The 243793-nt window shown below is 37.9% G+C and overlaps 1 protein-coding gene, 1 long non-coding RNA gene and 1 other non-coding gene across 9 annotated transcripts; 2 read left to right on the top strand and 1 right to left on the bottom strand.

Moving 5' to 3' along the window:
* Window positions 1–87295: 87295 nt before the first annotated feature.
* On the bottom strand, window positions 87296–206892 carry PTHLH (parathyroid hormone like hormone). 7 transcript variants are annotated; one of them, XM_038577152.1, is made up of 5 exons: window positions 206661–206892; window positions 154064–154150; window positions 97591–97713; window positions 91272–91694; window positions 87296–87773 (listed from the first exon to the last, which is right to left on the bottom strand). In XM_038577152.1, the coding sequence occupies exons 3-5, from the start codon at window positions 97689–97691 to the stop codon at window positions 87764–87766; spliced, it is 534 nt and encodes a 177-aa protein (XP_038433080.1). In that variant the 5' UTR covers window positions 97692–97713; window positions 154064–154150; window positions 206661–206892; the 3' UTR covers window positions 87296–87763. The 7 variants fall into 7 exon arrangements, with proteins under 7 accessions (XP_038433080.1, XP_038433079.1, XP_038433076.1 ...); XM_038577151.1 differs by lacking the exons at window positions 154064–154150; window positions 206661–206892 and adding exons at window positions 98096–98196; window positions 98312–98433; XM_038577148.1 differs by lacking the exons at window positions 154064–154150; window positions 206661–206892 and adding exons at window positions 97930–98196; window positions 98312–98432.
* On the top strand, window positions 151399–243104 carry LOC119866408. The gene is made up of 3 exons (XR_005379977.1): window positions 151399–151623; window positions 162132–162214; window positions 242365–243104. It is a non-coding gene; the product is annotated as an uncharacterized LOC119866408 (long non-coding RNA).
* On the top strand, window positions 229473–229545 carry TRNAK-CUU. Its single transcript has one exon. It is a non-coding gene; the product is annotated as a tRNA-Lys (tRNA).
* Window positions 243105–243793: the final 689 nt, after the last annotated feature.

A 243793-nucleotide genomic window follows, 5' to 3' on the forward strand; every position in this document is an offset into this window, starting at 1 on the left:
CTTTTCCTTCTTGTAAAAACTACCTTATATGAGTAGTTTTTAGAACCCTGAAAAGTTTTGCAACTTATATCTGTGGCTGTTAAAAAGGCTTGGAGTGACTTTATTTTGCCTTTGCAAATGGGAAGGAGTCAAAGATAGTAACATCATTATTATAGGGAGGTGATAATGTTTCCATGTTTTACTATTCACATTTACAGGCAGTGATCACCAAGAGTATTACCTATAAGAAGAGATAAAGATGATACCTGTGTATACATTGAACTACTTAATAATGTTAATAAACTACAATGAATATTTAACTAATTCATTGAGTTATAGAATGAACTCTAATCTCTTTGAAGACTAAATTATTATTCTTTACTGGGGAACATTTGCTTTTTTTTTTATGCCTGTTGAGCTTTTATGGTCCTTATAGGTTATCAATTATGTATAATATTACAGAACAGTTTGGAACATTTAACTGCTACTTTGGACTCTGGGTCATTTATTTATTTATCCATTAAACAAACATTCTTCTTTCATTCACTACCTGCCGGGTACTCTACTAGATGCTGAAAAAACATGGCATAAAAGACAGACATGCTTCCTTCTTCCCATGCTTATGGTCTAGCAGCAAATACAATTAATGTTCAAGTATGATGAAAACTCAAGGTGCTAAGAACATTTAGCAGGAGTCCCTGTCTGACCTAGTAGGTCTAGTATGGTGGGCAAGGAACATTCAAGAAGATGGGTTGCAAGAAGAGATCTAAACGATAAAGAGCATAGAGAGAGGGACACTGGAGACAGTGTTCCACTCAGGGAGGAAACAGTCTGTGTGAAGGCCCAGAGGCAACAGGTAGCTTGATGTATGTGTAAGGAAGGGAAACAAGTACAGAAGTATAGCATGACTGGATTATAGAATGTGAAGAAATAGATAGGGGCCTATCCTGGAGTGCGTGAAAGGGCTGTGTTAAAGATTTTCACTTTTACCTTAAGGGAAATAGGAAGCTGGTGAACAGTTATTTTGTTTGTTCATTTTTTTTTTTATCAGTGGAGTGACTTATTCATGTTTTTGAAAGACATTTGACTGCAAAGTAGAGAACTGGTTAGCTAAGAGCCAACCTGAATACAGGAGACCAGTTAGAAATGTTGCAGAAATGTGGATGAGAGATGCTCATAGCCCACAGAAGTCATTAGCAGACTGTAGCCAGATCCCACCTGCTGCTTACTCATTTGCTGGCATATTTCTGACTGCTTTTGCACTACAACAATGGAATTGAGTAATTGCAACAGAGGCTGTTTGGCCCACACAGCCTCAAATATTTATTATCTGGCTCTTTACAGAAAGAGTTTGACAGCCCCTGCCTACCAAAGGCAGTGGCAGTGGGGAGAGACTATAGCAATGAGAACTATTTTGCAGGTAAAGTCAACAGAGGCTGATGGCTGATAGGGTGTGGCTTGCACAGCTGGGTAGATGAGAGGGTCATTTTCTGTTAGTATTGTGGAATTGGCGTGATGTGTCTGTGCATGTTTGTGGGTATGTGACAGCTCCATCTTTATGAAGAAAGTTAGAATTCACTGCACTTTTGCTGCAAAATGGCTTTGATGAGCTCTTTGATGTGGGGCTATTATTATGTACCCACATACGTGGAGTCATTTTTAATATTTCTTTATAACTTCAGAAAGTATAAGAGTTGTATTTATTTTCCATATTTGTCAAATAAGGTACATACAGTGAAGAGGGTTTTGATTCACTGTATATATGCTCAGTCTGAATATTTGATCTGTCTAGCACACTTCCTATTTAAAGCCAGAGGACTTGTTAAGAGAACAGGACATTTTGGTGAAACTAAAGCTCTGTTCCTTTATCTCCTTTTCTGAAACCAACTGAGAGGTGGTTTCCTGTATTGGGAAGAATCTTACCCTCCAACTTGGTGATTTATGATTCTGTTAGTTGCATCTGTTTATTTTGCTTCCAGCCAATTCATGTTGGTTTTAAAGAAATATAAGTACAGTAAGAGGAAACATTGAAAAGACAGAGGAAGGAAGATTTTGGGATATGGTAAGGGTGAGAAGAATTTAGGAAAACAGAAGCTCATCTGGATCAGGGCGGTGAGGGAGGTGCTCGAAATAGGAAGCCCAGAAGGTTAAGAAATGAGAGGAGAGGGAAATGGAGGAACAAGTTGTGCAAATCCTTGTTGAACCAGGCCTGAATCCAGTCCAGATTAACCCTTGATCTCATCCAAGTACTGTCCGGCCCCTTTACAGTTTGTAAGATGTGATGGAACCGCAGGCCAGAGTGGTGTGGCCAGAGGCCATGGACCTTTGGGAAGCATCTTGCCAGTGGGGTGATGTGGGAAGACAGAGTGCCAAGCTGGCCAGACACTGGTCTCTAATGCTATGTAATGAAGGCTAAGTGACAGACGGATATCCACTTAACTGCTGATTCCATCTCTCCACACCCTGTTATCATCCTTCGGCTGCTTTGTAGAAGACAAATTTTGCCAGAAAATATGTTTTAGGTTACTTGATTTTTTTTGTTTCCCAGTCATTAAATAACTTCCTCTTTCCCCTTGATCGATGTCAAGGTACAAAGCTTGAGATGGTGCCATTCTGGAGCTGTCCATCTATCTGGTCATTTCTCAGAGACTTCAGATGGTATTTGGGGAAACTGCCAGCAGGAGGTATTAACTCTAAAGACCTTAGGCTATTTTCACACAGGGAACCCTCTGAAGCTCAAGAGGCTTTTGTGGAGGGTGTATGAGAGAGAGAGAGAGAGACTGGATTCAAAGGGCTTGTTTGTATGATCACTTGTCTCTACTTTAGAGTAAGCTAGATTGCACTTGTTCCAATCATTTTGGCTTCTGTATTTTTGCTTATGTGACCTTAATAAATTTTCCATCATTGGGGTTTGAGATTAGAGGGTTTCAAGAAATCTAGAAGCAATGGGTAGCCAAGAGGCTAAAAATTATAAATAAATCACTTCTCATGAACTCTCATTTTTTTCTAGAAGTGAGAATCTCTTTCCTGAAAACCGAAGAGAAAACAACATGCAAACACTTTTGGTGATTTATGTCTGATTTATGACCTTTTAAACATTAACAACTTTGTCTAACCCGTGTAAACACAATCAAAATTAGAGTAGACTCTGGAAATTGAGAGCCAGGAGATTCACATGCAGTCTTTAGATAATTACAAATTATTGTGAGGCGACATGATGCTTGTTTAGGAAGAAACAGAAATAGAAAATGTCCTGAGAGTCTGGATGGTGGGTTCTCCCAAGAGTCTATTGGCTTATTTGCCATCATAGTGAAAAACAACTCCTACTTCAGTGAGGGGAGTACAACTCCTTCTTCAAGTGAATGCAAATGACTGAGATGGTTTTCTAATAAATAAGCTTCATTTGCCCCATGTTGAGTTCCTCTACCTTGCACCCTTTATTCTTTTTTAAAAAATTTTTGTCCTTCCCTCTGCCCCATTGTCTCCTTTTTTTTTTCTTTCCACAAATTTTTATTGAGTTTCTGTTATAAGTTCTACTTGAGTAGGTCCAGGAAATACAGCTATGAGTTGGGCAGACATGCCCTTATGGAACTCACTATCTATACTTCTGGAAATATTTTCTTGTATTCCTACTCTTTAAAAGTGCCCTATGTAGAATGCCTCGTAATTAGATGACTAGTTTTTAGATTTACTATACTTTTTTTATGCAGAGTGTGTCCAAAGTAAATGTCACACACAAAAAATAACTGCCATAATAATGTTGATACTTCTCATAATATGCAAATTTAAGCTCTGTGGAAAGTTCATTATAAGTGTGATTTGCTATAATGTCAAGTCAAAAAAGAAATGTTTATTTAGTGATATATTCTAAAATGTCTTCCATTTCAGTGGACATGCATTAAATAGTTTCCAAAATCCTTTGAGGACTATCCAAGGAGTTCTGTGTATGAGAGTTTGTCTTTTAGGGGTTCCAGGAGCAAAGGTTGTTGCCCCCAGGAGGAACATTGCGAGAGTCCTCCATCTTGGAGAAGGGAAAGCATGATTTTTGGGCAACACCCTGTCTATTTTAAATCACTGGAGAGGGGAAAAATATTTGTCTCTAAGACTGTAATTTTCCAGATGACGCCATATTGTTGCACAGTTGCCATATCATGAGAAAGAGCATTCTTGTGGTTTCTGTACTGGAAATCCTGTAGGAATGCTATTTCTGGCATCTTTTCATAATGAAGCCAAGCAAGTATGGGGAACAGGAGGCCAACCAGATACAGTTTGTGGTCTCTTGGCATTTTAGAAAGTCCCTTCAACACAGCATTAAAAAAAAAAAAAAAGGATTTCTCAGTGTATGAGGTGTTGAGTGGGATGGATGATGAGGAGTAGGGGGTAGAAATATTAGTCCAGGTCAAATCCCAAAGCAATGGTCTGGTCAGACATCCAGAATTTCATGTGATTATTTTCTCATAAAATAATTTTAGACCTCCAATTTTGTCTTTTTAGTACAGAGTATAAATATCTCTTTTCAGAATTAAATTTTGATAGCCAGGGATCATAGTTTAGTATGCATTATAATAAAAGTAAAAGTGACTGGATGGGCAGATGGATATTCAATAGTAGTTTTTCAGATGGAGTTTGGTTCCTATGAAAATCTACTTTCTGAATCTGAGCTGAGTGTCATGTTCAAGGAATTAATGACTAGGTTTTAAAAAATTATACAGGATCCTTTTTTGAAATAGGAAAATTGTAATGATTTTTAAAACTCTGGCAATATTTTGTCCAGATAACATTTTTCTCTTTAACTTAGAAAGTTACCTTATCGTGCCTTATTTGAATAGCAGCTTCCAGAAAGGCTTCCAGATTGTATCAGCCTTTTTCCTCTGAGATGAAGATATTAATAAAGCAAGCACAATATTCTTAAAAGGCTGTCTAATGGCAGTATATAAATTATTTTGAGGACAACATTTTTAGAATTAGAAGACATTTCCTAGGCATTTCTGACATCAGAATATAGAATTGAATGGAACTAAACCAATAACTGAATTACAAATGAGCTAAACTTCCTTCATAGCAAGTGTTTTTTTTTTCTTTTTTGCCAAGTGTTCTTCAAATACTCCTTCCTCCCTTCCTCCCTCCTTCCCTCCCTCCTTCCCTCTCACCCTCCTTTTCTCTCTCTCTCCTTCCTTTCTCTCCCTCCCATGCTCCACCCTATCTCTCCCAATGGCGAGTCAATAGCAGAAAAATAGGAACAACCCAAGATAAGGCCCCAGGCTTGCTCTTCCTCTCTTTTCCTGTTCCATGCTGCTGTGGGTAGGTTGGGGAGATAATAAGCTTGGCCCCAAGGGGAGGGTGTGGAAAGACCATATGGTTTCTCTGGCAGTTATTGGGAGCAGTGTTGACAGGCTTGGGAGAAAGCCGAGGTCTGAGTCTCCTGTGCCAGCAGGAGGACCGCAGTGACTGACGCAAAGCTCTGGACAGCAGGAGTGAAGGAGGGAGCCTCTGGGGGCCAAGGCTCTGGAAGGTCTGGGTTTAATGCCTAGTTAAACTACTCAAGAGAATAACCTTTAAATGGAAAAATCCCTCTCTTTGTACTGGGGAGGGTGGTCTTTATCTTTTAGGCTCTTCTCAGTGAATAAGAAAACTGTTGCATTTATTAGTATAATTAACGTAACTAAGGGATTTTAAATGCTAGACTAGGAAAAGCTTGTTTGCTGAATCATAACTTTTATTAAGACTGATGGAAGAGAGAGGCTGTGTACAGCTAGATCCTGGTTATCGTTTGAAAAATTTGAGCTTTTAACAGAGAGATGGAAAATATTTCTGAAAGTTTCTATAGCTTTGGAGAGAAAGATGGTAAATTAAGAAGTGAGGGTGTTAAGAAAGGTTGGGAAGTAGTGATTGGGCCATGCTTTCCAGTTTTCAAAAGCAAATTAAGAAAGCAACAACTGTTTTTTGTTTTTGAGAAATGACTTAGTGACTACATCTGCAAGAAGTGGGATCTTCCAATAAAGTTCTATCCGGAGGCTCTTAGACAGGCTCCTGCTCTGCTGCACAACTCTTAGAAAACAGTCTATCAGCAGCTGAGTTTCCTGCCAGAAGAAAAGGGTTCTTGAGGTGTCCCTAAGCAAAAGTAAGTTAGAAGACTGCCCTTTGTTCAGACTCCCGGTATTTCAGAGAACCAGTGGGAAATTCATATGGGAAAATTTTGGTCCCCTCAAGGGCCAGTCAGTGTCACGTTATAGTCAGTCTGTGGGCCACCAAAGATAATTTGCTTCATCCTATTTTCATTGTGTCACTTATTCTGCCTGTTTTGCTTCTCTCTTGGGTTATTATAAACCTGGAAGACAGATTCTCACAGAAACCTGAGAGAAAGATGGCCAGGGGAGAGGCAGAGGCTATTGTGTTTAGAATCCCGGTCAGATTCCTTCAAGTCTCTGCCTGATTTCCTTTTGGGTTGGCTTGTTTCCTTTAATATCCTGGAGAGTATAATTATTTGCATGGCTGGTCAGAAAAAAATGGCAGACTTCAATAAAAGTACCATTTCAATTAAAGTCACAGAAAGAAATAAGAGGCTATCACGATTATAAGTCATCTATCTGCCAGCTGGGCAAGTATATTCTCTCTCTCCTGATTGGCCATCCAAAGAGTTTTCAAGGATTAACAAGAAGAGTTAGTGAGAAGATCTGTGGCCACATAGGAATTTGCTACATATCTTGTGGGCTTTTCTGGAACTAGATTTGTTTTAGGGGAAAATGTGAGACTGGATTAATGCCATTTGCGGAATCTTGATACCTTGATCTCAGCTACATCTACAGGCCTGAATTTAAACCTATGTCGTATTGGACGGTGCTTCAGATGACAGCTTGACCAAAATATTATGAAATAATGGAAGGAAAAGTACAATTTAATGATAGAGAATTAGCCTTGAATTTCTGGTTCACCCCTCAAAATGGAAAAACTAAGTACAATAGTTAATGATCTTTTTGTAGCTCATGGGAGCAAAATTGTGAATGCATTTTTGCTCATTGCAATTCTTGATGCAAAGATTTAAAGTTATAATCAGGAAACAACAAAAACTCTATGTATCACAGATAGTTTTTGATTCCTAGAAGTATTGATGTGGTCTTGGAGTATATAACATTTTCTTGAAACTGCATAATAACCTTCCAGGAAAGTGTCCTCTCTTTCTGGGAAGGCCTTGTTCTGCATAATGTGGGTTTTGACAAGGGTAGATCAATCTGTTAAGATTTAATATTTTTTGATCATTTAACAAGTTTGGGCAAACAAAAAAAAGGCAAATTATGCAGAGTTTTCATAATGATAAATCATGAGAGTTACACAGTCCCCTTTTGTACTCATGTACTTATTTTTCTCTTTGGGGGTCTGATATATTTGTTTCTAAGCAAAACAGTTTGATTCATTTTCTTTATTAAATTGAAAAAGAAGAAAAAACCCTACAACACTTATAAATTCAGCTTCCTCATGTGACCTTTCACAAGCTGAAGAATATTCAAGGATTTAATTATAATGGACTAAGGGGGAAATCAAACCCTCCTTCTGTTATGATGCAATTAAGTACCTGTCAAACTCAGGCAACCCTTAATTTTCCTTGAGTGAAAGCAGTTGATGAACTTAAAACTAATCTTACCCTTAAGGCTTTCTTTATGAAAGCCCTGTAATTAGAAATAGAGGTTCATCCAAACTTAAAAAGGTTTTTTTTTTTTTTTTTTTTTTTTTTCCTGGAAACTATTCTTTTGACGAATGCTGTAAACTTTTGTACTTAGTGTCAGGCAGAGCGACACCAATTTTAACCAGTCCCAAAGAGCAGCCATGTGTGGAACTATGATTGCAGAGATGGGAGAGGATGTATACATCATCTCTAGTTGTTATCCATGACCTGGCTGCTCAAAGTGTGGGCAGGGGACCAGTGGCATCTGCCTCACCTGGGAGCATATTAGGAAAGCACAACAGGTCCTGCCCCAGACCTACTGAATCAGCAATTGCAAGTTAAGAACCCCAGATGCCTTGAATGCACATTAATGCTAAGATGCACTGGTTTACAATGCTGAGTGGTTTGTTCTGGAAAAGGTGAACTTTAAATAAGTTAACTATTCTTAGGGGAGGAAAAAATTTATAAGTCAAAGAGTAGTCAGTTTTATTTCTTGGATCTTAAAAATCTAGTCAATGAGTATTGCCAAAAGAATTTTTTGAAGTGTGCTTCCACTTCCAGGGGGTCACATGAGAAATGGCTTTGGGTTACATTCTGGAATATCTTCTATTGTTTCCCCCAAGTTGGACAAGGAGTTCAGATCTCTGCTTCACAGGGCAAATGTGGCTCTTCCTTATTTTTCTCATAGGAAATGTAATTTCCATGCAAGAGTGTCTGACTGAAAGTAGTTGTTCAGTAAGTCTTTTTTTGAATGAATCATTGAATATATTCAGGTCATAGCTAATTCTATAAAATGAAACATAACAGCACTCCATCCTTGACTCTCTTTCTCTTCCCTGGGCTACCAAGGTGTGAATAACTCCATTATGGTGCCTGTTGTTTTGTGATAATTTATTTTTCTCTTTCTTTCCTACTATACTGTAAGTTATCTGAGTCTTGTACAGAGCTAGCAATATTTGGTTACTAAAAATGTATTTTTCAAAAAAAATCATGGTAAAATATACATAGCATAAAATTGACCATTGTAATCATTTTCAAGTGTACAGTTCAGTATCATTAAGTACATTCACATTGTTCTGTAACCACCACCATCCATCCTCAGAACTTTTCAACGTGTAAAATTAAAACATCATACCCATTAAACAACTCGCTATCCTCCCTCCCCCTAGCCCTGACAACTACCACTCTACTTTCTGTCTCTATGAATTTGAGTACTCTAGGTACCTCCTATAAGTGGAATCATACAGCAATTGTTGAGATGTTTTTTTGCATGTGACCGGCATATTTTCCTTAATATAATGTCCTGAAGATTCATCCATGTTGTAGCCTGTATCAGAAATTCCTTCCTTTTAAAGGCTGGATGGTATTCCCTAGTATTTATATACTGTATTTTTCTTATCCATTCTTCTGTCAATGGACACTTGAGTTGTTTCCGCTTTTTGAGTATTGTGAATATGCTGCTATGAATCAAGTGGACGATGATCTGTTTGAGTCTGTGCTTTCAATTCTTGTGCCTATATACCCAGAGCTGAATTGCTGGATCATATGGGAATTTTAACTTTTTAATTTTGGAGGCAATCTCCATAGTGTTTTCCATAGCAGCTTAACTACTTTTACATTTTCCCCCAGCAGTGTACAAAGGTTCTAATTTTTCTATATCCTTGCCAACATTTGTCATTTTGTGTTTTGATAATAGCCACCTTGTTGGATAAGGGGTGGTATCTCACTATAGTTTTGATTTGCATTTTCCTATTGGTTAGCAATATTGAGCCTTTTTTCATGTGCTTCTCAGCCATTCATATACCTCTTTGGAGACATATCCATTCAAATCCTTTGCCCAGGGATGCCTGGGTGGCTCAGCAGTTGAGCATCTGCCTTTACCTCAGGGCATGATCCTGGTCCTGGGATCGAGTCCCATCTCAGGCTCCCTGCAAGGAGTCTGCTTCTCTCTGACTGTGTCTTTCCTCTCTCTCTGTATTTCTCATGAATAAATAAGTAGAATCAAAAAAAAATCTTTTGCCCATTTTAAAAAAATTGTTTTTTTGTCCTTGAATTGTAGGATTTTTAAAATGAATATATATTTTAAAAAATAAAAGTATATTCATCTAATATATATAATATACAATCATTTAATATATAAATATATAATATATATTTTCTGGATATTAACCCTTTTTAAGAATGTGATTTGCAAATATTTTCTCCTATTCCATGGGTTGCCTTTCTATTCTGTTGATAGTGTTCTTTGATGCACAAAAATTTTTATTTTGATGGAGTCCAGTTTATCTATTTTTATTGTTATTGTTGCTACCTGCACATTTGGTGTCATATCCAAGAAATCATTGCCAAATTCAGCTCCCTTAATCTTTTCTACTATGTTTTCTTCTCATAATTTTATATTTAAGCCATTTAACTTACTTTTTCATATGCATATTTTGACTTAACTTTTGGTATATGGTATATGAGGTCCAATTTCCTTCTTTTGCATGTGGATATCCAGTTTTCCCAGCACCACTTATTGAAGACTATCCTTTCCTCATTGAACAATCTTTACACCCTTGTCAAAAATCATTTGGCCATATATTGAGGGTTTATTTTTGGGGTCTCTGTTCTATTCTATTCATTTATATATCTGTTTTTAATACCAATACTACATTTTTGATGACTGTAGCTTTATAATAAGTTTTGAAATCAGAAATTATGGAGATCTCTAATTTGTTCTTCTTTTCAAGAATGTTTTGGGTATTCAAGGTCCTTTGAGATTCCATATGAATTTTAGGATGGGTTTTTCCATTTCTTCAAAAAACATCATCAAGATTTTGACAGGTTAACAACATTTTTTGAGTGTATACATGAATGAATAAGTGAATGAATTTTTAAAGCTAGCTTATATCTAGAGTTATGAAAAGCATGTTAGTTAAAAAATCTTTAGCAACAATTTAAAAAAATTAATTCTATTATATCTAATATACAGTGTTATATTTCATTTCAGGTGTACAATATAGTGATTCAACAATTCTATGCATTACTGAGTACTCATCAAGATAAATATACTCTTAATTCCCTTCACCTATTTCACCCATACCCACAACCCACCTCCAGTCTGGTAACCACCAATTTGTTCTCTATAGTTAAGAGTCTGTGTTTTGGTTTGTCTCTTTTTTCTTTGTCTCTTAAATTTCACATTTGAGTGAAATCATACAGTATATTTCTTTCTCTGACTGACTTACTTCACTAACCATTACACTATTTAGGTCCATCCACATTGTTGCATATGGCACGATTTCATTCTTTTTCATGGCTGAGTATGTTCCATTGTATATATATGATATCTTCCTCTTTATTCATTCATCTATGGATGAACACTGGGCTAATTCCATAATTTGGCTATTTTAAATAATATTGTAATATATAGGGGTGAATATATCTTTTTGAATTAGTGTTTTCAATTCTTTGGGTAAATACACATATGCATCACCACTGTGGTGTAGAACTTATTGGATATGTTTCTATTCCTGGTCTTTTATGTTGACTTTGCCTGAATCATGATGGATACTGGTCTCTTTACAGAAGCATTCTCACCAGGGTTTGTTCCCTGTCTTGCTGTGAGAAAATTATGATGTTTTACTAATGAATTTAAAAAATCATGAGCATTCTTGGTCCTTTCATATACTGGACATTGATGAAAATCAATGGGACAATGACAGGTTGATTCCAGGTGACACAATTTAAGTTGCCCAGGAAGCTGACTCTGAGGACTGTTTATAGTGTTGAGAATGTTTATTGAGTATGTCCTTGAGATGAACATCTGTGGATGGGAGAGGTTGAATGCAGGATTGGGCAGCAGAAGAAGTCAAACTGATGCAGTCCCTTCAGCCTCAGACCACCCCCTTGGGGAGTTTTAGAGTTAAAATGGTTTTTCCAGAATGCCTAGGACTTCATCTCCCTAACTCAATCAGTCACTGGTTGTGGGATGCTCCTGAAAGGGTATGACATTGGGCCTATCTGGACTCAAGTGGTCCCTGAAACATTTGAGAGCTAGAAGTTGTCTGCTGATGATGCTCCCAGCAGCTGGCAACAAGACTTTCCTTGAAGGAGGATCTGATGGTACATTTCTGTGTGTACCACTCTCTTGCAGTAACTGGGACCATATTTTCCAGGTAAAATAATGAGATTGGACATGGCTCAGAGAAATGTCCTTTAATCCACTAGAATATAGACCATTTCAAGGAAGCTCTTGACTGGGGTTAGACAACAAAAAAATTAGAGATGAATTTGTTGTGCAGTGCAAAAATGGAGACATTCTTCATGATGAATACAGAAGTGCTTATCATATGCTTAGATATCAGGCATGTAGGTGAAGGAGTTATAGTTAGCTGTAAAAATCTGAATTTTGATTATATACAGAATATTTTTTTGCCTAGATTTGGAAACAGTCAACATTTGCAAAGAGTACCTGTATTTGAGGCCAAGAAAACATTTGTTGTTTTTGTTTTTTAAATTAAGAAATACTTATATTTACATTTGGATAAATACTGCATTAAATCTTGGAGTGCTAGACTGTTAAGCAATGAAAATTGGATGTTGGTTAGAAAAATAGCGAGTATAGGAGTTATTTATCCTTACCTCTCCTATAAATTAGCCTAAGATGGGTCATGTAGAATTTTTGCATCTCAGTGGATCTGCCAAGATGATTTCGTAGCAAAATATACCATAAAACAAGTCAATCCATTCAGTGGAATTTTTAGTATTATCTTTTATTTCTCAGCTTTAGCTGAGATATGCCTGGAAATGATGATTATTTGTGACACAGAGGGCATGAAATTGTTCTTTTGTTGAAAAGCTAGATAAAATCTTCTCTGCCTTTTCTTCTTCATAGATTTAACATTAGATGTACAAAAGACAAATGGTAGAAAAGTCAGGCAGCATAGAGGGGTAAAAATTGAAAAGTAAATCTCTTGCCTTTCCCACTTGATTCACAATTTCACATTCCGGAAGTACTCCTTCTTAACATTTTCTGATGTATCTTTCCAGAAATTTTTGTGCACTTAAAAACATACAAACACACACACACACACACACACACACACATATATATACACACACACACATACACGTTTTAAATATATCTACAGGTGATCCTTGAATAGCATGGGGTTTAGAGGTGCTGATCCCCACGCAGTAGAAAATCCACCTAAAACTTTTGACTCCCTCAAAACTTAAACTATTAATAGCTTACTGTTGACTGGAAGACTTATTGCTAACAATCAATTAACAGACATTTTGTATGTTATATTTATTATATATTGTATTCTTACAATAAAGTAAGCTAGACAAAAAAATGTTATTAAGAAAATCATAAGAAAAAATACATTTATAATCCCCTACTATATAAAAAAAATCCCCATATAAGTGGACCTATTCAGTGTAAACCGTATTGTTCCAGGGTGGGGGGGAGTGGGGGGATAATGCTACATGCTTTGTTCAGTTACTATATAACTTAGACATCTTTGCATGGCAATATATATGGATCTATTCACAATTTTAAAGGGTACAAAATATTTCATTGTATGGATATAGCAAATTGTATTTAAACTAGTAACATTCAAGTTGTTTTAAGTTTTTCTTCCTACAGTTTTTCTATGAACATATATTTTTAAGCCTTTGTGTTATAGGTACTTTTGGGTAAATTCCTAGAAGTAATAGAGTATATGCATATAAAATTTTTATATATATTGCCAAAATACCCTCTGAAACATTGCACTAATTTATACCCAATCTGTAGAGTATGGCAGTCTCCAAAATATTGCCAACACTGGGTGTCATCAAATGTTTAATCTTTGCCAATCTATTGGATGGAAAAATAGTGTTTCCTTAATTTTATTTGCATCCTGTAATTATGATAATAGTTGGACATTTTTTGTTATTTTTTTAAGTCCTTTTATTTCTTCTTCACTGAACTATCTGGCCTTTTCTTTGCCCATTTCTTCTGTTGGATTATTTATGTTTATATATCTTACCTTTAAACACACACACATACACACACACACAGAGTCCTGTCATAAATAAATGTAAAGGATTTCATTATAATAGTTTTTGAAAATTTAATACATGTCTATGGTACACAAAAACAAAAGGGCAAATCCTGAAAAGTGACTCTTATACCTCTGTTCCTAATATACCTAGATGTTCTCCTGGGGGGGGAGGCATTGTTAGAGACAGATTTTTTTCCCCGTATTGTCCCAGAGGCATACTAGGCATTTGTAAGTAAGTATATAGAGTAAAATTCTTTCATATCTGTTCATTTTTCTGCATTGCAGTCTATGTAGAGCATAAGGCATTTACTGAAATTAAAAGTAAAGAAAAATATGAGGTTTTCCTGTAACAATTTTCTAGGACCTACTTCTTTATTGTTGAATCAGTTACTTTCAGTTCAGTCGTATGTTTGTCATTGTGAATAGCCAACATTTACTAAACTTTTGTTTTTGTTTTATTCTGACAGAAACAGTAGTCACACATATGTGCCCTTTCCTTGGCCACATATTTTTCAGTCTGCTATAATGTATCCTGATTATTTGCTATCCCTGGTACATAGTACTCATTCTGGGGATCTACCTTTACCATCATTCCAGATATTTCCCTTGCCTTTCCAGTATTGGGTGTTCTGTTTTCTGTACTCCATGTATTTCTCTCTCTTTTGTTAATTTTTATAAAGCACAATTTTCAGATTTTCCTCAGAAAGATTATGAGAAGGTAAAATTTTTGAATTCTTACTTGTGAAAATATTTTTATTCTATGCTTCTACTTGATAGTTTTTCTGGGTATATAAGTGTGGGCTGAAATAATTTTCCTTCAGAATTTTGGAGGCCTTACTCCACTGTCTTATAGTATCAGTGTTGTTAAGAATTCCAAGTAATTTTGATTCCTCATCCCTCATAAGTAGTCTTTTTATTCTTCTTCCTTTTTTTAATATCTGGAGTTGCTTAGAAACTTCTCGTTGTCCTCAGTGATGTACTTTGGTGTGGATCTATTTTACCCACTCTACTGGGCATTTGATGAAACCATTTGACCTGTAAGCTCATGTCTTCATTGGGGAAATATTCTGTAATTATTTTGTTGCTATTTTCCTTGGATTTTACATTTCTCTCCCTTCTGAATATTTTTTTAAAGATATCATGTTTTTTATTATGGATGCAAGGCCTTTTGTCTCTATGAAGATAAAAGTGATAGATTTTCTTGGAGGATTTTTAAAACCTTTGTCTCTTTTTCTCAAGTTTCTATTTTCTCCTCTTAGTTTTTATCTTCAGTGTTAGAAATCAGATTTCTCAATAATTAGTTTTCTACTCATGATTCAGAGTAAGAGATTAAAAAGCTCTTTGGAACCTCTGAACATATGGGTAGGTTTTATTGACTTTCAGTTTCACTATAAGGTCACCTGGTCATTTTTGAGAAACTCTAACTGTCAGTGTATTGAACTGGTCTGGTTTGCCAGGGAAGAATCTTTTAATCTCCTGCCTTGGGAAGTAGAAGACTGGCTGCAAGCCTTCTGGAAGCTGTGTTGGTATTGAGGTGGGGGCCAGCAGTCTTAGCATTTGGCATTCCCTATGCTTAAGTTAATTTAGTTCTCTATCTTTACCATGGTAGCCCACTGTTTAACTGCATTTCCTAGCCAGGAAACCTTTATTTTACCCTCTTCATAGATTAAATATCAAGACTTCTGAGAAGGGGATGAGATAGTCATGTAGCAGCTTGGAGTGGAAGAGACAATTTAAATTCTGTTTTTCCCATTTTCACTCAATCCTTACTATTCCCCATTTCATATCATTAACCCTAAACCCGTTCTAGGAGGTATTAATTCTGGGTATTAATTAACAGGTGGTATTAATTCTTAAGATTTTTGAAAATTCTGTAACGTAAGTAAAATTGTTTCTCAGGAGGTTTCTTTGTAGATGAACTCAAGGAGGGTGATGGGGTGGCCAGGAAAATCACAGGGAAAGGAAGTGGGCACTGCATACATCTTTCTTAGGTGCCTCAGGATACCAGTTTGTCCCAGTGCTTTGTTTTTCAGCTTTCTGCACTGCCCACTTAGAGTTTGGTATTAATTAGTATTTGGTATTAATTAGTATTAATAGATACTATTAATCTATTTGATTTCCAGATTCTAACTTAATTTTAGTTTTCCTTATTTTTCTTTCTTTGTACTAGTTTATGCAGTTACCTAGATTATATATCTATATCTACCCTCTGGGCCTCATCCATTTGCTCAATGGGGAGTCCTAATGGCTGCCACTGCCATTTTTGTCTCCTAACACTGGTGACTGCCCAAGCTTACTCTGGGATGAAAATCAGGCTTTAGCACAATCTCCATTGTCCCTGCTGTCACTGAGCCACAGATGTTTTTGTTTCCCCTGATTCAGAGGAAATGTAATGCTTCTGGGCGTAGGATCTCACTTCCTTAGCAAATGCTCCAGAGGAGCTAGGTAACATAACCTAGAAGTGTGTGTGGTAGAGGAGGGAGTGCTAATCTCTATGTGGCTGATTTAGGCCCAGTGAGAGACATAAGATGGAAAAGAGGAAGTGTTCCTAGGGATGGTGGTGCTATAAAGTCTTTCTGGATAGTTTCTATGTGATAGAGCAATTCATTATGCATTCTTGTGAGGCTGTGACCAATTTGGCAATGCACCATGTTCTATCTGTTTCCCTCCTTCCTTGCCTCACTTCCCTGCTCTCACTCTTGAGACGTAAAATTAAATCTCTCAATAATGTGCTAGTAAGGTTTGCTTGGGGCTCTATTTTCCAAGGAACACTGGCTCAGATACCATATTTGTGGTTTATGTGTAAAAAAAACACTAAAACAAAAAAACTTTTGGGAAGGATCAAAATTAAATATGCTAAATTTAATTCTGCCATCTTAAAATTAAACATCTGAAACATATATGCATATAAATAATTTTGGGAAAATTGTTTTGTAAAAATTTTTTATTGGTAATGAATGTTGAATTTGTCTGTTGCTTTTGTGACATATTACAGCAGTCATTTTTCTCCTCTATTATATAAGTAGATTTCTTAACATTCATTTTTGTATTTCTAATACAAAATTTTCTTGATTGTAGCATATTATTCTTCTAAAATGCAATTAGATTCTTTTTTAATAGCACTTTATTTAGGATTTGTAATAGTATTTGTAAATGATGTACTAAAATTATTTTTAATGAATATTATTTTGTTAGGATTTAGTATCATTTTATGCTGGTTTTATTTTCATTTTTAAGTAATCACAAATACAATGAATATCTGAATCTACTATCAACATGAAATAAAGAATATTAAGAATAACATATCTTCTTATGAAGTTATAATCTACGTGTTCCCATGCCCTATCTCTACTCTTGTTAATAACCATCTGAGTTTTGTTTTTCTTATTTTCTTGTATGTGCATGTAGGTGCATACGCACGTGCATATATATTTTATCACATACATATATTTTAATATTAGTTGTTTTTAACTCTATAAAATGATACATTTTTGGATTTGCTTTTCTTTAAATATTATTTTGCTATGATTAATCCACATTTATTTAATATTCAACGAATATTTATTGAGGACCTAATATGAACCAGAAATTTTCTAGGTAGACAAAACACAAGCATTTCTTTCCTACATTTTAGTTGGGGAGCTAGACAATAAAGAAGGTTAATAGGTATAAACAATATTGCATAGTGATAAATGCTAAGGAGGAAAAATAAACAAGGAAGAAGATATGAAATGTAATTTTTAGGTTGAGAGATGGGGAAGGGTTCCTTGAGATGGTGACTTTGAGAAAAATCCTTGAAGCAATGAGGTAAGTAGCTATGCAAGTGTCCAGGCAAGAGGATTTCTGGCAGGTAGCAAAGCAAGTATAAAACCACTGAGTTGTCCTGTTTGAAGAATAGCAAGGAGCCTGGGGTGTTTGGAGCAAAATGAAACATTATCAATAATTGTTTATAATTTGCTATAATTATTTTTTATGGTTTGCTTATTGACATGAGGATTGAAATAGGGTTCATACCTTGTTAATAGTTGATATGATCTTAAGTTCCTTTCAATAAAAAGATTTTCCTTCTATTTTTTTCTTGAAATTTTTTTTCCAAAAAAAATTCATTGATCCAGTATATTTTCTCATATTCTGAATTTTGGTGAGATATGGTTTAGCACATTCCTATGTTCTTTATATTTCCTGTAAATTGATAGTTGTATCTAGAGGCTTCATCAGAGTAAGGATCAATGTTATTGGGAAGAATACTTCATAGGTAACTATGTCTTACATTCATTGGAAGGTACATAATGTCTGATTATCAGTCTTTTAATGACGTTTTCAGTTTTAATGATGAATACTGAGGTCCATTTGTTTACTGGTGGTACAAAATGGTGATATACTAATTTTTTTCATTTCTTTTCATTTTTTAGCTGGGATACTTCTTTAAAGAGAATCTTACTTTCATCAACATTTGATTTTCCAGTGCAATTCTTATAGGAAAAGCAGAATAAATGCTTAGCTACTTTGCTTTTATTTACCAGTTTTCAGAATTATAGTGTGGGTTTCCTAGTATTTTTTAAAGGTGGTGGATCTTGTTGATCCCTTCCCTGAGCCAGGTGCTGTGAATTGTGCTAACAGAACACATCTTCTTTTTCTAGAGAATTGCTCTTAGACAAATGGCAGTTGCCTGCCTGGAAGGTTATATTTCTCTCACATAAGTAAGAGGCAGCCATCAGACAATGACTATGCATATTATAGCTCAAATGCTTTCATCCTCCCCAAATTCATGTTAAATCACAAAGTCCAATGTGATCATATTTGGAAGAGGAGCCTTTGGGATGTGATTAGATCATGAAGTTGGAGCCCTCATAAATGGGAGTAGTGCTATTATAAAAGAAACCCCAGAGAGCTCCTTCACTCTCTTCTGCCAGGTGAAGATACAGAAAAAAAAAAAAAAAAAAAGATGGTTGGAAGTGGGTTCTCATCAGAACCTGACCATACTGGCATCTTGATCTTGATCTTGAACTTCCCAGCCTGTATGACTGTGAGAAAGAAATTTCTGTTGTTTCCTTTTTTTTTTAAAGATTTTATTTATTTATTCATGAGAGACAGAGAAAGAGAGAGAGAGGCAGAGACACAGACAGAGGGAGAAGCAGGCTCCATGCAGGGAGCCTGAGGTGGGACTCGATCCTGGGTCTCCAGGATCACGCCCTGGGCCAAAGGCGGTGCTAAGCCGGTGAGTCACCTTGGCTGACCAAATTTCTGCTGTTTATAAGCCACCCAGTCTGTAGTATTCTTTTATAGCAGCTTGAATAGAATAAGACTGATTCAAGGGGGTCTCAAAATTTTTGAGTCCTGCCTCTATGTTGCAGAGGAAAATGTGGCACTCTATGATACAGTTGCTGTTCCAAGGGGCAAAGCTGAGGCCAATCTGTACCTGAGGGGCATGGGCATTGTTGAGAAACTAAGTGGTCACTGACCTCTATAGGCTTCGATCGGCTTCGACTGATGACAGGAGATGCTGCTCCTTGGTAACAATGAGGATAATAGTTTCAAAATAACAGAGGCCAAGAGGCTGCACTTAACTCTCAGAAGGAAGTGGGAGTAATTGCTATAATGGACAACAAGGATGGAATAGCAGCCAGGAGGACTGATTCATTAATCTATGGAGATAAATCATAAAAGAGTGTTCAGAAGGACTACGATATGGTATTTTTTATTGCACAGCCAAGAAGGGTATTGGTTAATATGTAATCCAAAGAAATCAAGAAAGGATGAACAGAAAGGTAAAATCTCCCTCTACAATGGAAAGCCACGATTCTTTGCCTAATTTCTATACCTAGCCAATAGGCAGACCTCAAATCCACTGACTAAAGAAGCCGGATTATTATGAGGGAGGCCCTTGCAATTACTTCAGTGACAGCACTAATTCAGACCTATGCTGGGAAAGAGGAATGCCCAGATCTGTCAAGAGCTATCAATATAGAGTCTAAGTTGACACTGATAAAACCTGTGGGTGACCTACTCCCCCACCTTATGTTAACATAGAGGCAGTAGTGCTGGGTTATAAAGGCACCCATGGTATGCATGGCCCGATGGGAAGACAGGCCCATCAGTCCGAGGACCACAGACTGGCTCAAAGCTAACTCCTGGCAGTATATACTGAGAAGTGACCTACCTGGGCCTCTGTTCTTTATTTGTAAAATAAAGATGATGATTCCAGCCTGGCCTATCTTACAGAATTTTTGAGACATCAGACAACATAATGAAGATGAAAGTGTTTTGTAACTGCCAGGAGCAGTACAAATCAAGTCATTATAATTGGCACTTCCCATTATGTTACCTGTCCTAGGAAAAAAACTGGAGGCTGTTTGTTGTTGTATCTATTTAATGCTATTTAATATAACTGGGTTTTAGGAGTGGGCAAGAAATAGGTAAGTCAAACTGTTTGTATCCATTCTCTATCTTAAGACCCTAAAAACCTAATGCACTTTTTAAAAAGACTTATATGTGGCTGTTGGTTGAAGTTTCCTAATGGCCCTTTTGGAAATATGTACCAAAATGTAAAATGCAAATGTAAAAAATAATAATAATAAAAAAAAATACAAATTTAAAAATAATTTAAAAATAATTTAAAAAATAAAAAAATGCAAACATAAAATGTGAAAATTTCCTATCTTCTAGAAAATTATATGCTAAAAGATGTCCACATAAGGATATTAATTGCAGCATTATTTTTTTATATTTTATTTATTTACTTGAGAGAGAGAGATAGAATAAGCAGGGGGAGTGGCAGAGGGAGAAGGAGAAGTAGGCAATCTGCTGAGTAGGGAGCCTCACGTGGGGTTCAATCTCAGAACCCTGGGATCATGACCTGAGCCAAAGGCAGGTACTTAACCGACTGAGCCACTCAGGCACCCCCACAGCACTATTTTTTAATTTAAAAATTTTTTATTTTTAAAAGATTTTAGTTTTTTTTTTATTCATGAGAGACATAGAGAGGCAGAGACATAGGCAGAGGGAGAAGCAGGCTCCCTGTGGGGAGCCCGATGTGGGACTCAATCTCCAGACCCAGGATCACACCCTGAGCTGAAGGCAGATGCTCAACTGCTCAGCGTCCGAGCACTATTTTCTTTTAAAGATTTTATTTATTTGAAAGAGAGAGAACACGAGCAGGGGAGAGGGGCAGAAAGAGAGGGAGAAGCAGACTTTCCCCTGAGCAGGGAGCCTAATGCAAACTGATCCCAGATCATGACCTGAGCTGAAGGCAGATGCTTAACTGACTGAGCCCACCAAGTGCCCCTGCAGCATTATTTTAATAGAAAAAAAATGGGAAAGAAAATAGAAACTCTGCTACAAAAATGAACTAGCTATATAAATTATGTTAAAAAACTAACAATGAAGTACTATGCAATGTTAAAAAGTTGTTAAATATCTATAATTATTTTTAAAAATCTATAATTATTTACTTTGAAAAATGTCCCAAATATGTTGTGGAAATTACAAGTTATAATATAAATAGTGTGATCTCATTAACATATTTAGAGAGCCTTTTCTAGAAAGACATTTACCAAAATGTTAACAGCATTTAGATTTGGGTATTAGAATTTCAGATTTGTTGATACTTTTTTGTTTTTCTGTATGGTTTAATTTTGTTTTTAAATGAGAAACATTTTAAAAAGCTTTTCTTATGTACTGTAGGTAGTTTACTTTTTTCCCTTTTTTTTGACCACTTTGAAACTCCTTACCATTTGAAAAATGTAGTATTTTCATTAGCTATTTTTATTACTTTATTTTTAAAGTTTATTTGGGGAGATTTTATAAAAGAAAATAAATCTTTTTATTTTCCAAATCTTTGGACTGTAGATTCTGATTTTTCATGCTATCTCATCTTTTATAATGAAAAACTGGTTGCTGGTTGAATTCTTCTTCTTCGAGTTAATTTTTAAACTTCAGGAACTTAGATATAGTGTTTCAAAGTTATAACTCTAATTTAATTAAATATGGAACTCACTACTTTGCGATTGTTTATTTACCACTTCTATTGCACAAGTTAAATACTAATCAATGATTACAAATAAAATATTTGTAGAGGAAGAACTTTTTAAAAAGTAAGTCTTGCTTAGCACCAAGATATAATTGTGAATCCTTTATTTTTTCCTCTAAGAGTTTTCTGTGGAGCACTCTTAGATAAATATGAAGATAAGTAGCAATGAAGAGGAATAAGTAGGCCTACGATGATACCTGAAGGATATTCAAACCAATCTCTACTAGTAGTTTACATGACAAATTAAATGATGAATATGCAAGCTAGAAAAAAGTAAAGAAAACACAGAGGATCATTTTTGTGTTGGACACTCTAACAGGGATTTGATATGATTGTATTCACCTTTCACAACAGATCCCTGAGAGATTTATTGTCCCCACTTTCTGAAGAAATCCAGTATCCAATATCATACACCTAGCAACAAGTAGGGCCTAGATCTGATTCCAAAATATGGCCCTTTCAGTTGCTAAGGCTTTAAAATATAGATAGATAGATAGACAGATAGATAGATAGATGATAGATAGATAGATAGATAGATAGATTTATGAAGTATGATTAGCATACAATGTTATATTAGTTTCAGATGTGCAACAGTTATTTGACAATTCTATACAAAACTCAGTGCTCACCATGATAAATGTGGTCACCATCTGTCACAATACGTTAACCATGTTATTGATTACATACCCTATGCTGTACTTTTCATCTCTTTGACTTATTTTATAACTGAAAGTTTATACCTCTTAATCCCATTTATCTCTTTTACCCATCCCCTCCCCCCTCTCCACCCCGATCCATCTCCCCTCTGGGAACTACTAGTTTGTTCTTGTATTTAAGAGTCTGGTTTTTGTTTGTTTGTTTTGTTTTTAGTTTACATGTATAAGTAAACTCATATGGTATTTGTCTTTCTCTGTCTGATTTATTTCCCTTAACATAATACCCTCTAGGTCCATCCATATTGTCACAAATGGCAAGATTTCAATTTGTTTTTATTCAGCTGAATAGTATTCTGTTGTATAAAATACCACTTCTTCATTATCCATTCATCTGCCGATGGACACGTAGGTTACTTTTATATCTTGGTTATTACAAGTGAAGCTGCAATAAACATAGGGGTTTTTGAATTAGTGCTTTCATTTTCTTTGGGTAAATACCCAGTAGTGGCATTACTAGATTGTTTGATATTTCTGTTTTTTAATTTTTTGAAGACCGTCCATACTGTTTTCCACAGTGGCTACACCAATTTGCATTCCCACCAACAGGGCACAGGGATTCCTTTTCCTCCACATCCTCACCAACACATGTTATTTCTTGTCTTTTTGATACTAGACATTGTGACAGGAATGGAGTGATATCTCATTGAGGTTTTGATTTACATTTCTTTGATGATCAGTGAGGTTGAGCATCGTTTAATATGACTTGGCCATTCATATGTCTTCTTTGAAAAAATGTCTATTTAGGTTCTATGCCCATTTTTAAATCAGATTATTTGTTTTTCTGGTGTTGAGTTGTGTGAGTTCTTTATATATTTTGGATATTAATCCCTTTCTGGATATATTTTTTGCAAATGTCCTCTTCCATTCAGTACGTTGTGTTTTTGTTTTGTTGATGGTTTCCTTTGCTGTGCAGAAGCTTTTAATTTGGGGGTAGTACCAGTAGTTTCTTCTTGCTTTTGTTTCCCTTGCCTATGGAGACATATCTAGAAAAATGTTGCTTACGCTGATGTCAGATTACTACCTATGATTTCTTCTAGGCGTTTTATGGTTACAGGTCTTGCGCTTAGGCCTTTAATCCATTTTGTGTTTATTTTTGTATATGGTGTAAGAAAGTAATTCAGTTCCATTCTTTTGTATGTAGCTATCCAGTTAAAGATAAATAAATAAATGAATAAATAAGTAAATAAATAAATAAATTTAATGAAGGTTTCATATATTTATTTGAGAGAGAGAGAGAGAGAGAGAGAGAGCAGGGGGAAGGGCAGAGGAAGAGGAAGAAGCAGAAAATCTCAAGCAGATTCTGTGCTGAGAGGAGCCTGACTTGGGGCTGTATCTCAGGACCCTGAGATCATGATGTGAGCCAAACCAAGAGTGGGACCTTAACAGACTGAGCCGCCCAGGCGCCCCAATTTTTTTCTTTTTTCTGAGGAGAGGATGCTTCAGGAACTCCCTCAAAGAAAAAGTGTTTTCATTTCCTCAGCCAGTGAATACCACTTAAGAAACTGCAAATGCACAATTCCCCTTAAGGGCATAGGAGAAGCCTTGAAAGAACTGGGGATTTTCCCTTTCAACTGTCACAACCCACTTTTTTCTCGGATAGTGAAATTATGTTCTTGTATAACCACTACTTCATAAATATGCTCATTCGTGTTTTTTTTAATATAAAAACAATATTTGTTTCTTTTCTTCAGTTTGTTTTTTTTTAATTTATTTTTTATTGGTGTTCAATTTACTAACATACAGAATAACCCCCAGTGCCCGTCACCCATTCACTCCCACCCCCCGCCCTTCTCCCCTTCTACCACCCCTAGTTCGTTTCCCAGAGTTAGCAGTCTTTACGTGAAAATGTTATTTTTCCTCTTTTGTACCTGAGCTTTTTAGTTTGGGGATGATTTAACCTGGTGGCTTTTTTTTTTTTTTAATACGTGCTGAATGTGCCTTGCCTTTGTCTTTCACTCTTGAATCAGTAAGATGATATTTTGTCCATAGTCATTAAATTATTGACTTTTCTATTGTAAGTATAATTCTGGTATCATATTTTAGTACTATTTCACCAATACTAAATAATTTAAACTGTTTCCTGGAATTTGTATCTGTTTTTCTATTTTAAAGAAAAAGAAAATTAGATCTCTTTCTGGATTAGTTATGAAAAGAAATGAAATGACATGGAAAATCTTTAGAGGGACAATGCTCAAGTCATTGCTGAATGAGAGTTCCTGGTGTTCTGTGCTATCACTGAGAAATTTTATAAACTTTAGTAAATTTTATAAATTTTAGCTACATTCTTCAAGTGAAGGTATTTATGTACATGATGCTTCTTAACATACCTGTTGGTACTATTGGTCTCTGGGCAAATTTGGAAATTGAGAAATACAAAAGTTAGTTTAAAAGTCGATAACAATGCCAGAGTTACAATTCTCCAGCCCTAAATTCTGAACCTTTCCTATGTCAACATTAACATGTTAAAAAAAAAAAAAAAACATGTTTCAGATGTTCCAGAGTCATAGAATTTCAAGGTGGAAGGAGTTTCAGACTTCATCTAGTTCAAATTCTTCATTTTATAAGAAATAGAATTTAGGCTCAAGGGAAGCTTGAGTGGTTTTCCTAGAGCAGAACAGTGTTAAGGCTGAAACACATTTCTCTGTGAACACTTTTCTCCAGATGGGTGTTCTGTTGTCTGGTCCACTGTCCCTGGGATGCTCTGAATCACTAGTAAAAATGCATCAGATAAAATGAACACTTGTAGGGCACCTGGCTGGCTCAGTTGGGGTTGTGAGTTTGAGCCCCACACTGAGTATAGAGATTACTTAAAAATTAAATCTTTAAAAAATATCCTTAAAAAATGAACAATTGAGATTGAAAATGCATTCATATTAGTATGAAATATTCCCCCCTAGAGTTTTAATACCTATATCCAATGGAAAATTTCTTAAAAACAAGTCTTAAAATCCAAACAAAGCATCATCTTTAGTTAATAATAATATACCAACATTGGTTTATTCATCGTGACAAACATATCATATGTAAGATCTTAACCGTGATACTGGTCATAGGGCCTAAGGGAACCCTCTGTACTATCTGCAACTTTTCTGTAAATCTAAAACTATTCTAAAATTATAAATTCATTTAAAAATAAGTTTTGACACCTAATTGAAATATTAGTGTGAAATCTTTTTCTTTAGGAGTTTCCTGAGGAAGAACTTTAGATAAATGTGAAGATAACTAGTTAAAGGGAGGCCAAATAGGCAAATATTTAAAGTGTTCATTTTCTCTCTTCTCCTCTTAAAGGCTGTGCAGTCACAAGAGATTTGGGCAATAGCACTGAAAATGACTTAAAAATATTAGAGCAAGAGAATCTTTAAAACTTAAATCAAATAGGTTTTGTGCTGTAAAATAGCAAAATATTGACAATTCTTAGGTTTAAAAAATTGAGATATAATTGATATATATTAGTTTCACGTGTACAGTATAATGACAGTATTTGTATATATTGTGAAATGATCATCACAGTATGTCTAGTTCACATCTATCACCACACATAGTTAGGTTTTTTGTGAACTTTTATTTTTATTTTATTTTTTTAAAATATTTTTTTAGAGAATTATTTTTTCTTTTTATTTATTTTTTTATTTATGATAGTCACAGAGAGAGAGAGAGAGAGAGAGAGGCAGAGGCAGAGACACAGGCAGAGGGAGAAGCAGGCTCCATGCACCGGGAGCCCGACGTGGGATTCGATCCCGGGTCTCCAGGATCGCGCCCTGGGCCAAAGGCAGGCGCTAAACGCTGCGCCACCCAGGGATCCCTTTTGTGAACTTTTAAAATCTTCTCTTAACCACTTTCAAATGAACAATACAGTATTACTAACTATAGTCATTATGCTGTACATTACATCCCCAGGACTTGTCATATAACCAGAAGTTTTACCTTTTGACTTTCTTCACACATTTTGCTCACTCCCCATCCCCTGTCTCTGGCTCTCTGTTCTCCGTAACTATAAATTCAGTCATTTGGGTTTTTTGTTTTGTTTTGTTTTTTAGATTACACATGTAAATGAGAACTTGTGGTATTTGTCTTTCTCTGACTTATTTCACTTACCCCAATGCTTTGAAGTTTTGTTGTAAATGGCAAAATATCCTTTTTTATATACAGCTGAGTAGTATTCCTATATACATATACACCAAATTTTCTTTATTTATATATTTTCTACATTTCTAAGTTTTCTATATTTTTCTATACTTCTAAATTTTCTATATTTGGTATACATACACCCCCCCCCCGTTTTTTTTATTTAGCCATTGATGGACAGTTAGGATGCTTTCATATCTTAGCTATTGTAAATACTGTTGCAGTGAACATGGAGGGGGGTTCATCTGTCTTTTTGAGTTTGCGATTTATTTATTTATTTATTTATTTATTTATTTATTTATTTATTTATTTTAAAGTAGGCTCCGCACCCAGCATGGAGCCCAACATTAGGGCTTGAACTCATAACCCTGAGATCAAGACCTGAGCTGAGATTGAGATGGACACTTAATTGACTGAGCCATTGAGGTGCCCCAGTATTTTATTTCCTTTGGATAAATTACTGGGTTATATAATATTTCTATTTTTAGTTTTTGAGAAACCTCCATACTATTTTCTGTAGTGGCTGCACTAATTTATGATTCCACAAACAGTGGAAAATTTTCCCTTTTAGCCACATCCTCACCAGCATTTGTTATCTCTCTCCTTTTTGATAATAGTGATTCTAACAGGTGTGAAGTGGTATCTCATCACATATTGATTTGCATTTCTCTGATGACTAGCAATGTTGAACCTCCTCATGTGTCTATTGGCCATTTGTATGTCTTTGGAAAAATGTCTACTCAGATCCTCTGCCTATTTTTAATTGGACTATTTGGCTTTGCTATTGAGTTGTAGAAGTTCTTTATATATTTTGGATCTAAGCTTTTATCAGGTATATGACTTACAAAGGTTACCTTTTCAGTTTATTGTTGGTTTCCTTTACTTTACAGAAGCTTTTTAATGTGATGAAGTCTCATTTGTTTATTTTTTGCTTTTGATGTCATATCCAAAATATATCACCAAGACTGAGATCAAGGAGGACACTGTCTGTGTTTTCTTCTTGGAGTTTTATGGTTTTGGGTATTATGTTCAAGTCTTTAATCCCTTTTGAGTTAATTTTTGTGTATGGTGTAGAGAGTGGTCGGTTTCATTCTTTTGCATCTAGCTGCCCAATTTTCCCAACACCATTTTTTAGAGACTGTCCTTGACCCCATTGCATCATTTTTTATCTGTAAAGCATAGAGGTTGGGGATATTCAAAGATATTCTTCCTATGACAGTCATTTGCTTATAGAGATTGCATCGATATAGACTATGGTATTTGGTTTATAGAGGATGAGATTCCAAGGTATGTTTCTTTTCTGTTTCCCCTGCCACTAAAGTTTAGAAGGAGTCCTTCATGTAGTTTGAGGCTTTCAGATAGCTCTGGTCATGTGAAGAAGTGGTTAGAATGACAGGGACACTCCTTGAGTTGAAAGGATTTAGGCTACAAATATTACCAGGAAACATGGTCCACTTGTAAGAATAGTTGTGGGGCTCTTCATATTCATCTCCACTCCCAACCCCTTCCCAAAGTTGTACTCTGTGTAACAACTTTAAAAACATTTTAAATCATGGATTAATGTACACATAGAATTCAAATGCATCTCCAATACATCTGGGTTTCTTTGTGTAGGGCTTTATTAATTTCTGCCAAGTAGTATGACTCGCCTGTCTGTGCCAAGTAGTACAACTAGCTGTGCTTGTTTATCTTCTTGAGTGATATTTTTACTCCCTCATCCCCCAAAGCAAGCTATAGCATTACATGGGTGTTGTTTTTTCATGCGAAATTGTCTGTCAGCATTGACTCCGAAGTCAGCAGTAACTTTTCCCGTCATGTTCTAGCAAAGGAAAATGTGAGCTGAGTAGGCTTGAATTTTTAGTCGCTTGCTCAGATGTTGTAACCATGATGACTCTTCATCCACACATGTTATGGCTTGAGCAGCTAAGAACACAACCCGGGCTTTGTCAACATTGTCAGCCAAGTGTGTGTGCGTATAGGATTCATCATCCACCTCTCTGTACACTTCTGGACCTAAATTGCTTTCTAATTCCAGGTACTCTACTTCCAGACTTACAGTACCCTCGGGCATAGACCTTATTTTCAGACTAAAGTTTACACTAACCTTAAAGTATGAGATAAATGATAAATGATTTACCTGTTGTACATATGAAAAAGGTACATATGGAAAAGGCATATATAAATATAGGAACCAGAATATGATTCATAGAATAATTTCAACTATTTAAAAATATTTCTTGAGTGCCTGACATGTGCTAGACACTGCACTAGGCACACTAAGTGACCAAGTTCAGTCATTTCACACTGTGACCTCACAAATACTGTATTTGTTCTAATAATTCTATGTGCCTCTTCATCCTTCTTTATCCTGGTCTGAGCTGTATAGACTATATGGAAGGATGTTTTCATCGTCTGGCCTTCCATTGTGTTGGCCAATGAAATGCACCAGCAGGAGATTGGAGGCAGGGAAGAGAGAGGTTAGGTATTAATTCTCCAGCATCTTCCTTAGGGGGAATCACAATTTCTGTTAGTCCCTTCCACAATCTTCCCTCTGTGGGTTCCTTCAGGATTAGGACTGGTTTAGGGGCAACAGGTGCAGCCATATCTTGCACTGAGGAACTGCACTATCTGCCTTGCCTTCCCTACACCCTTCCCTACTGTCTTTATGAAAAGTCGCTTTATTGGATTCTCCTCAAATTGAGCTTCTGTTTGTTGCCAGGACCCTGGAAAGACTCTGATGATGATGATGATGATGATTACTGACATAGTAATAATAGCTGAGACTAAGCACATACCACAGCCCAGGAACTATGACCTTCACATGGATTATTTGATTATTTTTAAAACCCAAATAAAGTAAATGTTATTACCTTAAACATTGGCAAATAAAGAAACTGAATTTGGAAAGATTTGGTAATTTCCCCAAGCCCATACAGGGAGTAAAATGTAGAATTAAACCCTATGACTTCCAAGTTCATGCTGTGGACGGTCCTAGCTATTTTTTGTACCCCTTTCTGTGTGTTACGGCTCTCCACTAACACTAACTTTCTGTGTGTTGCAGTTCTGTCACTAGCATGCAGCCCAATCAGGGCTGCTCAGCATCCTTTGTTACATTTCATATCTAGCAGCAGGAACTCCATTACATTCCATTCAGTCTTGAGATATGGAAGTAAGAGCATACAATTGCTTTTGTTCATTATGATAAATTCTGGATTTTATTATTTATTATTTTTATTTTTATTATTTTAAAGATTTTATTTATTTATTCATGATAGACATAGAGCGAGAGAGAGGCAGAGACATAGGCGAGGGAGAAGCAGGCTCCATGCCGGGAGCCCGATGCGGGACTCGATTCCGGGACTCCAGGATCACGCCCTGGGCCAAAGGCAGGCAGGCGCTGAACGGCCGAGCCACCCAGGGACCCCAAATTCTGGATTTTAAAGACTAGTATGCAATTATAGAAGCCACCTCAGACCATTATGATAAATTTAATTACATAGCAAATTAATAGATATAAGGGATTTCCCTTCTACTGAAATCAGAGTTAAAAGAAGACCTAATTATAACCCTAAAGATAAATCCAGATAGTAAATTCGCACATGACTTGCATTTCACAGACTCAGATGACTTTTGTAATCAGAATCGGGATGCTATATGAGCATAGCATCCAGGGACAATCTGCTACCATATGGGTATTGTTATCTTCATCAATAACGAATCCTTCAAGGTGTCAATTTTCATATATGCTCTTTTCCGATATTATTCTCTATTTGGTTTCTTGAAAGATATTATAAGTGCTTATAGGATAGACACAAAAAACTGAACTCCTTATAGAAATTTAAGTACACTAGGAAAGAACAGAAGGGTCACTTGCTACATGCTGGTGAAGCTTTGGCTCTTACTAGAAAATTCATAGTTAGGGACGCCTGGGTGGCTCAGTGGTTGGGCGCCTGCCTTTGGCTCAGGGTGTGATCCTGGAGACCCGGGATCGAGTCCCCCATCGAGCTCCCTGCACAGAGCCTGCTTCTTCCTCTGCCTGTGTCTCTGCCCCTCTCTCTCTCTGTGACTCTCATGAATGAATAAACAAAATCCTTTTTTTTTAAAAGGAAAATTCATAGTTAAAAATTAATCCAATCTTTAATAGAGATTTGGACTCACATAAACACACATAATTAATTTTTACCCTTGTGAATGTGACATCAAGTTTTTTCTCTTTTATTTTCTTCTCTCCTTTTTTTTTTTTTTTGGTATTGTGTTTGTGTACATGTACTGCAGTTCTAGGTCGAAGCCTCCTGGGAACCCTATTCATCATATTTCAGGAATTTGGGCGTGTGAGCTCAGAGATTTGGCTTTCAGCATCTCTCAAATGATTCTCTTCATGTTTACTGTGATTCACCAGTCATCCTGAGTCCCTACTGCAAGGCATAAGTGGATATGGAAGGCAAAAGGATAAAAGATGTCAGAACCTTAACACTAAAAACTGATTTCATCTATAGTAACCATGGGTGATGTTCACTGAAAATGAATGCTTACTGGTTAGCTGGGGAATCTGTTGACTCTGTATATTTTCTTAGTTAAAATGCCGATATCTTCTATGAGATTGATGTAAATGGAAATTTCAGACAATGAGCGTTTGGTAAGGTGGGCCATCCACAGTTAAGGTGGGAAAGCTCTCACTTTACAGCATCTACCTTAATCTTTCCTTTCTAAAAGAAAATGGTAATCAGCAAAAGAACTTTCTCCCTTTAGTTAAGAGCCCTTCTATAGGATCTTGTCTTCTCCATGTACCACCTCCTCACTTCTATTTGTTATGTTTCTTCACATGTCTATGGACAGGTCAGCTTCCCTCTCCACATCTTAAGTAGACATGAATGAGTGGAAAGTAGTATAGGAACTGGCAATCCTTGACTTCTTTGTACTTTTTTTTTTCTTCTTTTCACTGTTTGCTGCTTTTGAGGGCTACAGTCTCCAAGTTTACACACCCAATCACAGTAGGAGGTAATTTCTAAATAAAATCAACATTAGACCTTTGACTTTCCAGTAAGTTATTTTCCATGTTTGCCGGTGCTTTTCCCTTTGCCTGCCTTGTCTTCATGTACAGTGTAGGTTTGATTTCTAAGGTTCATATTGGAAGTTACTCCTTTGGGTTTTTTCCTTGGCATTTTCAAAGGCAGGAAAGAATTTCTCACCTCTGGAGTTCTACTCTGCTGCAGGTAAAGAATTTAACAGCTACAGGGGTGATAATTAGAGCCAGTAATAACTTGACTGACCTACTCTAGGTACTAACTTGTACAGTAGATCTCTCTTTCATGTTGTAAGATGGTTACTTAACTCTACACATGTGTTATGGTCCCAGTGTTACAAGAGGAGTTGAGGATCTTTGGACTTAGAGAAGTGAGACAGCAGCATTCACAGAGAAGACACCAGGGAGCACCATGGAACTAGGTTCCACCAGCCCAAGCCAGAAGTCTCAGGGTCTTCCTCAGTTTCTCTCCTTCTCTTACTCTCAGATTCAATGTCACCTTGGAAATGACTGCAATGTGACTTCCTCTCCCTTCTATCCCTACCTTTACCATTAATACAAGTCTCATCTTTTCTCACTTCATTTAATTATTGCACAGGCTGATTAACCTACCTTTCTCTGTCCCAGAGTATAGACATGTATTTCTAAAATACAAATCCGGCCATGTACTCAACTCTGCCCCAAGTTGCACACATGCTGGTATACACAGACACACATCTTCAAGTTTTTCTACTGCTAACTGTATTGTAATAAAGCACAGACCCTCCGTGGCCGTATTTCTTCACCTGTTTCTTTACTCAGACACACCTAAGGGAAGTAGTAGCATGCTCATAGTACTCAGAGCTGAGGGGAAAAGAGAGAGAAGAAGCATGAGGTAAAGCTAGGATATGTGTGTAGCGTAATTTTGATATACCTCCCAATGGAGAGAGGGAGGGGACATGCTTCACACCCAACTCCCTTTGAGAACAATGGCTTTAAGTAATGAGAAGGAGAGAGACCCTTAACTTGGTTCATCAAAGCTCTAATCATGCCAGACAATAATCTCCTTTTACAAAAATACCTTCCTAAGTACTAGAAAGCAAATTAAAACTCATCAACCCTTTGTAGGCCTTTGGCAAGCTTGCCCTGGCTTACCTTTCAAGCATCACACTTGTGTTCTCTTCTCCAGCTATGTGAAACTTAGAGTGGCATCTCAAGCACCACACTCTTCTCTTCCCATGATCTTGGCATTCACACATACTTTTCCTGGCACCTGGAATGCTCATCCCTTTTTCTGGTTGATTCTCACTAATCCTGATCTGCTTGGAGTTTTCCTCCTATAAACTGGTACTTCCCCATACCTTGGCACTTACAACACTATTGTAATTGCGCTGCAATTGCCCTCGGCCTCCACACTCCAGAAAACACATCTCTCTCATTTATTGTAGATTCCTGGGCATTCAGCCCTCCACCTGGTACATAATGGGTGCCTTATACCTGTTTATTATATGAAAGAATAGGGAGAACAGAGGGCAATAAACAAGGATGATACAAGAAGCCCAACATTATCCAAAGGACATGTTTCTGATCCTGTCTTAGCTTCTTTTCTCACAGGAGTACCAGAGTCTGACTCAGTCTGGATCTCAGTTCATCATATTTCATTTCTGAGGGCTGGTCTGATTCTGAAGGCGCTTTGTGTTTGCTTTCTAGTTCCTCTTTTACTTCTATGTAAGAGGCACTGATTTACTTCTCTGACACTCAAGAGTTAATCTACTAGATATCTTGCTTCTTTATTTTTCTCATAAGTTTTGGTTTTCATGTTTGCACTTCTACAATCAGTAATAGGAAGAACATGTTCCTTGTATTATTGCCCTTTCAGCCTCAAAATGGAGACATATGGAATAGACCAATCCCCTGCTGTAATGCTCAGTCAGAATCACCCAGTTGACCTGCAGACCTGAGAGTCAGAAAAGAGATATCTGTTGTTATTCACCACTGAGATATTTCTTGTTTATTATTTGATATAGTTGCAACAATAGATGACTAATGTGTCATCTTAAAGTAAGGTATGAATGGTTCCCAATGACACCAAAGTAAAACACATCCCTAGGAACATAAAAACTATGGATTATCTCACTCATCCCCCATTCCAACCTCGTTTTAGTATTATAGAGTCTGGGAAAGATATAAATTGCATTTTCCAGATTCTCTTGCAGCTAAGGCTTCAAGTATAACTTAAGTTTCATCAATCAAGTGAAGTTGTATGAAACTTGAATTTAGAACTGAGTTGAGGCAAGGCATCCATTTTTGGTGGTACAGATCATGGTAGAAAGTGGTGGAAATGTCCTAACTTGGTGATTGTTTGTATAGAAGATGGCAGCTTTGCTTAGTGATTGGGGGCTCTGAGCATTTTAACTGGATCCTCTGTCTAGTCTCCTCCTCCAATCCCTCAGTGTTTTTGTGAACCACCTGAAATTGTAGTAAAAATTCCTTTCTGCTTAAGTTAGAATAGTTTCTGTTTCAGCTACAAAAATCTAATAAAAATCATACAGTAGGAATTTCAAACTATAAGGTCATAAAAACCATACAGTAAGAATTTCAAACTAAAAATTGGAGGCTGATTCATCAGAGGCTCTCAGTCACCTATGGGATAAAGTCCAAGCTTGGCCTTATATACAAGCTCCCTCACAATTTGGCCCGAACATACTTTTCCAAACTCTTTTCTTACATCCTTTCTCAGATGTCATAAGCACCAGCCATACTGAGCAGCTACACATGCCCAGAGTACAACATGCCTTTTCTAAGCCTTGGGCATGCTATTGTCTCTACCTGCAATTCATTTTTCACTTTTTGGTTAATTCATTTTTCACTCTTTGGTTCATTTATTCAGCAAATGTTTATTAATGATCTATACTATTCCAGGCCCTGTACCAGGCACTAGAAGTACAAAGATAAGTAAATAAGGCCCCTGTATTCAGGGAGCTCACATTCTAATGTGAGATACTAACATATAAAAATAACTATAATGAATCCTATTAAGTGCTAGAAAGTGAGTTTGAAGAGGGTTCTGGGGCAATGAAGAAAAGGGGGACTCTATATGAAGGTTTCATGAAAGTATCCCAGAGAAGGCAATCTGGAGCTAAGTTTTATAACGTGAATGGTATGAGAAATTGACAAAGCACAGTACATTCTAGAAAATGAGGAGCAACTCAGGCATCTGAAGTAGGGGAATGAAATAAAATGAGGTTGGATTCCAATTGTAGGTTCTGCTAAGCAATGGAGAGTCCGTGGAGATTTTTCTTTAACAGAATAACTTGGTTAAATTACATAGCTAGGCTAACTCTGTTTGCCATATGGAACATGGACCAGAGTGAAGGAGATAGATAACCAAGACGGAATTTAGGAGGTGGTTACAGTACAGTGAAACTTTGAACTAATGTAGGAGCAAGAGGGAGTAGAAAGAAAGGGGTCAGTTGTCACAAAGGTTTTCTGGGAGAGAATGTATAGAGCCTGATGAACAGTTGAATCTGGGCAATGAGAGGAGAGAGGAGCTGGAGATACCTGAATTTCCAGCTTTGACTATTGGTTAGATGAATACAAGTACTTGGCAGCACTTGATAGATACAGATAAAATGTCTACAATTGGTTCCACACACCAAGACAGAATATATAAAGAGGAAGGGTCAAGGAGGATTTGTGTGTGTGTGTGTGTGTGTGTGTGTGTGTGTGTGTGTTCATGTGTATTGGAGTTGGGGACAGAAAAGGTAATGCTCTAAAGTGTTTTCAGTAGATAGGAAGAGCTCTGGGAAGAGTTCAGAACAGAAGTTATATGTTATATTTGGTATTGTCCTCATACATAAAGGAAGATAAGAGTGGTAAGATTGTCTAGGCATAGTGTGTAGAATGAGAAGAAAAGTGATCTGGGGATAAATGTTTGGGAATATCAACAGATAGAGAAAGAGTGGAAAGAAGACTCAGGATACAGGGAAAGAATCCAAGGGAAAAAGACATCTTAAGAAGGAGGATTATAGGAAGATGGAAGAGTAGGTGGATTTTAAGCTTACCTCATGGTCACGGACACATCTACATAATAGCCAAATCAGTGCCACTAACTCAGAAAATGACCAAAAATGAGAATAGACTTTCTAGTTAATTGTAGAGAGGAGGCCATATCGAAAAGGGTAAGAGGGGTGGAGATGCTGTCAAGAACCAACTTCCTGCTGAGACTAATCACAAGCACAGAGAAGGGAGAGAAGCAGACCCCATACCAGGCCCTGGGGACCTGCACTGGAAAGACAAGACCCTATAACATCTGGCTTTGAAAACCACTGGGGCTTAACTTTGCAAGTTTTTACAATCAGTGGTGCTTAATTCCTAGTACTTTAAAAATCAGCAGGCTTAGCTCTGACAGCAAGAGGGTGATAGGACTTAGTCCCTGTCCTTAAAGGGACAGCATAACAACCTCACAGAGATACAGTATAGAATCCCCAATTTGAAAACTGCCTGGGGTATATGTGAAGATTTGTTTACTAATCTCAAAACACATGTAGGAGGGGCAGGCATCTTTAGGAGATGTCTCCAAGAACAAAAGACCTGGCAGGTGCCATTTCTCCCCTCCCCCTCTGCCCAGCCTAGATGGTTGAAAGCTTTCAGGAACCAGTGTGAACACTTTTCACCTCTCTTGCTAACAACACATACCCTGCCCCCATGGTCTCCTGCAGATCCATCCCATCCAGCTCACCCCACTTGGCAGGCATTCCTACAAAGTGGCTTCTGTTGCCCACATATCCTGCAAGGAACCCCAGCTGAGACTGGGGAAGGAATCTGATCTGGCTGCCAGTCCTGCCTACCAATGAAAGCCTCTTAAGGGACAATGCAGAGAGAGTGCCCTGCAGGTAGATGTGACCACAACCCTGGCAGATGGGCTGTTGGCAGTCATCTGGCCATACTGCTTGGAACTATTAGCCCATGGCAGCCCCAGACCAGCCCCTTGATTCCATAGGACCAAACCCTGCCCCCTGTGCCCACAACAGGCAAAGTGGGCCATTGCAGCCATTTCGACTGAAAGCAAGCAGAGCTCAGTCATAACAGTAGGGTACACACAAGCCACATAGGAAATATCCCTGAAGCATCTAGTTCTGGTGAACAGGACACATTGCACCACAGCAAAATAACTAAATGAAATGGAGATAAACAATATGCCTGATAAAGAATTCAAAGTAATAGACTTGAGAGAGGAGCAGAGGACCTCAATGAAAGAAAACATAAAAAAGAATCAATCAGAGATGCAGAATTCAATAATTGAAATTAAAAATATACTAGAGGGTTATAAATCACAGATTACGGGAGGCAGAAAAATGGATCAGCAACCTGGAGGACAGAGTAACGGAGAGCAACCAAGCTGAATAGCAAAAAGGAAAAAGAATAATAAAAAATGAGAATGGATTAAGGGAACTCAGCAACATCATCAAGTGTAATAATATTCATGTTACTATGATCCCAGAAGGGGAAGAAAGAGAAAAAGGGACAGAAAATTTATTTGAAGAAATAGTTACTGAAAACTTCCCTAATCAGGAGAAGGAAACCAATATCCAGATCCAGGAGGCACAAAGAACCCCCAACAAAATCACCCTATGGAGGTCCACACCAAGACACATAGTAATTAAGATGGCAAAAAGTCATGATAAAGAGGCAATTTTAAAAGCAGCAAGAGAAAATTAAATAGCTACAAAGTAAATCTCATAAGACTATCAGCTTATTTTTCAGCAGAAACTTGCAGGCCAGAAGTGGCATGATATATTCAGAGTACTGAAAGGAAATAATGTGCAACCAAGAATACAACCCAGTGAAGCTATCATTCAGAGTAGAAGGAGAGATAGAGTTTCCCAAACAAAAGTTAAAGGAATACATGACCACTAAACCAACCCTACAAGAAATGTTTAAGGGGACTCTTTGAATGGAAAGGAAAGACCATAAGTGGGTGTAAGAAAAGTAGGAAGCACAAAAACAGTAAAATTAAAAAAAAAAAACCAGTAAAATTAAGTGTATCTATAAAAGTCAGTCAAGAGGGGGTCACCTGGGTGGCTCAGTGGTTGAGCGCCGGCCTTTGGCTCAGGTCATGATCCCGGGGTTCCGGAATTGAGTCCCACATCAGGCATCCCCACAGGGAGCTTGCTTCTTCCTCTGCCTATGTTTCTGCCTCTCTCTGTGTGTCTCTCATGAATAAATAAAATATTTTAAAAAAATCAATCAAGAGGTGAAGAAAAATAAAAGGATGTAAAATATGACACGGTGGGGGGAAGGAGTAAAAAGTGGGTTCAAACTCAAGCAACCATCAACTTAATATAGACTGCTATATGCAGAAGATGTTATATATGGATCTAATCAGAACCATAAATCAAAAAGCTGTGATAGAAGAGAAAGGAATCTAAGTATATTACTAAGGAAAGCCATCAAATCATAAGGGAAGAGAGCAAGAGAAGAAGAAAGAAACAGAACTATAAAAACAATCATAAAACAGGTAACAAAATGGCAATAAATACATATCTATCAATAATTACTTTGAATGTAAATGGACTAAAGGCTCTGATCAAAATACAGTGTGACTGAATGGATAAAAAAGCCAGATTCATCTATATACTGCCTACAAGAAACTCATTTCAGACCTAAAGATACATGCAGATTGAAAGCAAAGGGATAGGAAAACATTTGCCATGCAAATAGAAGTGAAAAGAAAGCTGTGGTGGCAATACTTACATCAGAAAAAATGGACTATAAAACAAAGACTAAGGATCCCTGGGTGGCTCAGTGGTTTAACGCCTGCCTTTAGCCCAGGGCGTGATCCTGGAGTCCCAGGATCGAGTCCCACAACAGGCTTCCTGCGTGGAGCTTGCTTCTCCCTCTGTCTGTGTCTCTGCCTCTCTCTCTGTCTCTCTCTCTGTCTCTCATGAATAAATAAATAAAATCTTAAAAAAAAGAGACCAATAAAAAAAGACATTACATAATGATGAAGGGAACAATCCCATAAGAAGATATAATAATTATAAATATCTATGCACCCAACATACAGCATCTAAATATGTTAAAAGGAACTATTAACAGACATATGAAATTAATGGTAATATAATAATAGTAGGGGACTTTAAAATCCCACTTACATCAATAGATAGATCATCCAAACAGAAAATCAATAAGTAAACTGGCTTTGAATGACACATTGGACCTGAAGGACTTAACAGATATATTTAGAACATTCCACCCAAAAACAGTGGAATACACATTCTTTTCAAGTGTACACAGAACATTCTCCAGAATAGGTCACATATTAGGTAACAAAACAAGTTTCAACAAATTTTAAAAGATTTGAATCATATCATGCATATTTTCTGACCACAACAGAATGAAACCAGAAACCAATCACAAGAAAACATCTGGAAAGAACATAAATACATGGAAGTTAAAAACATGCTACTAAATAGTGAATGGGCTAATCAAGAAATAAAAGAGGAAATAAAAAAATACATGGAAATGAATGAATGAAAATAAAAAAAAAACTGTCTGAAATCTTTGGGATGCAGCAAAAGCTGTACTAAGAGGGAAGATTATAGCAATATAGGCCATCTCAAGAAACAAGGAAAATCTCAATCAACTTAACACATAAAGAAGACTAAACAAAGCCCTAAGCCAGTAAAAGGAAGGAATCCCATTTATAATTGCACCAAAAAGAATTAAATACCTAAGAATAAACTTTACCATGGAGGTGAGAGACCTATACTCTGAAACCTATATAGCATTGATGAAATACAGATATTCAATTGAAGATGACACAAACAAATGAAAATATGTTCCTTGCTCATTGGGCTGGAAGGACCAATATTGTGAAAATGTTCATACTACCCAATCAATCTACAGATTTAATGCAATCCTTATCAAAATACAACATATTTCATAGAATTAGAACAAAAATTCCTAAAATTTGGCTGGAACCACAAAAGACCTCTCATAGCCAAAGTAATCTTGAAAAAGAAGAAAGCTGAAGGTACCATAGTCTTAGATTTCAAGATATACTGCAAAGCTGTAGTAATCAAGATATGATATTGACACAAAAATAGACACATAGATTAATTGAACAGAATAGACAGCTCAGAAGCAAACCTATGCTTATATTTAAAAAAGGAATAGAATATATTAAGATAGAATTACCATATAGCCCAATAATTCCATTACTTTGTATTCATTCTAAAGAAATGAAAACACGAATTTGAAAAGATATTTGTGCCCCTATGTTTACTGCAGTATTATTTATGAAGGCCAAGATACGGAAGCAACCCAAGTGTCCATTGATAGATGAATAAAGAATATGTGGCATATTTATACAATGAACTATTACTTGGCCATAAAAATGAATGAGATCTTGCCATTTGCAACAATACAGATGGATAAGATTAGTTATACTTCCTCTTTTCTGTATTGGTAACTTCTCTCATTCTAGATAAGACATATGATAGTGTTTAGGAAGAACATGGGCTTTGGAGTCATTGTTATTTTGACTTAGGAGTCAGTGGGGTCAAACCTTAGATCTATTACCTCCTCCCTGAGTGGCCTGTGGGCAACATTTTCCTCTATTGAAAAAAGGAAAAAGGGATGCCTGGGTGTCTCAGTTGGTTAAGCATTTGCCTTCAGCTCAGGTCATGATCCCAGGGTCCTGGGATCAAGTCCAGCATTGGGCTCCTTGCTCAGTAAGGATCCTGCTTCTCCGTCTGTCTGCCATTCACCATGCTTGTGTGCTCTCTTTCTCTCTGACAAGTAAAAAAAAAAAAAATTTTTAATTTAAAAAAAATTTAACAAATAAATTTTTTTTTAAAAAAAGAAAAAAGGAAACCTATTCCCAAATTACATAGCTATTGTGAAACTTAGGGAAAGGCTTCTAGCACAATGCTTATTACATAAAACTATGGCCAGGTACTATAAAGACAATGTATCTTTACCTTAAGTAATTGGTGGTGCTAGCAGAGATGGTGGTAATGGGAACAGCAGTTTTGTTACTTCCTTTCTCTTCATAATCTCCTAAAAAAAAATCTTCCTTTATCCCTAGCCTCTCTAGAAGAACTACTCCACCTCTCCTATTCTCACCCAGGCCCCAAACTATAAAATATCAATGTATTAATACCCTCTTCTCTCTAACTCTCAGATCCTATTCACTCTTCTACCATAAAACTAGAATGAAGTTGCTCCTGCCAAGGGGGCAAGGCTCTCCTCATTTTTAACCCACTGAACAATTTATAGTTCTTACTCTGCTACGTTTGGCCCTATAGGTGCCTCCTTATTTATTTATTTTTTCTCAAATGTGAATCTGATCATATTTTAAGTTCCTTCAGTGGCTCCTCACTGCCTTCATCCCACATGGGGGTCCTCAAAGTTTCTCAATAACAACTCATTCCCTTGCTTTCTCCAGGCCAACCACACTGATTTTTTCTTTTAAAAAGACAAACAAACAAGCAAATAAACAACTTGCTCCAGTACCTTTCCACATTTAATTTCCTCTGCTTGGAACACTTTCCCTTTCTGTCTTCACCGTAAAAAGCTTCTGCTCTTTCAAATTTCACTTCTATTTTTTTTTTTTCAGAGAAACCCTCTTCAACCTTCTTATGGGGTCAAATCTCCCCATTCTAGGTTTTTATATCATAAAGTATCTTTCCTTTACAGCTCTTATCACAGGTAATTTTGCCCCTCTCTCCCATTAGACTACGTTCCTAGAAAGGGAAGGACCAAATCTATTTTTGTTCATTATTTATCTTACCCCAGCAACTAGCGTGATGCTTAGCACACAGTAAGTGATCAATAAATATTTGTTTAACAAATATATGGTTGCATAAATGAATGAGCATTTATTAATTGCCAAACATATTAAATACAAGATCCGTTCACTAGATAGGAAAAATATCAGATGATTTATAATGTCCCTTCAAACATTAAGGCTATTTTTTGCATTAGGAAAGATTCTTTTCATGCCAGATAGGGCTTTTTGTGCCAAGAGAGTATGCCATTTATTTTAGCCCTTGAATGTTAATTAATACTATTAACCTAGTCACACAATTCTAGGCAACAAAGATGGGATTTGACTTAGATGGACAAAGAAAAATGATCCTCAAGTTATATTCAGAAAAAAATTTAGGAGTGCCTGGGTGGCTCAGTCAGTTAAGCATCTGCCTTCAGCTTAGGTCATGATCTCTGGGTGCTGGAATTGAGCCGATGTTGGGTTCTTTGCTCAGTGGGGAGTCTGCTTCTCTCTTTTCTCTCTCTCTCTCTACCCCTCCCCTCCTGCTTGTCCTCTCTCTCTCTCTCTCTCTCAAATAAATAAAATATTAAAAAACTTTTTAAAGGATAGTTTATTTGAAGAGGGGCTCCAATTACTTAGAATGGCCTAATAATAAGAAATACATGGCATGATATGAATTTAACTATCATGAAACAAAATAGGAAATATTATAGCAACTACACCATGACCAACAACAACGGATTTGTTTTCACTGGTGGAAACCTTAGAATTTTGAAAGGATCTCTCTATGAATCAATAACCTCACTTTTTCTTAAAGGCATAAGGGAATATTTTTAGAATAATATGTCTTGATAGGACATTTTTTTTCTTTTTTTTTAGGGAGGAGGGGCAGAGGGAGAGAGAGAATCCTAAGCAGGGTCCACACCCAACACAGAGCCTGATGCAGGGCTCGATCTCACAACCCTGAAATCATGACCTGAACCAAAATCAAGATTCAGATGCTTAACTGACTGAACCAGCCAGGTGCTCCTTGATAGATCATTTCTGAGAATTGTAGATACACATGTTAACAGCTCCCTTAGTTGGTGAAGAAGTATCTATACTTTGCAGGATCTAGAAATGTATATGTGGGTACTTGATAAATGTCATCTTTTGAGCTCTTTGCGACCTATTCTGTTTTTAAAGGGACGGATCAATCTCACTTAGGTATTCAGTACATAAAGGTATCGTTACCGAACCTAACATCAAGTAATTTACTACCCTGAATTGCTTATTACATGTCCCTGTGTCTTTCCACCACTCCATTCCAGAACTTTGTATGGTTCTCAGACCCTGTCATTCTTGATCAGTTTGCAGCTTTTCACAGTAGTATTTTGAAGTAATTCAGTTGTAGCTTCCAGTTATGAAAATCAATGTTGGCCTCTCTTTTTCTTTAACAGATGTTCTTCATCATAGGTATTATACTCTTAAAGATAATTAGAACTTTAATCCTCAATTTTTAAAAAACCATGATATAGTCTTTTTCACTTTCTACTTTTCTTTCCACTATTATAATCTTAATGTTTTTACCCTCTGGCTTTGCTACAGCTAATTTCCTGTAATATCCATTTAAAATGTCCTGTGGGACCACCAGTGCTTTTCTTAAGGATCCTGAAGATGCCTAAGATGGGAGTTGGGTGGGGTATGTATTTCCAGCTCTGAGGGAATGAGTGGTTCCCAGTCCCTCCACCATGTCAATATTCAACCCCCCCACCCCACCCCCCACCCCTGCTCATGACTTTGCCTCTGGCTGCTTCTCTCTACCGATACAAATTTGCCTCCAGCCTCTAGAGCCCAAAGCCCAATAGAGAAAAGCTGTTGAAAACTGGGGAGTACAGAAGGGGATCACAGCAGGGCATCTGTGGGATGGCTTTTCCTTGGGCCCCATTGCCTCCATTCAGTAGACACCCTTGCTCTACCAAAGTAATTTCTACAACCTCCTTATCTGCTGTGAGACTCCCTGGTCTCTTATCCACTCTCTCAGAGGTGCCATCTGAAAACCTAAGTCCCTGTTACCATGCAATAGGGAGATGTTTAATTCTGGCCGCTTTCCTCAGTTCTGTGCCAAACTTTACATATCTAAGAAGTCCTGTTAACAAGTTCCTCCAAAGGCAAACACATTGAATTGATAGATTTGGAAAAAATTTTTGGCAGTATTCCTCGGTGTAGGTCAAATCTAATTCATAAACATTCTGCCCATATCTGCTGCACACGCTCTACTGTTCCTGCCAAGAGTTCCTCCAGGAAGGAATCCTGGTTTCTTTTTTTTCTTTTACATTAAAATGACACTGATGGTATTAATATCATGTTGTTATCAATAACTTAAAAATGCAGCATCTTGAGGAATACTGATTTCACATATTGAGATTAAAAATAGAATTTTTCTTACAAAATCATTTCCTTTCCATCTTGAGTCTAAAAGCTTCTGCTAAAGTGTATGGTACTCCTGATACTTGCCAGCAGGGCTTTTCAAATCTTTTTGGTATTACATCTCTGTTTTTTATTTATAAATAGAAATATTTGAAATATGTGAATCTGTAAACCATGTGCATGGAAATAGAAATGAAATGCACTATCTCATAGGACACTTGGAATGGAAGAGGAGAAGAGAATGAATATTGCATATTCTTTAGCCTTAAGGGGAGAAATCTAGGTCAGAAATATCAGAGAAAGTGTATTTGACAGACCATGCCTTTGGAGTGAGAAAGATCTGGGGTCCAATATCAGTTCTGTCTGTAACTAGCTGGGCGGTCACCCTGGACAACCCTCTATCTGTACCTAAGTTTTGTCATTTATAAAATAGGGATTATAATACTTCTGAGAGTTATAATGAGGATTAAATATACTGGGAATGTGTCTGGTGTATGACAAGTATTCCGTAAATACCACTATTTTTCCATCCTCCCTTTCTCTTGCCTTCCTTCCAAGGTTGGGGGGGGGAGTGGGGGCTACAGCAGTCCCAAAACACAAGATCCTATAACTTAGAAACTCTTATAATTAATATGAGTAATATTTTTATAGAAAGGGGTACACACACACACACCTATATATGTATGTATGATTTTAAACAGTGAGAGGATAAAGTAAGTTAAAATGTTTTCTCTTTAAGGAATGGGAGAGAATATAGTGGAAAAGAAAGAGAAATCAGGCTTCTTTGAGTATCCTTGTGTTATTTATTTAACTTCAAAGCTGTGAAAATATTTTATATTATTATAAAACAAAGTTAAGTTTAAAAATCACAGAATCCTAGCCTTTTAGCATGTTATTTACAGCTGAAAATAAGTTGTGGTAACACAGATCAAAGTGGAATTTGTGAGAAGGAGAGAGCATGCTGCTATTGTCTGAATTTTTTAGGTTTTTTTTTTTTTCCATTTGCATTTTCTTTGCTTTGCTGGGTATTGTTTGGTTTATCTATTTGTACTTCACAAGTGAATCTACTTATTTGTTTTCATCTTCTAAATAAACATGTTTTGGAGCACCTGGGTGGCTCAGTGGTTAAGTGTCTGCCTTTGGCTCAAGTCATGATCCCAGGATCCCGGAGAAAGTCCCACATCGGGCTCTTTCCAGGGAGACTGCCTCTCCCTCTGCCTGTGTCTCTGCCTCTCTCTGTGTGTCTCTCATGAATAAATAAATAAAATCTTTAAAAATAAATAAATAAAAATAAATAAACGTGTATCTTATAAAACTAAAAAAAATAATAAAAAAATAAAAATGATCCCTAGACAGTGAAGAGGAAATGAAATAAAATTAATCTTACTGTGTAATCAGTTCTTGGCAGAAAGGAACTATAGTAAGTGAATTTAAATCTGGTAATTGGAAAATACATCCCTAGTGGGATATATCCTAAGCAGAGGAGAGAACAATATTCTTTATCAATATGATTCTTTGCAAGAATCATATTGTTCACCTGAGACTGTTGTGTGTGTCTTGTGGGACAGAGCAAGTGAATGATTATGTGACAATTTAAATCAAATTATAGGATTCTCAGCTTCAGAGATATAAGAGATTAAGTACAAATACTCTTCTTATGAATTTAAATTAGAAGTATCAGTTGAATTCATGAGGAATTTTATCTTCAAAGATTTTTCCAGCTTTGTCCACTTACAAGACCTAGAAACAGTAACTAAGCTAGTCGCAATGGACACCTCAGTGTCCAGATTGTCTTTATGTATCATTTCCCACTAAAAGGAATGTTGGCCCCTTGTAAAAATGTCTGAATCCAAGTCTGGGGTAGGCGATGTATAAAACAAGTCTTGAATATCTTGTCATATCAAAAAGAATGAAAGTAAGTTGTGGGATAAAAAAATATATACATATATTTGGTCTATAGTACATATAATTGTATCTGGTTCCTGGCACAAATCTCCTAAAACCTTTGCAATTTCTTGATAGGAGTGTCTTGCTATTCAGAGTAAATTCCTTTCAACCATAAAAGAGTTTATGCTAATGAGATGATTCTTGTTTGGCTCCGTGATAGAACTGGGGTGGTGGCTGATTGCCAGAGGAGCTGGGGCACATGGTTAGAAGGTTGCACTTTCAACTCCACCTCCTTCTAACCTCCAAGGAGAGAAAGGTGGTTGGTTCTTCAAGGGCTAGTGATTTAATCAGTGCTGCCCACATAATGAAACATAGATAAAAACTGAAAGAATGAGGGTAAGGGAGCTTCTGGGTTGGGAGGACAGCATGCCCAGCAAGAGCTTCCACAAGCTCTGTGCCCTTTCCTATGTGCCCTATTCATCTCTTTATCCGGCCGTTGATTTGTATCTGGCTGATAATAAATTATCATTATAAACAGTGTTTTCCTGGTTCTGTGAATCGTTCTAGCAAATTTTTAAACCTGACAATGTGGAAGGGGGAGGTTATGGGAACCCCTGAATATGTATGTAGTCAACTGGGCAGGAGTTTGGATAGTCTGGGGACTCCATTTACAGCTGCATCTGAAGTGGGGGGTAGTCTTGCAGGACTGAGCCCTTAATCTGTGGGGTCTGAACAAACTGTGGGTAGTGTCATAATTGAATAGAACTGTAGGACACTCCTTTGGTGCCAGACAATTGAAGAATTTTTGCTTAGAAAAGCAAAGAGAAGCTATCAACTCAGAGGTACATTGGAGAGATTGCCATCAGATAGATATGGTAATTAAAGTATTAATAAGAATAATGACTACAAGTATACTGAACTCTTAATTCGTAATCATTGTAGAAAAAAATTGCACACCATTGGAGGATGCTAGAAAACCACCTCGTTATTTTAAAAACTTAAAAAAAAAAAGCATTTATCCGGACTTTCGTATGTAAATTATACTACTATGTAACCAAATAGAAGCATTGTAATTAATGAATGAAGAAGAATGATAGAGTATCCCTACTGTGTAACTCTTTATGAGTTAGCGGATCTTGGCATTCCATTCTATATTACAGGTGGCTCTCACAAAAAGAGAGACACTCAGAAATTCTATAATTCTTAATGGAAGAACTTAACATCACTTTTAAAGTACTCTTGCCAAAAGAATTGAAGTTGAATCTGATCAAGGCTTTAGATCCAGTTAGGATTTACAGGACATACACGTAACAGTTTGCTAAGCTACACTATGGAGATGCAACCAGAAAGATCCAGACTTTGGGAAACTGTGTAGGATTAGTGACTCTATTTCTCTCACAAATAAATTGCAAGAAAGAAAAAAAGAGAAACTTACATTCCAAAAGACATCTAAAAGGCATGCTAATCAATTGCATTGTGGACCTTATGTGGATCTTAATCTAAAAGAACAATTTGTTAAAACCAAATGAACATGAAAGCCATTTATGACATTATGAGACAAAAGTCTGAGTACAGGTTTGATTTTCTGGAAAGTAAACTCTGAGACAATGATTAGCCTGCATGGAGTTTATTGGGAAGTGTTTCTGGGATCAATATCTGTAAGGGAAGAGAAAGCATCAGCTTTGGATGGAGGGAGAAGCTGGGCAAAGCCTTTGCCAAGCCCACAGGAAGCACTGAGCTGGGACGGCTCCTCAGAGTTGTGCCAAGTTGGGGTGTTTGTCTTTTTCTGACTTATTTCACTTGACATTATATGCTCTTTTTTTTTAATAAATTAATTTTTTATTGGTGTTCAATTTACCAACATATAGAATAACACCCAGTGCTCATCCCGTCAAGGACATTATACGCTCTTGATCCATCCATGTTGCTGCAAATGGCAAGATCTCATTCTTTGTTACGGCTGCGTAATATTCCATTGTGTTTTTATACCACATCTTCTTTATCCATTCATTTATTGGTGGACACTTGGGTTGCTTCTGTATCTTGGCTGTTGTAAATAATGTTTCAATATACACAGGGTTGTGTATATCTTTTCAAATTAGTTTTTTTTCCCTTTGGGTAAATAACTGGTAGTGGAATAACTGGATTATATGGTAGTTCTATTTGCAATTGAGGAACCTCCATAATGTTTTCCAGAGTGGTTGTACCAGTTTGTATTCCCACCAACAGTACACAAGGGTTCCTTTTTTCCCCATATCCTCACCACACTTATTGTTTCTTGTGCTTTTTATTTTAGCCATTCTGACAGGTGTAAGGTGATATTTCCATTGTGGTTTTGATTAACATTTCTCTGATAATTAGTGATGTAGAGCATCTTTTCATATGCTTCTTGGCCATATATATGTCTTCTTTGGAAAAAATGTCTATTCAGGTTCTCTGCTCATTTTTTAATTCGGTTATTTGTTTTTTTGGTATTGAGTTGTATAAGTTTTTCATATATTTGGGGTATTAATCCCTTTTTGGATATATCATTTGTGAATATCTCCTCCCATTCAGTAGGTTGCTCTTTCATTTTGTTCATGGTTTTCTTCATAGAGCAAAAGTTTTTATTTTGGTGTAATCCTAATTGTTTATTTTCTGCTTTTGTTTTCCATGCCTCAGGATACATATCTAGAAACATATTGCTAAGGCTGATACCCAAGAGACTATTGCCTATATTTTCTTCTAGAGGTTTTATGGTTTCAGGTATCACATTTGAGTTTATTTTTGTGTATACTGTAAAAAAAAAAGGAGTCTAGTTTCACTCATTTTTTCATTCATTCATTTATTCATTCATTTTTTAGGTAGCTGTCCAGTTTTCCTAGAACCATTTATTGAAGTGACTGTCTTTTCCCCATCCTATATTCTTGCCTCCTTTGTCATAGATTAATTGATCATATAAGTGTGGATTTATTTCTGAGCTCTCTATTTTGTTCCATTGATCTGTATGTCTATTTTTGTGCCAGTACCATACTGTTTTGATCACGACAGCTTTGTAGTATATCTTAAAATCTGGGATTGTGATACCTTTAGCTTTGTTCTTCTTTCTCAAGACTGCTTTGGCTATTTGGGGTCTTTAGTGGTTCAAGTTTTAGGACTATTTGTTCTAGTTCTGTGAAAAATGTTGGCATTTTGATAGGGATTACACTAAATCTATAGATTGCTTTGGATTGTATGGACATTTTAACAATATCGATTCTCCCAGTTTGTAAGCATGGGATATCTTTTATTTATTTGTGTCATCTGTAATTTTTTTTCATCAATGTTTGTAGTTTTCAGAATATAGGTCTTCCACCTTCTTGGTTAAGTCTATTCCTATTATTTTCTTCCTTTTGGTGCAATTACAAATGTGATTGATGTTTTCATTTCTTTTTGAAATTACTTTAAATTTTCCTTTAAAAATGCTTTTATTATGGTTATGTTTTAAGAATGAGGACTTACCTTTTTAGAAATAGAGACTGACATATTCACTAATGAAATGACATTATGGTTGGCATTGACTCCAAGATAATGTCAGTGCAAGGGGAAAGGATGTGGGAACATAAACAAAACATGAGCTAATAATTGTTGAAGTTGGGTGTATACGAGCTTCATTATACTGTTTTCTCAACTTTTGTGTATTTTGACTTTTTTCATAATAAAAATGTAGAAAAGGTGATGCAATAAAAATCAGTTATAAAACAAATATGTCAATTAATATGGCGTAAGATGACATTTCTATGAATAAGATTAATGCTTGTCTTGATATAATTATTCCTTTCTGTATAAAATGCTAATAATTAGAGATCCATATTATTTTAATTTTACAAAGAAGATAGTAAGATAAAATAACAGGGGCAGGATGAATTTAGGTTTCCATAGGTGAAAAATGCCCTAGGAAATAAAACATTATCAAGTATCACATTACCAGAAGACTATTGTGGACATCTAAAAAAAAAAAAAAAAGGAACAGACGTGCATCCTTCTGTGAAGCCTCAAGTGAAATCTGACGGGAAGCAATCAGGGGAATTGTAGCCTTCTGATTGTCTATCATGGTGAATGTAGCTAGGTTTTTTTTTTTTTTCTTCCTTTCAACACAGGGTCATTATTTTTTCCCTTTAAAGGGAAAAGTGGCTTTTATGTGTGCCATGAACAAAAGATAATTTTTGTTCTTGTTAATGAAATATTTGTACATCTAGTTTAAAAACTTGTGATAAATAAAGCCAGGTTAAAAATAGAGTATTAATGTCCAAATCATTTTTTTAATGAAAATTCTTACGTATAGCATATTTCCTGACTGCCGTTTCTAATTTCTGTTTTGGTTCCTGCTCTCATTGTTAGGAGAAATGGATAATAATAGCTGCAGATAATGTAACCTTGACCTCGTCCTATTATTGTGATTCAGCAGGAAGACTTTGTGTGTGTGTGTGTGTGTGTGTGTGTGAGAGAGAGAGAGAGAGAGAGAGAGAGAGAGAGAGAGAAAGAGAGAGACAGAGAGGGAGAGGGAGAGGGAGAAAGAAAGAGAGATTGAGAAGCATTTAGGGAAAAAAAGCTTAAGTTTGTAATCCACATAACTGTTTCAGTGGCACGATAAGGTAGATTTGTGGATACCATGTGCATCATTAATAATTGGAAAATATGCCACGTTGCCCATGCTTCATGCCATTCTATGTGGGGGACTTGTCTTCACACTAAAAGGATAAAAGAACATCTGTTCCCTGGCAGCTTCAGCCTCCCTGGGGCCTAATTTGGCCTTCTCTGTTTGGACCAGATTCTTCCCCAAATGGGATGTGGGCCCTGCATCCTCCAATTAATCTTGCTGTATTTCTTGCTCTTTGCATGGCTACTTTTCTTCTAACCTTCACTTTGGGTCCTTGTCTCAGATGCTATGCCAAGGTTAGTTGAGAGAACCTATTGGTAGGCCAGGAGAAAATCCAAAGGTCTCATGGGCTTTCTGAAACATTAAGGTTTTAGACAGTGCTAAGTAGAGTAAAAGCAGAATATTAATGCTAATGCTCTAGAAATCTCCCCTGAACCAAGCATTTGTAATATTTCACTGCCGTTATTAGGAATACCTTGGTCATTCGTTAATGGGGAGGTTTGTTCTCCTCACAGCATGGATACAAGAGACACCCTACTGCTGCAAGAGGCCTTCTCCCAGAAGTGGGAAGAAAGTTCTGTGTTGGCAGCATCATCTTGTTCTTGGCAGTGCTCACGCCAATCCGATACTCTTTTCCCACTTCAGTTCTTTGCTCTTCTCTCTCTCATTTTCCCCATTTCCTCTGTTCTTCCATTATCCACTTTCTTCTGTCACACCGTTCTTTTCCTGCCATGTTTCACTCACCTATAAGGTTGCTCAGGGCCCAAGTGTGAAGTTAAAGGATTCTTCATAGGTCCCACTTCTCTCCCCTTTGTTCCATACCCCACCTCACTGTCATAACTGCTTTCCAACCCTCCCGGGTCACAGCTTCCTGGCAGCAAAGGGGCTGCTGCACTCAGGGAAACACTGAGATACAAATAACAAGGCTGAGCTCTCCCTCTGTGATATCTGCATTTTAATAATTGTCCCATTGTGAAGTACAAATCAAAACTACAATGAAATACAAATCAAAACCACAATGAGATACCACCTCACACCAGTGAGAATGGGGAAAATTAACAAGGCAGGAAACCACAATGTTGGAGAGGATGCGGAGAAAAGGGAACCCTCCTGCACTGTTGGTGGGAATGTGAACTGGTGCAGCCAGTCTGGAAAACTGTGTGGAGGTTCCTCAAAGAGTTAAAAATAGACCTGCCCTACGACCCAGCCATTGCACTGCTGGGGATTTACCCCAAAGATACAGATGCAGTGAAACGCCGGGACACCTGCACCCCGGTGTTTATAGCAGCAATGTCCACAATAGCCAAACTGTGGAAGGAGCCTCGGTGTCCATCAAAAGATGAATGGATAAAGAAAATGTGGTTTATGTATACAATGGAATATTCCTCAGCCATTAGAAATGACGAATACCCACCATTTGCTTCAACGTGGGTGGAACTAGAGGGTATTATGCTGAGTGAAGTAAGTCAATTGGAGAAGGACAAACATTATATGGTCTCATTCATTTGGGGAATATAAAAAATAGTGAAAGAGAATAAAGAGGAAAGGAGAAAAAATGAGTGGGAAATATCAGAAAGGGAGACAGAACATGAGAGACTCCTAACTCTGGGAAATGAATAAGGGGTGGTAGAAAGGGAGGTGGGCGTGGGGTGGGGGTGACTGGGTGATGGGCCCTGAGGGGGGCACTTGATGGGATGAGCTATGTTGGCTCATTCTATATGTTGGCAAATTGAACACCAATAAAAAATAAATTTTAAAAAATTGTCCCATTGCTCCCATTTTTACACTGCACCCTCCGCATCATTATCCATCCTCCTTACTTTTCCTCCTCTTCCTGTTCTCTTCCAATTGCTTTCATATTTCCAGCTTCCCCAAGTATCTGCCATGGTACTTTCTTCTCACTTTTGCCCACAACATGCTCCTAGTTCTTCTTTGCTGGCAACTCCACTGCTGCTAGAGTGCAGGGTGGCCCATCACCTCTCACACATGGCTTTCTTGGACTTCTGTGGTATCCTAATGCCTGTCAGTTTTTACAAATTTGTGTCTGAGCAAAAGAAATAAGAATACTTATTTCTTTGTAACTTGTTTTCTAGCTACTTAGAACTCCCAAATCAACAACAAACCAGTAAACTAATGAACTTGCAGTAGAATTAGATGAGTAGAGGCACTTACAGGCCACAGTGATCTAAATGGAATAGAAATGCATCACTTAGGATCTTTGGTTGTAAGAAAAAAGAGATACTTTCTGCCTAACACAGGGGAAAGGAATTTTTTGAAAGGATCTGGAGTAGCTCAAAAGAAAAGCTAAACAAAAGAGTCATCATGACAGGGTTAAGAATACGGGGAGCTCTGGGGGGTCTGGGCATCAAGAACTAAAGTACAGGCTCCTGAGGCATTGTGGCCTGAGAAAATACTACCTCCACTTTCCCCAGTCTCTGATTTACTCTGCTCAAGATACAAATGCCAAAGTAAGAGAATACGATGAGCCAAGCTTGGGTCACAGGCCCACTCTTTCACTGGTGACAGGTGAGGCACTGGCAAGAAGGAGGTATTTAGGCCCCTTGATCAAAGTCCAAGCAGTAGGAATCCAGAAGCAGTGAGGAGTTCTCCAAAATAACATCATGGTGCTATGATCGAAAGAGGAGGTGCTGGATGCTAAGTGGGCAAAGTCCACAGTGGCCACCAGAGTTGAGAAATAAGTAGATTCAAGTGAGGACATTCATTCATTTTTGTAAAAAGATGTATTTATTTATTTTAGAAAAAAAGAGCATGGGTGCACCTATGGGAGGGAGGGGGAGAGGGAGAGAATCTTCAAGCAGACTCCCCACTGAGCATATAACAAATGCTGATCTCTTGACCCATGAAATCATGACCTGGACTGAAACCAAGAGTTGGAGGCTCAACCGACTAAGCCACCCAGATACCCCAGGACATTCATTCATTTTTAAAAGTGAGTTTCTGTCTAGTGAGAGCAGTTCCTTACCCCCTCCCCTTTTTAAACAAGCCAAGACATTAGGGTTAGCATTCAAGGTCAGGCAGTCAAGAGAATTCACTGATTAAGAACAGCAAATATATAACCCTATGAGTCAGTATATACTAAGTGCTTTCCATATACTAATTAAATCCCACAATAACCCATGAAGTAGGCATTATTATCAACCTCATTTTACAGAGGAGGAAACTGAGGCCCAGAGAAATTAAGTAACTTACCTAAGACTGCACGGCTGATGCCATAGGTAACCAAGTAAGGATTCAAACCCAGGTCTCTTATGTTATCTACCTCAATCTTCATATAACAAAATATACTTCTATAACAAAATACTTAAAGAAAATATGGGGCTCTGATAATCTCTCCTGTGTTTGAGAGAGGGAGCAATGGAAACAGAGACATTTTAAATGATAGTTAATAGTCCCTCCCACCACATGGACCAACTTGGGGATTTTATCAATAAACACCTGTTCCCATTGAAATGTAACACACCAAGACAGAAATCACTGGCATGAGAAGACACATCCTCACATCCTGGGAAGTCAGCTTCATGATTTTATTTCCTAAGGGCAATTATTCGAAAGTACGGTCGTTTTATTTTTAGTTTCCTTCAGATTATACCCCAGAGCACATCTCTTCACTGTCTCTCCCAGACACTCCTCTGCTTTTCAAAAAGAGAAACACTGAACCTTCTCTCCTCCACACTAAAAGGCCTTTGTCCGAAACCACACATGTCGATTTTAAACAGAAAATAATATTAAAGCACAGAGCTTCCTTTATGTGCTTCATGCAGCTTTCTGAGTTCCTGTGTCCCTGGATTTATGATGTGCTCTACACTTTCCACATTCTCAGTGCTGTTTTCCCACATTTGAAGGAGAAATGATCAAGAGATTTGTGCTGGAGTAAATTTATTCTGTCTTGAGCTGGGTGAAGGTTCCAAATTCACCACAGCATGGAAAATATAAATGCTGTAAGCATCGTGCTTCCTTCCCAGACACTGCAGACAGGCAAACACTGGGCCTAGGGCAGAAATGAACGTTGCGTTCTTGTAATCACTCCTCTGCTCAGCGCTGTTTAGCTTTTCTGAATCGAGTGACAGAAATGACCAGATTTCATGACCCTACCACTTGGTTTCCCATTGGGGAGAAAAATTTTTTGTGCCCCTTATAACTCCCTCACTCTCCTGAGGGATGAGAGAACCATGAGCTTTGGGGAGTCTGAATGCTGAGCTGGAGAATTGCCCTGAGTCTTGGGACAGGACACTGGAGTAAGTGAATTTCTACCTCACATACTCTTCTAGAAATTAAACTATTTGGGAATAAAAGACACAGCTTATGGAATGTAGTCAATGATATCACAATAGCATTGTGTGGTGACAGATGGTAGCCACACTTGTGAGCAGAGCCTAACTGTATAGAGATGGTGAATCACTACGTTGTACGCCTGAGACTAATGTAACATTGTGTCAATGATACTCAAGTAGAAAAAAAAATTAAAGAACTTAAACCGTTGACCCAGTCATAATCCTAGAGGTATATGGCATTCCATTAAAAAATGAGAAAGGCAAGGGGAGAGGAAGCTTGGAAATCATGGTTTGCTAGTGAGATTTCTTCCCAGTGTGTCAGGGTGCCTCAGTCTTCCTGCTGACTTCTAGATGTCAAGTAACTGTCCACCTGCTCCTGTCATGTCAGAAGGCTTCCTTATCTATTGGATTAATCCAGAGGTCAGTCACAGGCTTGAGTAGGGCAGCAGCAGACATACCAACCTTCAGATTTGGGCAGGGGTATCAGCCACTTCCTCCTTGTTTGAGTTAGGCAACTCCCCATTATAATACATGTTTCTTATATAAATTTGGTTAGGTCAGATATTTCCAGTTTTTAAACCCTTCATGTTTTGCTGATTTTTTCCCTGCCCCTTTATTATAAAAACCGCTCACTTCATAGTTTGTCTCAGTGTCCTAATTGGCTGGATAGCAGGGCAAGGGCAGACAATATTCTACCTCTTGGTGATATTCTGGGCAAGGCCAAGAGTATCTTTCATCTAAAAGGAGGGACAAATGGCAGGATTGCACTAACAATCAATGGGGAAAGGCATGGACTATCAAGAAGGGATGCTAAAACGATTGATTATCTTTGTGGAAAAAAAGAATGGAAGACCTTTGCTTATTACCCCATTAAAATCTCAATTCCAGGCTTACTAAAGATCTGAATGGGAAAAATAAAAACTTGAATGCTTCTAAATAAAATATAACGTTTCCATTCCGAAGACTTTCTTTAAAGAGGACTCAAACACCTGCACACCGGAATCAGAAAGTTAATAAATTTGACTCTATTAAACTTAAAATTTCTATAAAGCAAAGCAGATACCTAAACTAATTGAGAAGATGAGCAATAGCCCAGGGAAACATTTGTCACACACATACACACGTACATGTACATATGTAAAAGCAGAGACCTTTCGTGCCTCCCTAACCTGGATCCTGTATCTCTCTCCTCACTTTCTTATCTCCAGTCAGGATAGCCTCCCTGGTGTTTCTAGAACCCACTAAGCGCTTTCCTGCCTTAGGGCCTTCGCTCTAGCTGTTCCCACTCCCTGGAATGCCCTAGCCCCAGATAACCACTTGGCTAGTATCCTCACTCTCTTTGTCTTTGCTCACTTTCTCAGTGAGGTTAATCCTGAACATCTTATTTAACTCAGCTACCTGCCTTATCTTCCTACTCTCAATCCCCTCACCCTGCTTCTTAATTCCATAGCGCTCATTCCTTCTCACAGCTGTGACCCCTATTAATGTATTGTGCTTAATACAGGTTTTCCATGTTTCCTTCCATTAGAGTCAAAGCTCGGGGGGGGGGGGGGGGCGGCAGGGATCATTCTATTTTTGTTTAGTGGTATATCACAAGTACTTTGAACACCAACTAGCATAACCACTCAAAATATTTGTTGGAATTCAAAAATATTTGAATGAATGAATGGATGGCCATTACTAGGAGTCAGTGCTCACCAATCAGTGTGACACAATACTTTGATGTGCCACCGGGGGTTAGAGATGTGCTGAGACATTGATACACTTAGCCTATGAGGCAGCTGGCCAGGGTTTGGGGCAACAGAAGACCTGGACAGCTATGTATTATTGCAGGTACTCTGCTCCATTTATGTTAATGTCCCTTATAATATTGCCAATTTTAAGTGTGCCAGGACATTTTAAGTGTGCCAGGACATTTTAAGTGTGCCAGGACGGTTCAGTAAGCACTGTGATGGCTAAGCTGTCCCTTGCCTTGTGAAAATAGACACATTGTCTGCTTTCACCCTATTGGATGAAATGCCTGGGTCTCTGCCTGTAAGTGCCTCTGTATCTCCACATTGGTATCCCCACCCCCCAACTCAATCAAGCATCAGTTCGATGACAATGTCTATAGTTGATCAATGAAATATTTTTTTAAACAGATGATTTCATGCCATTAACTGCATATTTTAGAGCATAAAGAAGAATGTATATTTAATAAATAAAAATTAATATGTAACAAAGGAGTTGGAGAATATTTAAAATGTTAAAATTATTGGTGTTGTGGAGAACAGTGGTGAGAAAATCAGGTCTGAAAGGTGGTGTGAATGAATTTAGCCCTAATTTTTTATTTCTCATTGCTCTAAAATGGAGGTTCCCTTTTTTAAAAAAATATTTTATTTATTTATTCACAAGAGACACAGAGAAAGGCAGGGACACAGGCAGAGGGAGAAGCAAGCTCCATTCAGGAAGCCCGATGCGGGACTCAATTCCAGGTCTCCAGGATCAGGCCCTGGGCTGAAGGCAGCGCTAAATCGCTGAGCCACCTGGGCTACCCTGGGGATTCCCTTAAGAGGGAAGAAGTGTGTTCAGGGAAGAAGGGTGGCTAATGGAAGATCTTTCTTACAAAGACATCAAAGTCTAGGGATCTGCTTCCCAAAATAATTCTCCTCAGCCCCTTGTTTATCACAAAGAAAACTCTTCACATCCTCCTCGAGGTTGATCCTAACCTGGATATAATGAGGAAGGTCATAGTACTAGATCTTTCTGTAGTAGGTTTCTTAAAAAACAGCATTGTGGGGCATAGGCAAGGTGTTGGCTGCTGGGTGAGTGGGTATTAAACCAGAGCTATAAAGAACTGACAGGCGATGAGCCAGAGATGGAGAATCAAGACCAAAAGAGCCAGGGGAAGCCTGGAGGAAAGCTCAGGCCAGACAAGGCTGTTGGCTGGATTTGAGAGTGCCCAGAATCTGGCAAGCACAGCAGATCTTTGAGCCAGCAGTTAGGCAGAAGCCAGGAAACTCTGGGTTCATGAGGTGAAGGCTAAATGGGGTGGGGAGAAAGAGTCAGGAACAAGGCAGCAGGAACCAGCAGCAGGGATGTCTTGAAATCAACACAACTGCCTCTGCCAAGGAGTCTCATGGATACCTCCTGCCAAGGCAAAATGCAATATCTGGAACAATGTGCCTGGGCCTGCAGGTGGGAACAGGGTGAAGAGGCTAACATGGCTCAATGGCCAGGTTGGAGCTACATCTAAGGGAAGATTCTGGCATTCAGAATCTCTCTCTCTCTCTGAGAAGTCATTATCTCTCTTCTTTTCCTAGATTTTATGCAACATGGAAGGATGAGAGTTATATGTACTGTGACCACCTGTTAGAAATTTTTAGGACAGTCATTAATTTTAAGCATTCCATCCCCTAATGAAGATGTGACCCTGTGTTGGTTCCTCCTCTGGTATCTCTCATGTTACCCTGATCCCTTTAAACCCCAATTTTGACTTAGAAACTTTTGGACAGACATACCAGGAAGCCAAAAATAATGCACAATCCCTAAAGTCCCTTCAATAGTGGGGTTATGGCTAGAGGAGTCATGACTGTCAACTCTGAAGACTCAAGGAAAAATTGATAATGTCTGAATGGGAGGAGTTCCAGATGGGACACACCCAGGATCTGACCATCATGCAAAAGACCTAGATTCTCTATTTGTGATTTAAGAATCAGTGCTCATCAGTTGATGTAATGAACATGGTTTCTTCCTCCATCTACCCAACTAATATTTACTGAATACCTGCTGTATGCCAGACCTGTGCTACTCCCTACTAGCGTTAACCTGACTCTCTTGGACAAGCCTAGATATTTGAATCGTGCCATTGAACTCCCCTTCCCTTTAGCTGACACTTAGCGCTCTGGAGTTTGCTACACCTTTATGTTACTCTTACCTGCTGCAGGTTTTTGCTTGTTTCTTCATTTCTAATCATTATGCAGACATCTGGAAGATGGCTGTTAGCCTTCTACATGTTATTTTTCTATTACACATTCCAAAGCAGGAAGGTGTTCACAAGGAAGATGAAAACTCAAGAAGTGAACAGTTACAATGTAGCCTGTACCCTGCTTTCCAGCCCCAAAGGCATTTGGACTTGGTATTCTAGGCCCTGTGAGCCATTAGGGCTTATACTACATTTGTGACATGCTTAGACCCTGGGGACAGATGTGTTGATCAAGTAGGTCTGATATTGAATATGAAAATATGAATAGAAGAGATGATAATAAATATGGTAGTAATTTGGGAGTCACTATAGCATAGTTATCAGGGAGAATGTAGACTTGAAAGTCAATAAGACACAAATAACAGCGGTGACACTTGCTATCTGTGCAATCCTGGTCAAGTTCACTAAATTTTTTAGGTCTTAATTTCTTCATCTCTGATATGAAAATAAGGACACTTACTTCTTAGTGAGGGTTGCTTTGAAGATTAAATTAACAAGGTCATGTATTTAAGGTACCTAGAAGATGAGTCATGTGGTTATGACACAAAATTGGTGCTTAATAAAAGGCAAGTCATAGTCAGTATAGCTGCTATGCATGGAGCACATGTGATGCTCTAGACTGTAGCTGCACAGTAATTTACTGTCACTTATGGGGTAAGACTTGCTCCCATTTTAGAACTGGGGACTCTGAAGCTTAGGTAAATGATATGAATTACTAGGGTTCACCCAATCAACAAGAGAAAAGTGGGCCAGGAAAGGGAGTAAAGGAGAAGCAAACGAACATTTATGGAACACGGTACCAAATACTGTACTAGATGCATTATAAGCATTAGTTCATTGAATTACTATAATAATCCTAGGAGATAGTGTTACAACCCCATTTTATACGAGGAAATTGCAATTTTATAGATACCTATACGTAGAGAGTTGGGATTCTAGCCCAGACCTGGCTGTTCCCAAAGCTTATGATCTTTTCATCTTGAAAGGAGGGAGGCAAGTTAAGGCTCTGAATTTGTCCACCATGAAATCAAGCTTGTCCATATCTCCTCTGATGATTTGCTTTGCTTCCATTCTCAGGCACCCCAAATGTACTCCAGACAAGAGCCACTATCCCTGGGAGATTAAACTCTGTAGGCATTCCTGATGCCTGGTCATTTAGAGAATCAATGTCCCTGGTTTGTGGGGTCTAGGTAAATGTGTCAAATCATTCAGGGCAGATGGTCTCTAGACCTGGGCACAACACCAAGCTTTAAGAATGATAAAGAAAATCCCCTATTTTATCCTGAGAAATTAAGAAATATTGTTTTTTAGAAAAAAAGTCAAAATAAAAAGTAAAGAGAGGGAAACTCAGGTCAGATGGGGCCACTTGGTCTGGCAAGCTGCCACTTTAATGCATTCTCTTCCCAGGATAGTTCCATCCTGACTCAGAATCCTCCAGGGCTTCTAGAGACATTGGCAATATGATTGCTAAAGGAAGCAGGAAGAGAAAACAGAGTTCTCTACCAGGTGCACTGTGACAAAGAGCAGGAAGGTGAGGAGGAAGGAAGAAAAACAAGTACTCTTGGAAAGTCTGCATCTGATTTCCCTTTATGGTCTTCACAGTGACAAGAGGGGGTTCACTGTTATGCTCCAAGGAAGGGGGTCTTACACCCAACCCTGTGCTGGGACTTTATTTTCATTTATTCAGCATTCAGGAAATAATTATCAAGTACCTACTGTATGCTGGATAGAATGCAGTAGTGAGTAATCAAAGTCACTGCCCTCCTGGGTCTTACATTCTAATGGGAGGGAGCATGCATAGACAAGTAAATAATAGAGTATTTTATAGGATGATAACTTTCATGGAGGAAAATAAAGTTAAAAAATGGGGATTGGTACAGGTACAGGCTTCCAGGGGAAAAAAGCGTGGGGATTAGGAGTGCCAGTACAATCACTCTAAGAGAAAAGTATTCTTATTATATTAAGTTTTTAGGCAAGGAGACAGAGGCCAAGAGGAGTTCATTTCCTGAAGCCACACAGTTGAGTAGAGGAGCTTCAATTGTAAACTAGCTCTGTTTGAATGAAGCTCATTCTTTTTAATTTTTTTGAAGTGCCAACTATAATTTTAGAGTAAAGGACATTTAAAAAACCTACAATCTGTTATCACCATCATTCTATAAAATAATGATTAAAATCTGTAGCTTTTTTATTGCTCATTTTCTTCTATATACCTCTCTGCCGTAGCTGTACGGCAATAAAGGAAGCTTCCGAAATAAAGGAAGACTGGAAAGTGCAAGACAACTTCTTATTGAGAAATCTTTTCTAATTGCCTGGTGGGCAGTGATGGAATTCCTTAGCATATGGCAATAGAGAATGAATGTGGACTATATGGTTCAGTTAAGAAATTATTTTTCCTCTGCTAGAGGCAAAGATGTTTTTGAGGTCAGCATTTCAGCCTTGGAGCCGAAGATGAGCTAGAATGAAAATTCAAAAAATTCTATTTTAGATAATTTGTATTTCCATTGTGTGCAAACCCATGGTAAAGCTTACATTAAAGTTCTGAACTTTGCTGTTGACAAGCATTGTTACCAATCAGCAGCCCATTTCCAGCATTGTGGTCATCATTTGATCTTTTATTAAAGAATATTCTTCCAAAAATATTAATTTAAAAATTAATGTCAACACTTTCTGACATTCCATCCCTGAATGCTGAAGAAGAAAAAAGTTTTAGAGTTTTTTAATAATCTTGGTAAATATTATTTGAACTTTACTTCAAGCCAAAACAAGTTTCACGGGGGAAAAAAAATCCTTTCTTCAGCCATGGGCAATAAATTTGGCCAGGAGGGCCTGGAAGCAAGAAACTGAACATGCTAAATACTAAGTGGGCATTCATACCCATGGACATCAGGATTTTCAGAGACATTTATTCTACTCCCCTAAAATGAGACATGTTTTCAAGAAAATCCTCAATTCCTGTTCTTCGTCTTTTTATCTCCTGAGTGGGTATAGATATATACTACATGGGCTTTTTTCCCTTTTTTTTCTTAATATTCAGTGGTTAATAAAAAAGCCACTGACTGGACACATTATCCAGTGTTCCTCATGTTTGGTGGAAAGAAGAAAGAAATGGGAGGCTAATGATTCACTCTAAATCCAAACATCTCTCTCCAAGATCAAGGTTTTTAAGGATTAATGAACTTATGTGCATGTGGGGGGTGTACGTGTGCGTGCGCGTGTGTGGGCACATATGTGTATGCATAGCAACTAATGTGTCAACTAAGCTTTCCCTCCTTTCCTGTAAATGGAGTTTTTCTTTTTCCTTTTTTCTTCACTGTTGCTTATGAGGAAGAGATCTCAAGGGTTTGAAGTAATAGATAGGATTCCACAGGGTTTTTTCCCACCAAAAGAGAGTGTTTACTTTGTCTTATTCAGTAATTGCTTGAGTCAGTAGAGGAGAAAGGAAGACAGAGAAATAAAAGCAAGGAAGGGGGAAGAAGAGGGTGGAGAGATGAAAAGTGGCTTGGGGTCCTGGGGCTCTGCATTGGCTCAGACGTGGAAAAGAATGAAAACGGCCTAAAGAACTGGCCAGCAATTCTCTCAATCCTAGGCTCCAGATAAACCCAATCCAAGAAAATGATGTACAGATGGTGAAATGAATTTAGCCCAGCAACATTACTTGGTAAAAGAAGAAAACAAGCAACTTTTGTGTCCTCATGTGATAGAGATTAGATCTATTCCCTGAAAAACATGGGCAGAAAAGCCACTTACTGTGGGCTGCAGTCCATCTCTGCTGCTCTCCAGCTGGGTGACCCTGGACAAGCCACTCAGAATCCTTCACCTACAATACATTGGCAGTAATGTTACTTTTCATTCCTAATCCATATGGTTGCCTTGAGAACCAAATGAAATAATTTATTATATATTTTTTCAGTAAGATTGATCAGGTAAAAAAAAAATGGACAGACTCCTGTCTCATGAAGCTTACATTCTAGGTATATTCTAAATATATTTTAGTATATGTTGCAATGTATGAAATGTGTGTGTGTGTGTGTATATGTGTGTGTGTATGCACCAATGTATATATATACATACATACATGCTATTCAGTATAGTAATATACAGAAACATTTTATTCTGTAAAGATAGTTATTGTGTTACTCTTACATAGGTAGAAGTTCATAAGAGCATCTTCTTGTAATCACATATGACACGTATTTGTGTGTAGATATGTGAATGACAAATTTAATCGAGCAGCATGTGTGGATGGTTGGCATGTCACCTCACTGACAGTTGGCTCCATCCAGATCATCTCTATTCATTTAAGTTTTCCAATATATAACTGGTGCTGCCAGTAAAAATACCTTAGGGAGCATTGTTTTTTTTTTTTTTTTTTTTTTTTTTTTTTTGAGGAACATCTGTAGGCAGCCTAACTGAAGATACTGTTAACTGCTTCACTCAGTTTCAATAGAACATTCACACCCAGACAGGCTCATTGCTCTCAGACTCACTGAGTAGGATGCTGTTGACTGCTATTCTTTAGCTGAGACATTGACTTCCTCAAAGGCAAGACAATCACTGCTCCAGCTGTTAATATCTGAATAAAATATACTGAGAATTTACTCTTGCCTTCTGGCAAACAGTAAAGATTCTTTTTTAGCTTTCTTGTCCTTGTCCCTTCCTATTCCAGTTTCATTCAGATAATTACCACAAGATGGAGGTAGCCAAGGCCAGGGGCAAATGGGAGTTCATTAACCCCCTGGAACAGCCACTTTGGGACTCTGACCCCAGGTGTTGGGAGTGATGAGACAGAGACTCGGGCCAGATGATAGTGTCAGGGATGGAGATTTGTCAAATGAAAAATAGTTCTGTAAATTATTTTTATTTCTATTTTGTAGAAATGAAAGTGAAAGTTCTGGGTTGAGATCTTAGAGATGTCATTTTGAAGAGATACATGCTCACAGTTACTTTTCTTTTGCAATGTTCTATTCTTCAGGTAGCCCTATGGTGCTTATTGCATGACCTTGTTTGTTCTCTGAATACACTTGTTTATCCATCTGATTTCCACTACCACATGTCTCCCTGGATGCCAAAGAGAGAAAATCAATGTGTAAAATTGTAGGAATGGAATGAGTAGAATGAAGTATAGCATTGATTTTCTTTCATTCTATTTAATCCCATCGGTATTACTACCACTAATTGTAGAAAGAATCTGTACCACTTAGTGATTACTGTGCCAGACATTTGTTAATTGCTTTACCTGCTTTATTTTAATTAGTTCACTCAACCCCATGAGGTAGATTTGAGTGTTATTCCCATTTTACAATTGAGAGAACAAGCTTAAAGAATTGAATAGCTTGCCCAAGCCACCCAGCTGGAGAGTGTGAAAGCCAGGATTTGAAGCCATGAGTTAATTCCATGGTGTTAATCACTCAGCCATTCTGCTTTGCCTTAAATTTTCTCTTTAGCCTCTTTCCTGGCACTATGTGACTCTTCTTCCTTTCTTTCCACTCCACTCCTCACCTGCAGTCCTTCACTCCCATCAGATAATTAAAGAACCAAATGGCAATGTTAACTAAAAACAACAATCTAAAAAAAGTAAAATCTAAAACATATAGAACATTAATATTTTTCTTACTCTTCTATGTTTGCAGACATATGTGTTCTCTCAGGTAGTCTGCAACAAGCCTAGAGTAGGTTTAAATAATGACATTTCTTGTACGTACTCAAAGCAGATTTCAGGCATAGAAGAGAACTTGCACTTTATTAGAGGGTTGATTTCTAAAGGCTTTGCTTTTGCCAAGGACAGAACTGTGAGATGATTACAGGCCATTGGTGGCCTATGGCAACCAAAGTGACAGGGCTCTTCGTTGCCTCCCAAGAGGAAAGACAGCAAATATCTGAAGACTTATGTGAAAAAAATTCCAACTTGATTAAATGAAATAGAAAACAAAGAGTTGAGTGATGCTTCAAGAAAGGTTTGCAAAAGTAAAAAGAGCAAATATAAATGACTCTGAAAAAAAAAAAAAGAAATAAAATGCCCCAAAGAAAAATCTCCATACTTGTTATGAATAGTGTCTTAAGTCTTTTTAAAGCAGTAGTTCCATTGGCTGGGAGCGCTTCAGGTTGTTCCATTGGGGTTGGGGTGGTCTAAGACAGGGAAGGGTTCCATGTTTCAGTGTTGGATAGGGGTGTAAAGAGCATGGCTCCAGTTGAGGGAATGAGCAAAAACAACATGAATTTATAATGCGCTAATCCTACATACAGCCCCTACCCAGATGCCAGGCTTGAATTAAATCAGCATGGAAAATTTTGGTTTGCTCAGTTCACTGCAACTCATCTGTGTGGGGCATTTAAAGTATATGTCTGGCAGATGTATTGAGACTATTATTAAGTTATTTGGTGAATATATAAAATCTATTTTTAAAGAACTGATATTTAATATTTTTGCCAGCAATTCACATATTATCCACTAAGCTGGAGTGGAGACATGGCATTATGCTCTTTATAAGCTCTTTCCCCTCATAGGCTCAGCCAGAGGTCTCTCCGCAAGTATATAACGAAGGCCTCCAGACTCCATGGTAGAAGCCTGCTCCTTCTTGCATGCCTCCCTGCTTTTGCCAACTTTTATTTCAGATTCTTGTCTTGTTCTCCACCTTGGCATTGATGCTTTAGATTTTCTCTTGCTTTCTGGACCATCTTCACTTAGAGGATATGTTTCAGTTACCATTTGCTTTTGCCTCACAGTTGAAGGTCAGTTTTGCCCACTCCCAAAAGCAGACAAAGTTCCTTAGACCCAAATCTAAAGCAGGAACCCGGCCTGTCTCTCCCACTCAGATAAGGGAAGAGGTTGCACTATTCCACAATGCTTAAAATGGGTGGTCTATATGAAAGTCCTATGTACCAATATATGACCAATTTTCATTTGTTCCTTACCTACAGAGTGGATCCAGGGATCCCCTTACTCCCTAAAATCACAGATAGATTTTTCTTTTTCCTCCTTCATTCCCCTTTTCATTCTCATTGCATTGCAAATTCTGTTGGCCTGGATCTCCGCTGAGGGGATGTCTGGTATTGCGTCTTGGTGTCTTGGAAGGAAAAAAAAGTGTGAGAAACAGTTTCTCTCAAATGCAGTCCTCTTAGTGCTTTACAGTCCAGACCAGAGGTAGATTCGTCTCTGTACTATGGGCATGTGAACCAGAATAAATCTTCCCATGACTGAGTGTTAAAGTACTTTTGTAACTTACTGAGTCATCACCAGTAATAATATAGTTTGCTACAAATGTGACTTTCTTACTTAAGGACACAGAGGATTCTAAAGATTATTTCCAAGTAGCTTCTGAGCACTTCCCATTATGCTTAACTGCTGGCAAGCTGCAAGTGTTCAGAAAATGTTCATTCCCTTTCTCTCTTTTCATTTATCTTTTTCTTATTTTCTCATTCATTTTTCCTTTCTTTCTATTTTTTTTCCTTTTGCCAATTTTCATTTTTTCTCCTTTCCTTCCTGTGCCTCCCTTCTACTGGTGGCCCTCTGGCTTGGAAAGGTTTGTGAGGTCTTCTGTTTAGACCTGCACTGTCCCATATGGCAGCCACCATGTGGCTACGGAGCACTGGACACGTGGCTAATCTGAACTGAGATGAACTTTGAGTGTGAAGTGCATACTAGATTTCAAAGATTTAGTATGAATAAAGAATGGAAAATATCTCACCAGCAATTTTCATAATAATTATATGTTGATATTTTTGGTATATTGGGTTATGTAATACATATTGAAGTTAATTTTGACTATTTTGACAGTTTTGTGGCTACCAGAAAATTCAAAAATTTAATTTAAAAAATTGAAACATTTCTATATGTGACCCTCACTTTATTTCTATTATAAAGTGCTGACCTAGACTATTTGCAGGTAGTTTTTTGGGAGTAGGAGGATGATCTGCATATTAGATTGCATTGCACAATCATCAGTAAATTGCATAAATTTACATAAATTTTTTTTGGCTTATACAGACCTGGAGCTAGAAAAAGATGCAATGTTATTCTCCAAAATAGTGTCTTATCTTTTATTTTTTTGAGAGAGGTAAATACAATACATAAATACATTCAATCTTTGGTATATTCTCCCAACCCTGAAGATTTTATTGAACTTTATTAACTGTAGTATGTATTAGAAGAGCAATATAAATACTGCTTATCCTAAACTACACATGTCTTTCCATCACTGTAGGGTATCATACTGTCCATCCCTTGGAAATACTTCTAAATGAAAACTGAAACAACAGTTGGATACAACCAACAGCCAGTGGCTTTATCTAAGTTGCAGCTGCTTTGACAGATCAGAGAGTATCAAATTATAAATCTGTGCAGTGATATACAACAATAAACCAGTATGGAGAAAAAAGTAGTTAGATTGATTGACATACATTTCAATTTTTCTTAAGAATCCCGATTGCTAGATCAAATGCAGTAAGATTTAAGTGGAAACAGTCTCAGAATAGACTTTATAGCGACTGAGATATTCAAATGCCTTTGCCACTGTCTAGTTGGGTAAATTATGTCAAGTCACAGAATTTAGCTTCATTGTGCAGTATATCTATTTTTAAATGTTTACTTTTTTAAATGGAGGTAATACCTGTTCAAAGAGAAAAATGCATTGAGAAAAATACATAAATCATTAACAGCAGCAATTCAAGGAGGAAGAAAATGACCACTAAGTAGAAATGTACGCAATGAACCTTAAACTTTGAATTTGTTGTCTGGAGAAACAAGCTTGTAAACTACTGGTCTACAATAATAAATGGATGAGAATCAAAAAGAATATTCTGAGTATGTGTGTTGGGGAGGAAGGTGGGTGATGGAGGCAATTAATAAGGGAAGGGTAGCTCTTGTAGGCGTATAACATATTGTAAAAGTAAACATAATCAAGGCACAGAAGACCTTCAAGAACATGGAAATCACTGGAACAAATAAATGGCCCAGAAATTCATTAAAGACAATTCAATAGGGAATAAATAGTCTTTTTAGCCAGCGGTGCTGGAACAACTGGTATCAATATGTAAAAGAATGAAGTTGGATCTATATCTCACATCATATACAAAAAGTAACCAAAAATCAAACTTAGATCTAAATGAAAGAACTAGAACTATAAAACTCCTAAAAGAAAACATAGGCATACTCTTTATCACCACCGATTAGGCAATAGTTTTTTAGAAATGACATTAAAAGCACAAGCAGCTAAAAGAAAACATAGGGAAATAGGTCTTCATTAAAAAAGCACTTCTGTACTTCAAAGGATATCATCAAGACAGTGAAAAGACAACCCACAGATTGGGAAAAAATAAAGGACTTGTAGCCAGAATATACACATAAATTTTTTGACTCAAATACGAAAGGACAAATAGTCTTATTAAAAACTGAGTAGAGGATTTGTATAGACATTGCTCCAAAGAAGATAGGCAAATGGCCAATAAGCAAATGCAAATGTATTCAACATCATTAGTCATTACTGAAATACAAATTAAAACCACAATGAAATACAATGTCACATCCACTTTCATGGCTATAATAAAAAAAGACAGATAATGTTGATGAGGATATGGAGTAACTGGAACTCATGCATTGCTGGTGGGATTGTGAAATGATCCAATTGCTTTATATACAGTTTGGCAGTTCCTTAAGAAGTTAAGCCATATGATCCAGATATTCTACTCCTTAGTATATATCCAAGAGAAAAGAATATCTCTTTATATATCTATATCTATATATCTGTATCTATACACACACACACACACGGAAACCTGTACACAAATGTTTATAGTTGTATTATTTATGACAGCCAAAAAAGTAGCAGTTACTCAAATGTCCATCCACTAATAAATGGATAAGCAAAATATGGTGTATACATATATCAAAATCTTATTTGGCCATAAAATGGATGAAGTACTGATACATGCAACAAGATGGATGAACACTGGAAGCAACTAAAATAAATCAGTCATAAGAGACCACATTTGTATGATTCTATTTACATGAAATGTCCAGAAGAGTCAAATTCTGGGAGACAAAAAGTAGATTAGTGGTTGCCAGAGGCTAAGGGAGGGGAGGATGGCCAGTGACAGCTGCTGGTGGGTAGTTTCCTTTTGGGGTGATGAAAATGTTCTGGAATTAGGTTATGATGATGGTTGTGCAATTCTGAATGTACAAAGCCTGCTGAGTGGTACACTTTAGAGTGAATTATGTTTCAGTAAACTTATTAAAAATTAGTTCATATAAATGGCTTTAATATATAATTGAGGCATTACAGAACAGTGAGGAAAGATTATTTAGTAAATGGCATTGGGACTATCTTCAATTTTGAGAAGGTAATAAATTTATATCTACACTGTGCTTCAACACCTTAAGACTTAAACATCAAAATTGAATAATAGAAAAAGCCAAACAAGAAAGTAAAAATAAATACTTATTGAGTATTTATATATGGAGAAAAAAATTTTCGACACTTAGAAACAATAGAAGAAACTCCAAATTAGGGATCCCTGGGTGGCGCAGCGGTTTGGCGCCTGCCTTTGGCCCAGGGCGCGATCCTGGAGACCCGGGATCGAATCCCACATCGGGCTCCCAGTGCATGGAGCCTGCTTCTCCCTCTGCCTGAGTCTCTGCCTCTCTCTCTCTCTCTCTGTGACTATCATAAATAAATAAAAATTAAAAAAAAAAAAGAAACTCCAAATTAAATGATCAATATAGAAATGACCACACTGAGAACAAATATGTAAAAATTAAGGAGTCTATGCTATCAATAGAAAAAAACACTAGCAAAAAGGAAAATAGATTGACAAAGAACATATTGCAAAAGTATGACTAACAAGGGTTAATATCTTTTTTGTAGAAAAAAAGTTTGATATGAAAACAGGGCAGTTAACGCACTAAAGAGAAAGTCATGCAATTCAAGGCAGGATAAAAGTTGTATAATAACTTTTATTATAAAAAGGCTATGTGCTGTGGTCGTGCAGAGAGAAGAAATATCCATTCAGCTCGGGGAGGGAAATAGTAAGGGGCAGTGCAAACAAAATGTGGAAAAATACTCATCCATGCATGTAATCAAGGGTGTATAGTTTAATAATTACCCGTTCTCCATCTATTAAATTAGCAAACATTATAATTCTTAAAGATGATGTGAAGGAAAAGCGAAAGTGGTATATTCTCAAGCATAGACAATCAATGTAAGACAGATTAATATCAAATGATAATTCTGTTACTTACAAGCTATATAATCTTGGGTAACACAATCCTCAATCTGTATTATTAACTATAAAATGGTGATAATTCCTACCTTGTAGCATCGATATGAGGACTAATACTATATGCAAAAAATCTAGCTGAATGTTTGGCACGTAATAACTGTTCAACAAAAAGTAACTAGTATAATATTACTGTTGGTCTTATAAATTAAGAAAGAAAGTTAAGAAAGAAATTTAGCAATAAGTAACAAGATCAGAAGCAATAAATAATAAAATGTTTATATTAATTGATACAGTAATTTTACTAATGGCAGCATAAATTCTAAGGAAATAATCACTAATACTATTTTTATGGCATTATTTGGAATGGTAAATAATATCCCATAGTAGAAGAATGGGTAAGTAAATTATGATTCCACTTCCTAAGTGGAAGGATATGACTGTCATAAAGATTGAAAATTGTGAAGACTATGTAGCTTCCTTTTATAAAAAATTGATACTTCCTGTGCACAAAGAACAAAACAGAGTGAAAAGGCAACCTATGGAGTGGGAGAAAATATTTGCGAATCATATATCTGATACAGGATTAATATCCAGAAAATACTAAGAATTTCTATAAACTCAACAATGACGATAGAAAAACAACCTGATGAAAAAGTGGACAAAGTACTTGAATAGACATTTCTCCAAAGAGGAGAAAATGGACAAAAGAACTGAAAGCAGAATGTTGAAGAGATATTCATATGTCCCATATTTGTTGCAGCGCTATTCACAAGAGCTGGGAAACAACCTAAATGTTCATCAACTGATGAAAGGATAAAGTATATGTGATATATATACATACAGTGGAATATTACTCAGCTTTAAAGAGGAAGAAAATCCTGTCACATGCTACAACCTGGATGAACCATGAAGATATTATGTTAAATGAAAAAAGCCAGTCACAAAAAGGCAAGTACTATATGATTCTCCCTATATGAGGTATCTAACAAAGTCAAATTCATAGAAACAGGAAGTAAAATGGTGGTTGTCAGAGGCTGGGGGAGGGAGAAATGGGGAGTTGTTTAAGGGTATAGGGTTTCAGTTTTGCAAGATGACAAAAATTCTGTCACAATGTGAATATAAATTAACACTAGTCGAGTGTAACTTAAGAATGGTTAAGATGGGGAACACCTGGGGGGCTCATGGTTGAGCATCTGCCTTTGGCCCAGGGTGTGATCCTGGAGTTCCTGGATCCAGTCCCACACTGGGCTCCCTGTATGGAGTCTGCTTCTTTCTCTATGTCTCTGCCTCTCTCTCTGTGTCTCTCATGAAGAAATAAATAAAATAAAATAAAAAAGAATGGTTAAAGTGGTAAATTTATATTATGTGGGTTTTTTAAACCACAATTTAAACAATTTTTGTAGAATAATAAATATGAATTGAGTGCTTTTCACTGTGCTGGGTGCTGCAGCCTGAAGGAGGGTGACTTTGGAGAGGTAAAGGCCATATGGTCCAAACAGGGCCATTTGGAAGAAGCAAGGAGAAGCCACTGAAAACTTTAAAGCAAGGATAGAGGATGGCTCCATTTACATTTTGAATATATGAGTCTGACTACAGTGTAGAAAACGGATTAGATGAATATAAAATTGTTCACCACAGCTATGCAAAGATATGAATGTGAAAGAAAGAACTAAAGGGAATTAGCTTATGGGTGTCTGTTTTCCTTCATTAAAATAAAATTCTTGTTTTTGTCTTCTCTAACCCATAAAGGATGTAGCCAGAAAAGCCACACAATTTGAATTTATAACTATTCTATACCTTTCTCTGACTTGGCTTACCCCTCCAGCCATGCCAATAAAAGTTCAGTTCAGGCGCTGAATGTCTCCTGTGCCGCCACCTAGTGGTAACTTCCAAGCTGTCAGCAGAAATTAAGATTATGACAATAATATTTTGTTCATGTCAAATAATCGCAGCATAATCTAGGAATATGGTTGAAATTATTCTAGTACATAACCTTAAAGCATATTTCTGTATACTAATCTTGATTGCAGGTGGTTGGAGGATGAACCTTGGGATCTCTTTAAATCTCTTCCAGCTTTCTTTGACGTGGTTTAAATTGGAAAAAATATATTTTTTTAATCTGGAAATTTTATATTAACATGCCATAATTCACAATAAGAAATTCTATTGGTTAGAGTTCTTAAAATGCCAATATTTAATAATGGAAAGACACTAGAGGTTTTATAAAAGTGATTTTTATATACAGGTATCATGGCTAAATTTTTTAAATTGGCGAAATTGATATTGTCTTTGTCCACTTGTTATTTTGCAATTAGAAACCTCCTAAAGTGTACCATCAAATAGTCCTCAGGGGCCAAAAATGGTATACTTTGAGATTCAAAAAAATACATTTTAGTATAAGAAAATCTGTGGCACTTGCTAATTGATGAATTTTAAGTATGGACCAAAGTAAGGAGTTTATCTCATAATTTAAAACTACTTTGTAATTGATGGCAAATGTTTCTTCAGAAGAAAATACCATACGGGATCCCTGGGTGGCGCAGCGGTTTGGCGCCTGCCTTTGGCCCAGGGCGCGATCCCGGAGACCCGGGATCGAATCCCACGTCGGGCTCCCGGTGCATGGAGCCTGCTTCTCCCTCTGCCTGTGTCTCTGCCTCTCTCTCTCTCTCTGTGACTATCATAAATAAATAAAAAAATTAAAAAAAAAAAAAAGAAAATACCATACACATCAAACCAATATAAGATAATTTCAAAATCTTACCTTATGCATCTGGGATTCTGTTTCCCCTTACCTTTTCCTGTTTATCAGTTGTAAAATCTGTGAAGCAAACTTTTCTACTTTTTAAATTCCCAAAGGATGTCTCAATTTACAAAGGAATCCATATTTTACAAAAAGGGAATTTGGACTCAGATTTTCTGCTTCCAATTCTGACTATGAACTTCCTATACTTGTTCCTTGGACAAATGAGTCTAATGGTTCTCATCTGCAAAGTGGGGTAAAACCCTACTGACTTGTAGGGATTTTGAAGGATTAAACAAAATAATGCGTACATGGCATTAACAGTGCCTGGTTTGTAAGAAATGCTTAAGTGATCTTAGCTAACATTATTACAAATGAAGAGATTCTATGCTAATGAAATAGATCAATAATTATCAACGCATCATAACTCAAAAATCTTCCGCCCATCAGTGGCATGATTTCTTTAAAACTATGTATGTCTGTGTGTTGAATGACTTTTATTTAGGAGTTGTTATTTTGAAGAAATCATGATCACATACAGATGCCAGAGTCTCTTCTTCCTTAGATATCCATCCTGTACAGAGTATTCAGAATAGAGACAGGAAAATGAGCTTGACTCAGAATAAGGCCCATTATAAATTTCAATTAAAAGGATATAATAATTCAAATATTGTAAAAAGTGTATTCCTTCTCCAAAATATTTAAACTTGTACATCAGTGCCTTTTAAGTAAAGCTTTAATAACTCTTGAATTTAGCAATATTTGGTTAAAATTTAAAGGTCATTTTAATAAATAAGCCTTTTAAATTCCATTTGAAGTTCTTTAAAGCATTGATTGTTGCTTACCATGTTATTTAACTGGGGAAACAGTTAAGTAAAAATATGTGCAGTATAAATTAAGTACAGAAATCAGAGGGATGCAGAGGGAATTAGAGTTGGGAGTAGAGTAAGGAAATCATCTATGGAATGTTCTGGAAGGTGGTACATTGGCAAAGTTCTGGATTTTTGGAGACACTGTCATAGACTGAGTGAGATTCTGACCAAGGGTCAGGCTGGCCAGAGTAGATTTGGTCGACAGAAAAGTTGGCATCTCTGCTGGATCCTGAGAAACAGGGGAGGGTACTCAAGGTATCCAAGCAGGGGAGATGGAATGGGCAAAAATGAAGAATATGAAATATACATGGTATGATTTGGCCAAAGAAAGAATGCCTGGATGGTGCCTCTGCTAAACATTAGAATTAAATTCCAGACCCTGGTGTGCTGACCTAGGCTCTGTGCTCCTGAGGTCAAGGATGCACTGCTGATGAAGAGAGCTGCTATATCCCGCTTATTTAGTCATGTTTACTTAACTTATTATGTAGCAGAAACCATTCCACACTAAAGAATATGACGTAATCCTTGCCTCAAGGAGCTTGGTGGTGACAGCTATGTGAACTTGCAATTACAGAGCAGTGTGATGAGTGCTCAATAGGCTTCATAGCAGAATGCTTAGAGCAGGGGTTTTGGCATTATCTGGACCCGCATTCTCACTATGTAACCTTGGATGAGTAGCTTGATCTTTGTAAACCGCAGGTTCCTCATCCATAAAACGAGGACACTAACAGAACCTATTTTGTTCGGGTTATCATGAGTTTTATGTGATATGATGCCAGCCAAATTCTTAGCATAATCCTGCTCATGGGGAGTACTTAATACACGTTAGCGAGGAAAAACACAGAGCTATGAGATGTACAGGAAATAGCCCGATTATGAGGAAGCCAAAGAACATGTAATAGAAGATGTAACATAAGACCCAAAGAAATTAGCTTGACAAAGGTAGGGACATGGGGACTGGGAGGGAAAGAGTAGTTCTAGAGAAAAATTCTAGAGGTGAGAGAATAAAGGCATGCTGGGGGAACTAGAAATAATGAATAAAGGAACAAGTCTGCGGAGGTCGGCAGGTCTTTGATTACGTGGGGTCGTATATTGTTATAGAGTTGTTCAAACTCGCCAAGCACACCTACCTCACGGGCAATTGGCATTCCCTCTGCCTGGAATGCTGTTCCTCCAGATACCCACACACCTCTCTCCCTTAATTCCTTCAGGCCTTTGCTCAAGTGTCTCCAAATGTGGGAAGTCCCCCTTGACCACCCTGGATAAAATAAGGTTTATACAGTACAGGGCACTGGTAAAATATGTAATTTAGGGGTCAGACTGCTGTGACTGGGTTCCCAGCTCTGCCCCTTCCCTGCAGCAACCTCTTTTTGTGTAAAATGTGAATAATAATACTGATGGCAGAGAAGCGTCATAGGGATTAAATGAATGAATAAGAATAAAAATAATTGGCACTTAGGAGATACTCAGTACGTATCTGCTGCTGTTATTGTTACTGTTGATTTGTTGTTTTTCCAAATAATGATGAAGGAATGTGGCTGGGGCTATTCCACAGGTGAAGTCAGTGGCCCTTTCACTCTGCTTTGCCTTGGGGAAGCTGCTGGAACCTAGGGTTCCGTGATGAGGATTTAAAAAAAAATTTTTTTTGCATTTAAGAAATCTATCAAGCACATCAAAAAGAATGTACAATTATTTAATGAATACCTGTACACCCACCATCTGGCTTAAGAACTAAAACATTACAAATACAGCTCAAGCATCTTAAGATATTGTGGTTCTGATTTCTTTGGTATTGTCCTATACCAGCTTTTTCCAAGTGAGCCACTCGGAAGCTATCTCTGTGGGGTGTCGTATGGGAAAAGATATGTGAGAAAAAGGTTGGGGAATTGCATTCTAATTTGCTTGGGAAGTACTGGATTTTAATATAATAAAATTGGATTATTTTCTGCAGGATTACTCAAAGCTTTCCAGCCTGAACACAGGATCCCTTTTTTATGCCACATCTTTTGGGACTATATTTCATAAAATATTTTTATTATTTATTATTTTTTAAAGATTTTATTTATTTATTCATGAGAGACACAGAGAGAGAGGCAAAGATATAGGCAGAGGGTGAAGCAGGCTCCACACAGGGAGCCCGATGCGGGGCTCGATCCTGGGACTCCAGGACCATGCCCTGAGCTGAAAGCAGAAGCTTAACTGCTGAGCCACCCAGGCGTCCCACAAAATATTTTTAGAAACACTAATTTATGCTATAGTTATCAACCCCGAAAAGTACTAGTAACTTGATTATTTCCACTCATTCAAAAAGGATGGATTAGTTTTAAGAAATAGGGCTTAATGATTAATCATCTTAGTGCCAAGATCAGAGCTAAATGAGCAGCTAAAGTTTAATAATCATAAAGGAGTCTATGGCCTGCTTATTTACATTTCAGTTTTCCCCATAATCTTGGTATTTTATTCTATTCACATTTTCCCTCTTCTTAACGCTACTTTTAATTGCCATTGTATTCTATGTGTTATAATCTCAAATTCCTGTGGAACAAGGCAGGAATAAACTTATTAAACTCAAATGAAGTACACCTAATTGTATTCACCCCCAAATGTTAAGTTTTACAGTGCTGATTTAATGACTATTGAATATTTCTTTTGGTTCTTTTAAAATCTAACATTGATTAATAGTGAGATTAGGCCATTAGTATTGACGTAAGCCAGAACTTGGACCACAGCCACACCATGCTTATAAATTCAACCATCTCAAGGTTATATTGTGGTAGAAGTCAGAGTCAGTGATGATCTGATGGATTGGAAGATGGGTGGGGAAAAAACTTCTTGGAGCAATTGGTCCTTGAGCTGTGATTTAAAGAGGAGAAACTTGTGGTTTGGTTGTTGTTCCATAGATATGGAAAAAATTGAGCAAAGGCTCATGGCCAGCAGAGGAAGAACCAGTGGAAGGAGCCACATGACAATAAATTTAGTTAGTCTGGAAGGTGAAGGCTAGGTTAGGGTAGGAGATGAAAACAGTTAGAAAGGGTGGATCTACCTGGGAGGAGCCTTTGAAAGAAATACTCGGAAATTTGTGTTTTGGCTCAAAGTGTAATAGGAAATCAATGCTAAGGCTACAATTCATTAGAGGTTATGGTCAAAGTGACGAACAAAGGAAACAAAAAGAGAAAAGAAATGACCTTAGAAAGTGTAGCCTACGAGCATAATTTATCAGAAAATATTTATTATACACTCTATTTGAAAATAAGTAAACTGTATTTGTCGAATGGTGAGTAAACAAATGGTTATGCCAATGAGGGTGGGCAATTCAGTTTATGAAACCCAAGTAATAAGGTTAAGAGCCCACAATCAGGAGGATGGTTTGTTACAGACTTCCTTTGGGAAAGTCAAGAGGAATAATAATATATATATAACATATATAATATAATATAATATAATATAATATAATATAATATAATATATATATAATATATATACACACACCCACACATATATATTTTTGTGTGTCAGGCACTGCTCTGACAATTCTACAGTGAAAGAGGTGAGGTAGATAAGATCCTTATCTTTAGGGAAGTTAAAATATAGAAGTAACACATTCATAGCCATTCAACAAATTCTTACTGAATGCCTGATACTGGGCAGGCTATGCCATCTGGTAGTGGTGCTAGTTCTCATGGAGTTTACAGCCAGGATATAGGAAGTAGGTGGGCATTTACAACACAGTGTAAGAGGAATGTAGGAAAAATACAGAGAGCCAGAGCTAGACTGAAGGGGTAGTCTAGCTGTGCAGGGTGTTAAACATCACTAAACACGTACAAAATTGGAACAAGTTGTATTTTTAAGACTCAGGGGAGTGTAATTGTGATTGAAGGACTATTTTCATAAGCATCTTGATGTGGAGTAAGTGACACACCACAGGACTATGCTCGAATAATAATAACAGATTGCATTCTAAGGAAATGAGGCTGGTTATCATTGGTGCTTTCCTTTTACTAAACGGGATTGCATATCTGATACAGGGAACCGTTCACAGGCAACACAAGAAAAGCTAATTGTTGGCTACCTCAAGAGGTTTTCCTTCTCTACTCTTCCCCCTTATAGCATATGGCTTCTCTTCTATTTAATAATTAAACTTTAAGTTATTGATTTGAAGAGGTATTCATTGTTGCCTTATTTTTCTTGATCTTGATTCCACTCTGCATTGTGCTATAGGAGCATGTGAGTGGGGCACTGTGATGGTTAGTGTTCTGTGTCAACTTGACTGGGCTATAGGGTACCCAGATATTGGTTAAACATTCTCCTCCTCCCTCTTTCTTTAGTGTAGTTATTACCATCTGGCAATGCATAGGGTCATTACAATATTACTGGCTGTATTCCCTATGCTGTACTTTTCAACCTGTGATTATTTTTATAACTGGAAGCTTGTACCTCTTAATCTCCTTCACCTCCTTCACCTCAAACACAACAGATTTTATATATTAATTTTGTATCTTGCAACTTCAGTGAATTAATTAATTTGTTCTAGTAGTTTTTTGGTGGAGTCTTTAGAGTTTTCTCTATATAATCACATAATCTGCAGATAGTGACACTTTTACTACTTTCCCACTAATTTGGATACTTCTTCATTCTTTTTCTTGTCTGATTGCTACAGCTAGGACTTCTAGTACTATGTTAAATAAAAGTGACAAGAGCAGACATCCTTGTCTTGCTCTGATTTTAGAAGAAAAGCTTTCAGTATTTCACAACTGAGTTGATGTTAGCTTTGAATTTTCATATATGGCTTATTTTGTTTTATTTTGTCCCTCTAAACACACTTGTTTAGGGTTTTTATCATGAAGTTAAACATTATTTCTGAGTGTAGCTGAGCATTTCTGGATGAGATTTACATTTGAATCTCTCTTTTTTCTATCTCTCTTTATATATAAAAGTCTGTATAATCCATATAAATCTATGATCTCTCTATGTATCTATATAATCTATATAAATCTATGACATAAATCTATGTATTCATATAAATTAATTAATCTATTATGAAGGAAACAATAATATGTAAGAGGAGAAAAAAAGTTTCTTAAAGAGAGAAATTGATTTACTCTAAGAAATGGAGTCACGGAATTATGGAGGCTAAATTCAAGATTTGTAGTTGGCAAGCTAGAGACCCAAAAGAACTGATGGTGTAAGTTCTTGTTTGTTTGGGATGATAAAAAAGATCTATAAACTCAGGGGTCAATTGTCAGAGGAAGTTATTTCAGCCTTGAAAGGTATGTGGTAAAAAGAAACCCCAGAAGAGACTGCCTTCTGCTTTAAACCTGTCAATATAAATGAGTAGTGTGTCACTCCTTCATCTCACTTACCTTTATTATCTTAAAATGATCTTAGCTGCTCAAATAAGTTTAGCTGCTCACAGACATTTTCCGGAGTGGATAGATTGCTATTGGAGAAGAAGGGAAAATCAGGAAAGGTCAGAAGTCAGGTTTGTTTGTTTTTTAGGAAACTTTTAGATCCAAGTGACAGAACCTAACCAAACTAATTTAAGAAAAAGTAGATTGTTCCTCCTCCCCTGCCCCGTGCCATATAACTAAAAATTTTAGGTATGGGTGGATCCAAGGCACAAACCATGGTTTCAGGTTTATCTTCTTTCATCTCTTTTCTCTGCTTTTCTTTGTAAATTGGCTTCTTTCCTTCCTATACTAGTTTACTTCATGCAATTAGGGGCAATGATAAATAAAAAAAAGTGTAGACATTTTCTTACAACCTAAGACTGCAAAGAAAGCAAGAACATTATTCCATAATGCTCAGAGGAAGCTTCCAGGGAGAACTCTGATTCATCACTTTTGATCATGTGCCTGTCCTTAAACCAATCACTATGGTCGGGGATAATGGAGTTCTCTGTTCGTCGAAGTTTGGGTCATTTGCCCACTCTGTGGACTGAAAGGTTGTGTTAACTTTCCTGTCCCCACCCCCTAAACACATGGAATGAAGAAAGGGTAGATCCCTCATGTGAAAGATACTGGTGTTACAAGATGACTAAAAAAATAATAAGTCTAACATATATATATATAAAAGAGCATTTGTTAAAATTTTATTCAATACTCTAATCAATGAGGGACAGACAGATGCTATAACATGTTCAAAAAAGATCGAAATGAACGTGCAAATGGAGGCAAAACTTTTTTTCCAAGGGTGGGGAAAGAAGTCAATTGAACCTCTACCAGAAAGGACAAAATTGTAGACAAGAATTATTTTACATTGCTGTCAGTTACCAATAATTTACAGCACTATAAAATACTTCCCACAGAATCAGAATCGGATAACCTCAAAGAGTTTCCTCTAGAATCTAGTTACATAGTTTTCAACTGGAAACACAAATATTTTCTCTACACTGGGAAGACAAATAACACGTGTTCATGAAACAAGGGATGTAGTATTTGAAGGAAGAAATATTTCTCCTAATACCAGGTGATACTAGCAGAGAGCTTACCTAACTTGGATTGCAATAGGTAATCTCTTGGTTCTTTGAAATAGAGGGACACCTGGATGGCTCAGTGGTTGAGTGTCTGCCTTCGGCTCAGGGCGTGAACCTGGTGTCCAGGATTGAGTCCCACATTGGGCTCCTTGTGGGGTGTCTGCTTCTCCCTTGCCTGTCTCTGCCTCTGTGTGTGTGTGTGTGTGTGTGTGTGTGTGTCTCATGAATAAATAAATAAAACCTTAAAAAAAAAAAAGAGTAGAGACTATGCCTCAGTTGTCTCTGGGTCCTGTGTGCCTAACACATGAGAAATGTTCATTAAGTATGTGCCATGAATGTTAAATAGGGCACTTGCTGTGTGGACTTCCTCTGGAATGATAGAAAAGTATCCCCACATTTATGTGACCTAGAACCTTTCTGAAGCTCTTAGTTCTTGGCCAGCAGAAAAGCACTGTAATTTTTATTACTACAAAATTCACTGGGGGCAGCCCGGGTGGCTCAGCGGTTTAGCGCCGCCTTCAGCTCAGGGTGTGATCCTGGAGACCCGGAATCGAGTCCCACGTTGGGCTCCCTGCATGGGGCCTGCTTCTCCCTCTGCCTGTGTCTCTGCCTCTCTCTCTCTCTCTCTCTCTCTCTTTCTGTTTCTCTCATGAATAAATAAATTAAATATTTAAAAAATTCATCGCATTTACTTCAAAGATTAGAAGTTTGAATTTGTATTGTGGATTACTCAAGGTGGACTGTGGTTCTATGGAGACATTATTTCTGCAGTAGCTGGCTACAGTAATACTAACAAGCATGAGGTGCTACTATTCTTACATTATAACTACCATAAAAGATGAGAGAAACTGTCTGGGATTTACCTTAATGTACAGTCTCTGTCAAATACAAGAAATGCAACTTCTACCTCCATTGAATAGGGATGATTCCAGATAACTCAGTCACTCCTAACAAGATATGTATTTCCTGGCCGGTAGGCTGCATGCTAGACCAACTCTCAAAGAAAAACTCAATAGGAAACAAAGGCTAAAAATATTTATGTGATAAGAAAAGACCAACAATTGTAGATTCTGCATGGAATCCAGAGAGATGAAGTAGTATATGAACTGTAAGCCCAACAATCAAATCAGTTTAACATAGTCTGCTTGACATTTACTTCTCAAGCTAATCACCTCTTGATTGTGACACCATAGGAGAAGGTGATTTAAGTACAGAATCAGACACCCAGCATAGTAGTCATCCACAGAAGAAGATAGAATTTAATCTGCCTTTAGGTTTACAAAGTTGCCTTCCCTGCTTGGGCACATGAATTTATATGATTCTTGGAAAATGTAGGACAAGGAGACCTGGAAATGAGAACTATAGCCAATTGGAGCGACATGGTCAAACAGTCTAGCGTAATAAAAGGTAAAAATATCTCCCCCTACCATTCAATGTATCCGTATAAAGTCTATGCAGCCATTACCCTAAGGTTTGTGTATTCCTTTGGGCAATAAAATGTATATTTAATTGTGTATCTCTTTAAAAGAATCACTTAGTGTGAAATGGAAAGAGAGTTTTAAGCAGGGCAGGGTTCTTCACAATCGGATTGAGAGTTTATGAAAAGGGAAGAATATGTAATTGGCTACAAAAGGTAGGGAGTTTCAGAGTCTGAGGACAGTTGGGAGAATTCGAGGGGCTGCAGCAGTAGTCAGTGCTTTCAAAAGTTAAGTCAAGCCAGCACCTCCAGGAGCTGGTGTGTTACCTTCACCTTTGCCCCCAGCTGGTTTCCAAATGGAAAGGAGCTGCAACTCCAGTCCAGTCCGGCCAGGTTCATTCTCTCCACAGCGCCCTCCCGTGATGAATGGCATTCTTCCTTCCTAAATCAAGTTGATCCCAATGGAAACATTTTCTTTTCCCTTTCCATTGCAATTTAAAAATAAATAAGTAAGTGACCAAAGCCAATTCGGAGATGAAAGCCCATTGAAAAGAAACCATGACGGCAGGCTCATTGTTTGCCCGGTGGAGGAGCACGCAGAGTGGGCACACTCATCTGTTAGCCAGGGAAATAATTAACTGCTGAGATTATTTCTGACTGCTAACTGGAGGAGTAGGACTGCCCTGTGATGTGCCAAGTGTTCCCATAGAAAATCTGCATTCTCCAGGGAAGTGGGGGGAGGGAGAGTGAGGCTTGGAAAAAGTGAATATTGGAGTTTTGGAGCAGGTTGAGAGGTAGCAGGAGGGGAAAGATTTCATCTCTGAGGTGGTCCCATTTTAAATATGTTTTAGCCTTCTTACAGAAAGTGGCTCTCTGTATACGTTTACACACCCGCCTGCCAGCCAGTGCTCCCTCGCCCTCCACTGCCACCCTCCTTTTAAAGCAACAGCTGCCCATTCATGGGACTGTGCAAACACCTGGGCTTCTTGGCTGCATGCGTGCACGCGTATGTGTGTGTGCGTGTGTGTGTGTGTGTGTGTGTCTGAGAGAAAGAGGGCATTTTTTTAATAAATTAATTTTTTATTGGTGTTCAATTTACCAACATACAGAATAACACCCAGTGCTCATCCCGTCAAGTGCCCCCCTCAGTGCCCGTCACCCACTCACCCCCACCCCCCACTCTCCTCCCCTTCCACCACCCCTAGTTCGTTTCAAGAGGGCATATTTTATGAGTTTTGCGGAATATAAGGCCATAGTCAGCCTTACAAGATGCCACGAAAGGCAGAAGTTAGTAAACATAGAGAATGGAGCAAAATAGGATTGTGTCAGACCTGCGATTTCACTGAACTCACTGAAGGCAAGACGGACATGGTTTTGTCTAAAAGATGTTGAAAGCCTTATTCCAATAGTTGTATCTGTAGCACGTGGAGTACAGACTTGGGAGGGCAGGTGAGGCTTGCTTTGAGTCTTGTGAGCAGCTGGGTGATCTTGCACAAGACTTTTAACCTAATGCAAAGCTGTATCATCTGTAAAATGGAGACGAAGTATCTACCTCAGGGGATGCTTGGAAGGATTAAATAAAACAGTGTCCATTGGATTAGTGCAAGGTCATAAAAAAACAATATTAGCTCCATTATATGTTGGCTTGCTGTTAGGCTAATTTATTCTTTCTAACATTCTGGTTGTTATAATGTTATAAAATGTTGTTACAGAATAAAATTTCCAATTCTTGAGGAACAGGGCAATTAGAATTTCTTACTGTGTCATCTGAAGAGGAAAACATTCTCCTTAGGAAAACATACCCGCTTTCTAGTTTCTTTTACCTGTAGGGTAGCCATAATGCAACTCTTCAGTATATTGTTTTGTATTATACACTGACTCAAGCACTCTACTAAAACTCACAATGAATTTAAAAAAGAGTAATATGAATATAAAATTACTAAGTCCAACATAGCATGGTTTCTTATTGTTTTGCATTTATTTTGTAGAACATGGAACTCAATATAGCCAGGTCCCATTAGTTTTTCAGTGGCAACCCAGTGAGCTATAACCATCAATTACCTTACTCAAATGGAAGATGGATAAATGATCTTGCTTTTCAGACCCCCAAAGCAATGTCGATTTGGCAAGGAGTAGGAGTTACCATTTTAAAACAATAAATTTTTTCAGGCATGACACATTTTTTATTTCAATTTTTAAATTGTCTTCCAGGTTGTAGGAAAATGTAATGACATTTTTTCTGGAAGATGTTCTGAAGTTTAATTAAAATGCAGTTTTAAAACATATCCCTTGTGCTTTGCACTTGTAAATATGAGCATATCAGGAACTTACACAGAGATGTGAATGTTCTCATCCCGATGTTGGGTAGCTCTGGTTGGGAACTGTGTACATTAATCTTTTGACAAAATAGCAGTGTGCCTCTTTTGCACAACTGGGCCCTGTGGGTAACTTCTGTGCAGTGTATTCATAGGAAGAAAACCTGATATTTTAAATTCTCCTCCCTTCCTCTGGGAGGTCGCTGTGTACTCAACAAAAAACCCTTGCTTCTTGTACTTACAGAACTCAAAAAGTTCCTATTAAACCAGAGGCTGCAAAACAAAGGGCACTCTGGTGAAAAGTTGACAACTTAGAGCAGTTATTCGCCAAGCTTCTTGTTACCGGAATAAGAAAATGGCATGACATAGGAGTCTGAAATACTCAAAACTCTGATCCATCTCCTAAATGTCCTGGAAGACATTTTGCTCGACTCTGCTTTTCAGTTGATTCATTCAGAAACTGAAATAACTTTTAAATTTTGTTCAATGAGTATTTATTGAACACCTGCTGTGTACTACTCCTATTCTTTGGTATTAGGTGGTATATATTGAAAGATAAGGTTCCTATCCTTAAGAAGTTCATAAAGAATTAGGGAAGTAACATTGGTAACTTGGAAGGTATAGTACTTCTCTTTAGGAGTTAACCCCATGGCACATGACAATATAATTCATTGAAGTAATGTATTTAGCCTTTGGAAACTTAGTGGCTACCAGTATTTAATACATCCTCTGGAATGTTCAATTGAGTCCTTAGGGTAGCTCACCATGAGCAGCATTTTGCTAACTATATAACAGAATCTTTAGTAATGGTCTTGTTCTTAACACCTGCTGGGTTATTAAATAAAGGGAAGTGGCAAACATTTGTGATTGGAATGTCTGTTACCCTTTATTTGAAGAAGGAACGGTGGCTCTGCTGGGAACACTTAGAACTCTCAATACAAGTGTGTACTATTTACAGAAGATGAACCCTCTCTCAGCTTCAACATATTCCTTCTGTCCATAGCTGATTGTGTTTTTCTGTGGACTTTGTGGTCAAAGGGGGAAAATAGCAGTTAAACTGTAAGATACTCTAGAATTAAACCAAGATTATTCTCAAGTTAACACTCTGTGATGGTGTACGTATTTTAGGATTTCTTACAAAAAGCATTAACTTGTGTTCTTCAAGCACTAATGGGGACCTATTAAACCATATTTCAGTATTTAATTAATGGATTATAAGATACAATTGAAGTTCTACTTGACTTTGTTTTTGTTGGGTCCATTAGTGTTTGGCTAGAAAGAGCTTTTTGAATTTTAAGAAGATTGACTCCCTTTGTTCTTGCTCGGTAAATAAAGTTAAATGCTTGATTTGTTCAACTGGTACTCAGAATAGGTAATAGAAAATTACCATCAAGATATATGATTATGCTGTCTCCGAAGACAAGTGTCTTTCTCAGATTGGTGCTGCCTGCATTCCAAACTAATTTTTATAATGAGTAAGGGAGATGCCAATATTCACTTTATTTCAGGACAGGAAACACCTGGGTAGGTCAGTCAGTTAAGGGTCTGGCTTTTGGTCCCAGCTCAGGTCTTGATCTCAGTGTTACGAGTTCAAGCCCCACATTGGGCTCTGCAATGGGTGTGGAGCCTACTTTCAGGACCAATAATTGACATTACTGGACTTTGATTCATAATTTAATGTAGCCACAAACTTAATGTTCCCCTGAACGGTTGTGTTGTAAACACAAACCTTTAGAACACCCCTGTTTTACAACAATGGCTAATATAAGAGGAGAGGAATAGGGGCTCCACTATCACTTCTTGTCTGTTGAAGTTGGACTCTATAATGTCCATGACTATATCTTAGGTGTCTAATTCAATACCAAATTTGTCTGAATTAAATTGGAGGAAGTTAACACTGAATTAGTGGATTAAGTTTTCTTAATTCTAGAATATTCAGTCCAACTCACCCAGATTTAAATTGTTATTGCTTTATAAACATTACTTAAGTCAAAGCTGAGCCATATTCACTGAGGCTGTAATTTGCTAAGAGTTTATTTATATTTAAACACTTATTATCTTAAATTATATAGTTCAGTTTTTCTTTTGTAGAGAATGCAATGTCATTTAAAAAAATCACCATTTGTTCTTAAAAGGCTCTTTTTGCTTCCTTCATCTTCCCACTCCATCCTTTATCCTATGATTTTAGTCTTTATCATTGCTAGAAGGCCTAGGTATGACTCTAAAGGCAATAATTGTATTAATAATGCTTTAGTGAAACTTGATAACCATAAATTCTCAAGTTCCCTCTTCCCCCTTTGCTTTTCAGGAAGCAGTTATTTGTGAGGAAAAACTTCAAGATGACCTAAATCTAATACTTTATTCCCTTAATATTCAAGTATTTACCAAACCAGTATTTTTAAAAAACATATTTTTCATGTGAAAATTTTTGATGGATTTGGTGTAATCTTAAGCTTTAGAGTTTTAAATGGAGTTCCATAAAATGTGGTCATATCTGTTGTTATGGCACTCCATGCTAGTTGTATTATACAGGTTTAGTGTATTTGCCTTCAATTTTATCCATATCCAACAAATTCATGTGTGAAGCTAAGCACAAATCCTAGATTTTGCTTATTAACATAGATTCACATTTCTTACCAAAAGAAAAAAAAATAGTAAGATGGGCCCTGTTTTGAAGGCTTGGGGACTCAGTGAAAATATGAGTAAGTTCAATCTTTGAATATTTGAACATCCTAGAAACATACCAATCACCTACAGCTCAGACCAATGTCTCCTTATGTGTGTGTATTTCCTTTTTAAAATGTTCATAGAATTTTGGACCATTGAAGTTTCTTGAATGCAGCATTTAGTTGTTTCTTATAAATGTGTGTATCTATCTACCCACTGGAATGAGAGAGTCTTGAGGGCGTTACAATATTTCACTTCTTGTGCATCTTCCAAACATCTAATAGGTATCTAACAGGATTGGGAGCATAAACAGAATACTTCCTAAATGTGTGCTTGCTTGATACATAGACTTTTTGTTTTGTTGTGTTGTTTTACTGATGAGTCGTAAGCTGCAGAGAGTTAAAGAAAAAATTCTGTAGAGGGAAAGATGTTTGTTTTCATCCAAACATAGAAGGAGGAACAAGTAGGATGACACTCACAGTGGAAATGGGATTTCATATGGTGTTACACCATGCTGTTGGTGACCAAAGTCCCCAGAGCTGTGAGTGATACAACAGGAGAGCAGTCTTCCTCAGTGAAGGGTTCCCCCCACCCCCCCAAGTTGTCACATAACTCCAGGGACTCCGCCCCTTTCCCTTTCTCTGGTAAAATCCTCAAGTAGCCCTTTTATGCTTATTGTTGTTACCAGTAAGAGCAAGCTCTTTCAAAATCAGCTTTACATTGGTGAAAATTACCCCGGCCTTAAAGTTCCTAATCTGCCTCTCTCCCTTTTTTCAGCTTGGACTGACTCTCTGGACTGAGTTTCTTTAATCTTTTATCCTGACTTCTCTGCTTTTTTTTTTTTTTTTCTGCCCTCTCCCATCTTCACTTCAAACTGGACATAGTTCATAAAAGATGTCTAGGTAGTTCAGTCATTCTATTGAATCAAACTTAAATATTGGACGAAATACATTTTAAGTGGTTTTTAACTAAAAGCTAATGTGAAAATGTTGGAATATGTACCAATATAAACATATTATACTTAAGACCATATTTAAATACAGTTACATGTTCCTTCTAGTAGAAATCTTAAAGGGTATACATAATTCACTTTCTGAGTCATGATGTAATTTAGATTATATTTTATTAGACATTCTTTACAAATTTAAAATACTGCTATTTTTACATGCACAGAGGAAAATCAGTTTGGATAATTATATTTAGGCATTATTAAAATCAACCACAAAATAAAGACACTTTATTGTGTCATTTATCAACATACTTGATATGTATACCTAAAGTGCATTATGTTACAAAAAATAGAGAAATTCAGCAGCACCAAGATACATTTACAAAATAAATACATCAGTTGACAAAATAAATTATGGTAAATGTGATAATAATAATTGGATTAGCCTTGGCAAAAAAAAATATTCACAATGACCAATGTGCAGTTTCATAGAGCAATGGGGAAGACAGTTTTATTCCAATGCATTTACAGTATTTACAGACAATAAATATTTCTAATACTTTCCATATGTTCACTATTACAGAATCCTGTAATACGTCCTTTGAAGGTCTTTGCTAAAAATTTCAATGCCTCCTGAAAAGAGAAGGAAGGGAAAGAAGAGGAGAAAATAGGTTAATTCACCCTAACAAATGAAAAGGCATAAAAAATAAACATAGAATTACAATGGTAAAGATTCCAGGGATTTCTTGTAAATATTCCCAAAAAGAGGTATCAGTGGGCTCCACCTGATTCTCCAGAACCTTTGCTATAGGCAGGGTCTTCAATATGATCAAATGATCAATGCAGTGCAGGAAGAGAAAGGGCCTGCATTTCTAATTCTATATCTCTGTCTGAAGGAGACCCTGGGAGAATTTTCCAAAGCTGCCAATTGGCAAGTCTGGGAAGAGAAGGGATACATTTGAGAGTCTGGGAATAAGGCTACGTTGTACAATCTATCATCAAATACACCTTGCTAGAAGTTTATTCCTCAGCGATCCCTGATGAAGGTGATCCAAAGGTTGCTTATTCTGTTCAGGTTTCCATTTGGCCAATCTTTCACTAAGATAATGGCTTTTAGGACAGTAAAGTGTGTGGCTTGGAGTAAATATTGGAAAGATGCATAATTAAGCCGTATGTTTGGTTGATGATTTGTTGATATCAACCATTCCATTAGCTGTCCTTAAACAGTAATGAATGAAACTATTTTTGGATTTTAGTTTTTGGAGTCAAAACTAAGAATTAATTTGTCTCTCGCTCTGCTGGTTTTTGGAACTGATCTGGAATTAGAAATTGAGAAAGCCCATCTTAAATTAGAGAATAAGAATCAATTGATTTAACGTTTAAAACAGCAGTGTTTATTATGCAGAATAAATCACCATCTGGGATTGACACCTTTTCTAACCCTTTCTAAAAACACTATAGTGACAGTATTTTAAGATAGGCTAAGAGCATTTTTCTCTGCTTCTCTCTCTGCCTTTCTCTTCTCTTGTGTCATCTATTTTAGTGGTTTCTAGGGAAGCAACTATAGAATGGAACTCAATTGGCTGTGCCATTGCATTAATAGCCAGTGTGTAGGCAGAGTTTTGGATGGCAGACCCATATGGGAGTGAGACCTACAGAAGAGACAGCTCTTGACAAGTTAGGAACTTTATGTGCAGCTTGAAGAAAGAAAAACAAGCTGAACATTTAGGGGATTTTAATGTCTTAAGAAATGGCCTCTTCACCAATAGTTTTGATTGGAATGGCAAAATAGCTCCTAATTACAGAGAAAATAATTTCAGATTAAAAATTTTAATGGTGGGTAGATGTGGATGTATGTTACCAATAAAATCCAAAAGACCATAAAACTCAATAATTTGTGTGCTGTATCAATTTTAAAATGTTCTTGTACTGAGCAGCATCTAATGACTTGAACTTAAGAATAATGTAAGCAGGGAAGGAATGAAGAGTATTTTGAACAATTATTTCCTCAGAAGGAAAGAAAGAGAAAAGGAATAAAAGACCAAGGAAAAGATCTTTTAATTATATTTCCCCTTGTCCAGCCAGTTTGCTTGTTAAAATGGCACATTTTGGAACAGCCAAGCAAAACATATAACATGACCTGAAAATATATGTGTATATTTTGTGTGCGTGTGTGTATGAAAGCACTTGAGAGTCTCTTTTGAATATTTAAAAGCTTTTGTATTATTTCTAAGTCAGTATTTATGAAGGCAAAATATATGGTAACTAAATAAGTCCTACTGTATCTGGACATCTCATTTGCAACATCAAAAATTCCAAAACGTAGTTTCCAACATTTAAACTATATATTCCCCACTGGTTCATGTCAGAGGAGCGTGTTAGCTGAATGATTTCTCTTAAGAAATACTACTACATATACTGAATAATTTCTCTTAAGAAATACTACATATAAGAAATACTACATACGTGCTTGCCATATCATCAGACCTCAGATCACTGTATAAGAATGCAAAGAGACTAAAGAGAGGACACTAATAAAAGACTGTTTGCTTACAAAACTTTAAAGTAGTTATTCTGAAAAGATTCTCTTTGGATTAGAACATTTGCATGGCCCCATATATTCTCATCAGTACACTCCTAAATTTCCCCGATATTCTCTGCACCTCTCTTGGGTTGTACTGGGAGAGTGCCAACATCCGGCTGCCAAACAAACAGTGCTTTCCATGAATGTCCCTCACAACCAGGGAACAGAAAGGAGAAAGTAGAAGCATTCTATTTCTTTCAGTCCTGGGTCTGGATTTGATTAGGCCACTGCCTAATTTTTACTAGATCTCCTTTAACTTAGGGTAGCTTTGGGCATAAGAACTGATGAGTGCTGAATTTCATTAAATTCCCAGATACTTCTAAGCACTGCAAATCCTAAATAAATGAAATCCATAAAAAAATTATACTTTTGTTTTTAGAACTCTAACATATGTATGTACACACACCGAGAGTAAGACAATGGATAAAAATAGGTTCTGACAATAAAGCCCTCGCATTAGGAATAAATATGTACAGTTAAGATCCTATCTCAAAATACATTGAATATGTGCTTTGAGCCAAGATTTATAGAGTTCTTTTTTTTTTTTTTTTTTTTTTTTTTTTTTTTTTTTATTTTTTTATTTTTTATTTTTTTTTATTTTTTTTAGATTTATAGAGTTCTTTACCCACGATAGATCCATTAAGTATTTGGAGACTAGGTCATTCACTCTGCTGATGGTTTCTCTAGTTTTATTATTCCTTAGTTACTGAAGTGGAAATATTTGTCCAAGATAATTAGCATTTTATATGCTATTTAATGATGAGTTTTGTCAACCTAACTCAAAGAGCGAAGTGATGGTACACAGGTTCAAACTCCCCTTTGAAACATCACTCCGTAATCCTATCTCTACTAGTCAGAGGAAAGGCCTGCAGAAGTAACAAGGGACTCTAATTAACGAGATCATTAGCTGCATATGACATGTCCTTGTGTGGTTTCCTCTTTCAAACCCCACGGGAGAGCTAGGCTGAAAAGTAAAAACCAAGAAAAGATCCTGTTGGTGGCAATGCCCGAACCAAGTTAAATATAATTAAATGAAAAATGTGACCGACTCAGAATTGTCTATGGTATGGTATTGTTCTGTAGTGTTCATAGATAATTTCAAAGCCTTCTGTGTCTGCCCCTGAAGTGAAAAAAGGTAAGAAATGAGAAAACGGTCCAGAAATTTTGCCAAGGTGTGAGAGTAGGGGAATAAATACACTTCGCCAGCAATTGATGAAGGTGGTCCCTGGCTTCTGAAGCCTGACTAAGAAGAGAAATTCTTTAGTAGAGTAGTTAAGGACTGGTATTGGGGTTGTGATGGTGGACGAAGAGAAACAGGTTATCCAACCCCTGTATGCATTTAAGGGGTGGGAGGACACTGCTTGAAGGCAGATGATATACTGAACCATCTTGCTTTTGTAAGCTTTTAAATTGTGGAGCGATTGATAGAGGGACAGGAAGGGAGGACATTCTAGGTTTGTCCAAGCCTATGGACATGGTGGAAGGGACACTAACACACCCCAGCTGAGAGCACCAAGGAAAGACTATGAGGCATAGAAGCCAGTTACCGTAAATTGAGCTCCAGCGATGTCGCTGAGATGTCATATGGGTGGTCGCCTTCTAGCCCACTTTCAGCCACGCCAGAGTTTAGCCAGGCAGACCGAGTTCGACGTTTCTTTTTTTCCTGCTCCTTGCGTTTTCCGGGTTTGCCTTTCTTTTTCTTGCCAGGTGTCTTCAGTGGCTGCTCCTTGTATGTCTCCACCTTGTTGGTTTCCTGAGTTAGGTATCTGCCCTCATCATCAGACCCAAATCGGACGGGGTGGTTCTTTGTGTTGGGAGCAGGCTTGGAGTTGGGGGAAACCTCCGAGGTAGCTCTGATTTCTGCTGTGTGGATTTCTGCAATCAGGTGATGAAGGAAGAATCGTCGCCGTAAGTCTTGGATAGATTTCCCCTTGTCATGAAGGAGCTGATGTTCAGACACAGCTCTTTTGCTTTAAGAAAAAAAGGCAGGAGAGGAAGAAAAGAATTTTTTAGTTGTTGGTATAAACCTCAAAGACAAGAGGAAAGGCCTTTAGTTTTCTAGTTGGTCCTATACAGAGTGTAAGCTGGAAGGGCAGCAAGCTTGTGGAGCGGGGATAGAGCAGGGTGGGAAGGGAGTGTGGGCACTTAGGAGTCTGCAGCCCCAAATCTCATTTATGCTATTCTATCTAGATCTGTGACTTTGCTGAGAACATCGGCCTCTCCACTGAAAAGGAAGGAGTCAGATTCAGAGATTTCTAGGCTCTCTTCTCAACTGAAAACATTATGATTCAGTTATTCTCAGCAATGGACAGAAACCACTAAACTTATTTTCACATTTTTCAGACTTGTGTTGGGAAAATAAATCCAGAAGTTCCAGCTTGTGAAATTAAAAGGAGGGTGAATTTACCTGACTACTCACCCAGGCACATGCACCTCACACACACACACACACACACACACACACACACACATACATGCACACACACTCTGCTCCCCTAACAAGATGCCAATAGTACTGAAACTCAAAGAACTGCAAGCTGTAAGAGTAAAAGAAACAAAGGCTGAGGATGACGTGAGCAGTAAAGCCTGTCGAGGGAACTATCTAACAGACTGAATTTTAATATGATAGACTACAGGCTACCAAGGACCTACCTACATTTGAAAGCCAAGTGTCAGAGAGAGACAGAGTACGTGTATTTTTCTGTAAAGTAGTGGGTAGTGTCTTTAAAACGGTTTTCTCTGTGTTTAAATTGAGATGATTCTATTTCTCCCATGCATCAAGTTATTTTTAAGTTCAGAATTTCAGAGGGTATTATCCTTAATTGAGACATTCACTTTTCTACTTGTTCTCTTTGTCCTAAAAAACATCTCTAGGAACAAGTATGAAGTGACTTTTCTGTTTCTTTTTTATTTTTTTAAATATTTTATTTATTTATCATGACACACACACACACACAGAGAGACAGAGAGAGGCAGAGACAACAGGCAGAGGGAGAAGCAGGCTCCATGCAGGGAGCCCGACATGTGACTCAATCCTGGGAATCCAAGATCATACCCTGGGCCAAAGGCAGGCACTAAACCACTGAGCCACCCAGGGATTCCCCGACTTTTCTGTTTAAACAACACTTTAATGAAAATATAGTGGAAAAGAATAAACTCATCTCCCATCAATCCATTCAGATGGCAGCCTGACTCTTGTTTAAATGTCCATCCACATTATTCTCCACATATATGATGAACCATATGTAGGGGTCACATACATTAATGAGTCATATCATGCCCTGCTTCAACCCCATCTTACCTTACTCCCATTTCTACCACTGTGTAACTCTTCAGAGTGCTTCATTTTCAAGTGTCTCAGGGTACCTCCCAGGGCTATCTACCATGTATTCCTACCTCTCTGACACACCATCGCTGGGTCCCTTATTTGCCTTCATTAGTACAGCTTTTTTAACTCCTCAGAGAAAAAGAACGATAAAAATGGCATTATCTTCATTTTATAGGTAGGGAAGTTGAGGTTCAGAGAGATTAAATGACTTGCCCTTGCCCACAAAATGAGAACAGATAGAACCAAGCATCTAAAAACCAGGTCCCCTGATTCGGAAGCCAGAGATTGCCTTTCAACTACCTCAACCCTTTCTCCTATGGAAGCAGAAGTATATGTTGAGGAAACCAAGAAGTGAAGGGCATAGAGTAAAAAGCCTGAGGTGGAAACCCTGACAGTGGGCAAATGGTAGCAATGTATCAGTTTCCTTGAAGGCCAAGCTTACTGCTCCGAGAAGTCCATTTTTTCATCTCCCAAATAAGGAACTAGGATTGCTAGAGTTTGGATGGTCCCTGGGGAAATTGAGAGATTTCTTAGGTGTACTGTGAACCAAAGAGGAGTAAGACATGAAAATACCAGCATTACTTCTCTAGACCCGATAGCCAGTATACCAGCTTCCTTTTAGTATTTTGGTGTGTGGACCAACTTTAAGCCATGCAGCTTGTTCAAAAAAGACATGACTTAATGGAAAGGAATTTAACAGGAGCCTGGCTTAAATGAGGCATGAAGGAGTCTCTCTTCCTTTTTGAAGGTGCCATATGTGACTAGATTAAAATTCACTTAGTTTATGGTAACAGCTAGTATTCTGGAAACTTTTAATAATATACAAATTTGAGGTTTGGGCACAATATAGTTATACTCTCTAGTAACATTTTTAAAGAATAGGACTGAATTAATTGCATATTTCCTAAGTATTGCAGTTGAATAAGTACCTTTTAGCAAAGCGTCAATTAAAAGAAGTTCTTAACTAGTGATCATTTATAGTATCTGGGGTTTTATTTCTTTCGCAATTCCTGGCAGATAACCACCCCATTTGTATTGCTCTCCAAATGTATAATACAGCTCATTCTAGCTTAACCCCAAAGCCAAAAGTTTTAATGGTCGGTCTGTCCTAATCAGGCCACCACTGCTTATGCCCCCTCTGCCTGGCATATACGCCTGTCATCTTGGCCAGCCTGTCAACTGTGAGTCACAGTGCCTTCTTAACCCAAGCACTGCACTTTCCCAGGATGGTTCTCATGAGAAAAGGAATGATCATTCTATCCTTCTGTTTTATAAAAAGTCTACAAAGATGGTACAACTCTGTCCAGTTTAAAATAGCATTTCTCTTGTGAGGTACAAAGCTTCTTTCTGCCTTTTAGGGGTAATTGTTGATATAATATTAGAAAACAAAGATTTCCTTAATGCTAAATCTGAAATGCTGTTAACACCACGAACGGTTCAAAGATGTCTGCATTTAAAATATTGTGAAGAATGGATTTCTGACCGGGCAACTGAATTGGAAGATCAGGAATATAATCCTATCTTTATCATCAACAAGGAATAAGATCCATAGAGCATTTTATTTACTTTCAAAATATGACATGAACTGACACCAGGGTAAATAACTAGCATGTACAAACTGATATATATAGGTGAGGAGCAATGAATCCAAATTAAGGAGGCTTTCAACTTAGAGAAGTCTGAAATATTTAAGTTGTATATACAGCCTCAATAACAGTCTATTATTCTATTCCCCTGCGAATATCCCATAGCACAGTAGTTCGCATGGCATTTGTTACAATCCTAATATGGTATTGTATGGCCTGTGATTATTGTAAAATTTTTTTTCAGAAATATGGGGGAAATGCTTAATACTGATAACTATGGATTCAGTCAAAATGTAGCTCTTCTGCTCTAAAGAAAAATCATCCTCAAGGAAGTTTTCAGGGAGGAGAGTCAATTCAAGGAGCTATCAAGGAACGCAGGGAGTAAAGGGAATGATGGAACTGCCTCTTCCAACACGGGAAAGAGCAGCATGTTTGTGCTGATGCTCAGCTACTTAGGAAGGAGTCTGGGTTTGCGAAGAAAAGTTCTGTGGTACATGCGCAGGTCAGGGTTCGGGTGTTAGAGTGAAGATGACTCACCACAAGTCCCTTCCAACCCAAATGACTCAGTCAGAAGTAATGCTTTTCATTAAATGGAATAGACCCAGTCTGGCTCCTAAGCAAATCAGCCAATTATGTTTTCGGTTTCTGAATCTGCGGGAATTCCCTATCTAACTTAAACACAAAGGTTGCTATCTGCCAAAAGGGGGACAGAATTGGGACAAGAATATCTGTAGACCTCACTCTCCAACCTCCAATTTATTCACACTCTAGCTCCACTAATTAAAATCTTCTGAACTATCACAACTTATAATTGCTTCCTTGGGTGGCTTAGGAAGCATTATTGTTGTAGTGGTCCTCTTCCCTGCTCCCTAAAGTCAGGGCCTCCTTAGAAAAACATCTAAAAGCAATTTCCCCAATCCTTGGTGTGAAAAGTAATTGGGGTGTAATATGTTTGATTATATGTTAATATTTCTTTCAAGAAATTAGGTTGATTTCATGTAACAGTAGACTAATATTTTGTCTAGCACACAGAATTTACTGTTACTTGGCAGCAATGCAAAAATAATGACTTGTTTTTTTAAACTCCATGTGGCTGTGATAATTTGATGAAACATCTTCATCTACTGATGATTTCAGCCTTCATGAAAAACCATGGCTGTAATATGATGATCTATTAGCCATTAACTATAAGAATGTTTTGTGGTAGTTTATAACCATCTGCTGAGTGTGAGTGTTTAACTACAATATTATATTTCACCCACAAACAAAACTGTAACAGAGTCTCTGGCTGTTAAATGGTTTCTGATGTGTATTTTGCAAGGTGCAACAAAGAAAGAGTTAAAAATAGCCTTTAGGACAACTTAGCACTATTTTTATGTCATAACTGTGGATTTAATCATGGTCCATTTACTGTTTCTCAAAAGAGAAAACAGGTATTTCTCAAGCCACTGTTAAGAAAGAACTGGCTCAGTTCCAAGACACTGTTTCTCGGCCAGTATTTAGGCGTGCTTTTAAAAATTCACTCTTCATCTGTATTTATATATGGACTTTAAATAATTTAATACAAGTCTCAAAAGGAGCAAAAAGTCTGAAGACAATTTTCAGAAACACATCAGCAAAATGCTGATTTGAAGAATACAATGCAGCTTTATCTTCAGTACAATGTTCTACACAATTTGCCTTAGGAGATTCATAATAGATTTTCATTTTGGTGCCAAGGTTCAGACACGTCTAAAGTAATTTCATTTAAGGATTTTCTGCTGTAATAATAATAGACCAAGGGCACATATAAAACAGTTGCCTTTTTGTACACCCTCGGGAATTTACAAGGAAGCACCATGAACTTGATTGTAAATATTGGATATTGCTATTTTTATTGTTGGTGTAAAAGCTCCTTAATTCCTTCTCCAGAGGCAAACTCCTTTCAGTTCTCAAACTTTTATGCTTTTCCCATCCTGAACACGGAGTCTGCAGCTTAAAGATCACCCAAAGATGGCATTTACACACATTACCGTACTGCTAGGTCCAACAGATTATTAAGATAGTGTTACTCTACTGCTCTTCCAACTTTTCAGTCACACAACATGGTAATATTTCTCCGGTGTGCTTAGATGTATGATTATGTTAAAGTCAAAATTATCCTTAAGAGAACCACCAAACGAGAATGCCAAAATACAAGCTTTCAGTCTACAATGCAAATATTTGACTCCAGATTAAAGAACTGTTAGCAATAATTCCAAGAAAAAAAAATAAAAAAAAAAAACAAGTTTCCACACCCAATATTCATTTTGGAGTCAAGCACTCCAGCGTTCCTGAACTGTATCAATACTAATGCTGGAGCTGTGCCATTGCAAAGTTGTTACTACTTTATTATATAATATGCCTTCATTATGTAATGTGGTCCATTTTATATGCTTAAAATTATGTCATTCATAATAAAGTCAGATGTAAGGCTTTTGCTTTTCACACACACACACACACACACACACACACGCACACACACACACACTGCCACCCACATTCAGTTTGTAAATCAAACGCACACAGATGTAGGTCCTCCCCGGCTCCCTCAGCCTCTTCCGAGTTATCTCCCACTTGTAATCAATCCTCAGGGTTCCCCCAAACCTTCCCAGGTCCTGAAAGTGGAACCTTCCCCTTTCACTGGAGGCAGATGAGCTTTGTCTAGCGGAGATCTCTGCGCTCCCTCTTACGGAAACTCCTGGAAAATTGGTCTCTCCTGCCTGTCTCCCCTAGAGGTCCGACCAGTTCTCCCGCCGGGGTTGCGGGCACGGTCTCGGCCCCCCGGCAGGTAGCCGGATCTCCCCGCTTTCGGAGTCGGGCAGGGAGCATCCGTGACCGCTGCGAGCCCTCGGCAGCGCCCCAGCCTGGCGGCCTCTCCCACTGGCCTTCCCAGCCCTCACCCGGCGCCCCGGGGAGCGCGGGGGCACTTACAGCCGGCGGCCGAGCTCCTCCACCGAGCGCCCGCAGGAGGGCACCGAGTAGCTCAGCAGGAACACCGCGACGCCCCACTGCTGAACCAGCCTCCGCAGCATCGTCCCCTGTCGCTCGCGGGACCTGCAACAGAGCGAAAGGGCCCGAGGGGTCAGCCCGCGATCCCCATCTCCCCCGGACTACCACGCTCCCCGTTTCAGCGGGCTCTCCAGCAGCCTCTTCAACCCCAAGGGCATCTCCCAAGTTGCAAAGAAAAGAAGAAGAAAAGAAAAAAGAAAAAAAGAAAAAAGAAAGAAAAAGGAGCACACGCAACTTTCTCTGAAGCCTCTCAGCACTTACTTATTTAGGAATCAGCTACTGCAACTGTGCTTTTCCCAAAATCACACAGGCGAAAAGGGACCAAAAGGGGGGGGAAAAACAAAAAGAAAAAAAGAAAAAACCAAAGCAAAACAAAATCAGAGACGGTCCTCTGAAATAACAACCACAATGAAATGCTTTTATATACGCATCAAGGATGAGCAGCGTGTGGACACGTCTTCCCTAGCAAAGTCTCATTAGATCTGGCCGGCACTTCTCCCGGGTTCGTGGAGCCGAGCTGACCCCTTCCTAAAAAGAGAAGAAAAAGTTTCCCCCTCGGAAGTCAGCTTCTTCGCGAACTAGGCCGTCTTGCTCCAGAGCCACTTGTAGAGACCCACGTATATATACATAGCTGTCCGTCTACCTCCTCTGGTGGGCTGGTTGCTTCCGGAAAGTTGATGCCGCACACCCTGGGAACAAGTTTCAAGTGCGCGTGTCGTCGACCAGGAGGGCCAGGTGGCCAGGAGGGCGGGGAGGCGGCGCGCGCAGGGGAGGCGGCGGCCCGAGCGGCCGGGCAGCGGCGGCCCCCGTCACGGGCGGGGAGGCATGCCGGCCGGGCGGCGCAGGTTGGACGCGAGTTGAAAGCCTAGCGGAGGAAGGTTCACACGCTCCCGGGCAAACCTGCCGGAGAAGTGAGCTAGTCGCAAAGAGGTGGCGCCCTTGGAACGCGCGCGGGGCGAGCGAGGGCGCGGGCGCGCGGGGGGCGGGGGCGGCGGCGGCGGCGGCGGGGAGCCCGGGGCTGGGAGTGCGCGGCGAGCGGCGGAGCTGCCCGGAGGCGCGCCGAGCCCCCCCACCCCGCCCACCCCGTCCACCGCGTCCACCGCGTCCACCGCGTCCACCCCCGTCCACCCCCGTCCACCCCGGGGCGCCGGTCCAGCCGCGCAGTCCCGGGGCCGGAGCCGGAGCCGGGGCCGGGGCCGGGGGCGGATCCGCTGGTTCCCGCGGGGACTGCATGGCGGAGCGGCGAGCGGAGGTCCCCGAGGGCGCGCGGGCGGCCCCGGAGCAGCCCCGGCTCCCCGCGCGCCGCAGCGGCCGCGCCCGGCTGGACCCGCGGGCGCCGAGGCCGCCGAGGCCGCCGGGGAGCAGGGGCCGCAGGGCGCGGGCGTCCGGGATCCTCCGCGGGGAGCTCGCGAGCGGTTGACCCGGGGCTTCAAGGAGCCGCGACTCCAACCGGGAGCTCGGGGAACGAGATGGGAACCCTCCTCCCCGGCCCTTTCGGGGGACCCGCTGAGTGGGGAGCATCGCTAAGGCGTGGGGGTGTAGGAGGCGGGCTGCAGAGCCTAAGCTTAGAAGAGTCCGAAAGACTTGAGACTTCAGGTCGGGATTGCATTCGTTGCTGTCTTGGAACAGCCGAGGACGTGTGGCGGTGGTCCCGGGAGACCCGCGTGCGTGCTGCACCCTCCTTTGGACTGCCGAGGGGCGACACTCCTGCGGCGCGCACGCGGCCCTCCGGCCACCCGCAGGCCTCTGACCCGCGCGCCCCCGGGCAGCTGCGCTCTCCCCCGCAGCCCACCGCAGCCCCCGCCCAGCCCCCTGTTACATATTCTGGGATGGCCCTATCCGGGTCGCTTCAGCCCGCAGATGAAGCGGAACTACCGCTGTGTACGCTGCTCGGCCTCGGAGGAGCGAAGGGAAAGCGGGGGACTCTTCCCAAACTATTGGGCGGGGAAGAAGGACGGCCCCGAATTACTGGGCAGTATCATCTGCAGAAAGGACTGCGGCGGCTGTGAACGCCCGCCCCGCGGACTCTATCTTTCTGAAATGAACGCGGGTAGTTGGGAACCACTCAAGGGATGCTTGTCTTCCAGACAGACAACCCCACTGGTACGTTGCAGCACTCTCTGGAAGGCTTAGGGAGATTTGAGATGATTTCGGGAGCCTGACCTTTATCAAGCCTGGCTTCCTGGCGGATGCTCCACAGATTTTACCGACGGTGGGTGAAACAGCGCCCTCTCCCTCGCGGGGCTCGGCTCCCTCTCCCCCTCCTTAAGTGCAGATAGTCAGCCAGCAGTTCACATTAGCTGCTTAGTTTGGGTGGGAGTCACCCCTTCTTACAAGCTCCTTTCTTTCTCCCTCATTTGATTACTCTAAACTCCACACTTAAAAAACTTGGCTTCCTCCCACTGGAAAAAAAAAAAATCTGGGAATTTCCACAATTCCCTCGTTTAAGAATTTCTAAATGTTAGATCTGTTTGCATGGCATGAAAAGACAAAGTATCAGCGCTCAGAAATGTCAACCTTTGAACCCCTGACGCTTTCTGATTTATAATAATTTCTTTCCAAAAAGAAGCAGGAGCCTTAATGTAACCGTTAGATCTGAAGGAGGAAAAAATCTAGAAAGAAAAAGTAAATCACAAATGAACTATTTAATAGTTGCAAGTTATTTAATATTAAAATGATAATATTTGCTTCCACAGTAAAAAAAAAAAAAAAAAAAAAAAAAAAACCCAAAGGTACTTAGCCAAATTTTAAACTACCCAGGCTTTAAAAAGTCAACCCTCTCCCAATAAAAGGTTAAAAGTCAGATCGAAAATATCAAATCACTTAGGCCGTAAATAAATTCATTATACTCTGAGAACGCTATAAATTAAAGACTGGCATCAATAGACTGCTTTGATTTATGTTGCTTTTTCTACTAATGAAACGAAATTGACTCTCCTCTCCCTCCTTTCTTTTCCCCCACACACTCTTCTGGTGTTAATGGCAAAACATCTATCAAATATTTTTAGAATTTCCTCTCCTCCACAAAAAGAGAAAATATAGACACAGGAAAAATAAATAGTCTTTATATACTTGGAATCCTGAAGCTTCCTCATAATGTATTACTTCACCTTTTCCTTGATTTACAGTCCTCTCTTCTCTTCTGGCCAAACGAAGGGGATCTTCTCAGCAGTCTCTTCCAGAAATTAATTTTTTTTTTTTTTTGCTTCAAAAGAGTAAAATGAAGTCTTAAATGAATGAAAAACTTCCTAAGGAAGCGTTTCTATTCTCACTAAAGGCAATTATTAGAAAGCAGGTACCTCTTCTAAGCTGCCTTGTTACTTCAAGCAGAAATTCTCCTCAATATATACTCGGGACCCTGCCTTTCTGCCTTTCTGAAAAGGATATTTTCTGACATCATAATCTCATTCCCAATATAACTGAATAACCTCCATGATAATGCTGAGAACACATGACTACAAATGAGATGACTCCACACTAGGAGGGTTTGGGTTTTTTTTCCCCCCCTGGGCTTAGGCGGAGAGTGAGTGCCAACAGAGGCTGAATGTCTGCTTAGGCCTTGCTTTCACCTAAATGCACCTTAGCAAATAGGAGGATTTGAAGGCCTGTCTTTAATCTGAAGTATTTCCATGTGAAGACAGGTTAGCATTGTGAGATCTACACCTACACGAATGCCTAGCTCATGAGCAAGCCCCAGACTCCCATCTTCCAGTCCCTCATGGCAGCATTATATGCCAGTTTTAAGAAGAGATTTCTAAATTTTTAAGTTCACCTTTACTCCCCAATTCATGTTAAAATAACCAGTTTATGTATATCTCCAGGGTTATTTACTACTGCAATTTAGTAAGACAAAAAAACCCTAACACTTATGTTTCGCTTTTTCATCTCTCTTTTTCCCCTCCTCAGCCCCAACAACCAGCAAATAAATATACTAACCAAAAAGGTACTTAGAGCTCTTTAGGCAGTGCATCTGGGCTCAGAAATTCCCTTATGGCCAATCAGCATCCCTTATCTTATTACCAATAACATTTGCCAGTAGTTCCAAGGTATTTTTTTTTTTTAAATCCTATGAAACCAAACAACTAAACTCATCCCTTCTCCTAAATTTTTCTTTGTTTACATAGGGAAGTTTGCAAAATTACCTCAAGTAAAATTACCATTTGATTCTGCTAAGAATGCAGTCTGAGACTTGAGAGGAGGCTGTTACCAGCTGACCTCAAGGTAGCACAAAGGGGGATGCCATGCCTTTAAATCCCAAGCAGGTTTAGGAAAGGGCGTGTGACTGTTAAATCTCTTCCTAGTTAGATGATAAGACCTAGAGCCTTTCTTCTCCAGGAACAGGACTGTCTGCTGACATCTGCAGGAACTGCCTCAGGGAGCACTGCCTAGACATGCATCGGGCTGATGGGATTTTCTTATTGGAAAAGTGGGTTTCACACCATCCTCACCCTTCCCTACGTCCTGGGCAATGCTCAGCTTTCCACAAACAGGACCAGGAAGTTCAGCAGTGCGGCACTTTTCTCTGAGACCACAAGCCAACGTGAGCTCAGAAGGTCTTTAGGAGATGGGGGTGTCTAGGGGCCCGTTCGCCATGGTCAAGCACGTGTGCACCTCCTAAACCCATGACCATCATAACTCCTCTGAGGAGTCTTCTGGCCAAGGATGGTGCTCCTGTGTGTGTTGGGTGAGGTGGGGGGTGGGGATTGGGGGGGGGAAGTTGGGGAGCGGTTAGGAACAGGAGTCCTGATATCCTGGACTGATGCCTGATGGATGCCCTTGGCTGGGCCCAGTTCTTGGCTCCGGGAAGTAGGCAATTCTGAACTTGTGCGAGACCACAGGGAGAGCCCCACCTGGCTCACACGACAACCCCTCAACCTGCAACTGATCTCCGGTGGAGCGGTGCCACACAGGCTTCCTGGCCGGGTCCCAGCTCCTCTGTGAGTAGAAGAATTGTCCTTTCTTAAAATGTGAGAGCCCTGCTGTCTGCAAGGCGCTGCCCCCCCCCCCCCCCCCCCCCAGCTCGGGAGTCACTGGGACCTGGAAAGCTGTTTACTTCCCCAACACCATTCTCCATCCCTGCAAAACAGGGCAGCTCCCAACCTCTCCCCAGAGCAGCACCCAGAGTAGGGCATCCTACTAGGATCCTAGTAGGATGCCCATAGCCTCCGGCACAAAGACATCCAGCAGCCTCGCTTGGATGGGCGTCGTGTCTGTTGCGCTTTCAGCCTGTGACGACGGTGTCGTCGGGTTCCGCTCGCCCTTCCTGGGACTCCTTTAAGAAGCGAGGCCTCCAGGAAAGCTGCGCCTTCGCTCTGCGGGGTATCCCGCCTCCGTCAATGCGCGCCCGACGCAGCAAGGCGAGGTGTGGGTCTCTTAGGGAAAGAGGATCTCGGAGGAAGCGTGCGCACCCCTCAACGGTCTATATCAGCCTCCCCCTGCCTCCCGCTACAGAATTAGCTCGCCCCTTTGCAGATGCTATCTAGCCACCCCCCCACCCCTCCCACCCCCCCCCACCCCCCGCCCCATGTAGGATGCTGGCTTGGCTCCCGGGGATCCTAGGCTTGCTGCAAAGTTCAGAAGCCTGGGAGCCCGTTGGCAAGTCTAGCTGTGTTTCCTGGGTTTGGGGGGCTTCCTTCCCTGGGAATCTGGCTTCAGGCTCGTCGCACAGTCTGTCCCGAGCCGTAGAAACCAGGCCTTCGCGCCCCGCCCCGTCTCGCTGGGTTTTGCGCGCGGTTTCGCTCCGGGGCACAGTCAGAGTCGCCCGCCCAGCCCTCCCAGCCCCCCCGCCTCCTCCCAGGAGCCCCCCCAACCCCCGCTCCCGGCTGCAGGCGAGAGGAAGCCTGGGGAACAGTGTGTGACCCGAGGACAGGGTCCGAAGGCGCGAGCGAACTTCCTCCAAGTGGGGCTCTCCCCTCCCTTTCCCTCCTGGTCAATCTATGACTCAAACTTGACATAAGCCCCTGGCAGACGGTGACGACAAATTCCCGGTGGGGGTGGGGGTGGGGTGGGGGAGGAGAAGGGTGGGGGCAGATGCACCCCACCCTGCCACCGCCACCCCCTCTGCGCCCCGTCCGGGTCCGGGTCCGGGTCCGGGTCCCCGCGGGGCGCTGTGCGGGGACGGCTCCCTCCTCCCCGAGCGCCGGACCCAGCCCCCGGCCCGCCAGCCCCCCTCCGCGCCTGCAGCTCGGGAGCCCCGGGCCCGTCTGTTTTATTTCATTTAACACGATCCGCGAAGCCAAGGCGGGGTGAGGGGCCGCGCCGGCGAGGAGAGGAAATGAAGGGACTTGGAACAAAGTCCTCCCTGCCAACTCTCTCCGTCTGATTCTTCGAATCCAGGGGAACCTTAGAGGACCGGGGTGCGGGCAAGGAGGGCTATTCATTCTCCAAGCCCGCTCCGTCTCTACATAGCGGCTCGGTGGTTGCACTTGGCGATCGCGGGGGTGTGCAGAGCGTGGAACACCTGGCCCCTCTCCAGCGCAGAGGAATCCGGCGAGCCGGTGGCTCCCGTGGAGTTTGCGAGCAGCGCGGAGCCGGCTGGGGGAAGCCAGTGAGCTGTCCATGGTGGTTAAGAGTCCTGGACGTGCGTGTCGGGCGGTCCTGGCGACGCGCAGACCCCCCCACGCCGGGGGCCTGCCAGCCACCGAGCCGCTGCGCACCCGGCACGAGGCTGGGTGTGCTCGTTTGCACGACTCCAGGACGCTCTGTCACAGAGGCAGGACTCCAGAGATAGACGGAAACCAACTCTGAAGTCCAAATTGTGGGTTTCCTTTTAGCTCCTTCCTGAAGGTGTCTTTCCCCCCTCGGGCAACGTTTAGCTTGCTTCGAGAAACGCTGGTCCATCCAGCAGCCTGCTGCTGCCTGCCCTTCCCTGCTCTAAGGTTCCCTCCTCAAATGAAGGAGCATGATGATGTGGGTAGGCTTCTCCTGGAGAAGCCGGGGAGTATCGCTATGGTGATGTCCACAAAACCACTTTGTTGCCTGGGAAACTGCTTCTGGGAGATTGTCGGATGTCTCGGAGCTTTCCTAGGGGGTGGTTGGGGTCCTGTGTAGAGTATTATTGCTCAGAGGACAGACTTCTTTATTATTCACCAGAGCCCTAGAACCCTGTGATTGCCACTCTTAGGAGGAAAGGAGGAAACAGAAAAATTCCCATGGAATATGCGATACTGTAGGTCCATTCTACTGAAGTCGATTTTGCCCAGTTCTTGTGACATATTTGTTTATGAACCCAGTTAAGCTCTTATACATATGTACGGCAAAGAATATTTCGCCTTTTTGTCACCACATCTTACCTTTTAATTTCTCTTGTCAATTCTCACCCCTTAATATAAAAAATAGTGAAAAGGAATAAAGGGGAAAGGAGAAAAAATGAGTGGGAAATACCAGAAAGGGAGACAGAACATGAAAGACTCCTGACTCTGGGAAACGAACTAGGGGTGGTGGAAGGGGAGGTGGGCAGGGGGTGGGGGTGACTGGGTGACGGGCACTGAGGTGGGCACTTGACGGGCTGAGCACTGGGTGTTATTCTATATGTTGGCAAATTGAACACCAATAAAAAATAAATTTATAAAAAAAAATTCTCACCCCTTATCTCTATTAGCCATTCCATTTTCATCTGAATAACAAATTCCCTTAAATACTAAGGAAAATTTAAAAATATATGTTGTAAACATTTATAGCTTTTATTTGAATTTTGTGCCTTTATTTATGAGGGCATATCTAATTAGCATCCAGTACATAACAGATCCTTTTATATATTTCTGTATAAATCAGAAGATATCAGATTGGAACACATTACTTGTTTGTTTTTACCCTTCTTTCTTATGGTGGTGCAGTACTTAAAAAAAGAGAGAGTGTGTATGTGCTGATAAACCACCTTGAGAATACCTAATTTAAAATAGAAAGTGTGATGATTCAGTACTTTTTCATAGCTTTTGTCTCAGTTTCTGGATCTACAAAAATAAAATAATGAAGAAAGTGGAGTCTTTCTATATATTCTTCCAAGTATTTTCCCAAGTCAATAAAATTGATATAAAGCCTTTACTTTCCCCTTTTCTATCAAAATGAATGAAATAAGACTTAAATGTGTACCCAATTCCTTGAAAATTATGAAACTGGGATAATAATATTTTAGCATTATTATTTTGTAATCTAGATTAGTTTTGTTCTATGAATTCTTTGATAGTAAACCTCCCCCATACACCTCTTTACTCTCCTTTCATCGAAAGGAGAAAAAAAAATAAAATGGTATAAATAGATTTCATTCTTCTATCCTTTATGTGCTCATAACTTAAGGAGCTTCTTCCCCCTACTTTTCCTCCTCTCTATTGGTAGCTTAGCATTTTCCTCTGTCCCGTGGTGATATCAATTGAGAATTCTCCCTTCGAAGTTTATCTAAGTCCCCAGTTTCTTTATTTTTAGAAAATTAGTTTTCCTCAACAGCTCATTTATTAGATTTTTAAGATTTCGTTCTTTTATCCATTAAATTTGATAAATTTATTAGGGAGGGTTTTAATCCTTCTCACCAGCAGCTCCGTTAAACCTGCTGGACTGTTTTTTCTGCTTTCAAGAGCAAAATACTCAATTGGTATAATTGTCTATGACCTAAAAACAACAATAATAAAAAAAAATCTATCAGTTTCTCATTTGTGTTCTGCTTACCTTCCTAATGTGCCCAACACTGTTATGCGCCCAGAGTATCTGGAGGTATCTGTAGAATCAAATTGAATTGTAGCCCTTCCTACTTGCACTTTTGAGAAATGAAAGTGTAGTTTTAGTTATTTTAGATCTGTTTTTCAAAATTTGTTTATAAAGCTCTTTGATCTGCTACTGGGAACATTTTTTTTTTTTTGTAAAGCATATTCTTTTTAAAATTGTGGTGGATTTGGGGGCATCCTGTGTCTCATTCAGTCTCAAAAGCTTCTTTCCTTCATGCTTAGTGCATGTATTACATACTTTCCCTGAAGATATTTCCCTCTCCATTTCATTTGTGCTTCACTGCCCAGAGACTGGTAAGTGAGGGGGAAAATGTGGACTTTTGATGTATCATAATATACTGAAGTCAATTACTATGTGAAAGTACTTATGTTAAGAAAATTTAGACTGACCTTAGCAGAATTTTCTTGCACTTTGTTCCTTTAATTCTCATCCTGCTAAGCTGTAATTATACGTAAAACTGCCAAAGTATTTTTAATGGTAAAAAAAAAAAAAAGAAGAAGCCGCTTTTTGTGGAAAGGATTAAAATTTTTTTTTGTCCTATAAACACAGGTCATATTCTTTGTAAAGCTGTTCTTAACAGGCAAAAATGTACATGCCTATAGCAGTTAAATTACTCCTTAAAAGACCTATGATGGCCTTAAATGGAGCAGGAACTCAAGTGTGGTTGATATGGTTCCAAAAAACCCCCATTTTAAAAGAGTTTCATTGTCGAGGTGCACCAGGATGTTCTTTCAGTTCTATAATACACAGTCTGGGCATCATAGCCACATATTTCCCTCATCTCATTCCAACCCCGGTGTGGTAAAACCAAAGAGACACAGGATCAAGGAGAGTCTGAGGATTTGCAGGGAAAGAGCTGTGTAAGTACAGTGAGTACAGATCTTTAAGATCTTCCCCAGACTTCTAAACAGTTGAGAAGGTAGCTTGTTTGCTAAGTAGTGCAAAGTGTCTCCAGGTCTATCGCTGGAGCTGCTGACATAATTAATGATTTCATTCAGAGCCTGAAAGAAGGTACTTGTATTCCCTCTGGCATGGGCAGGCCAAGTTCTTGTCCAAACTCTAATACCTTGGGTTGATTTTAGCCAACAAGACTGTTGGTCCTCTTGTTGCACACCCAAAACTTGAAAGCCAAATATTATATTAGGCTATGATACTTCCCAGCCTTGAGGAGGTTGACACATCCTAAATATATAAACAGCCACTATTATCTAAAGACGGATTACATTCTGGTGAGAGATTCATTACTCCTAGGTCAAATTGGGAAAACGAAAAACAGTAGAACCCTCCCACCAAACACCCAACACATAGCAAACTACTTTAAAAATCAATATTTCCCAGTAAACCTTATATGCAAAAAGTTTTTCTTGTCCCATTTTACACTATGAGGTTAATGGCAATCCTTGAAAATTAATTACGGTACTGAAAAGACTTTAATAACATTTCTGCTAAAAATAAATTGGAGGCAGAGTATTGCCCTGGATTCATGATTGCTTACATCTGGTTTCTATTTCTGTGATTTTCATTTGGTTCTCAGAGAGTTCATTCACAGTCATCACAAATTTCGTTTCCTGTTCTCCAATGGGAGAACTTGTCTGATGACCCATGTATTTTTCATCCAAATGCTGCACTTTTCTACATTAGGAGATGTAGAAAGGAAGAATGAAAAATACATCAGACTAATTCAAGCAAACCAAAACCTGAAAGCATCTTTCAGCACCTGACTAATCCAGAATCCAGTGGCAAATAACAAGGAGGAAATCACTCCATCTTCTAGACCCTTGTAGAACGAGGTAGGGAAGAAAAGAGAAAATAGAAGGAAGGAAGAGGAAGAGAAGATGGAAGGAGAAAAAGGGAGGGAAGAAGAAATTAAAGGAAGGGCTTCTTCTGATTTTTCTTTATCAATAAGAATCCTCATGCCTACCCCATCATTCCTCCCATCACCTGTAATACATGGGAAGGTAGTTTTCTTTCTCACCATGTTAACTTTCAGATCTTTTTCAAAGAAGGGGATGAGCTATCCTGGCCTCTGGTTGAAAAATCTCTTGAACTCCCCCACACATTTAGGGAGGAGCCTCCATACATGTTGATCTGGACTTGTGTAGAACAATTTGACTCTTACTTCTATGCTATTCTAATATCTTTTTTCACTATCCAGAGCATCTCAGTTGTTCTCTAGGTAAGCAACACCTGCCTCCCTCTTGAGATGATTGTTTTATCTAAAGATCCTATCTAGTTCCTACTCCAAAGTTTCGGGAAGTCTACTCTTTTCACCTTACCATACGATTTTTCTTAATTTTCCTTCCTACTGATGTTCCAGAAATGTAGTCTCCAAATTATCTCAGATGCTCTCCACATTCAATAATAATTACAAATATTATTGAGCTTTTATCCTTAGGACGGCAAAGACTTTTCATTTCATTTGCCATAGATTGATGCCCAAACTACCATAGATAATTACTAGAACTGGGACCTGAATTAAGTTTGTCTGACATTACATTACCTCTAGTATGATGTAGGCTCTGGCTGCCACATTTCAAATCCATTGATCTGTTAGGGTTGATTTGGCTAATGTGACTGGTTAGGCAACTGGTGTGCTCTCTACTCATCCATGTGGGTTCTTGAAAGCTATGTATTTAGTTGAAGAGGTTGAGAAGAACCATTCTTTGATCAAGTGTTATTGAGGCATGAAACAATAGGATGGTCTAACTCTACAGACTAAAATTTAAAAAAGAATATTTTAAAAAATGCTGATTGTATGAGCCTATTACCACTCTATAGAAATAGTCCAAGAATTAATTTTATCTGATGGTCTTATGTTGTCAACTTTTATTAAAATTCTAATTTATGCCAACCAAGTTCTATTCTTGAAACTTAAAAAAAAAAAAAGATTTATTTATTTTAGGGAGAGAATGTGCAATTGGGAAGAGGGGCAGAAGGAGAGAGTGACAGAGGGAGCAGACTCACTGCTGAGTCCAGGCAGGACTCAGACTCAATCTCAGGATCCTAAGATCCTCCTTTTCTTTCAAAAATCACATTTGGACCTGCCCCCTCTCAATTTTTGATAAGGGATGTAGTGTATTCTTGAAAAAGTTTTGTAAAAATATGTATGCATCTTTGGGAAAATTGCTATCAAATATACTTTCATTTAAGCTATTGATCACCTACTATGTCTAAATCCTGTATTTTAAAGGAGCCATACATCATGACTCTATTTCTTCCTTTATTGCTTAGGCTATATTCTTTACCTAAGTTAATTCAAATCTTTTTTGGAAGAAAGAGGATAATCAATAAACACTCCTTGAATATCTCTTAAGTCAGGCACTGTGGTAAATTCTGGGATTATACTAATGATATGGGATTTACAGTCTCTTTAGGACTCTGAATCTCTTCTTATTTACTAAATATCTCACTAATGCTTTTATTATAAATCTTTAAATTTTGATATATTAAATATTTTACTCACATTGTTTATTGTCTATCTCTTCCTACTGGAATAAATACAAACTCTAAAGGCCAATAATTCATCTGTCTTTATTATACCTCCAGAACCTAGAGTAACACTTGGCACGTGGTTGTAAGTCAATAAAAGATTTTTTTAAATTTAAATTCAAGTTCGTTAACATATAGTATATTATTAGCTTTGAAATAAAATTTAGTGATTCATCACATATGCTTAACACCCTGTGCTCATCACAACAAGTGCCCTCCTTACAGTGTGCCCATTTAGCCTGTCACCCCACCCACCTCCAGAAGTCAATAAATATTTCAAAGGAGAGAATGAATGAAAATTAAAAGGTGCAAATACTTTTTTTCTAAATACTTATCGTGGTACATATACATATTTATTTATTTATTTTTTTTTTATAAAACAGATTTCTACCCTGAGTCAGCAATTTTCTTCGTGAGTGCCACACACTTATATCAATAAACTAAAGGATTACTGATAAATGAAAATAACGTCAGTTTAAACACAATAATCTTTTAAAATGTGCTATGTAATAATAAGTTAGACTTGTTCAGAAATGAATTATTTTTAGCATCAAAGGCAGGTCCTATTTTTATTCCTGCATGCATTTATTTTACCTCCCAAACTTTAACACAATTAGAATAGTCTCTATTATCAGATCATACAGTCAGAATGGAGAATGGTATTTTACCACACCCCAGTAAGGATTCCTACTAGTAGGAAAAGCTGGCTATTGTCCTTTAAGTGGTTCCATTATAGCTCAATCATTAATCAACCAAAGCCTTACGTATGTTGAATTTGTCTTTTTTTCCGACAGTAAGTAAATACATTTTATTGTCATGGCAGATGAGTTGGATAGAATAGTATCATACCTGAGTCAGTTCCTTACTCTTTTCCCTGACTGCCACATTCAATTGTATAATAATGCCTATGAATGCATTTTTCAGTTATGTTTTGAAACCACATTTTCCCCTCAAATGACCTGTTATAGCTGTGGTTTAAGTGCTACATTTTCCTTACAATAGCACTGAGCAATAGTCTTCCACTTCACCATGGAGTTATGAGCTTAATATATTTGCTACGTTAATTCAAAAGAATGCAGAATTATATTAAACACCTAAAATAAATCTGATCTATAAAATCCTATCTTGTATAATACTGTATATGACATTTCATTGGAGTTTCAGACATCTATGAATGCATGAAAGCTTTTTTTTTTTTCAATCCTGACAAGAAAGGCATAGCTCAATGTTTAAAACCTAAAATGCAAGCAACGTTGCATTACCTGTCAAGAACTCATCATGGGATAGAACTTGAAAATCATAGTTACTGTCCTGTTCAGTCATCATAAATGTTGGCCTAGAGTTCTTGGCAGGAAGAGTGTTTGAATGGAGCCTATCTCCAACTCTAATAGATGCTGTTAGAAGAATAAAAGTTGGCAACATTTTCCACAGAGAGCCAAGGGTAACAGAAACTTTCGTATTATAAACTGGAGATAATAGAGCAGCATGACCCTAAGTGTTGGTTTTAAAATGGACTTTACACAATCCTGTGTTTAACAGGGCATTGTACTCTTGATTTAAAGGAAGAAACTCAAATCATCAGAGCATCTGTGAATGCATAAATAGTGAAAATCAGGGTGTTCAACAATTTCAACGGAAGAATATTCCCTAGTGTCATTCAGCCAGGCTGTAAGCACATTGTACTTTCCAAGTCTCCATGGGAATATTGCTCATTCATTAGGTACTCTCAAATGCTCCATAAAGAAACATTATTGTGATCTTACATTAAACTGAAGAGAAGCAGACAGGAAGGCAAAGCTATAGTCTCCACATAAAGGAAGGAACACCTGAATTACAACCTGTTGACTTTCAATTTTTGGTACAATTGCTTAGGCAACGAGGGCTATAGCTTGTCATGAATGTATATTGGCAATGTGAGCAATGGCAAGGGTGAGTCGAAGATCTAGATTTTAGTCCTGTCTCTTCTTACCAGCTAGTTTTATAAATTTTTAGAAAGGCACAGAATCTCTCAGAGGCAAAGTTTACTCACCTGTGGAATGGGGAATGGCATTAGCACATACTTCACTAGGATGTCATAATCATCAAATGAAATAATACATGTGAAGTTACTTTATAGACTGTAAAGTCTTATTGAAATATTTAATTAAATGCATATATTACATGTGACTATTACTCTATATAGAAATACAAAGGTAGATATTAATCTAAATTATTCACTCCTCAGGCATTCAGATGAACATTTGATAACACATTGGGACAATTAGACAATGAAAATGACCTTAAAATTGAGGGGTTTTTTTGTTTGGTTTTTAAATCTCTTGATATTTTCCTTCATTTTCTTGACAAATATTAATTAGCATTGTATGAATCAGTTCAGGAAATACCATTCTCCCTGATTTCCAGCGTGAATACCATACTGAATATCTTTCAAATAAGGGGTAGCTAATTGATTTGTAACAGGGGTTGGTCATTTTTAATAGCTGCTGTTACCTAAGCATCTTTGTTTGGATAGTTATTCCAGCTGTGGCTATGACAGTCCCTGAGGCATCCCATGAATCAGCAACGTTCAGTTTGACCCTTTTGAGTAACCATGGTATCTAAGGACTTCTCAGACATAACAACAAACTTTGAGTCTGGGGACAGAATAGAGAGATAAGAATTGCAAGTCAAGGAATAAGAACCCAGGGTCATGAATCTGTATATTCAGCAAATATACCGTGTCACAAGGGAGGGGGGGAAACCCCAAATCTTTTAACGAGGGGGATTAAATAAGAGAGGAGGATAGTAAAGAGAAAAAGGAAGAAATCTGAAATCACATAGAGAATTTCATCTAAACCTATTATTTGTGTGTACATCTGTCTGAACATGTTGAAGTTTTGATATTCTCTCCTGGGGGATTTTCAACCCACTAATTCTTTTTTTTTTTCTAACCCACTAATTCTTAAGAATGAGGAACCATCTGATGGGCAAAGCTAAAAGAAAATGGATTGGTAAGGTCTTATCAAAGTCTGAATTTCTCCAGGTAGTGCTTGTCTGATTTAAGCAATGCTATTTTTTTTTTTTTCCAACTTAAGCCAGTACCATGACTGTGAAGAGCATTAGAATTCCATCTTGAAAATCCCTGCTTCTGGATGATACTTGTGGTTGGAGGCGTGGAGAGGAAAGTATCCTAAAGCCAAAGGATCTTTGCTAATGCACACAGGTTGGATATAGACCACACCTAGCTTGGAGACTTAATTAACTGTCACAAAGGTTAATCCTGGAAAGAACGAATGAGATTAGGAATTAGACTCATCATTTCTTTGTTGAATGGAATTCTTATTATATACAGCTAGCTTCATAGGATATATAAATAGTAAAAAAAGACACCATTTGTTCCCAGGAGAGGTTTATAGATTTGTTTGTTGGGAATGGGGTGGGATTATGCCTATATAAAATAATTAAGCTCTCCAGTTTTACTCCTTCTCTATCAGAAGGATAACTTGAATAAAAATAATTCAGCCAAATACAGTGTCATTTTCTAGCAAGGAAGAAAGGACATTTAGAGGTCTCTACCTCTTTTTGATGACTCTAGGCTTCTGATGGAACAGAAAGCACCCAGTGTGCCAAAGCATAGTAATACCTATTCCTAAAGAGCAGGGCACAGCTCTGTCACCAATGAGTATCCTTTCATCAGAAATGATTAGAGTGTACCATTGCTAAGAAAAATTTATAATTTAGACGGATTATTTATTTAAGAGATACCACTGGTTACCTAATATCTTTTCTTATTTTGTTTTGTTTTTTTAATTAATTTTAAAAAATTCTAGTAGAGTCAACATACATCTTTTTTTACACATACTACCTCCTTTCTAATAGGACTCTGATTTTGTTCAGGCTCTTCCCCTCTTTGTGTGACTTTATTCTTTGGGGTGGGTAGGCCCCAGTTTTGACTTCAGTGCTGGGGGTGGGTCCTGGTGGGACAAAACCAATCGTAGTAGTCCTAACCCTCTATAGTGATTGGTTCAGTATTGGCTTGTGATCCAATTCTGTTCAATAAAGTCTTAAATGGAGGACAGCTGAGAGATTCTCAGAAGAGTTTATTTGTTCCAAAGAGAAGCAGGGAGAGTCATCATTAACTTCTGTAAACACTACTGTATCTGGATATGATGCCTAGATCTAGAGCAGCTATCTTATTTTCTAAGAATGAAAATAACCTACAGAGGCAGACCCAAGAGGGTCTTAGAGAAACAGAGTCAAGGTCACTTAGATTGATCTACCTATGAAATTTTGTTAGGAGAGATAATAAATGTTACAAATAGTAGGCCACTTTGGGTTGAATCTTCTGTTATTTGTAGCTAAGAAATTTCTAACAGATACAGTTACTATATGAGGCAGCCAGAGTATCCATAACTCTTACTGGTGTTCTGTGATACAGAGGAACCCACTTTCACCCTTCCCCATAACTGAAGCCCATTTTTTTTTTTAACTTAGACACCATGAGATTCAGCAGATGTGAATGTCAATGCTCATCTAATTGAAGCCCAGGATACACCTTGAGATAGAGAACTCAGAAAGCAATTAAGTATCAGATTTCATCCTGTGGAAATAATGCAATTTTCCTGAAGGAGGAGTTGAAGTCAGTTGGTCTGGGCGAATTTTGAGGCATGACATACGTGGGAATATGTTTTGAAATATCTTTCCTAGGGGCCCCTGAGTGGCTCAGTCGGTTATCCGTCCAACTCTTGATTCCTCGCTGGACATGGAGCCTCTCTCCCCCCGCGTCCCCCGCCCACTCCAACCCCATGCTCACGGGTGCTCTCTCTCTCTCTCTCTCTCTCTCAAATAAATAAATATATTTCCTAGTGTAGTACTGTGAAAGTCCAAATTAGCTAAGATCAGATCTTTTGTTCCTCCATTCTGAGACTGCTTATTATAATCCCTCAGTAAATTACCTTGAATATGTGTCATAGTCTTATGTGTTAGGATGGCGGAAACTGTAAAACAGGTGGCCAGAGGTAGAGGTATTTGTTTTAGGCACCAATAACCAGTTTTTCATTGGATGGACTGAACTCTAATATATCATAGCAATGGAAAGTGACTCCTACCCCTGGAATCACCAATGGCAGTAGAACATACTTCATTTTTTTCTAAAACACTTTTTTTCCCTAATGTATTTACCTCTCTAATTGCACTACTTTTCACAATTGCTGTTGGACAAGTGGCAGTTATGATGTAGCTGTCATTGCCTATTCACATGCATCAAAACTCATAGAATTGGCCCTGGTATCTTAGAAGAAATTCCTAGAGACCATAGCGGAGCATTCTTTTAAGAAATGCTGTGTCCTTAACAGTCTAAATGGCACAAAGGATGATATTGTGTGCCAAAACATGGGCATGGTTGATTTTGAGTCTGAAAGTCACTTAGAAAAGCCAGACTTTGAGGGGTGCCTGTGTGGCTGGCTCAGTTGGTTGGGTATTCTAACTCCTGATTTTGGCTCAGGTCATGATCTCAGGGTCCTGGGATCCAGCTCCACTTTGGGCTCTGCACTCAGTGAAGAGTGTACTTGAGATTCTCTCCCTCTGTCCCTCCCCCAACTTGAGCTCTTTTTCTCAAATAAACACAATCTTAAAAAAAGTCAGCCTTAGAATGTGAATAACTTAACCAATACTTTTTTATGAAAAAAATCATTATGTCTAACATGTTTTTGATAAGTATAAAATAAACATTCTAAGTTACAAGACCACATCATATCATAGCTTTATTGGAAGAATTAAAAATTATTTTAGAAGTATGAAATAATGGTTCTTCTTTAAGTTGATAACATCTTAGATTCAATGAAAGATGGTAACTAGAAACTCAGATCTCATTGTTACTGAAGAACTAGATGCTTCTTCTACTACATTTGCCGGAAGATTCCTTCCTCTGAGCAGTCACCTCTCATGTTTCTCTTTTTGTTTTTTTTTTTTTTTTAATTTTTATTTATTTATGATAGTCACACAGAGAGAGAGAGAGATGCAGAGACATAGGCAGAAGGAGAAGCAGGCTCCATGCACCGGGAGCCCGACGTGGGATTCGATCCCGGGTCTCCAGGATCCCGCCCTGGGCCAAAGGCAGGCGCCAAACCGCTGCGCCACCCAGGGATCCCTGTTTCTCTTTTTGAATCAGTTTATCAAGCTGGTACTCCTTTTTTTTTTTTTTTTTTTTTTTTTTTTAATTTTTTTTTTTATTGGTGTTCAATTTACTAACATACAGAATAACACCCAGTGCCCGTCACCCATTCACTCCCACCCCCCGCCCTCCTCCCCTTCCACCACCCCTAGTTCGTTTCCCAGAGTTAGCAGTCTTTACGTTCTGTCTCCCTTTCTGATACCTCCCACCCATTTCTTCTCCCTTCCCTTATTTTCCCTTTCACTATTATTTATATTCCCCAAATGAATGAGAACATATGTTTGTCCTTCTCCGACTGACTTACTTCACTCAGCATAATACCCTCCAGTTCCATCCACGTTGAAGCAAATGGTGGGTATTTGTCATTTCTAATTCAAGCTGGTACTCCTGATTGACTAGACTCAAGTCACATGACTTGAGGACTGTAAAGGAATCTGGGGATGTGATTTCTAATTTCTGAGGTAGAAAGATGGGACTCAAGACATGAATATATCCTAAATAGTAGAAAAGTAGCCATACTTCAATAAAGAAATGACACTTGAGATGGATTTCAAAGTTTAGATGCTGTTTTTAACAAGTAGAGATGAATATAAAAGATGTTCTTAGCAGAGAAATTAGTGTGGAGGCAGGAGAACATTGCCTATGTTTGGATAAAAGGGAAAAGCATTGCATATTTATGGGGATTATCAGAAGGCACACTGGAACTAGATAGTGGCAAGTCTTGGATTTCAGGTTTAAGAGTTTGTATGTATTTCAGGGGCTATATGGAACCAATAGCATGGGGAAGTGGAAGATGCTGTGGTTGCTTTTGTCTTCAATAATACATGGACTCCAGCATAATCCCAGAAGGACAGGATTGGTTCAAGGATATAAATGGGGGGGAAAAAGGATATAAATGGGAATTTAGAGGTAATCTGCATTCAAACATAATTTTCTTTGCGAATAGATTTTCTAAAGTATGAAAAATATATACTTAATTAGTTACCTCGGTTCCTAAGCAACTTTCTTTGTGAAGTGCTCACATTGTATGATTATTTTCTAAGAATAGTCATTGTGGGATTTGTTATGGATATGGATTCTATCCTAAGTGCAATCCCCTATTCTTTTTTCCACCCTCTAACAAAAGAATTTGAGTTGGTTTGAGGTTTGGAAGAAAGGTTGGAGGATACCATGCTTCAGCATGCCAGTCTTCAATATTGAAGGATTGTTGACATAACAATTTCTTTCTCTTCTTTTTGTTCTTTTCTCCTTTTGACCTTCAAACCATAATTCTTACTTCTTATTTTAAAAGCTATAAGTAATGATCCATTGTGATGGGAAATGGATACAGATCAGGAATTATACTTAAGGTTGAAAGAGTTGAATCTGATCATTTCAAGAAGGGATGCCTCATATATTCTCATTACCATCTTAGCTCTCTATTATGGATGCACTGGGCAAAAAAACGATGCCCTGGAAAAGTAGTAAATTGCATAAATTGTTATCGGTAGATCAAATGGTTGAAGTGACTGTAGCTATTTGTGTTTTTTTCTGCTATTTAAAAACTAAGACACTATACGTAAAATTTATTATGTGCCTTTTCCAATTTCTAAATACACTACTAGTGGCAACTACTAACTCTGACATTATGACATGAAAAGCTAATGTGACTAGTAATTTTTATGCCATGCATTTTTTGTTCTTTAGCTCTACTGCTGTTGACAATGACTGTTGCTATTTGCAGATGGCATTTAGCTTCATGATTTGCCTGATTCTTCTGTTTCCAGGGTCACTCATTTTATCAGTTTCTTAATAAACACGTAGTGGCTTAAAATAACAACCATTGGGCAGCCTGGGTGGCTCAGCGGTTTAGCGCCGCCTTCAGCCCACGCCGTGATCCTGCCGTGATCCTGGAGACCCAGGATCAAGTCCCACATCAGGCTCCCTGCATGGAGCCTGCTTTTCCCTCTGCCTGTGTCTCTGCCTCTCTCTCCCTGTGTCTCTCATGAATGAATAAATAAATAAAAATCTTAAAAAAAAAAACCCCAACCATTTATTGTTATTCATGAGCTATGAGTCAATTGGGTGCTTCTGCCTATCTGAGGCAGACATGTGGGTAGCTAGGCTCACTCCTGTCTGGGGTCAGCTGGTGACTTGGCAGAGGACTATGTGTGAGTGAAGGTGGCCAAACTCCTATGTCTAGTGGCTATCTCACTGTTGGTGGGGAAGTTGGGGATGACGTGGGCCATGTGCCTCTATCATAGTCTGAAAACTGTAATGCTTATGGAGGCCCAAGTGCAGAGCTCTCATGTGGCAACTTCTTCCATATTCTATCATGTAAGTCACAAGGCCATCCTAAATTCAATGGTTGAAGAAATAGACTCCACCTTTTGGTGGAGGAGATTCAAAGTATTGTGGCCATTTTTGCAATCTATCACAATCATTTTCTTTCAAGATATAGTACCTGGCTGGTATGTCTTCCCCTATGTTTTCCATTTGCAAAATCTATACTATGCAAAGTTGTTTTCCTCTCTTCGTGTTGTTTATGGCTGATTCTTTCTGGCTATAAGTTGAAAATTTTGTTTTCCTGACTTCTTCTTAAACATTCAAACAAATATAACCTGGCCTGACCAATGTGAGTATGGAAAGAACATTAAGCCTTTGGTTTTATTTTGATATGTCCAGAGGCAATGGGAGAATTTTTGCAAGTAAAGCCTTTGCCACAATTTTAGAGGTTATATTCCACACAATGTCAACTAGTTAAGGTGGAGTGGGTATTCCACTTGCCATATTGACATCCTAGCTGCTTCCCCATGGAGCATAGATCATCTTTTAATTCATACATGGGCACTATACAGGCCTGGCATCCTGATTAAGAGCTCTCTGAGCCCCAGTTTCATCAACCTCAAATGGAACGGGACGAGGAACTCAACACAGTTTCATGATAAAAACTTTCAATAAGTTAGTTATAAAATGAATTTACCTAAATATAGTGAAAGCCTTATATGAATAGCTATGGGCTTTTCATATCATACTCTAGTGAAAAGCTGAAATCTTTTCTTCTAAGATCGGGAATAAGGCAAGGATGCCCACTCTTGCTACTTCTATTCAGCATAGTTCTAGGAGTCTTAGCCAAGCAATTAGGCAAGAGAATGAAATAAAAGATATCCAAATTGGAAAGGAAGGAGTAAAATAATCTCTGCTTGCAGATGGCATGATCTTATAGTTAAAAAAAACCCTAGAGACTAGAAAAAAACCACTAGAACAAATAAATGAATTAAATAAAGCTGTAGGATATGAAATAAACATACAAAAATAATTTCTCTACCCTAACAACAAACTACCTGAAAGGGAAATTAATAAAATAAAAATACTTAAGGACAAAGAAACTTAACTAAGGAGGTAAGTGACTTGTATGCTGAAGCTATAAAACATTGATAAGAGATATTAAAGACATGTGTGTTCATAGATTGGAAGATTTCATATTGCTAAAATGGCCATACAACTGAAAGTAATCTACAAGTTCAATGGAATACCTATCAAAATCCTAATAACATTTTTTTAGAGAAATGGAAAAAAAAAATCTAAAATTCATAGGGAACCACAAAAGACCCCAGATAGCCAAAGTCATCTTGAGAAAGAAGAGCAAAGTTGGAGGCATCATAGTTCCTGATTTCTATATTATAAAGCTACCATAGTTAAAATAGTATGGTACTGACATAAAGATAGATATGTAGATCAAAGGAACAGAATAAAGATCCCAGAAATAAACCTATGCATATACAGCCAAGTGATCTTTTACAAGAGTGCCAAGAATACATCATGAGGAAAGGATAATCTTTTCAGAAATGGCACTGGGAAAACTGGATATTCAGTTGCAAAAAGTGAAATTGGACCCTTCCTACACCATCCACAAAAATCAACTCAAAAACATAAGAACTGAAACTGTAAAACTCCCAGAAGAAAACATAGGAGAGAAGCTTCATGGCATTGGTCTTGGCAGTGACATTTTTGGATATGACACTAAAAGTATAGGCAACAAAGGTAAAAATAGATAAGTGAGATTACACCAACCTACAAACTTCTGCACAGAAAGGAAACAATCAATGGAGTGAAAAGGCAATCTATAGAAAGAGAAAAAATATTTACAAGCCACAAGTCTGATATTGGGTTAATATCCAAAATATACAGGGAACTCCTAAACTCAATAGCTAAAATAGCTAAATAAATAATTAGCTAAGTAAATAAACAAACAAAACCATTTAAAATGGGCAAAAGGCTTCAACCGGCCTTTCTCCAGAGAACACATACAAGTGGCCAACAGATACGTGACAAGATGTTCTGCAGCACTAATCATCAGGGAAATGCAAATCAAAACCACAGTGAGATATCACCTCACACCTGTTAGGATGGTTATTACAAAAAAAACAAAACAAAACAAAACAAAAAAACCCAAAAGATAACAAATGTTGGAGAGGGTGTGGAGAAATTGAAACTCTTGTACACTATTGGTGGGAATATAAAATGGAGTGCAGGTAGTATGAAAAACAATATAGGGATTCCTTTTATAGATAAAAAAAATAAAATTACCACAGAATCCAGTAATCTCACTTCTGGGTATATATACAAAACGATTTTAAATTGGCATTTTGAAGAGATATAGAGATACATGCATTCTTATGTTCATTGCAGCATTATTTGCAGTAGCCAAGATATGAAAATAACCTAAATTTCCACCTACATATGAATGGATAAAGCAAATATGGTGTATGCATTCAATGGAATAGTATTCAGCCCTAAAAAAGGAGGAAATCCTGCTATATGTGACATCATGGTTGAACCCAGAGGATGTTATGCTAAGTGAGATAAGCCAGAATGGTAGTTGTCAGGGACTAGGGGTTTGGGGAAATGGGGATTTACTGTTCAGTAGCTATATAGTTTTAGTTAAATGTAATTTAGTTAAATGTAAAATGAATATGTTCTAGAGATCTGTTGTACAACCAGGTACCCATAGTTAGCAATACTATATTGTGCACTTAAAATTTTGTCAAAAAAGGTGGATCTTAGGGTGCCTGGGTGGCTCAGTTGGTTAAGCATCTGCTTTTGGTTCAGGTCTTGATCCTAGGATCTTGGAATTGAGCCCCATGACAGGCTCTCTGCTCATAGAGGGCCTGCTTCTCCATCTCCTCCCTGGTGGTGCTCTTTCTTGCTATCTCTCTCTCCCTCTCAAATGAATAAATAAATGAAATCTTTAAAAAAAATGGTTGGATCTGATGTTAAGTGTTCTTTTTTTTTTTTTTTTTTAAGTTTCAAAACCCTTTATTTAGATAAAAAGAAAATTTTAGTGAGTTCCAAACAAAACAAATAGATTACCTGAAAGGAATAAGAATCAGGCTTCTCATCACCATACTAAATGCTAGAAGAAGAAACAATGCCTATACATTACTAAGGGAAATTTATTTAAATGCATAACGCCTTTGCCCTGTAAAATCACCAATGAAGGACCAATAAAGCCATTTTTAAACATGTAAGAACTAAGAAATCTTAACATCCAAGAATCCATTACAATGCATTATTAGAAGACATAGAATAGCAACACCAAAAAAAAAAAAATTTAAAGAGAATGATGAGAAGCAAAAAACAGTAACATCTGAACATGAACCAGGAGGAGTAAAAAAGCTGAAAATAATTAAAAGAGGCTCCACTGGAGCTTGACACTCAAGACCATCTATTCTGAGCAACAAGATTTTTAGTGACACAGGATTAGCTTTCCTTCAAAATGGGCACAATCACATGGCTTAGTTGTTGCTGTTTTGGGGGGCTTAAATTTTTTAAAGTCTTCAGAGCAATAACAGAAGAGTTTAATTTTATTAAAGGAAAAAATGTAAATGACATAAACCTTGACAATTTAGAAATGATAAAAATCAGAAGTTGAAGCAGGAAAGGGAAGTGAGAGGTAGTAAAATGCTTTTGATTCCTCCTGGGAGATGTACCATGCATTACAAAGTGATAAAGCAGGAAAGAAAGTTTAAGTGTGACTATGTTAGGTGATGAAATAGTGACTTGTCTTGATGTTAAGTGTTCTTATCACAATAATTAAAAAATTATTTTCAACATTTGTCATAAGGTTGTCCTATGAATTCAATGGCACAATTCCCATAAATCTTTGAAAAAAATAAAGTGTGACAAAACTACTTGGTTGCTATTCTTATTGCTATTTTAATACTAATGGATGACTTCTATTTTAGGGTCTCCCAGTAATGAGTGTGCTTTTGCTATTTCAAGTATCACTCATCATGATCAATGAAACCATTCAGGAAGACAGTATAAAGTATTTATTGCCATTATTCAAACAAACAACAAATTGCTAAGCTTCTTTTGTATATTCAGCAATGTCCAGGCACTGTATGAAATAAAAGTATGAGATGAACATCATCCTTGTCTCTAAGTAATTTAACAATCTAGTTAGGAAAATGAAGCTGTCATGTACAAGACAATTAACAAGGAAATAAGTAGAAATGAATCAAGTAATAAGCAGTCTGAGAGCCCAACTGAAGTTTAGACAAGAAGAATCATGGAGGCGTGAATGTTGCATAAAATCTTCTTGGAAAAGGTGGGACCTCAGAGAGTTAGGAAGAGTTGGCTCACTGCAGAACATTAGCTATGGGAGCTCTATTGGTATCATCCAGCTTTTTATGCTCTCCAAAACTATAAGGAACTTCTTGATTTAGTTGTCAATAATTAGACAGTATGTGGTTTAAGAGCAAAATTCCTTCTATAGCCTGGAAAGAAATTTCTCCCTATACATAAAGTTTCCTTCGTACAGGCTGGTGCATGACCTTGGCCCTTCTTAGCTTACAGAATGTTTTATAAAGTCTTTACAGCCAGTATAACTTCTGACAGGAGGATATCTCTGATCTTGATGATAATCATCAGACATCTACATTATTTTATTATGCTTTCAGAAGATGTGCAGTTACTAAATAGATTCACCCAGAGATACACATCAATCAACAACCAAATTAATTGGCATCCTCATTTTATAGTGTTTCTTTCTTTTTCCTTCAACAGTTTCTTAACGCAGTGTTTCTTGAATTGTGTTTTACTGGTTAAAATACAAGTTCCTGAAACCCATCCCAGGCCTCCTGAATTAGAATCTTTGGGGAAGGCTCAAGAATCCACATTTGTTGGAGCTGCTCATATGACCTTTAACACACCAATCATGCCTTAATGTTTGCTATGTTTAAAAACATCCTGATGTCCCCTCTGCCTCCTACCTCTGTCCCTTAGATCTCTGATGTTGTGCCTCAGGCATCAGTGTTTTTAACCTCCAAGGTAATTCCAATGTTCAGACAGAGTTAATGACCATTGGCTTAACAGCACTATGTTTCAAGTTTGAAGGCGCACAAGAACCTGGAAATCTTGTTAAAATACAGTTCTGATTTTACAAAATCTGGAATAAGGCCATAAATTCTGGATTTCTAATAAGTTCTCAGATGTTGCAGATGCTTCGGGTCAATGGACCACAATTTGTAACAAGAACTTCGAGAAGAAGACCTTTAATTGCACAACTGCCTTATTCTTCACTGGCACAATCTTCTGTATGGCTTCTCTGTGATTGGACCTAATTCCTTATTAACTAATTTATGGCCCAGCAAAAACTGTTTAAAAGGATCCTTTTGCTAGCTTCCCATAAAAATAGGATTTCTTTCAAACTTTGTACACCAGCCAAACAACCTGACATCTACTCTGACCTCCTCTCTTACCTTTCCTTCTAAACTGGCCTTCCTTCTGTTGTTCACATATACCAGCTAATTCTTGTTTCAGGCCTCTGCCTGCTGTTTCCTGGAAAGCTCTTCTCTCAATTCACTGCAAGGTTGGCCCTCTGTCCTTTTAGAACTAAGTTTCAATATTGTTTCTGTAGTGGGCCCTTCCCTGATGCCTTCCTCCACGCCATCGCGAACATACATTATCTATTACATCATCATGTGTGTTTTTTTTTTTTAAATAGAACTTATGATCTGAAATTCCTGTTGATTTATTTCTTTCCTTTTTAATTTGTCTATCTCCCTACTCCACCCCTATGATCATGTAGGCCATACCAGGATATAGGCTTAGTTTATCATGTTCGTAGCTGGATTCCAGTGCCTAGAACAACACCTGGTTTGTGGTGATTGATTAATAATTGCTGAGGGAGTGAGTGGTAGTCTGTAAAATCACCTAGAGGAAAGGGATCAGAATCTCTCCAGTATTGGTTTAAAATGCCAATTTCTGGATCCCAATCGCAGAATATTTCAGTACTTTAGGGATGGGCTCCTAAGACTCTAGACTGAGAAAGTCCTAAAGTGTGTATTCCATTCTTGTTTCACTGTATTTTCTTGGGTAATAACTATGGATTATCCTTAGCTATTAGAATTCCTTAATTCTTTTAGAAAGGGACTATCTCACAAAAACTGATTTTTTTCACTTGGCTTATGAGCTAGGGTGGATCTGGATGTGCTTCCCAAACCATGAGCACCATGTCAGACTGCACCTCTGATCTGCTGAGACAATATTCCTGGGTATCAGTTCCAATAATCTTTATTTCTTAAAAGATGTCCAGGTGATTCTGATTAGTATTCAATTTTGTGCAGCACTAGAGTATGAAGAACTTCTTATTAGAACTGATGGGATGTGAAGCACTGATGTTAATTCTCCACAAGCATATACAAAAAGACTCTGAATAACATGCCGTATCTGATAGAAATGCTCTCAGGGCAAGCAACAACAAAAAATCTGATTAATAGTAGATTAAACAATAGGTGCTTTTTTCCTCTCTCCTAACAAGAAATCTGAAGTTAGGTGTTCGCTGGCAACGGTTCAGTAGCTCTGCATGCCACCAAGGATTCAGATTGTTCCTATCTTTATCTTCCACCATCCTCATATGCTTGTTTTTTTCCTCATACTTATAACTTTGAATAAAGCCAACACAGCTTCAGGCATCACATTCACATTTAAGGAAAGATGAAGAATGAAGGGTTCATTTTTTTTATCTGGAAAGAAAAATCTCTCCCAGGAGCTCCCTCGAAGACATATTGTTTTTCCTTGGCCAGAACTTGGCATTCTACCCCAGCTGCAAGGAAGCCTGGGAATGTGAATAGATAGCTCTCCAGACGTTCGCGGGAAGTGGCTAGTGAGAAGGGGACCTAGAGTGGTTTTTAAACAGCCAAGAAACAGCATCTACTACATATGGCTGTTGTAGGAACATGGCTCAGCCCAAAATGATGTCCAAGAGGAAGCATTCCACCCTCTTTTGATCTGTTCAATCAATGTTTTCTAGGATTATTTTTCTTTTTGTCTAGAGGATTTCCCCCAAAATGACTGATTCTTATGTCCACGCTTTATAAAAATTGAGATACAATGGATATTTTTAACATTAGTTTCAAGCGTACAACATAATGATCTGACATTTGAGTCTATTGTGAAATGATTACCACAGTAAGTCTAGTCAACACATATCACCTCACATGATTACAAATTGTTTCTTGTGATGAAAATTTTTAAGATCTACTCTCTTAAGAACTTTCAAATATACAGTACACCATTATTAACGATGGTCCCCATGCTGTATATTATATCCCCAGAAATTATTTGTTTTCCAACTGGAAGTTTATACCTTTTGAGTTTCCTCACCCATTTTTGTAAAACCTCTAGCCTCACCTCTGGCAACCATTAATCTGTTCTCCAAAAGTTCTGTGGGTTTTTTTTATTTGTTTGCTTGCTTTTTTAAAGATTCCACATTTAAGTGTGATCATATTTGTCTTTCTCTGACTTATTTCATTTAGCATAATGCCCTCAAGTTTCATTCATGTTTTCACAAATGGCAAGATCTCTTTCTTTATGGCTGAATAATATTCCATCGTGTGTGTGTGTGTGTGTGTGTGGGTGTGTGTATACCACATTTTCTTTATCTATTTATCCATCTTTACTCATTTATTTATTCATGGACACATAGATTATGTGTTGGCTATTATAAAGAATGCTGCAATGAACATGGGGGTGCATATGTTTTTTCAAGTTATTCTTTTTATCTCCTTTGCATAAATACCCAGAAGTGGAATTGCTGAATCATATGGTAATTCTATTTTTAGTTTTTTGAGGAAACTCCATACTGTTTTCCATAGTGGCTGCACCAATTTACATTCCTACCAACAGTACACAGCTTTCCCTTTTCTCTACATCTTCACCAACACTTGTTATTTCTTATCTTTTTTGTAACAGCCATTCTAGTAGCTGTGAGGTGGTATCTCATTTTATTTGCATTTCCCCAGTGATTACTAAACCTCTGGTGGTAACAGCAACAAGTTCATATATGCCAGGCATTATATACTCATTTAATCTTCAAAACAAACTTATGTAGTAGCTCCAATTATTACCTACAGTTAACATGTGTTAAACTGAAGTATAGAGAAGTAATTTGCCCAAGACCACTTAGCAAGTGAATAGTAGGATGGGATTCAAACCCAAGCAACTTGGTTCTAGAGTCCATGCATCTAAGCATAAAACTGTAGTGTACTACCATCCATGTGTACTTAGGTAAAAATCCACAGACTAAAGAAGCAAAACTTAATCAAACAAACTTAGACTTTGTTAGTTGCTGTGAGGCACTTCAAAAGGGGAAATTAAGGAAGAGTACTTCAAGGGTTTAGAAGACAGGAGTCAGTCAAAGGAAGGTCTTAACAGGGATAGCTCAAGAATTTGTAAACTAGGAGAGTTACTAGAATTCTCTCGTCTTATCTTTAGAACATATGAATCTATCTGAAATTACTATTAGAGCAATAAAGTCTGAATGAGCTGGAGTTAAGAGAATTTGAGCTTAGATATTTTGTCTTTATCATATTTTGCTACAGTTTATCTGTTTTGTGAATCGTGCAGTTTTGCAAGTTATGATTTGTATTTCAATTCTTAGTACTCTCCTCAGTAGCTAACTACCAGCAGAGACGTTGTTCAGCTGTCAGTGTCTCCTTCTGGTCATTCCTCCATCTAAGTGGAAGGATAGGTCATTCTCTTTCAAAAGAATCTAAATCTGTACCACTGTTCAATTGGTTGTGATCTTGTATTGAGTATGGCTATCTCAAGTGACAATCCTTCTGATTGTTTTTGTTGGATAATTTATAGAATCTTCTAGAGGGAAAGTGGCTCTAGAATTATTCACACTCAGTGACTGCGACTTAGAAACACTGAGATGAAAAAGTACGTATGCAAATATGATTTATCTATTCCTTAAGCTACTTATATCGTTTCTTAAATAGCCACGTGGCCTTTTCCTTTGATCCGAGAAGGGTAGTTCAACTTTGTCCATTGTCTGGAGGTTGAAGTCTATTTCTAAGATATTGTATGTGCCATGATTAAGGATAAGAGTGTCTACTAATAATTTAAATTCCTGAACCAGTGGATAAGGCAGAAAATAACCAAAAGGATAAAGAACAAAAACTTGCAAAGAAGTATGTGGCAATCTGTACCTTTGGGCATCTGGGGTCTTGGACATAAGCCATCTACCTCACACTGTCTTCTGCTTTGGGGCCAAAACAGCCCTGGGAGTCTTGTCTTTGTCATAGATAAATTCCCAAAGTGATGAGCGCAATGATATCTATGAGTTTATTCTCTCTAGTAGCAATGGTCCTTTACAGAGATTCTTTAGATGCTTTTTTCCCCCCCAGAAAATTCATGTCTTCAATACTTTAGTCAGTACTCTTAAAGTTACACATTTTGGCCAAGAGAATGGGGATCTCCATCACAAGTACCAAGAAAAGGCTCTGAGTTCATGTTTTGTGTACTTAAGGTCAGAACGACATCAATGCAAACACATAACCGCCTATTTGAATATACAACATAAAAGGGCAATCCATCATTAATTTCCCCTAAAACACACTTGCACCTGCAGACTTCCTGGAGGTTTTTTTTTCTTCTTCTTTTTTTTTTCTTTAGGGGGAGTGTCTTGAAGTACCAGGACTCTCAAACACCTGGAGGCCAACAACTGCAGATGTCTGCCTGAAGGCAAAGATTTGATCAAGCTGATGAAGCCAGCATGGTATGTCCTAACAAAACAATGATCTACAGAGATTATAAAGCTTGAAGTGGTTTTAATTCTGAAGATATGCAAACCCTATGCCTGAAAAGAGATGGGAGATTCCACAACAAAACTATGAAATGATTACCAAATGTGTACCATCAAGAACTAGGATTTTAGTTGACATTAAGGATTTTGTTTTACACACATTAATTCTGTATTGTTTGAATATAATAATCTGTGATTGTCTCAAATATGGCTTAAGTAGAGAAGAAAAGAAAGTTCTTTGTGGCCATGCATTTAGGATCTCTGCTATTGTTACTCCAAACTAGGACTCTCTGAACTTTTCCCAGAATTTAAACTAAGTATTGTAGTTTTTAAAATAAAAAAAAGTATCAATATTTACTTTTTAAAAATCTCTGAAAACTTTTTGGCTACCTAAAATATATCAAAGAAGAATATTTGAAACAGTTCAGAACAATTAAGTAAATTTCATTTGCTTAATAATTAATTTCTATTTAAAACAAAAGAAGATATCTTAGAGTTAAATCAGCCAAGATGCTGGTTTTATATTTTTATATTTTTAAATTTATTTATTTGAAAAAGAGAGAGAGCACAAGCAGGGAGAAGGGGCAAAGGGAGAGGGAGAAGCAAGCTTCCTGCTTCTTCCCAGCAGGAAGTCTGTCAAGGGCTTGATCCCGGGACCCTATGATCATGACCTGAGCAGAAGGCAGACACTTAACCAACTGAGCCACGGAACCCCTAAGATGCTTATTTTAAAAGCTGTTGGGTTTGTCTATCCTTGATTCTCCTTTTCTGATTTCCTTGTAGGCCTATCCTGTTGCTAACAAACCTGACCATTATGCTAAATTACCATAGTTCACTTCTCTAAGTGAGATTCTTTATGGTACTGTGTAAAAATTAAGCATTTAGCAAGCTTAGTCACACCATATAATTGCAAAAGTTTTTAAGTCTAGGTCAACTTGAGCAAGTTTGTTCTTGATTTATGTGCTACCTCCAAAAATATGTCAAGGTATTATTTGCTTTCAGAATAGCTTACATTTCCCTTCACAGAGGAGTACTGAGGCAAATATAGTGATTGTGCACCCACCTGGGACTATAGGACCTGCATTTTGGATTTTGGCCACACCAATTTAAAATACATAACTTTTTATTTTTTTTAAGATTTTATTTATTTATTCATGAGAGACACAGAGATAGAAGCAGAGACACAGACAGAGGGAGAAGCAGGCTTCTCGCAGGAAACCCGATGTGGGACTCGATCCCTGGACCAAGATCAGGCCCTGAGCCAAAGGCAGATGCTCAACCGCTGAGCTACCCAGGTGTCCCAAAATACATAACTCTTATGGTCACATATTATTTATTGGTACTGATTTACTTCTCAGATTTGTGCTAAATTATTTTCTTTCTTTTTTTGAACCTCCTATACCTCTGACCAGCTAAACGCAGACAAATAGGTAGAAATGCCCCTTTAAAAACAGGTGGGAGCATACCAGTTGTTATTCTCAAACTTATTAAATCCAAGAGTTATCCTTAAGAATTCCTTGACTCATGCTATAAAATTTTCAGAAATATTTACTGGAAAAAATATTTAAACTCTGAGTCAGCTGTCATATAATCTCTACCATCATTTATATTGTACGCTTGGGGCTGTCATGCTGTTCATAGTAGTGAGGTGATACAATATAGGTAGGAGTGATGTGTGATTACTTATATTATTTAGCTTCAGGAGAACTAAGAGGCATCTCACACTGAAAGAGTCAAAACTTTGCTGATTTCTGATTGTTTCAGAGGGACTTATTTTACTACTGTCAATAGTGCTTTTAGTTAACTCCAGAGAACGAATACATACCTACCCAGCCAACAAATCAGCATATTCAGAAATGATCCTATTTTTTTTAAAAGAACTTTATGTATTCTCCTACACTTATCTCCCAACCAAAGTAGAGATGGAAACTGAGATTATTGAACAATGGTTCCAGGCTCTCTTTTCTTCAGCTGCGTTGATCAGCTGTTGTTTATGGGTGGAGTAGGGCTGATATTTGCCTGTTCCTTGTGCTTTGTAATTGAAAAGAAGTCAATTTTAGGGGATGGGAGGATGAGCTGATTGGATTACTTTAATTTTTTTAATTTGTTTTTTTTTTTTTAAAGATTTTATTTCTTTATTCATGAGACAGAGAGAGAGAAAAAGAGAGAGAGAGGCAGAGACACAGGCAGAGGGAGAAGCAGACTCCATGCACGGAGCCCGACATGGGACTCCATTCTAGGTCTCCAGGATTAGGTCCTGGGCCAAAGGCAGTGCTAAACCACTGAGCTACCTGAGCTGCCCAATTGGATCACTTTTATACCAGTTAAGAGAGAATATACCCTACTTCAATATGCAGGGGCTCAGTTTTATACATGCCTCACCTTTACCCATGGCTCTTTTAAATCAACCCTGAAAATGGAACTAAAAAAATTCAAGAGTTAACTGCATATAACCAATTGAAGCCATAAGTAGACTGGGTGCTCTCTGGGAATAGACCAAGCTTTTTACCTGAACATCGATTACTGAGCAACCAGAAATGGAATGTTACCAAGCTAGCTTTGAGTAGAAGACTAGAGAAGTTCTGGTTTAACCAGGATTTTGGAAAAAGTGGCATTTTTAAAAACCTTTATTTTCAAGTATGAGCAATGATGAGACCAAATGGATCTTCTCTGAAATCAGTCTATCCCAAAGTCAAAGGAAAATATATTAATAAGAACCTAACCCCCACTCACCTACTAGCCTCTTTTCTTTCCCTATTTTCATTTAAACTCCACTTTTCTGTCAAAGTTATCTTTCTAAAATTCCAATCTAACCATGCTATTTTCTGCTTAAAAGTCTTTGATGGGTCCCCATTCCCTTAGAAGATAAGGTCCAATTCCCTCAGCTTGACATTTGAGACCTTTCATAATCTGGTCCCAGTCAAAGATCCCAGATACTTCTTTTCTGACCCAGATTGTCTGCAACCACACTAAGCTTTTAATTATCTCTTGAATACATTGACTCCTCTGTACAGTTCTCTGTATCTGGAATGCCCTCTCCACACCAAGATTTAAGCATCCCAGATAGCAATTCCTCTGAGGAGTCTCTCTCATCTTACTTCTCCCCATTCTACTTAGAAAGAAGAAATAATGTCTCCACTCTGAACTTGTCATAAGGCCTTTTTTGGAATTAGTTACATGCTCATGAGTCTGTCCTACCAAACTGAAATCCTTCATGCAAAGGATAATATAATATTCATCTTTATTTCCCCAGCATATTGTGCAGATGTGGTACATAACACATATTCAATAATTGTTAAATTCCAGAGTGTTTTTTAAACAGTAAATTTGGTCAGGATATGCAGCAAATATGTGATAATAGTTTTAAAATACTGATTTATTTATTTTTAGTTCTTAGTACTTATTCTGTTAGAGCAGTGCCGTCCAATATAAATATAATGTAAGCCACAGATGCAAGCCATATATACATAATATAAAATTTTCTAGTAGCCACATTAAAAAAAGTAAAAAGAAACAGGTAAAACTAATTTTAATAGTATATCTTAATAGTATTTTTATTTAACCACATATATCCAAAAAATCATTTCAATATGGCATAATAAATAAATGATTAACAAGATATGTACATTCTTTTTTTTTTTTTTTTTTTTTTGGTCTTTGAAATTCAGTATGTGCTTTTCACATCTCAGTTTGGGCTAGCCACATTCCAAGTACTCCATAGGCTCTTGTGGCTTATAGCTACCATACTGGACAACACAGCTCTAGAGATTTCTATTTTCATTCTGGAAGTTGCTGGGTGCTCTACAATAACTGCTTCAGTGGTGGAATGCAAACCTGAAAGAAAAAAACAGGAATGATTTTCCTCTGGCATTTGAGTTTCAAAAGTTTAGGTCCTTGAGGGGAAAGAAAAGCTGTGTACAGAGGAAATGAAATAGATTTGGGGAAAAGATCATGACGCAAAAAGGAGGATTCCTGTGGCATTCTCCTACAAGTACATACATGAGCAGAGAGTCCCTATGCCAGAGAGTGGGGAACAATTTAAGAGGAAGCAGAAAGTGAACTGAATCCTGGAGAAAGAAGGGCTCCTGCCTCTCCCTCAGGTTCAAAGGAGGAGGCCAACTGAAATTCAATTTGGTTTGGGGGGTTTGAGGGCCTGGATTCTCTCTTCTGGGAAGAACTGAGGAAGGTGGCAAGTAGAAAGTCTGCTATGTAGCGTGTTCAGGCTGATGGAACTGAGATGGCCTCATAGAATTTCCACATGTTTCTGGAGCTATCCAAGAGCAGTTTGCAAACAGTGATGGCTTCTTCACAGTCACATTGGGTTTTCTGTAACCCAGCCTTTTGTAAGGGAAACAGAAGGATCCCATGCCCCAAAAAGGGAGAAGCATGGACATTAGAAGAAAATGACATAAACGGACAGGTTTAAATAGGTAGGTATAAACAGATATAGACAGACATGGAGAAGCCTTGTAAATAGGAAGGGAGAACAACTGAGTAGTGACGTCAATGGACATGGAATCAAAGACCAGTTAGAAACAGAACAGCAGGACAAATGTCATTGTGGTTTGGTGATGAGGCTGATAAAATGACACCCCCTCAGGCTTGGATACCAAGACTTCCTAGAAATTAGACATAACTCCAGGGAGAGAATGACAAGCCTACGTTGACTGGGTTTAACCTTCTCCTAACTGAAGCATGAAAGTTTATATTGAAAATTAAGTTCAGTTATAGAAAAATACAGGAAGTTACATCTCTTTCACAGCTGATTTTGTGGACAAAGATTCATGACCATCATATGAAGGATATTCTGGACACCTGGTAACTTGGCTGTTTTGTTTTGTTTTTTTAAACAGTGTTTAGAATACAGTCTTGTTTTTACTCTTAAACATTTTTTAATGAAATATTTTTTAAAAATTAATTATTCATGAGAGACACAGAGAGAGAGGCAGAGACATAGGCAGAGGAAGAGGCTGGCTCCCTGTGGGGAACCTGATGTGGGACTCCATCCCAGGACCTTGGGATCACGACCTGAGCCGAAGGCAGATGCTCAATCACTGAGCCACTCAGGCGTCCCTAGCTCTTAAATATTTTCATTCAGGAAGGCCTTAAAGTTGCAAAAGGAATCTGGAAATGTTTTTAAGTATAAGTTATAATTAACCATAATTAAAAGTGTCTTAGATTGAGAGCAACTAAAATGGAAAGACAGATAATCTGCCTATAGTCAAAAAGGAGATAAATTAAAATATAGATGGTGTTGAGTATTGAGAAATATAGGTTCAATGAAATTAATAATTGTCTCTAGTGCTCTAAAGAAGTGCTAGTCATAAACAGATACCATCTTTCTACAAGGCCTCAGTGTACCCCCTTGATCTTGCTACGTTGCTTCAGGAATTCTTGAAGAGAAGAGGAAAATCTAAATTTTATGAAAATGAGGATTCTGCTGTAGATTTCTCATGAACAAAGAACTAGAATTATTGTTCTGAATTCAGAAGAAATAGGTGACTGCCCTCAGCCTATTAAAACACACACACACACACACACACACACACACACACACACACAAACACACAAACACAAAACCAAACCAAACAAAACAAAAATAAAAAAACCATGCCCATCATGGGTTGTTGGAGGTTATGGGACTGAGGAGGAATGCAGGTAAACTACATCTGGATTATGGATAGAATACATTTAAGAACCAAGATTTGATAAGGCAGGATATACACTCTAAAGTTACATAAGCATTAGCTCTCCAAAGACTTTGGTCTTTTATGTTTGAAATCCTCTACTCTCCCAAGACTAAGAGAGAGAAATCATGAAATCTCACTAGCTTCAGGGTAAAGATCTTTAACTAACCCCTTCTGGAGAAAAACTTTGGTTCTAATCATCCTGGAAGTCCGTCTGATCCAATTGGTCAAGGAGAAATAGAGATTCAGAGCTCTCCAAACTCAGGAAAGTACAAGGGCAGTAGCAGGGAAGTGATAAATTGAGAGCATTCTAAGAAAATCTACTTCAAGTGACTTGACCTCTGTGGGAATTGAATATATTGAAGATTTCTAAAAAGTTAGAAAAAGAGAAACTAATTTACCAAAAAAAAAAAAAAAAAAGAGTTGTCCCTAAGTTAACAGGGGTGCACACTGTCTCACAGGACCTGCTTTCTTATTTCTGCCATCTTCCCTAGGGAAACCACATTCTGCCCAGCACCCCACCCCCCATCACCAGAGGCTTGTTAAAGACTCCTTTCTTTCTTTCTTTTTCTTTCTTTCTTTCTTTCTTTTCTTTCTTAGTTCCGTGGTACTTCCTGCCGCTGAGTATTGAGTCGGGTGTGTTGCGGTTTTTCGGGGGGTGGTCTTTTGGGTTCTGTATGTTTCTTTCTTATTTGCTATTTCTATTTTTACTTCTTTCTTTCGTTATTCTCTTCTTTTCTTTGCTTTCTTTTTTCTTTCTTTCTTTTTTCTTTCTTCTTTCTTTCTTTCTTTCTTTCTTTCTTTCTTTCTTTCTTTCTTCTTTCTTTCTTTCTTTCTTTTTCTTTCTTCTTTTTTTGGATGAGATAAAGGGGAAGAGATCACAAATGTTCACTTGTAGGATGGGAGGGAGGAATGCAGAAGAGTAGATGTCAGAAATCTTTCTAGAGATCCAGTTTAATGATTACTGTTTGTGATGGGAATTGCAAATGCTCTTTGCTGTTTCTTGTTTCTTAAAAGATGAAATGGTAGTTTCTTGTTTCTTAAAAGATGAAATGGTAATTTCAGTTCTCTCAGAGATTTCTTAAAGCTTATTTATTTATTTTTATAGTAATCTCCATACCCAATGTGAGGCTCAAACTCATGACCCCAAGATCAAGAGTCCCATGTTCTTCCAATTGAGCCACTCAGGTGCCTCAGAGTTCTCTCAGAAGTTTTTTTAACAGCTAGCAGAGAAAAGTTGAGGAACTAGAATCCACATAAGCACAAAACATTCCTGAAGATGTTAATTCTGTGCCCATGTCGATATCTTTTCCTTGGGATCCAATTTATTTTTATGTTAGTTGTCATGGCATTGAATTAGTAATGGTAAATGTAGTAGTAAGTGGAGTATTGGATATTAATTGAGACTTTATTATGTGTCAGGCACTGGAGCAAGTACCTAACCTAGAGCACCTAATTTAATTTTCATTATAGCTATTACTGTTATTATTTTAATTTTTAAAGATTTTATTTATTTATTTGAAAGAAAAAGAGAAAGGATACAAATATGGATAATATCCAGTTCATGTCCTTAAGGGTCTACAGTCTAGTCAGGAAAACAAACATATACCCAGAAGATTTCTGTTTTCAGGTAAGATAAAGCCACAGAAATCAGAGACAGAACAACCATCACCCAGCCTGGAACTTCTGAAAATACTAATTATTGTTTGTTGTGAACACAGTAATAGAAGGACCTCCCTTGATAGTCCTTTCTTTCTTTCCCTGGTTCAGAAACAGGACAAGGAAGTCTGAGAGAGATAAAATGTGGCCTTATGACTGAGAAACTGATTGGACAAGTGGCGGTAGTCATGTGGCTGAATGCGCTTGCTCCCATCCAGCTCCTGACTGAAGAATCCAGCTACCTGATTCTGGCACCAGGGATAACAGGGGACCCCATGGGCTGCCCATGGAGGGCAACCTGCCCTACTCAACCCAACAGAAGTGCTTAGGGTCTTCTCCAAAGGAGCAGAAGGAGCAGAAGAAATGTGAGTGAGGAGAGAACTGTCAGAATTTTTGTCCAGTAAGGTTCCTCTACATGAAATCACAAGGAGGGCAAAATGAGCATCCCTCCCATCAGGACTCAAAATTGTTGTGTTAGGGTGGATTGGCTCACATTTTGATCTGATTACCAAACCTTTACTTTCTAGCATGGAAGTATTGTTTTACTAATTCCTATGATCTTGTAATTCTATAATGATTTTTGAGGAATAGGAAGAGAGTCTATATTCAGAGTATCATCCTCCCAAAATTTTCAGTCCTCAGGGAGTAGAGAAAAGCCTTCTTGTCTCTAGATAGTAAGATGCTTCTGATTTATCCTTCTAAAGACAAAAGGTTTCATTTTAATGTTCTAGGTTAGATTATGGAACAACATTTAGTGTATAGAGATGGTTTGAGTGGAGTAAATGGATGAAGACATGAAAGCCCTCTTTGTTAGAGATGTTTAATATACTAGTAATTAGAAAATTAGTAAACAAAGAAATACTTTAAAATACTGGACTCCATAGTGGGCTTTTTTCTCCTCTTTTTAAGTGGATGTTATGAAAATGTTTCATTTTTATTTGTTTACTAATGTTGTGAGAAAATTCCAAGGATAGTACCCTGGGGTATGTATGTGTATGTGGATCTAGGACAGTGTCTCTCAAAGTGTGCTTTGATTCTTGGACTAACTATACCAGAATCACCAGGGCAACTGATTAAAAATGTACATTCCTAGATTCCACCATAGAAAATCTGCAGAAATCTACATGTATACTATGCTTCTTAGGCAAATCTTTAGTAAACTGAAGCTTCAGAGGCCCAGAAATCCATTTCAAATGACCCATCTCTGACAAAAGTCAGTAGTTTGTGGTGGATGTGATGTGGGTATAGAGGGAGTCATGATATGAGAGTTTGAAGGAGAAAGCATTCACCCTAAGCTGGGTGGTTGGTGAGGCTTTGAGCGCAGGGAGGAGAACCTTGAGCAGAGTGAAGGAAGGATATTTCAAAGGAGGAAAGAGCAAAAGCCCTGGGGAAAGTTACTATAAATTCTCTTCTGGAGGCAGATCTATATTTCATGTATATTTGGGATGGGGGGTAGAGGTAGGAGCATGTGAATTACTGATCTTTTCTATAATTTTTTTGTTCCTAATTCAGAGTGGAAAGCAGTTACTCTCTCATGGGCCTCCATAACAGTTATCCTCTTGGTCCTATATAGATGGTATATTGAGAAAGAAATGATGGCTGTAGATGCTATCTAGGAAGGACAGTATTACAATGAAGATGTTGACTGAGTCCACGAAAGAGAGAGAGGCCAGGCTTCATAATACCCATGACAGGCTGCCCAGAAAGTCTCCTGTGTTTGCAAGACCAAAGGAAATGAAAGAACTCATTTATCAGACTTCTTTGAAGCCATAATTGGGGACTTTCAATCATTTCTAAATTAGGGATCTACTTTTACTATCAATCTGTACCTCATGTCAACTCCCTTAATGAATCTTTACTCCCATCACCTTCACCCCCAACCGGTGAGCACCTGCAGGTGAAGCCCTTTCCCTTAGGAAAGCAGAGCCAAGTTTGAGGCCTGTTCTTGGGTTTGCTCAAAGCTGATCTATAAATCAGCAAGCCGAAGGTTGGTAAAATAAACTCATAAACCAAGAACCTGTTTTAGAAACACATTTTAAAAATGTATTTACAGGATTCTCTGACTCCACCCATTTCATATTTTTCAGCTGGGGTAGAGCACTTTTTCTATTTAAGTTTATAGTATCATTAAAAAGAGAAGCGTGAACCCACAATGAGGACTGTGTTTTTATTTTAATATTATCTTTAAATATCACACATTATTAAATTTCCACAGACTGAGGTGTTGTTTTATTTATTTTCACACTACATTATGAGCCCAGGACTGAGTTCTAGCCACAAAGACTTATGAAGTCTTAGAGGGCTGCCTGTCCTGGCCCAGACACACACAGCATCACTGAGGTGGCCACAGATGTTCGAGTTGGGGTACAGAACATCTGTGAAACTATCTGGGTCATGTTCCTTACTCCAAATCCCCACCTGTCCCAGGCCATTCCCTTTCTCTCACCCCCCCAACCCTCCATTTTCTTCTGTAATGAAATTCATTTTCTCTGTATGCCAGGGATATAAGAAGAAAGTAGGTGGAGGACACGTCTTTTGATCCCGGGGTAACTCCGGAACCCCTAAAAGAAATCGAATACTTGGATCCCTATAAGACTTTTCTACTAATTGGCTCTGTCTCAGGGTCTTTTGAGACCACCTTCATATTCAGTTATTTTCCCCAAGGCCAGCCCTCCCTGAATTCTCTTCTCTCTATTTCCAGAAGTAGTATACTTGGGGGTGGGGCTGGTGGATAGTAGGAGGTAGGAAAAAATCAGAGGTCAGTGAAACATGGGCAGCACATCCTTCAATGAAAAGAAACCCGTATGTTGAGATTTGACCTCCCAGGTGAATCGTTCTGACTGTGGGCTTGCTGTGTTTAGTGGCAGCTCTGGCCTGAGGAAGATTTGTAGCGCAGGAAACATTTGTTTGAGTATCCCCTACACTGCTTTACACACCCCTGGCTCTCCAGGGCTCTCTGTATTCTATGGTGTCTTTTCTCTTTTGACAGACATACCAAGAGATCATACAGACCGACACAATGTCATTACCATGCACTCTGAGGTCTTCATGGCTTCTCAGCTTGGATGTTTCTCCTTACAGACAGCAAACTTCTCTTGTATTTTCCTGTAACTTGCATGGCATAGGCCACACACCTAAGCAGCTAACTTATTAAGTGTTCAGTAAATATTTGTTCATTGAGAACAAAGTTTTGTTTTGTTTTGTTTTGTTTAAACCAAAGAATAAAATCTCTTATGGTGAAATTTCAGTTACTATGACATGAAGATGCAAGGTATTTGGGGGATACCAATTGTTTGGTATTTGGGGGAAAGAGAAATTTATTTACACTTCCAGTCACATATGTGGTGTTCTTTTAGAGCATGGAGAGCTAGAAGCATCTCAGAACTGTAAGGATGTCTGCTGGGGCTGTGATGGCCCAAGCCTTCTATGGCAATGGTAAAAGCAAAGATGAGGCCTAAAGATTGAGTGGAAAATATTGGGAGGTGGGGAGGGCTTCAGGTCTTCTGAAAATATCTGGATTTCTTCTTTAAAAAAATAGTCTTCCCACCATCCAAAACTAACCAACTTGCTTGGTATTAGAAGTTTTATGAATACTTGTGTCTCTATTCATCTGGACCTCTGAAAAGGAGCAGATACTTGGAAGCTGCTTAACAACAGTGCATATTCCATTGTTTAATTACTTACATTAATACTTCTTGGGAAAAAATGTGACCTTCTATAATGATTTTTATACCAGACTCTAAGATGTTTGTTGAAGTGGCATAATTTCTTAATCCTAATTAGTATAACTAATTATAAGACAATTTTTCCATTGTTAACATATTATTTTTATTGCCAGCTAAAATTACTATTTTCATTTGCATCACAAAACTCATAAGTGGTTTGAAAAAATGTGAAAATGTCACAAAACTTCCCTTGAGGTGCACTGGATACATATTGGATAGTTTTTATTTCTCTGTGTAAAACATGGAGATTTTGGCTGTTCTATTAATTCTTACCTCAGCAGATTTCTTTTTTCGGACTGAAATTAATTGCTATAACAGAAATTATTTTTCTCATTCTATAAGGAGCAGATTCTAGTTCAGGGTTCATTCCAGTGTTATGTCTGTTTTGCAAAGTGCATAGAACATAAAAGCCAGAGATCTTTGGAAATTCCAATATGGTATAGTAACTAAAGAAAATAGTGATAATTATTTTCTCAACAATTTATGCAGTCTTATTTGTTACTGTAAGAGGAAATGCTAATTGAAAAGCTAGACTGGTTGAATATATGGTTTCTTTGTAGGTATGCAATGTTAATTAAAAAATAAAGGAGAACTTTAATTTTTAGTTATTTTTCATGGTTTCTAAGTTAAATTTCAAATTACAGGAAGTTCCTCATTTTATTTTGTAGCTCTTCATGGCACAAAAACCTATTTCAATTAGAAAGAAACAAAGTAGGTCAAATTACTTAAATAAGAATCAACAATGCCTCATTCAAAGCCCGGAGGCCAATTTATTCCACTGTACCTCTCATCCCTGTCATCTTGGGCCAAGACTCAGTGGCAGAACTTTTGATGATCTATCTCCTAGATGCACAGATTGATACTGCGCTGTGCTTCCTCTTCTTGATCTATTCTGTTTCCACTATGCCTTTTGGAAACCCATTTCAATAGGTACCAAGATGAAGGAATCTTAATTGTTTTCTCTCAGCGGTAAGCCCATGAAGTGTTTTTTTGTGGTAAATGCCTTGGTGGGCCCACTCAGAGGCTGGGCCTCCTGGGCCTGTTGGCAGACTAGTGCCCTAAAAGAATAGGGTCAGAGCTAAATTTCCCTGGATAAGAAGGAAGAGGGATAGATGTAAGCGAGCACCATGTAAGCGAAGTGTCTAGGAAGAGAGAATGAGACTCAACAGCTGGTGATTTGTTGAGTGACTTGGGAAGACTTATCTAATGAGGATCTTTGCAAAGAAATGCTATGTCCTGGGTGATGTCACTACCCATGGTCAATCTCAAATTCTTAAGAAAATTTTATATGTTTAGCTGATGTTCTATGTAGTAGTCTTGTTTTTCTTTGTGGGGAGAAGGTGAAGAAGTATAGAATCTTAGTTAAAGTCTGACATTATGGGATCCCTGAGCAGCTCAGTAGTTAAGCGTCTGCCTTCGGCTCAGGGCATGATCCTGGAGTTCCGGGATCGAGTCCCATATCAGGCTTTCTGCATGGAGCCTGCTTCTCCCTCTGCCTATGTCACTGCCTCTGTCTCTGTGTCTCTCATGAATAAATAAATAAAACCTTGAAAAAAAAGTCTGACATTAGACAAAAAAAAAGGTTGTCCTAGACCTACTGTGTCTTAGAATGTCTCACTGTGTCTCACAATGTCTCATTGTTTGACCCCAGAAAATTTCTTGGAAGAATGCCCACTAATTGTTTCCACTTCCACCTCTAGTTTACCTGATCCATTCTCCTTAGTCAACTCCTGTCTGTGGCTAAACTATTAGTAGCTGTAGATGATTCACAAGTTGTTCTTTAATCCAGTCTGCTCTCCAGAAATTCAGGCTCATATATCTACTTCTACCTGGATGTTAAGTAGGCCTGAACTTCATCTTGATCCTTCTATGTTTCTTAATGAAGCCAACATGTGAAATCTGAACTTCTCTTTTCCCTATCTTCCTCCTCTTTTCCCTAAACCTACTTTTCCTCAGGCTTTCTGCAACCTAATGTCACCAATATCAATTAGGTGATCTAAGCTGAACATCATACTAGACTCCTTGAACTACCTATTCAGTCATCAAACCCTAATGAACACCTTCAACATCTGGATTTAGCTCTTTATAATTTCTCCTTTAGAAAACCTGCATGTGGGAATCCCTGGGTGGCTCAGTGGTTTAGTGCCTGCCTTCAGCCCAGGGCATGATCCTGGAGTCCCAGGATCAAGTCCCACATCAGGCTCCCTGTATGGAGCCTGCCTTCTCCCTCTGCCTGTGTCTCTGCCTCTCTCTATGTGTGTGTGTCTTTCATGAATAAATAAATAAAACCTCAAAAAAAAAAAAAAAGAAAAAGAAAAAGAAAACCTGCATGAAATATATGACTGCATTTCTTAAAAGGTGCCTTTATGTTTATATTCATCATGAGTTCCTTGATGGCAAAGGTTGTCTTACTCATCTCTTTCTTTGGCTATCTCTCTAGAGTCTAACACTTAACATAATCTATCATTATCTATTGCTACATAACAAACCATACCAAAACTTGGAGGCTACAAACAGTACTTCCTTACTTGCTCATGATTCTGTGGTCAACTTGTGGAGATTTCATTTGTGAAGCCTGGTTTCTGCACTACAGGGTATTGGCTGAACTCATTCAATCCTTTGCAGTCAATTGGCACATCAGCTGGGGCCTGGATGGTTTTATTTGGCTTCATCTATATGTCTGGCAGTTGACTGGGGCTGTTGGTTGAGGTATATTTGTTCTCTGCTATATGGTTTCTCATCTTTGAGATGGCTCAGCCAGGCTTCCTTGTATAGTAGTCTCAGAGTAGCAAGAGGGTAAGAGAAGATCATGCAAGGCCTCTTGAGGTCTAGAGTCCAAAGTTGCATAATGTCACTTTGGCCACATTTTTATAAAACCAAAGCAAGTGGCAGGGTCAGTCAAGATTCAATAGATAATGAAATAATCTTTACCTCTTGATGGGAGGAACAGCAAAGTCACATTGCACTGTTCATATGGGAAGGAAAGATTCACTGGGGCCACAGTTGCTTCTGGCACATAGTTAAGCTTCACAAATGCCTGTAGGATACACTGAATAGATGGCTGGGAGGACGGACAGATGGAAGGATGGAGGAAAGACAGTATGGCATGGAAGCTAAAACTAGGATGAGGAATCCTAGTCCTGATGTTTGTCACTAATCATTTGGTCCTGGGCAAGCCACTTTGCCTCTCTTTACCCATCTTTCTTCACCTATAAAATAAAGGCAGGGAGTAGATAAAGTCCAAGGCCTTCGTTGAGCTAACATTTATGATTTTATAGCTATTAATCCCATTATTATACCACAGGTAGCAATAATTGCTTGCTACTTGCTTTCTTGAAATGACTTGATTCATCCATGGATGTACATTGCTAGGGAAAAATCATGTTGGTACTCATTTCATGGGAACATCCCAAATGGTGTTTCTATTGTTAGTCAGCCAACTAGAAGCAAGAACATGTTCATAATAGGTATTCTTTCAGCTTCTTTATTTTTTGTATTCGTGGTTCCTTTGAAATGACTATCAAGACTTTCTATTTAACACTATTAAAAATGTAATCCTTGTCCTGAAATACAATTTAGAATGTATGGGCTTCCTCTTCATTCATCTCCCTTAATGGAGGCAGTTGGGAAAATATTGTTGGCTACTTAGGGAAGAGATTAGGTTTGCTTAGAATTGTACTTACTTTGCAAAATATATTCTTTCAACTCTGTTCAACTTTTATTCTGTTTGGTATAAATCAAATAAAACATGTCAACCTGTGAGTTTGCAAAGGCTTAATTGCCAGGTATCAAGTAAGTTATTTCCTCTGCACACTGAAAATAATATTTAATCTTTCAAACCCCTAAAAGATCTTCAAATTACATAGTATGACAGAATTGAATTATATAAATATTGTTTGGGTTTTACTTTTCCAATTCCTTCTTTCATATGAGACAGCATAATATACTACTGATTTTTTTTTCAATTTTCTGTTCGATATCAATTTATACTGGTGGTGGTAGGATGAATGGGGAAGGTGGAAGGCAGGATTGGTAATTGTTCTAGAGGTTCACTGTAGCTGCCTTCATCTACTTAGATAATTAGCCTTTTGATATCATACTCAAACTAGTCTCCTCCTATACATTTCCAGGCTGATTTTATTTAGATGGCATTTCTTTTAAAGGGAACTCCATGGAAAGGGGTGTTAAGAAACCTTGAAAGAGAATCAGATGCAATGAGTTCACTTGTACTCTTATACTAGGTAAGTCTCAAAGCTGTATTAAAATGAGCTACTTAGATCTGTGAGTGGAATAACCTATAAAGTGAACAACTGAGTTGTGTGAGTCTTGCTTTTAGTCATGACAAAACAGCTAAAAATACAAAGCGCTAAAATGGAGCAAGAAGGATTAAAGTACAGGTCACATCCTGAGAGAAAAAGGGCTGTGGGGGAGGAAGGGGGTGGTTGCATGGAAGGGAATGGGGGAGGTAGTGTCCAGCTGGAAGCAAATGATGCCACGTAGTTCAGCTGGCCGTGAATTCTTACAGTACATCCTGTGCTGAGGTAGTTATTGCTGTTACAAGTTTAAAATAAAAAGACATCATGAGTAAGTAATGTAGTAGAGTTTATCTTAAGGGTGTTAGTTCTTTTTCAGGGAGGGAGTGGAAGTGAAGGCTGAAGGAGTAAAGGAGTTCGCTTTAATTAGCATTCAGATGATTTTTTTCTAGACAGCTAATGGCATCTGCCTAACTCAGTACTGTTCTACTTTATGTATGGCTTACTTATTATATGGTAATCTTTATTGTTATTCATTTATAATCCTTCTACTTCCAAAAAGGATTTGAAGCAACCTATGATAAAAGATACAGATATCATAAACCCTTCAAACCATTAACAGAAGAGTAAAAGTCAAAAATAAGTATTAGGAGTAGCAGAGGTAGAGGAAATAATTATATTAGAAACAAAGGGGGAAGGAAGTTGCTATAGCTCTGAACTTCTTAATAGTCAAGACAAGAATTTTTTTTCAAGTTACCAAAATTTTGGTAACTTATCCTACAAATAACCTGAGCAATTTAGATTATTTTTTTGAGAAGAGTAAAAGCAATTTAATAACAACATTAAAGGGATCCTTGGGTGGTGCAGCGGTTTAGTGCCTGCCTTTGGCCTGGGGCGTGATCCTGGAGACCTAGGATTGGATCCCACGTCGAGCTCCCTGCATGGATCCTGCTTCTCCCTCTGCCTGTGTCTCTGCCTCTCTCTCTCTGTGTGACTATCATGAATAAATAAATAAAATCCTTAAAAAAAATAACAACATTAAATTGTGAGAAGTTATTAAAGACAATCTCTTTCTCACCTCTCTCACAGAATGACTTTTACTTTTTAAACATATTAACTTCTAGCTTTTGCCCCTATGCAAACATATTTTAATATTAGGGTAATCAGACTGTATTTTGTATTTTTTTCCTCATTGCCTAAATATTTTTCAGACTTTACCAATGGCTGCATATTATTGTTTTCAGCCTACATAATAGTCAATCACATTGTTGTAATGTCTTTTGCTTAACCATTTCAGTTTTGTTGACCTAGTTTCTAACATTTTACTATTGTAAAGAATGCTTTCATGCATGTAACTTTTTTTCTCTCCTGACGAATTTCTTCTTCATTCAGTCAATAAATACTTAATGATATTTTTTTTTGCATATGCCAGTCATGGGCTATGCCCTGGGGACACAGAGTTAAATATTTTCAAAGTCCAGAGGAGAAATGCATAACTTTCTTGGGCAAGGAGATACCACAAAAGGTTTCACAGACAATGTGATATTCGAATAGTCCCTAAGAATAATAATGAAAAAAAGTACTTGCCAAATTTCTTTCCAGATAGGTTTTATCAGACCACAATGTTGATATTATAAAACATTTCCTTAAAAAAAATTCCTTCTTTTCCTATATTTTCAAAACTATACCAGTATTTGTGTTATTATTAAATTTTAAAAAAATAGAATGCTTGAAATTTACCTCAATTTGCTTTCTTTTGCTTAGATTATATTTGAGGATAATATAGTATCTGTGTAGATTCTGTTCATGGTCTTCATGCTTTCACCTCTATGGCAGGACAAGTAGAAAGAATAAGACTTGAGAGTCTTATTTATAAGACAACTTTGCCATTTGTTGGTAACGTAAATCAGGGTAAATTATCTGATCTTGCTAAGCTGTAGTTTTCCCAACAGCAACGTTAGAATAACAATACTTAACCTTGTATGATTATTGGAAAGATTAAATGAGAGAATGAGTAAAACATCTGGAATATTATCATGTATTGAAATACTGATGTTTTCCTGGTAGGGTTAAGGAGTTCTTTACATATGTTAACCCTATGTCCTATTTGGTGATAATAATTCCCCCAACGTATTGTTCTTCTATTTTCAATTTACAGTAGAAGAACCTTATATTTTAAAAGCTCTCTATTTTTGCTTTTATTTCCTTTATGTTTTAAAGTTGAGTAAGTGTTTTGTTAAATATTAGAATTTCTGACAGTTTTTCTATTGTAAGATTATATGGAATTCTTTGAACCATTTGGGATCTATTTACTTATGTAGAAATATAATGTTTGACATAGCAAATATCAATTGAACTTTTATACACGTTTTTCTGCAATCAAAACTACTGTCTCAAAACATGAGAGTTCAACATTGCTGGTATTTTCTTTTCAGTACCTAAAATCACAGATTTCCCCAAGCAGGTTACAATAGACCTGCAGCTTGTCGAGATAGATTTTTAGATAGAAACTGTAGACTTGATGTGAGATCAATGAAATCATAAAGGCTGAGATAATATTTACAGAATTATTCATGTCGACAAACACTTAGCTCAGGTTCCTTGCATATTTACTTGTCATAGAGCATTATAAAAAAAGGTAAACATTTCTTAGAACTGTCTTTATTATAGCCTGAGTCTAAAACCTTAAACAAAAATTCTGAGCAGTTGCAAGGTCTAACTTCCATAGTCTGTAAATTTAAATTCTATTTTTTGACATGACTTTGAAATGGCATCTTATGCATATTTAAGAGATGAAAGATAAAGGAGCAAGAACTCAATTAAAAATTAGTGTTTCATTTAATGGGAGAAAACTCTTTTGCAGGCCAGCTTTGGTTTATCAATTTACCTAGCCTCAGTTCCCACAGCTTTGAAATTTATACCAAAAGTTCTCACATTTGAAGACCTTTTTCTACCTTGTATGCCTTTGTGTGTTAGTCTTTCTACCTATAATGGACTTTCAAGTTTTAGAGTTCTGATCAACTTCTGATCTTTGTAGACCCAAAATAAAGGCAAAACCTTCTCTAAAACCTTTAGACATCATTGCTGACTCTTTCCCTTAGTAATCTCTGGAGTTTTTATGTTTTCACTGTTGTATGAAACCCATTGCCTATGTCTGGGAGGCAGCATTCACTGGCTTTGGAGCAAGGACTTTTAAATCGGTTGTGGGCTTGAGTCCTAGTTCTTCCATTTACTAGCAGAAGAGCCTTACACAAGTCAATGACCTCTCCATGTCTCAATTTTCTCATCTGTAAAATGGGGATAATAATAGTATCTTATGAAGTTATTTTGAGAAATAAGTGAGATGATGCATATTAAACATTTAATCTAGTTTCTGACACATAGAGACAAGACATATGCTAGTTACTTTTTGTTATATAACCATTTCCCCCACCCCAGCTGTCTATTGTTTCATAAAAATGCCCCAAAACTGGATGACTTAGAATAACAAACACCTATTATTTCCATTTCTATGGTCAGGAATCTGAGTGCAGCCTAGTTGGATGCTTATGGCTCAGAGTTTTTCAAAAGACTTTAATTAAGATATTGGCTAGGGCTCCATCTTCAGGCCCTTGTCTCATGGGCCACTCCATCTGTTCCTTGTCTCAAGGGCAGTTCACAGTACAGCAGTTAGCCTCTTTTACAAGCCAGTGAGAAGGTATACCCAAGACAGAAGTTATGGTTTTTGTTTTTTGTTTTGTAATACAATCATCAGCCCATCATTTTTTATTTCTTGTATTTGTTAGAATACAAAGTCCATTACTCTAGGTCCAGTTCACATTCAAGGTGAAGAAATGACACAAATTTCTGAATATCAGGAGGAAGAAATCATTGGGGTCATCTCAGATACTGCCTAGCACAAGGAGGGCTGGAGCCTCCAAATTTTTGTTTTTATGTTTTCAATGCATGGCATGACATGGCTCAATAGATCCTTACCCTATAGCTAAGAACTTTTTCTTAGTTCTGGAAAGTATGAGAGATTCTTAGTTATCGGCTACCTACACAGCATTGTTTTTGTTCTTCCTCCTTAGGGTAATAGCTATTACCAAAGCATGAACCCACAAAAGGTAGAAGGATATTGGCAGCGGCCTGCCTCACATCTTTGTAACGGGAGGGATGGACTCCCAGATAGCATGCATGAAGAAAGATTTAAAAATGGGGGAAATTTACATATATCAGTTACTTACCTGAAACTTTTGCTTAGTGTGAAGAAAGAGAATGAACTTTGTATTCCTTCTAAACTTGTTAGATGTTGCTACATTTAAGGGAAAGAGAATTCAAATGATAACCAGTTAAGACAGATATCTCCTATGATATAGCACCTGGTTGTATACATCTGATTGTAACCATGGCTTGTGCTGATCAATCTCCTAATAGCTGGCTAAATAAATTCCTAATATCCCAGGGCTCCTGGGATGAACCTCCCTCAGAAAATCCCTGGGCTTATGAGTCCTGGGCAGAAATCTTGTTTCATCTGATGTCATTGAGTATGGAGAGATGCTGGTGGAAAGATAATGCTTAGTAGCCAGCTACTTATTTTCTTTATTTTAGTCTTCTTGCAGAGTAACCACAAAATCCCTGGGTAGACCACTTAGAAAATATCCCTCTAGTCTCACAAATGTTAGTTTTCCTCCATGTTCTTTTAAACATCTTTCATGTTGATGGCTAGAAATTATTAAAGCAGTATCTGATTGCAATTTTTAAATTTTTAACCATTGGTAGGTAGGATTGAGGAAGTGTTTTTTCCATAATCTTAGGCATAGGAATGCTACACAATAGATCACCAATAAATGCAAGCTACTGTAATAATATTACTATGCTTTTTCCAAAAAACAATCCCCTCTTGATTGTTTCATAGCAGCTAATGATCATGCTCTGTTATTTATGCATTTATACATCTACAGAGAATTCTAGGATAGTAAGCAGTAGGCATGTGAAAGCCCCTTGCTCAAAAGGCCACCCTGCCTGGGGTGTAGGCCTTTTTTTGCTGTCCATGATTGCTTTCTTCTCTTTCCAACATAGGCTCTCATCATTCTGCTAGACTAGCCAACTGACAGTTCACAGAACTTCTTACCATCCATCTCACCCTACAGTTCCAGAGTGTTCTTTGTTCCTCCTACAGAGCAACTTTAGGTTTGAGGCTGCTAAGACTCTTCCTTCCTCTTTGGAGTCATGGAGCATCTATTTCCATCTAATCACCCATCTATTCATTCATTTGTATATTTGTTCATCACTTTTGAGAAAAAAAAAAACGATAGGGTTCTTGGGATCCAAGAGTTAGCAGTCTAATAGGTTTGATGAGACATGAGCATAAATAATGGTGATGAAGAGCAGTGTAGGAGAGGCAGTGGGAGGTGGCAGCCAGTGTTCCAAGGGTTTGGAAAAAGAAGGTCATTGCTGCCTGAAGTGATCAGAAAAGGCTTTGTGGAAAATGTATGATGGGGAGGATTTTATCAGGTTAAAATAGTGAGATGGACCTTTTACAAGGTGAGGAGAACATGAAGAAGTGGGAGAAGGCCGTGGATGGAAGATGGAGACAAGTCCAGTGTGCAAAGAAGCAGGTCTGTGGTGTGGAGACAGGGTTTGGATCCCAGGCCTTCTGGATGGAGAATAAAACAGTGCCAAACTGGGATGCAAATGCCCGATGTATTACTTAAGCTTTCTAAATCTGTTTCCTCACCTGTGAAGTAAGATTGTTTACCTCACAGAACTGTTATGAGAATCAAATGAGACAATATGTATACTGTGGCAAGCTAATTTTTTATGTATTACCTGAGGTCCTTCCCCACTACTGCTGTCCATAAGTTCCCCTCCTCTGTCTTTATTCCTACCACCTTCTCCTTGCAGTAGCTAGACCTGTTCCTTGTCTCAGGGCAAGAATGTGGCAGAGCAGAAAGAAGAGAAAAAAGGGAGTATCTTCCCATTTCCAAATCCCACCACCTTAGGGGAATGGGAAAGACTGTGGAATTATCCACATTTCTGAGAGTCTGATAATGTTAGAACTCTCTAGATTATCACTTGGATTCCCCCCAGGAAAGGTGGAGTGGAGAGAGTGAGGCACTGGTCCTACACAGCAAGGTTCCACTTGGCCTCCTCGATAGGTGAGCTATAAAACTCAGGAGGTGGACATGTGGATAAAGTCCCTGAAAGCTACTTAGCCTAAGAAGGGAACTGCTTTGCAGTGAGTATTGGCAAACAGGGCTACAGACCCACAGAGAATCCCATACTCTAATTTACAAGAAAGCCACAGAATGACTGAGCTGCTCCAAAGGGTGGAGCTCACCTAAAATGGCCAGGAGACAGGGGCTCAGGCTGTCTCAGGGCTGAGCTGGGAGAAGAATGCCGGAAGGGCCATAGATCGCTAAGCAAGGACACGGCACTTGGAGAACCAGATACTTCCCCAGACACTACAACAGCTTGATATTGGGTGAACCCTTGGATCTCTCATATAACCCTTGAGAAAAAGGGATTTCAGCTGAACTAATAATCAAATTTCTGTGGCCGCAAGCAATAGAACTCAAAATAGAAATTCAGTTGGTATAGAAAAAAATAAATAAATAAAAACATTTGCCTTGCATATCGGTGTTGTGGCCTGAAATAGGTATTCATTATAGTAACTTTAAAAACTTTAAAATGTTAACAACTAAAATGAAAACGAAGCTGGAAAACTAGGTGCGGACTGGAGTGTGCACTGCCCTGGAATAGCATCTGGCGAGGGTTCTCTACTTCCCTATTCTCAGCCTCAGAACAGTAAAAACTGTGGCCCAGCTGTTCTGGTTGTAAAGGGCAGCTATGTAGGGCAATACTCCCAGAAGCCTTCTGTGCTCCCAAATCAGCTCCATAAAAAAGTAAGTGTTCTAAATATCAGGCATGTCGATACCAACAACCACAGAAATTCAGCACCAAACGTTTTTATCTTTGTGGCAGATGGTGGCCTCTTTGTGAAACAGCATTTCTCAGAGCAAGGATGCTTTTCAACACTTGAAATAGCTGAGACCACTTACAATCCTTAAAATTAGAGGAAGCGTCATCTCGGAGAAAACCTTCAGGGCAACTTAACTCTTCGAACCAGATGCCTTGTGGAAGAGCATCTTTTCATATCTGGAACTTTTTTCCATTCCCTAACTGGAATTACGAATTGTGATTAATTCATATTTATTGAATACTCTCTCTGAGCCAGACATCATGATAGGGGCTGGTGGTACAATAGTAAAAAGGCAGAGCTCCTTTCTTCAAGGAACTTAAAAAATTTTAATAGCATGTGTTAGTAACAATAAGGCTATAAAGAAAGTAGTCTTATTATCTTCATTTTACAGCTAAAAGAACTGAAATTCAGATAAATTAATAAAATAGCCCCAGGTCACCTAGCTAGAAAAGGCCAGATCTGTGATCTTAATCACGACACTAGTGTCCAGTAAGGAATGAAGATGAACAGGTTTGGGACTACAAAACAGCATGATGGAAGCTCTGATTAGGTTCTCTGTAAGATCTTGGGAAAGGCTTTATCCTGTCACAGGAGGGCAGGTGCTATCTAAGAACTTGAGATGGGCCCTTACCTGTCTCAGAAGGACAGGGTGGGGTTCCCGGAGGAAGCTACATAAACAGAAAGATTGTCAACTGGGTACCTGGTTCAGAGGATTTGCTCTGGGTGCTAGGTCATGGCCATTAGGATTCATTTTTCATTCTTCAGTCTATGAAAGTTAAGTTCAAAGCACATACTCTTTGATGTTTGTCCTCAGTGGAACAAGGACAATTGCTTTTCATTGAGCCTGGATTCTTTATTACCCTTCTTCTTACCCTGCAAATATAATCATGGAGCATTAGTGTTTACTGGCTGTGGAGACTACCTAAGGGGTGAGGCAGTGGGTGGGGCTACCATGGCTGGGGTCAGCTGGTCCTGCAGGCAGCACGATGGCCCTGGTCCAGCCTCCAGCCCATGCCAACAGCCTCTCACTCCATCTGTGTCGGCCAGCCTCCAGAAACACCATGAGACGGGTCTGAGTCCACACTGACCCTGCCTAACCCTTGGCCAGAAAATGACCTCACTAAGCATCAGTGGGGACTCCAGACACAGCCAGGAAGGAAGCACACCAGGAGAAAGCGGTGTGAGGCAGTAAATGACTGTTATTATTGATGTGTCTCGGAAAGGAAGGAAAAGGTAAGACTCTGTTTTGAGGTAAAATTCGACACAGAAAACCAATGCTCTCATGTTCTAGTCTTAAACCCTTGAAAGCACCTGGGAATTCCTGTCAGCATTACTTGAGCCACCCACCATTTGTCTTCTCTAATTAGATCCCCATTTCCTCACACATGAGAATCAAAGGTAACTAAGACCAATAATTTAATTATGTTTTCAACACTATTTAGTTACAGATGTCTCAAAGCGTTCCAGAAATTACTATATATTTTATTTTTGATGTATATTTATAAGGCCTAGGCTTAAATACGCATCTACTAGTTTGAAGGTAATACATTCTCCAGGATCATTTGTTCTTTTTGATTGCAAATATGCAGTATTTCAGCGACATGTGGGTCAGATATGCTTGGGAAAGAAGATAGTCTAGGACTGTCACTACGGTTTGTAATGTTTCTTTGGAAAATATTAGAAATTAACCACTTTATAATCAAATTTTACTAACACATTCAGGAGGAAATAACATACACATGTTACGGTAGTTGTGATCTTTTCGTTAGTATGTTTTCTGGGTGCGTATGACAGGTAATCCAGTGATGTGCACCATCGACACTTGTTTTTTCTTTGTAGCTATTGATGAAGGGGGGACTATTTCTAGCTCTCTAGAAGTTAATGCGGCTGTTTAATGCTCAGAGAGGAATGGGGCCACCCTCTGGGCTTTTGTGGCTTGCTTATGATGTTTTAAAGAGGCCTGCCAGGAACAAAACAGGCAATATTTATGTAATTGTAAACAGATCTGTAGATCCTTTATAGCTGAGATAATCTGTACAAGGAAGGGGGCTCTCTTTATTCTTTAGAAGGGAACCAGGACCTTGTCTACTCGCTCTGTAACTGTCTTTGAGGCCATGTACTGTGCGGCTGTGTGTCCTGCTAAGCAAATGGTCAGTATGTGATAATTCACTGATTACTCAAGCCTTCCCGAGTTAGTGGCATGAGCTAGGTAGTGTGGCAACCTGTTATTAGTGTCTGTACAGCTTGGGCCAGGCAGATTGCCCCGAGAGAGGACAAGGTGTGCCAGAGAGAACTTGAAATGGGCATCAGGGAGGTAGATTCCAGACATCTACCTTTTACAAACTGCGTGGCCAGTGCCTCCTACCCCACTTCTTCAGGAGCAAAGTTTCTATACTGATTCTACACATACCAGAATCTCAATGAAGTGACAAGAAAGCCAGCCAGGTCCAGGCATTTCAGTGTCTGATACTGGGGTGGTTGGGACATAGGAAGTGGAGCTCTGACATGTCACATCACAATACAATACATATGTTGTAATAGAGAGGTTTATGATCTTCATACACTTTATTCTAATCTGACTGTTGTGTTTGCCATAAAATGTGTTAGATATTGTTAGTGATCTGACATTTTTTATTTTTATTTATTTAGTTTTATTTATTCATGATAGACGGAGAGAGAGAGAGAGAGAGAGAGGCAGAGACACAGGCAGAGAGAGAAGCAGGCTCCATGCCAGGAGCCCGACTCAGGACTCGATCCCAGGACCCCAGGACCGCACCCTGGGCCAAAGGCAGGCGCCAAACCGCTGAGCCACCCAGGGATCCCCTGTTAGTGATCTGACATTAAAAAAAAAAAAAAAAAGAACAGATTCTGCTTTTCTTCTTATAACCCTCTGGATCAATCTAATGAGAAAGAATCCTGAGCTTCTAGGGAGGACTGTTATAAGAGCAACAACAACAAAGTATCATCCACAACTACTTACTCATGTAAACCAGGGTTCCCTCAATATTATGAAACAAAACAAATACAGAAATAAACCAAATTCTGAGGCTCATGTAAGAGTGCAACTATCTCAGTATGATTTTTTTCTTTTTTTGTGCTTCTTGAAATGATCTATGTTCTCTCATCAATTGGCTTAATAATAAATAAATATCATGAATTTGTATTTATAAAAAACATATTTACACTGGCAAAACAGAGCCTTTGTTATTTTATAACAGGGTGACCTCTATCCTCCTTTGCCTGGGTCTGTCCCAGTTTTAGCACTGAACATTCTTCATCCTAAACCCATCAAATGTCCTGGTCAAACTGGATGGCTGGTTGCCCTGTTTATATATCAGAACTCTATGTTAAGATTTAGTTTTTTAAAAGGATCCTGCTACTGAAAATAGTTTTTTTCAAATTACTGACGGATGTTCAAATATGGTGAGCAAATAATTTATTATCCAAATCTGGACATCCTTGAAAGTGAAAGGGGGCATGCATAGGACAAGAAGCAAACCCTATCTTGAAGATTCCTTCCAATTCTAAAAGGCTAGGATTCTCTCTGATTGAGAAGTATTTCACATCGTTTTATGCTTAAGGGTCATTGATCTGAGCATAAATTCACACTCTTTATTTGATCATAAACAGAAAAGAGAAACAAGATGAGCCAGAAAAGAATTTTGACTAATACCTGGTTACGCCTTGGAACTGGTTGGTTCAAAGATAAATCCCTCATGTCAAATTACTTTCTTGTGATTCACTTCATTTCTCATCGAAGCTAAATGAAAAGGAAAAATGTTAATTAAAGGTTGTAGTAAGTTAGGCTCCAGTTGACTAAGGCTTTATTTTGTCTAAACCAATCTCTAGGGTGAATAAACTAACTATTCCATGAATGAACAAAATTCATGTGGTCTGTTACCTCTGCACAATCTGAAGGAAAAACAAATGCCTGGCAACTTGCAAACTTCCTGTCCCCAAAAGGCGGTGGGAGGGATGCGTGGGGGGTATGACACGCCTGCTCTTCATGCCCACACCAGCTGTTTGTAAGGCAGTACGCAGGCTCTTGTCCTTTAGCAAATGTGCTTTGTATAAATCCTGTCCACACACATTGGGCTCTTCACTGACCTTTCTTAAATTGCTTTACTTTAGTGGCCATTACTAACTTCCTTAGCTCTGAATCAGGAAACTCCCTCCCCCTACCCCTTTTCTTTTTTTTTTTTTTTTTTTCCTGGAAGGGTACTCAAAGATCATCTAGCCCTTTTCTGTCAAGATAGACATAATAGCATGATGGCAGTGGCTCGGATGCTGGCGCATCGAAGCAAATGAGGTGCCCTTGGTAATTCTGCGATGGTATGGTTTCTCCCACTTTCAGGTTTTCACACTAAATATGATTAGGGTGCTTTTCAGGTCATAAAAAGAAGCCTTGCTCACTACTACTGAAATATTTATATTGTATTCTTTTTTTTTTCTTTTGTATATCTGTATCTGCCTATTCTCTTTAAATTTGTTTAGGAACAAGGAGTCTTTTCTGGTGAATGACATATTCACATGACCATTTAGGATATACTCTATATTTCAATCTTTTCCTTTTTTCCATGTTGAACATCGTAAAGTTATCTAAATGATGACAGATGAGCACCGCACTCCAGCCTCTTCCTTAGAGTTTCATCGCTGTCAGCATTTGCACGGAACTACATCATCGTTCTGATTCACCCGCTGAATAATCTGTTCTGTCTCTGTTCTATTTCCCCAACTTTGTAACACCTTACTTGGACTGTTTTTTTAGGTGATTCCAAGACCCCTTGTATCCTCCACAGAGAAAGCACCAGCACTGCTGCAAAATTCCTGAGTAATGTAGTCCTCTGAGCTGTGGATTTGAACATTGTATGTGTGGTTTATATGTAGACTTCAATATATGGATTTAAATGATTGATCCATAGATTAATATGGACATATAAAAATAAATATACAAATAGTTGATCAATAGATTAATATAAAATGGATAGATAGAAAAAAATGGATAGATCCATTGTGTGTGTGTGTGTGTGTGTGTGTGTGTGGCTAGCATGTCAGCTATTGGTAAGACAATGATCTGAACAAGGACAGACTTGTTTGTTGTTGTTGTTGTTTTTTTTAAGATTTATTTATTTACTCATAAGAGACACAGACTGAGAGGGAGAGGCAGAGGAAGAAGCAGGCTCCTTGCAGGGAGCCCAATGGGGGACTCAATCCCGGATTCTGGGATCACGACCTGAGCTGAAGGCAGGCGTCCAACCGCTGAGCCACCCAGGTGTCCTGTACAGACTTGTTTTAAACAGCTCCATGTAAGCACCCATGTAGAACTGACTTGTCACTTATGGTCACATTGCTGGCTAAGCAGAGGTTGATCACAGATAATAAAAATCACCCATGTTTATTGAATGGAAACACTTATGGACACTCTTCCACACACTCTATTACTCACTTTATCCTCATGGCACTATTGAGGTAGGTACTTCTATTGTCCCACAGAATTCAGGCAAGTTTGCCTGGCTAGCCAGTTGTAGAACTTGAGTGACCAAAGTCTCGGTTTGTCCAAGACTGAGGGGGCTTGCAAGAGGTGAGACTTCCATCGTTAAAAATCAGAAAAGTCTCTTGCAAACCAGGACAAATGGGTCTCACTGTCAATATGGCCAGAAACTGAAACCAGGAAGTTGGGGTTCAGAGGCTGCCCTGCTAACTATCACATTACTCTGCCTCTCTTGGCTGAGTTCAATAGTAAGTCACAGTTTGCAACATGCATGACTGTTTCCCAGTGCAAATATTCAAGAACTTGAATAAGCCATTAATATTAGGGTGGACCTGGGAGCATCCTCACTGACAAGGCTTTCCTGCTCTCTTCTCAGTTGCATAAACCTGAACATATAAAATGCTCTTATGTAAGTCAGCTCTAAATTACTATTTTCCCTTTTCAGGGTGTAATTTCTTGAATCCTTTCTCTTGTTTTTCCTACCTTACAAACCCCAATTCCTGAAGTTTAGTGTTTCCAAACACAACTTTATCCCCACATAAGGAGGGAGCTTTTCTAAAGTTGCTCTATGCTGTAGAGTTCTGCTGCATTAGGCAGAGCATTCTGGTTATGTGACTTTAATCTCCTGGTTTACATGATTAAGGGTGAAGAAAATTCAAGGGTTTTCTCTCAAATCCCTAAAAGAGGAAGACTACCATGCTTGCTTTCTTCTTGGAGCGTTGTTCCTCCTTGGATTCTGAACTCTGGAATGGAGTTCATCTTTCCCCTCCCATGGTGGACTCCCTTGTGCAAAATTCTTTAAAGACCCAACCTTTGCCCGAATCTCTCTCATGGCTGGGTCCTTGGGAGCTCCAGAGACAGCGTTTTACTTTAAAAAAAAAGGGCACTTGACGGGATGAGCACTGGGTGTTATTCTGTATGTTGGCAAATTGAACACCAATAAAAATAAATTTATTATTAAAAAAATAAAAAAATAAAAGCAAAATGGAAAAAAAAGAACTAATTGTGGCAAAGTTCTTTTTTATAATGTGCTGAGATTTGTCGGTTTTTAACATTATCCGTTCACTCTCCTGTTTTCTGAAGCAAATAGCATGAACTACTTCTCTTTAAGACATACGAAGGTAGCTTGAATGTCTCCCTTCAACTTTTTCTTCTCCAGACTAAAGACCCCAGGTCCCCCCTCCGTATCAGTGGTTTCCACATATTTTTTTCCAAAGGAAACCTTACATTGAAATAAAAGGTGAAAAAAAAAAGGTGAAAAGGTGAAATCAATGTTTAATTAGTGTATAGTTATTTTATAAGTTTACATTTATAATATTTCCTTATTATAAAGTCAGTTAAGGACAGTAATGGGACTGTATATTAAAAAACTAAAACAATCGAAATGGAGCTTATAGACTTGCTGCAAAATTGCATCAGCACCCAGTTATCTTCTGTACTGAGGAGATCCTGATTTGCAAATAGTATTAGTTTTCTAAAGCAATGTTCGTTGCAATCTGAAGATTCTCTTTAATTAAATTGATGCAAATGATTGAAAGAGAATTAACAGGACACTTTTGTTTCAAAATTTCACTGCCAATAATATCTGTCAATTGCTTACTTTTTTTACAATGCATAATAAGTCACATAGGAAGCTCACAGTATGCCAAAGCTCTTTCACATTTTGTCACTATGACTCAACAGGTCTTGGTCATCTCTTCTTTTTGTACAATTCATTATTATATATAATACATATTATACATCATGCTAAAGGCATGTGCTGAACAAACTTAATGAAGCCTTACTTGACCTTCATTTGAATGTGGCATATCTGTACTCGACTCTGGAGAAAAGTAATATACTCATAATTTTATACAAGCATATATGAGCAGAACTGGATTTTTGTGGGTCAATCTGGAAGGTTCTGAGTGAGTTTTATCCCTTTTATTATTTTCTGCATTTTCAGAATGTCTTAGAGTGAGCTTATCAACTTTTGGAAATTATATTTTTTTCATTTTTAATTCTTATTACGCATGTCTGCTTTAATAATGTAAAAATAATTGCATAACAAGAAATTCAGAGATATCGCTAATATAATTACAGAGTGAGACTCTGGGAATGTTTTTCCCTATTACACTTTAGGTTCTCTTATAGGAATATGTCATTTTTGACAGTTCTCTAATTTTTATTTAATGTGGCAAAATTAAAGAATTACTACTGAGCATAGACATTTTATTCAGGACTACATTAAAAAACTGGTTCAAAGCTGCAGCATTTCTGATAATATTTGCAGGAAATTAAAAGACATACAGGGTGATGTGAGGAAAAGCTTCATTCATTCAGAGTACTACACAGTGATCATGTAACCTGGCAGTGCAACTCCATAAATGAAGGTCTCCAATGGATCCAATCTTGATACCTACTATGTTTGAATATTTTTATTATAGTTTTAAAATACTTAAAAATATAACTTAAAGTAAAATTCAAATTGAGCATTTGCAAAACTCCAAAATATCACCCTATAACCTATTTTGAAAACCCATGATATGTCCATACAGGAATTCATTTTCTCACAGTTCTGGAGGCTAGAAGATTAAGGTGTCAGCAGGTTTCTCCTGAGGCCTCTCTCCTTGGCCACCTTCTCCCTGCATCTTCAAAGGTCTCCCTTTGTTCATGCGTCTGTATCCAAATGTCCTCTTCTGACAAGGACATCATCATACTGAATTAGGAACCCTCCACCCCCCCCCCCCCCACGCCATGATCTCACTTTACTTAATTACCTCTTTAAAGCCTCTATCTCCAAATATGGTTACAGTCTGAAGTACTGAGATTTGGGACCTCATCATATGAATTTTGTGGGGAACATGATGTAGCCCACATTGCAGAATTCTCCTGATTTTCTATATCCTTGTTAAAGAAACTTCTTCCCTCCGCAGAAAGCCATACCCAACTTCTCAATTTTTATTTAGTTACGTGTTTGTGTATAGACAGACACATTTATAGAAGTAAAAGGTCCATGTGTTGATGCATCACTTATTCTGCACTCATACAAAATTTTTAAATGTTTCTAAAGAATCATGTGACATTTTAAGGGAAAAAAACTGTTTTGGGGGTTCTGGAATGACTTCACCTTTGGCTATTTGCAATTATCACACGGACTTGTGTAAACCAACCAGTATCAAGTTAAAAGAAAATCAGATCAATGGTTAGAAAAATCAAAACAGATGCTCATTAGATTCGTCTAAGTCAGAATTAACTCCACCTTTCAAATTTTGTGGGAATTGTGTTTAACATCTGCAGAACAAAGCAAATACATTTAATTCGCCACAGCCTTGAGTTTATAGTTCAAATTTGGCCTCTCTGATCTGTTATATTTGTCCTAAAAAGCTGAGGAAGTAAGTTATAAAAACAAAGAAACTAGAAATATTAATTTTTCTAGTCCAAGATAATCATCCTCCTTAGCTTTCACTTTGTATAACTCGGGGAAGTTTTTGGTATTAAAAAGGAATACTATCCATTCTCAGCTTACAAACCAGTTATGTTCCAAAAATTCATTTGTAAGTCAGTTATTAAGCACTTTCAAGAAACTTTCCCATAGAAATAATGTTATTTATGATGATTACATCCTAGGCCAACCCATAAAATCTAGTGTAACTCTCATCCCCCAAAGTACGGTATTGATAGTATAGTGCTCTGAGACCTCCTTACCAACTAAAATACTGCCTTGATGGAAAAAGAAATAGTGTCATGAGGATAATATATATTTTTAAATCTATCAGCATGCTTTTCTTGTCTGTATTTCTCTCTGATTTGCCAGAGGCATCCGTTGGTGTCAGGGGGGTTTGGGCTTGTTACCGCAGGAATGCGAAGTCTGTATTCAGCTTTTGACAACTGGAATCGAAGTTTTGAGACTATAGTCTTAAAATCTAAAATTTATCGAGAGAAAGAGTTTCTTAGTTTCTTAACCAGTCCCTGCATAGCCACATGTGGACAAAGAGTTAGACCCTGAAAGCACTATGGCCAGGGCCTGTGAGAGCCCAGAGTTCCAGGAAAGAGGTCCTCCTGCAGCAGAAGGGGGGAGTGCCTGTGGAGTGGGAGACTGAGACAGGGAAGGTGGCAAGTGAGTTCTTAGACCCAAAGGTAAAAGACCAAGGCGGGATTTAGAGGGATTAAAGGAAAAAACCAGAAGAAGGGAGGCTGTTTCATTCCAGGCGCCATTTTGAACTCTGGCAAGGAGACAACCACACAGGATGGCCTGCCTCAATGCCCTTGATCAGGCCCAGCTAAGCAGAGAGTACAGGCCTGGTGCTCACCAGTCGGCCTTCAGCGTTGTTCCCGGCATGTGTCCCCGGCGTGTGTCCCCGCAGGGCTCAGGCCCAGACACTCCACTGTGGAGAACAGTGCAAACTAAGGCCCTGGACAGAGATCCAAGCCCCCAGAACATGCACAGGGACTGTCACTTCTCAAATGTGTGGGATTTATTTCTCGCTACTGTGCCCCACTCCCAGCAACACTGGGGATGTTAAATTAGGTATATGAAATAAAGGAGATTTATTTTATTTTCATATCTTTGTAGTTTAATTAATTTATAAATCATTTATCATTGGAAAAGCCCTACTCTGTGCTTAACCTCAGCTCCTCTTTAGAAGAGTCTTATATGAATACAATGCCTGTACAACTGAGGAAATTGGAGCAATTGTGCCCCAAATTTCACAGCTTCAGAGGGAGAGAGCTGGGATTTGAATCAAGATGAGCGATGCTCTGAAATTCATGTTTTTTCAAAGAATTCACAGTTACAGTTTGTAGTATCTGGATCACATATTCCCTTTATCTCCTTTATTCTGACAAGGGAGAAGGTAGCCTATGGTGGTGAAGGGATGAATGCCAAGATCTATGGAGCGAGGGCTGAGGCCAAGACCTCAGGTGGATATAATTTCCCAGTGATGTTTCTCAGTTCTAGGCTGTTTTCTAGATACCTTCATTGTTTCTTCAGGGATTCACATATCTACTTTCTGTTTCCATTGCCACCACCTGACCAAGACCTCTCTTCTGTTATTCCCTACGTTTTTAAACTCATTTACCATAATGTGCTGTTGCAGTGTGGCAATGTTCCGAATGGTGTATAATGTCACAGAACGATTTGATATATCTTCCCAGAGATATCTGGGAAGAAATATCTTCAATTTTACTCAATGATAATTGAGTCATTTTTTAAAAGATTTATTTGATTGAGAGAGAGAGAGAGAGAGAGAGAGTGGGGAGGGGCAGAGGGAGATAATCTTCAAGCCGACTCCCCACTGAGCATGGAGCCCAAGATGGGGCTTGATTTCACGACCTTGAGATCATGACCTGAGCTGAAATTAAGAGTTGGCTGCTTAATAAATCCAGATGCCCCACCTGTTTTTTAATTATTCCCAAAAGGCATCTAAATAAAGGGTGGGTGGGTAAAGAAGTAAGCATGGTGTGAAATTTTAAGGTGTAGTGTTAGATTGCTAGTGAGAGGGGCTTTAGGCTACAACCCTAGGCCCTTGGGATATATGCTTAATTAACTCTGCTATTTAGGGTAGTATATTTTGATGGAAAATTTAGAGAATCAGAGTGCTAAAAAAAACATTTTTGAGGTTTCCTTAGGGGCTTTTCTGCTAAGAATAGTAAGCAAGCCCAGCTTTCCCCAGAAAAGTAACTAGGACAGGGATTTACCCCAGGAAACCAAAATATAGAGGGAGGGTGACAGAAAAAAAAAATTAAACAATAATTTTAAAAGCTTAGCACTTACTTACCATGAATAATTAGCTAAAATAGGAAGCTACCAGATGGCTCAGCCTTGTTATTAAAACCCACCTGTGAGCTACGTTATAAATTGGGTTGTTTGAGGGAACTTTGGCCTCATGTCAGCTGCCCTGCTCCAACTGTAGAAGTGCCAGTGATGACCCCTCTCCCCTGATCCCTCCAGTCTCAGCTTCCATCGTTTTGTCTCTTTACCCACCCCCAATCTGGTTTGCTCGAAAAGGTTTGTGCAGAGGCCACACATAGGACTTTATATACACAAAGGAGTTAAGTCATTTAGCTGTCACATGCATGGTACTTTTCTTGGTTATTTCAGGATGGAAAGGGAAAATGATCTGGGGAAGACAGAGTTGGGAGACAGTGGTATATAACATGGAGGTGTCGGTGATATTACTTTAACAAGTGGGGTGGCTGGAGGATGACAAGAATATAGTGGCTTGGTGGGGGTTTACTCCCCTTTCCTCTCTTCCTTTCTCTTTGGCAGCTACCTAGCCCCCATAGGATGACACAGACGATGATCCCTCTCCTGGGCAGCCATGATAGGATGACTATGTGAAGTGACACACGGTAAGATTGCTTGTAACTAGACACACCATTGGTTCTTCCTTCAACTCTTAGAGGGCTGGGAACCTGGATTCTGAAGATTCAAAAGTCTGCACAGTGGCAGATATTCTGGTGTGCATATAATGCTTATTGCTAATTAACGCACAAAGGAAAAACACCCCTGTGTTTTTCTGTCTGTGAGGCATTTTGTTTATCAACTCTTAAGTATTCTCAGAGCAAGTGACACATTGGTGTTTAATACCTGTATGTTTCTGTCCTTACAAATTTTTTCTTTTCTTTTTTTTATAACATTTTTTTTCTCCCTTTGACACTCAGAATGCCAGGTTGTGAGACTCGTCACCTCCTAGACTTCATGTTAATTAGGTTAGATGCATTTATAGTGTTTTGCAGAGTCCTTAACACATGTGAATACTATGAATTTAGTTTCTGTGTTGTTTGTATTTTAATATTTTGTTTATTATGACATTTTGACATCTTAAAAATCCCTCTGGCTGGGAAGAGTTTACCTTCCCTGGTTTGACCAATTCTTAGATTTACCAAAGGACCCAATAGGGAGCCTTCCTTTTATATGCAAATTAGCTAATCTGGAGCCACATTTCCTTTCTCTGGCCCTTACCCCAGGAGGCAATATTCCTCCTCTTTACTCATCCCAGGACCAGGTATCAGACAACTAAAGACTATCTTATAGCAGTGCAAAACCCACTGAAATTAGCCAGACTAGCCAATCCTAACCTACCTTGTCGTGCCTTGCCTTTGTGGCTGAAACTCATATAAAGGCATGGTCTAAGTGCTCCCCATATTCTCTCCAGTCTTCTGCCTCCTGGTGTCATTTCCACGTGGTCCTGTGTGCCATGCTGTGCCTCCTGCCTCTAGGACCTGTGAATACCATACATTTGTTTCCCTTGAGACTCTCATCTGTCTTCTTTTGTGGCTGTACCTGACTGATCAGCTCATAAAATAATGCAAAATAGTAGGTATTAGAGTAAGAGCTCAATTCATGATAAGTCCTGTTGTTAAAATTATGTGGTCATTAAAATCTTCCTATATTCATTAAATACCTGGAAACTCTGGATATTGTAAGTGCTAGAGTAAGGACACATATTTTATTCTAGTCCCAAGAAATCTCTGTGCCGTTTTACATGGCATTTTCTTCCAGATGTTTTGGCTACAAACCATTGTTATAGTGAAGATAAAAGTAGTTAACAAGCCCAGCAACATAAGAGCTAAAGTATAAAACCACGTAGAGTCCTTTAATCATTACCAAATTTTCAAATATCAATTAACCAAAATTTTGCAAGATTTGACCTCAATGGATTGTGGGTAGGAGACAATGAATTCCAAGGAAGGTAAAATTGACTTAAACAAAAGTGTGTATTAACTTGTTATTGCCAGCAGAATGAAGTTGGCACTTGTGACTGAGAAGTCAGGCAAACCCATGAAAGGTACGAAGATTTCAGTTAGATATCATTTTAGTATCCTGCAGCTTTGTGTAGACCTAGCAGGATGGAAGTGGAAAAAAAAAAAAGGCAGAATTGAGGTTCTAAGGGTTTTAGAGTTCGAGGTTAAATGGGTGCCTGGGGCAATCAAATGGCTGGTTTGTATAGTAGTTTCAGACTTCTGTGAGATGAATTGGGATGAGGACCTCACCGAAGACAAGGCCAGGAGAGCCAGGAAACCAATACTTCTTTAACTTATATGTGGCCTCTGTTATAGGCTAGAAGTGGGCTTAGTATGTTCCCTCAGAGTTACCAACAAGAACCCAGGCAGCATCCCAGGTCAAGTCTCTGGGGGAGAAGTAGACTCAGTCAAGGAGGTTTCCTAGTGGGTATATTTAGCATTAATTATAGATGATTAAGAAAATCAAACATATAGCATTCATACCTTTTTAAATAAATAATCTGGGATGTGTATTATTTTATTTTGCAAGATTTAAGAATATTTTTGTCTATTCAATAATAGCTTAGCCTTATAATTTCAATTTAAAATGCATATACTTGCATGATCGATTAGATATATTCTTTTCTTTCTTTTTTTTTTTTAAGATTTTATTCATTTATCCACAAGAGTCACAGAGAGAGAGAGGCAGAGACACAGGCAGAGGGAGAAACAGGCTCCATGCAGGGAGCCCGACTTGGGACTCAATCCTGGGGCCTCCAGGATCACGCCCTGGGCTGAAGGCAGCGCTAAACTGTTGAGCCACCCAGGCTGCCCTAGATTTGTTCTTTTAAGTTAAACCTTACCAAGTTTATTTAGAGTATTGGAGGACATAAAAAAACCTAAAGCTCATCATATTTGTAAATCCAATTAATTAGAATGTTAAGATTCTAAAAGTACTCAGAAAATTATTGTCACAATAGCAGTACTTAAAAATACATTAAATGAGCTAATGCATTTAAAATTATATGAAAGTGTTTGGCAAAGTTTGTAAATGAAATAATATATTCTAAATGCTTTTCTAAGAAATTGCTAAGTTTTAAGGCTTATTTAATAAAATAATAATAATAATAAAAAATAATAATAAAAGCTTTAGGTTTTTAAGTTTTAACTTCAATAAATTGGAAGGTTTTTTTAAAAAAATTAAGTGAACTTACAAATAATTTTTTCTGCCCAATAAAACACTTCAGAGATCAAAAAAGTCACATTCAGGCAATTATGTACATTGAAAAGCTAGCAAATTTGTTTTGCTGGAATGAAGAACATACTTAGGTGAATTTAGAGAATACAAGAGGGGTGCCTGGGTGGCTCAGTTGGTTAAGCATCCCACTCTTGATTTCAGCTCAAGTCTTGATCTCAGGGTTGTAAGTTCAAGTCCCTGTGAACTTACACAAGTTTAAAAAAGCAAAACAAAACGCAAGTAATACATCAGGATGGGTGGTGGCTTCAGATCAAGCTGTCTCTTGTATTGATATAAGGGGATATATTGTGGAGAATCCCTCCATATATTAAGCAAATTTCAACAACAAAGTGCCACTTTAAATCTTAATGACTAGCAAAATGATGGTAATACTATCTAGTTGGGAGGATGAAACACTGCTAATAGAAAATCTGAATTAATTATGGAATTATGTATAGGATAAAAATTAGAAATATTCCAAACATTCATGAAATTCAATGAACAAATTATGTTGGAAACATACAGAATACTATAATTAAAATGAAAATTATAAAGACTGTGAAGGAGCCTGAGGAAATATATTATATATTATAGGAAAAGGGGAAAATTCAGAAAACATACCTTCTGTGCTAGGATTTTATCTATATGATCAAGTGTTGGAGGAGAATATGGGAAAAATGGGTGAGTTTGCCTTTTAAAGATGTTATATTTTGTTACAGCATAAATGCAATAAAAGCATTTTCAGGCCATACTTTAGAATCCATTCTTTGTTAGCATCCTATTATGGATCTACTATATATGAATTCATCTACATTTAATTTAGGATTCCAGGAATTTCCAAGTAATTTTATCCTGAAAAATCTGATAACTATAGCTATAACATTTACTGGAATAGGCATCTGTTGCTGTTCTGCCTCATAACCTTTTTTCTCTGGTAACAGAATGAGCACTGTGGTTCAGAGAACGGCCCTACCCCCACTGGATTCAGCCTTGTTGGTATTGCCAATCAAAATGTTTGACCCTCCTTGGCCAGCCAAAAAACACCTTTAGTGTCTGCTCCCTACAGCCAAAGAGTTACGCTGGTTCCTGTTGATTCAGAAATCTGTTTTCTCAACTTCCATTTCATTTTCAGAGTTATTCTCTATCCTTCCGAAACATTTCTATCTTTGCTTATGTTAGATTTCCTCCATTGGTATATTTAGATGTTCCATTTTTTCAGAATCAGCTCTACTATCCTCAAGGCTATTCCTACAGAAGCTATCAGTGTGAGTGTCTTAATATAGTTGGGAAAAATTAACTACTAGACATTGCTCCAAGTCTCCCAAGAAGTGACTTCTGTTCTAAACATCAGGAGACTATTGCCTAATGTGAGGTCTGTTTCTTTTGCCTAAAAGACCATGCATGGTCAAATGTATAAGCTGAATTCAAATCCTATCCCTGCAAGTTACTGTGTATGTGACCTTAATATCTCTCTCTTCTGTATTGCAAGGCTGTCATTGCAAATATAGGAGAAGACAAGTAGAAAGCTAAGAACAGGATCTGGCACGTATTAAGTTCAAACAGTCAATAACATATCAGCTCTTGTTATTTAAATAAAAGTTGCTTTAGGGACACTTAGGTGGCTCAGTCAGTTAAGCAGTGGACTCTTGATTTGGGCTTAGGTCATGATCTGGGGTGGAGAGATGGAGCCCTGCATTGGGCTCCCCACTCAGCAGGGGGTCTGCTTGAAATTCTCTCCCTTCCCTTTTGCCCCTCCCCCCACTCATGCATGTTCTCTCTTTCTCTCAAAATAAATAAATCTTTTTAAAAATGTTGCTTTAATTTGAACTTTTAAAAAAACTGAGTAGTTTAGACACTCTTCTAATGACTCATTGGAAAAATAACGTGCAAGACGATAAAAGCCAATTTGACATATTCATTATTATGTTTGTGATGTCTTGTCTTTCCTATTAGATTATATACTTCTTAGAGCAAATTCCCAATGTTGTTGAAGACACATGGGCCTAACAGTGTTTTGCATTGTCATAGTCATTCAGTAATATTTACTAAATGAATTAGTTCAAATGCATGCTTTAGTACTCCTCATGTGCTGAGCATTGTATTAGGGATGGAGGACACAGAGGAGCAGAGCATGGTCCCCTGTTGACAAAGAGCTTGCAGTCTGGTGGGGAATATGTATACATATTCAGTAGTACCATTAAGTTCCACTCGGACAAGTGCCATCTAGGAGATTTGTTGACTCGTCCTTTTATCACAAGCAGTCATTCAGTAAGTGATAAGTTAGTGCTGATTTGGCACCCTGCAGGATGCTAGGAATGGAGATATATTAGTGAGCAAGAAGGATGTGGTCCTGGCCTTACTTTCTAGAAGATAAGTGCTATGGGAGTGCAGATAAGAGTCCTCGCGACACCTGGGTGGCTCAGTGGTTGAATGTCTGCCTTTGGCTCAGGGTGTGATCCTGGAGTCCCTGCATGGAGCCTGCTTCTCCCTCTGCCTATGTCTTTACATCTCTCTCTCTCCGTGTCTCTCATGAATAAATAAATAAAATCTTTTAAAAGAAGAGAGAGAGTCCTCAATTCTGACTTTGATGTTGGAGAAGTGTTCTCATAGGAGGGACCAATGCTAAATAGAATTTCTACCAGTAGTGGTAAGGTGGAAAGTACACTTCAGGGAGGGAGAACAGTCCTACAGTGGTGTAAGAATATATGACATCTTTGAGAAACAGTTAATAGCTGGGTGTTGCTAGGCTCAGGATACTTGCAAGGAGCTTGTGTGAGGTTCTTATAGTTCAAAAGACTGTTTTTTTCATCTTTGTGGTCTATAGTGCCCAACATAGAAAGAGTTCAATGTATTTATTGAGAAAATGGTTGAAATAGGGGAGTGAAAGTAGAATTAGGTAAAAAAAAAAAAGGTGAGATGTAGATTATAAAGTTCTGAGAGTGTGATGCTCAAGAACTTGGGTTTGTTCTGAAGCCCTGGGGATTATCAGTGTTTCAAGGAGGGGAGTGAAACAATCAGAGAATGAAAATATAGAGGAAACAAATGTATGATGTTAACACTAACCAAAACATTGGAGCTGTTGAAAAACAGAAGTGAGCCATTCTGCAAACACGTGGGTCGTATGTGTTGTACACTGACAATATTAAAGTGGAGACTAGCCATCTGTTGGGGACATGGTATGGTAGATTTTCTCACTCCATTGAGTGGGAGTTGGATCAGATGGCATTTCTACACCCCAGACTAAAAGACTTCAGTTAGCTTCTGAAAAACTAATTTTTTTTCTCAGACCCACTAGAGACAATCTCATGGTTTTGTCATGGAATGCACCTTCCTATTTTCAGATCTAATCAAAAGGCAGCAATCTTTTTAAAGAGTGGCGTCCTTTAAGAGTGACATGACTAATGAATTCAGGTCAAGGGTTGGATACTAGAACCTTCCCTTGTGCTGTTTTATGCAAATTAATAGAAATGCCTATGATAATTGGATGCTATATTTGGGCAGTGGAATTGGCTGATTTTGCAAGTTACCAGGAAAGAGAATGATTTTGGCTCTAAGGATGACACTTTTGTTTCAGGAGCCTTGGGCAGGGACTGGGCAGATAGGATTGAGTAATGAGCATGTTGTGCTTTATTGTTAAGCCTCATTGTGCCTCATCTGTACAAGGCCAAACCTGCACATTCTGAGGACAAGGTGTCCAGGTGAGGGCTGCTTCAAGCTCCCCTTCTTTCTCTCTCCAGTCCCAACTTCCCTTTCTTTCAATTAACAATAAAACATGGATTCGAGAAAATCCCGAAGAATCCCTCTTCTCAATATACCCTTTCTCTGCCCTGGTAAGAAAAGGAATTCCCAGTTAGATGTCATAGGAGATATTTGCTTTTTGCTCAAGACATGCAATGACTGTAGTCTCTCAAAAGAAGTAGAGGTGATAGAAGCCACACAGGAGTGTAGCTCCAATGCTAGACCCTTGCTAGAAGAAAAAGGACATCTCATCTAATACTGATGGATTTGTTCACCTGCAGGTTGTAAATATTACCATCAACTCCCTGTTTCAACTTTTCTCTATTTTTTCTCTGTTTCAAATTTCTCTATTGTATAAAAAGAAATAAAGAAATACTTATATGAATGGTAGAAAAGGTAAGTAGCAATAAAAAGATTAAATACAGATAGAAAAACAATTCCCCCCAAAACAGTCAATATGAATCTTTTCCTAATTTTACTCTACAGCATTGAATGAGAGGTAGACAAATGTGAAACTGGAAACAAATTGTGTTGCTCTTTGGTTTAAAACAAAACAAAACAAAAAAAATGCTCACTTTTTTTTCGAAGTTAAACTTTGCAATTTTGCTGGTATGTACATAGTGTATTAAAAATACAGCTTTAGAAATTACTGGATCTAGGTAAATTCAGAGGAGTTTTGTTATATGATTATGAATATAGTTGATCTATATTTCCCTTGATCTTTCCTTCAGATCTTTCCCTTGATCTAAAATGATATATTGGGGATCCCTGGGTGGCTCAGCGGTTTGGCCCCTGCCTTTGGCCCAGGGCATGATCCTGGAGTCCTGGGATCGAGTCCTGCGTCGGGTTCCCGGCATGGAGACTGCTTCTCCCTTTGCCTGTATCTCTGCCTCTCTCTCTCTGTGTCTATCATGAATAAATAAATAATAAATAAATAAATAAATAAATAAACCTTTAAAAAATAAAATGATATATTGAGGAAAGGTTTAATCCATGCATTATTGTCTTTTTACTTAAAATTGCTATATTTAAATGACCTGTTGGGTCTGAGCTGGTGATGCTGCCAACTAAGTTAATTAATGTCATAAAGAAAACCATGAAAGGTAGCAATTCAGGAAGAGAACATAGGTCTTAGCCCAGAATGACACTGCAGCCTCTGTTGTTGCATTCTTGTTCTAGAGTAAAGGTAGAATTGGTACAATCCGCTCCAGAGCCTTGAGTTCTCTTTCCACCAGTGTGGTCTGCTTATCCTGATCCTTACCCCTTACCCTGCTTCCCCTGAGTGGGAAGGGGCTCCTCCCAGAGCACTTCCTACAATAATTCCTGCCCCAGAGAGCACTACTTTCCACCTCAGCAATGTTCTTATTTCAGTGGAGTGTGCAGGCTTTGCTCCTCTTAGACTTAGAGCTTTGCTCCATCACCAAGCAAGCAACTGGTAAATTGATGTGATTATGGATATTCATGTGTCATCCTCCCAGGTAACCATACTGGCATTTTAACATGTGCCTCCTGGAAACGTGTCTTAACTCTGAGGAGTGACTAATGCGGGGGGCGGGGGGGGGGGGTGCTCAGTATCGGTCACTGTGGGAAGCTATTTGGATCAAAAGCCTTCAGATAAAACGTTTCTACCTCTTTCACCTAGTTTTAGACCTATTATTGCCCATAACCAGACTGAAAAAGAAGCTTCTATAGTGGAAAGTTAATTTTTTTTTCACAAATCTTCTGTATTTTGGTCTTTCCACAGAGAAGCTTTGGCATTAGCAACCTCTGCTCTATGGTGGTAGCTATAGGGTATGCTTCTGTCTACCACAAAAAGAATTTATCAACCACCTTATCAGATCAGACAAGTGTCAACATGTAACCACCTGGGTAACTGCTTTTTATTAATACCGTAGGATGGATTTATATTAGGCTCTTAATGAGGTTAAAAACCCCAGCCTCTGATTACCTATCTCCTGGTTTAACTCTTCCACCTTAGATGGATTTCACTTTTCCTGATGTTTTATTAAAGCTGTTTAGCTTGTATGACAGCTAATAATTCTAGTTTGTGGGAAGGAATTAAGTGGTTTATGTTGTACTTTGGCAGTAGTACATTTAGAAATGAAAGCAGACTCAAAGTACGCTGATTAATCTAGGAAAACGAGCCTCCTTCCCCAGTGGGGATGCCTTCCGCCTTGGCAGACTAATTCCTGATGCCAGAGCCTGATCTTACGGATTTTTTGTCTTTTTTTTTTTTCTTCCTCTTTTGTTGTTGTTTTCTTGGAAGAATGAACTAAGCACTACAGTCATGGCAATTTTCCTGTATTGAATTAGGGTTGTGCCTTCGTTCTTTCTGAGTTTCCTTTGATCTGGATGTTTTGGCTGCCCCTAGGGCAAGGACCGAGCAGCTGCAGCACCCTGAGCAATGCTACCTGTCCCTGTGCCACCTCGTTCACTCTTCCCAGGACACGAATGTACGCTTAGCATGGGACCCAGAGTGTTCAGCTTGTTATGGAAAAAAAAAAAAAAAAAAAAAAAAAGACAGAGTCATCATTGAGCAGCACACTGTGAGTCTGTTCCGAGCAGCATGGTAATTTGGACTGTAGCTGCTACAGTTATAGCTAAATCTTACCAGATGACATGAGAAAAACTGAATTAAAATAAATAGACTTGAGCCCACGGATCCTTGCTGAGAATAATAGATTACATAAGGGGTGCTATTTACAGACTCAAAATGCTAAAATTTCAACAATGAACGTGGTACTTCCTTAGTTCATTTCTGTAGTGAATTCATATTCTTTGCAAATCTTCAATGAATTATAATAAATAGAAAGGCCAGTTCTTAAGAAAACAGCATTGTACATCAAATCAGCAGACGTAGGGATTAACAGAGCTTCTGTTTGGGAAATGACTTGGTAGGCTGGACAACAGACACCAAGGCTTCCATGGATAGGTCATCAGTGTAAATTCAGCACAGCCAGTGGTGGATAAATGTCACTACCCATATGGCTTGAGTCTTTTGGAAGTATCTGTCGCTTCTGGCCTCATGAGGCAAGTGTATTTTGGCTATGATGTGCCATGGTGCCAAGTTTAGGAGAAATAGAAATAGGAAGAGTACCTTCAGTCCTAGTAATCTATGATCTGCTCTGAGAATCACATTAACATTATTAGATGTTATCATCACCACTTTACAAGCAAAGAAAATGCAGCCCAAAGAGATTAAGCAATATGCCCAAGTTTACGTAGCCACATGGCACAGACACAGTCAAACCCAAAGTCCCCAGAGGCCTACCCTGGTTCTGGTCCAACTCAAGTAGAGTGCAGTGTTAATTCCCCAACTCTGAACTTTTCAACTTGTGTGTGATCTGAATCCATGAAAACCCTAATGCTATTATCAGAAATCTGTGAATCTATTGGTGTACCAAATATGTCTGTGGCTTCAAAATATCTTCTACATATATGCATTATTGTTTTTCAAAAGTGTATAAATGGCTTTATGGTTAGTTAAAATAGAAATTCGTTTAAATGTTTCTTAATAGCTAGTAGCAGTATCAGATTATGTACTTTCCTAAATAACATACACCAAAAACATAACCACAATTTTGTGTGCTTGCATGTGTATGTGTGGTATGTGTTGATGATTGCTTTTTAAATTAAAAAATGGCCTTCATAGGAAAAAATACTGAGAATCAGTGATCTAGTATGATAACGCTAGTATTTAAAATTATTTTGTTGTATCTTATTCATTCTCTTTGTTGCTCAATTCAATAGATTATATACTGCAAGGAAGAAGTTGCATTTCTTTTATTTTCTTCCATACAAATCTCCCCAACAATGACGAGTCAATCATTCCACAAATGTGGAAGGAAATGGAATAAAGACAGTAAAAGAGAAGTTTCTCTGCATCCTTCGTTAGCAACTAGAAACATCTGCTGGAGAAATTTGATGCCAGACAAAAACTCACAGTGCCTTTCGACATTCTCTAATCACCAAGCATCTTCATACCTGGCCTTCAAGGGCCACCCTGCAACCTCTGCTCAAAAACGGGAAACAGAAGGTGGCTTGAGAAAGATGCAAACAATCTCTGTAACAAACATATAAATGGAAACTTAATTGGTAGGGAGACAAATAATTTGTGAACATGCGTTTGTGTGACTTGGTGAGGTTTTCCCAAGTTAAAATTTTGTAACTTGTCCATGTTGGGCAGTCATGGAAAAATAAGAACGGCATTAAGAGCTCCTTAATTTCCAAGGCCAAAGAGATTTTTCTTCAAAAAGGCATCCAACATTTTGAAGCCAGGAGCTCTATGTGGTAATTTGGGTGTGTTGTATTGGACAAGTGAGAAACACGCTACACCCAAAAATCAGCTTAAAACATGCCTAAAAATGCCCACACGTATAATAGGCATCAAGAAAGACTCCATGGAAAAAGCGACCTTGTGTCCAAGACTGTTGGGGTAAGAGCCACCCTTTCTGATATTTCTCTTCAGTTGGATATGGTATCTTCTTGATCCAAGTCCATAAGTATATGAGAGGGAAAAAAACCCAACCAGCCAACCCATTACCTTGACATTGGGGGTTTAAACTACCTTCCAAACTAGAGCCTCTCTTTACCAAAATGTCACTCTAATTTGAACCTGCTTCCTTGTTTCAACACAGTATTTGACTGGATAAATCTTCCAGCAAATAATTGTGAAGTGGTTTGTTCCTCTACCCCTTGGATAAATCTAGAAAGCACAAGAGGACTTGAAGTTCATTTGAAAATTTCTGATAAAAGGACTGTGTTTCCTTTGAAAATGTTTCTCATTTGTTTTCCTTTAAGAGCAGAGTTTTGTCTGTCTTGCTTACTCCTAAATCCCTAGCACCTAGAAGACTTGCCAGGCCCTGGCAGATAATAGGCACTCAATAAATATTTTTTCAGTGGATGAATGAATCCATCTCAGTCACACATCTCTTCTTACGATTATGAGATGAAAAATGCAGGCCTGGCAACAATTGTTAGGCTAGGCTGGCTTCCACTGGCAACCTCTTCCGCTGAAGAAAGGATAACTAATTGCCACTGCTGCTAGATTTATGTCAGCCTTTCATCATGAAAACTGTCATATTGTCTCTGTGGCCAGGGATCAAATTAGGTAATATTAATCAAATTATTATTAAATGAATATTATGTTTCTGATATTGGGCTCTTAGGGGCTCTCCCATCGTTTCTTGCCTTGGTGGACTTAAATAGACAGCCTAGGGGATTTGAGTGTGGTTCCATACTAAAAACATTTGTGTAGAACTATGGCCTTGTGATTTTTCTTATATTTAGATATATTAACCAAATCCAAACCATTCCATCAATTATGGATAACTTAATTTGTTCTTATACATTTTTATATTTTCTAAATTATATCATGGGTGTATTTTTCTAATCAGAAAAAAAGAAAATGAAAACATTACCCATCCTACCTAGGACTTCAAATAGAATGTGGCATTTTGAAGGCATAACCTAATTTTCTTTTTTCAGGGCCTGAACAGCATATTTGGCTGTATAGAACAGAAGCAAAACAACACACTTTGTGAATGAATGCAAGGACTGTGATCACTTTAGCAATTGGCCTGAATTGGCATTTGTGACAGTTGTTCTGGTTTCCAAATTTTCTGGATCTCTGGCCATTGAATCCTGACCATTCTGGTAAAGGAAAAAAAATGCTACATTTCATGGAAATTCCAGGTTATAGAGAAAATACCTGAGACCAGATCAGTACAATACCTGACTATAGCAAGTGCATTTTGAGGCATCATGGTATGAGTGAAAAGAGTAGGAGTTATGGAGTATGTGTTTGAATCTTGACTTTCTTATTTACTGCTCTGTAACTTCTGTCATATACTTATTTTAGCTTAAGTCTATGCATCTGAAGAGAAGGCATACTATTATTTTCCTTCTATTATCAGAAGGATTCAGTGCAATAGTACACATGAAGCACCCAGGACAAAACTTGGAGTACAGTAGGCACTCAATATTGGTTAGTTCTCCTTGACTATGTAACCATGTTCTAGGTCCGTAGGGGAGATATACTATATATGATGCCTCCCTAAGGAGGGCAAGTAATTAGAAAATAGTTATCCTAAAGTCTATCTTCATTTAGTACTTTGAAAACTAGCCTTGAAAGTTGACTAAGGTATTTTTAGGCCTCATCTGGTGTGTGTGTGAAGGAGATATTCAGTAAAGGTTTAAATGGAATACATTAGATTTTTTATTTTTCTTCAAGACTTACTATGAGCTTTTAATTACAGGAGAAGGACAAGCTAACAGCTTTAGCTTCCACCTCCACTAGACAGAAGAGGAGATGCATTAGAAAACTTGCTAATCTTGCAGCCCCCACCAAGGAAATAAAAGGAGGGGGTCAATTTGTTTTGCTTCTGATTAGAGATATTTACTCCTGCTCTTTAGCCTGCTGACATAATGATAAATGGACACAAATTCTCAAATATTTTCGTAAGCTAAGACCAAAGTATTGAAATAATTTTCTCCCTATTTTAGAGTGAACACAGAGAGAATAAAGGATATTACAGAAATGGGGAAAGTGTTGAGTGAATAGATCCAGGGTGCCAAAAATATGAGTTTATGAAAGAGTTCCATCAAGGGGGCAGATATTTAAAAATAACAATTCTCAATTTGCAAATGAGTTAGGAATAGTGTTTCTCAATTTTAGTTCCCTTGAAGTTTTTTTTAGTGTGTTGGCACTTGTTTTTATTCCTCAGAATCTGAGCCTCTTCTGGTGAGGGTACACATACCTACAGTTGAAGCTTATAACCTACAGTGAGCCTCTTGGACGCTCCCATGTGGGACTCTGAATTTTGAGGGAATGGGGCAAAGACACACACACAAAAAAACAGATTAGAAGTTATTCCTGGGACAGCAGTTGCTGTCATCTAGTGTAGTGTCCAGCTGTAGCCCTGGTGGAGATGCCAGTGGCAGTGTTGTGCACAGATTATTCATGTGGAACCGTCCATGGTTCTTCATTTTCCTTGGTTCTGGCTTTTTTCCCTCAACCTTTTGTTCGCCTGCTTTCCTATTTATTATGTCATGTAAAGTATGCATACTCCCCATGATTTCCTTTTTTGTTTAAGTAAGTCAGAATGTATTTCTATTGCTTGCAACCAAGACCTGACTAATACATATTGAATTTTTAAAAATCACATTTACATTCAACTTTTAAAGAGTTCATGTTTTGTAAGGAAAGACACACTTACGTTTAAGTATGGAAGGGGGATATAAGGGAGAGCAGTGGACAAGTTCAAGTGAAGTTCATCTGTAGAGACTTCCCAGAAGTATGTTTTAAAAAGGTTTGTGAAGCACCAACAGACATGGATCAGCCTCGAGAGTTTGTCTTCCCAAATTCTCCAGGCTTGCGGTAGACATGTCAGTTATATCCAGCCCAGTTCCAGTTCATGAAAATTCTTTAAAAGGAGCAAATCTTTCTGAGGAGAATGAGAGATGCTGAGTGTCCTCAAAAAGAGACCTCCAGTCTGACTGGGTGAGTGTCATTTCCTATCCAACTCCCCTTGCAATAACTTAACAACTGCCACTTAATGATTTCAAACCTCTCGTTTCTGGGAGATGGTACAGAGAAGGCGGAAGTTGGCCAATGCAAAGGAACACCTGGAGACCAACGACATCTTTTTTCAATTATGTTTTTGACTTGGACAGGGAGTGAAAATTCCACTGAGGGCCCAACAGGTGATCTCCTTTGGGCAATGGACAAAGGCCACATGCTCATGCTACTAGTTAAGCTACCTGTTTTTGTGTTCCAGCCAAACATAATATGCTACCTATTTGAATTGAAGACAGTGAGTCATGCAGCCTCAGAAACTCACTTTCGTGAGAGGATGTATATCTGTGCCTGTGTGTATAATCTGTTCATGACCACAAAATACCATTACTGGCTTTCTGGAAGGTAATTAAACATCATGCCCCTAAGGGCTTGGGAGAAACCCTCAAAACTACTAGGAGAAATCATAATGTATCAGGGCTTGCAGTGCCACCAAGGAATGAGAACTTCTGTAGCCAGTAAAGATTGGACTCTTCTGGCCTCTTCAACAGTTGGGGTACATAGAGCCATCTGGAGAGCTCTAGGCTTACTTCCTCCTTGCATCTGTTTTCTGGTCCTCAGCAACTGTCAATTCTTTGAGTCAAGTTGGTTAGGAGTGGGAACAAAGGATTTCTGTTTGAATCTTAAGATTTTTAAGATATAGAAATGGCAACTTCAAGTGATGACAGGGCACGCGATTGCTGTTGAAAGTCAACAGGAAACTTGAAGAGCATACACTAGAGTCTTTGCTTTCATGGTTCTCTCAGTACATATCCTGTTAATGGGTGGGTGAAAACTTTGATGTCAGGGTGTTCAGAAGTGTATAAGCATACAACAGGCTGTGTGTTTAAGAAATTGGTTAGTTCCTTTACTCTGTGTTAACTTTTTGTGACTTTTTACTTTGTTATAATTTTTTAAATGTTGAAAAGTTACAAGAAATAGGACAAGGAGCTCCTATGTATCCTTTATCCAAATTCACTGATTATTTATAGTTTGATCTATTTGGTTTATCATTCTCATCTGTGTCTCTCTGTCTCCATGCATACATACACATACATACATAATACATACATATCTCTACATATACATGAAGTGTGTCTATATATATATATATATATATATATATATATATATCCTTAGTACAGTTATCAGGTTCAGGAAAATTAATATTAATACTAAACTTTAACTACTATCCATATTCCAAGTTTATTGTCCCAATGGTATCCTTTATAGGATTTTTTTCTCTACTACACAGAATCTAGCCTAGGATTCTGTATAGCGCCAGTGGTCTCGTCTCTGTAGTCTCCTTTAATCTGTAATAGTTCTTCAGCCTTTCTTTGTCTTTCTTGACCTTGATATATTTGAAAAATCTCTATCTTACTCTTAAAAATATGATACTCCTACTTCTGTCCTCTTAACTACTCTGATTCTTCTCTTTGCTATGTTCTTGTTACGTATTTCAACCATTGACCCTTTGGCTCCCTTATCTTTATTAATCTTTCTGATTTCCTATTTCTTCCTTCTCTCCATCCTGTAATCAGGTTTTCTGCACTCTTTATGGCAAGAGAGGAAAGTGTTCCTAACAGCATATTGAAATACAGTATCAGGCTGCAAGATAGCCAATGTGCTTTCTTGGACTTAATTGTCTTACTCTCTTCCTTTAATTGATCAAGTAATTTAGAGGTATCTCTTTCCTTAAAGTACAGAAGTTTATCTATCAAGAAAACCTAATACAGTATGCATGACACCCTGGATTTCTCTTTAAGAATTAGGCCCATTTGTAAAGATTTCAGCAATTAGGCACATAAGAGATATGTATTCCAAAGATTATTTGGAATCTGAATTCAGTTGGGATAAACTCCTAAATACTAGGTAAATGCAACCACCCAGATGTTCTCATCTTTCCACTTCTTTACACTAAATAAATAAGGTAAGGCTCTCAGCTTAGTTCCCATGAGTTTTTTCCTTTAGCAATTCTCTTTTTGGAAACACTTGAAAGAAGGGGAAGCTCTATCTCATTGGGGTCCAAATGATCAGTACTTGGCATTCCTTAACCTCACCCCATGATATTTTCTTGCGTACAATGTTAAGTCTGGCAGTTGATTCTGGGCAATACTCAAGATTCAATTTACCGCTCCAATGCCAGAAAATAGGACAATCATACATAGAGATAAACTCTTAATAATTACCTCTGTTTTATGAAATCTGAGTGAAAATATGACGTCAGAGTCAAATTAAAAACTTCAAGATTCACTGTGATTTCTGTAAGACTTAAGACTCAGAGTTTGAGTAAGGAGTCCTGATTTATACCTAAGACCCAAGCTTCCTGAGCAGTCTGGGCAAGTTATTTTTTTCCCTTAATTTCTTCCTTCCTTTGCAAAATGGAAATAATTATATCACTGAGATAACTTTATGCAACTGCTATAAAAATGGTAGCAAAGACTCAAGCACAGAATTAATAAATATTCATCCAGAGCCATGATCATTTATGAGGTGTATTGTGAGCTCCTGACACTGTTTCACACAATGGGCAGCTTACTGACAGAGCAATGTTCACCTCTATTTATTTAAAGTCACTTCTGAAATAGATGATGATGGACGATGACTCTAGGTCTGTGCTGTCAAACAACTTGGATTAAGCAGACTAGCATTGTGATGAAACTGGCATTTGTGGTGGCTTATAAAAGGATGAGAGTTACCTGTGAGCATTCTTAAAATATAGTGGAGACTTTTCTGGCCTTGGTGTATGTTGCCTCCTTTCCTCATCCCACAAATGCACAGATTCTTGGTTACACTGCACATGGTGGGAGGGTGCACATAGGCATGCATGTGGCACACATACATGCCGCCCACATGCCATGTACCAATCATTGCCTTTCATTCAGTCCCTCATTCCCTCTGCTTCCAACTGTCCCACCCTTGCCCCCATAAGCCAGCCCTCTTTAGTACTTAGCAAGCCTGTGTGGACCTTCCCACCATCCTCTCTTTCTCTCTCTCTCCCCCTCATACACACACACACGTAAAGACATCCAGCTCTGCCCTAATCCCCCCAGATACTGCTGAAATAATATGTTTGAATGAGATCATGAACAACAATGGCTTTATGTGTTTCTCCTTCTCCTGCCTTACTTCCACAAAAACTTGTTGCTGTCAGTGCCTTATAGCATCCTGGCAGACCAATAAATAACACTTGGCAGTTGGAACTTTTTTTCCTTTAAATCACACTGTTTAGGTTGGTAGTCCTTAGGGGGCTAGCTCTGGGTCACTGCACTTGTTTGCTAATTTTGCATTTTGACTAAACACAATTCCTGAAATAGAGCATCGAGTGCCACCATTCTTGGCAAAGAAGTTGGAATTCAAGGCCAGAACAACGGAGAGTGAGAGTGACTCACTTTGTTCCTGAGCTCCCAAGCCTGGAAATTTCTAGAAGATGCTCTGTTGCTCATCTAAGATAATGTTCGTATCTTACAAAACTAAAAGTCCCTACTAAGCTAGACACAAGGGCAGCCCGGGTGGCTCAGCAGTTTAGCGCTGCCTTCAGCCCAGGGTGTGATCCTGGAGACCCAGGATCGAGTCCCATGTAGGGCTCCCTGAATGGGGCCTGCTTCTGCATCTCTCTCTCTCTCTCGAATAAATAAATAAATAATCTTTAAAAAAATTAAGCTAGACACAAGAGTGTCAGTAAGAGTCTCTGTTAGGTCAGAATGAGTTGCTCTTTTGATACTGTAAAAAAAAAAATGATGAAGTAAAATAGCCAATTTGAACAGGGAAGGTTTTTTGTTTTGTTTTGTTTTTGAATTCCTATATATAGTGACCAACAGTAGTATTTGATTTTTAGGCTTAGAAGGTAGAGGTTTCTTCATTCATTAATCATTCCCTGTCACCATCTTCTTTCTTTCATAATTCATGTTTCCATTCTCATTTTTGCTCACACGTATTTTCCTTGTATTCTTGTTCCCCTCTTTAATGCTCTCTGAATTCCTTTCTTTTCTTTTCACATTCATCCTTTTCACTTTGTAAGAATGCTTGTCCACCTTTATACCTGATTTCCAACTTTTTTTTTTATCTTGCGGTACTGATTCTTCTTATCTAACTTAAATGCATCTTCCAAACCTTCAAAGATCCAGTCATACTCTTCTTGGACTCATTGCAAGAAGTTGTCACTGAGTCAGGAAATGGAACAATTGGCTGTATGTTGGCATGAGATTTACCTTAGCACCAGCCACTTTGGGCTCATCACTGAATGCATTCTTCTAGAATAAAGTTGATCTGATCAGCACACTAGCCTCAAAGGATATTTCTAATTCACACCATGGTTACCTCCCTGCCTTTGTGCAACCATGTACAGACTCTTTATCCACACACATATATTTACTCTTACAAATGGGATTTGATATAGCCTTTAATTTGCAGTTTGCCTTCAAGGAATTTAGTTGCAGTACTTTTAGATATGCTCCCTCAACTGCATCAGTTTTAATAAAACATAAATTAGTGGATGGGGGCTTAAATTTGCCAATCCAGATAAAGTGTACAGGATCATCGTAATGTGAGCTTTCTAAATAAGAATTTGCTGGAATAAATATGATGCCTTGGGGAAAAGTTGGCAATATCATCAACTAATTAAGGAGAAAGAAACAGTGACACCACCTTTGGAAGGAATCTAAGATGCCACATAATTCCACTTTATTCTTGGGAAGCCTTGATGACTATGACATAGGTGATCCAGATAAAACATTAATTTCAAGACCTTAAGGGAGGAGAAATTGATTTGTTTCCAGTTCCAGAGCATATCGGTGGAGGCATCAAGACTTGATCTCAGTTCTTGGCAATTTATAGTACAGACATTTGGATTTATCCCCCCTGAGAATGTTACCTTAAAGTTACTATGAAATTCTTTATTCTAAAAAAAAAAAATGCAGTCTTAGAGTAGAAGCATCTTTTATGGTAGCTCTCTGGCCACTCAATCTCAAGTATTCATTGAGATGAACTCATATAAAGGCATATGGTAGAAAATAAAACACTTGCAACTATTTGATCTGATACTGTTATGTTAGCATATTGATGACATAGCCTTCTTTTTTTCCTTTCTGGCAACTCATATTTTAGTAAGCTTGATATATCCTAAACTTTTGTTGAAAGGAGAATAACAACTCTATTTCGAAATTGGACAAAAGCTCACTAGCCTGGAAGTTATTAAGTGGTTTGTCTCCTACTTATACAGTGAGCAACCACTTATATAAAGGTAGTGATAATAGGAAGTTTCCTAAGCAAATGTACAGTATACTATAATTTAGGTTCTTTGGTTCGTAGTTATGTGCTTTTAAAGGTTTGGGGCAAATTCAGGCAAATTAAAGAAGCCTTATGTTGACTCATTAGGCTACCTAACAATTCCATGAGCATTGACAGTCACAAATATAAGAGTGAAAAGCAGAATTTAGAGTGGGAAAGGAATCCCTTGTTCATGTGATGTAACTCCTCATAATAAAGCTGAGGCCCAGACAGCTCACATGAAGTCTTCTAACTCTGAAACTTGTACTCTTCTTTCTGTTGCCAGGTGAGATGTTGCCGAATAAATAAAATTTCCTAACATTAGGAGGATATCAGTAATTGCTTTTTCAGAGCTGAGCAGTTTTGTCCTCCAATCTTTATTAGGATGAGGACTAAAATTTGGACACAGGATATGGCTGTAGAACAAGGAGTATTTCCTGTGCAGAGTTAACTGACTTAACCAGAAATTGCATCCTTGATTTCATACTAAGTTGAGAGTTAAATCTTTCCACAATTTGGCATGTGGGAACAGATATCTATGAAACACTTGATATCCATGAAAATGGGCAAGAGGTAGAGATACTCCAGGAAAAGGAGAAATACAAATAACTTAGTGTTTGGCTTTTAAATGTACTGAATCTGAAAAATCCACAGGATTAGGGTGATTTTTCAAGTCCAAAGAAAATTTTTACACCATTCTATTTATAAATATAGATAGAACCATATTAAATGTCTGTTTTATGGGTCAAAAATGGTCAAACATCAGCAATGTCTTACAGTTATACCCAATAGCATGTAATAGAGATCTATAGGTAACTGGAATGTATCCATACATTTCAAACGACTATGGGTTTCACACTCATATTAGTCTCCTTCTGAGTTAGTTGCTGCAATGAATTGATAATTGATCCTGAAAAATAGGAGTGGATTAGCTGTAATCCTGGTCTGTCCCTTACATGTATCTATTTAGACCTGACTACCCCCCCATAACTGCACATCTTACCCCCACCACTGCATTCATTTCTTCAGGATAATCTAATGGTATTACAAGGAAGCCTGCTGCCTACCCCAGAAGCCATCGTGCTGCTGCTTCTAGGCAGTTTGTCTTCCCCTGTGCCTTGTCTGTCAGTTCCTCTATTTCTTTGCTTTCTCACTGCTGTGCTCCTAGAAATGCTCCGTTGCCTCTTTGTTCTACATGCTCTGACACTTCTGCTTAGCTAAATGATGGCTAATAGCAGTGGGATAGGCTGCCAGCTATTATGAGGACTTTGTGGGGAGTCTATCTGACCTTTTTTATTATATAAAAGCGTTAAGCTAGTTATTAAGGGAAGAGAAACTGAAAAAAAAAAACCATATGAAGAAAAAAGTGGCAAAGCAAATCTGCTTCTAAATCTGCCGACCTTTAATTATCTCGGAAGCAAGAACTTCCTTATTATGAATGACGGAAGAAAATAAAGTTGAAGGCTTATCACCTAATGATAACCCTGTGTTGGCATCAATTATAGGTTATCTTGATGAATGTATTGGGATGTTGATTTCAGGAGTTCAGACCAGACTTTAGTGGTCAAGAAAGCAGGTTACTCAGAGTGATACAGAAAGGCTAATTCAAACACAGGCTTTGCTCAAAAGGGCAATCCTGTTTGGTAATTCAGGTTTTGGTCTTAAATCAAATAGGTGATGTTTCCTCAGACAGTGCAAGAGCTAATGTGTATCTAAAATGTCTAGATTCTACTTCTCAAGTGCTTTAAATGTCCCCCCCCGACATCAAAAGCTAAATTCTAAACTGTGCTCACCTTTATCTCTTTTCCTTTCAGTACATAGTAAAAATTCTGTTTGGAAAATACCAACCTTGCTTTGGCAAAAGATAAGAAAAACTTATTTGGACTTTTCAAAATGTGTCTTACCCCCACACTTTGAGTCTTCACCCAAAGCACTCACTAAACCAAACATTCTTTGAGGTTTGAAAGTGTCTGGTTCACTTAATTATTAATTATTATTATTATTATTCCTTTGGGCATACCTCTGCATTTCAAGATATATTATGATAAACATTATCATTTCCAGGCCAAACACAGGCAAAATGTCCTGGAAGAACACAATTTTGCAGACTAAAGATTTTCAGAAAAAAATTGGATAAGCCATGCACGAGCATTTAAATTTTGGGGTGCTTAAAATAGAAAGTATCAAAATGTATCACTAGCCCAAATCCTCATCTGACCCAGATCTTTTCATGGTTATAGACCTTGAAGTTTGCCCTCCATTAGTCTGTCAAAGACCCCCATGTTCTCTTCAGGATTGATTTCTTGGTTTTTATAAAATACGAGGGTCAGTTTCTCTAAGGAAGCTGCTGTTTATTTGGTAAGCCTTGCTAATCCTTTTCCATTATAACAAAAAGACAATACAGCTTATCAAAGAAGTAAAAACAGACTTTTGCTGGATATTTTCACATTCTAACTGGCACTTGGGTCTTGTACGTTTTGTTTTCGTGAGATATCTAGGTTTACATGAATAATACACTGGGAGGTTTGGGTGATTTCTCAAACATTATTTTTGGGAGTTACAGAAGCCAAACCCAAGAGGAATGTATATGTTTGTGACAATTTAATTACATTTCTATGGGCATAGGAGAGGAAACATCATTAAATCAATACTCTAAAGCACCTCGTTAGGGTGAAGTTACACTGTAGCCTCTATGTTTTGAATCAGGTTCTTGTTAAGCTTTTTAACCTTTCTGATACTGTCATTCGAAAATATTTTGTATTCTTTTCTTTTTCTATTTATCTGATTTGACTCCAATCCATTTTGTGGTGTTGGCTGGCTTTTTGGTTTGAGTCAAATTTTCCATACAACCCAAAACTTCTTTGCTCTCACTCTGAGAATGTTCCTTAAGTCAAGAATAGAGAGCTGAGGAAGAGCTTGTATTAACCTGTCTGGGAAACATGTTTGCGACTTTTTTTGGGTCGTCTTTCTTTCTCTCCTTCTTCTAGTAAAACTAATAACCTGAGGTCTTAGCTGAAATAATGGAGATGATAAAAGTGGCTATGAAGATGCTCATAGTGGGGCACATAGGTGGCTCTGCCCATTGAGTGTCCAACTCTTGGTTTCTGCTCAGGTCATGATCTTAGGATCCTGGGATCAGAGCTCCAGGTCTGGCTCCATACTGGGTGGGGAGCCTGCTTGGGATTCTCTCTTCCTCTGCTCCTCTCAATTGCATACACACACACTCTCTCTCTCCAAAATAAATAAATAAATTTTTTAAAAAGAAAAAAACAGAAAACAAAAGAAAATGCATAATAGCTACTAATCATGCTGAGCTTTCTAGTGGTTCACTTGTGTAGTGCTTTTGAATTGACAGAGCAGACATGATGGGTGTTTGGAGGGGAACTGATACATGCCCTGATTTATGTGGCCCAGAGGCTAAGTCTACTTATTGGCAGGAGGGAGAGCAGAGGGGTCTCCTTCAGCTGCGGTTGGGGATGACCTGTTGCTGTGAAGTTCATTTAGGGAGAATGTTTCCAAAGGGCAGTTCAGTCTGCAGCAGAATCACAAGTGTCTGTCCTCTTGGTACCCCAAACGCAGAACTCAAGCAAATATCTAGGCAAATCAAACCACAGTGTTTCATACTTTGAGGTCATCCTGAAAGGTTATGGATGGTGAGCCCATGCATTTCTCTTTCTTGCCATAAGCTTTGTGTTTCCCCAAACCTCATCTTTGCCAGTTCACACCTTTTTCCTAAAATATGTGTGATCTTCTTACGGTTGCTTTCTTGCAGCCTCTTGGGGGTGTGTGGATTTGGTAGTCTAACTGCTTCTCCTCTCTCTGCAAATGACATGTAATTTTCCTTAAAACAGCATTAAATTAAATAATCCTTATATTTTATTAATGTAGGACAGGAATAATTAGTAGAATGGAATAAAAAGAGGGAAAAAGAGGAAGGGGAACTACTATTTACTATTTATTTATGAGCCAGGCATCCTGCTTGGTATTTTATGAACATCATCTCATAAACTTCTGTAATATAATTAAGATGGATTTAAAGCATGAGGATAATTATCCCCATCCTCTATCTCAATTTAATTAGTAGATACAGCTCCATGCTTTTGATCCACCTTCGGATGGCATTCTATGGATCAGACTACTTCTTCAGACCAAAGAATATGAAATTGTAGCTATCATAAGTAAAACCAGTCTTTAAACTGCTTTGTATACACCAACTTAGCAAACTTAATTGTTTGTAGGAGCAGTATGTCATGGTGGGAGCAAGACCTGAATTCAAATTAGAACTTTAATACTGACTAGATTATGTGAGTTGGTCACCTTTTTACCCTTATGTTTCTTACCAGTACAATGAAGATAAAAATAGTATCTGCTAATGCTTAAGTAGAAAGCATTTTATTCATCATCATCATCATCATCATCATCATCATCATCAAATGTCCTGCTCAATGGCATGAGCAGATACTGGTTCTTAGGATGTAAAACTAAAAATGGATGTAAGCAAGGTTATAAAATCAAGGATAATGTGGGTTAGGAAAAACTATACATAGAAGGGACAAAAATCTCACAAGTCTTTTCATATTCCTCCTTTCTTTTCTCTTCTCAGAGTTAGCTGAAGGCCTACCACCTCGAACATGAATCAGACAGTGTCTAGCTTTACTAATGATTTCTGAATTTTATTCATCTGCCTTATTATTCTAAAGTATAGCTTTCATCATGTCAGTCTTTCTACTAAAGATCCATGTACTATTGGTTGTTTGTTGAAGCCCACTTTCTCAGTAGGGTGGATAAAAACTCTTAGGATCTGTCTCTAGGCTCCAGTTACTTTGCTTCCTCCGGTCTCTAGCACAAACATCCTATTTCATTTGACTTGTAGTTTTCATATGCCAATTTCATCCTCTCTCAGTCTACAACATACATCCCTGTGTTCCCTTGCTTGAAATTCTTTTCCTTTTCTTCTCATCTATCTAAATTTTAGCCATCTTTCAAGGCCCGTATCTTTTGTGTTATTCCATAGTAGACTAAATGCTGAATCGAAGTAGAATGAATATGGGCAGGACCTGTGAAAATGATGGGATAGTCCTATCTTCGATTAGGGTATGTCATATGCAAAAGTAATGGCGTGTCATTCCTATAATAGTGTGACATTACTTAATTACAAATTAATAGCGTGACATTGCTCTTTAGTAAACTGACTTTCAGAGATTTGAAGCAAGAGGAATGCTTTCCTGCTGGAAAAGCAAATTGGAGACACAAATTGCCATGTTAATGAGAGAGCCATGTAACAGGAAACTGAGGGTGGCCTCTGGGGTCTGAGAGCAGCCCCCTGCTGACAGCCAGCGAGAAAGAGGGGAACTCAGTCCCACCACAGTGAGGAATTAGCTATGGCAAATAACCAGTGAGTTCAGAAGAGGACCCTGAGCCTCAGATGAGATCACAGTCCCAGCTGATACCTTGATTTTAGCCCTATGGGACTCTGAGCAGAGGCGACTCAGCTAAAAGGTGCCAGACTCCTGCCCCACAGAAGCTGTAAAACAACAAACTGTATTAGTTTAAGCTATTAAATTTGTGGCAATTTGCTGCAAGCAATAGAAAACGACTGTAGTGGGTAATTGAAGGCTAGACCATCTTTGTGAGTTCTGATGTTTAGTTTCTGGAAGCCCAGATGACTGGCTCATTGATTCTTTTGTATATTTTCCCATGAGTGGCACAGGCATTGTTTCTGTCTAGGAAAACATTTAGAGAAGTAGAGCAACTATAAGTGTTACGAAATAAAGGATTTATTATAGGAATCAGACCACACAATTGTGAGACAAGCTGGAAAATTTAAGTTCAGGAGGGAGAGTTGGAGAATTAGAGAATTATGAGACTTACCAGTTCTGCAGCACTGGTGAACAGGGGTGAACCTCTTTCTTAGTAATAAGGAGGGATAAAGAAAAATTATTCTTCATCTTGGACCTCTAAAAACCTCACTGAGATGGTGGGCTGACATTTTTTTGAAAGCAACCTTCTTGAAGTACAATTAAATACAGTATTTTAGTGTAAGGTTTGGTGAGTTTTGGCAAATATATACACCTGAATAGCTGCCACCGCAATCAGGATATAGATCATTTCCATCACCCTAGACAGTTCCCTTTTGTCCCTTTGTAGGTAAAAATTCTCCTTCCTTGGGCCCAGGTAACTCTAACCTTCTATCAGTCACCCCAAATTAGTTTTCCCTGTTTCAGAATTTCACATGTATGGAATCATGCTATGCCCTCTTTTGTAATTGGCTTCTTTCACTCATCATAGGTTTTCTGGATTCTTCCATATTGTTGCTTGTATCAACAGTTTGTTCCTTTTTACGGCTGAGTAGTATTTCATCATATGGATGTGCTAAAATTTATTTATTCCTTCAGCATTTGATAACCATTTAGGATTCAAGTTTTTGGATATTATGAATAAAATTTCTATGCACATTCATGTGCAAGTTTTTTTTTAATTAAATAAGTACTAAGGTGGAATGGCTGGGTACTATGAAAAGTATATGTTTAACTTTATAAGAAACTGCCAAATATCTTTCTGAAGTGATTGTACAATTTTATGCTTCCATCAGCAAAATATGAGAGTTTATTTGCCTCATTTCCTAGCCCAGATTTGGTATTGTCAATCTCTTTAATTATAGCATCATAAGATATAAAATACTATCTGGTGGCTTTCATTTTTATTTTATTGCTGACTAATAATATTGAGTATCTTTTTATATACTTATTGGCCATTTATGTAACTTCTTGTGTGATAAATTTACCCCCAATACTTTGGCTATTTAAAAAATTAGATTGTTTGTTTGATTTTGAACTCTAAGAATTCCTTGTAAATTTTGGATATAAGTCTTTTGCATTGCAAGTATTTTCTCCTGTATGTGGCTTGACTTTTCAAAAAAATTTTTTTAAAGATTTTATTTATTTATTCATGAGAGACACACACAGAGAGAGAGAGAGAGAGAGTGAGTGAGAGGCAGAGACACAGGCAGAAGGAGAAGCAGGCTCCATGCAGGGAGCCTGACATGGGACTCGATCCGGGGTCTCGAGGATCACACCCTGGGCTGAAGGCGGTGCTAAACCACTGAGCCACCCAGGCTGAACGTGACTTTTCAATTCTTAAAAAAGACTTTAAAAAAAAAAAGACTTTATTTATTTGAGAGAGAGAGAGAGATCACAAGTAGAAGGGTAGAGGGAGAAGCAGACTCCCTGCTAAGCAGGGAGCCCAATGCAGGGCTTGATCCCAAAACTCTGAGATCATGACCTGATGACCTGAGCCAAAGACAGATGCTTAACTGACTGAGCCACCCAGGCATCCCTAACTTTTCAATTTTTTAAAGGTGTCTTTCAAAGACAAATGTTTAAATTTGATGAGGTACAATTTTCCAAGAATTAGTTATTCTGAGAAATCTTTGCCTACTCTAAGGTTGCAAAGACTCTTACGATTCTTTTAGAGCTTTCATAGTTTTAGTCTTTATAATTTGGTCTATGATTTATTTTGTATTAAATTTTGTGTATGGTAAAAGCAGGAAATGAAGAGAATATCCTTTCTCTGTTGAATTTCTTTAGTAACTTTGTAAAAAAACAATTTGCCATATAATTTGGATCTATTTCTAGACATTTTATTCCGTCTCATTGACCTATTATATGTCTAAACATATAACAATACCACACTTTCCTGATTACTTTAGCTTTATAATAAATCTTGAAATTAGAGTAAGTCCTTTAATTTTATCTTCCTTTTACAACATTGCTTTGGCTGATACAGGTTCTTCTGAATTTTCTGCAAGTTTTAGAACCAGATTGTTAATATCTACAAAAAGAGAGAAAGCCTTCTATCTTAGGTTTTAGTTGGGATTACGTTATGTCTGAAAAACTCCATTGGAAAGAATAACATCTTAACAATATTGTCTTCCAATTCATGAACTTGATATATCTCCCTATTTACTTAGGTCTCCTTCAGTTTGTCTTGAATTTTTTTTTACAGTTTTCAATATGCAGTGAATCTATTTTGTTAAAATGCTATCATTATAACATATTTAACATTTATAATATTTAACATATTTTTGTTAAAATGCTATCATAAATAATATTATTTTATTTATTTATTTTTAAAGATTTATTCATTTATTAGAGAGAGAGAGAGAGAGAATAAGTGAATGTGGGGAGGGGCAGAGGGAGAAGGAGAGAGAAAACTTACCAGACTGCTTACTAAGCTCAGAGCCTGACACAGAGCTCAATTTCAAGACCCTGAGATCATTAGAGTTGAAACCAAGAGTCAGATGCTTAACTGACTGTACCACCCAGGGGTCCCAATAATGTTGTCAATTTACTTCTACATTTAATTTATTTACTATTAATATGGTCAGTTTTTGTAATCGATTTTGTATAAATCTTGATAAAATCATTTGTAACTTTTAAAAAATTCCTTATGACTCTACATACACAATCATTCAAATGAAGACTTTTTTTTTACCCTCTTTCCAATATTTCTGACTTTTAATTCATTTTTCTTGCTTTGTTGCATAGCTAGGACCTACAATACAGTGATGAACAGAAATGGTGAAAATATACATTCTTATCTTGTTCCTGATGGGGGGGAAGTATTTATTCTTTTACCATTGTTATAATATTAGCCATAGGTTTTTTGTAGATGCCCTTTATCAGATGGAAGAAGTTGACTTCTACTCCTAACTTTCTAAGAGTTATTATCATGAATGGATATGAATCTCTTTTCAAATAAGCCTTCGTATATTCTTTATTCTATTAATATGGTAATTTATACTGATTAATGTTTTAAAAGATGGGCAGCCTGGGTGGCTCAGTGGTTTAGCACCAGCCGCCTTCAGCCCAGGGCCTGATCCTGGAGACCCAGGATAGAGTCCCATGTCTGGCTCCCTGCATGGAGCCTGTTCCTCTATCTGCCTGTTTCTCTGCCTCTGTGTGTGTGTGTGTGTGTGTGTGTGTGTGTATGTCTCATAAATAAATAAATAAAAATCTGTAAAAAAAAAAAAAAATTAAGGTTAAACTAACTTTGTATTCTTGAGATATACCCCAATTGGTCATGATGTATTATCCTTTTTTAATATTACTAGATTATATTTATTAATAATTGGTTAAATTTTTTTTTGTTTATGTTCATGGGGAATATCAGGCTTTAATTTCTTTTTTTTATTTTTTATTTTTTTATTTATGATAGTCACACAGAGAGAGAGAGAGGCAGAGACACAGGCAGAGGGAGAAGCAGGCTCCATGCACCGGGAGCCCGACGTGGGATTCGATTCCCGGTCTCCAGGATCGCGCCCTGGGCCAAAAGCAGGCGCCAAACCGCTGCGCCACCCAGGGATCCCCAATTTCTTTTATAATGACTCTGATTTGGTATCAGAGAAGTCTGGCCTGATACAATAAGTAGGGAGGTATCCCCGCCCCCCCCGACACTTGTATTTACTAAAAGAGTTTGTGTAAGATTTTTATTGTTTCTCCTTTAGACATTTGATAAAATTCAGCACTGGAACAAATTGGGCTGGGAATTTTCTGTGCTGAAAGGTTTTTAATTTCAAATCCAATTTCTCTAACATATGTGGGACTATTCTTCCTGTTACTGGTTTCTAAATTATTTCATTGTGGTCAAAGAACACATGATTTTAATAACTTTAATTATATTGAGACTTCATTAATGACCCAGAACATACTCTATCTTAGTGATTATCCCATGTTCACATGCTGAGTATACATTCTGCCTGCATTGCATGTAGTATTATATAAGTGTTAGGGCAAATTAGTTGGAAATGTTGTTCAAGTTTTCTATATCCACACTGATTTTCTGTCTGCCTGTTCTATCAATTGCTGAGAAAGGAGTGTTGAAATCCCCAGTTATAATTGTTGATTGGTCTATTGCAGTTGCCCATTTTTGCTTCATGTATTGTAAAGTTCTGAAATCAGTTACGCTTATGTTAGAATTACTGAGTTTTCTTTATAAATTAACTCATCAATTATCATGAAATGTCCTTCATTTCTGGTAACATATCTTGTCTTATTTATCTGATGTAAGCACTACAGCTTTCTTATGATTAATGTTTTCATGACATGTCATTTAATATCTTTTCACTTTAAATTTGTGAGTCTCTAATAGATAGCATATAGTTGGGTCTTACTTTATAAGTTTAAAAAACATGTCTCTCCTCCCAACAGATAAAAGTCCAGAACCAGTTGGTATCGCAGGTGAACCCTACTAAACATTTAAAGAAGAGTTAGTACTTATTCTTTTCAAACTATTCCAAAATGGAAGAGGAAGGAATACTTCCAAATTCATTTTATGAGGTCAGCATTACCTTAATACCAATACTGGATAAATACACCACAAAAAAGAGAACTACAAGCCAATATGTTGTTGAACATAGATTCAAAAATACTCAATAAAATAATAACAAACTGAATCCAACAATACATTTAAAAAATCATTCCCCTTGATCAAGTGGGATTTATTCCTACATTGTGGTTCAATATTCACAAATCAATCAATGTAATTCATCACATTAATAAGAGAAAGGATAAAAGCCATATGAGCATTTCAATAGATGTAGAAAAAGCATTTGACAAATTGCAACATCCATTGATGATAAAAATCTTCAACAAAGTAGGTTTAGAAGGAACATACCTCAACATAATAAAGGCCATATATTAAAAAAAAAAAACCCACAGCTAAACATCATCCTTAATGGCAGAAAAACAGAGCTTTTCCCCTAAGGTCAGGAATGAGACAAGGATGTCCACTCTCACCACTTCTATTCAACACAGTACTGAAGGTCCTAGCTGCAGCATCAAAAAACAAAAAGAAATAAAAGGCATCTAGATCAGTAAGGAAAAAGTAAAACTTTCACTATTTACAAATGACATGATATTCTGTAAAGAAAACCCAAAAAACTCCACCAAATAACTATTAGAATGAATAAATGAATTCAGTAAAGTCACATGGTACAAAATCAGTGTACAGAAATCTATTGCATTTCTATACACCAATAACAAAAAAACAGAAAGAGAATTGAAGGAAATAATCCTACTTAGAATTGTACCAAAATAAGATACCTAGGAATAAACCTAACCAAAGAGGTGAAAGAACTATACCCTGAAAACTATATGAAACTGATGAAAGAAATTGAAGACATGGAAAGACATTCCATGCTTACAGATTGGAATAATAAGTATTGTTAAAATGTTTATACTACCCAAAGCAATCTACACATTTTTAAACATTTTTTAAATTTTTTTATTTATTTATGATAGTCACAGAGAGAGAAAGAGAGGGAGAGAGGCAGAGACATAGGCAGAAGGAGAAGCAGGCTCCATGCACCAGGAGCCCAATGTGGGATTCGATCCCAGGTCTCCAGGATCACGCCCTGGGCCAAAGGTAGGCGCTAAACCGCTGTGCCACCCAGGGATCCCCAATCAACACATTTAATATAATCCCTATCCAAATACCAAGAGCAGTTTTCACAGAACTATAACAAATAATCTAAAATTTGTATGGGAGCAAAAAGATCCCAAATAGCCAAAGAAATCATTAAAAAAAAAAAAAAAGCAAAGCTAGAGGCATCACAATTTCAGACTCCAAGTTATTTTACAAAGATAGAGTGATCAGAACAGTATGGTGCTGGCACAAAAATAGATGCACCAACCAAAAGAATGGAATAGAAAACCCAGAAATGAACCCACAACTGTATAGTCAGTTAATCCTCAACAAAGCAGGAAAGAATATCCAATGGGAAAAAGACAGTCTCTTCAATATATGGTGTTGGAAAAAAATTTTTTTAAAAAATATGGTGTTGGAAAAACTGGACAGCCACATGCAGTTTTAGGTCTAGTAAACTGGACCACATTCTTACACCATACACACCATTACACAAAAATAAATTCAAAATAGATTAAAGATCTAAATGTGAGACCTGAAACCATAAAATCCTAGAAGAGATGCGCAGGAACCTCTTTGAGATTGGCTGTAGCAACTTTTTCCTAGATATGTCTTATGAGGCAAGGAAAACAAAAGCAAAGATAAACTATTGGGACTACATCAAAATAAAAAGCTTCTGCAAAGTGAAGAGAACCAGCAACAAAAGTGAAAGGCAACCTACAGAATGGAAGAAGACATTTACAAATGACATATCAGATAAAGGGTTATTATCCAAAATATTTAAAGAACTTACACAACTCAACACCCAAAAACAAATAATACAATTTAGAAATGGACAGAAAACATGAGCATACATTTCTCCAAAGAAAACATCCAGATGGCCAACAGACACATGAAAAATATTCATCATCAGTTACCATCATGGAAATGCAAATTAAAACTACAGTGAACTATCACCTCACACCTGTCAGAATTGCTAAAATAAACAACACAAGAAACAACAGGTATTGTTGAGGATGTGGAAAAAAAGGAACCCTCTTGTAAGGTGGATAGGAATGCAAACTGGTGCAGCCATTGTGGAAAACAGTATGGAGGTTTCTCAAAAAGTTAAAAATAGATCTATTCCAACAATCACACTACTGAGTATTTACGCAAAGAATATAAAACACTAATTCAAGGGATACATGTACCCCTATTTTATAGCAGTGTTATTTATACAATATCCAAGATATGGGAGTAGCCCAAGTGTTGTTAATTTTTAAGTCTTCTTTGATTAATGAAGGGAGAAAGAAGATGTGATACACACACACACACAGAGAAATATTCAGCTAGAAGAAATATCTTTCCATGTGCAATGACATGGGTGGAGCTAGAGAGTTTAATGCTAAGAAAAATGTCAATTGGAGAAAGACGAATAAATGTGATTTCACTCATGTGTGGAATTTAAGAAACAAAATGAGCAAAGTGAAAAAGAAAGAGGGAGGGAAATCAGAAACAAAACGAGCAAAGGGGAAAAGAGAGAGAGAGAGAGACCAAGAAACAGACTCTTAACTACAGAGAACAAACTGATGGTTACAAGGTGGGGAGAAGATTACATTAAATAGGTGATAGGAATTAAGGTGTACACTTTTAATAAGAACCAGGTAATGAACAACTTTATTGTACACCTGAAAATGATATAACACTGTAACAACTAACTGGATTTAAAATAAGAACTTAAGAAAAAAAAAAAAAACCCCACAGAAAACACTGCCTTTCAATTGGTAATTTTAGTACATTAACATTTAATATAATTAACAGTATGATTAGGTTTAAACCCATCATGCTATATCTTTTTTTTTTTTTTTTCATCTTTTTCTGGCCACTTGAATTTTTTGGTACTCTTTTTTTGTTATTTTTTTAATTGGTGTATCAGCTATTCCTCTTTGCTTTATTGTTCAGTGATTGCTCAGGGGTTTAAAATATGCATCTTTAACTTAACACTATCTTTAAAGAGTATTATACTACTTCACATATAATTTAGGAACCTTAAAAGAGTATAGTTCCATTTCCACCATTTTTTGTGTTATTTTTGTCATTCATTTTACTTCTATATTTATTTCATTTTTTTAAAAAAATTTATTTATTTATTCATGAGAATACACAGAGGAGAGAGAGAGAGAGGTAGAGACACAGGCAGAGAGAAGCAGGCTCTATGCAGGGAGCCCGATGTGTGTCTCCATCCGGGGTCTCCAGGATCACGCCCTGGGCTGAAGGCGGTGCTAAACCATTGAGCCACCCAGGCTGCCCCTATATTTATTATAATCCGCCAATACTTTACTAATATTTTTTTACTTCAAATTTTCAATTAATTTCTAAGAAATGAAAAATAAGAAAATGTCTTTTATGTAACACATATGTTTACAATTTTGCTTGTCTTTTTTTCTTCTATATAAATCTGACTTTTCATATGATTTTATTTTCTGTTGGCCTAAAGAACTCCTTTTAATATTTCTTATGATGTAGGTCTGCTGGTAACAAATTCTCTCAACTTTGTTGAAAAACTTTATTTTTGCAGACATTATTGTCTTTGTTCCTCTATGTGTAATATGTCTTTTTCCTTCATTTCACTGCTTTTAACATTTTTCTCTTTATCACTGTTCACCAATCTGATTATGATATGTTTAGGTATGGTTTTCTTTGTGCTTATCTTTTTTGGACTTGTTCAGCTTTTTAGATATGTAGGTTTATAGTTCACAATAAATTTGGAAAATGTTTGACCATTATTTCTTCAAATGTGTTTTTCTGCCCCATTCTCTCTTCTCTTTCTGAGGCTTAACTATATATTCAATCTCTTGATACCATCACACTTTCTAAGATTTTGTTAATTTTTAAGTCTTTTTTCTCCACTGTACTTTGATTTAGTTTTTATTCTCCAGTTGGTAATCTGATATAATTTTAATTATAATTATGCAGTTACTTTGTGGTAATCCAGCTGTATTAGTTCCCTATGGCTGCCATAACAAATAACCACAAAATGGATGATTAAAAACAATAGAAATTTATTGTTCCACAATTCTAGAGGCCAGAATTCTGAAAACAAGGTGTTAATGAAACCTGTTGGGAAGAATCTTTTGTTGTCTTTTCTAGCTTGTGATATTTGCTGACAATCCTTGACATTCCTTTTCTTGTAGAAGCATTGCTCCAATTTCTGCCTCTACTGTCACATGGCCATCTTCTCCTTGTGTCTCTTGTCTCTTATAAGAATACTGGTCATATTGGATTAAGCACCATCTTATTCCAGTATAATCATATCTTAACTAATTACATGTACAGTGACCCCATTTCCCAATAAAATTGCATTCCGAGGTACTGGAGGTTAGGACTTTAACATATCTTTTTTGGGGGGCACAATTGAACCAGTAAAGTTTTCATTCAGGTATTACATTTTTTACCCTTCTAAAAGTTCCCTTTAAGATATATTTTCCATTTGTTTCTTCATATTATAATAAATGTTTTAAAATCATTGTTTGCTAACTTCATCAGCTCTAACATTTCTTTCTTTTTTAAAGAAAAAGATTTTATTTATTTGACAGAGAAAGTACAACAGGAAGGGTGACAGGCAAAGGGAGAGGGGGAAGCAGGCTCTCCTCACTGAGCAGGGAGCCCAATGTAGGGCTCCATCCCAGGACCCTGGGATAATGACCAAAGAGCTACCCAGGTACCCCAGCTCTAACATCTCTAACTCTGTTTCTGTTGACTGGCTTTTTTTCTTTGTGACAAGTCATATTTTTCTGTTTCTTGATTGGTTGTCACACATTGTGAATGTTACTTTTTTATTCTTTTTGAGTGCTGGGTTCTGATTGTCTTCCTTTAAACTTTATTGGGCTTTGTTCTGGTATGTAGGTAAGTTAGTTGTGGAATAGCTTAATCCTTTTTTAGGTTTATTAGAGTGGGCCTAGAATAGCCATTACTCAAGAAATGGTTTAATCCTACTACTAACATTTGACTCTTTTGGAGTCTCTATTGAATTCTCTCTGAGTTCAGTGAAGTGAAGTCTCCCTTCTCTGATTGGTCAGAACATGAATATCTCCCTGCCCTGTGTGAGCACTGGGAATTATTCCTCCTGTAGCCATCTACTAGTTTATCTTTGCCTGGCATCATGAAGAGTCACTCTACACATGTACAGCATATTAATCAGCCAAAGACTCAAGGGTACCTGTAGTCAGGTTTGTAGAGTTTTCAATCTCATTCTCTCTCTGCATAGTTTCCTTTCCTCAGATACTCAGCCCCACAAATTTTGACTCCCTTATCCTCCTCAAATTAATATTTATGCATTTAGTGCTGCAGACTGGTAAGTGCTTCCATGAAGAAGTTGGGGTCTTATCTTGCTTGTTCCCTTCTCTTAGAGATCATAGTCTTTGCTGCCCTTTGTCCCAGTGTCTGATCAGTGTTGTTTCATCTTATAGGTCAAGTTTTACAGTTGCTTATGGTGGCAGTGGGTAAGTCTTACATCAGTGATGTTTGATGGGCCCCTAAGTATTTGTGGAATTGATTTCTCATCTTCAAGCCCTTATGGGTCTTCTCAAGCTTTCCAGGGTAATTGCTACTTTTTACTCACCACATTCAATCAGCATATCTTCAATATATTGGGAAAGTGTTCTGTAGAATAAAGAGGCAACCAAAGTCCTGTTGACTATGTTAGGATTGTCAAGAATTCATAAAGCCCTGAACAATGGTACAATAGTGAATGTGTATTGGTGATCCTCCAAGATGAACCTTGAAGTTGAAAGCAAAAAGGTCCTGGTGGTCTTTACCAACAAGCTTGAAACAAAGCAATACAAAAACCAAACAAATAAATGTTCACCAGCTCAACAACTGTATACCAACTGTCAGAGAATGTGTTGATTTGTCCAGTAAAGAGACTACATTTAAAAAAAGAGAGAGAGAGACTACATTTTTAACAACAAGTGCAGTTTGAGTCACCAGTTGATTAAGTTTATGATCATACACTGTCATTCTTCAGAATCCATCTGTCTTATGCACAGGCTTAAGAGGTTATTTGAATAGGGATGTGTTAGGAATCACCACTTACATATCATTCAATTCCTTGATGATGACACAAATCTCCACAGTCCTTCTAGGAATGTGGTGCTGCTTTCATTTAATATTTTGGAGGATATGGGAAAAGTTCTAGGGGTTTCCACCTGGCCTTTCTTACCATAATATCCCTCACTCCATAGGTCAGAGAACAAATATGGGGGGTTCTGCTAATTACTGAGGTTATATATTTTAGAAGGAATGTGCCTTCTGAAATTTTGAATATAACCATGAAGTAATTTTGGAGGCCCACTGGTCCATTGTGAGATAAACCTGTCCTAAAATTACACTGATCACCTGACCTTTATTAGCCTCTACTCTGACTGGTGAGCCTGTGTCTTTGGCTCTCAGGAGTTAGTTTCAGTTCAGAGTCAATGTCAAATAATTTCTTTAAAAAATGGTTATTTTCCCTTTTCAATATACAGTCACCAGGATAAGTGGCTGTGGTTCTTTTGGGGAAGGCCAAGAAGAAGAATTCCGATAGTAAGTTGATGGCAGTGTACCTGAGTTCTTCTTTAGGCTGAGTGCTGGCTTCTCCTAGAAGTGTGCAATATCCCCAGGCTACCTTTATCCCTGATATTCTCCTACCTATATTTACATTTCTATATATTCCACGCAAACCTCCCTTTTTCCTTTTCAAGGTAGGAGATAGGGGTGAAAGGCACTTTTGTGAGTCTGACCTCTTACTTTACTCATTACTTCTCACAATCTTTCAAGCTGGATGGATTTCTGTTTTATTTTCCTCTATGAAAGGGCCTTGTCCTACAGCATATCCGTCTCTACTTGGCATCTCATACTTCTCCTCTCCCTATTCTGTAAAGGTTGATGGGGAATAAGCAGATGGACCTACGTATGAGGACAGAGGCAATAATAGTATTCTCATTACAATTTTATTAAAGAGCTTATTAAAGTTTATTTTTTTCTCTTCCACACAACCCCTGGTGCTCATCACTACAAGTGTTCCAAAATTTATTTTTTTATAAGCTAGACTACATACTTCCTAAGAATAGACTTGTTATTTCATTTTCAATCCTTAAGCCTATTAAACTTTTGGCACATGATAGGCACAAATTAAATTTTGTTGAATGCAGAGCATGAATGTTTGAGTGCAAATGCAGTGTTATTATCAGCAGAAAGCCTGAGTTCTAATTGCAAAATTAGGATGATTATCCTGAGTTTGTAATGACTGTAGGCCACTACATTGGAAAGGTTTTTCTAACTAGCCAAATCAGGAATCCTTCAGGTACCCTAAGAAAAAAACATTTTCATACGCTGAAACCAATTATGTGAAGAAAAAGTTAACAGAGCTATTTTTTTTTTTAAATGATAGTCACAGAGAGAGAGAGAGAGAGGCAGAGACACAGGCAGAGGGAGAAGCAGGCTCCATCCATGCACCGGGAGCCGGACGTGGGATTCGATCCCGGGTCTCCAGGATCGCGCCCTGGGCCAAAGGCAGGCGCCAAACCGCTGCGCCACCCAGGGATCCGCCCCGCCCCCCCCCCCCTTTTTTAAATTTTATTTATTTATTTTTTTTAACAGAGCTATTAAAACAAAGGTAGCTTGACATCCTCAGCTTTTGCAGGACAGAACTCAGAGAAACTCTAATAGTTTTAATGACTTTTTGTTTGAAGTCTGAAGTTCCGTGAGTGAATCACTTTTAGCATATTTAAATTTATTAACTCCTTTGCTTCTGGCAATTTATTTTTGGGAGTGTCTTCCTTATGATCCAGTTGGGGAGTCGGTAGGCAAGTACTACAGCCATGTCAGAGTTCTAGAATCAAAGGGAAATGTAAGAAAGAACCGACTTCCTGTCCTCTGACTATTTCCCCTGCATCCTACACACCTTTTTCTGTGGGTGGTTAAATCCCTACTGAGGAAAGTAACTCTGAAGTTTTTTGGAAGGAAGGAGAAAGAATATGGGAGGAATGTGTAGGAAATATGAATATGGTAGACCCAGAGACTGTCTTCAATAGCTAAATGTCTACCAGTTGGGAACATATTATGTCCTTCTTTCATTTCAATTTAATCCAAGGCAGAAGAATGAGGCACTAGGAGAAAAGAGATGTAGTTTCCCTTCACAAAGGAAAATAAAATTCTACTTCAATTTTTCCTTTATTATATGTCAGATTTCTCAGTCTTTCTCTCCTTTGGAGTATTCAGTCAAAAGCTTCTATGACAGCAGGGAATATGTCCTCAGAGGCTTGTTCATATAAACAGGAATATATTAAATTAAATTTTTTATTTTAGTTTTTAAGAAAATTATGTATTTATTTTAGAGAAAGAGTGTGTGAGTGAATTGAAGGGAAAAGGGAGGAAGAGGAAGAGAAAGAATCTCCAGCACACTCCACCCTGAGTGCAGAGCCCCAGGTGGGGCTAGATCTCATGACCCTGAGATCATGACTTGAACCAAAATCAAGAGTTGGACACTTAACTGACTGAGCCACCCAGCTGCCCCCAATTTAAAATTTTAAGTGAGGGGATCCCTAGATGGCTCAGCGGTTTAGCGGTGCCTTCGGCCCAGGGCGTGATCCTGGAGTCTCGGGATCGAGTCTCACATCAGGCTCCCTGCACGGCGCCTGCTTCTCCGTCTGCCTGTGTCTCTGCTTCTCTCTCTCTCTCTCTCTCTCTCTCTCTCTCTCTCTCTCTGTCTCACATAAATAAATAAATAAAATCTTAAAAAAATAAAATAAAATTTTAAGTGAAATATACATGTGTGCATTTTTTAAAGGCAAGCAGTATAGAAGAGTATGAAATACAGGTATTTATCTCCACTTCCTTAGCCCCTTTCTTATTCCCATGCCCCCCAAACCACCAAACAACCCATGGTTTTATTTCTTCTGGTGATTGTCTTCATATTTATTGATTTATCAGTTTTATATATCTTTGACTCTGCATTATAAAAGACGAAGACTCTATATACCATCTCCCAACTCCTCCCAGCAGGTCTCAGTTTTTATAGTTAACATTACTTGGTTTGGACAAGTTCTGGTTGAATGGGTGAGTGCACAATCCAGTTTCCTTCTTCATTTCTTTACCCAAATGATGGTACCTGCCTTTCGAAACCACTGGAAGCCAGACCTCTGGCAAACAGTGAAAGAGCTTCCCATGCTGTGCCATTGGGTATTTGTGTTGGTAAAAACCCTCTAACATGCTCAGTGACCTCCTGGTTAATTTTAAAACAGTATGTATGCCCTTCTCAGAAACATCTGAGTCTTATCAGGTCTCAAAGCTTGAAGGGGGAAGTCCTGACACTGGAACTTGAAAATGTTTAGTCTTGCTCTTTAAATCCTCCAGGATGCCTTGTAGCTTCCTAGTGAGCTGCCGACTTGGGCTGAGCAAGACAAAAGTCAGTGGAACTTATGCTTAGTGACTAGAGATCGTCAACTGTTTTTATTATGTCTGTATTCTGAGGCTTTCTCTTTGGCTGTTGTCGGTTGTATCAAAATGAAACATCTCCAGGAAAAAATATCAGAGGACCTAAAATTAATGTGTTATTTCAGATTTCTTCTATGCCAGCAAAAGAACGTCCCTCTCTGACTAACGTCTGATAATACAAGCCTCTGAGGCCAGCCCCTTTAACGTGCTGATTTAGGGCTCATGCCCGTTTTCCTCTTTCCTCTTTTCATCTCTGTCTCTCTGATGCAATCAGCATGCTGGCCTTAGGCTCACCTCAGTTTTGTTTTATTTTTTAAGGAAAAAAAAAGTCTTTTGGTTTTTCAAGTGAATTTAAGATTAAACTCTTCTCCCCTTTTACAACAGATTCCCTAAATCTTAGAGTTGGAAGGTTTTTTTTTTTTAACTTTTTTGCCTTAGAGTGGGTCACAAAAAGTAGATTCTCATCAGTGATCTACTTTGATAACACCGCTTGACTCTCAGCTGTGGTTTCCTAAGAAAAGCATGAAACTCGGAATTGAAAAACCAGGTTTGAGCCCTTGATGTGTTTACTTGCTGTGTGACTAGGGGTAGGTCACCTCAACTCTCTGAGCTGTCCCAGCTGAAGATTGAAGATAACAACATAGCACTTAGCTCACAGAGCTGGTGTGGTGCAAAGTGGGTGCTCAATAAACTTATCTCATACTTCCTGTGTCTACAATTAAGTTACTGATCTTGTCTACTTCTAGTTCTTCTTATTCTGGTCAGTGGCCATCTAGATCTTCTAGTTCCTTCTGTCATGCTTGACACTTTCTCACCTCAGATCCAATACATCAGCAAGTCCTCTCGGCTCTGCCTTAAAAATATATTCCCCAATCTGATACCCCCACTGCCACCATTGTCTGAGACACCATTACCTCTCACCAAATTAGTACAATGGCCACCTAACTGGTCTCCCTATTCTACTCTTGCTTCGCTAGGGTCTGTTCTAGAGAGAGAGAATCCTTAAAAAAAAAAAAATGAGTCTGATGATGTCACTCCACTCAAACATAGCCATGATTTCTTGTTAAGGCTGATCTCTACCTGGCTCATACTGGAACTAGGTACCAGTTGTTAAAATATTGAAATCCTTCCATCTCTATTGGTAGAGAGTCTTTCCCCAAGGTACCCTTTTCCTGATGTTCCCTTTCAGTTCACAAGGGGATCTCCCCACAGTGCACCAACTCAAGGGATAATGCTTGACTCTTCAGGGAGGTCTCTAGGATGCTGCTTGCATGCTCTGGCCAGACATCCATGCTGATGCATTGGTGTTTGTGCTGTACCTGCTATTAAACATTTTGAATAACACCTGGTTTTGTCCTTTCATTCAAAATAAAAGCCAAGTCTCCACATTAATAGGATTCTTTGATACATTTTTTTACTGCATGTCCCACTACTCCCAGGCTTGTTCATTCCACACAAGCCATGAATGCCTTTTGGCCTTTCCTCAATCAAGCTAAGTATGCTCCTGCCTCAGGGCCTTTGCACTTGCTCCTTCCTCTGCCAGTAATGCCACTGTACCAGATATCCATTTGAGCAGCTCTTGTACCTCTTAGAGCTATCTGCTCAAATATCTTCTCAACAAGGCATTTTCTGACTATCCTATGTAAAATGGAAACCCTACCCCCTTGTCCACTGGTATACTGTAATTACTGTTCTTGACCATGTTTTTTTTTCTCCACAGCATTTATCTCTGTCTGACATGTTATGTGTTTTGCCTATGTATTCATTTAATGTCTGCCTCTTTTCTTCCCCACCCCAACTAGAATGCAAATTTCTTCAGAGCAGGAATTTTGTCTCTTCTGCTACTGTTTTATCTCCAGTGCTTAGAACAGCATCTGACAAATAGTAAGTTCTCAGTAAAATTTTTTGAATGAAAGAACTACTCAGTGCACAGTTTTCTTATTAGAATAATAAGGAAAATAATACATCCCAGACAAATTGTGAAGATTAAATGAATAAGAAGCAAGTACCTTGTAAGGTATAAGGTCCTGAGTAAAGATTAGTTATCATCAGTCTCCCCTTGTTGATAAATATTTGTGGATCATAGATACCATCCCTAACACTATTACTGACAATAGTCTCCATGTTTGAAGGAATCTCTAAATATTCTTCCCTGGTGTTCTGAGTGTCACAGCCCTGACTGGCCTGTGGTACTGAATGTTCCCGGAATTCTGAGTGGACCAGAGAGCCTTCCCAAGGCATCAGGACAAGTTGTGTGGGTCAGAGGCCAGGGCAAGCACATGGCACATTTTTACTAGCTCTTTAATGTTTCTCTTGTGGGCATATGCAGGGGTGGAGGCAGTGTCAGTAGACATTTGTGCTCTGGTACTTTCATCAATAAACCCTATAAAGGGAAGATAAAGCAGAAGAGGAAGGAGTAGACACCTGCTTTATTCTCCATGTCTGGGAAGAGAAGTCTGACAGTAATAATAGGTTGAGCATATGGCAATGTCTATATAACTTCACAAGAGTGTTTTTAAAATTTAAAGATTTGCTTCAGGAGACCTTTTGGGAGATGTGATTAAGGATCATGGGAAAAGCATGCAGGGAGTTTTGGATTGAAAAATATTTAAACCTACTGAATCCTCATATCATATATTCCACTGAACTCTATTATTCATTCTCATGTCTTTAAAAATAAACAAGCACACAATACATACAGAAGGTGAGTTGTACTATGTGTTTGGAGTCTAGCATGTAGGCCTTGTTCTCAAGGTAATCTAAAGTAAACCTACTCGAGACCTGCGAAGACATATAGTCAATCCCACTGAAAGCACTTTTCCCTAAAACCTCACATCCCCTTTAATTCACAAAAGAGACTTGGCATCTTTACTACCCTCTTAGAATAAAAAAAAAGGAAAGATAAAGCACTCTTACTAAAGTTATCGAGAGTAGCCTGCCTTGTTACAGAATCCTTTTTCCCCTGTACCTGAGGAAATGAGGGATTTTGGTTCAGAATCAATCATAAACTTGTGGCAAAACAATGTCATCCTGGAGATTGGAAGGTGAGTCCTGCCTCCCAGGCCATTATTACAGGGACTAGACCCCACCTCTACTATGCATGCTTGCACATTGGAGATAGGTGCCCTTTCTCCAGTTGTAAGATAAATATTTAATTCTGTAAGGATAGGAGTCTTTAGGTTTGCACAATGATACATAGCTTTAAGTTAGTGGAAAATAATTTTGGAAAGCAGATCTTAGTTTCCATGTCATAAAAATATTTCTTTCTAGTATTTTGTCCTGACAGCTCAAACAAATATAATATGAGAATACTACCTGTGGCTTATTTTTTTTTCTTTTGGTTTCTAATGCTGAATTTATAATCTTCTCTTACTTTGTGCGACCACACATATTTAAAATTCCTGTATCAATTTGATTCACTGCCACATTTCCTTCTGTGTAGAAAAGGAAGTTACAGACCTCAAATGGCTTTTACATTGTCTGTGTGATAAGTATACTAAACATATGGGATATCAGATGCCTCATTTCAAGGCTGCTCTTGACATTGCTGCTGTTAATGATTCTTCCATTTCCATTCCATACCAAAAATCTATTGAAAGGGTGAAGGAAAGTGGTGAAAACAGGCACTCCACAGATGCCAGCAAGTTTCCCAATTGGCTAGGATCACTACATCATTCCAAAAGGGATGACTGGGGGTAGGAGTTGGGGTGGGGGGTAGAAATAAAAACAAATTTTGGCAGACCCAAGTTTAGAAGAAAAACAATACTTTCACCGAATTTAGCCTCTGCTCTCTGTCATAGAAAATTATAATAAATACAAGAGAATTGCATTCAATTTTGGTCAAGTATTATTCTTGGAATATGCATTAGTCAGAATTGGCCTCATTAGGAGGGCACTTTTTGAACAGCTATGTAGTGGTTCACAAAGCATGCAGACTCCTGAGAGGGTGTGATTCGAAGTTTAACAAGCTCATTTCAAGCTTGATAACATTTACATTTCAAACAAGGATTCAAACCAGGGCTTTGCTGCTTTACATGACCAGAAGTAGAACAGAGTACATTGCCACAGAAGCATGCAGTGACATTATCAGAATTGCCAGAGCCCACTGATTACAAACCTATCTATTGACACCACAACTAGTATACTAGGCTGCTTTTTTTTCTCTTCTTCGTTAGTCAACAACTGAACCTATAAATGCATTGAATTCACATATCAATCTACAGTGAAGCACATGTTTTTATTTTGCTTCCCTATTTATAATCTTTATTTTGAAAACAACAATTGTGGTTTGGATTTACTATGAGGCTGAATGTTACACATGTAAAGGCTCATAATATTTTTTTCCGGAGGCTCTTAAATCATTTTTAGCTATATTATCTGATTTGCCATCATCACATCAGTGTAAAAGTAGATACAGCATACATTTCCAGATATATTTAATGGATGAAGAAAAGGAAAGGAAGAAGATTAAACAGTTTGCACACGCTTACAGTAAAATTTAGGGGTATTTGGTTGAGGTAAAACTGGACTGCGGAGTAGATCTAAAGAGGCATAGAAGAAAATCTTATCTACTTTTCACTCAGGGCAGAAAGACCGAGCAAACTAAACCTCTACATATCCTGTATCTTGATACGAATGCAAATTCAGAAATTTGGTAACCCAGAGCAAAGAAGCCAATAGCTTAGAAATATCAAATCTATTTACCTGGAGGAGGTGCTCTGGGAAGGATATCGCAGCCTCAACCTAAGAGCAGAGATATTTCTTTCCAGCTGGTTTGGGCTTCTCCCTAAAAACACTGTTGTTGCCCTTTACTTCTACAAAGTAAACAAAGAAACATTCGCACTAGGTGCTGCCAAACTGTTTAGATCTTCAAAACTGGTGCTGATTTCAACCCTAGCACGGAGGTACTTTCCTCTCTGACTCCTTATAGAAGAAAGCTTGACCTGGGTGAAATCACTAGAGCTTCTGTTGAGATTTGAGGAGCATACATACATACATAAGCTTGCTTAAAGCTTTTTGGGTTCCTCTGAGGGAGTAAATTATCAGTGAAACTCGGTTCCTTTACTGGTGCTGATTTACATAGCCTTTCTCACAGAATTCTAGCATTCTCGCCTCTGGCCCAAGTCAGGAAATGCCCAGGTGCGTGTAACTCAGCACTAAAATTAACATCCATGAAGCTTTTTAGACCTCACATATTCGAGTTCAATTTCATTTTGGTAATTAGGTTTCAGGCAGGTTTTTATTTCTTTTGAACCGAGTCATCTAGCCCCGAGTTTTCATCAAAGAATCTTGGTTAACTTTGATTTTTAATTCTCAGACACCCAACTCGTTGAACCACCCATCCTGACTCAATACCCTGCTATTTTATTCCATATAAGGCCTTGAAATGTACTCACCTTACTCAGTGAAAATCCCTCTGGGATGGGAAGCTGCCAGCACATTAGAAATGTGATCTAGAGTCGCTCTGCCCGAGGTTGGTCATATCCAGGTTAGAAGATATCAGGTATAAAATGAGAAAAAAATATTATCTCCCAGCACTTATCAGACCATCTTCTTATAAGACTTTTTCTTGTTTAGTTTTTTAGTTCATTTCTTGGTTTTTCTGGAAAAAATGCTGCAGTTATGTTGCTCCCGCAGCCAAAAATCTGCACTTAATTGGGCACATAAAAAAATAGCAGACAGGAAGTCTATTTCCTCACAGAGAGATATTGTGGTTTATGGACTCTGCTTTCGTACTGCAAAGCCAGTGCATTATTTTATTTTTTAATACACTCCTGGTAAGATGTCTCTGGCAACCCAAAAGCTGTTTAAGTGCCCACCAGAATCAGTATCAGCCCAGGTAGAGCTACTTGATTACCAAATATTAGTTTACTCTGGGTTTGATTTTGAATCAGTCTCAGTTCTTGCATTTTTATGGATGCTAGAGAAATCGAGGATTTCATATTTGTGTATGCACTAAGAGAGTTATACATATTTGTGAGAGAGACCGCAGCATCCCACAAGCAGGGCTGCATTGACTCTCCATGAGTTCTGGGAAAACATTTAAGTTGCCTGTGTAACTTCCGTGGCACACACCCTCAATCCACTCCCCTTGGGAGCCAGAGAGCTTCCTGAGGTCTCTCAGGTTACAAAGGGGAAGGAAGCCTTTATCAGAAGTTTGAAGATTCTTACTTTTCAAGTTGTCTTGCCATCTCCTCAGCCCTATCCTTTACATTGTTCTTTAGTCATGTTAACCTCCTGTATTTGACTCATAATAATTACATTTCTGAGAATACTGAAGATCTCAGAGTTTTAGAGTCCAGCTTCCCCTTGACAGACGAGGAAAGTGAGACAAAAAGGAGTTCATGATTTTCTTTTTTTCCAAAGAGACATGAGACTCCAGTAGCAGAGACAGGACTAAAACCAGATTTTCCCCCTGACACCACGCTGCCTTTCTGCGTGAGTGGAGAAACAAAAATGAAACTTATGTTCTCTTGTCACTTGGTTTAAGCCATAAGACAGGGTACATTTGGTTCTAGGCACTTTCTATTTACTTGTCATGGGCACAATGCCTCATAATTGGGAAGAATTATATAAGCCCCAATTCTTTCCTAGGGCATGTGAGAAACTGCCATTTGTTTTTAGCAACCTAGTGTCATAAAGTTAGTGTGGGCCTAATCCCACCTAAAAGTTAAATGAGAGCTTTTGTGTAATTGCCTTGCCTTTTAATTCAGACTAAGCCACACGTAATCAAGTCTTTCCCTAATACCCTGGCTTTATAGAAACCCAAATCCATTGGTTTGTACAGGTATCACTGGCCTCAGACTGCAATTCTTTAATGCTCCTGGTCAACTCAATCCCTTGAGGGGATTTATGTCATGCTGGTGTTTTCACGTAGTTCTTTGTCTGGGACTAATTTTGACACTTTGCCTGCCAGAGAAGATAAAACTTGGGGTCTTTCCCCAGTCGCTGCCCTGTCCAGATTTGGCTGGGCACTTCATCAAGAGGATCAGAGAGCCTAGACGCAGTCTCAGTTTCTCAAACTTGTCTCTGATTCTTTGGCGCAGTCTTCAAAGGAATAAACCAAACAGGAAAGAAACTATTGCATATGGTCATGGCTGGGTGTATTTTGATTTTGTATTTTTTTCTCCTTTGGTTGTTATAGAAGGGAATTGTGTGTGTGCCTCAATATCTCTGCCAGCTGATTTGGGGATTTGGGGGTGGGGAATAGTACTCCCTTACTTTTACAGGAATGATGGTTCTGGATTTTCTTGTTCTGTCCTGACTTGGTACTAACTACCTCATATAGGAAGGGAAAAATAATGATACTCATTATCATTTATTATCAAGTTCCTATTATTCCTCAGGGCTGGTTCCAAAGTCTTCATCTGTATTATCTTCCGAATCACTGCATAAGGTAGATTTCCTTATCTTTATTTTATCGGTGAAGTGGGAAAAATCAAGTTCTTTCCCATTACCCTCAGGATAAAGTTCAAATCTCTTAACAGGAAGAATCAGGAAAAGGCAGTGGTTAAGGGTACAAACTGTATAGCTAGGCTGCCCGCCTTTGAATCCCAGATCTGCCATTTACTAGTGGTGCAAACTTAGGCACATTCTTCAAGTTTTCTCTGCCTCAGTTTCTGCATCCGTAAATGGAGACACAACCTTATGTGGTTATTAGAGAGTTAAATATTGAGTAAACTTAAAGTGCTTAGAACAATGCCTGGCTCATAGTTCTAAATGTTAGCTAAATTATTATTACCACCTTCATCATCCTTATTCCATTTAGCAACAGCAATGTTGAATGAGGCCTTATTATCTCAGGTTTCAAAGTTGAAAATACTAGCTGGTAAGTACCCTGACATTTTAAAGAGGAGTCCCAGACACTTCTCTGCAGGACTTACTGAAATATAGCAGAGGAGTCCTGATTCTATTACTCCCTACCTCTCAGGCAGAGAAAAGACTAGAAATTCAAGAATACTTTGAAGTGGAGAATTCATATGATTATATTCTTTCTTTCTTTCTTTCTTTCTTTCTTTCTTTCTTTCTTTCTTTCTTTCTTTCTTTCTTCTTTCTTTCTTTCTTTCTTTCTTTCTTTCTTTCTTTCTTTCTTCTTTCTTTCTTTCTTTCTCTTTCTTTCTTCTTTCTTTCTTCCTTTTTTTCTTTTGGATTAGTATGTTTTCAATCTAGTAGGTGGAGCTGTGATATTTCCCTAAAACAAGGAACTGGCTTTAAACATCGTGTGCTCCCAGGGAGCTCTCTCTGGTGAGGGAGACTGGGAACTTTGCCTCACCTGGAGGCTTGCTATGCTGGGGCATCTGTAGGTTGCTCTGGCATTGCCTGAGCAGAGTGTGAAGAGAAGATTCTGGGAAGTGAACAGAGAGATTCATGCCTGCTTCTTCCCTAGTGTATTCTTTTTTTCCCCTTAATTCCAGTATAGTTAACATATAGTGTTATGTTAGTTTCAGGTGTACAATATAGAGATTTAACAATTCCATACATCACCCAGTGCTCATTACAAGTGCACTTCTTCATCCTCTTCACCAATTTCACCCATCCTCCACACTCTTCCTCTCTGGTAACCAACAGTAGTTCTCTATGGTTAAGTCTGTTTCTTGGTTTGTCTCTATTTTTTTCCTTTGCTCATTTCTTTTGTTTCTTAAATTCCACATATGAGTGAAATCATGTAGTATTTGTCTTTCTCCAACTGGTTTATTTCACTTAGGATTATACTCTCTAGCTCCATCTGTGTAGTTGCAAATGGCAATGTTTCATTCTTTTTTATGGCTGAATAATATTTGTGTGTGTGTGTGTGTGTGTGTGTGTGTGTGTGTGTACCACCTTTTCTTTATCCATTTATCTATTGGGGGGGTTGCTTTCATAATTTGGCTACTGTAAATAACACTGCTAAAACATAGGGGTGTATATGTCCCTTTAAATTAGTGTTTTTGTATTTTTTGGGGAGGGGTAAATACCTATTAGTGTGATTACTGGATTGTTTCCCTGGTAGATTAAGGAGCAGTCCTCATTGGCAGGGTAAGGAAAGAGAGTTTCATGTGGTGAGGACTTGTAAGCTCCCTATGGGTCAGGTGGATGCCTTGAAAGCTTGGATCATCTTAAGATACTCTGGAGGGGACTGTCAACATTGGGAGTCTGGAGGTATATGGCCAAGGTCAGAGAGAAGGTGACAAGAGTGGGCTGTAAAGTTCGCTAATCATGTGAACTGTGGCAGTGGAGTCCCACAAAAAACCTACATTTCTGCCCCATGAAAAATCCAGCATCTGAATGCCCATAACACCCAGCCAGTCAGCATTAGTGCTCACTCTGAAGGAACTATATCAGTAGGACCAGTTAGGTTAAAATATATACTTTTATTTTATAGTTCTCTATGTTCCTCTTCCTCTTCCCTGACCCTAGAAGGACAATAGATGAAGAGAGAAAGAAAAGACCATGATATTTTATCCAATGCACATCACTGAGCCACATCTCAGAACATTTGGAGATTGAAATTTTAATTTAGACTTAACAAGGCTTTTTCCTATCTAAAAGTGAGTCCTAATTAATGAAATTAAACTATTCTTTTAGCAATAAGTAATCTAAATGTTATGAACTCTGAAAGATCAAGGAGCAGGGAAGGAATATTCAGCAGAATGTATTTGAATTCTTAATGTGAACAATTAAATATTTTTAGTAACTTGCCTAAGATTACACAGCTTAAATGGCAGAATTTGAAAATGAACCCATGTCTGATTACCAATGCCATGGTATTTTTACTACATGGAATTTCCCCTGAAATTTTATGGTAAAATTAACCAGAAGAATTCTGTTAAAATGTACTACAACTCATAAAAGACTGGCTAAATTTGCATAACCTATTAAAAATGACTTATAGAAATAAGCAGGGATGATTAAAGTATTTTGGCAGCCCCTTAACATTTAAGGCATGGTACCTTAGGGAGGAATATCTAATCATAAAAGAAGGACACTAGATTGACACCACAGCTAAGAAATATATATGTATGTATGTATCTCATATATATGCTTATATGCATATATATACGTATATACTCATATACATTTATAAAAACTATAGAATAACAGAATTGTAGGGGCATGGAGTCTCCAGTCAAACTTGTTATTTTAAAGATGAAGAAACTATTTCTAAAGAGATGAAGCTGTTAACTTAAAGTCTAGGAGATTAAGTAACAAAGTCTTTATTCCAAGTCAGTTATTTTCCCAGTTAATGTAGCTTAGGTGCTGGGCAGAGCCAAAGGAGATGTATTTCTGGGCAAGGTACCACAGAAGAACTCCTTCTAAAGTCCTGGATATGACCCCTCACCTTCAGGTGGTTACACGGACAACCTAAAGAGAGGATGTCCTTTATTTGGAATCTTAGTAAAAGGAAACAGACTTAGCTGTAGAGTTGGTTTGAAAGAGTGATCATTCTTGGCCCACTCAGGCTGAGTTGACATATGCTTATGGATCTAAAGACAGCCTGGAATGCTGTGGCCCTACAATCAGGAGCTGAGCCTGTGGCTAGGATTAAGTGGATCGCCCTCTTTGGACAAACAGTGGGCTACAATTTAACACCCTTGTCAACGTAGGGCAGGAAAATGGCAGAGGGTCTCCACTGAAAACGAATCTTTCCCTTTGGGAATCTAAGTGACACTGAGGTCCTTATAAAGACCAGAATGCTTAGTCTTAAAAATCTATATCAAGACCAGAACCTTAGCTGTGATTACTCACACATGGAAGCTGAGCAGAAACAAATGGTCTGGAAGGCTTTCTTGTAATTATAAAGGAATTGTATTGCCAGAGAAGCCAGAAAAACAGCCTGCCAAAACCTGTGACAAATCAACCCGACTTCTGGATCTATAAATTGACATCGACAAGAAACGGAGTGTGGAAGTTGTGGTGGCCCTAAGAAAGTGTACTCTCCAGTGTCTGCTTCAAATGCAGCCATGGAAGGCAATGGACAAAAGGAATCCTCCCAGATAGCTAAAGCCAGAGCTGCCAGATGTGTTGACTGAAGGACTCACACCACCAGCAGGACAGGAGTTTGTACAGTTCCTTTCCAACAAGACTTGATCATTCTCATAGATTGATGACAGCTGTTTGTTTCTCATTTTCCCTTTTCCAGTGGGAGTTTTATTTTGGTTTTCCTGTCCCTACTCCTTCATTTTTATATTGGGTATTCAGAGACAGATGATTTATCTGTTAATTATAGACCACCATATTATAAAGAGCCACATCAGGATCTTGATATAGCGGGCTGATCTCATCTAGAGAATCCCCAACCTTGACCTAGATGCAGGAAGTGGATAAGGCTTTGGGATTGTATTCCTTGGGAAGGGATGAGGGTATTCTCTGTGGAGAATGAATAATATAAACATGTTCAAAGGGATGGAATGTGGCCAAGACTATCAACTGTCCCTCAAGATCTGTCCTTTGCCCCCTTGTAGATGGGGTGGGTATGTGAAGTTCCACCTAATGGGTTATGTGCAGAAGCAAAGAACACAATTTCATACCCATGTCTCTCTTAATGGAGGGGACATGTTCTTCCTCCTTCCTCCCACCCATTGTTTGGAATGTGGATGTGATGAGGAGCTACCCAGGATCTTGCAGAAAGAGAACACACTAGCAATAATGGATCTGTAAGGCAGAGAATCGAAGTCCCTGGACAATCTTGTGGAACCTCGGACTGCCTGCCTTTGGACAGTTACATGAGAAACAATTTTCTGTTTTCTTTATGCAACAGCTATCAGGACCTCTGTTACATAGAGCCAAATTTTTATCCTTTCATTCATGCCTACTTTAATATAACCTTTAATACATGCTGTCAAGTTTACAATTCAGACTTTTCTTTCAATCTCTAAACACTAAGACCAGTTCCCTATATATTTTGGACTAAATAATATAGAGCTAAAATGTAAACCTACGTGGTCCAAGATCTTGTCTGCCTTGTTCATTACCACTGTATTCCTGGTACATGGTAGGCACCAGTCTTTGCTCTTTTGCTCCATGCTCATAAATGATCATTTAATTAACCAGTTCAGACATGTTTATTAAGTACCCAGTATGTGTGAGATTCTGGGCTTGGAGATCAGAAGAAGAAGGAGGAGGAAGAGGAAGAGGAAGTGGGGGAGGAGAAGGAGCATTTATCACTTACTGAGTACTGGGCATCACTCCAAGTGTTTTATTTTTTTTTTTTTTAAGATTTTATTCATGAGAGACACACAGAGAGAGAGAGGTAGAGACACAGGCAGAGGGAGAAGCAGGCTCCATGCAGGGAGACGGATGTGGGACTTCGATCCCAGGTCACCAGGATCAGGCCCTGGGCTGAAGGCGACGCTAAACCGCTGAGCCACCGAGGCTGCCCACTTCAAGTGTTTTAAACACACAGTATTTATATATTTACTCCAAATTGTAAATCAATAAAGCAGGCTCTATTATCATCCTCATTTACATATGAAGAAACCAAGGCACTGAGAAGTTAAGTGACTTTCCTAAGGTCATACAGATAATAAAAGGAGTATCTGGGGCTAGAACCTTGGCAGTTTGCCTTGGAGCCTCACCTCCTAAGCATAGTACTTTACTGCTTTCCTGAAGAGTAGGAAGCATCATTCTCCCCCATTAAACAGTTATTTGAACCTCCAAAGACTGTAATCTCTCTAATGCATGTTCTGGAAAATGAAAGTTCATATTTAAAATCACAAAGCCCATTTTAGACAAAAAGTATTATGCATTTGGTTTAAATAGCAATTATTTTGTCAGACAGTAATAGAGCTCCTCAAATGGGTAATTTCAATGCAATGAAAGTAACTTTCTAGTACACAAACCTATTTTCTAATTTTACAAACCAACAATTTAATTTCCTGGTCATTAAAAAAAGGAAATTTTAGAGTCTTTACTAATTGTTTAATAATACTTTTGGCAAAATTAAAATACCATTTTTTCTTTTGATAACTACTCATTATATAAACCAAGCAAAGGAATAATTCTCTTCCAAAAATAATGTCCAAAATAATATAAAAAGACATGTCCAGAATAATTACTTTCTTTAATAAATTAAAAATAATTTTTAAAAGATGAATATAGTTACTCAAAGTACAATTCTCACATGAAAGACTTGCTGCTAAATATAAAACAGCTTATACACTAAATGGAATAAAAAGGAAGGAGAAAACAAAGTGCTTATACTCAGAATGCTTAAAATCAACTGGATGGTTTCCACCATGGACTATCTCAAGCTACCAAAGTAAGGTCACTGCACATAGACTTGGGAAGAGATGTGTACAATCTGGATTCATGGCACATCTGAGCAAACTCCAGTGCACCACTGGCTCATGAGTCACCACATTTCAGGTACAAACATGAGTGTCTACTGTGTGTAGACAGGGACTACAAGTAGAATGTATCCAGGACTATAAGAGTAAGAAGGTCTTGTGCAAGGTCAGAGATGTATCTCAGACTCAGAAGGATAATAATCATGATTTGCAAAATGTCTTCAGAGATCACTTAAACATATAGCCATATCTTGGAGATATTATAGGTTTGGTTCCAGACTACTGCATTAAGGTGACAATTACAATAAAGCAAGTTAAATGATTTTTTTAGTTGCTCAGTGCATATAAAAGCTATGTTCACACTTCACTGTAGTCTACTAAAGGTGCAATAACACTGTGTCTGAAAAAAAAAAAAAACAAGGTACGTACCTAAAAATGCCTTATTCCTATAAAAAAAAATGCTAACCATGATCTGAGCATTCAGAGAACTGTGACCTTTTTGCTGGTGGAGGGTCTTGCCTTGATGTTCATTGTTTCTAACTGATCAGGAATGGTGATTGTTGAAGGTTGCGGTGTCTATGGAAATTGCATAAAATAAGGCAGTGAAATCTGCCTAGTTGATTGACTTTTCCTTTCATAAACATTTTCTCTGTGCCATCTGATAGCATTTTACCCAGAACTTCTTTCAGAATTGGAGTCAATCCTCTCAAATCTTGCTGCTTCTTTATCAATTAAGTTGATTAGTATTCTAAATCCTTTCTGTCATTTCTACAATCTTCACAGCATATTCGCCAGGAGTAGATTCTACCTCAGGAAACCACCTTCTCTGCTCATGCATAAGAAGCGACTCCTAATCCATTAAAGTTTTATCATGAGATGGCAGCAATTCAGTCCCATTTTCAGGCTACACTTCTAATTCTCTTGCTATTCCTTTTTTTGGATAATAAATTTATTTTTTATTGGTGTTCAATTTGCCAACATACAGAACAACACCCAGTGCCCATCCCGTCAAGTGCCCCCCTCAGTGCCCATCACCCATTCACCCCCACCACCTGCCCTCCTCCCCTTCCACCACCCCTAGTTCATTTCCCAGAGTTAGGAGTCTTTATGTTCTGTCTCCCTTTCTGATATTTCCTACCCATTTCTTCTCCCTTCCCTTCTATTCCCTTTCACTATTATTTATATTCCCCAAATGAATGAGAACATATAATGTTTGTCCTTCTCTGATTGACTTATTTCACTCAGCATAATACCCTCCAGTTCCATCCATGTTGAAGCAAATGGTGGGTATTTGTCATTACTAATGGCTGAGTAATATTCCATTCCCATCACACCCTCAGTTACTTCCTCCACCCTCCACTGAAGTCTTGGGCCCCTCAAAGTCACCTATGGGGGTTAGAGTCAACTTCTTCCAAACTATTTTTCTTGTTGGTATTTTGATCTCTTCTCACAAATCATTAATGTTCTTAATGGCATCTAGAATGGTGAATCCTTTGCAAGAAGCCTTGAGTTGACTTTTCCCAGATCCATCAGAAGAATAGCTATTTATGACAGCTATAGCCTTATAAAATGTACTTTTTAAATAATAAGAGTTGCGAGTCAAAATAACTCTTTGATCCATGGCTGCAGAATAAATACGGTGTTAGCAGGAACATTGTACATTTGTATATTGGACATGTACATCTCCATCAGAGTTCTTGGGTGACCTGGTACATTGTCAATGAGCAGTAATATTTTGAAAGATAATTTTTTTTTCCTGAGCAGTAGGTCTTAACAGTGGGCTTAAAATATTCAATAAACAATGTTGCAAAGAGATGTGCTGTTATCTAGGCTTTGCTATTTCATTGATAGAGCATAGGCAAAGTAGATTAAGCATAATTCTTAAGGGCCCTAGGATTTTCAGAGTGGTAAATGAACATTATCTTCAACTTCAAGTCATCAGCTGTATTAACCACTTAATGAGAGAGTCCGTCTATCCTTTGAAGCTTTGAAGCCAGGCATGAACTTCTCTTGTCTGGTTATGAAAGTCCTAGATGGCATCTTCTTCCAATAGAAGGCTATTTTGTCTACACTGAAAATCTGTTGTTTAGTGTAGTCACCTTCATTAATGATCTTACTGGATCTTTAGAATAACTCTCTTCAGCTTCTGCATCAGCACCTGCTGCTTCACGTTGCATTTTTATGTTATGGAGACAGATTCTTTCTTCAAACTTCATGAACCAATCTCTGCTAGCTTCCAACTTTTTTCTGCAGCTTCTTCACCTCTCTCAGCCTTCCTAGAATTGAAGAGAGTTAGAGTCTTTGTCTCTGAATTAGGCTTTGGTTTAAGGGAAAGTTGTGGCTGGTTTGATCTTCTATCCAGACCACTAAAAGCTTTCTCCATATCAGCAATAAGGCTGTTATGCTTTATCATTCATGTGCTCACTGGAGTAGCACTTTTAATTTCCTTCAGGAACTTTTCCTTTGCATTCACAACTTGGCTAACTGTTTGGCACAGGAGTCCTAGCTTTTGGCTTATCTCGGCTTTCAACACGCCTTCTTGACTATGCTTAATCATTCCTAGCTTTTGATTTAGAGTGTGAGATGTGCGACTCTTCTTTTCCCTTGAATACTTACAGGCCACTGTAGGATTATTAAGTGGCTAATTTCAATATTGTGTCTCAGGAATAGGGAGGTCTGAGAAAAGGAAGAGATGGAAAAACAGCTGGTTGGTGGGACAGTCAGAACACGCACACCCTTTATCAATTAGGTTTGCTGTCTTATGTGGGCACAGTTTGTGACGCTCCAAAACAATTACAACAGTAACATCAAAGATCACTCATCACAGATCACTGTAAGAAATATGATGAAAATATTTGAAATATTGCAAAAATTACCAAAATGTGATAGAGACATAAAGTGAGCAAATGCTGTTGGGGAAATGGTGTCAATAGACTTACTTGATGTGGGTTGCCACAACCTTCAATTTGTAAAAAATGCATTATTTATGAAGCACAATGAAGCAAATGCCTGTATTTGGATTTGTGAATACTGGTAAATCTTATACTTACTGTAGCAATGCAATTCTTTGTGTGTGGTAAACAGGAAAGGAGTAATACATCATAGCTTTCTTCATCTATAAGGAATCTGAGGTTTCACCAAATCTCTTCTTGCTGCAATTCTAGTATTTCCTTTAGGCTCTATAGAAAAGGATGATGAAAAGACAAAAAGGAACAGCAATTTATTAAAACTCTTCTGCCCTCAACTTTTCAGTTAGGCTTGTGTCAAAGTGGCTTTTGGACTCAGTGGCCACACCCTTTGACACAATCTCCATGCTTTAATGGAAGAGAGTGTTCTGCTTTCCTGGGCACAGTTGGCCTTGACAACAGTCCATCTGATATTATGGAAATGCAATGGTACCGTAAGTGAAAGAGAGAAAGCCAGGGAGCAAGACTAGAAGCTGCTTGATCAGCTGCCTCTTTCACTTGAGATTTTCCTTCCAAAGTTAACCTTGGAGATTCATAGATAATATCACTTAAAAACAACTATCACCACGGTCGCATCGTCCAACTGGTAGGACCTTCAGCTCTTTTCCACTATCTCAGTAGAGACATGAACAAATTCCTTCTCTTCTCAGTTCATTAGAGACAGCATCACATTTTTTCTGTGTAGTAACCTTTTCCTACCCCATTTAAATAGTAGGTGCTGTATTAAAAGATAACTAATGTTTTACAGAAATTATTGGCAAATTTAAAATTCAAATCAAAATGGGAGTTTTCCAGCACAGATTTCTTATCAAAACCTTTTTAAGGTCTATTCTACTTTACTTTGGCTGGAGCATTTAATGGGGTGCTCAGGTTTTAGCCTCTTTTCTCAACTTGAATTTACTATGAGTTTGGACATTAGACAACCTTACCAAGACCAATGTGGTGAGGGTGCTTCCAATTATTCCTACTACAGATAGATTTGGTGAGCCACCCCCTCCTGCCAGTAGCAGCTTGTAATCTTCCTCTTCCCAGTTTCTGAATTCCCAGCTGGTTGCCACTGTGCCTAGGATTCCCTGCACTTTTGCCTTCTATCACCTCAGAAATCTGTAAGAGCTTCAGGCTCACTGGGTGAGGAATTTCTGGATCATTCCCTACAAACTTCTCTCCTGGGTTTTAGTTTTCTCTTATCTTATAGGGGATCTTTACTTTGCTATTCCCTGCCAACCCTTTTCACCTCCCCATTTCCTGCAAAGGACGATTCTTCTTTTTCTTGTTCTTTTTCTTACTCCTTCTCTTCCTCTTCATCTTCCTTCTTCTTCTCCTCCTCCTCTTCCTTCTCCTCCTCCTTCCTTTTGCTTTTGAAACATTTATAATTCATTTGTAGAAATAAGATATTTTCTACAAAAATTTTAGGCAACATTTGTGAAAGAATCCAAAAGCAGATGCAGTGATTTTCTTATTAAACTAAAGAATAATCCTATTTAGTGCCTTTATCTGTAGGCAGAGATCTAAAGGAGCACATTCTGGAACCACAGTAGCTATGTGGAGAAAGTTCTTATTCTTTTTAGTGTGCCTTCATATCATTGTCCTACTTCAGCCACTCAGTGATCCTATGAAGAAAGACAGGTACTCTACAGCTTTAAAGATGAGAAAAATGAGTCATAAAGAGATGGAGTCACTTGTTCAAGATGGGCTCTTAGTTCTGGAGCATGTTATTGCCTTTCAAGGATTCTTACTATTGTCTGTCTCCCTGTACTATTCGCACTGTGTGAGGCCTATTCACAAACTTTATAGCCAGGCTGGTTCCATTCTTAGGTCAAGCCAATCTAGCCTCTCAGATGGTCTCTCTGCCATCCAAGTAGTCTTAAAGGCTGACACCATTTTTTGGGATCCTGCTATTTCACATCACTGCCCTCTATCCCCAACTCACCAAAGATCATCAACTCTACATAGCTCAAAGGTTTGCACCCTAGTGAATTTTCCACTTACTTATCTTTTTATTATTTGTTTCCAGTTTGTTTTTTGACCTGCATAGCTCAGGTTATCTGTTTCATGGAGTATCCCAGTACTATAATCATTGCATTATTTGCCTTTTTGCTTCTTCCTCTCTTATAGCAGGAAGGAAATTAAAAACAGAGAAGAAAATAATCCTTCATATGCAGTAAAGGCAATATATGAATAGCAGTAGGGGTCATTTGTACAATGGGTGAAAGCCAACAGTTTGTTTCTGGTATCTATGAGTCTGTTTCTGTTTAAACAGGCCTAGATTTAAAAATCAATTCTATCTTCTGCCAGATGCATGAACACAGTCAAGTTAGCTTCATTCTTTTTAACCTTAGATTTCCCATCTGTAAATAAGTATAATAATAATACCTATTTTGAAGTTGCTCTTGTAATGTTTAAAGAAAATTAAATGATACAACATATGTACAATGCCTAGAAGAGTGCCTGACATTTGGTAGTGTTTAACAAATACTAGATGCTCTATTAAAGATAACTAATGATTTAAAATTTTATGGCCTAGATCTATATGTTTTTTTCCCAAGATATTTGATTTCTATAACCTCTTACTTCATTATTTACTATAAGTCATGTTCCTACTCAAATGCATGGTTGAGGGAAGAGAAAGAAGTCAAACTTATTATTAGTTAGATGAACATGCTGAATTGTTTAAGTTATTTTCATTCTACTGAATATTAAGTTATACTAATTGATATTTTTATAATATTTCAATTATGGCATACTTTCCCATATATTGGAGTAATTTATTTCTTTCAAAATATGAGTATTAAGTTAGAGTTTAAATATAAATTTCATTAATGACATAAATTACTAATAATTTGAGCTTTAATATTCACTATGGAAAATACATGACCTAAACATTTAAGAATTAACAATATTAAGGGGCATCTTTTTCTTCCTGAAAATTGAAAACGGACAATATTTAGAGGCATATATTTTTATACTTGGAAGGCAGGTCGATCCTCTGTAAGATGAATCAAGAATTATTTACTATGGGTGATAAATACAGATAAATAATGAGTAGTTCGGTTTCCAAGTTGGGTGGCGGAATGGCGGAATAAAAAGAAAACAGATATAACAGGCACTTTTAAAGTAAGCATTAATCAATTTTTCCTTACTTAAATAATTCAAAATGGAAATACTCATTTAAAAATGTTTGTGTAGTTATAAACTCAGTAACTGAAAAATCCAAAAAATCCATCATCTTTGCAAGTAGGTAGTCTCCCATTAGATAAGAAGAGTGATTATTTATTCTGGGTGAGGAAAATGCTGATTTGATTTGCTTTTACTGTTCATGTTATCTCCTGGGAGGGGAAAATGATAAAAATTTTAGTAGAATGATGAACTTTCTAAACTCCTTTTTAATGGTACTTATTGCCAGTTTCTTATTGCCTAGAGTACTCGGTTACCATATCTGAGAGTGATAGAGTTTTGCTGTATCACTCTCTTCAGGCCTCCTGCCACAGAAAGTATTATAGGTGAAATCATGTGAGAGCAATTCCCTTTGGCACTTACAGTAACTGAATCTTCTTGGGTGGGATCCAAACTTGCTATACCAAACTTCACACCCCAGTGGGTTGTGTTATATAAATGAGACTCTGATGTGCATGTAATGTTTCTCTTTGTTGACCGTTATGAGAGGATCTTGATTTCTGGTGAGCAAATTTGTTGTCAAATCACTCACCCTGTGAGAATTCAGAATTTATTTCTTGCCTCAGAGGATAATTTCTAACCCAAAGCTAAGTTTTTACATGATTATTTGAAAGTTGAAATAATCTTTTTTCCTCCCTGTCCCATCCCATGCTAAGAGGAGAAATTGATACTGGGAGAATTTTCAGGTCCTGGGATTAGTAATGCAGTATGCCTCCTGGAACATATAATGGTACTCGTACTACCATTTCCATTTTGAAGGAAGGAGGGGGAAGAGAGCTAAGAAAAATAAACCGGTGGGCAAAGTATTATCTCTGGAAGTTGTATTTTGTGTTGGTTGCTACAGTAGCATTTCTCAGACAAGCTATTGTTCAATGTTTGTTGCTCAGTTACTTCATTCAAACCCCATTTATACCTGAAATATAAGTCATGGGGTTATTATTTTTATTTTGATTTTTTATTTTTTTTAAATCAAATTATCCATTAATCTCTAGTGGCTTCTCAGTGTATTGTCCTCCTTTAAAATTGTCCATTTTGGATCAGAATTCTAGTCAGTTTTTTTTCTTTCCCTACAACAGTGATGTGAACATGTCAAATGACTTAGTGGTTCATCTGGCACAAGTAACTGAAAATTTGAATGCTTATCTGAACTTTATCTGAACTATCCTGAGTTTTCTTGGGTCTGTAAAATTGGAACTGAAATCTCATGGAAACTGGCTTTCTCAAGAAATTTTTGGTGAGCCAGAAATACTGTGAGAGCAGCCTTTCCCGTGGTGTTTTGGCAATTTTACTTTGGCCCGGACAAAACCAGGAAGTTCAGAGGTGAATGAGAATGAAAAATAATGAAATGGTAACTGATCTTTTTTTTTTTTTTTTTTTTTTTTTTGGTACTTCAGAAAGATTCAGTTCAAAATGCTTAAAGAACATATCAAGTCAGCCTCAGTAACTATAAGCCTACGAGAAGCATTAAGAGGGAGTTGTGATGCTATTAACAATTAAGTCCATCTATGGTAATGAAAAACGAAATTAAAAACTACCATTTTTTCTTGTTCTTCACACTATTTGACTAATATATCATTTTTAAAATTGCAGATTCTACAAATTATTGGTCAGTTTAATTAACATATATCCCCTAACATTAGCAATGACATGGAAGATAATTTAATGAATTAATATCAACTTTCCTTACCATACCTTAATTCAAATTCTTACCACTAGGTAGATTGCATTTCCATGGATTTTCATATTTAGAGATGAGAACCTGTTACAGTTTACCGTAGATTTTAGTAGATAGATTATCACAGATTTTCATGGAAATCAAGTTTCTATTTGTATGCCAAATATCTCTAGAAGATGCGTGAATTATATTCGTAGAAGCATGCTGAAGGAGAGGGAGGAGGTTCTTATATATTAAACACTAGATCTCAAAAAAAAAAAAAACCACTAGTTCTCAAACCTCGGTCTACTGTGGTATTTTTAAATGGGGATGCCCTGGCCTAACCCCCATCCACTACATCCAAATCACTGATTGTGGAGCCCATGCCGCTGTATTTTTATCTTGCTCCACTGGTTCTCATCATGCCCCACTGACAAGTGTTCACTTAGGTGTCATGATTGCAAAGAGCAATCCTGCATGAAAAATTGTATCTATATAAGGCTTGAAGAGGTTATTTCTATCATTCTTGCTTAATGGTTGAAGATACTAAGACTTAGAGAGTTTTAGTAATTTTCCCAGTTATTAAGTGGTAGAGTTGAAACTCAAATCCTGCTCTTTTGCCTCGAAGCTCTAGACTTTTCCCACTAAAACACCAACGTACTGCAAGCAGAGAAAGGAGGAACATCTGTTCCTACTATTTAAAAAAATTAAAAAGGGATGTTTTGTCTAAGAAAGATATGCCATTATAAACATTAACACCAAGTGTATGACAGACATCTATTTCTAAATTACCTTATGAGACAAAAAGGTAACTGAGTCAATCTATAAATAACTTCTCTCAGATACCTGTTCTTAATTGTGAGTGCTCAGTAAATCCTTTGTGATAGACTGTTGACTTGAAGTTTTTGTTCTCTTTGTAACCCTTCGAAAATCATGGCAATGGAAGTGCTAATTGCGGATTCTGAAGGCTGTATTGTCAGCCATTGGGAAGTGTCCATCTACCTTGTTAGCCACTCCATTAATTCTGTGTCCATTTGTGTGCAGAGGCTTGGACAACAAAGGGACCAGAAGCCATGCTGAATTATTCCATTTTAATATAATAACATATAATTCCTGTAGTGTTCTAGAAAGCCAAAGTTTACAAATGTCTGAAAATTTTCAAAATTTTTTATGAAATTAATGCCCCCCAAAGATTCTTACTTCATTGTTTTTGCTGGCTCTATTTTACAAGCCATTTACCTTCGGTGAACTAAGGTATTGGGCTTTGAATAAATGATGCCCTTTGGATCAGTTGTGTCTGCTCTGTGATTTGTACAGGATTGGCAACCATCAGCCTGGCCTTTATCCCAGGCATTCATTTGAAATGTAGTCACATAAGATAGGGTAGGGCAGGAGGACATGAGGGCAGTGGGATGATTTCCAAGCTCAAGAATAGTCAGGGGGAGAAGTCTATCCCTAGAGGAGAAAAGTAAGTGGAGTTTGTGTGTAACCAAAATAAAAAAGTGCGGATGGTTTCTGAAAAACACTGAAATGTATACAAGTTACAACAGACCGCCCTTAGGCAGTTTTAGCGAGTGCAATTGGCATTCGTACAAAAGATAACCTAACCTGACACTAACCCTGCCAGTAGTTCAGGGATAATATTTTCACTAGGATGAACTGCTCTTGAACTGTTTCTGTAATTTATTTGGTGCAAACAGGCTTTCCTTCAACATCAGACATGCATGTCTTATGGCCACCCATTTGTTTATTGTAAAAACATATTTGTTATAGCCAATGCAAGCAAAACCCTCCTTTCCACTAGTGTTTGAATTCCCCCTGAAGCCTTCTCATACTGTGTACCACAGCCCTGATGATGAAGTATACGCAAGCTTGTTCCAAACCATGTCCCATGTTTTCTTTGGACTTATCTTCAAAATCTATGGCTAAAGAGCAACTCCTAGTGTTTTATGACCTTTTAGCATGATGGTGCTTATCCTTTGGACTTGAAATGATTTTCCTTCTCTTGATGAAAATGTCAAGTGGGCCTGAAGATCCAGTGAGACACTGGACATTGGGCTAACTGAAAAGAAAAGAGAAGAGCTGACTAGATGTAAGAGAAGAATCTTGTTTTAGAAAATTATGGATATGTAGTAAAGATCACTCGGTGGAGTCTATATAAAGCACTATAATGTATGATCAGTTTCATCACCAGTATAGTTATTGATATTATATCATATTCTACATGAGTTGCCAATACTTAGCTACTGGACTGATCCTGAAATGAAGGAGATCTTGGATGATTCTAGAGATGATGGCTTCTATGGGCACTAATTGATTCCAGAAATATTTCCTTGAGTGGCTACTATGTGCCAGTAAACAATCCAGAAAAAAATAATTTCCTTTGCCAAGTCCAGTTATTCTTTTTGTGTTTGGAATGACTCAATCCCCATCTTGTGTTAGTAAAGCAGATTGTTTTGGGTTTATTCCCAAACTTTTGGATGCCATCTTTTAGAATGCCAAAGACTCAAAAGATCTAATGAACATTTTATTTATTTATTTTTTCTAATGAACATTTTAGACTTCATTTATGAGCCTGAAGAGAAAAGGAAATGAGGAATGATTGATTCTTGTTGCCCAGGAACTGCTTCGATAGAGTTGCAGTGATTCTACAGAAGAATTAACACTTTTTAAATAACAGATAGTAGGACTGTTGTTAACACATATGACATCTTCGAGTAATTTGGTGTCTTGTTGGGGATCCTTGGGTGGTTCAGCGGTTTGGTGCCTGCCTTTGGCCCAGGGCGCGATCCTGGAGTCCTGGGATCGAGTCCCGTGTCGGGCTCCCAGCATGGAGCCTGCTTCTCCCTCTGCCTGTGTCTCTGCCTCTCTTTCTCTCTCCCTCTATGTCTATCATGAATAAATAAATAAATATTTTTTAAAAATTTGGAGGCTTGTTATAATAAATATGCAAATCCATGACATCCATGTCACTCTCTTAGATATGTTTCTCTTTGCAATGCACAACTTGCCCAACCATACGTAGTGGCCCTATGTAGTGGCTGTCTCAGACAGTTTGGAGGGACTGCAAACAAATTGGAACAACACATCAATATCAATGTGTATCCTCCCAACAAGGAACATGTGTTAATAATATTCTACCACCAAATTACTATGACTTTCTCCTTCTTTATAGTTTTTTCCTAAACACATATTTAGTTGGGAAGCTGAATTTATCTCGAACATTTAAACAAAAGCTATTTTTACTACCCTTCCTCTTTAATTTCCCTAGATTTTTTTCTCAGTTGAAAGCTCTGTGTTTCTGGTTAATCTAATTTCACCTTGCTACCCATGGATTATAACCTGTTCATATTTCTGGCTGACTTCTTTTTAAGATATTTTCCTCTAAATCAAATGGATGATAAAGTCCATGAATTATCTGACCATGCAGGACAAAAATGATATATAAATACCAGACATCTATGTAACCCCTACATATCTGAACAGTGTGTCATGGAAATTCTGGAACCCCGTAATTCTAAACTAAACTAAAAAAAATGCGTATTTATTTTCCTGCCCTTATAAATGAACTTTCTATCATTTTTGTTAAGTACTTACATGGCAGAAAGAAGAAAGTGAATACAGAATAAATTAGTGAGGTTATCATTTTCTTTTCTAGCCTCAACATCTAGTTCCTGGAAAACCTCAATATCTAAACCTTCAGATAGCTTTTATACTCAGGCACTTACCTCACAGATTTTGCTAAAACAAAACTGAATTGGTCTCTTAGAATTTGGTTGATTTTGAAAAGCCAGCTTCTAAAAATGTGAGCTTATCTTATACTTATCACAATCTAAGACCTATGTGGAATACCCTAATATATACAAGACCTCCTACTAAATACGTGAAATCTTCAAATGTTTTGTAGACATTTGCATAGTGTCCATAGTATACACCAGTTGATGTGGTCAGTTGGGAAGAATTGAGGAACAAAATTGGCAGTAATTATCACAAAAAGTCATCCGTAGAAGTTTGGGTTTGGAACATCTGGTTTGTTGATCAGCAATAGAATGAGAAAGAAACTTGCTACTGTCATCTTTCACTCGTTTTTATCTACCTCTTTTTATCCCTCATTCAATTCTACTTTAAAATTGTATTCTAGTCTGTGGCACGACCTTCCCAACACATATAGCAGGAAACGGCTAGTACACATTAAATATATCTGTTCTCAACTATTTGGACAAAATAAACATATGTATATACAGAGTAGGGATTAGAAAAGTCTCTTTTTTTCTCCCTGAGCTATACTCTAAAACCCCCAGGAACTTCCATAGAGGAAACTTAAGGGTTGTAAGGAAGTAAGATAAGGGACCTAGCAGGAGAGATTTATAGTGTCCCATTCGTATTTCAGTCAGAGGAGTTCTGCTTTTATGTGTCTCATAACTTTGACCTACACATAAAATTTCATTTGAAGAAGGATTCAACAAATGCAATAAATTTAAAACCCATTTGCTTTGGAAATGCTTTGGCATAATACAACCCTTAAGTAATTGCTGTGTATATTCTCCATTCTAACCTTGCCTCCACCTAAATCCTCACTTCTCAAGGGCAGGCCCTGTGTCATAATTAATTCTTTGGCTGGCATAATTGCTTCTTAAATAAACAAGTCTATAATAAAATGCTTCAAATAATTTACTGATATACAATGAAAGTAAACTAGCATCATATAATTTCTAGGGCTGTCGGTTGGGTTTAGACTGATGAAGATTGGTCAGAGAAGAGTAAGGCAATCATAAAGTGAATAATTTCCAAAAAATGCCTTTTAAAAGCTTTGAAGGTGGACTGGTATGCCTCCATGGCATTTCATGTTCTGAAACACTGGATACCTCTAAAAGTAGCCATATTTCAAAGAACACTCCTTTTTTCTTACTTAATTACTACTTCTATTTCCTTTACAGTGGTCCAGGTGCATTTATTTGTCATCTGAAAGAAGAAGGAAATAGCTTTGCTTTTCAGGTTTTGTAGAACATAGTCCCAAAAAAATGTTCTAATACCTCAAGTGCCCAGCCTGTTACAAAAAGAGAAAGTGGTAAATTGTACTACTCATTTCCAATATCCAACGCCTTGAACTCAGACAAAGCCATGTGACTTGCTTTCATTGATGAAATGTGACAGGGAGTCTCATGTGTCCCTTCCATGTGGAAGCTTTAAGGGACAATATGTGCTCCCCCTCTTCTTCTGCAGCACTCAGTTATCAGCAGTACTGTCTGTCCCCTCAGGAGGTAGAGAGTGACGAGCAGAGAGCCAGCTGACCACCATGGGCATTGTAGTGTGAGCAAGAAACACAAACAACAGCAACAGCCACAACAACAACAACAACTTCGGTGTTTTAAGCATAGGAGTGAGAGTGAAAAAGTGGTTTTTGGACGTATGTTTTTATTTTTGCGTGTGGAGTCTGAGTCCAAATGTGTTATCAGACTCTTGTGGTCTTCCTGTGATCTGGGCCAAGTCACTATGTACAAAAACAAACCACACTGGTTTCTAGTCCCCCCTAAAATCAGAGAAGGGGGAGATGGAACTAGTGCAGCTGTGGCAACAACCTTATTGTTAGAGAATGAGGGTATCTGATTTATAAGTGCCTAGAAGTTTCAGTATGAAAAAAAGAAACTATGCATATCAGGGCAGAGTTTTTCATTTAGTGGGAAACCATTCTTGTGTGCATGTGTTGATTAGTTATTTTCATCCTCAAAAATTGAGATGTAAATTTAAAACTCTTACTTTTTACTAATTTAACTAGAATTGTTGAGTTTTAGTGTCTAGATTTAAGGCTACCTTGGGCCAAGTTGCTTTAATTATCTGGGGACCCAGCATTCAACCCTTTCCAGCCCACAGATTACATGTGGGCCTGTGATGGAGAATATCTGAGTGTTCTTCCTGGTAAGCATTAATTGCACTTCCATTGCCTCTCATGGAAAACTTGCCAGGAGCCCAAGCCAATATTTAGACTATTGACATTAATTCTGTCCCTCTCCTTCTCTAAGGTGGTATACAGTAACTTCTAAGATCAAATTGTTAGACAAGCAAAAACATTTTCAGATTTCCGATAATTTTATCTTTCATTTTATGCCAAAGATATAAATTTACATCCAGCATTTGCTATAATCACATGGCCCTCCACAGCTACCCAAGCAAGCAGCCAGCAGAAACAGGAAGTTTAATAAAACCCTATACTTCCATAAAATGTAGCCTGAAATGTGTCATGGACCTGGGCCTCCCCCTTCCAAAGTGATATACTAACATTTTATTTTTTTAAATTGCCTATCAAAATCTAAACATGTTTGATTCCTTAAATGACAAAAGGGAAAGACACTTCTAATGGCTACAGTCCTTGATTTGAAAATGTATGAGAATATGTTTTCATTATCAGTTGCCTTGGTGTTTCAAAATAATACCTTTTTATATCAGCTTCCCAATTTCACACAAGCATAACTTTTATACAATGATCTTTATGGTGATATGTGTATTTTGGAATTAACTGTAACATTTCATTTGTATGTTATACATCATGGTGTTTGCTGCTTATCATAGAGAAAAAGTTTTTTCACAATTTCATTGTGATTTTTCTATTGAGCATATAATTATAAAATTTTCTTAATTGTAATTCTATACTAAGAAGTGATAATTTAGAAGACTAATAAGTGGGGATACCTGGGTGGTTCAGCGGTTTAGCGCCTGCCTTCAGCCCAGGGCATGATCCTGGGGTCCCAGGATCGAGTCCCACATCGGGCTCCCTGCATGGAGCCTGCTTTTCCCTCCTCCTGTGTCTCTGCCTCTCTCTCTCTCTATGTCTATCATAAATAAATAAATAAATCTTAAAAAAAAAGAAGAAGACTAATAGTATCCTTAAGTATATACCAGAGGTTTTAGGCAAGGCTCTAAAGTAAATTGTTTTTTATGCTTTGTAGGGACTATGCCCTTATTTCTAAAATTCAGTTGCACAGGATTGAAAATAAGTTGTAAATAGTCATAAAGAAAGGAATGAATGTGACTAAAGAGTTAGAAATCAAAGCAGTGAGAAATTAAAATGGAGTATTTAAAAGTTTTCTGCCATAGAGACTCCTTAAAATTTAAATACAGAATGTACAGTTTTTAAATGGATAAAATGGGGGTGCCTGGCTAGCTCAGTTGGTAGACCATGAGACTCTTAATCTCAGGGTTGTGAGTTCAAGCCTCATTTTGGGCATGGAGCTCACTTAAAATAAAAATAAAAGTAAATGAATGAAATGAAGAAGATATTCTCATCTTCTTGTCTTAGAAATTACACAAGTAAAGAAAAAGAACAGGAAATAAAAACCTAAAACTCAGTTCCCTGACACTAAGAGATACTTTTAACTCTGAAGCCTGACAGAAGGAAGGCTACCAAATCTTTTGAAACAGAGATGCAAGAAGATGCTGAGGGAGGGTCCTGAGGCTGTGGATCTAACTGAAGGTGGGCAAAGACCAACTCTTTGTTGGGGCAGCATAGTTAGATGAATTGTTTAATTGCAAAAGCCTCCTTAGACAAGGTCTGGTAAAAAGAAAGGACAGGTGGAGCTGGGTGAGGAAATAGAAACACAAAGATAAGCTATTTTGCCCGAAGCAGTTTCTTGGTGAAAACTGGGTAGAGTAAAAAGAATGCATTGTGAGAAGCCCTGAAATATCAATCTCTATCAGCTGGAAAGAGTAATTCACTAATACTCACAGACTAGTATATTCAGAATTCCTTGTGATCTAGAATATAGCCCTAGTCCTCCCACAAACATATCACCCTACAGATAGCTAGTTCTGGAAGAAGTAACTTCATTTAAATAGGAACTTTGAAAAAATTGCCATAAATCATTCAAATATAGTATATATAACCATTCAAAAACTGAACAGTAGAAATGTGTGGGAAATATCAGAAAGGGAGACAGAACATAAAGACTGCTAACTCTGGGAAACGAACTAGGGGTGGTAGAAGGGGAGGAGGGCGGGGGGTGGGAGTGAATGGGTGACGGGCACGGGGGTTATTCTGTATGTTGGTAAATTGAACACCAATAAAAAATAAATTAAAAAAAATAAAAAAATAAAAACCGAACAGTGTTTGGCATTTTAAAATGTTAGGAAGTTATTGCTTCCATTAAATAGGAATTCTAAGTATAGACATACGAGTGTAGGAAATGTAGGGGGAGGCAGCAGAATGTAATGTAATTTGAATTGGCAAGCTAAAAAGAAGTGGAAGAGAAAACAAAACTATCATAGACATAATGGCCTCACTGGATGCAGCACAAAAGAGAATAGACTATACTGAAAACAGTGAGGGGTATTAAATATTGTAAAGGGAGGGGCACCTAGGTGACTCAGTCAGTTAAGCCTCCAGACTTGTGATTCCAGCTCAGGTCATTGGATCGGGGTTGTGAGATGGAGCGCCTCAACTGGCTCTGCACTCAGTATGGAGTCTGCTTGAGATTCTCTCTCTTCCTCTCCCTCTACCCCTCCTCCTACATACTCTTTCAAATAAATGAAGAAATAAATCAGTACAATCTTAAAAAAAGTATTGTAAAGGTTGCAAAATAGAATAGAAAGTTAAAAAGAGATTAGAAGAATTCGAAAATGTTATTCCTGGAAAACAAATATGAACGATCTAATAGAATATCAACACTAGAATGAAACATAAATTATGAAAGAATAAAAATATTTAAAGATGTAATTAAAGAGGGATGCCTTGGTGGCTCAGTGGTTGAGCATCTGCCTTTGGCTCAGGGCATGATCCTGGGGTCCTAGGATCGAGTCCTGCATCGGGCTCCCTGCAGAGAGGCTGCTTCTCCCTCTGCCTATGTCTCTGCCTCTCTCATGAATAAATAAATAAAATATATGTTTTTAAAAAGATATAATTAAAGATAAATTTATAGCACTATAAGTAGCCTTAGATATTTAGATTAAGGGGTTATGTATAGCATAAGCTAGGAAAAATTGCCTTAGAAAACAAACAGAAACACACTCTGATAAGTTTTCTACCTATTAAAAATAAAAAAATTACTTGAGTCTCTTGTTAAAAAGATAATAGTTAAGGTGGACTACAGAAAAGTTTATAGAAAGAATGAATTCTAGAACACAGACAAGAAATAGAAAGTATAAACTAAGAATTTTATATCTGTCCAAATTTATTCAAGAACAAGTAAAGATAATTTTCTAGAGGAAAACTTTCAGTGAACCAAGAACTTAATGTATTAAAAAAAAAAAAACCATAGGATGGAGAATTGAATCCATGTAGCTGTCAAACTCAAAAAAACAGAAGACAGAGTTTATATATTGGGGGATATAAATATTTTAAAAACTGACAATGTAGCAAACAAGCAATTAACAGAAAACAAAAGACAAATATGCTTGAACGCTTTGCTGTCTTATAAGAAAAGAAATAGAAAGTTTGTAATGAACAGCAAGAGACTCCAAATAGCCAATATAATCTTGAGAAAGAAGAACAAAGCTAGAGATACCACCTTTCCTGATTTCAAACTATATTGCAAAACTATAGAAATGAAGACAGTATGGTACTAGCATGAAAACAGACTCATAGATGGATGAAACAGAATCGAGAGCCCAGAAATATACCCATGCATGTATGATCAACTAATATTGACAAGGGCACCAAGAACACTCAATGAAGAAACAATAGTCTCTTCAATAAAAGGTGTTAGAAAAACTAAATATTCAAATGCAAAAGAATAAAATTGAACCTCTGTCTTATACCACTCACAAAAATGAACTCAAAGAGTATTAAAGACTTAAATGTAAGATCTGAAAATGTAAAACTCCGAGAAGAAAAAAGGGGAAATCTCCTTGACACTGGTTATGGAGATGATTTTTTGGATATGACACCAAAAGCATAAGCACCAAGCAGAAATAAACAAAAAAAGGATTGTAGCAAACTTAACAGACCTCTGGGATAAAATCTTTAAAAAAAAAAAAAAAAAACACTTAAAAGCTTCCGTACAGCAAAAGAAATGACAAAATGAAAGGGAACGTATGGAATAGGAGAAAATATTTGCTGATCATATATCCAAGAAGAAGAAAATATCCAAAACAGATAAGGAACTTCATGTAACTCAATAGCCAAAAAACAAATCAGTCAATTTAAAAATGGGCAAAAGACATTAGACATTTTTCCAAAGAAGGCATACACATGGCCAACAGCTACATGAGAATGTGCTCAACATAACTGATCATCAGGGAAATGCAAATCAAAACCACAATGTGATATCATCTCACACCTGTTAGAAGGGTTAGTATCAAAAAGACAAAAGATAACCGATGCTGGTGAGGATGTGGAGCAGAGGGAACCTTGTGCACTGGTGAAGGGAATGTAAACAAGTGCAGCCGTTATGGAAAAAAGTGTGGAGGTTCCTTAAAAAATTTAAATAGACATATCTTATGATCCAGTAATTTCACTTCTGGGTATATATATCGAAAGAAAATGAAATCACTGCTTTGAGGAGATAGCTGCACTCCTATGTTCATTGCAGCATTATTCACAATAGCCAAGACATGGCAACAGCCTAAGTGTCAGCCGACAGATGAATGAATAAAGAAAATGTGATGCACCCACACACAGGAATGTGTCATGAAAAAGGAGGAAATCCTACCATTTGCAACAATATGGATGAACTTGTGGACATTGATAAGGGTAAAATATTAGTAAGTAAGGTCTAAAACAGAACAAAAAGTACATATCAATGATGCCACAAAAAGGGGGGAAAACCTAGAGCATATTAAACTCAAGATAAACATTTCTGTGAAAAATTCAATAGAATGAAAGGGTTTGAAGACTTGGTCTGCTGGGCTACACGACAGGAAGCACATGCCAGGAAGTGTCATAGCTTAGCAGTTGAGAATGTGGGCTTTGGTACTGAATTGCCTGGGTCAAGTTTTAGTATTTTGCACGTTAGCTGCATGAGTTGGAACAAGTGTCTTAACTTCTATATGCCATGAATTAAAGATATGATAAAAGATATAGTATACAAATATTTAGCAAAGCTGCTATATTAACATTAATATCAGATAAGATAGAACTTGAGCAAAAAGCATTAATAGAAATGAGGATGTACATGACGTAATAAGTCATGATCCATGAAGAACATATAGCATGATCTTCAAATTGTATTCAATAGACAAAACCAAAAGAGATATAGAAGCTTTAAGTAAAATTTATATAGCTTTATACCCCCCATTAAAAATTTACATTTCTTTCAAGTCCATATGAAATATTTTTTAATTGACTATTTTTTAGGCCACCAAGGACATCTTAATAAATTATAAGAAATTAATATATATAAACCAAATATATAATATATATAAATATATATATATTCCAAAGAAGGCATACACATAATATATATTTTATATATATATAACCAAATTAAATAATATAATTAATTAATATATATAAACCAAATATATAATATATATAAATATATATATTCCAAAGAAGGCATACACATAATATATATTATATATATATAAAACCAAATTTATGTAATTTTAAATAAATTAAAAATAATTTTTAAGAACCCACATATGTTTGAATTTTGAAATATTTCATATGTTAGGTGAATATTTAAATATAAATAATGATAAAAGTAATATTATATGGAATACCTGAGGGATATACCAAAATGGGTACATGGTAGCACAAGTAAAGACTTTAACATATTTAAAATTTTTAAAAAGATTTAAAACAAATCAGTTAGGCATTCAATTCAGGAATGTAGAAAAAAAAAGAAAACAATAAAAACAGTATACATGATAAAGTAATAAAGATAAGAGCACAAATTAATAAGTAGAAAGTAAAGAAATAATATAGAGAATCAATAGGCCTAAAAATTAGAGCTTTGATAAAAAATTTAAAAATAAGGAGTACATATAGTTAATAATAAAAAGAGACATAAATATAGACATAATACAGATATAAAAAACAATAGGAACATACTAAGTAAATCAAAAGTTTAGATGAAACAGTAGTTTCCTAGAAAAATTAAAATTACCAAAATTCACTGGAGCAAAAATAGAAAACATGAATAAACCAGTAACTATTAAAGAAATTAAAAATCTCTTGCTCCAAAGACACAAAGCTAAGACATCTTTATAGGTGCATTTTAATAAACTTTCTAAAAACAGATATCTGTTAATTTATATAAATTGTTTATGATAAAAGTAAAAATAAAGCTTGCTGGCTCAATCTATGAGGCTAATTTTCTGTTGATACCCAAACTAGTCAAGGACTTTATTAAAAAAGAAAACTACAAAATAATTCCTAAATGGATATAAAAATTCTAAATAAAATATTACAAAGTGAATTTAACTGTTTATTAAAACTACACATTCATCATGTTCAAGTAGTATTTGTTCCAGGAGTACAAAGCTGTTTCAATATCAGAAAATCTACTTATTAGCACATAATTAAATCATAGGTGCAGGAAAAGGTAAAATATTGACACAATATTCCCCGGTAATGGGGAATATCACATAAATAAAACTCCTCTGCCTCATGGATTTTACATTTCAAGTGGATGAATTGAAAGATAATCAAATAAACAGTTAATTATAAAACGTCATGACATAATAATTGCTACAAAGAAAACCAAAGCAGGAAAATGAGGTAGAATGTAATGAAGAGTGCTATTTTGAACAGATACTTGGATGAAGTGAGGAAGTGAGACAAAGTTTTCAGTGCGGGAGCACATCAGGCAGAGGGATCCATGAGTGTGAAGGCTCCAAGGTAGGAGTCTTGCTTGGATCAAAGATTAAGGAGGAACATTTAGGAGCAATGCCTGGTACACATAAGAAGCAGTAACTTGGACAGAGTGATGGAGCTAAAGATAGAAAGTGAAATTGGAGAGATTGCTAGAACCCTGATCATATACAGTTTTGGGTGCCAAAATAAGGACTTTGAATTTTATTCTGGATGTAATGGAAAAACCGTGGAGGGTATTCAGAAGAAGAATGACAAGATCTCATTTGTGTTCTAAATAACCTCCCTGGCTACTGTGTAAAGAATAATCTATACTAGTACAAGTGTAATTTATGGGAAAGCCAGTGAAAGGGGATAAACTAGTTCCCAGAAAATGGCTGTACCTCAGATGAAATGCATTGGTGGCTTCTACTAGGGTAGTTGCAGTGGTGAGCATGATTAAATTGATGCATATATAAAACCTGGTTGCAAATGCATTGGTCAGGATTTTCCAAAGAAACAGAATCAATGGGATGTATCTGTGTTTTATCATAAGGAATTGGCTTGTGCAATTATGGTGGCTGACAAGTTTCAAGATCTGCAGTTGGCAAACTAGAGAGCCAGAACAGCTAATGATGCAGTTCTAGTCCAAGTCCAAAAGCCAGAGAACCAAGAGAGCCTGTGATATAGTTGCAGCTTGAAGGCTGGTAGGGTCTTAAGCCAGTTTCAGTTTGATATTGAAGGCAGGAAAAAAAATTGATGTCCCATTTTGAAAGCAATCAAGCAGGAAGAATTCCTTTTTACTCAGTGAAGGATAACCCTCTGTTCTATTCAGGCTGTCACCTGATTGAATGGGGCCACCCACATTAGGGAGGACAATCCACTTTACTCACTGTACTGATTTAAATGTTAATCTTGGGACACCACCCAGGGACACCTAGGTGGCTCTGGGTTGAGCATCTGCCATTCGGCTCAGTTCATGATACCCAGGTCCTGGGATTGAGTCCCACATCAGCCTCCATGCAGGGAGCCTGCTTCTCTCTCTGCCTATGTCTTTGCCTCTCATGAATAAATGAATAAAATCTTTTAAAACATGTTAATCTTATGCAGAAGCAGTACTGCAGATATACTCAGAATAATGCTTCACAAAATATGTAGGCACCTAATAGCCGAAGTCGACACACAAAATTAACCATCATGACAAACTAGGAATAGTCTGTAGTAAAGAATATCTATGAAAAGCCTACAGATATCACACTTCAAAGGTGAAATTTTAGAAGTGTTTCCAACAGCAAGACCAGGATATCACTATATCCATTTGTAGTCAACAGCATGTTGAGGGTCTGATCCAATGCAATACAAGAAGAAAAAGATTAAGTAGTACAAAATTTGAAAAGGAAACAGAACTACCCTTATTTGTAAACTATGTGATTTTAAACAAAGAAAAACCAGGAACTCTTCAAGCTACTAGAATTAATAAGAAAGTTTGATAAGTTTACTAGACTCAAATCAGCATGCTAAAATCATTGTCATTCCACAAACCAGCCAGAAAATTAAATAGAAAGAAAAGCATATAAAATACATGGTGATCAACCTAGTACATGATAGTTAAGATCTCTAAGAAGAAAATTAAATATATTTGAAGAACAAAAAAATATTTGAATACAGTTAGCACTACTACCTTCAAGAATTGTAATGATGTCGATTTCCCTTCAAAATACCCTATAAATAAAACTCTAAGCAAAATATGAGACTTTATGGAAATTGACAAGCCAATCTTAAAATTAATATGGAAGCACAAAGAATCAAGAATTGCCAAAATAAATCTGAAGAAGAATAAGTTGGGGGGAGGGGGAAATTTGTCTGAGCCAATAAATCAAGAATTTATAGAGCTATAGAAAATGAGACAGTGTGGTATTGGCATAGAAAGAATCGAATAAACCAAAGGAACATAATAGAGAGCCTAGAAACAGATACTTACATATGTGGAAACTTGAAATATGACCAAGGTGGCACTACAAATCAATGAGAAGAGGCAGGACTGTTCAATAAATGGTACTGGGACAATTGGTTAACCATATGGAAAAAATAAAGTAAAATTGGATCCCATTCTCACACCATATACAAAAATAAAGTCCAGATGGATTAGAGATCTAAATGTTAAAAGCAGCTTTTGGTAAAAAATATGGAATATCTTCATAACATTTAGATGTGGAAAAATTTCTTAGACAAGACACAAAAAGTAGAGCCAAAGATTGGTGAATTTGATGATACCAAGATAAATAAAAAAACCCTCTTATGTTTAACAAAGACACAAAAACAAACTGAAAAAAGAAACCACAGAATGTGAAAAGATATTTATAACTCATATAAATGACAAAGGAATTTATTTATTTTTCTAAGTAAGTGAATAGAAGAATGAACAAAGTCCATTAACAGGCAATTCAAATAAAAAGTAACCTAATACTAAACATATGAAAAGATGCTCAACTTAACCAATAATTAGAGGGGAAAAATAACAGTGAGATGTCATGTCAGATTGGCAAAATTTAAATAATGACAGTACCAAGAGTAACAGTAACTATCATAGACTGCTAGTAAACATGTGAATTGGTACCGCTATTTTGGGGAGCAATTGTGAAATATCTCATAAAGTTGACATCATAATCTCTAAATTAGCAGTTCTACTGGTGGGTATATAACTGGGAGAAAATTTGACATGTGTGGAAGGAGATGGGTGTAAAGATATTTATTGCAGGTTTCTAATGAAAACGATTTAAAAGTAGAAATGGCATTCAATAGAAGAGCAGATTAATAAATTATGACATAGTCATATACTGGAATACTATATAGCATCTGAAGAGAACACACTAGAGGTATCTGGGTGGTACAGTCGGTTAAGCGTCAGTCTCAGTTTCGGCTCCCCTTGTGATCTCAGGATCGTGAGATTGAGCCCCACATTGGGTTCTGTGCTGAGCATAGAGTCTGCTTGAGGTTTTCTCTCCCTCTCCCTCTGCCCCTCCTGCTCCTACTCTCTCTCTCCCTCTAAAATAAATAAATAAATAAATAAATAAATAAATAAATAAATAAATATTTTTAAAAAATGAAAAGAATGCACTAGAGATACATGTATTAAGGTGAATTATCAAAAGCATAGATTGCAACACAAAAAGCAAATGGCAGAATGATACATACAATAGCACACAATTTAAGTAAACTTTAAAAACCAGTCGATAGTGCCGCATGACGTAGTATTCTCTATGTTGATGAATACACAAATACCAAGTGAAGATATAAATTATACCTAAACGTTTAATCTGTGACTATGGTGGGAAGTCATAAATTATATGTATTTAGGTATATATAATTATATTTGTTATTACTTATGTGTCATCTTTATTATATATACATATATCGAACACGCACACCACACTGACACCACTTCCCTGGCATGGTTTCAAATAAATTAAGAACTGATTGGGGGTCGTTTTTAAAGAACATGAGACAACAGTCCCACTTCTCAATACAAATGCCACACCCAGTCCCTATCTTCCTGCCCCTCACTTGGCATGGGAAAGGCCAGGATCATTTCACATTTGTCTTCTCATCCTCAGCATCTGAACAAATGAATAAAGTAATGCTTCTCGAAGTATTCTTTACATTTAGAATGTGATTGTCCACTGTCTGCCATGTTTTCAGGGTGAGTGTCAGAGTATTTCTGAGAGACCTGAACTATCTTCAGAGGTGATTCGTTAAAGAATCAGATACTGCAGTTTTCAAATTAGATATATTTCAATTAAAATGATTTAAACTGGAACTATCAAAGCCATAGAACAATTTTCTATAATTACATTTTCCCTTTCAGCTGGAAATAAACTTGGAAGGTGAGGTTTATACTAAAACAAAGGAGAAATTTCAGAGTCTGAAAATAAATGAGCTAAACAGAATTCCCCTTCCTTCAAGTTCTGAAGATAAGCTACAGCTTTCATAAAGCACAAACTCATTACTGGAATTCACTGTGTTGGTTCATTTTGCCTCTGTTTACTGTGTGGCATCAACCTGAGAAGCTTGATTAAAACAGTTGTGTCAGAGGCCTTGATGAGTTAATGCCCAAATGGGTTTTAAAGTCTTAATTCTTCATTCAACTAGTAATTAAAATCCAAAGCTTAACTCAGCTAAGACTTTTTTTCTTCCATTCAACAGGTAGCATGCTTGTCATGGCAGGGGGTTTCTAAACTCCTTAAGCCCTGATTAAAATATTTTTACAAACACAGTACACAATCACCTGATAATATGTAGTTGGGGTTTTGTTTTTTTTTTAAATCTTGTGTTAAAAACATAAGCTGATAACAGCATTTTTTTTTCTTTTCTACTAATTTGACTCTACCAATTAGTTTTACTGAAGATTTATGTCATTGAAAAAGTAATTCATACTATAAAAAATCTGGAAACTCCAGAAAACGAGCAAGTGGAAAAATTGATAAAAACTCCATAGCCCCCTCACTTAAAGTTTAAACTCTTATTTTAAAGTTGATGCTTTTCCTTTATTTTCATTTAATTGTTTCTGAATGCAGAGCATTTTGGTTTGGGTTTTGCATCATTATAACACGGCACAGCATCATTTTGGGGTTTTGTTTGTTTTGTTTTTAAGGAAGTGATACAAGCCTAAAAAGACTTTCAGGCCAATAGGGTTTACCTGATTCTTTTCTTCCTTGAAGCAGGATAAATAAATCAAACTTTGGTTGCATTTTCTTTGGCATGATTTTTAGTTAGTTTCTTTAGCTCATTCTTTAGCTCATGTAGGACTTGAAAGCTGTACATTGTAGCCAAAAGAAGAGGGACTTTGGAATCTCACCAACCTGGGTTTGAATACTAGTTTCACTTTCTGGTAACTGTATGTCTTAGGTGTGTTCACTGTAACAAATATGTACTTGGGCTATTTTTTTTGTGTGTTACAGACACTTATATTCAATCTGAAGCCATGTAGTTAAGCTCTGGGAACCCCTCTTTTTTACTCTGTCAATGAGTCACACACCCTCCCTAGCATGACTGATGAAGGTACTAAAGGAGGCATATGAGAAGTGTGCATCACCAACTACAAATTTCACTAAATAATGCTGATTTTAGTCACTTAGAAAAGTCTCCATTGATTTTAAACACGTGAGCTTCAAAGTACCCACACAAGCACTGTTAATGACAGAAATAAAAGTAATTAATTCCAAAGGAGCTGATTCACTCTGAAGAAGGTATTTTAAGTAAATCAACAAGAGTTTTCCTCTTTGCTTGGAAGAGCTGTAGCAGCCCAGAAAGTTGAGACATATTGGAGGAGGGGGAGGAAGAGAAAGTGGAAGGGAAGGAAAGAAAGATGAGGAGAGAGAGAGAGAGAGACCCAAGGAGAAGAGGGTGGGGAGGAGGGAGGAAGGAAAAAAGAATGGATTTGACTTTGATAGGGAGACTAAAGAAATGTATGCAGTATGACTTGATTAGAAGAAATGCAAGTGTCTATAAATAGCTAAAAAGATTCAAATCCTAAAAGAAGAGAAACGGACATCAGACAAGAAAGCAATACTAAAGCATAGTTGCATTGGCCAGCATCAGGAAAGGATGAATTGGTCCCATGGCTGGGTGGGATGGTCATTGTGATTGTATTCCAATAAACAAACCTTTTAGGAACAAAGCAAAACACTAATTGCCCTCTCAGATATGGAAATCTGGAAAAAGTTTGTGGCACCTCAAGTCCTTTGGGTTAAATAGCTTTTGGGACTAGTCTAACCCTGAGTGACAGCCTATCACTCAAAACAGTCCTAAAGTTGGCCAACTCCCCTCCTCCACCTAATTGTTTTCCCCTGAACACCTCTGACCAGAAAAGGAGGTTAGAGCTGAGGAGGAAGGGAAGCAGTGGTATGCCTTCGTGGCATTGTGAAGTAACTACTGATCGTAATGAAATAAATAACCGCATCATTGTATTTGTCCTCCTGATCCTTTCAATAAACAGAAAAGAAATGCATATTTTATAACAAAATGTATTTGTTCATCAGTACTAAGTTGCATCAAGTTGGAGTTTTTTTCTTTGCTGTTTCTAAAAAAAGAGCATATAAAATGTAAGGGTTAAAATGTACACAGTGTGTAAAGGCTAATGCAGACGTGAAACTCTGGGCTTGGGTTTGGAGGCCCACAGGTTTGCAGGGTAGGTTCATGTGGGTCACTGGCTGGACAGCCAGCCCTTCAGCAGCTTCTCCTCGGATCCCTCCTCCCAAAGGCAATGTCGCTTTTACTATAAAGAAGTGGAAACTCCTTTGATAAGTCTTTCAACTTCATTATTGAAACTTGTACGTGGTACTCTACCTAATTCTCTGGTTTACAAGTTTCGGTTTTATCTCTTTAAGAGGATTGCCAGCTCTTTTATTTTTTTATTTTATTTATTTTATTTTTTATTTCTGGATTGCCACCTCTTGATGGCACATTTGAAAATCTTCTATATTTCCTTCCCCTTTCTTTGCTCTTCTCAGGTAGGTTTGACTTGGTTTTCTGTAAAGACTGAACCTAAATCATGACTTTTTCTATCCTTTACTCAGTTATAATCAGTACCACTTTTAACCAATTGTAAATTCAGGGTATTTTTTTTCTTTTTTTCTGAAATGTGAAAAGCTTCATCTTTATTTAGAGGACTTTAATCTGAGGTAGCTCTCTCATATATTGTAAATTATTTCCTTTTATGAAATGTGGAAAAGAGTTTAAAAGAAGGCAATGAAAATAAAAAATGTAAAAATACAGAATCTTTAAGTAGAGCTAAGATAAAATTACATTAGTAAGAAAGTAACATTAAAACGGAAACACAATCCATGATGGCAAAACTTTTTTTAATATTTAAATACCAAAAAAGTTCAAGTTAGGAATGTAAACAGAAAATGAGATAAATGTATAAGAATGGAATACATTCAGGGAATGATAGTTTTTAAAAGAAATATATACAAGAAAGAGGCAGATACCATAAGTTTTGGGATGCCCTATTTCTTAATGTTTTCTTTAAGAATGAGGTTTTAATTATCAAAGGAATGTTTAAAATGAATTATTGCATACATGTATTACATTAAACAATCTATTGTGAATACCGTGTATCAATCATTTGATACCTTTGAAGTTTATACTTTGACATCCTCAAAGCAATGAAGAAAAATCAAATTCAAGCCCTAGGGTATAAACGGGAACAGGGAAAGGTCAGGTTGAATTTTTTTCCATGTTAATGATGGTGAGAGTGGGTTTAATTCTTTATTGAACAAAGTGGACCTTTGTTTTGATACAGTTTCTCTTCTTTAGAAAATTGGATGAAAACAGCCGACTTAACAGCAGACGAGAGAATTTCTTGCTGTAAGAAACAAATGCAATGCGTAATCAAATTAAGAAGTGCCACAGAAATCCACACAGATAGGATGGAATGCCAACTGGCTTGGGCACAAAGCTCCTGGCTTTGTTGAAAACATCCAGATGCAGCGAAAATATGACATTTCTTTAAATATCTTCCTCTCTCTTTTTTGTTGTATTGCAAACATTTTGGTTACGGGTTCCCCTGCCATGCTCTCCCCAATTTACTAATAGCAGACAAATATTATAGTTCTAAATTCTTTGGCCTGTTACAACTGGCATAACTTGTTTATTCTTCTTCCAAGGAATATTTTATGTCTAACCTTTCTTCATATTCTGATGCATACTGATAACAAAAGGATCTCCAGTACTTTTTGTTTCAGATTAGAAAAGAAAAAAAAAGATATCACACATCATGTACAGTCCAAAATAAACAAAACTGAAATGCTTTCAAGCATCTGGTTTGCTCTAGCTTTCAAAGTACTGGGACTTTAAAGGAGATTCTTTTTTTTAAAAAAAAGCACTTTAGTAATGGAGTAAATTAAGGGAATAAAGATTTCTATTATGAGAAGGAAACAATTTTTCTGAACATTTCCGTTTTTTAGTCACTTATGTTCAGTAATTTTTTTCTCCATTCTTATTTAAAAACATGTGAATAGAGAGGTCTTATTTCAGGGGCACCTGGATGACTCAGCCTGTTAAATGTCTGACTCTTGATTTCTGCTCAGGTCATGATCTCAGGGTTGTGAGATGGAGATCCCCTGTTGGGCTCCTCACTGTAAGTGGAGCCTGCTTGAGATTCAAGAGTCTCTCTCCTCTCTCAGCCCTTCCCCCATCTCTCTCTCTCTTTCTCTCTCTAAAAAAAACAAAAAAAAACAAAAACAAAAAAACAAGTTCTTATTTCAAACTATTATAAAAATGTTTTCCCTTGAGTAATTAAAATAGTCTTCTGGATTAGAAACTGATAATGATAGAGTTTATTGATTTAACACTATTTTTGACTTTCAATGGAAAAGTAATATATCTTTTGTCTTAACTATTTTGTAACATAGAATAATAGCACAGCATTTTTCCCCTCCCCATGCCTCCTATTTCCAAATTATGTTCCTGTGTTAATTATGAAGCACTCTTTTTTCCATTCGTGTAAGGAAAAAACTGCAACACCCAATTCCAAGATTTATATAGATTTATCACTTTAAGCAGAAATAATTTTGAGACAAAAATTGAAATAATCCAGGTCCCAGCCCATTGCATAAATTCATTAATTGTGTGTCAAGAGTTCCCTCAATTGTTTTATCTCATTTTTTGAAACTAATCACTAACAAAGGACTTTCCAGTAATTGTAGGTTCTTCAGACTTTAGTTTCTGACTTCAACACTGTTTT

The sequence above is a fragment of the Canis lupus genome, chromosome 27 (assembly GCF_011100685.1).
Source record: "Canis lupus familiaris isolate Mischka breed German Shepherd chromosome 27, alternate assembly UU_Cfam_GSD_1.0, whole genome shotgun sequence".
Classification (NCBI taxonomy): Eukaryota; Metazoa; Chordata; class Mammalia; order Carnivora; family Canidae; genus Canis; species Canis lupus.

Excerpts from the sequence above, each read along its gene's own strand:
- PTHLH (XM_038577152.1), bottom strand. The coding sequence starts at position 97,691 with ATGCTGCGGAGGCTGGTTCAGCAGTGGGGCGTCGCGGTGTTCCTGCTG. Across the intron at positions 91,695-97,590 it reads GAGGAGCTCGGCCGCCGGCT|CAAAAGAGCTGTGTCTGAAC; the intron begins GTAAGTGCCCCC and ends TTTTTCTTAAAG.